The sequence below is a fragment of the Anastrepha obliqua genome, chromosome 1 (assembly GCF_027943255.1).
Source record: "Anastrepha obliqua isolate idAnaObli1 chromosome 1, idAnaObli1_1.0, whole genome shotgun sequence".
Lineage (NCBI taxonomy): Eukaryota > Metazoa > Arthropoda > Insecta > Diptera > Tephritidae > Anastrepha > Anastrepha obliqua.
Window position 1 is genome coordinate 64198677 of NC_072892.1, and position 280031 is coordinate 64478707.

At 37.1% G+C, this 280031-nt stretch overlaps 8 protein-coding genes and 1 long non-coding RNA gene across 15 annotated transcripts; 4 read left to right on the forward strand and 5 right to left on the reverse strand.

Moving 5' to 3' along the window:
- The first annotated feature begins 10126 nt into the window (after window positions 1–10126).
- Window positions 10127–11015, forward strand: LOC129249193 (enhancer of yellow 2 transcription factor). The gene is made up of 2 exons (XM_054888867.1): window positions 10127–10466; window positions 10554–11015. The coding sequence occupies exons 1-2, from the start codon at window positions 10411–10413 to the stop codon at window positions 10777–10779; spliced, it is 282 nt and encodes a 93-aa protein (XP_054744842.1). The 5' UTR covers window positions 10127–10410; the 3' UTR covers window positions 10780–11015.
- Window positions 11016–19326: 8311 nt separating this feature from the next.
- LOC129253379 (uncharacterized) lies at window positions 19327–27132 on the reverse strand. The gene is made up of 4 exons (XM_054891734.1): window positions 27075–27132; window positions 20474–21328; window positions 19649–20388; window positions 19327–19581 (listed from the first exon to the last, which is right to left on the reverse strand). The coding sequence occupies exons 1-4, from the start codon at window positions 27130–27132 to the stop codon at window positions 19327–19329; spliced, it is 1908 nt and encodes a 635-aa protein (XP_054747709.1).
- A 15826-nt stretch (window positions 27133–42958) lies between these two features.
- On the reverse strand, window positions 42959–43637 carry LOC129253005 (uncharacterized). Its single transcript, XR_008583690.1, has 4 exons — window positions 43351–43637; window positions 43202–43290; window positions 43080–43147; window positions 42959–43023 (listed from the first exon to the last, which is right to left on the reverse strand). It is a non-coding gene; the product is annotated as an uncharacterized LOC129253005 (long non-coding RNA).
- A 10511-nt stretch (window positions 43638–54148) lies between these two features.
- On the reverse strand, window positions 54149–55959 carry LOC129247308 (uncharacterized). The gene has a single exon (XM_054886395.1). It carries the CDS (start codon window positions 55500–55502, stop codon window positions 54375–54377), a length of 1128 nt encoding a protein of 375 aa, XP_054742370.1. The 5' UTR covers window positions 55503–55959; the 3' UTR covers window positions 54149–54374.
- LOC129247279 (protein AF-10-like) lies at window positions 55613–181615 on the reverse strand. 6 transcript variants are annotated; one of them, XM_054886373.1, is made up of 13 exons: window positions 181119–181534; window positions 163947–164543; window positions 163669–163865; window positions 162457–163601; window positions 162308–162395; window positions 85403–85967; window positions 84789–85308; window positions 77696–79955; window positions 77423–77636; window positions 72931–73083; window positions 62111–62651; window positions 61130–61830; window positions 55613–55703 (listed from the first exon to the last, which is right to left on the reverse strand). In XM_054886373.1, exons 2-13 carry the CDS (start codon window positions 164299–164301, stop codon window positions 55681–55683), a joined length of 6762 nt encoding a protein of 2253 aa, XP_054742348.1. In that variant the 5' UTR covers window positions 164302–164543; window positions 181119–181534; the 3' UTR covers window positions 55613–55680. The 6 variants fall into 6 exon arrangements, with proteins under 6 accessions (XP_054742348.1, XP_054742340.1, XP_054742317.1 ...); XM_054886365.1 differs by having other exon boundaries at window positions 55619–55703; window positions 60951–61827; window positions 85511–85967; window positions 181119–181615; XM_054886342.1 differs by having other exon boundaries at window positions 55619–55703; window positions 60951–61827.
- Window positions 181616–181623: 8 nt separating this feature from the next.
- Window positions 181624–184407, forward strand: LOC129247318 (secernin-1). Its single transcript, XM_054886406.1, has 4 exons — window positions 181624–182099; window positions 182228–182415; window positions 182515–182794; window positions 182852–184407. Exons 1-4 carry the CDS (start codon window positions 181950–181952, stop codon window positions 183326–183328), a joined length of 1095 nt encoding a protein of 364 aa, XP_054742381.1. The 5' UTR covers window positions 181624–181949; the 3' UTR covers window positions 183329–184407.
- A 2789-nt stretch (window positions 184408–187196) lies between these two features.
- Window positions 187197–188709, reverse strand: LOC129247327 (ELMO domain-containing protein 2). Its single transcript, XM_054886418.1, has 2 exons — window positions 187850–188709; window positions 187197–187772 (listed from the first exon to the last, which is right to left on the reverse strand). Exons 1-2 carry the CDS (start codon window positions 188375–188377, stop codon window positions 187341–187343), a joined length of 960 nt encoding a protein of 319 aa, XP_054742393.1. The 5' UTR covers window positions 188378–188709; the 3' UTR covers window positions 187197–187340.
- Window positions 188710–217984: 29275 nt separating this feature from the next.
- On the forward strand, window positions 217985–232875 carry LOC129247334 (uncharacterized). Its single transcript, XM_054886430.1, has 5 exons — window positions 217985–218060; window positions 222229–222289; window positions 222354–222406; window positions 231962–232150; window positions 232212–232875. Exons 2-5 carry the CDS (start codon window positions 222247–222249, stop codon window positions 232680–232682), a joined length of 756 nt encoding a protein of 251 aa, XP_054742405.1. The 5' UTR covers window positions 217985–218060; window positions 222229–222246; the 3' UTR covers window positions 232683–232875.
- Window positions 232876–248623: 15748 nt separating this feature from the next.
- On the forward strand, window positions 248624–251697 carry LOC129247420 (uncharacterized). Of its 2 annotated transcripts, XM_054886547.1 has the most exons (4): window positions 248624–248906; window positions 248966–249018; window positions 250575–250757; window positions 250829–251697. In XM_054886547.1, the coding sequence occupies exons 1-4, from the start codon at window positions 248873–248875 to the stop codon at window positions 251294–251296; spliced, it is 738 nt and encodes a 245-aa protein (XP_054742522.1). In that variant the 5' UTR covers window positions 248624–248872; the 3' UTR covers window positions 251297–251697. The 2 variants fall into 2 exon arrangements, with proteins under 2 accessions (XP_054742522.1, XP_054742530.1); XM_054886555.1 differs by lacking the exons at window positions 248624–248906; window positions 248966–249018 and adding an exon at window positions 250172–250260.
- Window positions 251698–280031: the final 28334 nt, after the last annotated feature.

Here is a 280031-nt window from a genome sequence, read left to right on the forward strand (position 1 = left end):
AATAGGGTCGTGAAAATCGATAGTTTTGCCGCATTCATTGAAATGTATTATATTAAGTCAGGCTTCAGATGTGGAGTTTTGTAGAAATATATCCAATAAGTATTGTACTGGATATTAATGATTGAATGAATGAATAATAGACTAACATTTGAAATAATCAAAACATAATCTCGATTATTTGGCATTGAAAATATGATGCAAATACAAATGAAAATTATTAATCCATGTTAAAATTAAATATTGCAGCACAAAATAAATAATTAATTATAAAATGAAAAAAAGCAAAAATATATTTGACAAATTATTTGAACAAAATTTAATTATTTTTCCAATTTCACTGCAAATAAACTAATGCATGTACTTTGCGCTCTATTATAACTTTTTACATTGATGTTGCTGCTTTCACCACACACATACATACAATTTAAGTAAAAAACAGTTTTAATAAAGTGGCGATATTTATTTTCGTGTGCTACTTTGTGGGCTTATGCTCTATATATACAAATGCTTATATGTACACGCATATATGTACATACATTCGCACATATAGGGAAATTAAAAAATTGCTATATAGCCTTTCATTCTCCTGATATCTAAAAAAGTGGGCTTGTTTTAAAGCTTTTAACCACCTTATTCGCTTTTCTAGAAATTTTTGAGAGAAAACTTTCATATTAAGGTGGAAATTTCCTCACAAGCGAACATCTGCCATTTCCGTTCATTAACTCCTAATTTTTTGGTTAATTTCTACTACAGCGAGTGCTCCACAAATATGTGGGCTTATGTGCATGTAAATATATATGTATATATATGTGTGTGTATGTTTGTGGTTGGTTGACTTCGAAGCGAATGCTTGCAGCACTCCCGTCATGGCAGAGTCTAGAACACAGCAATAAGATTTCCATCTTTGAAAATAGATTTATGAAAATGGCGACTTCAGCGAAAATAGATCAACATGCATACGGATGTATGTATGTGTATGCTTGATTGTGTGTTGACGCTGAATGTACCTATGCATGTATAGACTGGGGTACGGTTAAAAAGTAAAAAAAGAAGTTTATAAAAAAAACACAAACGAATGAGGCAAAGAAGCAAAACAACCGCAAAAGTAAACCTGCTATGAGTGCCAGAAAATGCCGCTACTATCTACAGTCAAAGCCACACTACCATAACTATGCATATACACACATACATATACATATACTTTGTATGTAGACATATACAGACACGTAAAAATAATGATAAATATGTAGGAATGAATGTGGGTACATATAGTACATGCATATACATATTTTTCATGACTATAGTTAGCTTAAGCCGCTGGATTGGAAACCAGTTTCCGAAAAAGGTTTCCATGTATGGCTATGACGCTGCCAGCTCGAAAGCATGCTGTGTGAGCGGATACATCTACATACATACATACATGCATAATTTTTTTTCAGCCCACATTGGCCCTCTTAGGCGAACGTTACACGGTCAATAAATATCGCGGTATTTAGATTGACGAAAAAAATTCAATATTGATGGATCACGCTCCGCTCGCAATATATGAATGTATATGTAATATATCCTTCGTTTTTTCTATATCTTCTATATATCCTACACGTTCAATATTTACGTGTCAGTATTTTATAGTTTTTGTGCTGTGTGATTCAAAGTTTGAAAAATGGAACAAGACAATTCAAAATGTTGCGAATGTTAGAAATTCAAATAGATTTGATCGTTTGTTATCCTCCGCCCCGACGCCTGAAGAGATTCGCTTTCTGCGTCTGACACGAAGTAAAAACTATGCATACGTACGAAATACGCTCAATATTTATCGTGTGACCCACGGATAGTGATCTCGTTTTAAACATTTCAAATTTTATTTCCTATCCGTATTACGATCCATTAATATTACCTTGCACGGTTAATAAATATCATAAACCAGTGTTGCCATCCAAACAAGGCGATGCTTTTTGAACGTGTAGGGTTCACCGGATTACTCAAGAATGCGCAATTCACACCAAATTAAGCATAACGAAATAAAAACAACGCTTTTTCACTGCGAGGAATTTAAATCTTTCCTCCATTATCTCCATGGAAACCCTCTTTACCACCTGGACAAAGGAGGTCAAACTCCAACTCAAGGTAAAAGTCGAAGACACACCAATACCGACTGATAACAACCCAAAAACCTTGGGAGTTACCTTTGATAGCTTGCTCTCCTTCTCTACTCACACAACCGCAATTGCTACTAAAGTCTAAAACCGCGACAAGGTTCTCAAATCGCCAGCGGGCAGTACTTGGGGCGAAGACATAGAAATGTTGGCGACATTTAAAGCCATTGGTTGGCCGGTTTTAAATTACGCTGCAACTATCTGGTCGCCTGGAACTAGTGACTCGCAGTGGACAAAGTTCCCGACATGACAAAACACTGCTATTAGGATAGCCACGGGATGCCTCCTGAGGTCCTCCCTACATAATGAGCCACAGATGCTACCTGCCAAGGAGCACAAAAAACTGCTCAGCAATCAGTTTCTACTTGAGCGCTACCGTAAGTTTCACCCATGTAGACACCTGTTTGAACCAGAGCTGCCTCCCAGGCATGCCAGGAGGCATCTTTTCGATTACTCCAGGACAAAACTAACCGACAACTACTGGACCGGACTGTGCTTAGACATACGACATTCATCGTGAGACACCACCCTCTTAAACTTCCGAGCCCTGAATGCCGTAATCGGAGTTCAACCACCCCCCCACAGCGGATAAAGAGGTCCAGATACCCCAAGAGACCCGTGGCACAATTACGTTCTGGATTGTAGCAGGCTAAACTCCTACCTATTGACCCCGAAATACTAAACATATGTCCAGAGTGAAAGCACTCCGTACGACATCAGCCACCTTTTCACATGCCCCATCAAACCCACTCATCTAACATCCCTTTCCCTCTGGACCTAATCTGTCGAAATAGCAAGTTTCCTGGGCTTACCGTTAGATGAGCTAGACAAAGACGACCGGCAACTACATTGCACTGGCAGGGTTTAGTAAGCTGCTACAACAACAAGACAGAAAAATATATGTACATATGTATGTACATATGCACGTCCTTGCCTATTGCATGCCCGTTATTTTTCAAAAACATAAAACCGTGCACTTAATTTAATTTTAGTTTTTTTTCTGCCTTTAGTTCCAATGGAAATTCACATAGAAAAATTATTACACTTTATTGAGATAAATAAAATGTAAAGATCTTGCCACGTCGCTACTTTGTTCGCTTGGTGTTTGTTTTTGTCTGTTATTGGTCAAAGACATTGTTGATTGATCAAGTGTGGGTTCACCTTAAGTCAGTGGGTATGCGAGTATGGATGTATTGCACTCACGTATAAGTAATGTTGTTTCATGGATGGATGGATGACGTTATGCTCGCCAACCATCTATGTATGTATATAGGAGCGTGAGTACTGCGAGCAAATTAACAAATTTGGAAGCCATATATGTATGTATGTATGTATGTGTTCATACCTTCTGCATACACCTACAACTTAGGAATTTGACTACTGGAGAGTCTACATAGTTGAGGGAAGTTAATTGTTTGTGTTTGTGCACAGACAGTTCGTCATAATAACTGCTTTTACGAAGGAAAACAAAACAGCTGCGAGATTCTTCCACAGTTTGATACATACATACATACATAGATATGTATCATAAAAATGACTCTTTCGTAAGCGCCTACTATATCGATCAAATGGTGGGCGGCATAGTCTGAGCCATAGTCTGAGCCATAGTCTGGCCAATTGTTTTCACCTCTGTAGACTTAGCAACTATGAGATCATTACTAAATATTTGAACTAAGAAAATTTAAAAATTTTTCTGACGTCAGTTTTTAAGAAATTAAATACGGTTTTTCCAACGACAAAAATCGGCGTCTAAAAATTTTTAAATCTGGGTACAACTCTTTGCAAGAAAACACACGACAGACGCCATGGGTTTTTCAATACCAAAGAAAATACTTCAACATTGATTAGAGTATCTTGTAATTAGACGACTGAAAATTTGCCCCTACTACAGAGATGATAGTGTGCAATTGCTGATTGGTTGTTGTTGTTGTTGTTGTTGTAGCAACATATACGAGTGACATGCTGAAGTGACAGTCCTTGGCCGGATATAAATCCAGGTTGTTGTTGTTGTTGTTGTTAACAGTATAGGTAGCCCTGTCAGTGTAGGCACATCATCGTTCGTCTTCGTCTAGCTCATCTAGGGGTAGGCCCAGGAAACATGCTGTTTCGACAGGTTGGGTCCAGTGGGAGAGGGGGGTTAGATGAGTCGGTTTGAGAGGGCATGTGAAGAGGTGGTTAGTGTCGTGCGGGGTACCTTCACATGCCGGACATGTGTTTGGCATGTCGGGATCGATTCTGGGATAAGTAGGAGTTTAACCTGCTACAGTATCCAGATCGTAGTTGTGCCAGTGTTACACGGGTCTCACGAGGAAGCTGGAGCTCTTCATCTGCAATAGGTGGTGGTTGGACTCCGATTACGGCATTCACAGGACGAGAGTTCATGAAGGTGGTAACGGTCTCCCGGTGAATGTCGTTTATAGTCCGGTCCAGTAGGTTGAGGTCAGTCTTGTCCTGGATTTCGCCAGCGTAGTCAAGTAGGTGTCTCCTGACGTGCCTGGGAGGCGGCTCGGGCTCAAGCAGGTGTCTGCAGGGATGAGACCTACGATAGCATCCGAGCAGGAACTGCTTGCTGAGCAATTTGTTGTGCTCCGCAACTGGGAGCATTTGTGCCTCGTTATGAAGGTGTTGGATGGGTGACATCAGGAGGCACCCGGTCGCTGTCCGAATGGCGGTATTTTGACAGGTCTGTAGCTTTGTCCACTGCGAATCACTAGTTCCAGGCGACCAGACAGGCGCAGCATAGTTAAGAACCGGCCGGCCAATTGCCTTAAATGTCGAAAGCAACAGTTCTCTAAATCCAGGTCGTGCCGGTTGCCTAGAACCGACTGTCGGGGGAACGAATTGCTGATTCAAACATATGAATTTGGTCAGAAGAAGATTTAGCGTCAAAATTAAAGTTTTGATTGAACTTAATGTAAAATAAAGGCTTTTCTAACAGGGACGTATTGATGTTGACAGGCAGAGGCGGACGTATTTTTGTGGCGGCATCTGGCAAATCAATTTGGTATTCAGCCATTGATGCCAAGTCACCATAGCAAGTTACAGGATTGAGTAACTGATAAAACTTATGTATTGAATTGAATTGAAAATTATATTTCCCGAACTTTCCTTGACTATCTACCCCCTTTCCAGAGCTTTAAATACAATGGGCTTTTTAGCCTGAGTGTTTTAGGAGCCACCAAATCTCTTGGTGCTCCTTGGCTCGACCTCTTCTTCTTCAAATTCATATTTCCCGAATCCAGGAAAACTACGCGGACATTTGAACATGTCTTCTGTCATACACAATGACATACATAGGACTTTCGATTAAATAAAAGCACTTTGTTATTACCCTAAATACTTCTTGTATTATATTTCACTTCGACTAGTCGTTATTGAAAAGTGGGAGCGGATTTTCTTACTTCTCTCTCTTGATGGGCGTGATAACCGCTTGAGCGATTTTGGCTGAGTTTAACAAAGCGCGCCAGTCGTTTCTTTCTCATGCTAACCGGCGCCAGTTAGACACACCAAATGAAGCCAAGTCCTTCTCCACTTGACTTCTCCAACACAGAGGAGGCCTTCCTCTTCCTCCACATTGAATACTCTAATAGAGTCGGAGAGTTTGTATCCATTCGGACGATATGACCCAGCCAACGTAGCCGCTGGATCTGTATTCGTTGCCCTATGTCTATGTCGTCGTAAAGCTAATTATTCCATCACCTGCGATATGCCCCGTCACCAACGTGCAAAGGTACAAATGGTCGAACACTTCAAATGACGCCTCATCGGACGTTGTCATCGTCCAAGCTTATTCGTCATATGATGGGACGGGCATGATGAGAGCCTTGTAGAGTGTTAGTTTTGTTCGTCGAGAGAGGACTTTACTACTCAATTGCCTACATAGTCCAAAGTAGCACTTATTGGCAAGAGAGATTCTACGTTGGACTCCAGGTTGACATTGTTATCGGTGTTAATGTTGCGTCCTAAATAAACGAAGTCTCTTACAACCTCGAAATCATAACTGTCAACAGTGACGTTACTGTCGATACACGAGAGCGCCGATTGTTTGTTTGACGACAGGCGGTACTTCGTCTTGTCCTCGTTCACCACTAGACCCATTCGCTGGTGATGTCAATGTCATCGGCATATGCCAACAATTGCACGCCTTATAAAAAATTGTGCCCGAGCAATTAAGTTCTGCGGCTCATACGATCTTTTCCAGCATCAGGTTAAAGATTCCACAGCGAGTTATATTACCCTGTGTGAAACCTGGTTTGGTATCAATCGGCTCGGAGAGGTCCTTCCCAATTCTGATGGCGCTGCTGGTATTGAGCAGCGTCCTTTTACCAAGCCGTATTAGTTTTGCGGGGATACCAAATTCAGACATCGCGGCATACAGGAAACTCCTTTTCATACTGTCGAATGCAGCTTTAAAGTCGACGAAAAGATGGTGTGTGTCGCTTCTCCTTTCATGGGTCTTGACATGGCCTATTGTAAATATCCCGTCGATTGTGGATTTTCCATATCCGAGGCCGCACTGATAAGGTCCGATCAGTTGGTTGATGGTAGGCTTCAGCCTTTCACACAATATGCTCGCTAGAAATTTATAGGCGATATTTAGAAGACTAATCCCGCGATAAGTGGCACAGATTGCAGTATCACCCTTCTTATGGAGTGGAGAGAGCACACTTAAATTTCCACATTTTGCACAGAAGCTGATGCATGCGCCTTACCAGCTCCTCGCCGCCATGTTTATATAGCTCAGGCGGCAGTCCGTTGACCAGCGCGGCTTTGTTGTTTTTTAGCGGCGTTATTGATATTTTCATTTTGGCAGGGTCGGGATCTTCACATTATCTATGACATGAAATTACTTACCGTTATTTAAAAAAATAAGTGAAGAAACTGATTCTATTGTATCAAGGATAGAAAAACTGAAGCCGGCAGACCAAAAACTGAACATTCTATTGAGAATATTGCAGCTGTAGCGCAAATTGTTGTTGAGCAACCTTCAACATCAATATCTCAGTGTTCTCAACAATTAGACATTCATGAATTGACTGTGTAGCGGATTTTACCTGTAGACGTGCGGTACTGAACTTTTAAATGATAAAATTTTTCATATAAGTATAATTGTTAAGAGATTTATATTGAATTAAAATAGGAAATTTTTATGTTTTTTTTTTTAAACTACATCTAGACGCATGTCTTGAAAGACCCTTTATAAATTTATATTGTTAAAACATATCTGCCTTACCGCATTCCTTGCCATCACTGGCTTAACATCAGCTGTCACTCTATAGTTTGACAACTCAGTTTTCATTTTACCGCATCATTTGCATGGGCGAATATAAAAATTATTTTGAAAATAGAATGTAAAGACAGCAAGGTGCCCACATGAAAAAGCGGGCCAAATTCAAAATAGAAATTTGACAGATATTAAGACACACTCAGTAAAAGGTGTAGATATGGAGTTAAAGCCAGGTACGCAGATCTCAAGAAACTCCAAAACCTCACATAAAAGAGCTTAAGAATTGCTCAAGAAAAAGAAGATGCTTGAGGAAAGGGCACAAGGCAGTCCAGGTTTTGAACGGAAATATACAAATGCAGGAGTTCTTCTTTATTTCTCAAAGAAAAATTGACTGCGTTGTTCTCCCCTTCTTTGAGGCTGCCAAATATCAGATGTACAATTTTTTCAATACGAATATTTCACACACATGGAATAATAGCAATTTTTTCTTGAACGTACCCACTATTCTACCAAAATTAATAAATTCGCTGTTACATTTTTGACGTGATAACGTCTTATAATTCGATTTAACAGGCTGCACGCACGAAAAAATGTGTCGTTACCTTGCTCATTAGTGTTACCTTGCTCATTGCCGTTACCCTTCTCATATGTCGTTACCTTGCTCATTGCCGTTACCTTGAATGAACTGCAAGCGAAAGCGCGGAACGAACGACAAAGCAAACGAACGGCAACGTTCGACATCTTGCTCTCTCCTGTTTAAGTGAGCGTATATATGTATGTATATGCGCATATGTACATATATAAATTCACGTATTTGTATTTGCATATGCCTTCTTATTGATTATTATTAATTTGATTCACTTGAAGAATTTAAAATAAAACCAAGTTTGTTAATAATACCTGTTGTTTTAATTTTATTATTATTAATTTTTTTATTATATATGAAGGAAAAAATGTATGGTAATATTTATCATATACCTTATAAGATATGTTGTCTATACTAATATTACAAAGAGGAAAACTTTGTTTGTTTGTAATGAATAGGCTCAAAAACTACTGGACCGATTTTAAAAATTCTTTCACCATTCGAAAGCTACATCATACACGAGTAACATGGATTATATTTTATTTTGGAAAGAGGGCTCGAGATATAGGTCAAAACGTGGACCCGGGTAACCTTCGGATGTGTATGTACAATATGGGTATCAAATGGAAGCTGTTGGTGAATGCTTTAGTCCAGAGTATTTTTCATGCCGCTCCGTGACTAGGGTCTCGAGATAGAGACCAAAACGTGGACCCTAGAATGTGTTTGTACAATATGGATATCAAATTGAAGCTGTTGGTGAATGCTTATGATATGTCTTATAATTCTATGTAGCCGGCTGCACGCACCAAAAAATACGTCGTTATCTTGCTCATGCATCGTTACCTTGCTTGAACAGCATGTTATGTTATGTTATGTTATGATATGTTATTTTATGTTATGATATGTTATTTTATGTTATGTTATGTTATGTTATGTTATGTTATGTTATGTTATGTTATGTTATGTTATGTTATGTTATGTTATGTTATGTTATGTTATGTTATGTTATGTTATGTTATGTTATGTTATGTTATGTTATGTTATGTTATGTTATGTTATGTTATGTTATGTTATGTTATGTTATGTTATGTTATGTTATGTTATGTTATGTTAATGTTAACTCATTCTCTATATCCGTACAAAATACCTATCAAACAAATAAAATTAAAATTTTCTTTTGAAAAATGCAACCATTCAATCAGTATTTTCTTATGACGTTATCACGTTAAACTATCATCAGTAAACCGGCTTTACAGACAACCTCTTTTTTTTTGACGTGTTTATGTTATGTTATGTTATGTTATGTTATGTTATGCTATGTTATGTTATGTTATGTTATGTTATGTTATGTTATGTTATGTTATGTTATGTTATGTTATGTTATGTTATGTTATGTTATGTTATGTTATGTTATGTTATGTTATGTTATGTTATGTTATGTTATGTTATGTTATGTTATGTTATGTTATGTTATGTTATGTTATATTATGTTATGTTATGTTATGTTATGTTATGTTATGTTATGTTATGTTATGTTATGTTATGTTATGTTATGTTATGTTATGTTATGTTATGTTATGTTATGTTATGTTATGTTATGTTATATTATGTTATGTTATGTTATGTTATGTTATGTTATGTTATGTTATGTTATGTTATGTTATGTTATGGTTTGTTATGTTATGTTATGTTATGTTATGTTATGTTATGTTATGTTATGTTATGTTATGTTATGTTATGTTATGTTATGTTATGTTATGTTATGTTATGTTATGCTATGTTATGTTATATTATGTTATGTTAATGTTAACTCATTCTCTATATCCATACAAAATATCTATCAAACAAATAAAATTAAAATTTTCTTTTGAAAAATGCAACCATTCAATTAGTATTTTCTTATGACGTTACCACGTTAAACTATCGTCAGGAAACCGACTTTACAGACAACCTCGTTTTTGATTATGTTTATGTGTTGTGTGTAGAGTTAAAATATAAATCAGCGGAGTTTTCTCTGAATGAATATTTGCAACCGTGTACAACTGCATTATCTACAAAAGTTGCCAATAAATATTGGAGAAAATCTATTTTTCCACAATTTTCTTTATTTTCTTGACAAAATACATATCTTTGTCAACGTTTTATTGAAATGAAATCCTTCAATGCATTTAACTTCAACTTTTGAATAAAAATTAAATTTTTTCATTACCTGTCAGAAATCCACTAAAATTCTCAATTATCTCACCATTACAATTTTCGGGATATTACTTTTGTCGCATTTTCGTTGTCTGGTAAATCAGAGACGTAAACAAAATCGGAGTGGGAACATTAATAGAATAGAGAAGGGTAGACAAATATTCGCAAAATTAAAACAAATAAACTGCTGAACTTTTGTATTATCGAAAGTAGTCTCAAATCACTATAGAATTTTACCTTATAAAATGACTTTAACAAAGACTGTGGATCAGGCAACCATCCTTAGCGGTGATCGTTCCAAGTGAGTACTTCGATTTTGCAAACATAGTCTTGCACCGGCAATTCAATGTAAATGAAACCAACTAAAAATAAATTTTATTTGTATTAGGTTAAAAGATTTACTCTGCAATCGGTTGGCTGAGTGTGGCTGGCGCGATGAGGTGCGTCTTATGTGTCGCAATATAATTAAAGAGAAAGGCAATAACATTAAGGTCGAGCAATTGATTGCAGATGTAACGCCCCGCGCGCGTGCCATTGTTCCTGACGCTGTGAAAAAGGAGCTACTCATGAAGATCAAGGCTATTTTAGCTGCCCAGGAGGGTATCGATTTGTAAATCGAAAACATTGGTGGGGCTGGCATATTAGCCGTAAGCTTAAGTGTGTGAACACCTACTTTTTCTAATGTAAATATAAATGAACTTGCATACAGATGCTGAAAATACTGATAGATCTATACATACCTATTTTATTATTTAACAATTGAAATTTTTCGCAATTCTTCTGATTTTGTGTGCATCTAATTTTTACTTTTATTTAAAATTTTCAATAAAGGAATTTATATGTATTCAAATGCCGAAAATCCGACTTAGACTTTTGCCTAAATTCGACTCGAAAGAGGTATATAAGTACAAAGAAAATTAGTAGGTATATCACTGGAAATATTTAAGTTAGTTAAGTTATTTTAGAAGAAGAGTGAAATGAAAGAGGTTGGAGTTGATTACAGGTATTTGAAGTAGTCAGTCATTGAGTGTTGTTGGGTTGTTGTTGTTGTAGCAGTATACTTAACCCTGTCAGTGTAGTGCAGATTCCGGTCGTCTTCGTCTAGCTCATCTAACGGTAGACCCAAGAAACTTGCTGTTTCGACAAGTCCAAAGGGAGAGGGGTGTTAGATGAGTGGGTTTGATGGGCCATATCAAAATGTGGTTAGTGCCGTGCGGGGCGCCTTCACATGCTGGACATATGTTTAGTATGTCGGGGTCAATTCTGGATAAGTAGAAGTTTAACCTGCTACAGTATCCAGAACAGTATCGAATCCATTGATGTTGGGCGTGTATGGACAACGAAAAAAGAGTTACAGAGTTACATGCATACCCTATGATCAAAAAGTACCGGGAAGGTCATGTTGACTGTTTTTTTCGATTGCCAAGGCGTAGTGCAGCATGAGTACCTTCCATCGGGTCAGACAGTCAATAAAGAATATTATTTATGCGTTTTGAAGCATTTGACAGATGCTGTACGTCACAAATGGCCGGAAATGTGGGCAAACGATTCTTCTGCTGAGAACCGCGCAGTGACGAATACATATATATGTATGTATGTAGTTGAATTGTTAGTATAGTAAATATTCAACATAAAATCTTTCTGATTGAGAATTGTCCTCAGTGAATCATTTTGCTTAAGGATAAGCTGGACTCAGGTTTGGAGTGCGGGCTGAACTTTGCTAGACTGTTTTGCCGACGGATAAGAGAGCTACATACTTATGTTTATATACGAGTTATCTTTCGGTTATTGTCATTGTATCAGTTTTACTTAATCTGCCCTAGATCTTTGAGACAGGAAATTTCTCTCTCAATGTACTCGGACCAAAAGCGGAAGTGAGGTTAAGAGCGTTAGTTTGACGAGACATGTGAAGAGGCGTAAAAGTCACGCAGGTATTCTTCTATACAAGCAAAATATTGATGAGTGACGAAAATATATATGCCGAGATATCCAGGCAGCCCAAGAAATTGCAGTTAATTTTTTTCGGTAGTCCTTGGGCCTAAGTGCTGCTAATCGGACACAACCAGAAAATAAACAGTTAGGGTGGGGTTAGACCCGTTGTTGTTGTTGTACATATATGGGGAATGCTGCTGAAGTGACAGTCCTTGGCCGGATATAAAGATTTATATATAAGGCCAAGTAATGTCACTTCAGCAGCACTACCGTAGTTGAGGAAATGCCTCCTGATGTGCTTGGGAGGTGGCTCAGGCTCGAGCAGGAGCCTGCATTGGTGAGGCGGTAACACCCTAGCAGAAACTGCTTACTGAACAATTTGTTATGCTCCTTAACAGGCAGCATTTGGGCCTGATCATGAAGATGTTGTATAGGTGATATCAGAAGACATCCAGCCACAGTCTTTAATGCAGTGTTTTGGCAGGTCTGAAGCTTTGTCCACTGCGAATCACTGGTTCCAGGCGACCAGATAGGCGGAGCATAGTTTAGAACCGGTCGGCCTATTGCTTTAAAAGTCGACAGCAACATTTCCTTGTCTTTGCCCCAAGTGCTGCCTGCGAGTGACTCGAGAACCTTGTTGCGATTCTGTTGCAATAGCGGTTGTATGCGCTGAGAAGGACAGCAAGCTGTCAAAGGTAACTCCCAATATTTTGGGACCGTTAACCGTCGGAATTTGTGTATCATCGACTTTCAACTTGAGTTGTAGCTTGACCTCCTTTGTTCAGGTGATGAAAAGGGTCGCCGTGGATTTAGTGGGGGAGAGTTGTAAATTCCACGCAGAGTCCCTCCTGGAGAGTCCCTCTGATGGCTGGGGCAGTTTCGAGATATAGAAGTTGAAAAGCAAGGGGGAAAGAACACCACCCTCCGGTACACCTTGCTTTATTTTGCTCTGTTTAGATGTTTGGTCTCGAAATATCACCGACGAAAGACGACCACTCAGGTAGTGCGCGGTCCACCTCTTCAGCCCTGGCGGGAGTGTCGACTGTAAAATGTCATCTAGTGACAGCGTGGCGTTGCTGACTGTATCGAAAGCCTTTTTTAGACCCAACGCTGCTAAGACAGTCCTCTCGCAGGGGCGGTTTTGGTTGAGGCCGCGGTTTACCTGGGTGTTAATGACGGTGAGTGCCGAGGTGGTGCTGTGCACTCTTCGGAAACCATATTGGTGCGAGGCGGGGGTCAGGTGTTTCGTAAAGAGTGGGGGTAGAAGGGCCTCAGGAGTTTTCACTACTGGGGAAAGGAGGGTTATGGGGCGATAAGATTCAACTTGGTTGGCGGGTTTCCCAGGCTTCACTCTGAGAGTGGCCATAGACAAGTTGAAGACCTTGGTGAGATATTCTACTCCCAATGGGCCCAACATCAGCATGTTTAGTCCGTCAGGGTCAATGACTTTGGATGGTTTCATGTGTTTGAACCACATCGCTGGAGAAAGCAAGTGGCGCACTGTTGTATGTCAGTTTGTGCAGCCGTCTGGTGGCACTACGTTTGGATCTTTCGGCCGGAGGATGCAGAATAAATTGCCGGCTAAAATAGCACGCGCATCTCTTCGGGTCCGACTAAGCACGACCGTTGAGGGTGATATCCACCTTGTCATTGTGCTTCGCCGGGTTCGACAGGGACCTTACGGTGGACCAGAGCTTGTTCACACCAGAGGTGAAGTTGCAGGACTTCAAATGCTCTTCCCCTTTGCTCCGCTTGTGTATGGTTACCCGTTGCCGTATCTCGGGATTGAGATCCTTTATCCGAGGACCCCCTGGATCGGCCTGGCGTAGGCGATCCCACTCGTTCGCCAGAATAGCTGCTTCAGCTGGGAAATTGGGACGTATGTCCTGGATCCTTCCAGCGGGTATGAAGCGAGCAGCGGTAGCTGTGATTGCCTTGCGGAATGCGCGTTCGCCTGCGCGCACATCGGTGGGAATGGGGAGAGCGGCGAAGAAGTCTTCAGTAAATTCCGCGAATCTGGTCCAATCAGCTTTGTTGAAGTTGATGTATGACCAGTGATCTGCGGAAACAAAGTCAGCAGGTTTCTCGATCGAGATGATAATGAACAAGTGGTCTGATGCAAACGATAGCATAGGTCGCCAGGTTATGCTATTTATCAGACCTGTGCTAGCAATTATGATATCAGGCGAGCTGCTGCAATTGCCCAATACCCTGGTGGAGGCGTCGTCGTTTACAGTGCTGAATGTCGAGTCGTCTATCTGCTCTGCCAATAGCTGTCCCCTACGATCATTTGGCATGCTTGAATGCCAAAGATCGTGATGCGCATTAAAGTCACCTACTACCAATCGGTTTTCACCCCTGATGAGCGCACCAATACCAGAGTGATATCCTGCCGGGCAGCAGGTGACAGGGAGTATGTAAATATTATATATTTCGAGCTCGGCATAGCCTGACCGGACAGCTATCCCTTGACATTCCAAGGTGTTGTCCCTGCGGCCGATGCCTTCATCGATAAGACGATACTGCACTGTATGGTGGACTATGAACGCTAAACTTCCACCGTGGTCTCGCTCGCAATCCTTTCTATGCACATTGTAGCCGTCCCTGGTGATCAGGGGGGAGCTAGCGTGCAGTTTTGTCTCTTGGACTGCAGCTATCTTGATACCATGTCGGCTCATAAAGTCGACTGCCTCGTCAATCTTATGCGTAAGTCCGTTGCAGTTTAGTTGTAGGAGCTTCCATTTATTTTCTGCATTTAATTTGATGCTAGGTACGTTGGGGTGATACTTGACTCCAAACTTCATTGGAAACTACACATTGAAAATCGGATAAAGAAGGCCAGTCTAGCCTTCTACTCCTGCAAATCTATGTTCGGTAAAAAATGGGGACTCAAGCCACAGGTCGTGCTGTGGATGTACAATGCAGTGGTTTTGCCAATTTTAACGTATGGGTGCCTAGTTGGGTAGGAAGCTCTTCGGAAGGGCTATAATATCACTAAACTGGAGAGGGTGCAAAAGACTGCATGCATTGGCATCACCGGATCATGTAAAATTTACCCCAGTGCTGCCCTGAATGTCGTTTTGTACTTACTTCCCACAGACTTTTACGTTATTTCCATCGCAGTTCAAAGTGCAATCAGGTTAAAGAGGTTGGCCCTTTGGCGGGCAGTTAACACTGTATTTCTCCGAACTTCGAACAGATCTCTCTATCCGCAAACTAGAGTTTGAGGGTCGTGCTAGAGCAATCTTTCCAAATCCAGAATTGGATCGAGGGGAAAATCTGCACCGAAGCTTGCACCTCTGTCTTCATTGATGGTTCCAAGATGAAATCTGGAGTCGGAGCGGGGGTTTTCTATAAATCAGCCAATTTATCTATCTCCTTTAAACTGCCGAATACTGCTAGTGTTTCTCAAGCAGAAGTTTTTGCGATCCTTCTGGCAATCAAAATGCTTAGGGAACGCGGGAGCGAGGGAGATATTAACATTTGCTCCAATATTCAATCCGCGATCAAAGCCCTGACGACGCCATGGTGCAGAACGAAATTAGTAAACTTCTTTAAAGAGGAAACCAAATCTCTTGGGTGTGCAGGTAACATATCTCTAATCTGGACTCCAGGACATAGGAGCATAGAGGGAAATGAAATTGCTGATAAGGTTACCAGGAAGGGGCCGACTGAATTGGCCTCAGAGAGCTTCTACCCAGGCATCGACATCCCTCTGACAGTTGTTAAAGAGGAACTGCACAAATTGTTTCTGAGGAAAGTGCAGAAAAGATGGAGCTCCATTTCTTCATGTGCTATTTAGAAAACTCTTTGGCCCCAGTAAAATGTACGGAGGACTCAGAAAGTCCTTTGAACTCCTCGTCCTTCAATTTTCAAACTCGTAGTTGTGTTTACCGGTCATCGGACGATCGGCACACCCGCAGAAAAGCTAGGGTTACCATTTAACCCCCCTTGCAGAAGCTGTGGGGACCTTTCAGAGGAGGAGATTGTTGAGCATTTTCTCTGTAAATGTCCGGGTTTTGCAGCTAGACGATTAAGATCACTGTGTGCTCCTTTCTTCGACAGTCTGGGGCAGTGCGCCATCCTAAATGCCATCAATCTTCTAAATTATGTCAACAGCTCTGGCTGGCTGTAGATATTTATCTGTTGGAGGTCTCATAATGGTATTAAAACGGCGCTTCAATGCTACTTGAGGAGTGCCAGACTGACACTTCAAACATTTCACCTACCTACCTGGATGTAATAAAAAATGCCATCGATAAAAATTTGCTCGATACAAAATTGTTATTTATTCAACAGTTGTCATCTCCGCCGCACGGCTGCACAGTGGTCCGACCAGAAGGCGTTGGCGGACAAAATTCAAAAACTCATTTAATTAAGCTGAAAATATATATTTAGGGGTTTTAAGGATCAGTGATGACGAATCTGACCTTAGTTTTAGCAAATTTTAAATTCATTGAATACTATAAATACATTTTTACTTCCGTAATTAGCTGGTGAGTTCATTTTTACATTTTTTACGACCCCAGAGAGTACCACGTGGAGGTTTACGGTAAGGTTATTCTCTCCTCATTTTTTGTTTGTTTTTAGATTTTTTTAATTTTTAATTTTTTTTTTATTTTTAAATTTTTTTTTATTTTTAATTTTTAATTTTTTTTTTAAATTTTTTCTGGATATTTAGTTGTTTTTTGTTTTTCATTTTTAATTTTTTTTTTATGATTCAGAATCCTCGGTTTCTGATGAGCTGTAAGGGTAACACCTTTTCTTAGCTTTGAGAATTTTATGGTAAGAAGGATATAGATCAATTCCTCTTTCTATTGCACCAGATCTTATAGAAAGATACTGATGCTTTGTCAGTCTATTAGCCACCAAGAAAGCTAAAGCTTCATCGCTGGTATAAGAGGTAAAAGTTTTAATGGGCTTAGGAATGTCTTCAACCATTTTAGAAGTATGTGCTACATGTCTCACTAAAATTGCACCCTGAACGTTACCTTCTGAACGCAAATTTACTGATGCAGCATACGCCAATTCAAGCCCGCTTGATTTACGTAAATTCTCTACTTTACTTCTCTTGGAACGTTCGCAAACATCATTGAATGTTTTTACGGGGCGGCCAACATTAGTACAGCTACCAGAGCCAGATGAAGAGGATTTAAAGTTGTCGTTTAAGGGAAAATCAATTTTTTCAGCTAACCAAGATGCATTCTCATTTAATACGCGACCCCAATGTCTGTTAGATCGTTCTAATTTTCTATTAATATCTTTACAAAAATTGCTAACAATCTTCAAAACCTGATCTCTCAATTCTTTCACACTATCATCATGGTATTGAAGCTTCTCAAGAACGTAATCTTGTAATTCTAACTTCTTTCAATCGGCTTATGCCCGTTCCTCCAGTGACAGATAAAAATGTTATATTATTATATATAATTTTATTGTATATAGTGTTATATATACATATATCATATTAATCATGATTCAATTATTAAAGGTTTGCTCACTTGTGACATTAGAATTTTGACACTACCTTACAAAAGGTCGCATTTAAGAAGGGCGTAGAAAGTGGAAAAATTAAATACCTTTTTGGTAAAAATGGTAGCAAAAACGTTTTCTTTTTACTTAAATTATAACTGGTACAGACAGAAATTGCCAGGAATGATATTAAAAAAAATGTTATTAAGTTAAGCCCAGATTGATATTTTGTGAATTAATTTTTAAATTGAAAACTGATCACGAAGTTGGGAAGTTTTACCAATATGAAGCTATTATATTACCTAAACAGTATGGCCGTAATGAATTCCTTGCGCCTTGCTTTACTATGCTATGCCCACGTAAGTTTGGAGTTTTGACCCCCAAGTCGCAAGTGTTGTTTGTAATAGCAGAGGCTCCTCGACAGGCAATGGCACACCTCCGAGTGTATTTCTGCCATGAAAAAACTCCTCATAAAAAGCCATCTGCCATCAGGAGGCTATGATTAGTTACATAGTGCTGAATGAGCTCTTGTTGGTAACTTATGTATCTTTAAAGTAACGTAGTAAGTACTTCCCCCACCTGTATTTGAAAGGGATTGGACTCAAATTGTCAAGACGTCCATCTTTCACATTCATTGCCCCAAAAAGATGCTTTGTGATATCCTGATTTAAGCTGTATGTCAGTATGTTTTCCATATCGTCTTGGTTATTCACATACCGAGCAAGTGCTTATACACGCTTTTGAAAACGAAATGTTTTTCCTACAAATTTTACATTTCTTCCACTTTTGCTCAAAATTTCTAGAGTTAACAACCCAGTGTCTTGCTAAGGGAGCCGATTTGTCAAGAGGGAATGAGAAAGCTGCTTACTGAGCAAACCTTTTATTATTGAATCATGCATATTAATATTGTAATAATATTAAAACAAAATTTTGTTTTTTTAATAAATTTTTTTTTTTTTAGTTGACTCTTAATGCTGATGGGGCCTGTGATGTCTTTTTCTGTCTTTTACACAAAATTGCATAAGCCATATGTAACGTTTTGCCTGTGGGTAAATGCACAAAAGCTACATTATTTTTAATTTGCGCAACTTTGCGCAACAGGTTTCAGTTTGAGATCATAGCTGAAATATGTGGCTACATCACTCATGTTGATTTCAAGTGGACCGGTGTGGACCACTCGAAAAAATGATCTTTAAAAAAAAAATTTTCGAAAAATTTTGAAATTTAAAAAAAAAAAAATTGGATTTTGTACCACAACTTAAGAGAATTATTACTGTTTCCGTTAATATATTCAATTATTATTATTTTTTTTTCAATATTTGGTTAACAATCAAATGGTAATATTTATTTGCAGACATGAAAATGAAACTCTTGTATGAAGTACGATTTGCATACAATTTCATGTTTAAAGTCAAAAAACTACAATGAAAAATTTTTTAAATTAAGTAATATTTTCAGGAAATCTGCCTTGAATATTTAAGAAAACATCTGCATTATCAAATTTTTATTTCAAAAATGCTGAAAATTGAATTTTGTCCGGCCGCCGGACCACTGTGGGCTGTAGGGATGCTTAGTTAGTAGTGACTTACCAGTTTTTCAAGTTCCAAAATGCCTAAGCAAAACATATCCACTTGGTTAGAGTTTTACTAACATAGTTTTTTATTAAATTATGAACAAATTATACTCGTGACATAGGCATGCTGATATACCTATAAATACGAGTATACATATAGATGCATATAAAGTCATTGTACAGCTCAAAGCACTGAGTTGCAGAGGCCACAGTTGCTCACGGGACAAGTCTTCATTTCCTTGTGAGCACCTACGCGCAGCACTGCCGCCATGCCAATCTCTGAGTGCGTCGATATGTGACAATGTAGAATCCAATAGCCCGGACTGTCGGTGTAGAAACGTAGAATGGTATAACCGAAGGCAGGCACCTGCACGGTGTCCTTAAGTGGAGCACTACGTTCTCGACGTGGCAATGGCGTGCGACGATCAATTTCCTCGATCTGTAATGGAAACAAAATTGTGCTGTTGATATCGGCAGCCCTTTCAGTTGGTTGCTACTTGACTCACATTTCTGATGCGTTCTGGTCCCAGTACCCCAATGCCCACTACACGAAATGTGTAGCCATGTAAATGGATAGGATGCGCTGATTCGGAGGTGCTGGATATCACGAACTCTACGTCCTTGAATGCTGGCACCTCGATCACATTGGCACATTTACACTGACGACTGCGACAGTTCAAGCCCATCGTTGCTTGCTGCGTCTTGTTGCAAAGAAATTGGCCAATACCCAGATTGCGAGTCTGCAATAGCGAAACACGTGAAGGTATTGCGAAAGTAATATCGTCCATTTGGAATAGGAGCTCATTTTGTACGCGCACAGTCATGCTGGTGTAGTAGGTGCGGTGAGGAATGGTTGCTGAAGCAGTGCGTTTTTCCAAAGCTTTCAAGTCGGCAATTGTAATTAAATTGTTGTCACTGGTTGGCGGTTTATCGACAGTGTTTAGTTCCTTGCCATTAGGCTCATACTCATAGAACACTTGTGCTGTGGGTAGCGCACGGCGACCTGCACCCTGATAGTGCAATATTGCTTCCTGGTGCAATTTATTCAGCTTGCAGAAGTTGTAGCCCTTTATGCGGATCCAATAGTTGTCGACGGCTTGGTTGGCGTGCAAGACAAAGTCGAAACGTTCACCGCCATGCAGAGTGATCTTGCGCACCTTTACAGGCTCAATGTCATTGCCATCGCTGGCGATGACAACAAGTTCGTGATTATCAATGCTCAAGCTAATCGGACAGTTGGCTATACCTGCAAAGGAAATAAGATGAGGTGTGCGAGGGAAAGGCAAATTGTAATGAAAATAGTGGGATTTTACCCTGAATTTACAGCTTACCGTTAAAGATCACACGAAAACGATACCTGCCGCCACGCACAACCGAATAGGTTGAATACAGCGTGGGCGCACTGTGTGTCAACTTGGCACCGTTTGCCGGTGGTACTTTTCGTCCCACACCATCAATCAGTATGCTTTGAGGCGTGGAACCTTCTGGGTCGTACATCCAATCCTGCAACATGATCGTGTGTTCTGAAAGGTCAAAATCATATAAAGCAGAGTGCATATCGTCCGCTTTTGGTTGCCGCACCACCATCGCGCCGGCTATACCGAACCCACGTTGATGCCCCACATGGCTATGCCACCAATGTGTGCCGACATGATCCACCTCGAAGCGATAGCGAAACGCTTGACCCGGCACAATTGGATATTGCGTAATATATGGCACACCATCCATGTGTGGTGTTTGTCGCTGATGCAAACCATGCCAGTGGATGGTTGTGATGTCGTGCATGCTGTTGATAACGTCTGCCACAATCGTGTCACCTTGACACACCTCTATCGCTTGTCCCGGCAATTGCCCGTTAACCACCATCACGTCCGTCTTCACGCCATCTGCGTATTTGCAATCGTCGAATCCTTCATAGTTGTGCACTGTAAAGGGATCGATATATTCGCGTCCACCAACCTTGAAGCGAAAGCGTGAATCGAGATAGCGCTCACAACTCGGATTGAAGGTCTCATCGTAGTGCACAACGAAGTAATAGTAACATGTCATGGGCTGATCTGTCCGACATGTGCGGCGGCAGGGGTGGTCAGCTAAATTTTTATTACTGTTGCTTCGCCAAGTTCTCGATTCTGGGTATGCGGGCTTTGGGAAGAGCTGCAGCATTTGCTCATATTTGCTGATATAAGCTGGAAAAAGAAGAAGTCGTGAAGTGAAATGCTGATTGTATAGCATCGCAAAGGGAATGGACACCAAGTGGAGAGCGGAAATTCACTCATTGACCGCATGGCTCTTATAAAGTGTTTAAAACGAAAATTATAGCTTTACACCTTTTTCATTTTTTCGATCCACTTTGATGCGCACTTTCCCCCGATTCGCGTTTTCTATTACGTGCGCAACTAAGTTCTCGCTGTTTTTTGATGAAAATACAACTTCATTCTGAAATCCTCATTGAGCAATGCCTCCAATTCAGCGTCTTCGAAGGTTTTTGGGCTTCCTTCACGCGGACGGTCGTCAACATTAAAATCACCGTCTTTGAAGCGACGGAACCAATCTCGGCACGCTGTTCCACTTAAAGCAGCATCTCCATAAAGTTTTTGTAGCTCTCAATGCGCTTCAGCCGCCGTTTTTTCGAATGTTTTTATACCGTCCAACAAAAGAAATAAGCCAAACCATGATTCGGTTACTGTGGAGGGATAGTAATTCAATACTCTGACAAGGCTCAGTACCTGGGCATTCCGACCGCCAAAATACTTGATTATGTGCGAGTGCAGAAGACTATTTCGTCGGGTATGGGTCTAAGCTCAAAAGTGATAGAGTAGCTTTACAGAACTACGGATTTTTACCTAAGCTTTCTCTATCCCACGAATTAACTCATTTTCAAATGTTTAATACAAGCAGCAGTAGCCTTGAAAGTATCGCAAATGCGATTATATGGCGAGAGTGCCCTTAATAACAAGTCGCGATGAGTCATTTCGGGGAAGATTCCTGGCGTGAAACAGTGCTTCTTCTGCAGGAAGTTTAATGTCGAGAATTTCAATTGAGGACAAAACAGATTCCCAGATCTTGTTTCCAGATATACACATTGGCACACGGGCGGTTAAAAAATGGCTGAAGGAAAGAGTGTAGGTAAATATTGACCCGGTACGAAACTTTCCATCCCTACGGGCGAGTGCTCCACTGTGATGTCGTCTGAAGTGTAAGAACTCCCTACTTGTGCCCCACTTTACTAAGTAGATCTCAGCTTAGTTCTGGAGAACAGGAGAGGGTCTCAGGTAGATAAAGCTATTTGCTTAGCAGTTGGGGTTTAAGGACACAAAGTCGTTGGATGGGGCTAAGTATAAGATTGCTCGCTGGTTATCTAATCGGTCACAATCGATTGCATTTTTTCGTGCATCGGCTAAGACTGTCTTCTATGGCAGATTACCAGCTTTGCCTTGAGAATAATAAGAATTCCAAGAAAGTTTACGTAAATGAAATCAATGAGCGAAGAGGCATTTCGACATAAAAAAAAAAAATGCAGAATATCTAAGGGATGCACTGGTGGCAAACACTTCAGATGTTTTCTTACACTTGAACTAAAATTCTAAGTAACTTTTTTACTCCTCGTTTGTGTGACCTACTATACATCAAAATTCACTAATCAACCTATGCAGAGCTAGAAAATAAACGCTTTGTTGTATGCACTCTGAGTTCGAAGCGTCTTTTTACAAGAGGAAAGCACGAAAAACACAAATCATGAGGAAAGAATGGACGTGCTCTCTGAGTGGTAACGAATTTCAAAAATTGTTATGCCAAATTGGGCGATTCGTACGCCCGAGAACAAATCTTTTATGTCATCCCTAATAAAATGCATTGCAAAAGTTTAAATTTGCCATTTGAATTTGAATTTAAATTTAAATTAAACCTTAAAAAGCAAAATATCGTCTGAGAATCAGTTGTTTGCGTGCTAATAGTGTTTTGTAAAAAAGTTTTCATTCAAAGGCACTACCACGCAAGCCATGTTTACTGAACCATATATCCAAAAATTTAAAATTTAATTTGTAGTGAAAATCAAAAAACACATTTTAAGGACTTTTCTTAGGGACTTTTCCAGCTTTAATAAAAGTATGTTTTTGTAACTTTTGATAATTCCCATGGGGTAAAAGCAGCAACAACAAAATATTATTTGAAAAAATTTTTTAAAAATTAAGTTTAGTCATTTTTAAAAAAGATGTTGCTAAAACTTAGCTCATTCCCTGCAATTGTTATTAACAAATGTTTTTTTCTAGTACGAGTATCAATAGATTTCGAGATAAAAATTCTTGAAAAAAAATATGACTCAAAAGTTTGATTAGCAATAACATGCATGAAAATTGAAATTTCGCCAAACCCTTTGGCACACTGCAAATACAGTCTAAATACAACAAAAGTGCTAACTACCAACAAAATCTGAAACTCAAAAGTTCACGGACAAATTGAACTGCGCTACTGAAAAATTCGTTATACGCGGAAACATGAAAACACGAACTCGAACTTCATCGCACGTACATTTTTTTTAAATTTATGTTTTAAAATTATTTTTAATTTAATTTATTGAAATATAAATAATTTGATATTTTTGTTAACTCTTTCCCATTTTTCGTAAATTGTTTAGTTTGTTTTGGTTTGAATTTATTTTGTAAATGTAATTTATTGGGTTGGCAACTAAATAATTGCGGATTTTTTCCAGAAAATCAAAGACAATTTTTTCATGGAACTAAATAACCAAGATTCAATAATGAAAGGTTTGCTCAGTAAGCAGCTTTCTCATTCCCTCTTGACAAATCGGCTCCCTTAGCAAGACACTGGGTTGCTAGCTCTAGAAATTTTGACTAAAAGTGGAGGAAAAGTAAAATTTGTAGAAAAAATATTTCATTTTCAAAATGGTCTGCTTACGAGCAACAACTCGCTCAGGAGTTTTCATCGGTATGTTCAGGACTATGGTAGTATGACATGAAATAGATACCGCTTAAGTCAGGACATGATAGAGTATTTGACGCAATCCGAGATCGAGATGGAGAATTTAGAAAGCTTTATTTCTTATGATGTGGTGATTTAAACGGAACTCATGTTTTGCAAAGAGCTAGCGTTTGCTAAAGAGTTACAGCAGGGAGAATTATTGAATAGTCCCGACGCAATCGATTACATTGCAGACCTCATTATAAAAAAGTTGGCAGAACTTGTTTCCAATGAGCCCACCTTCCTATGGATGGATGAAGTGTCCAAAGGAGGCTTAGAAAAGCACAGTACCAGTATCAAAGAGCTTCTCATAAAAAACCATCTACCGGAATCGGCTTAAAACTGTAGGGCCTTCCACTTGTGGAACGCGCGCTACAAATAGGAGAAGGATCTCGGCAAAACACCTAACAGAATTGTGCGTGCCAATTATTTATTTATTTTTAACAAAATAGTTTCATATTGGCGAAACGTTGCGATTGGTTTTAAATTTAAAAATGAATTCACAAAAGAAAATCTTGGATTATGTGAAATAATTTCTTATTTTAATATTAGACTTGGCAATTTCCGCTAATCACTTCTATCTATACCATTATTTACATTTAAATATTAATTAAAATTTATTTTTTAAACCGTTCGCAGTTTGTTTCCATTTAAGTAACAAAATACTATTTTGCTACCATTTTTACCAAAAAGGATTTATTTTTTTCCTTTTTATGCGCCTTCTTAAATACAACCTTTTGTAAGGGAGTGTCAAAATTCGAATGCCACTAGTGAGCAAACCTTTAATAATTGAATCATGCTAAATAACTATATTCTGTAATGGCAGGCAGCTTCATAATCCCACTTTCATAAAACTTTTGGTTTTTGATATTATCGAAAAACTGAATCAGGTGCTAAATCATACATTATTGAGATCATCATCATTATTGAAATTTTTACCATTCAAGGAGTTTTGTAAAGATCGAAACAAAAAGTAATCAGATGGTGCAAAACATCCCAACCAAGCTCCAATAATTTTTGCCGACTGGCCAAAGATGTGTGTGGCCTTGCATTGTCATGGTGGAATGCAATACCTTTTTGATTTGTCAATTCGGGCCGCTTTTCTTCAACTGCATTGTTTAATTTCGTTAGTTGTTCAATGTAGACATCAGAATTGATCGTTCGGTTGGGTGGTAAGAGTTCAAAGTAGACAATTCCTTTGTAACCCACCAAATATTTTGATGAATATCAGATTTTGATGTAGTTTGAGTTGGTTCACCTGGCCTGCTCCACGATCTTTTCCATTTGATATTGTTGTAAACAACCCAATTTCCATTGCCAGTTATCAGTCGCTTTAAAAATGGATCATTTTCATTTTCGTTTCCTTAGCAAATCGCAGCTGTTAAAGCATTGTGTTAAATGCGTTTCGTGAGGAACCCATGAATCGAGTTTTTGAATATAGCCAAGTTGTTTTAAGTGATTTTCAATGTACATGAAGCTTCTCTGCAATCTCACGTGTTGTACTGTAACGATCCGAATCGATTATTTTGATTAGGGCGTCATAAACTTCAGCTGGACGACCAGAGCGTTTTCCATCTTTGAGTGAAAAATCACCACAATGAAATTTGCCAAACCAATTTTGACACTGCCGTTCTTTTAATGCTGCGTCACCATAAACAGCACATTTCATTTTTGACTAAGTTATGGGCATTTAAAAAAAGTTTTTTCTTATATAATTAAAAAAAAATCGATTTTGAGCCGAAAAACAAAACTCCCGATAACTCTTGAAAAAAATTTTTTTCGGGCGAACAAAAAAATACGTGTCTCATTATTTTGACCAGAGAGCAACATATTTGAGTTACATCGAAATCGGAGAACATGACCCGAATAGCCCGGTTGAATTGAAATGGAAAGCATCAGTTGCCAACCCAAGAATTAATAGAAAATAATTTGAGAAATTTATTAATTTTCATCACGTTTTGTAGTTTATTTAGTTAATAAATTAATTTTTGTTTTAATGAATTAATTAACTAATTTTTTTATTAATTTATTATTTAATTTGATAAAAAAATTGAATCAATTAAATTAATGAAAAAATTGAATTTAATTTTTTTCGTGGTTTTTTTAATTTATACATTTATTTAATTAAATGAATTATTTATTTAATTAAATGAAAAAAAGTTCAAAATTGGATTAACTTTTCATTATTTTTCGTGGTTTATTTAATTAATAAATTTATTTTTGTTTCACTTAATTAATTAACTAATTTTTTTATTGATGTATGATTTAATTTGTTAAAGAAAATTGATTTTGTTTTTATTTTTTGTTGTTTTTTTTTAAACTTATAAATTTATTTCAGTTTAATTTAATTAAATGAAAAACAGTTCAGAATTGGATTAATTTTTCATTATTTTTCGTGGTTTATTTAATTAATAAATTTATTTTTGTTTCACTTAATTAATTAACTAATTTTTTTATTGATGTATGATTTAATTTGTTAAAGAAAATTGATTTTGTTTTTATTTTTTGTTGTTGTTTTTTAACTTATACATTTATTTCAGTTTAATTTAATTAAATGAAAAACAGTTCAGAATTGGATTAATGTTTTATTATTTTTCATGGTTTACTTAATTAATAAAATTAGTTGTGTTTCAATTTAATTAATTTATTGGAAAAAAATAAAATAAAATATGTAATTTAAAAATGGTAATTTATTTTTCGTGGTTTATTTAGTTAATACTTTTTTTTGGAAATTTGAAAATTCTAATCACTTCTTATTTCTTAGCACGCGCTGTGGTCAGTGGAAAAATTAAAAAAAGTTTAACTAATTAAATAATATTTGTTTTTTTTTTTAATTTCAAATACATCGCATCGATTTATCGCACAAATTTGCATTAAATTGTTTCATGTTTCATAAAAAAATTAGAAGTTTGCATGTAAGTGTATCCTTGTAGGGTAGGAAGTACCTGGAAGTACCTTCACACAATGCGCCGAATGCGAACAGCGTCCAACAAATCGTTAACGGCAGCTTCATTTAAATTTTTTTTATAGTATTTTATTTTTGAAATAAATAAATTTTCCTTATTTTGTTGTTTGAGCAAACACATCCACCATCACTTCACTTTTCGACACTTCCAAGCTTTTCTTTTGTAGGCAGAAGCCTTCGTCAAATTCGCAATCGTGACTCCAATTCTGTTCGTAAGATTTTTCACAAAATACCGCGTTTCCGTATTTTAAATAACAACTCGTCCCGCCCACATGAGTGGAGCTGCTTTTATAGGCTCGTTATGATATCGAATACGTGCAGATATTACACACATACACACAAATAACTGTGAATTTTCTTCAAAAATAACTTAACTCTTTTGAACAACTTTTCACCTTACGACCCCACTGATATGACATTTACTAAAAATGCAGTACTCGTTTTTTAGTTAGTGAGTTGGATTTTTCAACTTTAGTTTCGAATGATACAAATTTTAATATTTCTTTACGCTTCGGTAATTTATGAATGCATCAGAATGGCATACTGCTAAGTCGTAATAGGTTCTTTTGCTAAAAGTCAGCAAATGTGTTTTCTATATCAGTTGGTCCTAATAAGAGTGTTGAAATATATACTGAAGATATCATCTGTCAGGTGCGTAGACAGCTTTTTGCGATGAGGGGGGCGTCTCTTTAGTGCCATTTAGTTTCATGCATAATTTTTAGCGGCCATAATTTATTCAAAAGCAATGAACTTTTATAAGTATTATAAGTAAGAGAATTTATAGCTATTTATATTACCTCATGGTGACATAATTCATTGATGCACTCTTTGTAATAATCAACTGTAGGCTACCAACCCTGCTCTCTTCGCTTATAAAATAACTACAGGGTGGCTGATGAAAGCCGCTACCAAAAAAAAATTGAATAACTTTTTTTCTTTTTAAGTTATCTGTTCCATTTTTGTTTTAATTTGCAGATTGATCTTTAAAATTTATTAAAATGGATAACTGGGACACGCAAACAAGAATTTGGATAGTCCGCCGCTATCACGCACCGAAGTCCGTAGTTTTGGTACAGAGAGAGTACAGGCGGATGTTTGGCGGCGATCCCCCGAGCAGATGGACCATAATGAGACTGGTGAATAATTTTGCTGAGCAAGAAACAGTCGCAAGAAGGCCTTATCATCGAAACCCACCAGTTCGGACGGAGGAAACGATCGCTGCTGTAGCTGCAGCTATACAAAGCAATCCAAGGGTTTCAACAAGAAGCTTGGTGTCTGCCGACAGTCTTTGCAAACAATAATGCACAAAGATTTAGACTTATTTCCCTACAAAATTCAAATGGTTAACAAACTGAATGCAGCAGACTTGCCGATTCGCTTGGAATTTTGCCAGAAGATCCTGCTAATGGTGGAAGCAGACCAAAACATGTTAAACTGCCTTTTCATGTCTGATGAGGCCCATTTCGATTTAAACGGCAATGTGAACAAACAAAATTGTCGAATATGGAGTACTTCTAACCCACAGATACTCCACGAGACGGAATTGCATCCTCTTCGCGTGACAGTGTGGTGTGCGGTTTCTTCACGCTGTATTGTCGGGTCTTATTTTTTTGAAGAAAATGGTCACACCGTTACGGTTACTGGAGACCGTTATTTGAAAATGCTGAAAGAATTTTTCTATCCAGAACTACGCCGAAAGAGAATTCCTTTCAACTCTGTGTGGTTTCAACAAGATGGGGCAACGTCTCACATAGCCCAGACTGTTATGACGGAGTTGCGACGAAAATTTCCCAATAAACTGATTTCAAGAAACTCCGAATTTCGTTGGCCCCCCAGGTCGCCTGACCTTACTGCACCTGACTTTTTCTTGTGGGGTTTATGTAAACAAGAAGTTTATAAAACAAAGCCAACAAATTTGGATGAACTAAAACAATCCATTCGGGCAACAATTGCGGCTATTCCTGTCGCAACTCTCAAAGCAGCAATGAACAACTTTTTACTAAGATGCCGCACTTGTGTCAACGAGCATTTAAATTCAATTATTTTTAAAACTAGTTAAGCTACATTTAATAAAATTTAATGACCTTCAACTTGAAAAAAAAATAAATGAATTCCATACACTAAAAAAAAAAGTTATTTGAGTTTCTTAATGTAGCAAAATTCATCAGCCACCCTGTATTTCTTAAGTAGGTTCAGTTAGGTTATGGTGGCAGTCGGTCTGTACGACCAACTCACTTAGACCTTACTGATCCGTTGTGATACCACTGTGCTGCACGGGAACCCCATTTACTTTCCTTCGTGGAACCATTTTGCGGCTCTTTTGAAGCGTAGAACTGATCCAATCCCTACGCCAGACAGCTCTGTAAGAGAATTGAAAAAGTATTTACCTAGACAACCAGGTCTGATTTTGGCTATGGCTGGACAATCGCAAATGAAGTGTTCAACTGTTTCTTCCTCTTCCTCATCTCTACAGCTTCTACAATATTCATGGGAGAATAATCCTTGTCTCAAGGAATGCCTTCCAAATAGCCAACGACCGGTTATACAAGCCACGACCTTCGAGATGTCATCTCTTGAGAGGTTAGCAATTCCTTTGTCCTTTTCTATTTTATTTGCGGCCATAGTAGCCGAGCTGTTACACATGTATCTTCATCTCTCCATGACCTATTGGCCCTTGGATAATGTTGTTTTTGATTATTAGTACTTTTGGTACTTTTATCACCCGGGTTCCTTGTGCAATCTTCGGTCTTAGTATAGCCGCTTTCATTCGTTTCATTTCATTTAATGGCCGCCTGGCTATCCTAGAATATACCTTCTCCTCAAATATGAACGAGACGGTATCAATAAAACAGTCCGCGGATGACATATGGCAAAAACAATGTTAATATCGTTCCGCAAGCACCATACTCGCCTGATATGGCTCCATGTGACTTTTTCCTGTTTCCCAAGCTCAAGTTGCCGCTCCGTGGAAAACATTTTGAGACAATTGAAGTCATTAAAGAGAATTCGAAGAACACACTCGAGCTTGACTTGTTTACAGTAGCACAGAAAACAAACTATGAGACATATCACGCTGAAATTTGCCATGTAAGCTTATAACAGTCCTACCAAAAAACAAAAAGTTTATTTTTGCCATATGTCATCCGCGGACCGTTTTATTGATACCGTCTCGTTCATATTTGAGTAGAAGTGATTTATAGTCGTTCTTGTTACGGCATGCGTGTTTAGATATGTAGTCACATCTTTTATGGCTACAATCTCTGCCTCATAGACGCTGCAGTAGCTATGGTAGTCGAACGGATAGTTCTAGTTTTAATTCCCTCGTAGAATACTCCATAGCCAACCTTATCGTCTAGCTTGGAACCATCTGTGTAAAAATTTAATTTCCCCCTTCTCCATGGCCTTGGTCTGTGCCACCCCCTTCTTGACGGTATACTCTTCTTGAAGAGCCTGTCGAAGGTGAGTCTAGGAGTAGAGTAGTCTATTTCTTGTTTGTGACTAGTGAGTGTAAAATAGATGAGTGGCCAAGCCAATGGTCTTTCCATGGCGCCATACCTTTGAGTAGGAGCGCCGAGGCGGCGGCCACTTGTTTCCCTACCAAATTTAGTGCAGGTAAATTGATTAGCACTTCCAGCGCTTTGTTTGGGGTAGTCCTTAAAGCGCCAGAGATGCGTAAAAAAGCTGTTCTTTCGACCTTATTCATGATTTTAGCGTAACTCGCCTTTTGAGCAGATGTCCGCTATACAAGTATTTCATATATTAAGATTGGCCTAACTACAGAAGTAAATAGGCAATGTGTAACACGAGGTATTAGTCCCCATTTAATACCGACCGCTTTTTTGCAGGTATATAATGCAACGTTGGCCTTCTTTATTCTTTCCCCAATACATATTAGGTTTCCACGTGAGTTTGATGTCTAATATGAGTCCTAAGAACTCGACATTCTCTTTCAAAGGAATCTCCACGTCCTTAAAAAATTAGAGGGAAGATTATAGGGAGCCTATGTTTCTTTGTAAAGAGAATTATTTCTTAAGTAAGTTTGAATCAATTTTCTGAAACTTTTTAACTTTAATAATTTTGAATTTCTTGCATTAACTTTAAATAAATATAAACTCTTTTTTCTTATCTAAAAAAATGTAACTCATTACAAATTAAACTTCGTAAAGATGAGATCTTCCAAACCTTCCCTAAATTAATTAAAAACATTCACCTAAATTTTTGGCTATTTTCTTTCTTTGGCTTCATTTCGATCGCTAATCTTTTCCCATTCGTTGTGTAGATCCATTATTTCAGCGTAGAGTGTTTAAGTTTTCTGAGCTAAAACCTCGTACAGCCACAGTTTGGATTCCTCTATTGATTTCAGCTGTATTCCATTACGTAAATTTTACAAAGATCAAAACAAATAACAGTACGAGCGTGAAAGGGCAGACCCGTGAGAAAAAAATTACATTTCTTTTGTTATCCAGGATTTTTTGTTATTACTCGTATAAGCTACATACATCCAAATTTCAAGTGCTCTCAGCCATTTCCTTTTATTGATTTTGGCAGCATCTATTGATAATTCACTTCAAAGTGCACCCATTGTGTATTAGGTAGGTCAGTATTGAAATGGTTGAAGTACCAGACTGGCACTCTCCAAGTAGCACAAAAGCGCTATTTTGATACCATTATGATACCTCCTACGGGCAGATGTCTCCAACCAATCAGAGCTGTTGTAAAGGAGAAGGTTGATGGGATTAAGATTGGAGCACTGCTTCAGGCCTGTCTGAGGGCGCGGCTGGTAGCCCCAGCACTCAGACTCGGCTGCGGTAGGCCAATAACCTGCCCACTTTAAACTCAACAATACTGCAACCTTAACAAATTGAAGCTCTATGTTCCATATAGGAATAAAAGGATAAAATATACTGCCTCAGGCTGCCGAAGAAAGAAGCACTTAGTATATTAAAAAAGCTCAACAGTCTCCTTCTCTGAAAGGTCGCCACAGCTTCTGCAATGGGGGTTAAATGGTAAACGTGGTTTTTCTGCGTGGATGCTGGACGTCCAATAAAATTGAATGGCGTGGAGTCCCCAGCAACATTTGTGTGGGTTTTCGAAATCGCACACCAAGAATTTGAACTCCAACTGATCTGCGCTTTACTGAGAAAGAAAAAAGTTGTGCGATTTACCTTTAACAACAGTCAGGGGAATACCGATGTCTGGGTTGGAGAGCTCTGAGACCAATTTAGTCTTCCCCTTCCAGGCAACCTCATCAGCAATTTCATTTCCCTTTATGTTCTTATGTCCTGGAGGCCAGATCAAAAAAATCGTAGCTGCACACCCAAGAGATTTGATTTCCTGCTCACAGGAGTTGACTAATTTGTATCTACATCATGGCATCATCAGATCTTTGATCGCAGCTTGGCTATCGGAAAAAAGTTATGTTGTATCTCCCTCGTTCCCGCATTCTCTAAGCATTCTTTATGAGTGCAGGATCACAAAGGCTTCTGCCTGAAAAACAATAGCTGTATTTCGCAGTGTTAAGGAAGTCTTACGTGCGGAGGTTTATATTTTCTGGTAAATAACATAAGAGCTCCGCTTTATCAGCGTTGATTCTGAGGCCACAACTGGCAGCCCAGCGATTGAGTATAGCTATTGACCTACATATGTGTTGTGTATTGCTGGAAAAAATATGAAAATGATTAAAATATTAAAATAAATGGTTTTCTGAATTTTCTGTCTTTATTTTTTTTCTGTTTCAAATTTTTATTTTTCTTTAATAATTCATTTCAAAAGTAGCTTCTGAGAAAAAATTGTCAAAAGGTTTGTATAGTATTTACGTGAACGCGTGGAGGGGAGTTGATACCGCGGCACCGCCATCTACGCATATGCGCTACTGCCTTCTGTTTAACACCCAGGTGTACTTATATACATAGGTATTTATGTTTCCATACGCTTGACAGTCATTATTTATCTCAGCAAAATATACACCTCCCCTATGTAGTGCCCAAAAATTTTGATCAAAAATGATTTTTTCGCATGAATTGAAATTTGAATGCTCACTCGTATTAACATTTTCTAATTATAATGAAAAATGTATGCATGTTTATGAATACTTTATGGAAATATGTATGTATGTAATGAAAGGTTCAAGATACGTCTACGGTATACCATATATGTTCGAGTATGCATGTAAGTACCTGTACATAAGTGACACTTTGAGTATTTATATGTATGAGTACATAAGTAGGTCGGCCTCCATCACTAACAGCTGATTGGTAACTATCAGGTTAACGTCTAAAAATGTACTAGTAACCCGCCCCTTGTTTTACATGGGTTTACCATAAAATAAACACTATAAGTAAAATATTAATAAAATTTAATAAAAATATAATAAAAATATAATTGGAAGAATTTTGGAAGAATTTGAAATGAAGGAAAATAATGCACAATTAGAAAATATATAATTGGCGCTTACACCCAACTTTGGCTGAGCTCCTACTCCTATTTGTGGTGTGCGGAAATGGAAAGGACCTATACTCTTAAGGGGCTATACGCAGTTAGAAGGCCGAAAAAAGCGAATGTTTCTGAGAAAACTTTTAAATTTATTCATCTGAAAATTTGTACACACATTATGTTATCTTTTAACTGTATTTTAAAACTTAGTATTAGTAAAAATATTTATTTGGAAAGGAGCTACAGCTGATCTACGGGAGCTCCTCTCAAAACAGACGTTTTGCGGTGACCACTATATCTCTGAACTGGAACCTCTGGAATTAAAAAAAAACCAAACAGATTTCGTTAAAGTAATGTTAAATCTCGTAATTAATCGAAGAAATAAGCAAAATAAAATTTTTTGACAAAATGGCGGTTTCTCAAAAAACAAATTGTTTTTTGACCAAAATTTCGCCCTTAAATTGTTTATAAAAAAAATATTTATCGGTGAGAAAAAATCTTCGATTAATTACTTCTTTTTCTTCTTTATTTGCCAATTCGATTCCGAATGTAGGCGATCATACAATTTATACAATATATAATATATTACAATTAAATAAATATCGAATTACAAAAATATTTTACGTTTAATATAAATTTGTTATAATTTCATGATAAAGGTCTCGATTTTTCGCTGTCTCCAATAAAGTTCCTACATTGCCGATTCCAATCCAATGTCTTATATTTCTCAGCCAGGATAGCTGTTTTCTGCCTATGCCTCGTTGCCTTCTATTTTTCCTTGCAGGATTAGTTGAAGTACATGATATTTGTCGTTTCCCATAATATGACCCAAATACGCCGCTTTTCTTCTTTTTATGGTGGTTGGTAATTGTCGATCATGCTGAATTCTACGCAATACTTCAGCATTTGTTACTCTATCTGTCCAGGGTATTCTTAGAATTCTTCTGTACATCCACATTTCAAATGCTTCTATTTTATTCATTTCAGTGATTTTAATGGTCCATATCTCCATAGCATACAGAAGTACAGACAGCACGTAACATTTAACGAATCGAATTTTTAATTTAATATTGAAGTCATGATTATTAAAAATCTTTTTGTACTTATGGAATGCAGCCCTAGAAATTTCAATTCGAGCTTTTATTTCTTTTGAAGAATTCCAATTTTCGTTAAACCAGCAACCTAAGTTTTGAAATTTTTTACTCTTTCTATGAGCATGTCATTAATTGTTAAGCTTGTGTCAACATAGGTGTTTTTTCTGCTGACAATCATATATTTAGTTTTATTAATATTGATTTTTAAACCGAAGTTTTTACTGCAACGCGTAACAACATTGACTAGCTCCTGTAGTCCACTTAGACTGTCTGATAAGAGAGTTGTGTCGTCAGCGTATCTGATGTTGTTAATGTTTGTCCCATTCACTTTAATGTCAGTTTCTAATCTTTGGAGGGCTTCTTGAAAGATTCTTTCGGAGTAGATGTTAAATAGAGAGAATACATCCTTGTCTAACCCCTCTTAGTATATGTAGGTATAGCGTTTGTAGTTTCGTTGTTTATGTTAACTTCTGCAGTTTGCTGCCAATAAAGATTGCGTATACATTGAATTTCTTTTGTATCGATATTCATGTTTTGTAGAATCTCAATGAGGTTATCGTGCTGAACAGTGTCAAACGCTTAAATATATTTAAGAAGCCCGTGTTAAAATTTGAGACTGATCCGTTTTGCCGTTTTCGAGTAATATTGGCAACCGACTTTGAAAACCCCATTTTGAGAAAAACGCGTTTAAAGTTTGAAACGCCTTTTCAAATTCGCGTGTAACTTCGAAAATATTCTCGAGAACGATATTAAATTTTCTACGTGTATTCTTAAATATACATATGTAAATTAATCGATTTTTTTGAAAATCCTAACTGTACATATATAGTATAACCCCTTAAGCTAACGTCAAATGCCTGATAGTTTCTTTTTTTTATAAGGAGCTTTTTCAAGGGTGAAAAACACTCAGAGCTTTGCCGTTGCCTACCGAGACGCGACCGCTAGTAGAATTATTTTTCTTTTTGATGTTTCATGCCTGCATTCTCGTGGCTTTACGTGTCTGTAGTAGTGCTCAGATGTAAACTTTGTTATACCTACTCTTATTCTGGTTATTATTATAAATTTGATCGAGTCCCTGCTACAAGTGGCATGCTAAAAGCTTGTTAAGTTGCATTGTCAGTTAGTTTTTTGTCTGCTATTCCTTTATGTCCTGGTATCCATACTAATTTAATTTCGTTCTGCCTATTAATGTTTCCTAATGCATATCGGTGCGCTTCACTGTTTCTATCATTAGTGATTTCACCCACTCAAGCTGTCCGAGAAAATGACGACTCGTTTGTTGGTTTTGGCTGCGAGGTGAACTTTTTTCTTGAGTACCTCCCCGAAGGCAATGCAATGTTAGCTGCATAGATGCCAATGAAATCAATTTCCTGTATCTCTTTTAATGTTTTTGGCAATGTGTTCGTGGGGACATATGAGTCATAAATAAAAATCTTCTTTCTCAATGCTTTTGATAAATAAAAATCTGTTTGAGTACAGACTACAAAGAAATGGTTGCATCGGCTTTAACGTTGCAACGGCCAGAAATGGTTGTCTAGCAAAACGTTTGCATCAACCGCTAGGGTGACTCGACATAAAAGGATTTTAGAGTGTAGAGTGAACAACAACTATTTTGTGTAAATGCAAGAAGGTATTATACTTTTATTGCCATAGTTTGACCAACCAGAATTGCATGTAAACAGATATCGCATGCGTTACTTCAGAAGCATTCGTTTGAGGCGTGAAATTTTGTGACGTCGTTGACGCTTGATGACCAATTCATTGTCTTTAATTATTATTATTATTATTATTTATTAATCTTGTTATTTGTAAAAGTGCTGGAGGTGCTAAACTTCGTAGAGCACAGCTCCTAGTGAAAATGTGTAGGCAACAACTACAATTTGTCTTTGTATGTGCGGTGAAATTAACTCCTACGTTCACAGAATCTTTAAATGCCCCATTTTTGCTCACAACAGAGTAAGTTACAACTTTTTTGATTCATATACTCACCTTGTTTCTATATTTAAAAATAATTAAGTATTTTATTTAATTTCACAGTGTTGCCAACTTTTCCTTTTAAATAATATCATTCTGGCAGCTTTGACACACCAGAGCACTTTTAGTGTTTTCATACCGGAAGTAGGTATTTTATAAGACTCAATGTGGTATACTCTGGCGTTTTGTGAATGTAAAATCTCGCCAAACCCTTCATAAATTAAAAAAAAAAACAAGGTTCTGGCAACGCAAAACTTCTTAGAGCACAGTTCCTACTAAAAATGTGCAGGAAACAGCTCCAACTTGTCCAAGAGCCCGTCACCCCTCCATAAGTTTCGGGGCTTGGGTAAAGAAAAATATTTCCCAGTTTGAATGAGGAGGAAAATTTTTTAAAATTGTCCAAAGATTCCGCGCATTGGAAAAAAGAAAAAAAATTCCCAGTTTGAATGAGAAAGAAAATTTTCTAAAATTGCCTATAAGTTTCCGGGCTTTGGTAAAGAAAAAAATTTCCCAGTTTGGATGAGGAGGAAAATTTTCTAATATTGTTCATAAGTTTCCGGGCTTTGGTAAAAAAAATTTCTCAGTTCGAATGAGGAATCAAATTTTAAAAAATTGTCCATAAGTTTCCAGGCTTTGGTAAAAAAAAGAAATTCCTAGTTTGAATGATAAAGAAAATTTCCTAAAATCGTCTATAAGTTTACGGGCTTTGGTAACGAAAAAAAAAACACCCAGTTCGAATAAGGAAGAAAATTTTCTATAATTAGGGTATGAAAATACCTACATTTAAAGAACAATTAATTGCGTCTAAATTGTCAGAGTTTTTATCCAGAATTAGGAAGTTCAGCATTAACACGCCTGCAGTTTTGCGTATTCAACATATTCCCGACACACCATCTCACTAACAGAACTTTCATAAATATTTAAATAGAAATAATATAATACTTCTCTCAATCTACACCCATTTGTTTGAAATAAAAAAAATGAAATGTAAAAATATACTTGTTTTTAAAATGTAGTCTGTGAGACGAATGATTAGTGACAGAGTAACACGGATTTAAGTTCAGTGATCTAGGGTCAAAAGCACAATAGGAGCCATAGCCATATTGCTATTATTGCTCCAACTTCGAATATTGTTGAACGCCCCTTTAAATTATATTTAAATATGTAGCAAGGATTCTACGGCATTAATATCGACATTGGAAGACTTGTTGTCTATGTATGACCAACAAGAGCTTTACATAGTGTGGAGAAAAGCGCTATGCACCGAAATTGAAATTTGAAAAGTCGATCCAAGAAGCACCGAGAGATTTGGTAACTCCTAAAACACAAAAAATTCTAAAAAACATTGTTTTTAAAGCTCTGGAAAGTGAAAGGGTAGATAGTCAAGGAGGAAATGAGAGAAATAACAAAAGGAAAAAGATAGAATAGAATAGAGAAATAGAGGCAGCTAGACCTACTCCAGTTTGAGAGACGGAATTATACGCGTTCTCATGACATCGGAACCCAAAATTCGCAGCATTGCTCTAGCAAGTGCAGGACACTCACAGAGAAAATGCTTAGTACTATCCGCCTACTCTAAGCAAGACAGATAAATCACGTCCTCAATGATTCCAATGGTGGTCATATGTTGACCCCATGTATTGTGTCCTGTAATATCACCGACCATCAACCAAACGTTTTATCTTCAAAGTTTTAGAAAAAAGTTTTATAGTTTTCTGTTTTCTGTCGGGCTTGTCACTAAACACTTTGCAGTTCTGCAGCTTTCTAGACCGGCTCCTTGCTCTTTATGTAAAATGTGTACTTAATCGCTGATCCACTTCATGCGTCTTGGAGAACTGATTCCGATTATTGGCTCTGGTCCCTGTGGGGTAACCGCTGATCCACAGTTGGCCAATTCGTCGGCAATTTCATTCCCTTGAACATCGCAGGGTACTGGAACTCATATAAGCACAAGCCTATTCTGTCTTGCAACAGAATTAAGATTCTTCTTACATTCGTGAACAATCTGGAACAATGAGGTTTGCTTTCAGCCCAATCATAGAATCTGTCGTAGAAACCCGAATACGAATGTCTACCACGAATACGAAAAAATTGTGATCGTGGGTTCCATGCATGAAGCAATAATTAAAGGTGATGTAAGTAGCCTAATTTCACCCTGTGTTAGCCATCTTGAAGCTACTTAATAAATCCGTGTTGTCCTCTTGGAAAAGCTACTTTTTATTTCAGAGCAAATTCTAAAGAAAAAGTACTCAAAAGCGTAGAAATTAAAACTTTTGCTGAAAAAATTAGCAGGCAATACTGTTTTGCTTATTCCATTTTGCTTAGACTTTCGCATCTTTCAATTTCAATTTCAATTTATTTGATTTTTTTTTTCAAACACAAAACGCGCTGCATTATTTAAAGCGATTTGCAATTTTTGCTTCGAATTATTATCAAGCCTGCAATATGCTGATTCAGCGTATGATATATGAGGAACAATGAGTAATCTAACAAGTTTTAATTTAACTTTACGCATCGGAACAAACCAATCAAATAGATAGATGACTAAAGCATTGAAATGTTGCAGTTTTCCATCCACTGTTGTGAATAACCGACACATATTCCAATTAAGCTCGGCAGCCTCCTTATTTAAGAGATCATGCTGAATAAGCTTAAAGCCTCTAAAAAATATCTCCTTTACTTGATTGTGTCTGTTGAACTGGATGTTGTAAGATAAGAATATCAACTCGTGGTCGGAAACTCCAGCCATAGGAAGCTGATCAATATGACTGACGTAATCTCTGTCACTGACGCAAAATACATCCAAAAGACTTGGTTTGCAAATCAAGAGGACACCTCAAACTTCAATTAAGCTGAATGCCCAGTAGCTAAAATGAGTTGTTTTTGAGTAATGAATTTTTGAGTAAAAAACCTGTTTCGCACTTTTTGTTTTTTGCAAAATAAAAATTTTTTAACTACTTCTTTGCAATTGTTTCTACATGAAGTCGCTCGTGTAAGTAATTACGATCATTTTGAACCCAGAATTATTAAAATCGGTTCATTTTTGACTAAGTTATGGGCATTTAAAAAAATGTTTTTCTTATATAATTAAAAAAAATCGAGTTTGAGCCGAAAAACAAAATTGCTGATAACTCTTGAAAAAAATTTTTTTTGGGCGAACAAAAAAATAACATCAGGTTGGGGTCGAGTTCTAACAAACACTTGCCCACGAACAGAGAAAACTGACGTTAGACGATTTTGCTTTTTATACTGCATAGCCAAACGCATTAGTTCGCGATTTTTTCTTGTAAGACATTCGTGGATAAATAGCTTCCCTTCAATACTGACGCCGACATCACTAAGAAAAAGTGCTCGTCTCTTATCTTTGCAGAATTTAGCTACAGCTTTCAGCAGTTGAGAGCGATCTGCAGCAGAGCTCAATTTGATTATAATTGGAGCTACGCTTTTATTGTTTGGGCGTCTACTTGTGTTTCTGCGTATATATAAATTTATCTTTTTTAACACAGATTTTATACTTCTAACTTTGCAGGTAATCTCGTTAAAAAATCAAATGTATGATTAGCGGACCTGACGAAATAAAAGTGGTTTTTCCTTGTTAAGAGTTTCCACTATTTGTTTTATTTATTACTTCAGTGTAGGTTTACAAATGGCACATATAGATTCCAATCCGATGCATGGTCAAAATACATATATATATTATATGACACAAATCCATGGGAATAGTTAAGTTAAAAATATAAATAATTAAGTACCAGTTATAAAATAACATAAAATTATTCTATGGCTTACAACGACATTTTTCAATTTTTTACTACATTTTCAGAAAGGGGATAAACTTATTCCCTTTTTTCCCTTGCTTCCAAATTGCATCAATGGATTAAGTAGCATCCGAAATCAGTTGTCAAACTTTACTTAACCTTGTATAATTGAATCATGGGTTCCATGTGAACACGAAAAAAGTGCTGTCAAACTCAAATGTCAAATTTTGATATTTCGACAACAGCTCTTTAAATCTTTTTTCTTTTTTTTTTGTTTTTTTTTTTTGTATTATGAATAAATTTTATTTGCAATCTATCAGTTGACAATCAGCAAATTTTTTTAAAATATAAGAATTATGACAGGATTGATTGCGCTCCATTGAGACCAATCAATATATTGTAAAACAGTTGTATTCGCTACAAATCAATTATGTTTCCTCAAATCTGTTTGGGAGATCCAATATATGAATTTTTTTAAGGCGTTTGACATACATGCTATTGTGTAGAAGATTTCTTGCTAGTAAGCATGATTCAATTATACAAGGTTAAGTAAAGTTTGACATCTGATTTCGGATGCTACTTAATCCATTGATGCAATTTAGAAGCAAGGGGAAAAAGGGCATAAGTTTATCCCCTTTCTGAAAATGTAGTAAAAAATTGAAAAAGGTCCTTGTAAGCCATAGAATAATTTTATGTTATTTTATAAGTGGTACTTAATTATTTATATTTTTAACTTAACTATTCCCATGGATTTGTGTCATATACCTCTGCAGTAGATTCTGTTTTTATGCGGTAGATACGTTCCGCAAGAAACAGCATAAAAAAAGCTACCAGTTCTATAGTAAAACTATCGATACGTTTCAAAAGTGCTAAGAACCGCATAAATCTGAAATAATGTAATAAAATCGCATAAAAAAGGGCACTAGTCCCATATTATAACTATAGATACGTTCCATAGACCGCATGAATCTGAAATAATTAAATAAAATCGCATAAACAAAATATTGTATTTTTGAAAATTATATCTTTATTTAAGAAACGTCAGAATCAAAAAATAAATTTACGTCAGAAATAGAATCAGACAATACCCGCATGTTGCGCATTCGTTTAGGATTTGGCGTAAAATCACTTCCGTCACTTGAGGAAATGTACACGTCTGATCTAGATGGTTATGCAGGCGGTTCCATACTTGTAGGGTTAGCATTTCTGATGTAATCTGTGATGAGTTTTTGCTTAGCTGGTTTAGAATCTTGTTTATATGTACAATTCCCGATAGGTCGACATGAATTTTTTAATTAAAAAAAAACCGCACTATTTCAAAACCGCATAAAAAAAAAGCCGCATAAAAACAGAACCTACTGTATATGTATTTTTACTTATTATTTCATCCTGCTGGCTCAAGTCCATCCCATAGGGCTTTTTTGCAGCAGCAGTTTGAAAATTCGAAAACTTTGTATTGAAAATATCGAACCAATCATTCACCGTATCAATGAACTCTGCTGTTTCCATGGGCTGATACATATCGAGCCCCAACGCATAACACCTTCGGATTACACGCAGAAATATGTGATGTTACTTATATTTAGTTAGTTATATTTAAGTTAGTTCGCAGTTGTAAAACAAATATTAGTTAGATGGGAAACGAGACAAAAGTAAAAAAATGGAGTCTCTAAAGGAGTATTTTCATTACATTAAAATGGAAATGCAGCTAGTAAACAAAAATATTTTGGAAAATTATTTCACTCTTATGCATATAAAGCCATGTTTAGTAACCTTTGCATTACGACGTGTTGCAAATTTCCTCATTTCAGTACCGTACGAACGTAAATGTACGTTTCATAACTGTTTTTACAAAAATGATGTTTTTTTAAAAATGATATCCCACCGTAAAGCTCCCTGCCGTTGAATTGGTTAAACGCTGATTCCAACATTTTAATTTTATCTAAGAACTCGGTGCTTGGTTTAACTAATCCGCCCTTAGATAAAGTGTCAACCCAAGTAAATGTAGGCTCATTGCATGAACAATCGGTCAACTTTAATTTGCGTATTATGTAACCGGCAATATATTCAAGAGCATCTTCGTGTAAGCTATCAAAGACATTGCGAAAGCAGAAGTTCAGTCGATCATTCCTCCACGTAAGAAAAACATTGGAGTTAGAAGAGTTAAAATTGAAAAAATTATAAATTTATTAGTTTATTGTTTAAAATTTGTCTACCTTAATATTTTATTAGTATAGTTAGGAAAATATATTCATATAGTCTAAAACTAATACATCGAAAAATTTCTATATTGATAACATAATCCACTTTTAGTAATTGCGATGATTCGGGCAGAAATCAAAAACCTGTAAACCAAAAATCTTAAAAATTGTTAATTCATAAATATAGCACTACAACTTACATGTAAATGTAGACGTAAAGCGCGAGGACTTGCTCGTGTAGGTGTTGCGCATGCATTTACGTACAGCATATTGTTCTAGACCGGGTAGCGTGAAGAGCCAGTTCGGAAGCCAAATTGATTTCAGTGGTAGCAGAACTAGGCACATAATGACCGTCACATGTCAAACACTTACTAGGTATTTGCACCATCATACACAGCACGATCAATGTCATCTATCATCGTTTCTAAAAACCAGCTCTTCAACACACATCTTCCGCTGCACTTGCTCGTCTGTGAAGTCCTACAAATAAAAACTTTTAAAATCAATTTATTAGCAAATATTCTAATAGAACTTACTAACTGTAGTTTATGTATTGTATGCAAGGTGGTCACTATTATATTTGCAAAAACTCTGTTCTAAAAACCTATTAATGAAAAAGTTTAATAAGAATTTATACAAATGTCTGATCTGGACTTACGTTTATGAAAATTCACCAACCGGTAGTTTTCGGCAGCAGAAAGGCGACTCCAAATAATCGACTACCACGATATGTAAGACATAATCGACCTAAATAGTGAAAAATGCCATTAATTTACAAAATAATTAGCTTTTATTAAAAAGACTTACCTAAATGTGGCTATATGGTAGCTATTTATCGCAATGAAAAGCACAATTGTAATGTAATTTTCACAGAACTTTCAATAGAATTGAAAGATGCGAAAGTCTAAGCAAAATGGAATAGGCAAAACAGTATTGCCTGCTAACTTTTTCAGCAAAAATTTTAACTTCTACGCTTTTGAGTACTTTTTCTTTAGAATTTGCTCTGAAATAAAAAGTAGCTTTTCCAAGAGGACAACACGGATTTATTAAGTAGCTTCAAGATGGCTAACACAGGGTGAAAATTGGCTACTTACATCACCTTTAATTATTGCTTCATGCTAGTAAGTTTTCATGGTACGACAGTCTGTCTAGGTATCTTCGAGAGGCTTTGGTGATTTCATTTCTAACATAAGGTACATTTAAGTCTTTGTGAATTTCGAAGTTAGTTATATGCCAAGGAGCACCAACAATGCTTCGTAAAGTCATAGCCTGGTATCTTTGCAGAATGTTTGATTTACTCGCTGTTCCCCAAAGCTGTATTGCATATGTCCATACTGGCTTTAAGATAGCTTTGTAGAGCAGTACTTTATTTTCGAGACTAAGTTGTGATCGCGAGCCTAAGAGCCAGTACATTTTTTTCGTTTTAAACTTGAGTTGTTTCTGTTTCTCTTTAATCTGGGTTTTCCAGGTCATTCTTCGGTCCAAATGTACTCCGAGGTATTTGACAGTTTCACTTTCAGGTATGCTAGAGCCATTCAAAAATACGGGAGGACAATTCCCGGTTCTCAAAGTAAACGTTATCTGAACAGACTTCTGAGTGTTAACCTCCATCTTCCAATTCATTTGCCATTTTTCAACCATTTTCAGTTGTTGTTGTAGGTTGTGCGGTTGTGTTATGGAGAAGAAAAGTGAGAGAAGCAAACGGAGTCTCAAAATTGAGCGAAAAATATTGAGAATTGCATGCAACCCTCTCGATATGGACGAACCAATGTAAGTGTTTGTCTTTTTGTTAAAGAAAAAGTTTATTTAAATACGGTTTAAAGCAGGTTTATCAAAAATTACCGGTTAAATAAAGCTGAATTTACATACGTTTTGAGTTTTATGGAAGACAGCGCAAGCTCAGCGAGGTGGTCGTCCATAACTCCAGGTCTCCGACTATCCTCTGTTTTACGATTTCTTGCGAAGGGAGGTTATCAGCACGGAGTTGGCAAAGATTTCGGGGCAGTCGACATTTACCTATGTGCTAAAAGACGTATTGGCGTCACTACAAACACGATTGTGTCCGCTCAACATGAGTGCCAATGAAAAACAGCAAAGCAAAATATAATTCTATCAAAAATATAAATTTCCTGGCATCATTTTGTGAGTGGATGGGACGCACATAAAAATTATCAGTCGATAAACGGTGCTCATTGAGAACAGTCATTGTCGATCGTTAGCGCATTAACAGATTAACTGTTGTTATCTTCTTTCTGTATTCTCGTAATACTTAACCTACACGTGTTTTTCTTTGGTGTAAGATGGCGTCCTCCTCTGGAGGGAACTACTACGAGCTGCTTGATCCAGGAGACAGCGCTCGGAAATCTCCTAATCAGAAACGGAAAAAAAGTGAAGTGAATATCAACAGCACTACTTCTTTCCCACTATTAGGACATAAAACCCCCCAATTTAAAGTGCAGTGCCCAAAATTTGTAATAATTAAAAGTACAGTGCCGGAAAAGCCAATTAACAACTTCAATATATTTCTTGTGTCGAAAGCACTTGAAAATATTTGTGCTGAACCGCCACAACAAATCTCCTTTACTCGTGACGGGAATTTGTTAGTGCTTACAAAAAACGACATGCAAACAAATAAATTCCTTAAAGCAAAAAATTAAGTTAAGGTCTGTCCAATAATATCAGAATTACATCCAACCTTAAACACTGTCAAAGGTGTCATTTTTGCACCTTCACTAAGGCAACTATCCGATAAAGAAATTGTAGAAGGCCTTAGAGATCAAGCAGTAACAGACTGTCAGAAGATTAAGAAATTTGTTGATGGGGAGCTTGTGAACACCTCACTGCACATCATCTCATTCCAGAAATATGAAATTCCTAAGGAAATAAAAATTGGTTTTCTAATCTGCAAGGTCGAACCATATATACAAGCACCTATCCAATGCAAGAACTGCTTCAAATTAGGGCATACCAAAAAATATTGTAGAAGCGATGAAAAATGCGAGGTATGCAGCGCAAATGTTCACGAGCCTACCACGTGCAAAGAGGTTAAATGCATTAACTGCAGTCATGCTCATAGAGCCAACAACAGAAACTGTCCCGTTATACAAGCAAGAGCAGAAACAATTAAAATAAAAACAATAACAAAGTGTACATACAAAACAGCTATAGAAAAATCCCAAGCCAAAGTCTACGACATTCCAACAGAAACACTTGAAAAAGCTATAGAACTGAGAAAAAAACGTCTCTCTTCTCAATCAAAAAATATTCAAAACAACCAATCCAGTAACGCACCTAATTCGAATAATGAGATAATTCACTCTCTTCCCACTCACGGAAATCACACAAAAGAAAACAAAAACTCAACAACAATTTCTACAAAAATATCAACACCAAATGAAATAAACAACAACAATTGTACCACTAATAACAAATTTTATTCTTTCTCAAAGGAATCCGACTCTTCAGTCATACAACAATTCTTCCGACATCATTGCTCTCCAAGAAACACACCTAACTACTCATTCAATTAACTTAAATAATTATGCATATTCTTTATGTAACACGCTAACGCAAGCAAATGCAAAAGGTGGTACTGCCTTATTTGTAAAGAAATCGCTACAACATAGGTTTCTACCATCAAACCCGAATATGTGCGCGGTGACTGCAATAATAAAAGCCGAAATTACAGTTGCAATTTGTTCTATCTATATAACTCCTGGGGAAAATATACCTTTTAGTGATTTACGTGCGTTTTGCGATGATAACCAGTGTGGCACAATGATTTTAGGTGATTTTAACGCACATAGCAAATTGTGGGGATCGCCTCAATCAGATAGAAGAGGAACTGTCATAGAAAACTTTCTATTAAATTCAAATATGTGTACACTAAACGATGGATCCCCCACCCACTTTTCGACTAGGTCAACTTTCACACATATAGATCTGTCTTTGGTTACCACACATCTTCGCCCTTTCTTTACTTGGGAAATTGACTCACACCTCCACGGTAGTGATCACTTCCCAATCTTTATTGAACTTTCTAAGATGGGAGATACATATAACTCAAACAGAGTGATTAACAAACTGACACGTTTTAACACCGACCAAGCAGACTGGGCCAAGTTCCAAACTAAACTCGAGACTCTTCGTGAACAATTTTTAGTATCCTCTAATATAAATAAAACTGCAGCGGTGTTCCACAGGCTTATTACTGTAGCAGCAAATGAATCGATACCACGTGCTACAAAACAGTTTAGCAAACGCACTACATACTGGTGGAGTGAGGATTTATCCAACTTGCGCAACCGAAAAACTTCAGCTTGGAGAGAGTTTAAGAAACAACCAACAGTAGTTAACAGAATAGCATACAAAAAAGCGAATGCAATTTTTAAGAGAGAATGTAAAGCCGCTAAAAGAATTTCCTTCACCAAATTCACTGAATCAATTAACCCACAAACATCTGTTAAGTTTTTATGGGGCAAAGTTAACAAGCTATACGGGAAGGCAACGCCGCTACATGTACGGGTATTGGAGACGGAAGAGGGGGGAACAGTGACAGACCCACACAACATAGCTCAAAGTTTTGCCAGTACATGGTCAGAGCAATCAAAAGACTCTAATTTCGCTAGCTCCTTTATCTCCAACAAATCAAATATAAATCTTTCCAGAAGTTATATAGTGGATACCATTGCCAACCTCTTAGAAGATCCAATAACTCTGATAGAATTTGATTCTGCTCTCAACACTGCCAAAGGTAAGTCCGGTGGCTTTGATAAAATACCTTACTCAATGTTAAAACACCTTCCATATGGCATAAAACAGAGGTACATCCAACTTTATAATGAGATTTTCCAGATAGGACATATCCCACAAGAATGGAAAACAGCGACAGTTCTATCCATTCTAAAGCCAGGCAAACCTAAAACAGAGGTTAATGGATACAGACCGATTTCCCTTCTGTCGTGCCCCGCAAAAATTCTCGAAAAGATTGTAGCTAAAAGACTTACGTGGTTTTTATCTAGGAGAAAGCTGATAAGCCCGCATCAAATGGCATTTAAGTCAGGGAAAGGTACGTTAGATGCACTACTGCATATTGATAACCAGATTGCACAATCCATATCCAGGCGGCACCACATATCCATTTTATCAGTCGATTTTGAAAGGGCATATGACCGTATTGGGAAGCATGCAATCCTCAATCAACTGATGGAATGGAAAGTAGGACCAAAATTACTCAGATATATTCACTCATTCTTATCAAACAGAAAGTTCCGTATTAGAATTAACGGTATATATACAAAAACCTATCCACTTGAAAACGGTATACCTCAAGGGTCACCATTGTCAGTCATACTATTTCAAATTGGCACAGAACATATCAACAAAATAATGCTTGGGTACCCATGCTTCAACTATTGTATTTATGCAGATGACTTTTACCTGCTAGCAAAAATTAAGAGCGAGGAAGAATTCAAGAACAGATTAAGGGCGCTTTTCCAAGAAATCTTGGACTGGTGCCATTACTCTGGTTCGCAGATATCTTTTCCCAAAACAAAATTATTACATGTATGTATGAAGACTAGCTGTAGATTAAGCGATCTCGTTATAGATAATAAGCGTATAGAATATGTTAAGTCACTAAAGATACTAGGATTAGTCTTTAATAATAAGTATACGTGGTCGGCACACATAGAAGCCTTAAGAATATCATTATTTAATCGATTAAATCTCATTAAATGTCTAACATCATACCACAGTAGCGCTCATCCTAATAGCGTCATTAATATTACAAAGGCGTTGGTGCTTTCGAAAGTTGATTATGGACTCGCTATATACGGCAACACTTCGGAAAGACAACTCAATAAACTCAAGGGTGTTTACAATGCAGCAGCAAGACACAGCATAGGAGCTTTTCGCATTACACCTATAAAAAATATATATGCCGAGACTGGCATCCCAGATATCATCAGTAGATACGAAGAGTTCACATCTAAACAAATCCCAAAAGTTAAGCAGTTGGTCACTAATATAAATCAATTGGCCACAAGGAAACGAGACCTACGATTCCCCCCAGCAATATGTGCTATCATTAAAAATGGGTATAAGATTGGCATAAGTATTAGGGCATACAAACTATACTCGCCTCAAAAACCCCCTTGGCATTTCAGTACAAACTCTATAGTCACGGACCTAATGCAGCTACCAAAATCAACAACGAATCCACAAGTCTTTATAACAACGTTTAAGGAAGTGGTTTCCAAATTCAGACTGCAAAACTGGAATCTAATTTATACAGATGGTTCAAAAACGGAGCATGCTACCTCGTTTTCAATTATTAGTAGCGACCTCCGACTTGAAAAACTCTTTCGTCTTGATGAAAACAGCTCTATCTTTACCGCTGAGACTCAAGCATTGCTAGGAGCCGTTAACACGTGTAAAGTAATCCAAGGAAAACATCTGATTTGCTCTGACTCATTATCTGCCATAAAAGCACTGCTTAACATTCAACACAAAAACGAGACTATTCAAAAGATCAGAAATGCATTAATCCAATACCCTACTAAGATAAAAATAATGTGGATTCCAAGTCATGTTGGCATCCGTGGAAACGAACTAGCTGACGAAGCCGCTAAATTTGCTACAACAGCACCTATCATCACTCAAAAAACTGTTAACAAAAATGACATCATAAGGTCAGTAAAATACCACTACTCCCAAATAAATAGAAATAAATGGAGCAGATACATTGACGGATATAAAAGTTTCAACGAAGAAGGATTAGCCATTAAGTATCCGTATAATTTTTCCAGAAATGAACTTATAAAATATACACGCTTAAGGCTCTGCCATACGCGACTAACACACAAACATATTATGGAGAAAATACCACCGCCAACATGTCTACTTTGTCTAACCAGCGCACTAACTTTCGAACATTTAGTTTACAACTGTAGCTATATTAAGAGTATGCAACTACAATTATTCAATGAAATATGTTTTCCCAAATTGTTAAAAAATGTTACCTCAGAAAACATTACCAATACCATATTGCTCTTAAAAAGATGTGGCATTTATTATTCAATTTAAACAACTTTAATAATTATCTGATCAATCTATATTAGGCCGAGGACCACAGTTGTTAGTTGCCTAGTTTTACAGTTTATTTATGTAATTTAATTATGTAAGTAAATTTACTAAATAAATAAATAAATAAAAATTATTTCCCCCCACTAAAGAAAAATTCCTCTACTACAACCGAATGGGCTACTACAGTATCAATGCCATGATTGATTTTTACTTTATTAGCTCCAACAAGGTGGCATACTGCTGCCGTGTTGTTACAACTTTCCACCTGTGGAAGTCATATACAAGTACATATACTTAAAAAACACTATTTTCACTTATAGTTTAGTGCATATAGGACTTACATTTTACAGCTTTTGTATTTACTTCCTTTCAAATCCTCTTTTTATTACTCGTTCTAACTTTTGTGCGCTAGTCTAACGCCATCGTAGAAAAATTGTACGAAACTCTAAGATTTGGCGTTACGAGTGTATTCGGTGAATGCTACTCTATGAATTTCGAATGTACGCTCGGAGCTATTCGAATTGTATGATTACAATTTCTTAGTTTCTACGTAAAACAGTCCACGATGAATTGCATGATAGGGCTGTTTGCGTTTTCCAGAGCCTTTGGTGTAGCTTGACTGTCACTAAAGACTCCAATCTGTTTCCGCTCCATCTCCTCGCTATTATCCATTCTGCCACTTTCAGAATGGCAAAAATTTCCGTTTGAAAAACAGTTCTCATTCTTCCCATAGCTACGCACTGAAGCTTGCAGATTTGTCACAATATTTGCGAAGAGCTTTTTGCTCAAAATCTTGACTAATCAATATTTAGTTATTTTGATGTGAAGGGAAACGAATAGAGGAGTAAGTAAAGGGTGATTTTTTAAGAGCTATAGAAAAGTTTTTCAAAAAAATACACGTAAAATTCAAAAAATTGTATGCAATTTTTATTTAAATCGATAGTACAGTCCATATAATTTAATGTTTGAAGATTATTTCATGCAAATGTTGACCGCGACTGCGCTTCAAATGGTCCATCCGCTTAGTCCAATTATAGCATACTCCTTCCAATGTTTCGCCCTCTCACATGTAAATGCTTTAATGTTGTCTTCCAATGCGTTAATTGAAGCAGGTTTGTCTGAATAGACATGAACTTTAACATAGTACGCAAAAAATATCTAAGGGCGTTATATGGCACGATCTGGGTGGCCAATTGACCGGTCCCGAACGTGAAATAAAATGTTTACCGAACTCGCCGCTCAACAAGTTCATTGTTACGCGTGCTATGTGGCATGTGGCACCGTCTTGCTGAAACCACATGTCATGCAAGTCAAGCTCTTCCATTTTGGGCAAAAAAAAGTTGGATATCATTTCACGGTAGCGCTCACCATTCACAGTTACGTTACGATTCGCAGCATCTTTGAAGAAGTACGGTCCAATGATACCTCCAGCCCATAAAACGCACCAAACTGTGACCTTTTCTGGATACATTGGTAGCTCTTGCAATTCTTCTGGCTGATCTTCACTCCAAAATCGACAATTCTGCTTATTTACGTACCCATTGATCCAAAAATGAACTTCGTCGCTGAACACAATTTTTCGATAAAAACTGGATCTTAAGCTTTATAGACCAAACTGAAGATGTTTGACAGTGAAACAAAACACGAAACGTGCGTCAGCTATTCGAACCAACTGTTTAAAAAGATAATAGCTAAAAAATCACCCTTTATGTTGGGAGGAGTTTCTCCTGATGTTTTAAAATGCGATTTTTCTAACTACCGCGAAATAAATCACAAAAACTCAATTTGAAGTGTTTAGCAGTTGTTTGTTTATTAATTTTTCGTTTTTGTAGCATATTTCATATTTCGTAATTTTATTATATTTCTTCTTGTAATTTCTATATTTATTACTTGTTATGCTATAAACTATATTTACAATGGGTCTATTTATGTAAATCCCTATGATAAGGGTTTATGCGTACAATGCACATATTTATGTACACAAGATTGTGCCTTATTGGGGTATATGTATGTATGTATGCATATGTGTATATATGTATATGTTTTATTACTAATGAGTACTTCTAGGTATACATCACTAAGTAATTCAATTTCTTAAAGTACGATGTTGTCGTTGATCTTTTAAGTAAACTAAGTATATAAAAAATAATAAACTACGCAAAAAAATTGTATTTTCCTTTGCATAATCGTTGAGGTGAAATACTAACTTAGCACTGTTAGCGATATTCTTCGTTGATTATATGATACACTACAATAAACAATTTTGTTGGCTTGCTAAAAATTTAAGTTACATAGATATTTCTTGTTGACTGATCTGCATTTTTGATAAAAAAGTCCTTTTACTAAAATCCTGGTTAGCAAAGCTCACTTGATGACTTATTTTTATTAATTAGATTGCATAGTTGCATACAAAATTTTGTTTTTTGACAATTGGCAACTGTGGAACGCATTTCGAAAAGTTTTTATTTCCGGTTTTTGGCTATAAATTTGAAGGCGTTAACAGGTATTTTAAGCCAATTGGATATTTATTGTTTGCAATCGGTGAACTTGGTGGGTTTTCACATCATTTATAATACTTGAATGCATAATTCATTATAAAACAAAAACAAAAACAAAAAAAGTTTTAATATCCACTTTTATATTATTTTATCATACATGCCTCTGACTCGGCGTTTTGACTAAATAGTCTTCAACATCAATCATCTACTCAGAAATACATTTGCTATTAATTTTTAAAAGAAATTTGTGAGTTTAGACTTAAAAAAAAATTTTATTTATTTTGGAGCACTTTCTATAGTGTGAGAACCCCACAAAATGTTTACTGTGTCACAATTTGTAAAGTCTTAACATCTGAATTGGCTGCATTACTTCAAATTTGTTATCTACTATATATATTTTTTATCCTCGAATGCATAAAAATAAATGTCAGTAAGTAGCGTTTTCTCGGTTTTTGCGGGGAAAAAAGAAAGTCGCGTTTGGCTAAAGTTTGCGCCATTTGCTGGTATAAAATTTGGTTTGATCAACGGTAGCATTTTTCATTTTTTTTAATCAGACTTTTAATATCAAGGCCTGCTACATCAGCAGACGTAGCAAAAAAGTGAGAGCCAAGATGCTTTAATTTTAGTCCCGCAAGAGTAGGACATCTATGAAGAAGGTACTGAGATGATTCCACCTCATCTTTCATATAGCTGACGCAGAAAGGACGCGAAGTAGTTCCAAGTCTCATAGCATGCATACCTCGCGGAAAGTGTGCTGTGAGGACACCCACAAAATTTGAGAGCTGAGATTTTGTCAACCTCAGAAGTTCGCTCGAGCGCCTACGATCCATCCGTGGTCAGAAGAATTTCAGGACTTTATAAGTCGCCCAGCACTCGCTGAGTTGGCACGAAGCTCATCTTTCTAGAAGCAGTCCACTGGTGTACAAAGGGATCCCAATCAGCTCCCTTCGCGGGAAAATCACCTCACACGCCGCTTGTCTGACCAGCTCATTCGTCTCACAGTTTCCTGCAATGTTGCTGTGACCAGGAATCCAGATGAGCCTTATGTCAAAGAATTCGGATGCAATCGAAAGTGAAGCCAGGCATTCCCTGGCCAGTTTCGAATACACCATCATTGACCCGAGGACCCTAATTGCCGCTTGGCTATCGGAATAAATATTTACTTTCTTTACAGTTAGTACGCATGCGAGTAGCCAATCCGTTGCTTCTTTGATTGCGGCTACCTCTGCTTGGAACTAACTGCAGTGGTTCGGTAAGCTGAATTTGAGTCTGATGGGGAGCTTCTCGCAGAATACTCCTTTGCCAACTTTTTCTTCCAACTTCGATCCATTTGTGAACTGGTTCACCAGGCGCTGTCTCCAAGTGTAGACCCCCGTTCACTCCTCCCTTGATGGAATGTGAGTGGAGAATGTTCCGCCTGGACTTAGTGAGGGTGTACACTGATCCATCGACAGGCGGATGCATGGGCAAGCATTTTTGTAACCCATTAAATTTTAGTATAAAAAATGTATGTTTCAAGTGATTACAAAATACCGTTAATTATTAAAATTATTCACTGAGACGACACGCTTTTTCTCCCATACAGAGTACAGGCTCGCATTTACTGCATTAAAATGCAATGGGCTGTACAACCGCAGAAAAATTCTGGTTAGAAAGTTGATAGTCTTGAGGAAATTAAAAAAAATTTTTAACTTTGCATTATTTTGTTGTAGCATTAACTATATATCGCACCCTAAATACAAAAGGGTCACAACTCAAAATGTCCCTTCTGCTCAAATATGAACGAGACGTTATCAATAAAACGGTCCGCGGATGACATATGGCAAAAATAAATTTTTTATTTTTTGGTAGGACTGTTATAAGCTTACATGGCAAATTTCAGCGTAATATGTCACATAGTTTGTTTTCTGTGCTACTGTAAACAAGTCAAGCTCGAGTGTGGAAAATTTTGAGTTGTGACCCTTTTGTATTTAGGGTGCGATATGTAGATATACATATATACTTTTGAATTAACAAAGTGGTTAGGGCCAATAAAGTCAGTAGACAATTTATTTTTATAAAATACAAAATCACATTTTTCGTGTATGAAATAAAATATGCATGAAATATGGTCCTCACCGAAAGCAAAGTGCTGTTTCTATCATTATTAGCATAGTATTATATGTACAAATTTTTATGGCCAAACACCAATACATACATACATAGGGTATTTAGGAAAATACTTCGTTAATTAATTTCGTTTCGTGCTTATCTTTTATTTAAGAGTGAGTTGATGGAGAAATTCGAATTGAATTTCACATTCACATTCACATTCGGTTCATCGACTGGTATTGGTTGACGATGATGTTGTTGCTGTTGTGAAACATGCTCATTTCCTCGTTGCTGTAGCACTTTTTGTCGTTCATGTAATGCTACCATTTCCTCACTATCTATTGTTGTTGCCGCCAATGTCTTACTCATGCCCATAGTCGGTGTTAAGTTGACTGATTTCAGCTTGTGACGCGGCTTGCGTAGAAATTTTGTTGAAATCGTAAATTTACCCGGTTTGCTTGTAGCCTTTGCAGCGATTGCATTTGTTGTTACTGTTGTGGTTGACATTGTTGCAGCAGTGGCGATTGCTACAGCTGCTACTGCTGTTGTGGTTGGAAAGGTAGTTACTGCAACCTGGTCACGTGTCGCCAATTCATTCTTAACACAACTTGAGAAACGACTTAGATTTGTTTCACCTACCGGCAGATGCTTCCCCATGCGCTGCACTTTTTCATCTAGTTGTCGCAACATTTCCTGTTGCCGTTGTTGTGGTTGTGGTTGTGTGGCGCAACATATTGCTGACGACTTTTGTCTGCGCCGCTCTTGTGTATCGAAACAATTGAGAAAATTCTGTACATGCATCAAATTATCATTGCCGCCAGCCAGTTTGCGTTGCAACTCCACACCCTCACACTCATTGGCATCCTCCTCGTCTGCTTCCGCCTCATAATCTAACGAACGATAAGATGAAGAAAGTGTCGAAGACAGACTGCTGCTGCTACCACTGTGGCTGCGACTGCGACTGCGAGCGCAACTGCGATTCCTCTGCTCGTACGCCGCGTTACTGCCGCTGTTGAGCGCGTAAATGTTGCTAGATGCACTGCTTGTTGCAGCTGTTGCTGGTGTTGCAGGTGCAGCAGCTGCAACTGTAGTTTGTTCGTCATCGGAGGACAGTTGAATCGTCTCTTTGTCGGATTCAAGTTTTTGATGTTGTTGCTTTTGCGTTGTTTTGCGTGTGTCATTTTGTTTCTGCTGCAGTTGCGGCGGTCGCTGCATTTGTGTTTTGTGCTGCAATTTTGGTTCTTGGTGTTGTTGTTTTTGCATTGTATGAGCTGCTGTATGCATTGTTGCCGTTTCAGACGCTTTTCGCACTTTTGCTTTTTGCGACTGTTTTACTTTTTTTAACGGTCGTTTTTCTGGTTGTTGTTGCTGGCCCACGGGTTGTTCCTGCTGTGGTTGTGGCTGGCGGCTAGGGCGAAATGCCAATAAAGCTGCTGTCGATTTTCAGCTGGGCTTTACTAGGTTATCGTCGCGTCTTAGCTGCGACTGTCGTTCGCAAATTGACGGTCGATGTGACGATTCGGAAGTGGGACGAAAAGTAAATAAAGTGTTAAAAAATTATGCAACGAACATTTGATTTGAAACATATGCCAACATTGAACAATGATGTGTTTTTATTGATTTTGGTGATTGGTGAATGATGTGGCCTGATGAGAATTTTCAAAATTTTTACAAGCAATCAATAATTATTTCAATTTTTTGCTCTGCACATACACAAATACGAGTATCTTAACAACAATTTTGATTACTTCTAAAAATACTTTTCTGCAAATTTGTTCGAAATAGGGAGTGAATAGAGGTATATATTTATGGGGGGTCAAAATTAGTACATTCAGTTTAACTTTAAATTCCAATTAGTTTTTTTAGATGGTTATGATGATGATCGTGACTGCAATGTGTTTGTTGTTATTGTTTAAAAAAATAGTTTTACTACAATATTATACTTTGTAAACAAGTTAGAAAAAAAATAAAGAACAAATTTTTTAGTGGGCTTTGAATTTAACTCTGCTTATCAATTAAATTAAGCTCAAATGTCCACTTTCGCAGTTTTAAAATTCACGACAGTTAATCACGCACTAAAACCGGGCGCTTAAGGGGTTAGGTAGGTTTCAGAGGTTGAAACAAAGAAGATTTTGACTATTTTTTTTTAGTATATAAAATCATATATTTTATTTAAGCAATTCACTGTATCTAAGATACATATATAAACAGTATTTTGTGAAATTTTTATTTAAAAATTTCGAAAACTCAGCCGTTGGTACCTCATCTTCCTTGGCGTCTCAAAAAAAAAATGCTCTTGCCGTGGACAGCATAGCTCATTATTGGTTCATCTAAAATCAGAAAACCAAACGGATTTCGTTAGTACATGGATAAATCTCGTTGTTGTACGAAGGAAAAAAAAATCAAAATTTGAATTTATGACAGGCTTTGAACCAAAAAACACATTTTTTAGTGAAATTTTCGACATACATTGGCTAAAAGAAAATTGTTGTAATTAACAAAAAAAAAGTCCTTCGTTCAATAACTAGATAATGTTATTTCAAAGATTTGTACAAAATTTGAACTAAATCGCTTCATAACTTTTCGAGATATCGTGTCCACCGACTTAAAAAATTTTTTGAGATAAACACGTATACGAGCGAAGCGCTCAACTGACGTGGCCTAATGGGCGTAACTTCTGAAGGGTCTATCTCTTAGAATTTTACTCGGATTGACTTAAAATTTTAGGAGAGTATTTTAAACATACTGTACTATTTAATGAGACAAAAAAACAAAATTCGATTTTTTGAACTTTTCAAACCCACCTAACCCCTTAATTCCATAAAAAAATTTATGTGAGATGTAGACATTCAGGAAAGATAATTTTCTGCCTGAGCTTATCTTATAATATTTGGGTATATCACTCATTCTATATTAAAAAGCGAAACATAGCCTAAATAAATTGTTCTCCAACCGAAATATATTTTTCAAACAATATTTGATTAAATTTTTATGAAGGAAACAGAAATTTTTGAAAAATCATCAAAATTAATATCACTGCAAAATTTCAACATTCCAACGCATAAAATAATTGACAATTGACAGACTTCCTGTCAAAACTTCCAGCGGGGAAAAGCTGCCACTATCAAAATAACAGACAATTAAAAAATCCTACAAGATCTGGTAAATTGTAACCAGTGTTGCCGTTTTGCTTATTAATTTTTTTTACATATCACAATCATAGTTTGAGGAAAAAGAAATCCATTATTTTTGTGTAACATTTTTGGGCAAATGATTTAAAACTGTTTTATGGTCGATATTCAACCACTGGGCTACGACGTGCTGATCCCACGACTACTAGCATGCCGGCCAACTGCGATTATTTCTGTGATTTTATCGAAGTTTCCGATATTCTTGACATTTTTTTTAATATTAAAAATGCCTAAACGGAATCGACGAAACATAAATTGCACGTAATTAACTGTTATAGCATCGGCACCATAAACACCATTAACAGTTTCAGCGGCGTAGCTTGCATTTTCAAAGAAATACCGAGTTTTCTCTTTGTAGACTTCCACTGTTCATCATCGTTTTGGCGTTACAGTTCGGGGTGGACCCTTGCTTCCTCTACAATACGCCTCCATTCTTCTTGTTGTGAGATTCTCATCTTTCGTATATCGTCTTCTACGTCTTGCAACCATCGTCTCCTTGGCCGGTCTCTCCTTCTTGCTCCTTCAGAGTTTGCTTCAAATACTTTTTTGGTCTATCTTTCGCTGCTCATTGCTGCACACGTGTCCATACCACCGTAATATTTGGAACTTTATAAACCGCGTTACATTTCCTCCCGCGATTAAAACACTGAGCTCGTGGTTATACCGTATACAGAATGTACCGTCTTCTAATCGTACAGTGCCGAATATTCTTCTAAGCATTTTTCTTTCAAATCGCATCACTAAATTCACATCATTAACGTTACGGACCCATGTTTCACAGCCGTAGGTGAGAACCGGTCTTATTATAGTTTTGTACATCTGTAGTTTTTGTTCCTTTGATATCAATGAAGACTTCATAAGTTTGATATGGCCAAAATACGCTCTCTTAGCTGCCTTAATACGGTCTTGTATAGATAAGGACATATCCTTATTTATGCTGAGTACTACGTCTAAGTATATGAACTCTTGCATGAACTCAAAAGCATAACTTCCGATTCTGATGTGACTATCAAGAAAGGATCGTGTCATGTACTTCGACTTTTCTTCATTTATATTGAGGCCCGCTGGTCTTGTAGCTTGTACTAAACGCATGAAAACGTTCTGAATAGCCTCCCTATTTCTCGCAGGAATCACAATGTGGTCAGCGTATACGCATATTTGTGTCGATTTATAAAATATTGTGCCACCTTGAGCTATTTCGCTGATTGCTGAATGCAGTGTTAAATTAAATAAAAGCGTTGATAGTGAGTCACCTAGCCTCACGCCGGATTTCATTTCGAATTCGTCAGATATTTCGAGTGTATAAGAGTCATATTGATCAGAACTTTTAGGTGATGGTCGACATATTTTCTGTTGACTGTCTATAAAGAGCGAGTGTAAATTAATGTTGATCTCATAACATTTTTCGAATATCTGCGACATGATAAAGCATTGATCTGTTGGCGAGCGTCCGATTCTAAAACGGCATTGGCAATCTCCCACAATCTCTTTTGCATACACATTTAGTTTCTCATACAGTATGTTTGATAGAATTTTGTAGCTCACGTTGAGAAGAGCTTTCGCTCTATAATTTACACAATTTAATGTGTCCCCTTTTTTATAAATTGGGTCTATTAGGCTTGTAGACCATTCTTCATATATATTTTCTGTTCTCCAAATTTTAAGTATTATCTCATGTATCTGTCTTATCAACTCCTCTCCGCCATATTTTTGAGCTCTGCATTTATATGGTCTTCACCACCTGACTTGTAGTTTTTCAGCTTCTTCCATTGTTTACAGGGTGTTCACAACTGAATGGAACAAACAAAAAACAGCAATATAATTTTTTTAATGTGAAATGTCACATTGACAACGGGCATAAACATTAAATTGTATGACCGATACTTTACGAGATATCGATGTCTATAGCCATCTACCGAAAAACAATGTATTTCTTTTTCTTCAAACTAATAGTTTAAGTATTTGGTTATCAAAATTAATCACCCATCATCCGAAGTTTTATAATTTTTGCAAATAGCAATCACATTTGACACTTGCGAACTAGACAGTTGCAGTACACACACAGATAAACTTCAAAATAGAAATTTCCATCACTCATAATCATTTTTTTATTTAGCCGAAAAGCTATGCAAAAACAAAATTGGATGATTAATTTTGCGTCACCTTGTATTTCTAAAATGGTTACTTTTTAATGAAACTTCATAAAAATGCATTCTTTAAAGGTCGTGACACTACACCAGCAATACTGTTCTGTACGTTTGATTGTAAAGCAAAGTATTGAGAAACTAGAAAATAAATACTGAATTCGCCTTATTTCATTCTGAGCTGACAGCCACATGAACACGGCGAAAGAAAAAAACAATTCAGCTGATTTACCAACACCACCTTTAATATATTCGCCTTATGCAGAACCAAATTTTTCGGATCGTACGAACATTAAAACTAAACTTTGGAAGAGATAAAGATAAACACTTTTCAATACAAAAAGTTTGAAAGGAACTGTTAAAAAGTAATTTTGTGGGTGAAATATGGACCCCTGGAGAATGCGTTCAATTTTGAATTTTGATCCAGCCAATAATCCATACTAGGTTGTTCAAAAAGTTTTGTGGTTTGATAAGAGAGCGGATGCTGTGAGCCAAATTTTTTTTTAAGTTATACTCTCTTCACACAAGTAAGCTTCGTTTCAATCTGTCAATTCATTCTTTGTTTACAAACCATTTAGCATCGACGTGTCACAGTATTTACTACAATGGAAAAAATAAAGTATCGTGCATTGATGGAATTTCTATTTTTGGAAGCTTTAAAAGCAAAGGAAATTTATGCAGGAATGTTCAAAGTGTATAGAGACTTTTCGACATCAATTAGAGTACAGTAGAAAGATGGGTTGCTGAATTTAAAATTTGAATTCTCGTATGAATGCTTGTAAGCGTGCCCATGGTGCACATTTAAATGGTGTAATTTTTCACACATAAATGCGAAGAGCCAAATTTTGAATGGAAATAGTCAGACCAAAATTTTTCAATGTTTTATTTTAAAACAACATCTAGGCATGTCCTTTGAAATACCCTTTATATGCGAATCTAAATAAAATGTCAAGGTTTGAACGAAAATTTGACTCTTCGATAAGAACATAGGACATTAAAATATTCAAGCATCACAAAAAATAAATTATATCAATAGCACTGAAGGCCCTAGTAGTCAGTGTCCGAATTAAGTTAGGGTTATATTGTATATATCTCCTATAAATAATAATAATAATAAATTATATCAATACTGTGGTAATTAAAGCCTATAAATTATATTTTTTTGGCTCAAATAATCTTTCCCGATTTCGCCGTCTACACTGATTCAATAATTAAAAATTTCAATACAAAAAATAACAACAAACACTTAAATGTTAATGCTAAAGTTAATGAGTTGTTTCGTCTGTTTAAAAACAATTAATATTTGAATGCTGAATAATCGAATAGTATTAATTAGTTTTTGAACGTTTTTAGAACATTTAACATTTATTTAATAAGCCATCACGCCACACCACTACTACCTGATGATGAGTATAGAGCGAGTGAGGAGTATACGCGGAGGAGGACGTGGGGTGGCTGCTATCCGATGTGAGTAATGTGGTATTACCACCACCACCACCACCACCACCATCACCACCACCACCACCACTACCAATACCGATGGCATGGATTGTTGTTGTTGTGGTTGTTGACCCACCTCGTGAAGCGGCGGCGTTGCTGCTGTTATTCGAATTGTTGTTGTTGCTGGCATGAGCGCCAACCATGCCAATGCCGCCATTGCCACAGACACCGACGCCGACACCCCCGCCTATACGTACTGCCGAAAGTGGATGCGGTTCAACACCGATGCCGGCGCTAACGTTAACCGCGGCAGAGGGATGCGTTTGGTGTGCGTGATGAGGATGAGTAGCGTGCGTGTGCACGTGCGGGTGTGTATGCGTGTGTGCCAGATGCAGCGGATGAGCGGCGTGCAAGTGTGTATGAGCGGGCTGTTGTTGTTGTTGTTGCTGTTGCTGCTGATGATGATGCATGGCCGCTACAGCAGCCGCACTTTGTACGATATGTTGATGTTGTTGTTGTTGTTGCGCAACGGCGAGTGACATCTGGTGATGTTGGTGCTGTTGTTGTTGCTGTTGCTGATGCAACGATTGCATGTGCTGCTGATGCTGCTGCTGTTGTTGTTGTTGTTGTGCGAGCCGATTGGCAGTCATTGTGGACATACCAACAGCAGCTGCTGCTGAGGCGCCGGTCGTTGGCGCCGTCGTATGCATGTTGCTGAGTCCATCGAGACTATTCGGATGCATTGTTGCTAACGATGTTGCTGGCAAGTTGCCGGCCATGCTGGTTGCAATCGAAGGCATGGCTGAGGAATTTACATAACTGGTCGTGGAATGCCTGCTAGCGCAACCAACAAATGAAGTGCATATGCACGCATACACAAAATAAAGCACACGGAAAAGGTGCAACGGCACAAACACAGTAGGCGAGCGATATGATGTGAGGTGAGCAACGAACGGGTGACGGAGCAGTGACGAGCGGTAATGAAAAAACAAAAACAATAAATTAAAAATTAACAAAAAAATTTTGTGAAAATTTGTGGAGCATAAGAAAACATCAAAATCTAGCTGCCAGCAGCTGTTAAAATGTTTACTCTTAACCTTAACTAGACACAACTTACCTCAAGCCAATAGATGGCCCGACGCCACTGCCGCTGACGCCGCCTGCGCCAACGAGCGCCCCTGTTGACGCCGCACCAGCGCTTGCCTGCCGAAAATCGATGCCATTCTCCAAAGCAAGTGGTTGTTGTTGTTGTTGCTGAACACCAGCACTACCACTAGTATTTAGCCTCGTGGTCGTTGTACCGCCGCCACAGCCCGTTGCTGCCGTTGTAGTTGTATTGGGCAAACGCGCATTTACTGTCAGCGCTGAGAGCGATGTGGTCACTGCGGTGGCGAGCGAAGCTGCAGCGGCAGTTACCACAGTTGTTAGCGCAGCGCCGGCATTACCTGTGCCACCGACACCGGCGGCACCACCGCCGCCCGCACCCTGATTGTTCCCACCAAGCGCATTCACCGCCGCAGTAGTTGTTGCTATCGCTGCTGCTGCACAAGCAGCTGCTATTGCAGAGTTCGTAGTGGCTGCGCCTGCAGCCGTCGTTGTTGTGGTTGTCGAAAGGGTAGCAACACTGGTGAATACCGCTGTCGATGATACGGCCGTGGCTGTAACATCGTTAGGTGCAGTTCAAACTTTTTTGTATTTTTTTTTTAAGGAAAAGCTATAGATTTTTTATGTGAAGCGAGAAAGAATCTTCTGCGCCCTCAGTGAATTGAAAAGAATGAATGTGCGGATGGATTTGGGGAACAAACTTTCAAAACATAGTAGGGTTTTTTTTTCTTTATGTAAACAATAAGTCGCAAGAGTGAAAGAATAACTGGTTTTACGCTTGAGGAATAATATTTTTTAATAGTTGAAAACAAAACTCACAACCCAACAAAGCACGTTGTTCTTATGAGGTTTCATTGCCTTGGTATGCAAGTCGGACCGGGCCATTTACTAGCTTAGTCACTTTATAATGGGTGTGCCATTAACACCGCGTTTTTTTCTCACTCTCGTTTGACAGATGTCAGGTGTGAATATTGAGGCTTGTGAAAATTCCGGAAACGGTACGAAAAATTTGATTTGGGGCAACAGTGGTGCGAATTAGCTACCAAGATGATTCAATTAGGCGCCGTGGAATTTTTTGTTAAGGTTTTTTTTTTTAACTAAGGGGAATTTGCTAATTTTCTAAGTGCAATTATTACACTGAAAGTCGAAATTCGATGTGTCATTCACGAAATTGGTCCTGTACTATCTATGCCCAAATGTTATCAGAAAACCAAAAGGGCAAACATTTGAGTCGATAATTTATCGATTTATTATTTTTTATGCATATTCTCTACATTTCTACCCTCTTTATTACAAAAAATTCATAAAAATAAAAAATTTAGTTTAAAGTTTAAAAAATTTTATCGCAAAAAACGCTACACTCTTGCTTTTTTTAATGGTCTTAATGCGACACCCTGTGTGAATATATAAAAAACCAGACTGGGTTTTAAGGGAGTCATGATGCTCATGTCAAAATATCAAGTTGGTAAGAAAATAATTTCCATCTCTACAAATCTACCTTTCTTCTGCAGACTGACACTATGACATTGTCGGCAATCGGGAAAATTTTTTTTCAAATCTTAGTGTTCATTAAAAATTTAGCAAAGGATTCGTTTGATTGGGTGTATTCAGTACTGAGACTAATATCTGTTCGAGTGACTTTTCTTAATAAGCAAAATACTGCCCTATTTACGTCGACATTAATTACCTCACCAAAAAGCAACCAAAGCGTTTTGGTAAAACAAACCTCCCTACCATTGAAACGGCATTACCTACAAAGTTACTCTGAACTGTAGCATCAAAATATCTATGGAAGAAGCAAACGAAGAAAGCTGTCAGAAACTGCTTAGTACTCCGCCAAGGTAATAATAACACAAGGACTCATACTTCTTTGGTAACTCCTGAAAATCTATTCGAGCTTGGTTGAGCATCACTCAAACTGGAAAATGTTTGAGGTATTCACAAAGGTACCTTAAGTGTCGTATTGTCTTATAACGTAAACTTTAAACGTTTAAAAAATGTATTTAGGTAGTACGCAAGGTACCGCACAAGTCATATTATGAATTTTCACACAGTTAAAAAATATTTAGTTTCGGTTTCAAGTCCCCTAAATATTTATTTAACCGTTAAAAACTTTAAGACATAAATCATAGTAATAAGTTAGCGTCTAACGTGAAATTGCTGTTAAAATCCATATAAATTGCATTGCCGTGAAGTGTGCGCGAAACTTCGTATGTATCTCACGGCGAAGTAGTACTCAGTTCACGCCGTAAAATCACCGCACAGCATGCCAGCAACATTTTCTCAAACCTAGTTAAAATGCACAAGTAATTTAAAATTGGGCGAAAATTGACAGTTCGTATGCGAGTGAAGTGCCTGAGTTCGAATACTCATAAGGTATGTAATTTTTAAGTGCAATGTCTTTGAAAAGAGTCTAAGTAAATGGTCCTTATATTTTTATGTGCCAATATAAATGGCGGCAGCCGTAGCAGAATGGGTTGGTGCATAAAACAGCAAAATGGTAGAAACATTGTTTTATAATAGCCGTCGCTCTTAGGCAACCAATGGCAAACTTCCGAGCGTATTTCTGCCATGAAAAAGTTCCTCATGAAAAACCATTTGCTGTCCAGAGTCAGCTTAATTATTATTATTTTTAAAAACACTTTTTTTACTAAAATTTGCCAATTGCTTCAGCGGCATCGCTCATAAATTTGACGTTCCTTCTTATTTGACAATCAATGTTGCTAGCAACATTTCACGGCAAGCCAAATGCATGTTGCTAGCAATATTTTGCGGCTGTGAAGTTAGTACTACACCTAAGACAATAGGACACTTTGTGTACCACCTAAGTATTGGGTTGGGGAACAAGTTTATAGCGTTTTTATATTTTCTTTTATTTTACAACGATTCGTTTGCTGTTTGGCAAAGGGTAAGCATTCATTTGATAGAACTATTTCTGCTCTACAAAACTATGTTAATTGTATTTTTGAGTTATTTAATTTTTTATTAGTTTTCAGGCTTAGAAATGGAATATCCAGGAGGTAAAAATCAACATTTTCGGCATCTGTTCTTTTTTGCTTTTCATCGAGGACAAAAAGCTGCCGAAGCAGCCCGAAATATTGGCGAGGTGTATGGAGAAGATGTCATAGGTGAGCACGGAAATGGTTTGCAATGTTCAAAAATGGCTTCTTTGACGTCGGTGACTCGTCCCGCAACGGAAGGGCTGCCTTCTGAATTCGATGAAGAACGTCTCAAATCACTTTTGAAGAAGAACGGTCGCCAAACCATTCGAGAATTGGCGGAAAAAATTAGCTGCAATCATTAAACTATGCACCTTAATTCAATGGGATTTACCGAAAAATTGGGAGTCTGGGTGCCTCTCAGCATCTCGCCCGCCATCGAGCTACACGCCGTCATAAACAGCGCCTTCTGGCTCCAGAAAATACACCAAAGCCGAGAGTCAAGCCGGATCTTCAGAAGATCATAATATGTGTTTGGTGGGACTGGGAGGGTATGGTGCACTGGGAAATGCTCGAAAAGAATTTCACGGTCAACAAGAAACACTACATTGCCCAGCTACACCGCGTGAATGGGGCTATTCGACTGAAAAGACCTGATCGACATGGTCAAACCATACTCCTTCACGACAACGCCAGGCCGCATGTTGCACAAGTCGTCAAAGCCTTCAACATCATCAAGTCCTTCAGCATCCGCCGTATTCCCCGGACCTTGCACCGACCGATTACCCTCTTTTCCGCTCCCTGTGAAACCATATGAAGGGCCTTACCTTCGATGACAAAGAGGTCCTTAAAAACTGGCTCAACAACTTCTTTGATACCAGACCAGACAATTTTTGGCGGAAGAGCATCAACAAATTGGTCGAGAAGTGGGAAGAGGTAGTGAACAGCAACGGCGAATATATAATTGATTAACTTATTGATATAATTTTTTTTTAATAAAAGTCATCGGTAAAAACGCTACAAACTTATTCCCCAACCCAATATATTTTTGAAATCGAAACTAATTTTTTGTTTAAAAACAATTTTTTTTCAACTGAAAATACTTTTTGCCAACTCAACAGTAACAGTACGCCTTCTATGATACTTAGACTCGTAATGTACATCCTTTCGAATTCTTATCATCCAAAAATCTAGCTGGAGCTGAAGTGTATGGAAAAAGGTAAAGAAGTGAACATGAAAGGCCAACCGTTGCCAATAGCTTATTTATGCATATAAAAGTAGTAGAAAAACACCAAATAAAATAAATATGAATTGAATATATGTATAAATACCGAGGAAATGCTGAGAAACAGAATAGGGTTTTAAGTAGAATATTTGGTTTGAAACAATAGAGAGACTAGAAGGAAAATGAAAATATCGGCAGAAAAAAGCATTTGCAATTTAATATTTAAAAATACATTTGTATGTATGTATGAGGAAGCTCAAACCACAATTTTTATATATTATTTTGGATGAGGACAGGGGCAGCAAAATACACCTATGACCTTGCAATGTTTTTGATTGTTTTATTTCTCAATGGAAAAAATAATGCAAAGAAAATAAACACAAACACCATTTTTTAAATTTTAAATTTTTTAAAAGATTTTCATTTTATATTCAGCAAATTTCAAAAATTTTAATTACTAATTTAATTAATATTAATCTATGTAAATGTACGTGAATGGTTGATTGGTGGATTGGTTGATAGGTGAGTAGACGACAGAGTTTTGCGGTAAATAAATATTTTATTTGTTTTTTAAACATATTTAAATTGTAATTAAATGTTTAAAGTTTAAAGTAAAGTAAATATATATATATATGTATAATATTATATAGTAGGTGGTATATATTAAAGTAACTGTTATATACTCTATAGCCTAGCATTTTACACAGAAGCAAACCGTAAATGCGGATGGTTGAGTGATGGATGTTAAATGTGTCTGGATGTGCGCATGAGCGGGTGGTCGTCATACATACGTTTACATGAGTGGGTGCGGTAAGTGGTGAGAAACATGCAAATATGTATGTAGGTAGGTGTGTTCTGATAACGAGATGAGACAACAACGCACCAAATGGTGATGATGGGGAATTTAATTTGATAAAAATTATTCAACGGCTTTGGTAAATATTTTTTTTACTTTTGTTCATATATTTTTTAATGAATGTACACAAAAAACAGCGTCATCTTTCATCGTTCGTGCGACACTACTTATAGACTCAAAATCATAGACGGGATTTAATATTTTTTTGAATTAGCCAATAAGAAAACAAAGAGAGTAAAATGCTCTAATTGCCACAAAATACTTCTGAATATAAATTTTGTAGTAAATTGTAATGATTTTTATTCATGAGCGTTTTCAAAAAAAAAAAAAGTAAAAAAAAAAAAAAGAAAAAGTAAATGAAAATATCCAAAAATTTAAAAAACGTAAAATAAAAATATAAAAAAAAATGTATACATAAAAATAAAAAAAAAGTAAAATGAAAACATAAAACAAATTTTAAAATAAAAAAATAAAATAAAAATATAAAAAAAATTAAAAAAAAAAAAACTAATTAAAAAAAAAAATATAAAAAAGATAATAAAAAAGTAAAATGAATATATAAAACAAAATTTAAAATAAAAAAACAAAATAAAATATAAAAAAATATATATAAAAAAAACTAATAAAAACTAAAAAAATTTAAATAAAAATTAATTATTTAAAAATTTAATAAATAAAAATTAAAAAAAAAAAAAATAAAATAAAAAAGTTAAATAAAAATATAAAAAAAAAAATAAAATTAAAAAGTAAAATAAAAATATAAACAAAATAAAAAAAAATAATAAAAACAGAAAAAAATTTGTGAAAATAAATAAATTAAATGCGGGGTTTTCTATGTTTCTCAAGAATAATCGTAAACTGTACTCGAATTTACAATTTCTTTTTTTTGGGTAAATCTTTTAATATTTGACCTTACTAAAATGGGGTCTACTAAATGCCGTGAGATTTTTTCTCCAGTTTGCGAAACAACGGTATTTGAAAATGGACCTTGGACATCTGAAAGCTCATTTAGAAACAATTTTACATCATATTTTAAAGTGATCCGATGTTGATTCTTTTCAGAAAAAATTTAGCTTATATTAAAAAAAATGTACTGTGCGAAATTTTTACGGAATAGCTTTAAAACTAAGGAACTTATCTACAAAAAAGTGGCAATTTAACAAGTTTGATAATAAAAAAATTATCTAAATAAAAAAAAACATGAATGCATTACAAATATTTTTTATATATATATACATATATATACTCGTATAATGGACACTTACAGCCCTTATTGTGAGTTTGACCGATCATCTTCTCCTATTTGCGGTGTGCGTATATATTTTAAGATTTGAATGGTTTTCGATTCAAAATTTGATGTAAAGTTATTTCTAAATGAGTTCTCAGTGGCCGCAAAAGGAATTTCCAACAACCGTTATCCCGAAAACCCGAGGCAATATGGGAACGGCAATAAATTTAGAAGGAATTAATTACCCATTAAAACTCTTTACCAAATTTTGAAATTGCACAGTGCAATTATTTATTTATAATTATTTATTTCCTCATAAGAAACCGTCTGCTCGGATATACACACTAAAAAAAAAAAACAGAATGTAAGCGCCAATTATATTTATACAGGGTGCACACGGTATTTGAGGACATGCATATATGTGGCTATAAACTTCCCGAAACCATTATTTTCTTTTGCTCTAGGCACAAAGCACTACAACTTAACTCAAGAAATGAAGAGACATGCAATATGTTGCTATATGTGCAAATCACACCGATTTAGAAATCTCGAATTGTCTTAAGTGCGTCCGTTCATGCGGTCATAAGGCTCGCCGTGAACTGGAACCATCAGGCGGCAATGCAGAATCTGTTGCAAAACGCAAAAAACGCGAAGCACGTTCGGACACTGTCCGGTCTGCAGAATTTAATCAGGAAGTGCAAGCGATCATTGACGAGGACACTTAAAAATCAGTGAGGGTCCTGTCGAGGGAGCTTTATGCTTCTTAGAGTTTCATCCGTCGAGTTGTCCATAAAGATCGCCGGTATAAATCCTATGCGCAGAAGACAGTTTATGCCGAAGCAAACACGAGAACAGCGAATTATCCGGTCAAACAAAATCCGCCTTCTAAACAAAATTAAATACCCTGAAGCACCTGAGATGTTATGGTTTTTTTCTGACGAAAAATTTTTGTCGAAGACCAAAAGATTAACCGCAGAAATGACAGATTCAGGCAGATTCAATCCTACCGCCTTAGAGGTTCCTGAAGTTTCAAGCCACTGTTATGGTCGTAGGTGTTGTGAGCAACAAAGCAACAAGGACATGCGTGCCACCACACTTCTTTATTCAAGCATTTCGAGTGAACTCCGCTGCATATATTGACAGCGACAGAAACAGTAGTGAAACCCTAGATTTATGGTGTACGCGGTGACAGTTCATACATCTGTCAGCAGGACTCTGATCCTTGTGTAAAGGAATGATGCGACACAAGATTGGATGGCTGAAAACTTTCTTGACCACTTAACATCGAACTTACGGAGGCCTAACTCCGCAGACCTTAATCCCTTGGATTACTACGAATGGAGCGTAGTGAAAGTGAAACCAATAAGCATCCTCAAAGCACCATTTCTTTTCTGAAGGCTACAATTAATACCGTTATAGTCAATACGAATAAGGAGCATTTGATTCGGGCATGCAATCGTTTCCGGATCCGGATAGAGAAGGTTATAGCAGTTGAGTAAAGAATGCGTGAAATGGTTGAAGTGCCAGTCTGGCACTCCTCAAGTTTCATTGAATTTTGTTCAAAATAAAAGCTAATTAGTTTTACTCTCAAATTGTCCTCAAATACCGTACGCATCCTGTATATATATATGTATATGTATATTATTTACGATTTAATTTGTTTTTAAAAATTTGATTAATTTCTGATTAAGCTTTTTTAGTTCAAGAAGCAAGTTTTTGTGCATTTTTTTTTTGGTTTTGTTTACTCAGGCATAGTAATCAATTGTGGACTCTTTAATTTATCTGCTCATTTGTTCAAGCTGATGCTTATCTTTTTATTTTTTCATTTGCGCAAATGTAATGATATTTTCTAAGTCTATTGGTCGGTCGTTTAGTTATATTACGTTTTCAGTTTCGTATTAGAAAATTAGAGGAAAAAAGTAATATACGCCAAATTACCACGATTTTTGTGTAAAAGAAGGCTAAATATAATATAAAATAAATATAATTGCCATTGAGCAAACTGGTACAAATTTTAAATAAATTAATTTTTCAGAGCAAATTAATATAAATATTTTTATTATTATTATTTTTTATCCGAAAAACAAAAAAATAATACCAATAAGGTCTGATTAATGATTCGACTAAGCCCCCGCACCACGACAAGGTGGTTACACAAAGAAAAAAAAAATAATTCCCGATAATATAATATTTATTCGTGGGCGAAAAAAAATTAAATAATTACTGATTTTGAGTAAATAAAATTAGAAATGCAATTTTGATTCACAAACAGCCTTATTGTGGATTTCATGTGCACAAATAATTGCCATAAACTAACAAAACGAAAAAAAAAAAAAAAAAAAAAAAAATTCATACGGAATTGAATTGGGGGGAAAAAATTGTTTATTGTTTTATAAATATTAGGCATGATACAAGGCGCATTCATTAAGGGGTTAGGAGTAGTAATAATTTGGAAAAAATGGATTTTTTTTGCATTTTCTTAAAGTATAATATTTTAAAAATATTGTGTGAATCCGACAAATACTTTTCGACTTATTCAACAATTAACAAAGGGCGCTCTTTAAATGCGTTTTTCTCGAAACTATGTTTTTTGAACTGGCGATCACTGTAACTTAAGACCGCTTGGTAGATTTCAATAAAATTTATACTGCTTTTGAAAAACATAAAAAACTCGAGCCTGATCGAAGGATTTTTTTTTTAATTTCGATTTTTTTTAAACAATTAATTGCTGTTTTTTTTACGAAAATCTGAAAAATATTTCCGCCATATTGTTAATTTTGAAAAAGTTTCGATCAGGCACAAGATTATCTATTATTAAAACTAATTTCTCTCGTCCGATTGATTTTAGATTAATCTCCAAGGACTTGTGATGATCACCGCAAGGGACCTCTGGAGAAACGGGCTCCACACAAACAGCGATAACTTTTACAATTATTAATTTTTTTTTTAATTTTGCCAAAGTCTAGTCGAAACATGATGCACTGTAGCTATGTTTTGATTTTTGTAAAATAAAGCAATTGACTAGCAAACCAAAATTATTGAAAGCCATCATTTTTCGGGCCTCTGACTAGCCCTAACCCATTCTTAAAGGTGGTGGCACTAGACCAACAACAATATTTTGTACTACGTTTGATTGTCAAATAAAAGTATTGACAAAGTAGAAAACAAAGAATGAATTTGCCTTGTTTCACTCTGGGCTGACAGCCCCTTCTTTTAGCGTTGCTAATTTTCGCACAAATAAAAAAAAAATTTTTTTATTCGTCATCACCACTTTCTCATCACTCTCTTACATACACACCCACACATATGTACATGTTTAGTTTTGTATTAATTGGATTATTCAAATGTTACTTCATTTCCAGCCAATGTAAGAAAAAGGATTTAATATGTTTTTTTTTTTTTACACAAACCAAAAGATGTGAATAGAAAGGAAATATGTTTTTTTAGTTACAAATTATGTATGCATTTGTGTGCGTATTGGTGCATTTGCTAATTTTTGTCTGATTTTGGTTGTTACATTTTAGATTTGTACTTAAGTGGTTACCGCTTTGGCAAACTGTTATTTTATGTGTTGTTGTTTTTCGGTTTCTTTCAAGTATGTAAAACGTGTGCAAATTAAATATAATATTTAAATACAAATACATACAAATATTGTATATTTTTTTTGTCCAACCGTTTATGCGTTCGTACACACATACTAGCAGTTAATGTACAGTTGTAAAGTTCATACATTCATAAATATGTTGTAATATATAAGGAAAACATACACTAAAACAAATCTTAGAATTTTAATAAAATATATTTACAATGGATTCAATTTTGTTTTTTGCTCCGATCTAATGCCATTTTATTTATGTATGAACAAGAAATAATTAATTTATCAGCATGAAAAAAATTTTGAATTTCCAAATATGCATCATTTGTGTTTTTGTTGTAGTATATTATAAATATAAATTTGATTTATCCAAAATAAAAAGGCCGATTCACGTCACACTTAATCAACTAGAAAAGAAGAGTTACCATTAAGAGAAAATAAAAATTATATATGTACGTATATTTATATATAAATATAAATAAATACTGGGCCCCAAAATTAAATTAAAAAATTAATAGAAACAATAGTAACATAGCAAAGCTAGCAAAATATCAAAAAAAAGTACAATTAATTGTAAGCTTAACACCCAAAAACGAAAAAAAAAACAAAAAAACAACGTGACCCGAAATTTGTTTTTAAACAAAGCTTTTGCATTTACATATAATTAATTGTGGTTCGACCAAATTTTTGTATTTCGTGCGCTCTTCCATGAATTTAGTTTGAATTGAGATTTAGAGCCGTAAGTGAAAAGGCAGCCGCGCACAATTTACACATACATAAGTAGGTATGTATGTGGGTATAGCCTGCATACCACCAGTAGTAATGCCTGTGAGAGAATCCTTGTGCTTCCTAACTTTCTAATCCTTCGCGCATCCATCCATGCATACTCGCATATTCTTTCTCTCCCTTCCTTTCTCTCACTCTTCACTCTCTCGTGTACAAGCTTTTGTTTTGTTTCTTTCTTTTTTCGCACTGCGCTCTTTCACTTACCTTGGCTCTGCGTTGTATTCGTTTTTAGTGGCACTGCGAGCCGTGCATTAACAGCCAGCAAATGATCTCGTCGCGCTATTAGGCTGGTTACATGCTCCTCCAGGCGGACATTTTCACGCTGCAGCTGATGTAGGCAGGAGAGTAGTGAAGCGACTGTATAGAGTAGGAAAAGTTATATATTATATTAGTAGTTTTTAAAATTTTTTTATTTTATTTTAAATTCAATATTTGCTGCCTCTACTCGCTAGCTGTTAATCCCTACTAATATTATAAATGTGAATGTAAGTTTGTTTGTTACGCTTTCACGCCAAAACTACTTAACCGATTATTATGAAACTTTGTACACATGTTATTGGAGGTGTTAGAAGTAACATAGGATACTTCTTATTAAAAAAAAGGTCTCGAGATATAGGTCAAAACGTGGACCCGGGTAACCTTCGGATGTGTATGTACAATATGGGTATCAAATGGAAGCTGTTGGTGAATGCTGTAGTTCAGAGTATTTTTCATGCCGCTCCGTGACTAGGGTCTCGAGATAGAGACCAAAACGTGGACCCTAGAATGTGTTTGTACAATATGGATATCAACTGGAAGCTGTTGGTGAATGCTTTAGTACAGAGTATTTTTCATGCCGCTCCGTGACTGGGGCTTCGAGATATAGGTCAAAACGTGGACGCGGGTAACCTTTGGTTGTGTATGTACAATATGGGTATCAAATGGAAGCTGTTGGTGACTGCTGTAGTTCAGAGTATTTTTCATGCCGCTCCGTGACTAGGGTCTCGAGATAGAGACCAAAACGTGGACCCTAGAATGTGTTTGTACAATATGAATATCAAATTGAAGCTGTTGGTGAATGCTTTAGTAAAGAGTATTTTTCATGCCGCTCCGTGACTGGGGTCTCGAGATATAGGTCAAAACGTGGACGCGGGTAACCTTTGGTTGTGTATGTACAATATGGGTATCAAATGGAAGCTGTTGGTGAATGCTCTAGTTCAGAGTATTTTTCATGCCGCTCTGTGACTAAGGTCTCGAGATAGAGACCAAAACGTGGACCCTAGAATGTGTTCGTACAATATGGATATCAAATTGAAGCTGTTGGTGAATGCTTTAGTACAGAGTATTTTTCATGCCGCTCCGTGACTGGGGTCTCGATATATAGGTCAAAACGTGGACACGGGTAACCTTTGGTTGTATATGTACAATATGGGTATCAAATGAAAGCTGTTGATAAGTGCTTTAATACGGGGTAATTTTCATGCCTATTGATGACTAGGGTCTCGAAATATATGCCAAAACGTGGACCCGCCGTGTCTTTGCACTGAATTAAACCAAACTTACACACATTGCTAAGTAGGTATTGAAGATGGTTTCCGTATAGTTTGGATACCTATTGGTAGATAGAGTCTCGAGATATAGGTCAAAACGTGGACCCGGGTAACTTTTGGTTGTGTATGTACAATATGGGTATCAAATGAAAGCTGTTGATAAGTGCTTTAATACGGGGTAATATTCATACCTATTGATGACTAGGGTCTCGAAATATATGCCAAAACGTGGACCCGCCGTGTCTTTGCCCAGCGAAGCGGGCCGGGTTTGCTAGTTTAAATTAAAATAGAATTTCAATTTTCAAGAATTTGAAGTAGGTACCATTTTACGGAACTATACTACGCGTTTCATAACTATAGGAGGGACTTACTGACAAGTTTTCACGATTTATTTGTTTCTTATTTAATTTTAACAATTTTTTATAAAATAATAGTTCATTCTACTACACCAACCATATAAATTAAATTATTGACAATCCTTTTTTTTTGCTGGCGGTTTTGTGGATTTTCTCCACATAATGAAAACTCGACATTGTTTTTGTATATGGAAGAAACACCAAACAACGTCAGCAAAAAAAAAAATGGCAAAACAAAAAACTTAATTTTTGAGCCACTATAACTTTGTACTTTATCATAGCAAAATTCAACTGGCATACAAGAAATTCTTTAAAAAATTTTGATTATGAAGTTTAGGATTTTAATACCAATTTGTTGACTTTTTTTTAATTTGCCAATAAGTCTGCATATATACATATACCACGTCGATCAAAAAGTACGCGGAACAACCGCCAGGTGACGCTCTATGTCAACCGATTTGAGTTATGTTTTTGTTTTGGTAGGTTACCACAGCTGTGATTAACATTCTTACGAAATTTTATAGCCATTACGACACATTTGTAAAAGTTACGCCGTCTTGAGAAAATCTACCTCTGCACGTGTTTTCGATTTTGCGTTAAAAATGGATTCAATAGTGCGAAAACCTTGATAAACTGTTTCGGTTATGATACTCTAAAGAAAACAGCCGTTTACGAGTGGCACGAACATTTCAGAAGAGAGTCCATGGAGGCTAACGAACGTAGTGGCAGTCCGTCGAAATCGAAAATCATCAAGAAAGTGAAATAAAAGTTATTCAAGAACCGCAAATTAACCATCAGAGAACCTGAACATTGCTTATGGATCCGTACAGTCTAATATAGCTAATGATTTGCGTTTGCGCGTGTTGTTACAAAGTTTGTCATTGATCTCAAAGGACCTAAATTTCATGCGAAAACGGGCCCGCGTTGATATCATTAAATATATGATTTTCATGGCTGAAACCAATCCAACATTCATCAGACGCATCATTACTGGAGGCAAGGCGTGTTTTTATGAGTACCACGCGCAATCTAAACATCAGGCTAGTGAGTGAAGACCTCGAGCCAAGCTCAAAGAAAACACGTCGTTTTCAGTCAAAAAAGACAGCGATGCTCAAGGTTTTTATTTATTACAACAGAAATGTACACCTGAAATTTTTGTCAGATGTTCCGAAAGTAAATAAGGACTATTATTTGGGCATTATGAGACGTTTACGTTGAGGAATTCCACAAAAAAGAAACCATTTGTGGCGAAACAAATCGTGGATTTCGCACCATGATAACGCACTGCCGCAAAGTGCCAATCGAGAACTTTTCACCAATAATGAAACGAATACCATCCAAAAGCCAACAAATTCACCTGATATGATATGATTCTCAGCGATTATTTCTGTTTGATCGAGCCAAAAACACTACGGGGAACGCGTTTGCGCAGCCGAAAGGAGTTAATGGAAAAATCGAAGACGGCTCCGACGGCTATACGAGTTCCAGAAATGTTTCGAGAGTTTGATTTGCAATTGATGGTTAGTACTTTGAATAAACTTGTGTTTTGAATATTCTGAATATAGTCCGAAAACTTTTTCATCAAGACGACATATAGTGTATATTAGGCCGGGCCGATTTGTGGGGAGGCAAAAAAAATCGCCCATTGCTCTGTGAAAATCATATTCTAGGGATCAAAATAAGAAACTTTGCCGAAGGAACCATACCTCTAAAACGAATTCTGATGCCCCCCAATTTGGGTCGAACTTTTAGTGTCTTTTGTGGGGAGGCAAAAAAATCGCCCATTGCTCTGTGAAAATCATATTCTAGGGATCAAAATAAGAAACTTTGCCGAAGGAACCATACCTCTAAAACGAATTCTGATGTCCCCCAATTTGGGTCGAACTTTTTAAATAGTTTATTTTCTCATGTAAAGGCCAAAAATGGTGATATTTTGAAATGATTGTACGGGGAACCCCCCAGGGGAGTTCCAAGGGGTGTGCCACTGGCATGGGTGGATCGGCCGTCCAAAGTTAGTGGGGGTCGGTTATACATTTGGACTCGATTGGAGCACTCTAAATGGGTCAAAGTGGGATTTTTCATTCGACCCAAATTGGCGGACATCAGAATTCGTTTTAGAGGTATGGTTCCTTCGGCAAAGTTTCTTATTTTGATCCCTAGAATACGATTTTCACAGAGCAATGAGCGATTTTTAAATCGACCCGCCCTAGTGTATATATGTGCGCATATTCTTTGTTGGGTGTATGACCGAGCTTCTCCTTCAATTTGTGTTATGCGGTTTTTGATGTTATTCTATAAATGGAGGGACCAACAGTTTTAAGCCGCCTCCAAAAGGCAGATGGTCTCTTATGAGAAACTGAAATACAGAAATACACCCGGTCTGAGTTCATCACTTTATTGGAATGAGCTTTTAGTGGCCTATTATCTCAAAGAATCGGTCTGTATTTTGTACTAATTAGCGAGATATGGGTGGTTATGATGGGGAAAGTGGCACAAATGGTAGATTGACCGGATGATCCTCTTAGATACAGTTTTAAAGGCAGCAATATGGCCTATATCACACACAATTTTCAACGAAATTGATAAAATTGCAAAAATGGTGGAATTAATAACAGCAAAAAATCCTATTAAACTAATCGCAATCGATTAAAAAAAATGTATACATTAAGAAATAAAACCGAATTAGATAAATGAATTCAGTTCAAAGCACAAATAATTTTTAACGAATTGAGAATTATTTCACTTGAATTAATAACCAAAAGAAGTGGACAATTTTGTGAATTATTCTATGACCTCATCTAGAATACTTACTGTCAAAGTGCTGGGCCTGCTCCATGAGAAACTGCGAGCCCTGCTCCCATTGGCGTTCGAGCAGCTGCTCCAAACTCTGAGGTATGGCCATATTTCCATTAACGCCACTGCCAAACATCGAAGCTAGTGAAGTACCACCGGCCATTTCAGTTGCGGGCGTTACAGTGACTGCCGTATTGTTATTAGTTACATTCGGCGCCGAAGTAGAATTTCGCTGTAAATAAGTTTTTGGATACAAATTTAACTCGATAAAGGTGAAATCAAAGTACTTACCACCGTAGACTTTCCGGGAAAAGGCACACCCACAAACTGGGGTGTTACCGCATCCGCAGTATAGATGCTGTGATCCTGTATCTCCATGTGTAGCTGATCGGAGAGCTTCTGCGCCACATTGCTGTTCGGATTCAGTTGATTGCCCAGCATATGGGCGGCAGTGTGAATGGCGGCACCACTACTGGGCACACTGGACGGCGAACTACTGGCTGCCGTCGTAATGGCAGCGGTTGTAACCGTGGCACCAATCACATGCCCCCCATTCTGGAACACTTTCACATCAACCTTCGCCTCATTGGTGTGTGAATCCTTCGCTTTGCGCCCACGCTTACGTGGCCCCGTGGCTACAGCACCCATTTCAGAGCCAGGTGAACTGGGTGGCGAATCTTTGATGGCCGTGGTTGAGGTTGTTGTGGTAATGTTGCCTGTCACTGCACTTAGCGATGCTGTCGCGGTGGTCACAGCTGTGAGCAGATGCGCTGCTGTCGAATCGATGATGGGTGGCGTGCCAATGCTGCTGGATTGAGGTTCATAGCTAAATTTGAGGCCTCCGCCGCCGCTGCTACTGCTGCTGCTGGAGGAAGCATTGGAGATGGCGCTGCTGTTCGCAACAAATGATGAGGAGGAGTATATGCCGCTGTCCGGCGTTCTGTGGTGAATACCAGTAGAAGTGGTTGTTGATGTCGTTGTAGCATTTGCAGGGGATTGCAATGTTTTCGGTTGAGATGGATGATGAAGTGCGTGATGTTGGTGATGATGAGTTAGCGTAGAAGTAGAAGAGTTGGATGGGGTTAATTGCACAATTTCAATGATATCATTATTGCTGCCGCCAACAGCAGCAACACTGGGCTGCTGTTGCTGCTGTGACTGAAGCTGTTGTTGTGATTGTTGTTGTTGCTGTTGCTGGTGCTGTTGCGTTTGCAGTTGGCTTGTGTTAGTGGCGCTATTGCTATTGCTATTATTATTACCGTTATTATTGCTACTGTTATTATTATTACTGTTGCTGGTGATTGTGTTAGTAAAAGCGGCAGATGTAGCGGTGCTTCTTGAGGGGGAAGCAGTGGAGGGATTGGAGTTTAGGAGGTTAGAATTCGTTAGGTTAGATAAAGCTTTAGCAGGCGAAGCTCTGGTCGCGTTAGAGGAAGAGGAGGTGGAAGTGGAGGCGGATGGATTGGCAGAGGAAGTGGAAGTGGTGCTAGTGGCTGAGTTAGTATTTCTACCGCCTCCATTTTTCGGGTCAGGCGAACGTTTTTGCTGTTGCTGCTGTTGTTGTTGTTGCTGTGCGGCCAACTGTTGCTGATAGAGCGTTTGCTGGGCGCGCAACAATTTCTTATTCAATGGTTTACCACTCAAATTTGAGGCGACCATGGGCGCTGGCGCATCGCTAGGATTTTTACTGGACGCACCAGCGGTGCTGCCCATATTGGTGCCTTCCGTCATAACGGTTGAAGAGCCTGATGCAACATTACCGCCGCCACGTCTCCCGCTACTTGTACCGCTTTGATTGGCACTAAGATTAACCACTTCACCGTTATTGCTACTAGATTTGGCTGTGGCATCGCCAGCGACACCATCATGGCCGGCGGACGAGGCAGACGCAGACGCTGACATTAAGTTAGTTCCTGCACTAGGCAGTGTTAGATTTTTTGCTGTCATATTGGTAGTGCCACTGGTGGCACCACCACCACCACCACTACCATTATTTCCGCCGGTAGTATTTGTGCCGCCCGCACCGTTGTTTTCATTACCACCATTACCATTGGTGCCACTTTTGGTGTTGGCCCCCCCACCCTTCTGCCTTGTCGGAGACGTTGTGTTGGATGCATTACTACTGCTGCTGCCATGCAACATCACAACCGGCGATGGTGAGGGCGTATGGGTAGGTGTGGGTGTTGGTGTAAGCGTAGGAGTGCTGGGCGGTGGCAGCGAGAGTGGTGAGGGTGCGGTAGGTGGTGGTGTCGGTGTTGTTAGGTCGGTACGAAAATGCTGCTGTATGGGCGACGCCGATGATTTGGACAATTTTTCCACGGGTGAATCGCGATTCTTGCCCCCCACTAAAGCAGCAGCAGCCGCAGCCGCAGCTGCAGCGGCCGCTGCACGTTTCTTGCCTGAACGCGAATTAGATTTTTGTGCTGGTAGCCCCTGTTGTTGTTGCTGCTGCTGTGATTGTGCGCTTTGTTGTTGTTGCTGCTGCTGCTGATGGTGCTGTTGTAGATGTTGAGCTTGCAATGCTTGCATGCCACTCTCGCCAGAACGTGATCTGTTGCACGCGCACGCAGGCGGTGGTAGGTGAAGGAAAAGTTTATTGTTTTTGTTTTGTGTATGGTGAATTTTCATTATATTGGTTGGTTGTGGAAGGTGAGTCAGAGAGTACAGCCATGACAATGCGTGCGTGGTGAATTTTCACAGAATTATTTAATAAGAAATTCAATTTAATTTTTTCAGGACGCGTGAGCGCATTGTTTTTTTTTGTGAAGAGAAAAAGTAGAGAAAGCAAAGAAAAAATATTGACATACTTCATCAGTTTTCACTTTCAAATTTGCTTAATTACATTTTGACTTTGGTGTAGTTATGTGCGTGTGGGTGCGTGTGCTGAGTTTTGTTTTAATAAATTAAAAGTTTACTATTTGATTTGGATTATTTTTGGAGTTAGGCATCAATAGATTTATACTTATACATATATACATGTACATTTGTGTTTGTATGCATGTAAGTGTGAATTGAGTACTTCTATATATGTGTGTAAGTATATACAAATTCATATAAGGTTGTCAAAAAAGTCTTGCGGTATTTCCGCAAGCTTGTCTTTGCAAGCGCGTAGTTCTAGTTGTATTCGTCGCATCGGTTCACACTAGAGCTTTTTGGAAAGCTCTTTTCACGTGCTAACACGTGTTTGATTAATTGTTGTTTGCTTTTAGTCGTTCGTGAGTTATAGCGTCGCAAACATGGAGCAAAATAAAGAGAAAATACGGCATATTTTACAGTACTACTACGATAAAGGCAAAAATGCATCTCATGCTGCCAATAAGATTTGTGCAGTTTATGGACCCGATACAGTTTCCATTTCCACCGCACAACGATGGTTTCAACGTTTTCGTTCTGGTGCAGAGGTGATCGAAGATACGCCACGGTCCGGAAGGCCTGTCGTCAAAAATTGCGATGAAATCGCTGAATTGATCGAAAGAGACCGGCATAGTAGCAGCCGTAGCATCGGCCAAGAGCTGGGCATGAGTCATCAAACCGTTATAAACCATTTGAAGAAGCTTGAATTCAAAAAGAAGCTCGATGTATGGGTGCCACACGACTTGACGCAAAAAAACATTTTTGCCCGTATGGATGCATGCGAATCGCTTCTGAATCGCAACAAAATCGACCCGTTTTTGAAGCGGATGGTGACTGGCGATGAAAAGTGGGTCACTTACGACAACGTGAAGCGCAAACGGTCATGGTCGAAAAGCGGTGAAGCTGCCCAGACGGTGGCCAAGCCTGGATTGACGGTCAGGAAGGTTCTTCTGTGTGTTTGGTGGGATTGGCAGGGAATCATCCACTATGAGCTGCTCCCCTATGGCCAAACGCTCAATTCGGACCTGTACTGCCAACAACTGGACCGCTTGAATGCAGCACTCATGCAGAAGAGGCCATCTTTGATCAACAGAGGCCGAATTGTCTTCCATCAGGACAACGCCAGGCCACACACATCTTTGGTGACGCGCCAGAAGCTCCGGGAGCTCGAATGGGAGGTTCTTTTGCATCCACCGTATAGTCCGGATCTCGCACCAAGTGATTACCACCTATTTCTGTCCATGGCAAACGAGCTTGGTAGTCGGAAGTTGTCCTCAAGAGAGTCCTGTGAAAATTGGCTCTCCGAGTTTTTTGACAATAGGGAAGCGAGCTTCTATAAGAGGGGCATTATGAAGTTGGCATCTCGTTGGGAACTCGTCATCGAACAAAACGGCGCATATTTGACTTAAATCGCATTATTATAACCAATTTTATGAACAATTGAAAATTCAGTAAAAATACCGCAAGACTTTTTTGACAATCTTATATTAAAGCGGCGGTGAATTGTGTCCTATTTGCGACAAAAATAAAAATAATTAATTTTTATTTTTTGATTCATGGATTGCAATGAAGTTATACTCGTATTGTATATGTATGTGTATATATTTTTTGTTGTACTGTCGCACATAAATCTGTGGTATGTTATGTTGAGTATTTGTATGTATGTATGTACAAACTCGTATTAATACTGAGGTGACTCTGACACAAATACATTTTCTTAACTGAGAATTTTTTTGACTGGCTTCGATTTAACTCAAGGAATGTGGTGGATTTATGTATACATTTCTTAAGTGATTTTCGTTCAGCCCTACTTGCAAGCGAAACCAAATTTCAACGTCCAATCTTGCAGTGTTAGATAAGTTTAAAAATTGGCCAAAGTTGAACTTTTGCTGCAAAACTGGTTCTCAGCGCTATGTTATTGCACGTGTGGTGAATTTCTGCCAAAAGCTAGTTAACTGTGCTTTAAAAAGACATGATGCTGCGGTTTTAATCAACAGTTAAAGCGGTTACAAAGCATACATTTTTGACATTGATTTGCTTTTTAGAGCTTTTTCAATAACACATGGGCTGAAAAGTCCCGTTCCTAACACATAGATGGCACTATTTTTATTGCATTAACCGTTTTTTTCAGTTAGTACTAACCTTAAAAAGACGGCTGTTCAAATTTCATGATATTCATGAATTCGTGAATTATTGTGACGCTACTTTTGTTATTTTGAAAACAATTGATCACAAAGAATTTCGTTATTTAATTTCGCGCTGCTTCTTGATGGAGAAAAATACCGTTCAAGCGAAGCAATGGCTTGAAAAGTGCCAGAAACAACAATAAAATGTTGGTTTGCTGACTTGAAACGTGGTCGTAGAGACACCCATGATGCTCAACTCAGTGGACGTCTAAATGAGACGGTAACACCAGAAAACATGAAAAAAAGCCAAAAAATCGTTTTGAATGATCGAAAAGTAAAGTTGCGAGAGTTAGCTGACATCGTAAAGATATCAAAGGAAGGTTGGCATTATATTGCATGAGCATTTGACTATGAGAAAGCTCTGTTCAAAGTGGGTGTCGCGTTTGCTCACTGTTTTGGTTCATCAAGACAACGCACCGTGTCACAAGGAATGATTGCGTTGTGCTTGATGGAAATAAAGCTAATTGTGAAAAAAAAAACAAAAAACTGTTTTCTTTGTTAGGCCGGGACTTTTTAGCTCATGTGTATTTTCTTTTGTTTTTTATTATATATATTTTTATATATATTATATATATATATATTTTTGACATTTGTTTTAGTTAATATACTTTATATTATATATTTCTTCTTTCAAGTATATGTGTTTGTGTGTGGTAAGTATTGGGGGAAAACGAAATTTAACTCAGTTTCGAAAATAAACAAATTTAAAAGGTGTATGAAATTATTTTACAATATTTTACAAGAGCAATGGTTCAGCACGTATAAGTTGGGGGTTTTTGATGTAGAATTAGGAACTGCTATAGTTTTTAAGTTATTCATGCCTTTATATAATTTTGTGGTCATTTTTATGACAAGCCCTTAAATAAACTATTTCTGAGACGCAACAAAAATCTTAGTAGCTGGTGAGGTGCGGTAAACTAGACAGGGCTAGTTTGCTAGGGCGGCAGCCCTTGATCGAGAAAAACCCCGAGTCATTGCGGTAACGTAGAACCGGCTGCCATGGGAATATCTTGGTAGCTGGTCGTGTAGTTCATAGTTTTTGAAAACAGCCTCAGTCTCAGCAATCAGGCGTTTTAAAGTCTGTTAAATTATGCTTACTTTCAAACACTCTTATAGTCATTAAATTCTACGCGCAGATTTTGGCAATCATTGCAAGCTGGAGGTGAACATTTTGCTTTAACTGTAGTTCTCTTATATATTATCAAGTACAGTTTCAGATTCACATACTCGTAGGGCATGAGTTTTTATATCATTTCCATATACATTTAATATAAATACACACATTTTTCGTGCATACATTTCAGATTTCGTGTACATGAAATTGCGAGCTCCTCTAGTTAAGTTCACACTTTTTTTACATATAATTCTGCTAGCAGCCATCCTATGATACGAATTCGCACATTAGATTCTTTCCAGTTTACCTCGGCTCCAGCTTCAACTTCATTCTGAATATCGCTCAAAATTTAGTCAGAGGCATTTCAATAGCTTAACTGGATGCGTTCAACCTTTAGCAACTCCTTCTTCTTGTTTTATTACAAGGTCCATTGGCTTAGATTTGCTTGATTGAAGTTTAATAAAAATAATGTTTGTAATCCATGCATCGAACGGTTAGTAACAGCATAAGAAACTCTCCAAAAGTTTTTGTAGAATGCTTGTAGAGTGGCACGAACGAGTTTCAGCTTATTTCCTCGTGTATCAACGTGGACTGCACGGCCGTGGTCACGTGTTGTTAAATTTCTTCGGCGTGATATATTTTTTAGTTCCATATTTGTAGTTTGGGACGAGCCTTGTAAAAGCCATGTCAAGTCAGAGCTTTCGACATTTTGTTTTCACAATGATTTTTAGTTACATTTGAGTATGAAATTATTGAAAAAAAAAAAAAAAAACGAAAAACGTTTCCGGATTCGATGATGGGCTTGAACAACAACAGCAGCAAAAGCAAAAGAACTTAGGTGTTTGTTTAAAAAGGGAACTAATGGTTAAAAAATACTATAATAAAATTATTAACAAGCTTTTCAATTAAATATTTAATAGAAAAATTAGTAAATTAAATGAAATAAAGTTAAGAAGTTAATTAAAATGTATTTCGCTTGGCTGCATGCAGCGTTATGTGGTGAGTAGAGTGTTTCGGGGTTGCTATTTTTTGTTATTGTTTTTTTCGGTTTATATGTAGGCAAACATGCAACACCGGCGTTTGGGTAGTGGAGTGCTTTTGTTTATGAGCGTTTGGTGTGTGTTTTCAATGCGTCAAAAAAGCGTTTGTATCGAAACGGAAGCACAGCAACAAAACAAAACAGAAAACACGATATTTGTTTCGTCTCTATTTTCGACGACCACACACTCACCTGCTCCTTCGCACCGGTGCTGTTTCCTGCTCCTGCAGTTGACTGACACGCGTTGTTTGCTTCTCATAACTGATTTTCAGGTTGCCGGTCTCCGTTGTGGTGGCCATCAGATTCGGATTGCTGCTCGCACTCAGCATCATGCTGCCCGATGGCGATTTACCGCTCTGATGTATGACGCTGCTGTGCGCAGCTGCTGACATGCCAGCGGCTGCACTGGCAAAATAACTACTGTTACTGTTGCTATGATGTTCGGAAAGCGCTGGCGGTTGATGGTGTATGCGCGGTGATTGCCGTTCTAGCAGCCCACTGCCACCACAACTGCCGCCGCCACCGCCGCCACCGCCGTTGCTACCAGCACCCAGTGGTGTTGACGAGGCAGTCGCATGCGCACCTGATGTGCCGCCACTGCTGCCCATGCCAATCGATGTGGCACCACCACCTTGTTGCTGTTGCTGCTGCTGCTGTTGACTTATAGCTGCGGCTGCGGCACGCGTCGATTGTGAGGGTGGCGCATGATGATCTAAAATTAAAAAGACATACAAGAATGCGTTAAAAATCTATACATTTTTCGCAATACGCGGAGTAATTCAATACAGCTTGGCACGCCAACTCACCTGTCGCACCACCCGCCGCGCTACTTGTTGGTAAATTAATTCCAGGTACATTGGCGGTGGAGAGTGGCACAGAGACGTAAAGGCTAGGCGCATTGGCTGCCGCATTACCTGTATTGACGGCGGCGGTACTTGCTTGCGCTTGTGACGCATAACGGTCATCGCGATGATGCTGCTGCTCCTTAGCGCTGGAGTAGCTGTTGCCGCCACCTATTTGGTTGGCTGTATTGCCACCGTTGTTGCTGCTGTTGTTGTTGGCATTCCCACTGCCGGCGGCCGATTTGTGCGCATTCGGCGCGGACGAGATGGCATTGCTGTTGCTTAAATTGGTTGCGCCACCATTTTTGGCATCCGACGATAGTGTGTATTTGTGCGAGGCGGTGGAGGAGGAGAGTGTTGCTGCTGTCGATGATGTGGCGATTGAGGCGGATATTGAAGCGGATGCTGCACCTGATGAGGTGGAGTTGAAACAGTTGTTGCTAGCGCCGCCACCGCCATTGCCGCCACTTTGCGCGCTATTTGTGTCGTTGTGTGTTTGATGTGCGGGTGGACTCAGCTCAGTTTTTTGCTGCAAATGAAAGAAATGAAAATGAAATTTGGTTAGCTTGTTTCGAAATTTGTGAGGAGTAAGTGGGAAGTGGTCTTATTTAAAATTGGAAATCTGAATTTCTTTAGCTAAATATTATAGAAAATTTTGCATGTTGTCGTTAAACCAGTGATTCCCTAAAACCTATTGGTTAGCTCGACTTTTGTTTTCCACTTTCATTTGTGGGCGTAGCTAGTCTTCTGCATTAACGGGTGTGCTAGTCTAGGCCTTGGAGGATGGTTACATATGTAGAAGTCCACTCAAGTGGGGAAAGTCCCTGATCGCCATTCACTTGGTAGTGGCCAGGAAGATTATTCTGCAAATGGTTCTAACAGCTCACAACTTCCGGGCTTCGTCTAAGTGTCTTCTGGGTAGCTTCCGAACACACGTTCAAGAGCGAGCTAATGTGAGAAGGCGAGGCAACCCAGAAAATCTGGTTGTGCGCTGGGTTTGGGACTCCCAAATGGGCAATTGCATAGACAAAGAAAACTAACACTCTTCAAGGCTCTCAACATGCCCGTCCTAACGTATGTATAGCTCAGTATCCGATAAGACGTCACTTGGAGTGTTTGAGAGAAAGATTCTCCGGAAGATTTTTGGACCTTTGCACGTTGGCAACGGCGAATATAGCAGGTAATGGAACAATGAGCTTTACGATGACATAGACATCGGGCAGCGAGTAAAGATCCAGCGGTTTTGGTCGCTGAGTCATGCCGTTCGAATGGATACAAACGCTTCAACCCTATTAGAGGATTCGTTGCGGTAACAGGTGGTGGTAGCAGAGGAAAAAAAAGAAACGACTGACACGCTTTGTGGAACTCGGCCAAAATCGCGTAAGCGGTTATAGCGCTAATCAAGAAGAAGAATCTGCCCATCTGCAGGACTTCAACTGTGAACTCTTAGACTACCCGCTAACTTCTGAGCGAGATCATGAAAAGAGATCCAAGTGTTTTCGACGTTGTCATAAATTCTTGAGTTTAACAAGAAGTACACTGGAAATTTTTTGAAAATTTCGATATTTTTTTAATGCTGACAGTTTTGATACAGAGTTTTTAAAGTAAAATATTTGCAGCTTCGTTTTACTTTTTTAGGATAAAATATACTTAAAAAAATTTTTGTTTAAATAAATTTTGATACCCTTTAAAGGTTTTTTGGATTTTTTTTTTTAGTTTTTATTTAATTTTTGTTGTTGTAATTTTTCGATTTTTTTAGTTTCGTAGATAAATCTGATAAGTGGAATTTTTCGTTGAAGGATTTTATTAAATGAGTGCCAGACTCGCGCAAGACTATACCCTCTTCAGCAAAAAAGAAAAAATTTAATTTCGTTGTCAACAAATTAAAAATTTGTTTGTTAGCGCTCCTTAAAAACTAGCCCACTTAAGAATTTCAAAAACACAATTCGTGTAAAGTAAACACCAAAGCAATTACAAGAAGGAAATATCCACTTTTTTCAATAAAACGAAATGATATTTGAATAAAAAAATGATAGGGTTAATTTGGAAGAGAAACGCAAATAAACTAACTTTCTGAAAGCAAATTTGTATTTTTCTGTGTTAAAATAAGGTTACTTAAGGGTACATAACTGCGACTGGCCCTCTTTATTAATACACTTTGGTATGGACCATATTTTTACAAAACACAAAAACAAAAAAAAAAATATATAACAATACTCAAAACTTGGCAATCTGTCGCGCTGTTATTAGTTTGACCGCCATTGTATGTATTTGTTGGGTTTTGTTTGCTCTAAAGAAATTAAATCAACTCATTTGGCAAGCTACAGAGAAAGAGAGCAAAACAAAAAAAAAAAAAAAAATAAATGCGTTCAGATTTAGACAGTCTACCGATTGAATTACAGAATACCTGAGAAGTGCAATGTTATTTGAACATTAAATCTATTGATTTTTACATAATAAATTAATGTTACACTTGAAAGTCCCAATAACAAGTCAATAAGTTCACTATTCTTTCTACAGCACGTTAACAGCCCAAAAAGGGCTAATTTCGAAAATAACTAAACCATGTTAGAACGGCCAAAAACAGCTTTAATACATCAACTTCTCTGAATTTCTGATTAGTAACATTAATTTGGCTCAAATTCTTCCACTTACATATGAATACATATGTACATACATATATACTATGACCAAAATCTGTTATTATAGCCATCATTCCTTTCTACAATTACAACTCACAAATGAAAGGAATAATTTTGGCCGTTTCACAACTTATAGACAATGCGCTTATTAAATAAATTTAAAGACAATTTTGAGAAAAATTAATTGGGCATACATATGTATGTACTCTTCATGATGTTTATCAATATTTTGTTGCTACAATCATGTGTCATAAACAAACAATGTTGCTGGCCGCACACACAACAATTACCTCCTATTACTGCTGCCTATAGTTACACGAACTGCTTGCTGAAAGCCTGGTTGCTCACTGCGGTACACACACACATATGTTACACATGTATATGTACTACATATAAAGCAATATATACATCCAAATACATACACTTTTATGTACATATGTGGCAGCTAATACCATAAAATAAAATTATAAAAATTATAGCTGCTGCTGCCGCTGTTAGTGGCTAAGTTGCCTGCTTTGTTGTTGATGCAGCCTGCTATTTTCCATTTCCGCTGCATTTGTAGTCGACAGCAGCACAGCACAGTGCAGCGCAGTGCAGCAAGCAAAACGTTGTAAGAGCAACACATATCATTTAGCGTTTATTTGTTGTCGTAGATGCATTCTCGCTGTATACAATGCAAACATATGTTCCTAAAACTCACCTCTTACTCTACACCTCCTCTCTCATATACCCCATTCAATGCATGCTCTCTCTTCACCGCATTTACAGTAAGCAGACGCATAAATATGCGAATGTGTCTGAAAGTGCTTGGAAATGACAGTAAATGCAACAAAATTCAGATGAACAAATAAGGAAGAGCATAAAAAGTTAATGTGTTATAAAAATAGGAAATGAGTAGACCGCAAATGCGACATGCGGAGTAATGTTAAGAGGTATTCTCAAGAATTGTAAAGAAACCAACTGAGGAGTGGTAATGTAATGTAATACACATTCACACGATAAATTGTCGCTTGTATGTAAGTAGTATCGAGAAGATAGCTATAATGAAGAAGAAGCGTAAAGATAACACCGTATTATGTATGCTTTCATATTAGGGTCGTTCTGATTTTTTAAATAAAAAAATAGAAAAGTACGTTTCATTGTGTTGGGTATGCCACCGTATTATTTGTGCTTGCATATTAGTGTTGTTCTGATTTTTTAAATACAATTTTTTATGAGTTTCTTTTTCTCTGTGCTGGCTATGACACCGTATTACGTATGCTTTCATATTAAGGTGAAAAAGTCTATAACAAAACGCTACACCCCCCAGCCCCCCCAGTGGTATTGCCATGTATTCACATATTTTTGATCGCAGTGGCCTAATAATAATGTATGCTTGCAATTAGGGTTAAATTAACAAAAACATTTTTTTTAGTTTTCTTTTAATATTTTTAAGGATTTTCGCTGGTTTGGGTACATTTTGAACGAAATTTACATATGGTAAACACGCAGTTCATCCTCATTTATAGTAAGTGATATAATAATCACGTCCTGCCATATCGCATTTATTTATTTACAATATTTTATGAACTTAGGTTTTTGCTCAGTTTTAGATTAGATTAGATTTGTGGGGGATTGGACAAGTCCAATCACTCAGTCAGCAGACCATTGTACTACGTCCGGATAGATATCAGTAGAAAGAATAGAGATAGGAAAGATAAAAAATGGATGGTAAAACGGACAAATTAGTTTGAGGCCCCACTTCCACAAATCTCTTGGATTCATTGATGAATTTTAAGAGATTCGGAATATCTTAAGTCTTATTCTGGAATTTGCAAATGATTACACCCACCAGTACTCTCAGGTCCCTTCTGCTGAGTTTGAGGAGAAAGGTCGTTGTTTTCCTGTTTGGTTTTTTCACAAAGCACTTGACTAATATGCACGAGTTCAACTCAGACCAACGACCTCTGTGGGTAGACCTCATGAAGTCGTCAATCCATAGTTGAATCGATGCGGAATTGACACCTAGAAAGGGTTCAGGGCCTAGTGGCATACTTGCAGAGCCTTCATTTGCCAATTTATCAGCTAACTCGTTCCCTGTAATACCACAATGTCCAGGCACTGAAATAAGACTAACTTTGTTGTGTTTGCAACACTGTTCAGTTTTGCTTACATTCACCGACTAACTTCGAAGAGCAGTTTTACAATATTTTTTTTTTTTTTTTAAAGAAGCCTAATAGTAAAAAATAAAATAATAATAATAGAAATAAAAAATATAAAAAAATTACTCCAAATTTTGTAAGTTCGATTTTGTAGACGTTTTATAAAACATTTAATTTTTTGTTCAAAGATCCCTTGCTAGTTAAATTATTTGGAACTTTAGCTGTTCTTCGGTTTATTAATTCTTTTATTTGACATACTCGTAAATAATGTCCATAAATTTTCTATGGGTTTAGGAAATTTAAAAAGAAAACAGATGAGCTTCAAAAATTCCTATGTAAAATCTGCTGTTCATTTTTGACCACCAGAAAAGCTAACGATAGAACGACTCTCGAAAAAACTATTTCAATCTCATAAACGAACATACGAGTAAAGTGTAATAAGAATACATTTTAACAGAATTCGCTTTCTAACTAGCAAAACACGACATAACGGCAAGCATTCACAACATAGGGCAGCCCTAATGTGCATAGGTACACTCTTTCAAGAAATAAAGGTGAAGAAAATGTGTCTCGTATGCTACTAAATTTTATGCTGGCGAGAGAGATGCTGAGCGACACTTCAACCAACATCTGCAGGCGTGAGATTTCCTTTACTCTTTGCTGTATTGGATGTTGCTGCCTGATGCCTGCTCTTCGTCTTCGACTTGCACAATTAATTTTGTATAATTTTCGTCAATTTCTTTTCTTGTATGCTCACTTTCTGAACATTTTCTGCCATTCTGTTGTGTGTTGTGTTTTTTGTTTTTCAGTTTTTGTTCTTGCCCTCATACACACATTTGAATGCGGCATGGACTGGAGGCGACAAAACGTATAAAAGCCTGTAGACCACTTGACTGACGCCCTGACAGACTGACTGATGAACCAGCGTGTAATCCATACAAATATATGGCATTGCATAGGTAGCAGTGTTGCATGTGGTTTATATGAATGAATGGCTGACAAAAAGAATTACCCAAACTGACTGCAAGCCATCAAGTCCTAGCCATATCCATAACTAGCGATCATTTGCTTTCCATCAATCACTCTACTTAGCAGAACTACAAATGTATGATGAAAGAAAAGAATTTATTTAACTAAAAAGAGGAAAACATTGAAGAATAAGAAAACAATTAAAAAAAAAAAAAGAAAATCACAACAATTGCACACAAACAGGAAGTTTACATAGACCATTTGCAAGCCAAATGCAACTCAGACAATTTACGGGCGATAAAGCACACATGCAGTGAAAACGAAAGAAGACGTGTGAAGGCAAACAAACAAACATTAATCGTATTGCGGCTCTAAATGTGGTGAGACAAAAAGCATTTTATGGTATGAGAAAGTTCAATTATGAAGCGGTTTCGTGCTTGACAAGCAATTAAATTCAGTGTAACAGGAAAATCTCAGGCGTTGTAAAACTGTAGGTGGTATCAGAATTGTTTTTACAAGTTCTGGTATCTTTGATCAAATCTCTATCTAGCAGAGTTCTGTAAAGCAGCATGTGAATGATGCTAAGCTTCGAAGAAGAGCCGGATGTCGTAGATCGTGGAGCGCAACATGCGAGAACATTTTCATAGTACAGTTGAGAATTTCAGGAAAAAACAATGCACACGAAAGAAATAGTAAATAATAAACTTATGATGTGCGATGATAGAAAAAAAGAATAGTAATAAAAAAAAGATCATTGATCGAGAATTTCATAGCATTGCTGATCGGAGGTGGTGAGTGGAAACTACTTGCGTTACGACCATATAAATCTGGCCATCCTACAATCTGAAACAGACAAAAACCCTTACAAGTCTTTCGAAACACGAACTAAGGCATACAATATCTCTTATCACCGGCCACTGCCTTTTGGGCACTCACGCACGTCGGCTCGGGGTTCCTCAAAACGACCTGTGCAGATACTGCGACGGCGAAGATGAGGAAGTATCGAGCAGGGATTTGCTGTGCAGTTGTCCCGGCCTAGCCAGAAGCCGACTCGCTCTTCTAGGCTCTCCAACAATTGACAATCTTTCAGTACTCTCGGACCTGAGAATCGAATCTCTCATTAAATTCTCGAAACGAATTAATATCTGGGACCAAAATCTATAATAAAAATCTCGGTTAGGTGGGGAAATCATATAATATAATGAGCTCTAGGGCAACACAATGGACCCAACTGCGGTCTATGTGGCACTCCGATGCGGGGTCACCCTTAAACCAACCAATAAAAAAATAGTAATATTATAAAAAAATAATAATAATAGAAAAATAATTAAAAAATAATAATATTAAAAAAAAATTCAAAAAATATAATGATAAAAAAATAGTTAAAAAAAAAATAATAATAAACTAAAACTAATAAACAAATAATTTAAAAAATAATAATAATAGAAAAATAATTAAAAAATAATATTAATAGAAAAATAATTAAAAAAAAATTATAATAGAAAAATATATAATAATAATAAATAAAAACATATTTTCCTACCAGCTCAAAGCAAATTCAGACAAGAGTGCTGTCCAATGTTGCCAGTTTTACAGTTTTAACTGTAAACTTTAGTTTGTTTAGACAAGCTGACACAGTTGATTTGAATATAAATTACAGTTTAAGATTTCGATGAATAAATTGAAATATCGTTATTTTAAAAAAATTGTGAATTACGATAAAAAGTCCCAAATCTATTTGAATAAATAAAAAAAATTAATAACTTAGAAATTCCGTATTCTCTGGTATTTTAAAAACAAAATATTTCTTTGATTTAAACTTGAGGTATCGGATTGAATAGAGTATACTATATAAACATTAACGAAGCAATTTACAAAACAAAAGTGCAACTGAATTTTATGAAAACAAAATATAATTTAATATTTGATAAATATTCCAGTTTATAGATATAATTTGTATCATATTTAGTTAAGTATAATTAAAACTGTTTATATTATTTTATTTTAAATTGATTGTTTTTTGTTTCAAAAAATTAAAAAATAACTTCATTTTCTAAAATATCTCATTGCTTTGGAGGTTGCAGTTTTTTGGTCGAAAATATAGTTTTTTCTCGGATATTTAGTTTTTGTAAAAAAACAAAAAAAACTGGCAACACTGGTGTGAATTTTGAGAATGTTTCTTACAACTGTCATTCTTGCTCTCAGTTTTCGGGTCCTATTATTACAATGTAATTATTTCTTTTTTCACTGGGAAAAACTTTGAAACGGCTCGATGTTCGCGTTGATTTTTTATTTTTATTTTTTGAGGGTGGTCGTGTGCATTTTCTCAATTAAAAAAAAAAAAAACACTCCAGCATTCCTTTTATGGAAGAAAATGCATAACAGAGTTCGAAGGTTTGTCATAACTTGCCGATAATCGACCGCATTTAGAAAAAAAAACCTTTTCTATCAGCTGGTATTTCATGCCTAGACTCATGCACCAATCACATTCGGCTACGCCGGTCGACACTACATCCCAGAAGAAGCTCTTTTGGTGGAGTATGTAAAAATTCGTTTAATCATTCAATCAGACGACCAATCAATGGAATCGTGAAGGCGGTCCCACATGCCAGCACCATTCATTCATTTCTTAGGAACGAAATATTAAATAGAAAACCGTTTGTGACCATTTGCTTAAGGCTGGTCTTAAATTGAAGCTAAATGTGTGGGTGCCACACAAATGTACCTAAAATAACCGTTGTAACGAGGTCGACCCATTTTTGAAGCGAATGACGACTGGTCATAAAAAATTTATAATCTGAACTTCCGAAAAGGATCGAATCAAATCACGGTGAGCTGGTCTAAAAAATCGCCAAACTCGGATTAATGGCCAAGAATGATTGAAAGAAAATTATCCACTATGAGTAGATCATATCGGGTCAAATACTCAATTAAAACAGGCAATCCACCAGAAGTATTGGAGATTTGGATATCAAACTGCGACAGCCGCTCCAACTCCAGCCGGCATTTTGAATCCGTCTGTATAGAAAGTTTATGCGTGGTGATCGGATTCTACGCCTTTCTGCCAGTCATTCTGTTCTATTACAAAACCAGATCTCTTGACAAAGTTTACTTGTGGAATAACGTGTCTGACTTTTCGTTTATGTCCTGTATGTTACTTTGCCTACAAAGTTTTTGTGGGAATTGTACACTCATCCTCACTCTTAGAGCAGATCTTTTGCCCGAGTTTCTTACTACTAATTTGATTGGATGCCAGTCGGGAAGTCTTTCAATTGCCGCTGCTGGAGTTGCGCTAATAGCGCCGAAGAGATTGTAGAACTATGATAGGCGTGCTGACGGGACAAAGCCGAGTAGAGGCGAATGCTTATAGGATAGGAATCTCGAACAGCGAGGAATGCAGGATATGTAAAGAGCAGGGCTCAAGGCTAGCTGTAGAGCATCTCCTTTGCGGATATTCTGCGTTATTCAAAATACGCTTAAAATATCTGGGGGCATCCCAGTTTGATGGATTCGAAGCCATCTCAGCAGTAAATTGGAAATGTATCCTTAAACTCGCAACAGAAGCAGGCACCATGCGGCTGGACTACTTCAAAACACCAAACACATAACTAATGAACTCCATCTGGTATCGCTATGAACCGAACCGGTCTGTGTGTAACTGCAATTCAACCATTTGAACCTAACCTAATTTCGGTTCTAGCCTCAGGAGTCTTGTGAAAATGAGCTCGTTCACTTTCCTCCCAATAGCGCTGAAAACTTTGCCAATTCCGGTATAATGAAATTGGATAATAAATCGGATAATTCCAACTATGCAAATTTCATTGCCGAAAAAAAGCGAAAAATGCACAGCACATTTACTTGCCCAATAAACACATCCGTGACAGGTGCTTAGCCGTGCTTCTTCTGCAATTTGTGGTGCACATTTTGCCATTTTTCTACAAATAGAGGAATGTACCGTTTTACGCCCCCTTCAAACAGTTTATGAGAAATTTTACTGCGGCAGAAATAGCTCGGAGGTTTGTCACAGCCTGCCGTGGAGCGACCACTACACACAAAAAACCAACTGTTCTTTTTCATGTATCTGCGGTTAACCATCCCACAGACAGCACTCAGGGTGTTGTGCAAATATTTACGAACCACTGTCAACACTTGACTTTCGCTACGACTTTTGTTCTTGCAAACATACATACACACACACATATATACGAGTATATCTTCTTTTAAGCGCATGAATGAAGTCTTTTTACAATACCCAAGGGTTATGAGTGTAAGCTCGATTTCAGAGTAAGAGGGAATATTTTAAAATTGTAAAAAATTACGCCCAATTTAATATTTACGTTTAACCAAACACAGGCGATATAAATGGTGCGCACTCGTACAAATATGTATGTAAGTATGTATTTTGTTCCCAAAGGTAAATGAGCAACAAATGTTGTTAATGTTGCATGATATTGAGAAAGAAGTGAGAAAGAGGCGCAGGGTATAAAATAGTGATGAATGTATGTATGTATGCAACTGCAGCGAAAAGACAGAAACTCGACATTTGCTTAAAGGCAGACTAAATTTTAGTGTCCGACAATTGAAATTTCTACAGGGTGGTTCAATAAGAAGTTAATATTTAAAACGCAGCTTACAGGTTAACAATGACAGTTCCCTTTTGCGCCCAATACTGATGGACACCGTCGTCATAGCGTCATTGCGAACACAGCGCAATGTTGTTGTAGTATACACTTCACTTTAGGAACAAAAGATATCAAAAATTGAACATTTTGCGTTTCACTTCGAGCGGCTATATAAATAATATTATATTCAAAGGTGGCGCAAAATTAATCGCTTTATCGAAAGATTTATTAGTTTTGCAAATGGCGTCGTACGTCAATCATATCGGGAACTTGTGAACTAGACTAGCTGCAGCATACAAACGTACAAGCAATGAAGCGCTTAAAGGTCAAAATCAAGATTTCCACCACTTAAAATCATTTTTTTATTTGGTAAAAATTATTTAAAAACAAAATTGGATGGTAAATTTTGCGGCACCTAGTATCGAAACATGAAAAATATATATATTTAAAAAGATGCAAATATAAGAAATATTAAAAAAAAAAGATTCTATTGACTCAGCAATTAAAGCCAAACGACTATTTGTGTCGTTAACTCTCCTCAGTTCGAGTCTCAGACCTACGCCAATAGAATGCCGACTATTTGCTGACGGTGTGGATTTTCATCTCGGCAGCTATGTTAACAAATGAAATTGCCTTCTGGGGATCAGTTTCTGCCTCGCTGGACGTATTTGAATATAACTCGAAAAGTTATGGGAATTCCATTAACAAATTTTCAGGGATTACTGAGTATAGTCTTAGCTACGAAAAAATAAAAAAAATATGTAAAAATCTAACGGGAGTATTTTTAATAATGAAAAAAAAAAAATTTTTTTTAAAGAAAAAAAATTGTTTAATTAAAATTAAAATTTTTTCTTTAACAAAATTTTTTTCTTTTTAATTTTTAAATTTTCATGGAATTTGTTTTTTTCTCATTATTTTTTTAAACTAAAATGAAAAGCCATTTTAAATAAAGAAAAACATTTGAATAAAAAAACAAACGTATATAAAAACAAAAAAAAAAAAAATAATAAAAAACAATTAAAAAGAAAAAATTATAATAATACAAGACAAGGTAATGAGTGTTTTGATTGGTGTAAGCGTTTTCGATACACGAAACCGTATTGAAAATGATTCACACTCCGGTTGCCCTTTTATAATCTCGGTAATCGAAGCTGGTAATCTGATTCATAGGAAAATTTCGGTTTAATTAATTTCAGTTGAAACAGTACCTTTTTCGATTTTTGCCTACTAAGGCCGGAAAATTATACGAAAAAAATGGCGCAGGAAATATTCTTGCGACAGCTCAGCTTCTTCTTGCTGAACTCCGTGAAAAAAGGAAAAAACAAAAAAAAAAAAAAAATGTGGAAGGACAATCATAAGCCATGTACCAGCTCATTTTGCATTGTCTACAAAAAAGTTTCTAGCTATATTAAATTTAGCATCCCGGTTTTTGACCATCCATCTCATTCGATTGGTCATATGCCGCCCGACTTATATATTATCTAAAATATCTAAAAGAAACAAGATTTCAGCTCATTGAAGCTGGGGAAGCGAAAACGGTATGCATGTAGAAGTTGACAAAAAAGTGCTGCTGTATTGTTTTGAATAATAAAGGGTTTTCCAATAACAGGTGTTATCTATCGCTATCGAGAGATGATTAACGATTTTTTATGGCCGGAATTGGATGGTATTGATCTGGACAACGTTTATTTTCAACAAGACGGCGCTACGTGCCACACAAGCAACGAAACCATTGATCTTTTACGGGAAAAGTTTCCGGACCATGTTATCTCTCGAAGAGGTGATCACAATTGGCCACTGAGATCTTGTGATTTAACATTTTGTGACTTTTTTCTTTGGAGCTACGTGAAAGAGAAGGTCTACGCCAACAGCTATCGAGGGCACAGGATATTGTCTTGTAATCGTAGACGTGGTGGTAATTTGCCTCATGTTATTTTCCACTATTAACGGCATCCTTCCTCTTTATAATGAAATAAACATCCGATCATTTATTTTAAAAAATATCATTTTTCTTTGAATATCAAAATAACACCTCTTATTGGAAAACCCTTTAGAATATGCGCAGGGAACGTAATGCCCATAACGAAGTGGTGCATATTGCAGGTAAAAATAAGTAAAGGTGCAAGAAATCAAAATACAATTTTTAACTTCAACCGTTTCATTATTTAATAGCCTTACCTAATTATGTCCTCTATCCTTTTTTTCTCGCGGGATCCTCTTTTTTTAATTTCCAAAAACCTTTCTGTTGTTTTTCATAGGAGGGGATTTTCACGTGGTGGGTCCCAAACCCAGCGCACAACCAGACAGCCAGCCTTCTCGCATTAGCTCTCACTCGGGAGCTATCCAGAGGATACTTGAGCGAAGCCCGGAAGTTGTGAGCTGTTTGGACCGAATGCAGAAAAATTGTCCCGGCCACTCCACAGTGAATGGTAATCAGGGACTTTCCCCACTGGCGTGGAATTTTACACACGGAACCAGCTCCCTTGAAAATTATATAAATCCTGGCTTCTACTACTTGCCTAACCATTATTAATTCGTACCCTCAGATTTTCTCTCAAAAACAACCTCGTTGCAAAATTATGAACACACCACTATTTTTTTTTTTAAATATAGTTTATACTACAACAATAACTATATAGCGCAAAGTTCCAAACTTTGTACAAAATTTTGTAAAAATTTCCTCAAAACTGTAAACTTTTTAACTAGAATTCTGAAAATCTTTCTGGGTAAGAAATTTTAAATCTCATTGAATTTTAGTATAACAAAATGAAAGTTTTAAGTGAGTACAAAATACTGCTGATTTTCGGCTTTTTTTTTCTTCTTTTTTTGACGGTGTTAGCTTTTTCCATAAAAAAATTCGAGCATTTGCTTTGTATGGAAGAGGAGGCGTGACACCTACGCGAAAAAGATTTGTCAAAAATCAACGATATTTTATAGTCACTTGATACATTGAACATTTTTTATCATACTGAAAAAAAGATTTCACGGTTAGCCATGCTATGTCATGTCAAATCAAAATATGTATTTGCCCCTTCTAAAATACAGGGTGGGCATTTTAGCGTTTGCTTTTTGAACCACCTATTTTTTTGAGAATGGTAAGACAAATGACATGTCAAATGTGTTCATAATTTACTTAAAGGTTTGACATTTACGAAATGGGACGCTATACGCTTGAACAAAGTTCGGAAACATTGAAAGCTTATTTGCAAAGTGGCGAGTCTTCTTCTTCTTTTCTGATTTTCACATCGGTGGCTACGTCAATAAGCAAAATTGTCGGATTTGGGGCTCAGAAAATCAGCACGTTATTTTAGAGAAGCAAATGCATCCACAACGAGTCACTGTTTGGTGCGGTTATTGGTCTGGCGGCATCATCGGGCCATTTTTGTTCGAAAATGAGCGAGGAGCCGCGGTTACAGTAAATGGCTAGCGTTACCGTGACATGCTCAACGAGTTGTTTCCAAAAATTGTCACACTGCCAAAGTTACACTCGAACTTTTGGCTACTGTTTTTGAAAACCGAAAATCAGCCGAAATTCCGATATGAATTGGTCGCCTCGGAGCTGTGATTTGAGCCCGTTGGACTATTTTTTGTGGGGAGCCGTTAAGGACAAATGATATGCGAACCATCCCGAGACGATTGAGCCTTTAAAAAGACGAAATCGAAGTTGCCATTCATGAAATTGGAGCCGAAACAATCGAAAATGTGCTTAAAAATTGGGTTGATTGAATGGCCTACTGTAAAGCTAGTCGTGGCAGTCATTTGAATGATATTATTTTTCATTCATAAATCGTCCCCTTAGTATAACAATAGCCTATGTGCTCATAAGCTATTATTTTTTTATTGAATTTTTGGATTCTCCATCGTCGATTTTATACGTGGTCAAAATTTTGTCAAATTCTAGTTCCACAAAGTGGGTCAAAACGTCAGTCAAAAAATGATAAATATTTACAGACATAACGAGATTTGAGTGAGAGCTACTTTCGACAAAAAGTTTGAAATTCATTTTCTCAAAACATCAAAAAATTTATAGGCTATTTTAATACTAAGGGGACGAAATGACAATGTTCAATCTTCAAAATAAAAAAAAGTTTGAAAAAATATTGATTAGTTTATTTTTATAGCCGATTCAAAAAGCAAATTTTACATGGCCCACCCTATATATACAAGTTTTTTGGTAATCTCATTTTATCTCAAAATAAGCTTCTATAAGGTGGCATAAAATTAATCATCTATTGTTTTTTTTAATCAGTTTTTTACTAAATATAAAAAAAATACTTTGAGTGATGGAAATCTTTGATTTGACCTTTACATGCGCCATTGCTTGTCTCTTTGTATGCTGACGCTTCCTAGTTCACAAGTGTCCGATATGATTGACGTGCGACGCATTTCCAAAAATTACAAATCTTCCGACAGGATGATTATTTTTGCGCCACATTTACCACCGCCACCTTTGTACTTGGGCCACCCTTTACTTTTATTGCTAAACAACCAAGCATAAGCTGGCGAGTAGGGAGCTAGCAACGATTAAAGTAACAATGCAAGCAACGCTGCCAGCAATAAAAGAGGAGTTAGCAACAGACACCAACGCAAGAGCGCCAAGCATGTGCAACAGCCGCAATCGACATACCCGACATGCCACAGACCATAATTGTTTAAAATTAGATGAAACCATCAAAGAAAACACATTTGCAAAGAGTAGCAAAAAAATTTAGCCATTTGCGTCCATATGCGACTTTGTGGCTTTTCAAGAATGTTGCAGTTGAAGAAAATTAAAAAAAGAACGAACGAACAAAAGAATAATCAAATAAGTGCATAAGTGAATTTAAGAAGCAGCAAAAGGTTTAGCAACAGCAGGAAGCGACAGGCATTCTTTTCTACTTTTCGTATTTTTTTTTTTGGTGCTTCTTTGCCATCCGTCGGTGTACATTAAAGGATAATAACCCAGAGCCAAAGGCGAGCGAAAGCCATCAACCAGCAGCAACCCCTTTCGAAATTTACAAATGCCTGGTGGCGAATAATGTGCCGCATATGCATATTCGCAAATTTTGCCGCAGTGGCGCTCAAAGTGCCACACACACACACACACACACACACACACACACACAATATATACCCAAACAACTTAGTTATTATTGTTACTGCCCGCATACAAGCCATATGCCAACCACCAGCCGCCTGCCGCCAGGCAATGACAACAATGCAATGGACAATGGACAATGGCTAGCGCTTGAGTTGGTCAATGGTTGGTCATACAAGTATCTCTATCCGTGAGAAGGAGGAGCGCACGGCATGCGGCGTGCGACAAGGCAAAGCACGTCACTAATAGAAGTGCAGGAAAAAGCAACAGACAAACAAAAAAATTAAAGGAAACTTCAAACATTTGCACATTTCGCTTAGCGGATGAAGTGCAACGTGGTGCGAGCGAACTAGTGCTGGACACGAGCCACCCTTTTTCAAAACCTACTTACCCAAACAGTCTACATACACACACACAAGTACAGACTTGTTATCACATTTGGTATAATAACCAGCTTAAATGTTTGTTGTCGTCAAGTAGTTGGTAGACATTTAAGAGCTTAATTTTGCTCGAATTTCCTTTACAAATCGAAGGGTCATAAGCCTTTAAGTATAATTAATTTTTGAAAAAGCCATGTTAACAACTTCCTGAATTTAATTTTTTCTATCAATCTAATCGCACGCAATGAAAAGGAAACATGCAAGGAAATTTAATTATGGCCACTGTATTTGGCAATAAGTGGTGGGAAGTTTCATGAAGCTTATATTTGGAAATCCTTTGAAATTAGCGGTGCGAAAAATGCGATGAAAGAAGAAGACTGCATTCTGTGGCAGATTTCGCCCATTTAAATAGGGTTGGATGGCTACAGAGGCCGACGTAGCCGAATGGGTTGGTTCGTGACTACCATCCGGGAGTACATAGGTTTTTCACAGGTTTTTCTAATAGCGGTTCGCACCTCGGCAGGCAAAGGCAAATCTTCTACTGTATTTCTGACATAAAAAGGCTTCTCATAAGAAAAAAAAAAACATTTCCGAGAATTGAGTTCCATTATAAAGCCGTTTTAGCAGGTAAAGTCAAAAAACCGATTTTTACAGTGTCAAAACCGCGCCATTTTATCAAATTTTTTTATTCTAGTGCGGGACATAGCTACAGTCAAACAGATTAATAATTTTTTTTGGTTTCTGTGTTTCAGATAAATAAAAGAGCCAAAATGGAGAACTCCGTGCAGGTCCAATTTTTCGGGAGGATCAACTTCAGCGCCATTGTTTAAATTTTTAAAATTAAAATTTTTTTTTTTACTTTTTGTATGGAAAGGAAGCTAAGGGGACAGATACCTGTATAATTTCGAAAAAAAAATTTTGTTTACATAAAATGTTAAAAAAATTTTAGAACGTAAATTTAAGTATTTCTTATATTATAGATCGTCAACTGTGACGACTCTATTCTTTGCGTTCGAGCGCTGGGAGGTGCATAGTTCCGTTGTATTCAAACTTTACACGCGTTTTTATCAAAACCATATTTTTCGAATTGGCGTACACGATAACTCGAAAAGTTATTGACCGATCTCACTGAAATTTTGTACAAATCTTTTTTATGATATTACTTTCTATGTGTTTCAATTTTTCGAAAAAATAATTTGTCTGAAGCAAAAATAGTAGGAAAATTCACGCTAAACTTCATTTTTTTTTTTGAAGCATTTTATTCCGCGATTTTTTTTCATTTGCTTTTAATTCATATAGAAATTATGACATTAATAAACAAAAAAATGTTTGGTTTTTTGTATTCAGGTCACTGACGCCGATGCTACAACGCTCGCCGATTGAGAAGCCCCGCTGCGACCTTCCTGGAAGAATTGAGTGTACATCCCCCCATTTTTATTTTAATGATAAATAAACTGTATGTGAATTTTGAAAAAAATATATTGACTTTTTCATTTTAAATAATTTTAATGAAAATCAGGGGAAATATGGCCGTTTACAGGTATATATCTGTCCCCTTTAATAAAAAGCTTAAAAAACTTAAATATCTTTTTTTTATTGTAAAAAAGTTTTCCTGAATATACCCAAAATGTTCAAGCTCTAAACCACCAGAATCCCTTAAGCGCCTAAATCGATAATTGATTGTTCGCATAACATCGGCACTTCACGGCAGCCCATAAAAAAGTCGAATGGCCTCAAATCCCAGCTCAGAGGAGGCCAATTAACTTCGCCGAGACGGCTGTTAACATCATTAAAGAATTTGCGCCAAAATATCGATTGTGGCATGGGCCGTGTTACATGGCACGCAATTCTGCTGAAAGCAAAGCTTGTTCAAGTCCACGTACTCAATTTCCGTCCATAAAAAAAAAACGCCTGTCATACCTCTGCAAGATTCACCGCTGACCGAAATGACTTTTTCAGCAGCATTTTCAAAGAAAAACGTGCCAATGGGGTCACTGCTCTAAATTGCTCACTAAACTGTGACACTCTGAGAATGCATTAACATAGCGGCCGAGATCCAATAAACGGACATGGTGAAAATAATTGAGAAGGTGAGGCCAATAAGACGTTCCGGCTATCAGCGAATTAGACAAAATTAGAATCAGAATGATCTGAAAAACCTGTACATATTTTACATAAATATTGGGTTTGCGTCAGATTTTAATTTAAAAACTTCTTAGTAGACACTTCAAGTACAAGGAATTCGACTGCAAAGCAAGCTTTATATTCACTGAATAGACTAAAGTTATCTTTGCTGTAGAGGGTGGGGCAAACCTGATTATTAATTTTAAATTAAATTAGATTTTCCTCATAAAACTCATATTTGTACTATTTAGTACTCATCACATGGAATTTCCAATTAAGTCATCTAAAACAAATATATCTTGGAAAAAACTCTGATTAAACCATCGCATTAAATAAACTTACGCGAGGCAATTTACTACGAACGATTTAATTAAGTCGACTAAAACATTTACAGGGAAATACTTAGGTGTGCCATTCAAATGCAAAATAAATCGTAATAAAAGGCAAATAGCAACGCGAGGCGTGGGAATTCACCAGAAAATAGAACGAACAAACCCAGAATATGGGATAAATTCATATGCCGATTTGTTATCAATTATCAAACAAATCCATATACAATTACACATACATACATACATATGTGCATTCATAGGCATGAGTTTCGCGCGCACTTAAAACCTTGCGGTCTGAAAATTTCACACCAACAATCATCTCAATGTGAGTAGGATGTATGTATGTATGGAAGTGTGTATTTGTTTATTGCTGATATGAGAGCAATTTGGTGTGAACTGTTTCATGTTTAAATAGGAAAACATTTTTAATCATTAAATATACAAAACAGCACAAGCACCTAGCAATGGCGCTGCCAGCCGAAAATTATAATTCGCAGCAAGAGGGGAATTTCGTCATAACACCAACAATGTGGGCGTAAATAGCCATCTTGAGCGGTCAGTTAGTGCAAAAAGTTGATTTACCGTAAGAAAGTAGCAACGATTACTCAACAATTTCACAAAAGTGCGGATTCTTTAGTCGCTTGCGGGTGCAGATAAGCGTTCTTTTGTCAATTCTCGAGCAATTCACAGTTACACTGAGAGAGTAATAAATAGCCGCTTAGCTGAAGAAGAAAGCGCGATATTTCATTGAATTGGGATATTTGATTAATTGGAAAAGTCTACTTGAAGTTTATTTATTTCACTGCCAGTTGTGGTTTTGAATAACTTTTATGATTAGACGACATTCTGTTCGGGTATGTGGGTGTGAGGCTCAAACGAAGCAAATACATAGTCGTTTGCCTTTAATTGATGACTCAAAAAAAAAATACTAGGTGGCGCAAATTTTGCGTTTTGCTGGCATTCAAGTTGAATTTTGAGTTTTGTTGTATTAAGAGACTCATAGAAGAGTTTCATGACAAATATTTTTGTGGGACATTTTAATTCGTTATAACATATCACTCTGTTATGGATATTTTTGGCTCTTTCTCGCAAAAGAGAACTTCCCCACCTGTTGAAAAGTTAGAGGCTAAAATGTTTTGCAAAATTTTCCCCACTGTTTTTTAAATAGAACTGTTGAAACACATGATGTTAGGAACAAAAATGTAAGGTAATGAAAATTTTGAACATAAAAAACAATTTTTCATCCTAAGAAATAAAAAAATGAAAAAAATTAAAATATAAAAAATAAATAAAAAAATAAAATAAATAAGTAATAAAAAAATTAAATAAAAGAAAAAAAATTATAAAAATGTTAAAAGAAGATAGATCACTTTAAAAAACTGTATACCAAAATTTCCAATTTTGTATAATTCTCAAAATTATAAAACAAAAATTTTTGAATTTTTCGGTTTAGCCTATTATAAAGGGTGATTTTTTAGCTATTATCTTTTTAAACAGTTGGTTTAAACACGTTTCGTGTTTTGTTTCACTGTCAAACATCTTCAGTTTGGTCTATAATTTAACCATGAATCGTCTTATAAACGAACAACGCTTGCAAATCATTGAATTTTATTATAAAAATGCGTGTTCTATTAAGAAAGTTTAAAGTCGAAAAATTCTGTTCAGCGACGAAGCTCATTTTTGGATCAATGGGTACGTAAATAAGCAGAATTGTCGATTTTGGAGTGAAGATCAGCCAGAAGAATTGCTAGAGCTACCAATGTATCCCGAAAAGGTCACAGTTTGGTGCGTTTTATGGGCTGGAGGTATCATTGGACCGTACTTCTTCAAAGATGCTGCGAATCGTAACGTAACTGTGAATGGTGAGCGCTACCGTGAAATGATATCCAACTTTTTTTTTTGCCCAAAATGCAAGAGCTTGACTTGCAGGACATGTGGTTTCAGCAAGACGGTGACACATGCCACATAGCACGCGTAACAATGGGCTTGTTGAGAGGCGAGTTCGGTGAACATTTTATTTCACGTTCGGGACCTGTCAATTGGTGAGATCGTGCGATATAACGTCTTTAGATTATTTTTTATGGAGCTGTGTTAAAGCTAATGTCTATTCAGACAAGCCCGCTTCAATTAACGCATTGGAAGACAACATTGAAGCATTTATATGTGAGATACCGGCCGAAACATTGGAAAGAGTATGCCAAAATTGGACTAAGCGGATGGACCATTTGAAACGCAGTCGCGGTCAACATTTGCATGAAATAATTTTCAAACATTAAATTTTATAATACATCATCATACTATCGATTTAAATAAAAATTTCATGCATTTTTTTGAATTTTACGTGTATTTTTTTTTTAATTTTCCTATAGCTCTTAAAAAATCACCCTTTATATACTCAAGCCTACAGAAAAAGCAACGACAATGTCCAAAATACTTAACATGGAGTCGCTCTAATACAAATTTTTCAATTTGCATTTAAATACATTAGCATCATTCCTGAAAACGTGTTGCAGATCGGAGTACCGCCTGTAAAATTTGCCTATTACCAAAATCCATAAACACCATAAATCAGCTAAATGAATTAACGAACAGCAGATACGCGTGCCGAAATGTCGATAAGATATAAGTTACACATACACACACATACACAAAAGTGTGCGCTTCAAACACCAACTCTCTTATCTTCCTAATTTCGAATGGATTCTCTTTGAAAACTACGAGAGATTAGTGAGTGAAATAGTTTATCCTAAGCTGAAGTATTTAAAAATTACCAACAACATAAATGGTGACGAATATAGATATGTATGTAGACCATTTTGTATTGATATGCGTGCATGTGAGCATAGAAAATTTTAAGTGAACTTAGAAAATTATAAGTGCTTACGTATGTACTTTATTTAGTCCCAATTACATACAGCCTCGACCAAAATAATAGGACATCCACATTGTGTCAAGTTTATTTTCTTTATTTTAATTTTGTATAAAAATATAAGTTTTACTGCAACTAAAACCATGTAGCTCGTGTGTAACGTCGTACAAAATTTTAAGAAATTCAAAAAAAATTAATTAAAATTTCAAACTTTTTAAAGAAAATTTTCAGAAAAATTCCGAGCAGTGTTATACTGCGTTTAATTCAGTAAAATAGAATGTAAGTTAGAAATCACTAAAAAATTGCACTGACTTTTGAATTATTTTTTTTTAATTTCGAGTATAGAAGCCGTCAACCAGAGAAATTGTTAAAAATAAATGCGAATTTTGAGCTAAAATTTAATGAGCTATACAACTGCATACCCAGTATTTTGCTAAAATTTCTGACTTAAAATATTGTTGTACATTTTTAGATTTTTTTAAATCTTTTACAAAGTGAAAGTTTCTCACCTTTGTTTGTTTTTGTTGTGGGATAACTTATAGTGTAATAATATACCAGCCAGTTTGGACCTTATAAGTGTGACTTTAGACCTGGAAAATCCACAATCGACCAGACATTCACAATACGCCAAGCATTGGAAAAGATCCATGAAAGGAGAATAGACAGAAATCTCCGTATTTCGATTTTAAAGCTGCATTTGACAGCACGACAAGGAGTTGCGATGTCTGAATTTGGTATCCTCGTAAAAGTAATAAAAAATAGTTAAAACTGCGGAATATATCGCGGGGCCATTAATGTGACCACGACTGTATATGACGTAAATAGATTACAAAGCCTATCCACTTCAACTACTAAAGGTCAATTTAAGCTGATATTTTAAGTTGGTTTTCTAATCGTCCATTCCTCGTGGCATTTTGAATCACCCATTATTTATAGAATAAAGCGATGACTCGTATTTTGCTGCGCCTTTAGTGAAAGAAATGAGAAGAAACGTTGCTCGATAATGGAAATTAGATTCCGTTTAGGCTGGTGCTGATTAGAAGGCGTGAGGGTACATCTTGTAGAGATAAATAAAAGAAAATAGACCTTTTCTTCTGTTAGCTATACTTTTACTTCTTAGTGATCTTAGTTATTTAGTGCTAATGAACTACTAATTACTTACTAATTCAAACTCATAGAAAAAAATTAAGGTTTGTACTTCGACCTTAAGTTCGTTTGCGTCCAGTTTGTTCAATAAATCTAGGATGGAGTTGGGTTGGTATATGTGGCTTTCTTATATATTTCAATACCAGCCCGAGATGTTTACTCCTCCATCGCATGCGAGAAGGAAGTGAAGAAACGACATGAGTCGTTAGGTTATCTCGAGCCTGTGCAGATGGCTGTGCGATCTGCAGGGATCAGTGGGAATGCCAGTAAATGATCCCGTCTATTCTTAGGGAGGCTTATGACATGTTTAAGCCCCTTTTAATCATACACTTCTAGTAAGGACTTAGCCTCACAGTTTGGCGCCAGGTTACGCCACATAACCTTAGCTCCTCGCTTCTCAGCTCTTTCTTGATGGGGTCATTCCAGGTCATGGGACCAAGTTCGGCGTTCGATGTTGGCTAGTTTCGATGCCACAGCCTCCTACAGCCAATGCGCGCGCCTAATCCATTTAATGCCTCTGTGCACTCAAGAGAGACATTAAATCCATGAGAACTTGACCTCAAAGGATGGTGACCTGAATGTCACTGCGAACTAGTGCAGAGTACACTCTTGGGGTTTTCTTTCACGAAGAGGTTATCAAGAACCATTGGTTTACGCTTGACCAAAGTTGGGAAGAATTGGGCCTTAGAGTAGCTCAAAATGGGTAACGATTTTACACGATTTCCACTAAAAATCATATTTTATGTTCAAACTTATTCTCATCTCGGCGACTATGTTAACAAGCAAAACTGAAGTATCTGGGGATCTGCAAACGCCGTCATTTCCGTCAATGGTGAGCACTACAGAGGCATGATACACGATTTTTTTTTGCCAGAAACAGAATACATGGATTGGCCGATATTTGGTGTCAGAAGGATGGCGCGCCAAGTGCGGTAATTATATTATAAGCCGTCTCGTTGAAGTCAATTTGTCACCTCGGAACTGCGGCTTGATGCAGTTTGACTTTTTTTGCAGCGTGCCATGAAGGACCGAATTTATGCGAATAATCCATTAACAACGGAGAATCTCTCAAATTCTATTTTGGACTAAGTAGGCAATTGTGTAGTAAAGTCCTGTCTCGACGAACACAACTAACACTCTAGAAGGCTCTCATCATGCCCGTCCTAACGTATGGCGCTGAAGTTTGGACGAAGACAACATCAGATGAAGCGTCACTTGGAGTATTAGAGAGAAAGACTCTGCGGAAGATTTTTGGATCTTTACACGTTGGTGACGGCGAGTATAGTAGGCGATGGAACAACGAGCTGTATGAGCTTTTCGACCACATAGGCATGGCGCAGCGAATAAAGATCCAGTAACTTCGTTGGCCGGGCCATGACGTTCGAATGGATACAAACGCTCGGGCTTTGAAAGTATTCGATGCGGTACCAGCTGGTGGTAGTAGAGGAAGAGGAAGGCCGCCTCTGCGTTTGAAAGATCGGGTGGAGAAGCACTTGGGTTCACTAAGTATGTCCAACTGGTGCCGCCGGTGAGCACAAGAAAGAAAAGACTGGCGCACTTTGTTAAACTTGGTCAAAATCGCGTAAGCGTTTATCGCAGTAATCATTAACGATTTAGGGGCTTAAGCCGAATAGCGAGCAGTCCATTTGTAAGATGTAGGCAGAAACCGTCACCAAGGTCTTGGAAGACAGGATGCACTACTGCGATGCCAGCCGAAGTAACCACATGAACGAAGTCGTTCGAGTTTTTTCATGGCGTAAATACACTCGGAGGTTTCTACGCATTTTCGGATTGTACTCACGCACCAAGCTATTCGATTAGGGTGGAATATTTGCTCTCTCGAATAAACCAATAATATGCTGCACAAAATAATTTAATTTTTTTTTAATTTTAAAAAGAAACCCCTATTCTGGGGATTATTGTAAGCCTTTCGAACCATTCAATCCAATTTCAGTAACGAAAAACGCTCTGTTGCCAGGCAACGCCGATTGGCACAACCGATAAGGTTCTGATACAATAACCCTAAAAGTATACCTTATGCTTTCAGTGACTGCTGTAATGCAGGCGTCGCTTCGAATCGAATACTATGTAAAATTTGTAATGCCGATATCCCCATAAGGTGCACCTTTAATGGCACGTGCTATAAATTTTCAATAAAACGCCATTAAAACGGTATCACTGATAGATCTCCAAAGCAGATAACACCAGCGTTGAGCACAAATTGCAAAAAAAAAAAATATTGTCGGTAATTTTTCATGGCTTCAACTACAAAGTGTGCCAATAATGCAGGAGACCTAAACCAGCTGTTAACAAAATTCTCTTGCAAAAAAGTATAAATATAATACTCGTATAAGAAAAAAAAAATAAAGCCAGCAATCGTTGGAAAAAAGCGCTGCTAACAGAATAACAATTGAAAATTTGGTTTGCAGTCAAGTACAACGGGAAACATCGGGGAATGAATGGACAGCAGCTGATGCCTTTTGGGGCGGTTACATAAAATTAAAGCTTGAAGTATATTCAATTATAAATAGTGTGATAAATTGCTAGTGTACTCGTACATAAGTGGGGGTTGTAGTGAATGCAAAAACGGGGTAGTTTGCGCCGAAGGATATGAAATTTAATAATTTAATGCACTATGAATAAAAATACATACAAATGCCACACTAGCGTTTATCGACAGATAAATGTCTGGAATACGTAATAAATAAGTGACAGTCGCATTAAGCAAAAATCGACAAACAGCAAAAAAATATGCTTTCACGTAAAGGGTGAATAATCACCATGTAAAGGGGTACAACGTACAAACATACACGCGTGGCCACGCAAACCGTACCAGTAAATGTTTTCATGTAAATAATGCATTTCAACTGCCGTTATTGCTAGTCGAAATTACTTAAATTTTTATTTTGGGCGGAGAGTTTTTATTTGAAATTGAAGTGCATTCAAAATATTGACAATGTATTTGAGGAGTTTGTGAGAAATCGTGCATTAAACATAAGAACTAAAAAAAATGTGCGCTAAATAGAAGCAATCAAAACTTGATTGTTTTTACTTTAGAAAAAAGAACGAATGCCTATTCGCGCGATAGCAAGACAAGTTGGAGGTAACCATCAGTAATAAATTTGCTTAAAAAAAAACCGGATGGCCTTTTGGAGCGTCAGATTAGAATTGGAACTAGGAAAAGGACGTCTTCCCGCACAAATGAGGTTAATCGTAGGATTTGTTTAAAGGACCGTCGCTTTAAAAACTCCATACCAATTAGCAAGCATCTGGAGGAACAGCATAATGTAGCCTTAATTCAAGACCTGGCCGCAGGAGTCCCGTCTTAAATACAAGGAAACCCGCGGAAAACCGCTTCTATCTAAAAACAAATTAGACTTGTTTGTTGAAGCAATGGAAAACGATACTTTGGTCGGATGAAAGCAGAATGCAATTTGCACTGCAAGGACCATTTACCGCATTCCGTCGATTTCCAAGGGAACGCTTTAAAGAAAAGCGTATGACGAGAACGGTTAAGCAGACTGAAAGCCAAATGGACTGCGCATACTTTTCTTTCCACATACGGGGCCCCTTTAGTCTTTGTTGATGGAATGCTAAACGCTTAAAAGTATGGCGAAGCTGCATCCAAAGAAAAAGGAATTGCTTAGCCGCTGAAGAGATAATATCTCGTGGCTTGTATAACCGGTCAATGCCTATTTGACAGGCATACCTTGAGACTAGGAGTTTTCTCTCATGAATATTGCAGAAGATATAGAAATGAGTAAGAATAAGAAACAGTTGAACACTTCCTTTGCAATTGTCCAGCCCTAGCTGAAATCAGAGCTGGTTGTCTAGGTAAATAATTTTTCCAATTCTCTTACAGAGCTGTCTGGCGTAGGGATGGGACCAATCCTGCGCTTCATAAGAGCCATAAATGGTTCCAGGAAAGTAAATGAGGTTCCCGTGCAGCGCAATGGTATCACAAACGACCTGTATGGTCATAAGTTAACCTAACCTGTATCCAATTGTATCGTTCCTTTCGGGCATACTTCTGAGGTCATTTTTCGGGATGACTCGCCACCATGTCATCGGGAGGCTAAATCGGTAAGTTTTTATACGATATTTAATCAACGATATATTCCCATTTTTACGGTTAAAAAAAGTGGCATCTGTCGCCATTTTGTTGCTTACAGGCGCAGAAAATGTTTGCAGATTTCAGAATATCGCGTATGGCATGGACAGGAAATTATTCTGACTTGAACATCTATGGCACACGATGAAAAAGAAAGTGGGTTAATACAGACCAGACTCTAAGGCACCACTGAAAAAAAGTATTGAACAAAGTATGGCAACAAGAAATTTCAAACGAATTTCTCGAAAATCTCGTTGATTTATTCCCACCAAGGGCGGTTCAACGGCATATTAGAGCATTTACTAAAATATTTATCAATTTTTTGTATCGAAAATAAACGCAAAAGTTACTCGGGCGTTGAAAACATTTGAAGCATTGCAAAAATTCGCATGCGTGCGTATGACAGAAAAATTGTCATCATAGTTCGAAATCGATCATTTTTGTTTTAAATATTGATAATTCTTTGTTAAAAAAATTGATAATTTTTTGCTCAAAAAATGTTCATTTATGAGGCAATATTTTCTGTTTTGTAGATGTCTTAATTTTGGAAACAAAAAAAAATTTGGTAAATTAAACTGCAGCAATTGAGGAAAGAGTGCGATGAGGTCAGATTTGCGTGGCCACGAGTGTACGTAAAATCGAAAGCGGTGAGCACAAAAAAGCTGCTGATGCCATGCGAGTGTGAGTGGGTATTTGCAAGCAAAACAATAAATTTCATATCGGATTTCCGCGAGCATGCCGCTAAGATATGCTGAAAGGATAAGGAAGGGTGACAATGCATAAAAATGAAAATAAAAAAAGAATAAAATTTAACTGCGCAATATAAGCAGCCATGCACATGCACGGAGCCTATAAAAGATTGTGATACGTAGATATGCAGTAATTTTTCCACATTTTATATTTGATTTACTAAACACTCGAAATGTTGGCTTATCTGACGGCATACACGCGTGCCTACCTGCTTCGGTAGCATAATTAAAATGTTTTACAGATCCAAAAAAGGACTGAAGTACCTTTGAAAAAATGTAAAAAAAATGACAGAACAAGTTGAGAGTAGCATGAAAATTGATCGACAGGACACACCATGGCATACATACACACATAAGTGGGGAAAGATTTTCACGAAAGTATTTGAGCGCTTGACGAAGGTTAATCCCGATGGCAAAGTATGAGATCGAGCCTGCAAGAAGGAAGCAGCTGAAACATAGCGCAAGCAGCTGTCGGAAAACAAAAGAGAAATGTAGCAGTAATAAAAAAAGGAAAAAAGCAGCAATGGGATATAGAAAAGGTAGTAACGTAAAGAAGTGCAAAAGAAAAACCAAATAATCTGAGACGTAAAGCAAAAACAAACTCAAATAAAAAGAAACAAAACCCGATCGAGCGAAGGGCGCAGCAAACAAAAGATTACAACAAGAACAATATGAACGCTAAAAAACCACGTAAGTAAAGCGAAACACGCCAAACTAGGAGCCACACATCATTCAATGCAATGCAACAGCCAAAGAAGTAAGCGAACTAGTGAAAGGGAGCAAGAAATAAAAAATGAATCGGAAGGAAAACATCCTTCGCCGAACAGCTGTCCTGTGCGCGTATTTTGTCCTGCGAGCATCGATCGATGGGCTAAAGACAGCGTGAATGCAAGCAGCTGGTGCTTGCAGACCAGGCCAGGCCAAACCGCACCGAACCTCGAACGGAGCACACCAAGCAACCCCTAAGCGGGAATTTTGTGCGCGCGCTTAAGCCCACATAAACAATTCGCTTAAAGATTATGCTCAAGAAATTGGCGGTAATTGATGGAGGGAAACCTGTGCACCCCTCACCAAAAGAAAATAAAAAAATACAAAAAAATTACATGTGGCAACAATTGCATATGCGGTGGTCGCCGAGTGCAATGCAACTGTCGACGAACAGGGGAATCTCAAAGACATGTGGCGGCGCGTTGTGTAGCAGGTGTTGCGGCGCTGTTTCTAGGATAATATGTGGCGAGAATAATGTATATTAATAAATACTAATGTCCTAGTTTAGTTGTAATACTGCAAAAAAGCAGGAAATTAAATAATAAAAAAAATGAAAATTGCACTCACGTTTAAAAAACGTTTATCAAAAGAAATGTATAAAAAATAAAGATAGAAAATAAACAAAAAGGTAAACGGTCGCTCATAGGAATTAAGGCATTCAAGCGGAAGCGAATCAGCTGGGCTACTCGTACCAGTTCCACACGTATGTAGTATATGCATATATGTATGTGTATGTTGTGTGTATGTGTATACAATAAGACAATAAGTTGTTGGCTTTATTTTGCAATTCCCAGCGGTAGCTGCGCTATAATTCACAAATTTAGTGCAGCAGTGCCTCTGCAAATGTCTGCAGGCGTAAGAAATAATAAAGAAAATAATTCGAAGCCATCCAGCCAGCTGGGCTTACTTGGCACCATAATTCAAGCAGTCTTAAATAGTTTACCCTGCACACAGCTGGTCGATCGGCCAGTTTTCTATGCGGACAGTATGCATGCATGCACGTATGTGTGTATGTGTTTAGCTATTCAATTGCTGGCTGTTTGGTTGGCTTACGAGTATTGCATTCGGAAAATTCCCGTTCATAGTTGGTATTGTTAGCCTATTAGTCATAAGCAATTACTTATAAACTTCATTAAGCCTTCTGATGTCAGTAATTATATGAGTTACGTTAAGAAATCAGTGAAAATACAAAGTAAAAGCCAGAAGTGAGCTTAAGCAAATTTACATAGAAATAAACTGAGACAAGGGGATTTCATCAGGGAACATTACTGTTACGCTTTTTTTCTTCAAAAGAGTCAATAAATAATTTTTTTTTTCTTCAAAAGTCAATTAATAATTTTTTTTTTACCGAGATCTTTTTAGTCGAAAATAGGAGTTAAAATTAGAACTTTTTTCGGTCAATAATAAAAGTTAAAATTAAAATTTGTTTCGTTCAATAATAAAAGTTAAAATTAAACTTTAAGAAACAGAAATTTAAAATTAAATTTTTATTTTTGACTGAAAAAATTAAAGTTAGATAAAGAATAAAAGTTAAAATCTGACTTTTATTTTTTAGATCAAAAATGAAGTTAAAATTTTATTTTATTTTTTCAGTCAAAAATAAAAGTTAAAAACTGCTTTTATTTTTCTGGTCAAAAATGAAAGTTAAAACTGGACTTTTATTTCTTGCGTCAAATATTGAAGTTGAAATTTGACTTTTACTTTTGCGATCAAAAGTTTAAAGTAAACTTTGATTTTTTTTTTTTTTTTTTCAAAATAAAAGTTAAAATTTGACTTCTATTTCTTTCGTCAAATAAAAAAGTTAACAACTGACTTCTAATTTTTGGTCAGAAGTAAAATAAAAGTTAAACTTTGATTTTTATTTTTCAGTCAAAAAAAGTTAAAATCAGCTTTTATTTTTTTTTAAATAAAACTTAAAGCTTGATTTCCATTTCTTTCGGCAAATATTGAAGTTAACATCTGACTTTTACATGATCAATCAAAAATAAAAACAACAACCAAATTTTTCAATTAAAGCAAAATAGGGAGGATAATAAAGATATAAAAAAACTGGTATTTCAAAATACAATATTTTCAATCTTAAACAAGGGAAAAAATCGGTTGAATTATGTTTATACGAGTACTCAAGCCTACAAATAAACTAATTTTTAGACGAATTGCCGACATTGCCAAAATTACTTTCATCACTTGACATGGAGGGACTTTTGCAGGGCTGAAATATACTACTTTCTTTTATTTCTGAGCATTTACTCAGAATAAAATATTTTTTTAATAATTTTTTATTACTCAAAAAACGAAAAAAAATATTGGCTTGTTCATGCGCCCTGAGTCTAGACACCTTATTATAATAAAAATGCCCGATTGTTTTCAAATACATATTGACTTTTTTTCTTCGCTTTGATTTTTTGCAATTATCAAAATTGTTGGTCTTAGACTGCTGGAGACCACTGATCTGCGGTACGTATTTCAATATAACCTCAAAACTTATGGAAATCCCATTATGAAACTTTGAAGAAGTAGCGAGCATAGTTTAAGCTACTAATAAAAGGAAAAAAATACATAGTAATCTGAGAGGACTGTTTTACAAAAATGACACAAAGTTTTTCCAAAAATTAAAAAAACATAAATAGGCTTTCCTGATTTATTTTTTAATTTTTTGATATAAAAAATATACATTTTTTAATATATAAAAAAATAATAATTTGTTTTAAATATAAAAAATATATTATACTTTGTTTTAAATATTAAAAATATACTTTGTTCTAAATATAAAAATTGTACTTCTTTTTAAATGTAAAAACATACTTTTTTTTAAATATAAAATATATACTTTTGTTTTTATTTTGAAAGAATTTAGTTCTTTTAAATATGAAAAAATATACTTTTTTTAAATATGAAAAAATATATATTTTTTAAGTATATTTTTTCATAAAATAATTGAAAAAAAAATGTTCATATGTTAAAGAGAACCGAAAATATTTCACTTAAAAAAACTCTATGTAAAAATTTTCAACAGTGAATAGGTATATGTCACTATTAAATTTTTTTTTAATATAATTTTTTCAGTTTACTTTTTGTTATACTCAAGCTTGCAAATAAAACAATTTTTACCAAATATTTACCCTTATTTTTTCCACCAAAGATTAAAGATCTGGCATGTATTATTTCTCATTTCTTTTATAGGCGATAAGAAGGTGAATAAATATGTAATAAAAACTTGTATTGGGAAATCCAATATTTTAAAACATTTTTTACTTACTTTTCAGTTTACTTCTTGTTATACTGAAGCCTACAAATAAACCAATGTTTATAAGAATTGACGTCAATGTCCAAAATACTTGAATCACTTGACGTGGAATCGCTCTGCTCTAAGGTATTAGTAAAGGGTGCACAGCTGTGCGGCAGAACATAGTTCGTAAAATATTTCCATCGACAACAGCAAATGTATAGTATAGACTATAAATAGTAACATTACAATAAAAAGGCACTAGCGACAAGCGCTATCGGCCTGCTCATATCTACGACCACATTCGATAGCGATAAATTTAATATAATGAATGAAGTACAATCATATAAAACATAAAGGTTTTGAGAGCTTAAAAGTGTACTAAATAAAAACTACGCAAATTAAAAAAAAAAACCACAAAACAACACAAATATTTTCAATTTACCACAATTTTGCTATTCTTTACCAAACATAAAAATCTCTTTTCTTACTTAGTTGTCAAATTGCCGAATGGTCTTGACAAATTAACACCGCCATGCGTGCATTTGACAAAATAACAAAATGCTGATAATTAGTCAAGATTTGTATCAAGCAATAAGCTGTTTGTTATTGCACGTTAATATTGATGAATCTAAAAGCTGTTTAGTGTTAAATAAAGTCTTCTACAACTTAAGTAAATATATCACAACTTCTGCGTTATGTAATTTTAATTAAATGAAAAATTCCATCTACAGGAAATCGAAACACCATTGGCGCGTCAACCGAAAATTTTGAGTTTCTATTTGTATTTGCGTAATTTTCCACTTCGTCTAATAACAACAATAACAGTAAAATCTCTTATTCCATTTTTAAAAAATAGTTAACACAACTTTGCGAAACAATAAATTTTTATTTGTTAAGAACTCATTGAAGCCACTCAAAAAAAGGGACCTGAGTTTTGGTAGCACATGTCGTGGGTTCTCCACCAAATCAATACGGCAGCTCATTGTCTGCCAAGAGGTTACAAGCTAAGCACAATATCCCGGTGCTGGAATCATATGACTTTCGTCGGATCTTGCAAAGAGTGATTTTCATCTGTTTCCTAAGGTGAAATATCCATTAAAAGAAAAAAGGATATGAGTCTATGGAAGCTTTAGCGGAGAAAGTGACACGCGTCTTTCAGGACTGTTTCCTTAAATGGCAAATTCACAGAGAGTGCGAGAGAAATATGCACAGTTCGGCTACGTAGGATGCTATTTTCTGGAGGAATACAGAAGTTTTAATTCTGAGCAGAACTAGCGACCTACCATGTAATAAAATCTATTTAAAATTATGAAATTTTTTAAAAAGTAACAACTTTGTAAATGACTAGCGGGCGCCGTATGGGTTGTGCGTGACTAGGATTCGCTAGTGTCCGGATTCGGGTATGTCCCACTGTGGGCATAAAATACTAAATTATAGAAAAGGTTTTTTCTAATAGCGGTGTCCCTTTGGCGGGCAATGACAAGCCTACAGATGTATTTTTGCCACGAAAAAGATATTAAAAAACAAAAAATCCACTGTCATTCGGAGGTGGCATAAAGCTGTAGGGGAACAAAATCAAAAAACATTTGTCAAATAGAAGGAAAAGCTCGGCCAAACATCTAACACAGGATGAATGTGTCAATTATAAATATTTACCTATATGCAGGAAACTTCCTTTGGGGGCACTCACTGTAAGTCAACTTTTGTCCCCCCAAGAAAGTGTTATTGGTTTCCATATCTAAGGCTTGTTATAGGGAAAAATGTTCGCACTTCGCTATCTTTTTTAAGCACAGTTTCAAGTTTTTTTCTCGGCCAATCCTTCGACCTCAACTAAGTTCTTAAAAGGCCAAGACTTGTTTCATACCGAGTCACGAAAATAAATATGGATTTACATATAAAATAAATATGGATTTACATGTAAAAATAAATATGGATAATAATAATAAAAAATATGTAAATCCATATTTATTTTATTATGATTAATCGCCTCTAATGTCAAGTCCACCTATTGTACGGTTGCGAGACTTGGAGTCTTGCAGCCACAGACTTGCAACGCTTTCAAGTATTTGTGAACCGTTGCCTTCGTACAGCACTTCGCATCTTCTGACCCAACACCATATCCAACCCAAGCTTATGGACTATGCCGAACCAAACTACAATGCGAATAGAAATACTCAAAAGAAAGTGGGGGTGGCTTGGACACATTTTAAGTAGAGATCCGTACGGCATCACCCGTAATGCGATTGATTGGAACCCGCAAGGTAGCCGACCATCACTAACCTGGAGAAAAACATTAGAAACGGAAATAGCAAGGACAAACAAAAGTTGGAACGAATTAAAGTGGCTGGCGTTCGACAGAAGCAATTGGAGGAAGCTTTTTGTGGCCCTTTGTGCCCTCGCGGAATCATAGGAACCATTTGAGCTTAAGGAGCAAATCTCAGTATTTAAGACACTTTTTGCAGATACGTGTTTTTCAAGGAAAAAAATTTAAACTAATAAAGACTAAATTACAGTGATGATGGCCTATAAATCAGGTAAGTCAATTCTTCGTTAGTTATACTTGTATATTTTTTCTTCATGAGAGCAGGGCGCTAATCCATAGAGAAAAGTATTGGGAAGGTGTTGCCAATAACAGACCGTTATCCGGCTTTCAGCGATTTTGACCGAATCAGGCTGACGTAACTGTGGTCACGAAGAGGCTGGTTTACTAAAAAATTTAATGCCACTTCATTGCCATCTGAATAACGACTGATTGGGCGGGCAAATATGGATGAAATGATGGCGCAGAATTCGACTGGGGATACAGCAGTCGAAGTTTCCCTCGCAATTTTATTTTTTACCATAGTTATTGGTCAAACCTCGTAAATCTATCATCCTTGGTGTTAATCCATCCGAAGCAAAAGTGTGAGAGTAGCTTCCGCTACCACCTCACTGGGGACTTGACAGCCAAATTCTGCCCGCTCCTCGTATCACATGTATTCACATACTGAGAGTGGAGACTGTGCGAGATAGAGAGGAGACTGTCTTGATTTTTTCTTAAATTACCAGCGGAAACTCAGTTTTGTCATGACTCCTACTAAGCCAACCAATCAGCTGATTTCTTCGAAATCGCTGAGAGCCGGCTAACGGTCTGATGTTAGCCACACTCTCTAAATTCTTTTCACCATGCATAACTTCACTCCACTGATTTCCACTAACTACCTCAATATTAAAAATGATTTGAGATCTGTTATTGGAATGAATTGTGTCAAAACCTTTTACCTGCCTGGTCAATAAACTGTTTTCTTCGAATTCTATTAAAAATAAAAACAATCTATTTTTAACGTTACTGAATTAATAGATTTCCATACATTTATAAGTCAAGAAAAAAGAACTGATTTCAATCTACTATGCAGTATCAGGTATTCCAGAGGTAGCAATCATAAATTCTTCAAATCGGCTTCTCACAATAAAGCGAAAATAATAGACGTGGGAATATTTCGAGCATCCTTAAGCAGCATACAAACCTACACACTTATGCGAAATACCTCAGGCATCAAATTACAAACCCAAAGAAGGAAATGCATATTTTAAGGCAAGGTTAAGATTTAATTTCATTAAAAGGGAAAAGGCAGCTATAAACGGGAAGCTTCTACAAACAACTAAACGCGAAGGAAATTCAACTTCAGCTCATTTGCATATGGCATTTTAAAAATATTTGCATATCCCGCGAAAAATTTGATTTTCATGTCAACAGATAATCAAACAAAATACGTTAAGCTCTTAAGCAAAGGAAAACAAACTCGAGTGCAAGGAACAAACAGGACATCCTGTCTCGCAGTCGCGTACGCTACATGAAATCTCTTACGGACTACTCCCAAAAAAGAATGCACAAGAGGACATTTTTCGTGAGCCAGTGTGCGTGTGTGTTAGAAAGCGCGCAAAAGCGACAGGATGGAACAGCTGCCGGCGGCTGGCAGTCAACAGCCGGCAGTAGGCAACAAAAACCCCTTTCACAAAATAATTCATATTCAAATTTACATAGTTTTTTAGGCTTTTTCTGATTGCTGACAAAAATCTCAGCAACAAATACATACAAACTATGTAGTTTAGAATTTTTGAAACACGTGGGAAACGAATGCAAATGTAAAATGTGTAATTGAAAAAAAGAAGAATAATTGAAATAAGAAAGAAATAAAAAAAGAACAAATAGAAGGAACTATGACATTGCCAGCGAGTAGTGCTGCCGATAACGCTGGCGTTGATGACGAAGCCAACTAATCGCGCGTTGTTGGTGTTGACGATGACGAGGGACGCTAACGCTGACGTTGCCAATAGAGGCAAAGATAACTACGACGGCGGCGTTCATGGTGATGGCGATGGTGGTGGGTGCATGCGGTATACAAGCAGGCATATAGGCAGACAGGCAATTGCGGTGCCGTTGACCGGCAATAAGCCTACACGACGCCGCCGACAAAGCGGCACAAACAAACAAGCCAACCAACCAACCAACCAACAGAGAGACAAAACGAGTTGTACAAATTTATATGCGGCGTTGTATTTGTTGACAGGCGCACAGCAAATATGACTATCTAGCGGAAGACATGCACATAGTACGTGCGTGTGTGTGTGCAATATGTTTGTTGTGCCTATGCATCTATGTATGTATTTATGTATGTATGTATGTACGCATGGATATTTAGCACTGTAGGCGCCCGTCGCCAAACGTTTGCTGCTAATTCAACAATATAAATAAATACTTGAAAATAACTTTTGGTTCTGCCACATACATACACGCATATGTATGTGCATACGTACAGCTAAGGATAAAGTCACACATATGCTTATTTGTATGTACTATTTATATTTATTATTATTACCCCGGAAAGCAGGAAACGTATTTTCAAATTGTGCGGATATGACGTCGCCGTTGCCGTTGTTGCCGTCACCACATTGGCGCTACTGTTCACCGCCGATACAACACTGCAGCACGGCGATGAGGAGGCTGGCGATACGGCGATGTATTCATTCGATATTGTAGCTGATAAAAATGATGACGCCGATGAGGAGGGTGACGAGGATGCTGAGGTGGAGTGATGATTTAAATGCGTTTGATGGTGATGATGATGATGTGGATGATGATGATTGCTTTCACGATTGTAATTATCACGTTCTGCTGCATCACGTTCACGATGACGTCGATGATGATGCCGTTCACTGCCATCACGTTCGCGTCGATGATGTTTCTCGCTACGTCGCTCTTTATCACGCTTATCGCGCTTCTTCTTCTTACTTTTACGATGTTCCTTATACTCGTGCACTTCAATGTGATTGTTATTGCTCTCCTCCTCTTCGGCTGCATCCATGGCCTCGGTGTGCGCCTCATCTATTTTCACAACTGTAAACGAGGCAGCGATCGCTGGCACATCACCTGCGCGTGGACTATCGAGGGGACCAGCTTGTTCGCCGCTAGTTGTGTCCATCATCATCATTTTGATGAGATGTTAATTTCGTTTACTTCGAATTCAAAGAATTTCTAACATAAACAAAAAAAAAGCAAAAATAAGAAATATTCGGGGGATTTAGAATTTTTCGGCGTTAGCTTTGTGCGTTCGATCAGCGAGGCAGAGAGAGAGAGCGCGTACGCTGAGCTATATTCTGTTTTGTTGTATTAGTAGTGCACACTCTTGGAGCGCTTTTGGCTTTTTGAATCACAGCAGTAAATATGTAGTTTTAAGGTGTTCATGTGCATTCATACGTAAATTTGTATATCCCAGTGTGCGTGTGTGCGAGTGTTTGTGTTGGTGCTTCGAGCCCACTTTAACTCCGTTGTTTCTTTTTTGTTTGCTGCTCTTTGCTGTGGCTTTGCTAGATATTCACAACTTTGTAGCCCCGTTTTGCCCCTTTTTTTGTGCAGTCTTCACTCCGTGTATCGTTTTACAATCAATTTTTCTTTGGATACATAACCTTTTACTGCTGTTGTAGTTGTAGTTGTTATTTTATTTATTTATTTTGTTATTTATACATTTTATTATTGTGTTCACGTCAGTTTTTTTTTCTCTTTTTTGTTAACTCTTTACTTTGACTGCTACTGCTTTGTGTGGTCGTTACCTTCTTGACGCGCTTCTTGAGCCAATTCAGCGATTCTTTTTTTGTAGACCTTTCCAACTTTTCTTCATTCTTCACTGTTTCGAGCCACGCTTGCGGCTAGTCCACTATGTAAGCTACACTTTGGCAACTTCACTTTTGTCTCACACAACTAACTACCACTAACACACTTCACCTGTAGCTTTTGGATTTTACTTCAGAGAATGCGAAATTCTTTTATTACTGGGCTTGCTCATCTCATCGCTTTCATAACTTTTTTGCTGCTTCAACTTAGCTGTAGCTTCTTTGAACTTTTTTTATTTATTTTTTATTACGTTTTCTGCTTTTACGCTTACTGTTGTATTAGTTAAACGTTTGTACACTTGTTGCTTTCGTTGTTTTATTCGGTTTGCACAAAAGACCAGACCGTTGCCGTCTTTCACTTATATTTTTACACTTTTGGCCCGTCTTGACGTAGTAGTGCCTTTTTGCCAAGCATTTTTGCTGCTCTGTTATGGGTATTTTTGTGTACTTATTCAGAAAACATGTTCCCACAAAAAAGACCAATTAGTTCTTGAAAACATTTCCGAACCGCTTCTTGCGGCTTCCAATTTGTTTGTGCGTGCTTCAGTTATTTATGTTGCTGCTACTGGCTTCCTATTGTTGTTGTTGTTGTTAACTTCTGTATTGATACATGTGTAATAATATAATTTTAGTTGTTGTTATTGCTATACTATTATTTATTGTTACTGCTTGTCGTCAAATGTGCGCGCATATTTTTTGGGAATTACTCGACACTTGACGCCTATGACACTTGCGTCATATTTCCGGTATTGCCAAATAACGTCAGCGCAGCAGAACAATAAAAACAAATAGTCAAGTAATTTAAAAAAAAAGTATAAACTATATTTGACAATTACAACAACTATGTGCTCTAACGTCCACGTTTTGTTTCGCTTTTCTTAGTCAAAGATTTTTTCGTCAACATAAAGCCGACAGCGCAATAGCTACCCTAGTAACCAACCGCACAGCTAAAAAATGAATAAAAAATAGTAGGAAACATTTAAGACGCGTTAACTTGTTGCCATATCCTGCAACGCGCAAAACCACAGATTCTTGAGCATTTTTTCCTGGGCATTTAGCAGCCTCGGGATATGCCCGTCCATTCTCTCAGCCAGCAAAACAAAAATGCTAAAGAAAAAACAAAATGGAAATCGAAAAAAATCACAAGTAATTGTTCCATTGTGGTCAAAGCAATTTTGTGCTTATTCGTGTTGTTGTTTTTGTTGGCCACACACTGTAATTGTTGTTCTTATTAGTGCAGCTGCTTGACAGCTAGACAGTTGTATGTATGTGTGTAGATAGTATATATAATTTTTTGTTGCAGCACGAAAATCACGCAGATATCCACAAATTAAATACCAAAAACGCTTCGAAACGCGAATTATGTAAAAAAAAAAAAAAAAAACATCTACGAGTATATAATCACTGCAATGCAGGCCACGGCTCGTACGCGGCGGCGTTGGTTGTCTTGATTTGCTGCCTATTTTGGTTGGTTGCCTGTCTACCAAAGTGAACGTCGCGCCGCGACTATTTGCGGCAAATGCACGGGTGGACGGATGCACGCGCAGTTACCAGAATCCATAGGCAGCCCAGCGCGCCGACGAAAGGCCAAACAAAAGCGAGACGACGAAAACCCGGTCGACGTAGCCAACAAAAAAGAAGCACAAAAAACAAAAAAAAACGATTCAAAAATCCAAAGCTATGAAACACAAAAACACTTTGTAACGATCGAACGTATGAACGTATGAATGCACCGACCCAACGACCGGCTGACACTTTGACTTTAATAGCTGACTAACCAACAAACCGGCTGACGACTGATTGCCTTACTGACTGCTACTCGCTCGCTGCCTCGCATTTGGTTGTTTGCCTGCTGCACGCGAAATCGAAATGCACACAACTCCGAAAATCCACTAGAAACTATAGTGCACACAATGTGCTACACAGCAAATGCGATTGCGATGGCGTTGTTTTTTGGCTTAGTTGTTGTTAGTGTTGAGGCAACAGTGAAAACACAGGCAGTAGCAGCAGCAGCAGCGGCAGTATTGGCGACAGCAATAACATTTAAATATATTTAGTAAGCGTGCATGGAAACGAGTGGCGCGAACGCTAAGACCGAACAGTTTGTACTGACTACACGCTAGCGGTGGGATTTACTCAGAAGGTCTGTCGGTCGGTCTATTGTATGACGCGCGCGTCCGTACACCAACCATACCATATACTACTATATTTGACTTGACTGCATTGAACTGCCTATCAACCAAGCCATCCATTGTACCTTTGCGCTCAGCTACTACACTATGCAACTCCACTCAGAAAACAATCAAACCAGCAAGCAACCAACCAGCCGCCCTTCTTTCTGTGTTCTTTCAAATTCTCTGCTACTGCTGGCTTTGCTCTTTTTTCGCTCTTTGCCCAACACAAACACACACACACTCAGCAGCAAAAACATACACCGGTTATGTTGAGTTACCGATTATCGGCTGATGGACGACCAGTCATCCAGCCAGCCAGCCAGAAAGCCATCCAGTGAGCGAGCGAGCGAGCCTAGCCTGATGTCGTTTGTTGTTCGTGGTGTTTGATGTCGGTCGGCCGTGATATGGCAAAGGTGGCAGCTACTGCCTGCCACACTCCTCATTTTAATTTTACCATTCTACCGTCAAACACCATCCGCTGTACGTGTACAAGTTCATTCGCACTCGCATGGTAAATTTTATACGAGTATGTGAGTTTTAGTTTTGTTGTGTGGTTGACTCTTTTACTTTCTTACTCTCCGCATTGTTTACTTCATACTTTGTTGTTTTTACTAGTGTGCCACTCAGCTGCTATAATATCTGCATATATATTTTAAAAAGCAGAAAACAAATTTATTTCATAAAATTTGTTAGATGCACATACGGACATTCTACTCGTATGTACATATGTATGCATAATCGCTTGACGTTTGGTGACGGCGGCGACGTTGGCGCGCCCGTGTGGGGAAGAGAGTCCTAGATAGTGGTAGGTAGGAAGAGAATGAACGTCGCTCAATACTTGCCTGTAGTATTGCCTGTTATTTACTGTGTTAAGTCATACCAGTAAAGGTAGATGATACAGAGTTAGCATTAGTAAGTGGCTTCTTGGTGAGGTTATTTCTGCTTACTTAGACGCGGTATGTTGTGGTGAGATGTGTTTACCCGCTTACCAGTTATCATGCAATAATTCATGCAAATACAGTCGAGTTTTGAGGACTTGGAATCATTGAGATTTTTGGGCTGGCATGTAATTAGCCTGATTTATCACAATCAATTATGCACCAGTCGAGAAAAAACACATCTTTACATGGAAGAAAATGCACAATACCAGCAATTAAAACAGTTTTTGTTTTAATCAACGCGATTTTTTAAGCGCATCAAACTTTCACTTAATTATATTAGAATTGAATGGGTCATAAAACTGCATACTCAAAAGTTTCTTGCAAATTCTGATTAAAATTTGGAAATTTTGATGTAAGTTGAATGAATTTTTCTGAATTTCTTACAAAGTTCTTAACTTTGATTCATATGTCTTTTGTTCAAGAATGAACTGTATTTTTATTGAAACTGAAAAATAAAATTAAGAAATTTATATTCAAAATGTTTAACTACAAGGGGGCGGGGCACTAGTTTCTTTCGACAGGTTTATATAGTAATATATAACGCTTTTTAAGTGCAATATTGCACGAGGGGTGGTGAAAAAGTTCTCGGAATGGAAGGGCGGGCTAGAAAGGCGAGGCTGGGTGCTTCTACATGACATCACCCATCGATTGGATACAATCATAAATATTGAGTTTCAGCAAAATCGGTTTATTAACTTTTTAGTTATCGCGAGATAAAAAAGCCAATCAAAAAGAATTAAAATAGAAAATAGAGTTTTGTGCCGGGATTGAATTCCACATTAAGTCAGGGATTGCAAAAATAATGCTACGAACTTGTAAGACGAAAACAACCAACTACCGCTCCCTACCGGTCCCAAGGAAGGAATGTAAAATATTGGTTTGAGTACTGGCGGGGCATTCTCTCACTCCATATCACGCAGCTAAAATGGGACTGGTCCAGAACGACACGTGAGAAGGGGCACGTTAAAACATATCCTTGGCCACTGATCCGGTCTAAGCAGAACTCCTTTCTGGTCTAAGCAGAATTTTTGCGAAAATCTCTGAAGGATATTGCTGTCAAAAGTTTAAATTGTTTATTAAAACTCGCCAAGACATGTATCACGAACTATGTTTAACACGAATCCAAAAACACTGGTAACACTACGGACCCTTGTGGTCTATGTGAGATCTATTCAGATCAGCCATAGCTAACCTCACCTAAGTCAGGGAAAGCATCACAAATCATACTGGCAGAATCTCCATTTAGAGTAAAAACGAATAATTTATAAGTGACTAAGTTTCTTTTGGCTCAGTAGATCAATTGAACGCGGCGGCTGACTGAGACAACGTCTGCATGCACTGTTAAAAAGGCCAGAAGCTTGTTCTGAGAAATACACTGGGGGAAAAAGCAAATTAAAAAGAAGTGGCTGAATGACCATCCACAACCTTTTTTGATATCATTTATAGTCACATTCATATTTGTGTTCCTAAGGGCAGCGCAAGATCGGCAACTAGAAAGTGCACTTCACTTCAAAAGCAACATGGCGACGTTGAGCTTTCGAATCTGTGTATTTATCGGGAAAAAAGATGCATTTACGAACAGGATTTTTGTTGGAGATGCAACTGGGGTACATTATTATGAGTCTGAGTTCACTCAGAAGTCTATGCAGTTGCACTAAGCAGGCATCCCAATCCGCTAAAGTTATATTTTGGACGTTCAAAAGTAATCTTATTGGTGGATTATAAAGAAAATAGTATTAATATGCGGAAAAATACTAAGCTATACTTCTACAACAACTAAGAGATGCTATTAGGCGAAAAGTAAGATTACTATTTATTTCAAAAAATTAAAAAAGAGATTCGGTTAAAAAAAAATAAATGCTGGTGATGCGTTGAAGTCGGTCATTTCTGCCTAATATGTACAGACCCAGCCTGAAAATAGCATCTATCAAATAGCAATATACTTTCAAGGCAGCACGAATCGACAACCCCGAGAAAACAACGTTAAAGAGAGGAGTGGGGCACACGCCGTTGAATGTGGGTCGACATCATTAAATAAAAATCGGTGAACTTTTTGTAAACTGAATATGTGACTATATAAACTAACTGGGGACATTTCACTAAAAGGGTGGTCTTCCACTTAAAAGAGAATAAGACCATTTTATATGTATGACGCTTAGGTAAAACATTTTTTTATGTTGGTTTCTAATGCCTCAGTCGAAGCATTTAGACTTTAGATACCCCTACAAATAAAAGTCCCAAAAGTGGTATATCACACGATCTTTCTGGCCAATTCACTGTTCCGAGACGAGAGACAGATTGCTCACCGAAACGACGGAGTAGTAAATCCATTGTATCACTTGCTGTATGGCAAGTTGTTGTCTTGTTGTGGAGATCGCGGACTTAAATTTTCGACATCAAAAACTCGTTTATCATGGCGAGTTAGCGTTCGCCATACACTGTTACATTTCTTCAGCCTCGTCTGTGAAGAAATATTGGCCGATGATTCCTCTAGCCCATAGGCCGCATCAAACGGTTGTTTCCAATGGATATAATGACTTTTCTTGGATGGCTTCGGGTTGCTCTTCACCCCAAATACGGCAATTTTGTTTATTGACGTAGCCATCAACCAAAAACGGGCCTCATAGTTGAACACCATAACTTGAGCTGCTTTAATTCGCCGATTTAGTGAAAACCCTTTTTCCAATTTCACTATTCCATTAACTGTTACAGCGCTGTTAATCACAAATAAGTGAATAAGCAAAAATCAACATGTTGACTACCTCTGGCTTACTGGCTGTCGTCTCACAGCGATTATCGAGATACAACTAGTAGACGACCGGCTGGCTCGTTGTCAGTTGTTTATTACGATTCGCCCGAATGCCCATTCGTCTGCCCGCTCTTACCAGACACAGAAGGTCGTTAGACCGGTGAAAAGAAAATAACCAATAAACCAAAACAACAGACCACAAAAAGAACAACAACGACATATACACAATAGATGAAAGTCTCTTTGAGTACAGTTGCGGTGGCAAGGAATGGCAGTAAAATGAGAAGAGTACAAATATAAGAGAGAAAAGAGCGCATAAAAGAGAGTACCAGCCGAATCGAGTAAAATGCAATGACAAATATTGTGAATTAGAAATATGAAAATAAAGCCAATAAAAAAAACGAATGAAATTGAGAATTGCAGTGGAATTGTTTGTTGGTACATCAGAGGCTTTCCACTTTGGTAGCGATGCACGAAATGATGGTGTAATAATTCAACACCAACAACAACAACAATAGAAATAACAACGAGTGCAGCAGACTTTGCTGCAACGCACATTTTAGTATGTTTATATGTTTGTTGACATAATAATACCAGGAAGACGCGTAGCAGTGTCAGCGGCCTTTTGTTTGCCATCATCACCCCAAAACCTACAGAAGCAGCATTAGCGTATGCTGCTGTTGAAGGCGGCAGCGATGTCGATCACGGCGATGACGGTAAGCATGGCGAGTGAAATGATAATGACGACGCGACACATGAATGTGTTGGTAATTACGAAGATGGTGGCGGTGTTAGTGGTGCTGTTTCCAATGACGATAACAAGCACACTACAGGTACATATACATACATACGTAGATACATGCACACATACAAACAAGTAGTAACAAAATCAGCAACGGCAACTGATACCAAAGCGATAATGACGTTTGGAAGCGAAAATGCCTTATAGAAACAATTTAACTAGGAAAATCAAATATGAGATAGAGAGAATAAAAAATAAATAAATAAATAAATAAATGAAATGAAAAACAAGAAAAGAATAAAATACAATAGACTATGAAGATGACACAAACTTCACTGCCGGGAGCGTACAAATATCAGCAAACGCACCACAAGAAAGGCAACGTAGAGCAGACGCTGCAGCCACTAACGGACCTCAAAATAGATCAGAGATCAAAAACTGTGACTGTGACTATGACTGACTGTGGCAATGACTGGATGCGGATGCATAAATGCATGGAGACACGACGATGGGATGGTATGTGGCGACGATTGAGGAAGTTTCAAACACTGAAAAAGGGCGATGTACAAGTAGAACAAATAGAAAAGGTAAAAAAGAAAAAAAAAAAAATAAATAAATAAAAAAAAAAAAAAAACAAAGAAAAAATTAAAAAAACATACAATATATAGGAGAAAAATGGAATCAATCTAAAGTGGAAATGATTTGGTTGCAGAAAGTGGCAGCAGTGTGAGAAGATTGACATGCATGGACAGCCGCAAGACTACACATTTCTATTTATATTAGCTGCAGCAAATATGTACAATCAGTGTAGACACTATTTAAAGCGCCGTAGGTTAACTGAATCTCCGGAAAAAGCCAAAAAATCCAAATATACATATTTATGTACACTTACGCTCACAATAATGGCAGACCCGACAGTAGAATTCTGTCCGCTTATTTTACACGTCTTCACACACTCGTTCACTCATGCGTTGTTCAGACGGTTACAAGGCAACGGGTTCGGAGACTGTGCTGATTTATTTCGTATATCACCAACACATTCTCAGTTTTTCATAAAAAACCGCTAGCATGACCCCAGATTCGTCAACCAATCAGCAAATTCCTTCAAAATCACTGAGAGCCGATTAACGGTCTGACCTTGGCCACACATCTGAAAATCTTTTCACTATGGCGCGGTATCGCCACTTGGTTCTCCGACGAAACTTTGGCAGAGTCAGTTGCTGAGCTAACAGCTTTGGTTTGTTTAAATAATTCTAATCACAAACAACTATTTTCCTTGCATTCTCTGACTGTATACATTAGCCTAAACTTTATAAAATAACATTTTATAACATTTACAAAATCCACCTTTTTTACCACTTTCTCCTCAGTTCTCCGTCGTAACTCTTGTGAAATGAGGCCCCCGCAAAATCCCTCTCAAAATACCACTTTAATCTCTTAATTTCGTATTTAATCAATCTCGCCTGAATACTGATATCCTAAATGTTGAGAGTTAAATGTAATATTACGGACTAATCAGAAAATATGTCATGCAACAAGTGCTTGTGAATAGAATATTTAACGACCTGACGACTTCCGTTCTATTTGCCGATTTTACTTTTGATCGCAAGTGGTAAATGCTCAGTTTTTACAGCTGGTATTGAGCTCTCGCTTTCCTTGCTTAACAGTGGTGACAGCGACAGATGTATTCTTCGAGTCGTGTTACACATACACACACGAGATAGGCTATCGGTGCTCAAAGTCTATGGCATTCCAACAAATAGAATTTGCTAACAGTGAAACTGATACCAGTACTGATACAGCGATTACTCACTCATTTAATATATTTTGCCGGCACATGAACTGTACTGAGAAGCTGATTAAAGTGATTTGTTTTAGTTTGCGGGCTGATGATTTTGGATTCGAAGATAGAAGTAAAATGGTAGAGTCTATGCACATTCACGTACAAAAAATATTAAAAAACGAAATTAAAAAAAATAATAATAATAATTAAAAAACAAAATAATTAAAAAATTTAAAAAAAAATTTTTTTTTTTTTAATTTAAAACTAATTACAATTTAGTAAGGAAGAACAAGGCTCTGAAATATCACCTCTTGCTCAACTGGAAGGCAAGACAAGAAATGTAAATAAATTAACAACGAAATGAGATATTAAATTAAGTGGCTTTATTTTGAAGCGACTTTTTTGCCACTTATGGCATGCAGTTTTGTTGGAACCACAACTTGAACATAACGATTTTGTCCAGATCTGACCACAGAAAGTCGGTTAAAATCGCTATTTACTATTGGCGGTAATCACGCAAAGTTTTCGAAGGTACGGTCACATTCTACGAATGAGCAACGGTAGAGCTACAAAAATGTTCTCCGAAACAAATCCACAAGGCGACAGAAGAAGAGGCCGGCCGCGAAAACGATGGAGAGATTACTTTGAAGGGGACTTTGGGGCTGCGGGGCAATCGTTCACCCCGAACTGCGATGCCATGATAATGATGATGATTGACGGTAATGATATTTCCTTCCTGATTTCAGACAAACAAGGTCCAAAGATGCCGCCATGTCATACCTTAAACCGCATCAAACAAACAGTCAGTCTTTGTGGATGCATTAATGCTTTGTCGAAATCTTCTGGAATGTGTTCAAATGAGACGAATGAGGTTTGAGGTCTTTGGAACTGATGTGTTAAGAAGGGACCTTCTTTGCTTCTTGGCACCACGAAATCTACTCAGATTTCTTCGAAGGTCGAGTAATTAAAAAAAAATAATAATAATTACAAAGGAAACCCGAGTGCAGTGTAATGAACTTAATGGTGTCTGAGTGCTGTACTCGCTAGTTTGTCCCGAAAAAAGAAAAAAACAAAAAAGCCACGCAGAAACTAAACCACGCGGCCGACAAACTCTAACTCGGAATATTTTTCCTTACATTTCGCTAATAAAATTGTTACTCTAATAAAGTAAAATATATAGCCTGCGCATTTAGGGTAATTACCGTTTCCAGGCAATAGCTCTAAACGCCACTTACTCAACTAGCAAGTTTTTCCGAAGCCAAAAACCCTCAATCAGGTTTGCCAGTGCCTGAAAAATTAAAACATATTTAGTAACCCGAGAAAGCACCACACCCAACCAACCAACCAACAAGTATGGGAAAATTACATTTTTTATTTTACTATTTTTATTATGAAGGGGATGGCATAGCCTTTAAGTCTTCGCTACCACATGAATGGGTTACCAAAGGAGACGAGCCACAAAAAACGTTCATGTATAACAATTAGATTTTTAATGCTCGAAATAAATTGCAACAAAACTCATTTACCGGCAAGCAACTTCAGTCGGAAGCTTTTCGCCTGCTGTCCAAATTATTCACACCCCAACCCAATTACAGAGTGCATTAGACGAAATGGAACAAATGATGGATAACCTTGAGTTCGCTGTAATGCACGTGAGAATATAAAAATACGAGATGAAAACGACAAAAAAAAAGTTGGGAAAACAGAAATGAAAATTGAACGATCCAAAATCTTTTACAACACGATTATGTGAGTATTGGTGTAGGTATGCAATTGCTAAGTAGAAAGGGGGTTGTTTCGCAGACGTCAATGACTTAACTGGCAACTGCATAGTGGGCTACTGAGCGCGTTAGGACAATCACGTAGACACACAGCCAGCCAGCGCAGCCATCCCTGTGTCAAATCAGGAAACAGCAGCCAACAGTTGGCAACAATCAAACCAACCTCAAACCAATTCAACAGAGAATGACATTTGCATTTGGAGTATCCAACAGCTTTTACTACACACACACATACACACACACACGTGCGTGCTCCATGCGGTAAGGGATGAATGAAAGTTTCTCAAACATAGCTAAGGGCAAAGGGCACTAAACAAATCGGGGGAAAAAATGCGAGTAAAAGAGGGCTGTGGGCGAACGAAGCCATGAATGTATACAGGATATATGACGAAAACTGCAGCCGTGAGATGCGAGTAGCAAGCGGCAAGAGCGTTGAGAAGTAGGTAAGGAAACAGAACACAGGAAATAGATTCAAATGGCGTAACGTCGAGAGAGTACAAGGAGAACAATAAGCAAGTGAGCGCACGACGAGCAACTGAAATCCGCACAACGGACTCTCCTGTCTAGCGCACACCAGGCGGCAGCCACACAAATTGAATTGTATGCGAAATGTTGTGGTGGTGAAATAAAATCAGACAGCAATAAGGACCCACCAAGGACTCATTCACTCACCAAGGCTCACTAAGGCTTGCTGTGAACAAATTTGCCTGCTTAAGAGCTGAGAAAAAGGGCTGCAGGGCAAAGATAGGCCGGCCTGCCAGCCCGCAGTAGTATGTAAAATTGGCACTGTGGGATTCGTAAGGCCGAAATGTAAATCAGCTTGACACTAGATTTCCCATTGATTGGATCGGCTGGCGGCAATTGGTTTGGTTTGGTTTGGTCTTGGTTGTGAGTTGACAGCGTAACCTTCGACCGCAGATTGGGCATTTGCGTGCACGTGAAAGGGGGTCGCAAATATTTGTAAATACACTCTTCTCGTCTGTATTATATTTCAAAGCAATTTGATTAGGTGATTGTCATGGTTTTGTTGTTGGTGCTCCGGAAGGAAACTGGATTACGTGTTTTATTTGCGAAACTGTTGCGCAAATGTTTTTACACGCCAAACGCAATGCAAAGACTGGTAGTGGGCATGCATATGTAAATATGTATGCATGTGGTTTTGAGAATGCGTAGAATTGTGACGAATCTTATAGGCCATCAAAGAGACAATAAATTCTCTCTATTGCAATGTCAAAAAGAAAGCAGTACAATTTGCGTAAATCATCAGAAATCACACGGGGAAATACAAGAGGAAAACGGGCGGTGGCAATAATTGAGAAAAATATTACTTGTGATTTGTTTGAGTAATTTGAGTTCTGTTAACAATGGCAAATGGAGTTTCCGCTTATTGAGATCTGGCAATAGGAAAATTCATTATTTAACCTTTGACCGTGGAATGAGCCTCTGACTACTGGCAAAGAATTTCACTTTATTTGAATACATTTTTACTATTAATATTTTTCGACGTGTTTTGTATGCAAAATAATGGCAAACACACCTTTGTGGGTAGGGAAGGACGCCGCGAAAATTTTATTTGGGATGGACGGACAGAAACTCAGTGCTAATATATAAAAAAGTGGGCATGGCTTTATCCGCTCCCCATAATATTTGTGTCGTTTCTACTCCACTGTAAAAAGTTTTTGATGCGTTGGAAAGGGTAAAATGGGCAAAGACTTGGCTTCACTCAGTCTAATTAGCGCGCTTTGTTTAATTTCGTCATATTTAAACGGTTACTGCGCTTATAAAGAAAATGAAAAATCCGGGCTACTGCGCAAAAATAAAGGGTGATCAAATTGGAGGTACGTTTTCCAATAGGGGTTTGTTTGACAGATCACGAGTGACTACTGTCAAACTAAATACATATTATTATTATTATTATTAGAAGGCCATTACGCACTGCGACCAGAGCTGATCTATTGTGAAAGGCCTATTTTTGTAACCCTAGAGTTTTAGGCTTTTTAAAAATTTTAGCACAATTTTGGGTTTGTTGTTCCAAAGATTGCATGGAGATACTACGATACCACCAAGGTGATGAAGTCTCTGTCTGCCCAACGCAGGGCATTCACAAAGCACATGTTCTGAGCTTTCTATGTCCATTTCGCAAAAGCGGCAGACATTGGTCTCAGATAGACCAATATTATTTAGATGATACCTCAGGCTGCAGTGACCTGTAAGATATCCTGTTAAAAGACGGAGATCTACTCTGCTTAGTGAGAGAAGCTTGTCAGATATTCCATTGTTGGGACTTAGGAATAGTTTGGCTTGACGCTGACCGGCACAGTTTAGCCAGTGTGCAGCAAATTTTCTTTCTTTCCATTTCCTAAGGAATTCATTAATGTGGCCGTTTGTGAGTCCACAGAAACGCTCAGGACCAATAAGTTGCATATTTGCTCCTTGTTTTGCAAGGACATCAGCCATTTCATTTCCCTCATGTCCTTCATGTCCCGGAATCCAGCCTAGTGTTACTATGTTGAGGTTTCCTAACGTGTTCAGAAGGTTTAGGCAATCATTTACCAATTTAGAGGTGATAGTTGTTGATAGAAGGGCTTTTAGAGCCGCTTGGCTATCTGAAAGTATGTAGAGGTGAGTACCTCTCATTTTCCTGCTAAAGCATTCTCTCTCACATATTTCAATGGCATGTATTTCTGCCTGGAATATTGTTGGATAGAGTCCCAACGGAATCGATTTTTTGAATTTAGGCCTATTGATTCCTGCCAATCCATTTCATTTTCCAATTTGGACCCATCAGTAAACCATAGCTGAGAGCCAGGTTTGAAAGTGATAGACTTAGTTCTCCAGTCTGTGCGTTCATTAATTATAACTTGGAAGTTCCTGAAGAGTATTGGTTTGGGTGATAGTATATCATCCCTATGAAGAATGGGACTATGTAGGAAGTCTTCTAAGATCATACAATTTTTTTCTTATCCCCACTTTTAAGTTCAGATATACCTTTTAATCTTAAGGCACTCGAGCGAGCTTCCTTTCCATCAAGATTGGAAGCGGTGGTATATTCAGGAGCACATCCAATGCATCCGTGGGACATGTTTTCATAGCCCCTGTAATACCAACACATATCAGGCGATGCAGTTTTATTAATTCGTTTACTGCTTTTCTTTGCTTGACCTTGGGCCACCATGCTAAGGATGCATAAGTGACTATGGGTTTCACAACTGTGGTGAATGTCCAGAAGGTCATTCTAGGGTTTAGTCCCCATGTCTTACCAAAAAGCCTTGTGCAGGCAAAGAGTGCCCTTGTGGCTTTTGAAGTAACTCTCTCAATATGGGAATTCCACGTAAGCGTTTTGTCAAGACTGACGCCAAGTTAGTTCGCTTCTGTCGAGAGTTGCAGTGTTGTTCCCTTAAGGGTCGGACAATTGAGATTCATGTTCCTTCTCTTAGTAAATGGTACAAGTGCTGTTTTGGATGGGTTAATGGAAAGCCGTTTTTCCGTGCACCATTTGTTTATTATTCTAAGGGCTTGCTGCATGCGATCCGAAATGGTTTCCTCGTGCCAGCCTAATACATAAACTACATAGGTCAATACATAACTATTTTTAGTTCCTTCCTTCACATTTCATCATGGAAAGACTTACTTCTCAACGACGTTTACAAATTGTTTTACGAAAATCGACGCTCTGTGAAAAGAGTCCATCGCGCGCTCAGGCGAACTTATGGTTACAGCGGTGAGGCCCATTTTTGCCTTAATGGCTACGTCAATAAGCAAAATTGCCGTACTTGGGCTGAAGCGCAACTCGAAGCCATTCAAGAACAGTCATTACATCCATTCAAAACAACCGGCTGGTGCGGCTTATGGGCTGGAAAAATCATCGGCCCATATAACTTCAAAGACGAGGGTGGCGCCAATGTAACAGTGAATGGCGAACGCTACCGCGCCATGAGAAACGACTTTTTGCCGGTTGCTGGAAATTGAAGCCCGTGAACTCCACAACATTGGTTACTGCGCCGTCGTTTCGATGAACAATTTAGCTCTCGTCTCGGATCAGTGGATTGGCCTCCAAGATTGTGTATATCACACTTTTGGGGTTTTATTTGTGGGTATGCAAAGACTAAATGCTTTGTGGATATACTAGCTTCGGTTGCGGCATTGGAAGCCAACATTACTAAAGATATTCACGACATCCCGACCGAAGTCCTCCATTCAATATTGTCATTCGTTCAAAATTGGTGTATACGGCGCAGTTGTGGCAAACATTTGAAAGGGATTATCTTTATAAATGGTTTTAAACCCTGGGTTTTGTATGAAAATGCTTGGAAAGAAGTGGAGCTCGTTTTAGTATTTCTTACACTTCGTTGTTTTGAGGGCAAACTATTAAGACAAACCAGGTATATCGATACAGTGATGAGCTCGATCTCGGTCTGCGTTGCGAACGGATTACGTCTAAGGGAGGTTTTCAACGTGATCAGCCACATGCAACCGCTACATGTGTTTAGTAAAAGAAGCTGCTCCTCAGAACAATGAGGCTAAGGAGCTAGCCTAACTAATGAACTGGCTGAAGAACTATACCGCTCACGCTGGAATCCCTACAAAAAGGTTCCATAGCGATAAAACGTTAAATTTTGCAGACACCTTTGTCCTGTAATAACCTACCCATCCCAGGTAGGTTATTTTAGCAGCTTACAAAGTGTCGTTATCGGGATCATCGGGAAGTGTGCTGTTTCGAGGCGTGTTTGTCCGCGCTCCTTCTGGAATTCGTGGTGGGCGATCTGATGTTGATCAACAAATTGAGATGTCAGTTTAATGTCACCTCCGAAGGGCAGATGTTTATTTATGGGAAGCTTTTGCATGGAAAAATTAAACTCAGAGATTTTCAATTGCCTGACGAAGAGTGAACGCTTTTGGGAAAAATATTTTCTACCGTTTGATGTTTCATGCCCACAATGGATTTCAAACCCGGACCCTATTAGACGCTAGTCATGCAGCAACATCTTTGGCTACAGCGGCTACCAAGGGAAACTGCTTACAGATCATAAGGTTCATATTATGCTCATTGAGCTTAAAGGCCTCACTGTGGCGGTGATGTTTGATCGACGTTAGAAGGCACTCCAGATCCGTCTTTACTAAAGACTCTCTAGCACAGCATTTATTGCTTTAAATTATGCTTTAACCGAAAGGCGGTGGAATCAATTTACTATTTACAACAAGAAAAGCATGTCGTACAACATCCAGAGCACAAATTGCCTGTTGGACAAGATTTACTACAGCTCTTACAGGTCACCGGAAGGTAGGGGATCATGCAGCCAGACTTAATCTTCCTTTCAATCTCATCTGCAGAAGCTGTAGGGGTGAAAGAAAGTCTGTTCTATTACTTATGCGATTGTCCAGGACTAGGTAGAGCAAGACGTCGCTCTTTCGGTAAGCCTTTCTTACAACAGCAAGTTGATGAAATCTCAGACATAGAGATAAAAAGTTTGCTGCTATACTTAGATCTCAGGAAATGGATCTGATAAAAAAAATATAAAAAAACAAGGGCATCACACGAGAACAGTGGTAGGAATTAGTCGCTAATTAGAAGTATTTAAACAGATACGAGTATACCCAACACCTTCAACAACAACAACAGCATTGGATCAGGTCTGCAATTTTGACCACTGGTTCCTACAAATATCCGACCATCAAATTCGAGCTACATTCAGAGTTGAAGTTAGCTCTGTTAAACGGCTCTCGAATGTTACCGGCTAGCGATTCGAAGTCTTCGACGTTGACGCTTGTGCTTGCGATTGCATTCGTATGTGCACTGTTCAGAAGATTTAAGTCGGTATTGGTGCGTTCTCAACATGTATGCCTAGCGACAGCTTGTCCTTCTTCGTTCATATTGTGAATAGGTTAGCTAATGATTTCGTAGGAGGGTGCGTGAGAGGCATACCTGTGGAGAAGAGGTAAAGTTGAGAGAGGCACTCGTTAACTTTCGAACAGAACTCATCAATGTCATTGGCGAGCGCCATTAGCGAATAATATTGAGCATAAAAGATAAGATTATGAGATCCTGCCTTCGAGAGCGCTCAATCCACTTCTGATAATTTTATGGCATCTGCTTGTTTTATATGTATGTACGAGTAAGATTATTGATACAATTTTTGTTCTTTGGGTATTAAAGGTACAGACAGGTGAGCATTCAAGCGCTTGCACGCATACAACGTACGCATGTGTGTATATGTATACGCATTCGTACTTAATAATAGTAGGCGTTTCACGTGTAATCGTCCCAAATTGCTATACCAACAATGACGTTGATGAGACGCGCTCGGCGCTGATGATGAATAACTTACAATAAACGATGGTATCATACATACATAGGTAAATGTGCATGCCTTCTCAAATGATTATACGCACGAAAATATATGGTACGAATGCCCATATTTACGAACACATGCCAAGCTAACGATTATTATTGTCTGAATATTTGAGTTTGACTACGTGATTGCCGCGAGTACCGTTGCTAGCTAAAATAAATGTATAGAACGGCGTGTTGCACACTAAAGTAAACAAAGGGGAATAAACCAAGAAATACTAATGAAAAAGAAAATTAAATAAGGAAGAGAATATGCATATAAATAAACTAACAACAAGAAACTTGAGGCAAACACACAACTGCACGGTGCACGGAGCACGGCGATGGATATTGACCCACAGAACATTTGTAAGCAAACTGTGCTGCGCTGCCTGTCTTCTCTGGAAAGGGTAGTCAAATAATGTTGCAAAGGTAGGCATAGAGTGGAGAAGGTACTTGAGTATGAAAATATGTAAATAAGGCAAAAATCAGTTAAACAAAACAATGAAATGCAAAAGTAAATAGTAAAATAAAGTCAAATTAGGTAAACAAATGCGCAATTTTTACCGCCGAGTATTAGAATAATTTGGCAGCAATGCAAGAAGTAGAAGTTGTGAAAATTTAGAAAAGTAAATTAGGAAACGAGAGTACAGTACGCAAAGAAGCTATTGCACCTTTATATTAGTTTGGGAAAAAAGAAATTCATTATTTTTGCGTAAAATTTTGCGCAAATGGCCTTAAACTGTTTTATGGTCGATCTTTAGCTCCTGGACTACGACTAGCTGATGCTATGACTACTAACATCCTGGTCAACTTGGTTTATTTCTGTAATTTTATCGACATTTTCGACATTATTGACATTTTTTTTAACATCAAAAATGCCTGAACGGGATCGGCTTGCATTTTCGCCTTTATCAAAGAAAAACTGTTAAATATGTATAACGAATTTTCTCTTTGTTGACTTCCATTGTTAACACCCTGTAACTCACAACTGAATGGCACAAACAAAAAATAAAGTTTTAAATTGTTTTATCGATACTTTACGAGATATCAATCATTACAGCCGAGAAAATAACGGATTTCTTTTTTCTCAACCTAATGTTTTGACAAGTTCTTACCATTTTTTATATATAAAATTATAGGTAATTCTTCTGCAAACGGCAAATTAATCCAAGTTTCAAACTTTGTTCGAGATATATAAAAATTTGCACTTTTTAATCAAAATAAAAAAAATGGGTACGCAGTTTTATTCCCATAAAATTTTAGTACAATAAAGTCGTGCTATTGTTAATGGAAAAAAATTTGGAACACCGTCAAGATAAAAATTATAAATTATTTACATCTTTTAGCAACTTCAAACTTAAACTTTATTGTACTAAAATCTAATAAGTCGCAAAACTGCAAACACAAGTTTTGTCTAAAAGTTCTAATAAAAAATCGTTTGTCGGTTTTTTTCTAAATTTGGTAAAAAGTTTGAAATTTATATCGTTTTTGTAAGATAGAGAGCTTACATAAAAAAATAATTTACATTCCCAAAAAAAAAACAAAAAACAGAAAAAATTGTCAAAACTGGTCAAAATGTTGAGATGCTACACTCCGTAGATATCCAAATGCCATAGAAAATAGTTGCGACTGACTGCGTGTCTAAACATCGTAAAAATGACTTTTAAAGAAAATACTGAGTCTCCAAGGATGATAACTTATCGAATTTCGGCAGCCAAAGCAAAATTGTGAGAGTAACTTCAGGTGCCGAGTCCCCGAACAAAATTTTGCCAGCTCATTTCGCACGTATTCACACACGCGTCCAATCAGCCGTTGTTCAGACGGCAACGAAGTTACATGAGAGGAAACTGTGTTTGGTTTTTTTGTATATCACTAACATAAACTTAGTTGCGTCAGCCAATCAGCAGATTCTGTCAAAATCGCTGAGAACTGGTTAATGGTCTGATCTTGTCTATACCTCGAAACATGTTTCCACCATGAACTCGTTATTAACTAAAAAAAAAAAAAATATTAAAGAAAAAAAAATGAAATAAAAGAAAAAAAATGAAACAAAAACTAAAAAAAATATTAAATAAAAAAAAGTATTGAATAAAAATAAAAAAAATTATTAAATACAGATTATTAAATAAAATAAAAATTGAAATAAAATTAAACAAATTTATATAAAAAAGAAAAATTATAATTAAATAAAATAAATATAAATAAAATTATTAAATAAAAATAGAAAACATTATTAATCAAATCAAACACCTGAATACCCTCACTGAGCTCATGCAACGCTCAATCAATATTCTGTCAAAATGGTGCACCGAATGCGGACTAAATGCGAATCCAGCAAAGACAGATCTTGTTCTCTTCAATAGGAAACAAAAATCTCCTCCACTGCAAACAATAACTTTAAAAGGGGAATCACTGCTCCTATCTGATTCAGCTAAATATCTAGGAGTTATTCTAGATAGGAAGTTGAGTTGGAAATTGAACATCGAAAACAGTAAAAAAGCTTTCATAGCTCTTTATACTTGTAAGAAAGCTATAGGCAAAACCTGGGGTTTTTCACCTCGGATCATTTATTGGATATATACCTCGATCATCAAACCGGTACTCTTCTACGGTGTGGTTGTATGGTGGACAGCACTCGAAAAACGGTGTAGAGTAGCCACAATTGATCGAGTTCAAAGAACAGCCTGCCTCCTGATAACAGGATGCTTAAGTACAACACCTACTAAGGCTCTAAACACGTTGCTTCACTTGTTCCCTATCGATCTGGCTGGCAAAGCGATTGCAGCGAAAGCAGCGACACGCATGAATGCTATATCGAAATGGTATAAGTACCTTGGCCATTCGGCCATACTGAACAGGAACACTGTTATCTCTTCCGACATAGACTATCATGTAAGTCTTCCATCACCACCCTTGCTATTCTCCTGTTCACTCCCAACTAGGGAAGAATGGAAAACAAATCTTAGCGAAATCGATGGCCCTCTGATTATATATACAGATGGTTCAAAAGAAGACGGCGAAGTGGGACTCTTTTCAAATTCCCTTCACATCAATCTATCATTTAGATTACCCGACTACTGTAGCGTATTCCAAGCGGAAGTATTCGCTATCTGGTATGCTGCGAAAACTCTCTTAGAAAATAGAATATCACTAGAGAATATCCGCTTTTTCACCGACAGTCAAGCGGCCGTTCGAGCACTCAGCTCCTCTTATACCCACTCAGATGTGGTTCGATCCTGTCTCTTATCTCTTAACGAGATAAGTGTTCAGAATTCTGTCCAAGTTATCTGGATACCGGGTCACAGTGGATTCGAAGGTAACTGCAAAGCTGATGAGCTCGCAAGAGCTGGAGCTGCGTAATCGAATGTTAGTAACTGTAAATTGCTCATTGATCGAGAATTTCACAGCATTACTGATCGGAGGTGGCGAGTGGAAACTACTTGCGTTACGACCAGACAAATCTGGCCATCCTACAATCTGAAACAGACAAAAACCCTTATAAGTCTTTCGAAACACGAACTAAGGCATATAATATCTCTTATCACCGGCCACTGCCTTTTGGGCACTCACGCACGTCGGCTCGGGGTTCCTTAAAACGACCTGTGCAGATACTGCGAGGACGAAGATGAGGAAGTATCGAGCAGGCATTTGCTGTGCAGTTGTCCCGGTCTAGCCAGAAGTCGACTCGCTCTTCTAGGCTCTCCAACAATTGACAATCTTTCAGTACTCTCGAACCTGAAAATCGAATCTCTCATCAAATTCTCGAAACGAATTAATATCTTTGACCAAAATCTACAATAAAAATCTCGGTTAGGTGGGGAAATCATATAAAATAATGAGCTCTAGGGCAACACAACGGACCCAACTTGCGGTCTATGTGGCACTCCGATGCGGGGTCACCCTTAAACCAACCAACCAATCAAATAATAGCTAAATAAAAAAACTAAAAATTTAAATAAAATAAAGATAAAAATTTGAATAAAATAAAGATAAAATTTAAATAAAAAATTATTAAACCAAACAAAAATTATATAAAATAAACATACAAATTCAAATAAAAAAAGATAAAAATGTAAATAAAACAAAAACTTTTTTACATAAAAATAGAAATTGTTTTAAATACAATAAAAAAAAAATTTTTAAATAAAAGTAAAATGTTTTTTAAATAAAAATAAAAAAAAAATTTAATAAAAAATGTTAAATAATTAAAATAAAAGAAATTTATATAAAAATTCAAAATGTTATAATTAAAAAAATAAAAAACTATTAAATAAAAGTAAAAAAATATTAATAAAAAACAAATTACTTAATAAAAAAGAAAAAATTATTAAATAAAAGATTTAATAAATAAAAATTATTAAATTAAATTCTTCTTTTAATGATAGGCTTAAGGAATTCTGCTTAACTCCTTTACTTGGTTATTTCCATGACTCTAATGAACTCTAACTGTAGCCGATTACGAATGCTATTCACTAGAGCCCTCCATTGTTTAAACAATCGCAGTAGTAAAACACGCTAATGCCAGATTAGTGACCCGATTATCTGAGGAAATAACGATGAGCTGACCATTAAGTGCGCAACTACGCCTTCGGGGGCAGCAGACTTCTGCCTGGAAAACACTAGTAAAATCAGGTATAAATAATGACTTCAAGCAGACAGGTCAAATCTCCTATGCCAGTCTGATTTCGATGCAAGAAGGGCAGCTAAGTGTTGGTGTGCCTTTCCCCACTTATTTTTTTCAAGCAAACCATTCAGCCCTCTTCTTTTATGTTACCACCGAGCAGATTACGTTGATTTGATACAAACTAAGCCATCGCAACGGCTGTATCTTACTTTACTAAAGTTAATTACGCCTTCATGAGGCTCGGTTGAACACACAAATTTAGTATAGTTGATTTGGAAACGAGAACCTTTTCTTAAATAGTTGTTTTCATGCGTCATTCCCTTGACTTCTGACACTCAAAAATCAAAAAGCCAATATTCGAATACATATTCGAATGCCCTCGCCGCTTCTTTCACAGATAGCTGCATATTTAGCTGAGTCACTTAGAAACATTTTGGAAGCGCATTGATACGTTTTAATTAGCTCTGCTTCTAACGGCTATGCTAAATTGGCGATTCGTTACGAGCAAAGTGCTAAAACGACACGACGTATGTTTGGTGGTCGTCACTCCACGGCAACAGCTAATGCGCAACGTCGTCGTGAGCGTCCATGCCATTGTAGAAATCCGTAAAAATTTAACCAAAGACTACCAAGGCAATAAAATACGCATTAGGCATGCGAGAAGTGGCACAAATAGGAGTTGGGAAGAAAGATGCTATTTGGAAGAACACGTGACAACAACCAAGGCAATATGCCTATGCATGTATGTGTGGAGTGTGTGTATGCATGTAGCAGCAGTTGAAAGCGAATGCATGCCAAGAAGTGCTATAAACAAGCAACTGCAACAAATGAGTACAACAAAATTTTTGGTAGCAAAATAATAGCAAATTCCGAGTAGTCAGCGGGTGCTGTCAACAAAATTTTTCGACTCTTTAGCCTATCGCCATATGAACTGTATTTATGTATGTATTTGAACGTCTTAGACGGTCGGTTAACTTCTGACTGCCAGCTACATATATCGGTTACCAGAGACATCCATCCACTTAGTCACCCTAACAAAAGTGACAACAAAACAAACGCAAGTTTTCTAGCGTAACATTCTGCCAGCAGCCACTTGGAAAATTTCTATTTTTGTGCAGCTCATTCAAGGAAAAGCAATTAACACGTGGGGCAAAGTAGCGAACCGATTCACAGTGACCTTCAGCGAAAATTAAGACACCTATGAGCGTAGCAAAATGCCGGTAGACAGAAGCGGCACCAAACATAAAATCAAATTACTTGGTATGTACTGATTTTCTACTATGCCTTCAACAGCATTCACATCAAGGACCAAGTAGCTTACGAGGGTTGCTATTTATATTTCTGGCCTTGAATACTTCTAGCATTGTCGAGAGCCATCTGGCGTTTACACTGAAAAAATTAACATAGGATACGTTAGCCAGGTTGCTTATCTAAGACAAGACACTCGGTGGCCCTAAAGCACATTGTAATACCCGCATTTAATTTCCATGCCCTAACTAAGTTGCTTAAACCATTTGGATTGTTTTAAGAAGGCAACTAGTCGCTCCAGTGAGACATTTTCCAAATCTCCCAGCTCTTCAAAGAAATAATCGCCAAGATATTTGTTACGGCTTCTTTGAAGTGCAGGACATTCACAGAGGAGGTGTGAGACCGACTCAATTTCTTCTTCATCTTCATAACTCCTGCAGAAGTCATTGTAAGGTAAACCTATTCTACTGGCTAGGGTGCCAATAGTGCAGTGACCCGCCATAACACCTGTGAGTTTGGCTGGCAGTTGATCTGTTGAATCCAAGCAAACATTTTGTTCTTTTAAGATTCAGTTTTGGCCAGAGGCCTTTAGAGGCCCTCAAATTTGACGTACTATATTTTAACTTAAACGCAGTCAGAACGTTTTGAAGTGAGAGTCTAGTAGTGCGGTTTACAGTGGTTTTAAAAAATGATCTCGGCAAAAAATGGAATGAAACCGTGAAAATTTTCATGTGACTATTTTTCACAATTTTCGATGTGGATTAACAAGACAAGAATGCATAGGTGAACTAAAATCATTATCTGGCGCGCAAGCACCATCATTTAGTATTGTAAGAAACTGGAACTATGAATTTTCTCGCGGTCGCTGTTTACTCAAGGAAGAATTCCGGAAAAGTCTTTCAAAATCAGTTGTTGTGCCAGAAGATATCCATGGTGTGCGCGAACGGATTGAACAAAATCGTCACTTCACATAAGGTGAGATTGAGGCATCCTTGGGCTTTAGTATGACGAGGATCAATAAGATTTTACATGAAAAGGTGAGTTCGCGTTGGGTCACACACAATTCAAAAAACGCTCTGGAAACGCGACTGGATAAAATGCTTCGAAAAATGGTTCAAACCAATGCAAAAGTAGTTTAATAATCCTGAATAAAATTAAAAAAAAAAAGTAAGCACCAATGTTAATTTTTCCATTGCTAAAATAAATAAATAATTGGCGCGTACACTTCTGTTAGGTGTTTGGTCGAGCTCTTCCTCCTCCAGGGTGGGCCATATAGCGTTTGCTTTTTGAACCACCTATTTTTTTGAGAATGGTAAGACAAATGACATGTCAAATGTGTTTATAATTTACTTAAAGGCTTGACATTCACGAAATGGGACGCTATACGCTTGAACAAAATTGGGAAATATTGAAAACCTATTTCCAAAGTGGTGAGTCTTCTTCTTCTTCCGCGGTTACAGTAAATGGCGAGCGTTACCGTGACATGCTCAATGAGTTTTTGTTTCCAAAAATTGAAGAGGATGACATGGACGAAATTTGGTTTCAACAGGACGGTGCAACTTGTCACACTGCCAAAGTTACACTCGAACTTTTGGCTACCGTTTTTGAAAACCGAATAATCAGCCGGAATTCCGATATCAATTGGCCGCCTCGGAGCTGTGATTTAAGCCCGTTGGACTATTTTTTGTGGGGAGCCGTTAAGGACAAATGCTATGCGAACCATCCAGAGACGATTGATGCTTTAAAACACGAAATCCAAGTTGCCATTCACGAAATTGGAGTCCAAACAATCGAAAATGTGCTTAAAAATTGGGTTGATCGAATGGCCTACTGTAAAGCCAGTCGTGGCAGTCATTTGAACAATATTATTTTTCATTCATAAATGTCAATGTTCAATCTTCAAAATAACAAAAAAAGTTTGAAGTTAGTTTTTTTTTATAGCCGATACAAAGAGCAAATTTTACATGGCCCACCCTATATTTGATGTTGTTCCACAAACGGTGGGACCTACTGTTTTAAGCCGACTCCGAACGGCAAATGGTTTTTTGATGAGGAGTTTTTTTATGACAGAAATGCACTCGATTAGGTCTGAAATATAAATAGCAACAACCCTCGTATAAGTAAATATGCAGAGATGGAGGTACAAAATAAGTATGAAGTCAGCATTATTTTTAGAAGTGCGAAATAGTTATGTGCATAGGCATAATGATAACAAAAAATTTTCTATGAATATTGGCATCTAAAAAAAGGGATGAAAATTCAAGCACGAAAGTACATAGAATCACATTAAATTCACAGCCTGATGGAAATGTGTGCATTTTTAAATTTTATTTTATGAAAATCTGCTATTTTATTTTATGGGAAATCTGCTAAGGGACCTTTTCTCAAGGCCTGATTACTAACATCTAAGAAAATAAAAGACTGAGGTGTAAAAAAATTATTTCTCAATATCTGGTTGGCGAATATTTGTCAGTTAACTTCTGATTCGAATTTATTGGAAACATAAAACCGGCAGCTGAAGCATTTTGCACAAATTCGCCTTTTGTCTGCACTAAGTCAGAGGCCTTTTAATTACATTGCGCAACAAAATAGTAGGAAAAAAAAACAAAAATAATTATGGACGAGAGAAAGCCGCACAGAACTCCAATATTGCCTTCAAGCGTCACTTTTCTTGTACAGTTTATTGAAATTTTCGAAACTCCAAAGTTGGTCTAAATATTGGTGTGCAACTAAGTTCTCGCTGTTTTTTTTTTTGATGAATATACAACTTTATTCTGAAAAAAAATGGTTACAAGTGAATCATTGAAAGTATTGCCCATCGCTGGCTACTACTCTTTCCAATCTTTCTGGTAGATCTCCTATACAGTCGCGGTAAAACTGTTCATCTTTTAAGACTATTCACGGATCAAGCAATTTTTTGAGGTTTTCATATGAATGGAACTGCTGGTCAGCTAGACCATGTGCCATCGCTCGGAACATGTGATAATCGGTCGGCGCAATATCTGGAGAATATGGCATAATAGCATATACATAGCATAACCATGACTTTCTTTTCTATGGATTGCTGTAATGAATCCATTTTTCATCCCCCGTCACGATGCGATGAAGAAAATCCTTCCTCCCTTCCTTTTTTGCCGCTGGAGCAGTTGTTCACCGGCAAAAAAACGACGTTCCACATACCTTGGTTTGAACTCATAAGGAACCCAAGTTCCCTGTTTCTGAATCATTCCCAAAGCATGCAATCGCTTGGAAATGGATTGGCGGGTAACTCCTAATACTGCAGCAAACTCTTCTTGCGTTTGACACGGATCCTCATTGAGCAATGCGTCTTCGAAGGTTTTTGGCCTTCCTTCACGCGGACGGTCGTCAACTTTAAAATCACCATCTTTGAAGCGACGGAACCAATCTCGGCATGTTGTTTCACTTAAAGCAGCACCTCCATAAACTTTTGTAGCTCCCGATGCGCTTCAGCCGCTGCTTTTTTCGAATGAAAGAAAATCAACACTTCCCGGAAATGACGATTATTCGGCACAAAATCAGACTTTTTCACAAAACCAAAAGTATAGTATATGGTACCAAAACAAAATCACTAATGTGTCGAAGCAGTTTGTTTACCATATGTCTAGGCTTTGTTTATGACGTTTAGGTTATGTTGGAATCGACTAGCACACACTGCTGGCGGCATCTATTGACAAACAGCGAGAACTTAGTTATATATATATGTATATAATTGGCGCGTACACCCTTTTTTGGGTGTTTGGTGTGCCCCTTGATGTTGTTACACAAATGGAGAACTTAGCTGCGCACCTAATAATTTAAAAATGAAACTATAAAAACTACATTTACTACTAATATAGTCTTTAAGAGTCTATGATAAAATTTAATCGCGCACATTTTTGATGAATATTTTAAGCCAATATTTCTTACCCGCGTGAGTCTGTTTAACACTTACCTTTAAAAATCTTAAAAATATTATGATTGCTGACTAAATGGAGAGTTAAAATATTATGGAAAAATATTTTTCGGAAAAATTCTGTAGAGGTTTTCTCAGACCAAAGTCGTGTGAGATAACGGACAAAAATAAGTATCGACAAAAAAATATCGACTAGCTTCTTCAATGAAATATGGATGTATGTATGTGACAACCTTGCCGCTATCTTTAACATAAAGAGTCAAAGTCTCTCGCAGTATTTCCAGTACCTACATTGTTTGTATAGAATAAACCTCCGCTAGATCTACCGCTATGGAGTGCCGACATTTAGTTATTGATAGGCCACGAAATGTTACAGCAAACGAATGAGTTTTCTTCTAAGATGACACGAAAAAGGGCTCACACTCGCTCACTATAATAACTATTATTTATTATCGCGCTGCTATTATTGGGCACATAGGCGTAGGTATGTATATAATATAGGTGTGTATGCACATGTATGTATTATAGTAAATCTCCATCTCTTAGATAGCTTGTGAAAGCCTCACCACCACAAGAACTATTCGAACTTTGAACTAAACGAATTACGATTTGAATGCAAGCATTAAGCCGTACTTCTGAGCAAAATGCCTCCTGCCACTTCTTTGGCTCGCTTTATTCAGTGGTCGGTGGTGAGTTGTTATCAAGTGAAAAATCAACATTCGTAACATTCTGGGCGTTGGCTGAACAAATTACGGCTCGATTCGTCAATACGATTAATGGTTATCGGCAGTGTGGACATGTGACAGATTCACTTTGTCTCAATATTTCATACAATGCGAAATTGAATTCGGTCCCCTCAATTGGCTGGTGCAAAAACTTGAAATAATTAGCACAGAAAAGAAACTGAGTTTGTGAAAAATTTGTTGAGAAATATGTTGTGAACTGAATGTGTTTGGGAAGGGCCAAAATATATAAAAAAATGCGTTTAACGCAATTCGAAAAATCTTAATGAATACACTACATTTTAACCAGGTTTTTCACGTTACAACAAATATCGTCTAAGGCAAAGTTTAAAACTTTGTACAAGATTTATAAAAATTAGACGGATTTTTACCAAAATTTCAATGAAAAAAAAAAAAACAAAAAAGTGCGCAAGTAGTCCAAAGTGTAAGTTTGAAGTGGCTCAAAATTCTCATTAATTTTTTCCCCTAACGTTGCGCATTTCTCCATATACTTTACAAATGTACACAACTTTTTTTTGTTTAATTTTACAACTTTGGGTAGTGCTTTAAAAGCTAGTAAAAAGCTATACCTCCTGGTATGCAGTAGCGAAAGTAATTGATGCGCATGAACTGAGAATTAAAAAGAATGGGAAAACAGAGACCGTTAAAAAAATTGATAATTATTTTATTTATTCATATTACTTGTAATTTTAAAATTTTTTTTTTATTTTATTTTATTTTTTTTTTTTAATTTTTTTAATTTTTTTTTAATTTTTTTACTTTTTTAAATTTTATATTTTATTTTATTATTTTATTTTATTTTTTTTCTTTAAATGTTTTTTTGTGTGTTTTGCCAACAATAAACTCACTGCTGGTGCCGGTGTTAAGATAGTCTTTCAAAAGTGACGCCTAGATGTCAGTAGTGAACAATTCCTTGATGGCACATTTTTTTGTAATCTTTAACATTTCTCAAGTAGACAGATGTTCAATTTTATATGATAGAACAACGTTAATATTAATGAAATTTAATACGAAAACGGTAGGTCTTTAAGCCCAACATATCGCAAAATTCGTAATTTTTTGGTGGAAATAATCGACCGAATTAGTCGCTAATTCAAAATCTGGTGAACAAATTTCAAGAAACGGGTACTGTCGAGGATAGAAAAGGACTGACAGACGAAAAACTAGACGTTCTGTTAAGAATATTGCTGTTGTTGCGCCAAGTGTTGCGGAACAAGCTTCAACATCGATATCTCGATGCTCTCCGCAATTAGGCATTCATGAATCGACTGCTTGGCGAATTTTACCTGTAGACTTGCTCATGGTGGACATTTAAATTATGTAATTTTTCATATAAATTGTTAAGAGCCGTATTTTGAATACAAATAGTGAAACCACGAATAATATAAATTTTGTTTTATTAAAAAAAACACACAGAGGTGCGTCTTTTGAAATACCCTTTATTTGGAATACTCGTATTTAAGACGTAGTTTAGTTCATATTTTAAATATATAGGCGCCTTCCATTCGTCACTTCCCTACTTGCTATTTCTGGGCTCTGCTCACTTCACGAAAAATTTGAATGTAAAAGCAACAACAAAATTATCGAGTAAGATTCGCAGAGATACGCAGGTAGCGGGTACGGTTATACCTCATAAAACTGTTATAACTCACTATTTTCAAAAATAAATTAAAGTTTTGTTAATAGATACTAATAATATATAGAAAAAAGCAATAATAAATGTAATTTTTGGCAGCTCTTTTCCAGCAGTTTTTGTAGCAGTTACTTCTTGCTAACGCTTGGCGAGGCGAAGAGACCTTGCCCATATTCGACGGACTCATCTGGCAACCCTGTATCTTTTGACAGATACGTCAGATCGCTTAATGACATACCGCGTTGGAAGCGTCAGTCCAAGCAGATTTTTACCATGAAACAGTACATGCCACGCGAGCGCTCCCAAATTGTTGAAATTTACATTCAACAAAGGAAGTCAATTGTGAAAACTCAGCGTGCGTATAAAAAATTAAATAATGTGAAAAGTGCGCCTTCTAAGAACACCATTAAACGTTTGTACGAAAGGTTTTCGACTGGTGATGCTCTTTCTAATCCAAAGAGGCCAAATCAAAACCGACCAAGGCGATCGGATGAGAATATTGCTCTTGTACGGGCCAGTGTTGAGACATCGCCAAGGACATCCCAAAATCGTCGTTCTCAGCAGTTGGGCATTGCTCGGACCACTTTACAACGAATTATCCGCATTGATTTGCATTTATTACCGTATAAGATTCAATTGACGTAAAGATTGTTGCCTGCTGACAAGCCTCGTCGATTGGAATGGGCCCAAAGAGTCATCGAAATCCGTCGAGTCCGTCGAATATGGGCAACCCAGTAGTTGCTTGAAAGTAAATATTTTCCGAAAATGGATCGCTAAATTTTACTAAAGCCACTTAGGCGTTTTAGACCGAACAAAATCTACTACAAGTACTTATTTTAAGGTTCTGGTGAGGGTTTAAGGTTATGGACGAACATTTTGATATCACTACATAAATTTTCTGCTAATTAGAAATCTTGTGTGAGTATCATAGTAAGAGTATTCAAAGCTTACTTAGCAAATCGCTTTTTACAACTACTCGTAAGGCGCAAAAAGTGATTTTGTGTCCAAACACTTGCATAAAATTGCGAGATGAGATATTATATATCACGCAGTCATATACATAAATTGTATTTATTTTTATTTTTTTAAGTTTTTTTTTTTATTTTTAATTTTTTAATTTCGAGATATTAGGAGACGAAATGTTGTTCTGAGCTACAAAAACGTCATGCTCGATTTGTTTATTAAGAGCTTGCCATAGATATAGAGGTTATAAACTCTGTTATGCTGGCCACATACGGAAAACAAATCGAAATAATCGACTCAAACTCATTTCGCCACTCAGTTTTGGATTTGTTGACGGTTTTAGTTCCACGCTGTTTGCTGCTGAGTGAACATGGACTGCGAAAAAAAAATATTGTCATGTATGGTATTTTTGTGCTTGAAAAGAAAGGGGAAGATTTTTTTACACTTTCTATATTAGCGTTTTTGTCTATTTCATAATATCTTTCTAATAAAATTTGCACGGATTTTAGAGTTACATTTATCTTTATATTCATCGCTCTTATTTTTCCCACAATGCTGACTGCCTTCGAACAAATCTTTGAGTTCCTCAATAAATTATTTATTTATTCATTTACTCGAAATACTATAATTATGAATAAGTATATTACATTACGAAAGGTTCTGTAGATAAGACTATGGGTCTGCCTCAATAAATGTTTTGCTGAATGTTACCAATTGTCCGCTCATGTGCCCACTTCAAAATTTCAAAAGAAATGAGAAAAAACGTCAACTTCGCTACACACATGCAACCGATTGCAAAACCCGAACGGAAAATAGTCAACTTCGCCACATACACGCAACCGATTTCAAGTTGACACATTTTTTTGTCAATTTTCGATCGGGTTGTCAACTGCGCCGCAAGGTTAATCTGTTCAAATTTCAATTGACTGTTTCAATTTGTTTTCCGGTTGTGGCCTGCATTAGCCAAGAGTTTTCATAGAAACTTACAGGTCATTACGATTGCACTAGCGATATTTCCCATCGTCCATGTTTACAATATTTTGGTCTGCTTATTTACTTGTTTTCTTTTTATTTCCACTTTGACTCGTTTCAACGTAGAATATCTCTTGCCAACAAGTGCTACTTTGGACTAAGTAAGCAATTGAGTAGTAAAGTCCTCTCCCGACGAACAAAACTAAGACTCTACAAGACTGTCATCATGCCCGTCCTAACGTATGGCGCAGAAGCTCGGACGATGACAACATCCGATGAAGCGAAGCTTGGAGTGTTTGAGAGAAAGATTCTGCGCAATATTTTTGGATCTTTGCACGTTGGGAACGGCGAATATCGCAGGCGATGGAACGATGAGCTATATGAGCTTTACGACGCTACGTTGGCTGCGTCATGTCGTCCGAATGGATACAAACGCTCCGGCTCTGAAAGTATTCAATGCGGTACCAGCTGGTGTTAGTAAAGGAAGAGGAAGGCCTCCTCTGCGTTAGAAAGATCAGGTGGAGAAGGACTTGGCTTCACTTGGTGTGTCCAATTGGCACCGGTTAACACGAGAAAGAAACGACTGGCAAGTTTTGTAAGACTCGTTTAGATTTGTTTTACATTTGACGAAAAAAAAAATGTTTTTCATGGTATATTTGGAGGATATGATTCGAAATAAGAAAAAAAAAAAAAATGCATGAATGGCAGCATGACACTCTCACGGATCTCATTTTTCGTAAGATGATTATCCTCATTGTTTGGGTAGGCGTAGAGGCTTACATAGTTTATCTGATAGAAGTAGTAGTAGTAATGCAATTTACGATTTGCTATACCTCCGTTGGACCCCTTTTTTAAAACCTTCGGTTGGATACCCGGGTCTGACCCTTTTTCGTCCTGTTCGAGGATCCCTTTTAAAAGGTTATATCAATAAATCGATAGAAAATTAAATGTGAAGAATCTTCCTGGAAAATCAAATCGTTAGCTATAATAGAAATATGTTAAATTCACCGCCAAAGTCGAGAAAACTGGCCAGACCCGGGTCTAAATGTAATTTGAGACAGGTTAGAATTTTTATAGTCTCTAAAATATTTACATAAATTTAATTTTGCATATAATGAGCCGATATTAGGTCCATCCGACTATAGAACACTTACTCCGCAGTTATAAATTTGAATTTAAGTGCATATAAATTTAAATTGAATTTATTTAAAATGTTTAACTAATCTAATAGTCTGTAAGAATCGCTGTAGACGAATAAATAAATAAAACTGAATAAATAAAAATTAGTAAGTAAATAAATATAATAGATAAAAATAAATAAATAAATAAAAATTAATAAATATATAAAAATTAATAAATAACTAAAAATAACTACATAAATCAAAATAAATAAAAATACATAACTTAGGTAATCTACAGGGTGAACGATATGAAGTGTTACCAAATTCGCACTGTTTGTATCTGTAAAACAGCTCATGACATCAACGTCAAAATTGTTCTAATGACAGTTCAATATATTGTTTATAAGCCATCAAAAGCATTTGTGTCTCAGTTATGTTGAATTTTTTTTTTCTGTGATGGAATTCAAACGTAATAGTGTGATTGCGTTATATTTGGCTGGAAAATCACAACCAGTCATTGTTCGTGAGCTCAGTCACCTCAAAGTGAATAAAATGTTTGTGCATCGCACTATAAAACGTTACAATGGTACTGGTAGCATTGCAAAACGCTATGGAGGTGGACCAAAAAAACCGCAACAACGCCAGAAATGGTTCGGAAAGTGAAATCTCGACGTGAACGAAATACACGTCGAAGTGGAAGAAAAATGGCCAAAGAACTGAAAATATCGCAAGACAGCATTCTTGAAAAATGAGCTCAAGGTCAAGGCTTATAAGTTCCAAAAAGCACACGATCTTTCACCCCAGCAAAAAAAGTTCGGTGCGAAAGGGCAAAGGAGTTGTTGCGCTTGCACGAACGTGGCGAATTTCCTAATATTGTGTTTTCTGATGAAAAAAAATTCCCAATTGAGCAGTTCATAAACACTCAAAACGATCGTGTTTACTTGACCGAACGCTCATACGAGAATTTGAGCCTACGTATGGCCACTCGAAGCAATTTTCCATTGCAAGTAATGGATCGTTTTATCGAGCCTGGTGTCAAAGTGAATGCAAGTTATTATCGGGAAAATGTTTTAGAAGTTGCTTTAGAGCCGTGGACACGCAAACATTTCGGTCGTAGACCATGGACGTTCCAACAGGACTCGGCACCGTCCAAGAATGGTTAAAAAATCATGTTCCACACTTCATTTCCTCCACACAATGGCTTTCGAATTCGCCAGACGCAAACCCGATGGACTATTCCATCTGGTCCAAGGTTAGAACTAAAAAATATGCCAGTATGGAGAATGGGCCAAAATACCTCAAGATCACATTCGTGCAGCATGCAACTCATTTTTTGACCGTTTGAAGGCTATAGTCAAGGCAAAAGGTGGTCATATCGAGCTAAAGTGCATATATGTTAAAATTGTAAACATTTTTGAACAATTTTGTCTTTGAACTCAATAAAAACTAATTTCACACAAAAAAGCGATGGTGTTTTGAAAAGGTAACACTTCATATCGTTCATCCTGTAAAACCTAGATTTTGAAAGTTAAGTCGAGTTTAGGTTAACCAGAAATAGGTGATGCTAGTATGGTAGGTTGGCCTAAGTTATGTAAAATAATGCCTAAGCCTTGGCTAATAATGCTCTATATTTTCTTCAAGAAATATTTTTAAAGAAATGCTTGAAGTCTCTCAATGTACTAAATAAATAGCAACGCACCAATCAATCCAACATTTTGGCATACAAAACATGTAGCTACCGACTTTTATCCAAAAATTTGGCCTGCATCAACAATTTATGTTTCACCTCTTAGTAAACTTTTTTTCCGGAAATGCCATTACGCATATTTTACACTAAGCCGCTAATATTTTTATTATTTTTTAAATGATTATAGGCTCAATGTATGCATATTTTACACCCTTTAGGGTAAAGTAAATTCGATACACTGCGATATTTTATTATTCTTGATTTGAATAGAGCGTTACGTTTTCGACACCCTCACCCTCACCCAAAAACAAAAACTCATAAAAGTAATACACTTGAGTGGCACAGCACCACGCCTGTTCGAAAAGAAAAGTAAATTAAAGAACAAAAATTAAATCAAAAAGAAAATGTTCCCTGCTGAAAGTGTACAAGGGCCAAATCCATATAATAACTTTAATGATTTCATTTTTCAATTTACAATTCTACATATATTTTGTTGTAAATATAAACTGGGGTTGTAAATATAAAAAAATATTCTACTGCTCACATATTAAGTCAGCTACTTGAAAAAGAAGAAGACGAAAAATGGCATATGTACAGTACACATGTCGATGTGAAAGTAAACCAATACGCTCGAGTGCACAAAGGCGGTGGGAGTTGAAGCAACCTGCATGCTGCTATTGCTGAGCCGAAAAACAATGAGTATGCATTTGTATGTATATGTGCATGCATGTGGCTTATGTACGTTGTAATTCATACCCGAAGTTCCCCTAATGCTCATTTTCGTTAATATCAACCCGGAAGTCTGTTATTGCAAAAAATAAATTATTGCACATCGTAATGGAAAATCGATAGGTGGCAATTTATTACACAGCCAGAATCACCACCGCCACCACCACCACTACTACCACTATCATTACATTCATAAAACATGCACGGAGAGTAAAAGTTCAACTGTTAATGAAAAGGGGAACAATTTTACAATTGGTGTGTTTCTGACAGTTATGCCTCATTTATTTTATTATAGCAATTCAGTTTCTGGTTTATACATTAAGGCAACTGTTCCTTTAAAATAAAAGATCACGGGATGTAAGAAGTAAATAAAGGATACACAGGAGCTCATAGTGCTATTCATTTAATCACACGCCTGTGGTTTTGTAGAAACAACATTGTTGCGTAGTGTTCACAACCCCTTCGGCATTTAGTACACATACCTAGGCACATACATTAATGATAATATAAAATATTGATTACAGTAATTTGTAGTTTTAAGATAATAATTCATAAATCATGCAAGGTGAGAGTGGGGGAATGCCTTAAGCGTGCATAATGTGAGCAATTTAGCAAAACAGAGCTGACTCATTTGAGATCTATTAGGAAATATAGTACATAACATATTGGCTTGTAAAGGTTTGAGTGCATTTGGAAGAAAAAATTTGAGTACTTAATTTGGCTAAATATGTATTACATAACTGATGGAAAATACAAAAAAAAAAAATAACTCTTTTGTAACGGTATGAGAAAAGAATTTGCGACTTACTGTCCGGACATAAGTATTTAATATGGACACAAGGATGGGTTTGCTGTAAATGACATATAATATTAAACAAAAAAAAAAAACAAAAAAAAAATATCTTGAGAAAAGCGGCTTCAAAGTTTATCTACGTATTTTCATCTACTGAGATACTCTCAACACATATCGCTATGCATTTATTCTACAGTATACAGTCTGGTTCACTTGATTAGGGGTAATAATTTTTATGAAAGCAAATAGTTATGAAAGCAACCGTATTTGATCTAGTAACCCAAGGTTTTTTGATAATTCAAGTGAAGACTGGACTTTACTCGAAAATCATCAAGTTTATTTTCGAGTAAAGTTATTATTCTATTTAACTGTATTTCCCAGCAGTTGTACTATTGTGCTTGATTTATTGATTCACTTGAATAGAGGCACTCAGTTTGCCTTCATTATTTGCGTGTTAAAACTGTGAAAAGGGATTTTTTAAGCATTCACTGTGTTCGGTCGAAAATTTCTTAATTCTAATAAAACGGGAAAGCAAAAAGGTTTAACAGATCGCAAAAAAAGGACAAATCTTGACTTCAGTCAGAGGGGTTTTCAAATCGCCAAATTGAATTTAATCAAGTGAACCGGACTGTAAAAGATCTTTTGGTAATTTCTGCATATTTACCAAAAAACTTTTTAGCAGCATATTTTTTCATATTATTTTCAGACAATTAGCACTACAGGCTTTGGTAAACCTAGTCATGGAGCGATACTCAATTCAATCACGCGTACAAATTATCCAAACGTTTTAGAAAAATGGGCGTACTTAAAGTCCTCATGCCGTTATGGAAAAACTATTCACCGACAACGAGACACTGTTTGGGTGGGCTGGTGGTGTTATCGGACTGTACTGGTTCGAAATTGATGCTGGCAAATAACAACCTTTTTATGGCCGGAATTAGGTTGTACATGGACATGTGCAATATGTGGTTTCAACAGGACGGTGCCACTTGCTGCACAGCGCATGAAAGAATGGCGCTTTAACAAAGGAATCTCTCAAGACGCATTATCTTACGAAACAACGAGGCCAAATGACTGCTTCCGTGATGTTCCCATGGCAGTCGGTTCTAAGTTACCCTGCACATGTAAGAGAAATGTTTAGGCCGTTACAACAACAACCGCTGTGGGCATATACATACAAGTTTACATATTATTTAAGAACCTGATAAAGGCAAGTGACCATTTTTGGAGCGAATAATGGTAAGAACAACAATGCAAAAGAGTAATAAAATACCTGGAAAAAAGTCAGCACAACATTTTTTGAGATATAAGGCATTTTATTTTCGAAAACCTATAAAAGGTCTTATAGAATCAGTAAAATACATAAGTTATATACCATTTCAATAAGAGAAACATGCGGACTACGCCCATATTACTTTTTAATTATTTACATAAAATAATTAAAATTATTTTTTCGAACTTCGAAGGCCTTTATCTCCATTTCGCAAGCCAACTTCGAAAAACGCGAAAATTACATTTTTACTTATGACTAAATCTCATAAAAACATTTTTTTTTGGTCCAATACCTAAAAAAAAAAGTTGATTGTAAAAAATTGCTGTACGATTTTCAGTGGTCCCCACTTCATATAGTTAAATAAAACTAAATTTAGGAGAAAGGTATACGGGAATGCTCTGTGGCCATCTGTTGCACCGGAGCTTTTCCGACTACTTCAGACCCGGCATTAGATGCTCTGATTGGTCTACCACCACTTGATGCTTTCATCCAAGGAGAGGCCTTGAAGGCCATCTGCAGGCTGAAACACAGTGGGAACTGGTACGGCCTCTGTCCGGCATTGGAAAACAGAGAAGGCATGGACTTCGATATAACGATTCTCTCCATGCCATCAAGAGTCGTACTTGTGTTGTGGTCAAACTCTGAAAATGAGCTCGGCAAACACTATTTTCGCATTTTCACGGATGGTTCCAGAACCGAGCACGGCTCTGGCTCTGCGGTCTACGTCAAATCCAGCGGGACAAAACTGCACTTTGCTCTTGGAATGCATGCATCTGTGTTTCAAGCGGAGGTGTATGCTGTTGTGGCAAACAGATGGAAAGGCAGATCTGTATCTATCTGCAGCGACAGCCAAACGGCGCTCATGGCCCTAGATAGCCCACCAACCACATCAGGGGAAGTTGAGTCCTGTAAATCCAGGCTGAACTATGTCGGTAGACATAATATCCTAATGCTAACATGGGTCCCTGGACACGTGGATATCGCGGGTAACGAGACCTCTGACTTTTTAGCAAGGATGGGCTGCGAGGGCAACACTCAGGACTTAGAATATCACAAATTTGGATCAGTTATTTCAAAAGGTCAAGAAAGCATGGGAATCCATTCCTGTTAAACGTTGGAGAGGTTTAATAATGTCAATGCAAAGGCGCTGTGTAGCAGTAATAATGCAAAAATGATTGCCAACAAAATATTAATTGAAACTTTTCCCTTTCGTTTATATTTAATTATGATTTGACTATTTTTTGCTTCGTTCTTAAGTATTTTTTACGAAGGATTTTCGAATGGTATTCACTTTGGTATATGAAGTTAAAAAATAAACTATGTTTTTCTTAGACAAAAAGACCGATATAGATTGAAAATATTTTAAATTTATACCATAAAACCTAATATGCAAAACATTTTAGTGATTTTATTGAAAAAAGTCTCAAATGGAGAGAACTGGGTATCGTTCTTAAGTTTTTTTCAACGGCAATACATACATATGGTAGGTCATGCTTAACAAAAATAGTTACGACTGGTATGTTACCGTATCTTTTGGCAGGTAAACCGGGTACTTTAATTAGGAAGTTTTCCTGTCAGCCTACTAACCTACATCAGATAACCACTGTAATCACTACAGCCGGTTTCACGTTAGCGGAGTGATTCGCTGACGACTAAGAATCGTTACTAAGTGCACAGTCGTGAAATTTCGCCAGCAACTTCAAATTAGGCTTACCGTGAAATGTGGATTGTCAAATGAGAAGAAATTTCAAATTTATGAGCATCGCTACAGAAGCAATTGGCAAATTTTGGTAAGGAAAAAGTTTTTAGACAATTTAACACAAAAAATATAAAGACAATTTATTTACACTCTTTGCGAAGACGTTTCGCTTAAAAATGACATATCTGCGGAGTATTTCAAATCAGGCACTTCACTCGCAAATGAACTGTCAGTTTTCGCTCAATTTTAAATGACATTTTAAATAGGTATGAAACAATTTTGCTCGCATGTTACGGTTCACGGCGTGAACTGAGTACTTTCTGAGCACTCAGCCACTATTAAGCCCATTGTACAGCACTCGTATCCCCTTTTAATCTTTTAAATCTACCCGACCTCCGAAGAAATCTGAGTAGATCTTGTGGTGCCAAGGAGCCAAGGTGGTCGCTTCTTAACACATCAGTGTCAAAGACCTCAAACCTTCGAGCGAGAGCGGGAAGTGGTCCGCCATCTTATCGTCCTCTTCACATGCAGGGCAGAGTGTACTTTCTGAAATGCCTCCCTTTTCCATGTACTTCGCCCACAGAAAGTGGCCTGTCATCAGTTCAACCAGCTGTCTGCAGTCCCTTCTGCTTAATGATAGGAGGATTTGCAACAGTCGGTCGGACGTGAGAGGCCACATCAGTTTAGTCCATCTGCAGCCTCTCTCAGCCTGCCAAGCTCGTTTGTGGGTTGTAGTAACCCATTTGCTAACCGTGGCTTTGATGGCTGCAGAAGGGAGTGGCAGAACGGTTTGCGGGCCAAAGAAGTTGGCCTCAGAGCCTATTCTAGTTAAGGAGTCAGAGGTCTCGTTACCCACGTGTCTCGGGACCTATGTTAGCATCAGGCTATCATATCTACCGACATAGTTCAGCCTTGATTTACAGGAACTGAGTACTACTTTGCCGTGAGATACATACGAAATTTCATGCATATTTCACGGCAATGCAATTTGTAAGGATTTTGACAGCCATTTCACATGAAGCGCTAACTTAGTACTATGCTTTATGAGTGATGTTATTCTAACAACAACAAATTAATTGCAGCACCACCCGCGCTACTCTGGCCTAAACGCGATCCGAATATTACAGAGTGCACTCCAAATTATGCAAAATTGACCCCATCATATTCAACATATCTCCTGCATGTGAAGGAATGCTGCGAGATTCGAGATCTCGTCACATCCATACTTAAACACACACATCTAACATTGCTCTGTCTTATTCAGAATAGTGCCCGGGCAAACACGTTTCGGGATTCACACGAAATACTTTCGCAGTGGAATTATTTGATTCCTGTAATGCACATCCAATTGTTGTGGATACGGAAGCACTGGACTACAACTTCCGTTTTTCTTTGCGCTTTTTCGATGTTCGGATTGTATTCGCCAACCCAGAATTTCTTACGAATATTTTGTTTTAACATTTAAAACAGTTTCACTAACAACGGTTATCTGAAGTTATGCTCCAAAAACAGCAAATTTCACAAATCACCTTTTTCCTTTATGATATATTAATTAGTTTTCCGCTATCGCAATTACTATTATGGAATTACTCAATTTTAATTGATTTTTTGTTTTAAACCACAATATTTTTTGCAATGCATTTAAAATTTAGCAAACTCACTTTTTTCGCACTCTTTTCGATTTCCTTCTCGAAATCCGTTAATGGCGTTAGCGTGACACTGACGTCTTTAATCATATCTCTAAATGGGCTGAAAAAGTAATTTTATTTTAATTACAGAATTTCGTTTCAATTAAGACTCCGCCACATACTTATTTATATCATCTGCAATGCTGGTATTTGATTTGGAATCAGCTTTACGCTTCTTAGCTACTGAGCCGCCTGAGCTTTTGCCACCACCCACACCTGACATGCCGCCACCAACGACGTTCGCAGAGTTTGAGCCCAAACCACCAGTTAAGTTAGTGGAAGTATCCATGTGAGAACCACCAAAACTGCTGCTATCCATAACGCTAGCATGGGAGTCTGCATTGCTAGCACTGCCACCAAATCCGCTGCTGCTTACCGTGCCCGCAGCACTGCCCATCTTAGAGCCCTCTTTGCCGCCGCTGCTGCTGCTATTTGAATTGCCACCACTGCCCATGCTCAAGCCTGCGGATGAAGTCGATAGATTTTGTGCAGAATTTTGAGTTGACATGTTGCCACTATGGCTGTGGTTATCATGCATTGAACTGGTCATATTAAGCGAAGTGGTTGCTAATGTGGCGCTCGAACTGGTAGCAGACGCACCACTCATTGCATTATTGCTGCTGCTATTGGAAAAATCTTTATTCTTGGAGGATTTCGATGACTTGTCACGCGAATCACGTGATGATGACGATGACGATGAACCATCTTTTTCCTTGTCTTTACTTGAACTTGATATCTTATTTAAATTTTTGCTGTGCTTATCCTTTTCCTTATAGCTACTCGAACTATTTGAGGAATTCTTCAGATTCGATGTGGAACTGGTGCCTGCACTGCCACTCATTGAATTGCCACCAAGCAGCGTAGAGTTGCTAGTAGTTAAATTGCTGCTGCTATTGCCGCTAATAGAACCAACACCCCCACCTCCACCACCACTTAAACCCATATTAGCAGACGCAGTGCTGGAGTTTGAGAGATTGCTGCCGTGCAAGCTGCTGGAGAAACCGCTCGACGAAGCGGCTGCCGCAGCCGCATTTGACGACGATGATGATGAGTTCGATTGCTTTGAGGCTGTGGAAGATTTGCGCTGCTTGGTTGTAGGAGCAGCAGTCATGTTGGTGGTGATTTTTATGCTAGTAGCCGAAGTAGACGAAGCGGTCGCATTCATCGCAGCGTCTAGCTCCTTCTCCGGTGACAAACTCGAATCGGATGAAGTGTCGTGTGTAATGGGTTTGTAAGGGGGTATGGTTTTCACATTGCCACCTTTTTTCTATAAAACGAGAGAGAAAAGCCAATATTTAATAAAAAAAAAAAATTTGATTCTGCCACAAGTTTACCAATTTTCCATAGTGGTGTTGGCAGTAGCCACAATATTTGACATTGTCCAAGTAGTTGCCAGCCTCCTCGCACAACAGTCCTAAGCTCTGTGCACACGTCACATGAAATTGCTGTTTGCAATTAGATTTATTGCACTGCATGCAAGCGCCAACAGTGGCACGATTGGGTTTTCCCGCCTCTTGGCAGATATAACAAGCTAAAGGGAAGATTACGAAAAACAAAAAAAGTGCATGCATTAACAATTTAACATCTTTTGATTGTAAATAGACAGACTGACTTTTTGCGTAACGCTCCTGCGGTATCAATTGTAAAATAATCGGCTCCATTGTGGTGACATTGCCGAAACGCACTTCCGGTATATAGAGTGCACACACCACGTGCGCCCATCCCTGATTATCGGTCTTCTTAAGTGCACCATCACGCGATGGACATAATTCACAGCGTACACGCGCCGAACGCTCCTGACTTTCACATTTACGACAATACCAGGGTCCAGTCGGGACAGTTACAATTCCATAACAAGCTTGATGCACGGCCACAGTACAATTCTGACCATCACAATAGACGAGCGGATTTTCGGGCCATCCACGCTCATCCGAACAAACACAACATCCGCCGACCATCTCCTTCATACTGGTTGGTTACGATATTTGTAAGCGCTCACCCGTACTACACCGCAACCAACAATGATCAAATAATCAATGATTGAAGGTTAACGCGTACGTCATAACAGTGAATTTTGTAGATATTTTTTGAAAAATAAATATGGAGTTGGAGATGTTGAAGAGTGATACAAACGCACACTGCTTCTATGAACCAAATCTCCTTACGGTTTTAACAGCGGCGCATTCAGCGTCGATGCATTTCATTTACACTGAAAGAGAAGAAGAAATTTGTTATTGAGTTTTCGAAAATGCAAAGCAAAAATAAACAAGCAGACAAATGATTTTATTAAACAATTTTTTTTTAATCTAATACCAAAGAAAGCTCCGGGAATTACTTCTAAATAGGTTCTAAGATATTTACCAAGGCGAATCTATTAAGGGGGGAGCCTGGTTTATGAGGTCTAAAAATTGCATCTCTGAGCGATTTTTTTTTTAAGGAAAAAATTAATTTAGCACTGCAAACTTTTTTCTATCTTTTAATGAACATTTAAAAAGTATAAAAAATTTTTGTACTGATTAAAATAAGTTGAAAAAAATGTTTAACATAGAAATTAGTAGAGCGCTGCAACGCTGGAGTTTCCAACTGGCATACAAGATACAGCTCGTTATTATTATTTAAAGCAAAAAATTCAAATGGATTTCTAATTATCATGATTTTTTATTCTAGATGAACTAAGAAAACTGAGAGAAATTCCAAAATTTCAACTTTTTGGAGGTTTTAAAGAAAAAAATGACTTTCTATAAAAAAAAAATTCACTTCAACTTGGTATAAAAATCTTGAAAATTTTTTTTTATCTATTTTGTTAGTTCAAATAGAAGAGAATTTAATAAGGGAACAAGCTATGATTCATTTCAAAAGGTTCACTAGTTTTTTTTTCATTCATGTACGCCAATTCAAAGAAATCATAAAAATGAAAAGTCGAGAAAAGAAGATAAAGTTTGTACTACGAGTATAGCTGTCCGGTCACAGCGTAACTACCTAACGCTCGCCTACCTTTGGCTTTGTATCTACGGAAATATTGAGAATTAGGCTCTGTAACTTTGTGTGAATATTCTGAAATATATTAGGAATCGCTTAAAACGAAAAAAAATTGATTTTTTTGATCTTATAATAAAAATAAAATAAATAATTGGTGCGTACACTTCTGTTAGGTGTTTGGCCGAGCTCCACAAATGGAGAGACCTACAGTTTCAAGCCGACTCCGAACGGCAGATATTTTTATGAGGAGCTTTTTCATGGCAGAAATACACTCGGAGGTTTGCCATTGCCTGCCGAGGGGCGACCGCTATTAGAAAAATGTTTTTATTAATTTTGCTTTCACCGAGATTCGAACCAACCACCTCTCTGTGAATTCCAAATGGTAATCACGCACCAACCCATTCGGCTACGGCGGCCGCCCTGATCTTATAAACCAGGTAAATCAGCTGCCTTGTTTTGTTTCTTTCGCTGTGTCCATGTGGCTGTCAGCCCAGAATGAAATAAGGCGGATTCAGTTTTTGTTTTCTACTTTGCCAATACTTTTCTTTGACAATCAAACGTACAATACATTGTTGTTCCTCTAGTGCTACCACCTCTAATGAATGCGCCTTGATATATATAATATAATATTTGCTAGCTGAGGAAGCGGATAAATTTGAACATGTGGATGCCTACCTAGCAGGTTGCTGCACGAGGAAGAAGTCTTTACATGGTAATTTGCCAGTGTATGCTGAACAGAAATAGCAAAAAGCATAAGTTTAATTGAATAGCTGGTTTGACAGACGTACGATCGAAATTTCTACGCCTCTATAAAAACAAAAAAAAAAAAAAACGATTTTAAAAATGACACTCGGGCAGTATTTAAAAGTGTTAATTTCGTATAAATTTGCAATTAAGGTTAACATTAATCATCTAATTTAGTTTTTGAATCACTTTTTACTAAATAAAACAAATTTATTTTGAGTGATGCAAATCTTTGTTTTGACCTTTTCGCTTTCCATTGTTTCTCTCATAGATGACTAGATGCGAAACTCTTTCTCCCGTGAAAAAAAGTATGATTAATTAATAAAAAAAAAATTAAAAATATGCTAAAATATACCTAAATAAAAATAAAAAACGAATACGTAAATAATACATAATGAGTAAAAAACATATTTAATTAATAAAAAATGAATTAGTAATACAAAAAATAACTGATTAATAAACAAAACATAATAAATTTATAAAAAAATTATAATAAACAAATTACTTAAACAATAAAGAATATATAAATAAACAAATAAAAAGGAATAAAATATAAAAAAAAAAAATAAAAAAGGAATAAAATAAAAATAATAATAATAAATCGAATAAATATATAAAAATCGCCCCAAATTATGCATAAATCAAGTTCTCACCACAAGAGATAGCCAATCGGTTCTGAAAGCATTACAACCACCTAATAATAACTCTAGCACTGTATAATAATGTATCGACGTTTCGACAGAATTATCAAAGTCTTTTACAATAAACCTGCTCTGCGTGCCGGGTCACAGCGACATAGCAGGCAACTGCAAAGCAGATGAACTAGCGAGATTTTGTACCACTACCGATTCAACCAGACAAAGCGAACATACCAATACCTTTAGCAACTTGTAAGATGCTAATAGACAAATACACCATCAAAGCTGCCAACGGGCTATGGACTCAGTCCCTGACCTGAGCAATAAGTAGGATGACGTGGTCAGAATGAAACATGGGACGCACAAACCGACTGTTGAAACTGAACAGGAAGGAAATGAGAAATCTTATTGGGGTTCTAACAGGGCACTGTCTAATAGGCAGGCATGCCAGTAGACCGGGGACACCCTATAACGACTATTGCAGAAGCTGTAATGATATTGAAGAAGAAGAGACTATAGAACACTTTCTATGGTTCATGTCTCTGGTGCATGGTTCTAGGTAGAAGAAGGTTCAATATTTTAGGAAAAAGTTCCTTGAATAACTTGGCAGAAGTAGCCACTTTAAAAATAATAAGACTTGTTAGATACATTAAATCCACAGGTTGATTTAATGAGGACGATTTAGAGTTAGGAGAGGGGTCAGCCCTTGTGGTATCACAACGGACCTAGGTGTGCCAATTGACAAATAATAAATTGTACATTTGAAGGCGCTCAAAGATTACTAAAATCGAATGGGCTATAAAACTGCATGCTCAGGAGTTTTCTAAAGATTCTGAATAAAAAGTGGAAAATCTTGCCGTAATTTTTTTAAAGAGGGAAAGTAGAAAAAAGGTATACAGCTAGCTACGTACGAATTTTTCTTTGATGTAAAGATTTTTGCAAAATAGGCTGGCTTAAACTATTCAAAGAAAAAAAAAGTAATTAATGAAAAAAATAAATAAAGAAAAATAAAATAAATAAAAACTTGAATATAGATGAAAGCATCCGTTGCTACCTCTGCGTTTCTTCCCGTTTATTTAACAATTTTATAGCTATTTAAGCGTTTAAAAAATAAAAAAATAAAAAACATTTAAAAAAAAATAAAATAAAAACTCGAATGAAAGAAATAATAAATAAATTTGTAATACAATTATAAAAAACAAATTTAAAAAGATTTATAAAAAATCTGCGCAATTTATGTATAAATAAACTCCAGAATATATTTGAAAATGCAAAAATTGCATTAATTTTTACCATTTTTTTCCATTCGATGTTGAGAATTTGTTTCCATATAAAAAAAAGGCTTCCGAACATGTTATTATTATTATTATTTATTATTATTAAAGGCAAACATACAACCATAGGTTATTTTTACAATGATTGACCTTAAGAATAGTTTACATAAAAGGATTAACACTAAAATCAAAATCAAAATTAAAATTACAGCTAGTGGTAAAGAAGTATAAGTTGGAGAAAGTATTAAAAAAGGAAAGTAAGGTAAAAATAGTAGTAGTAGGAGTAGGGATTAATTGGAAGAGATTTAAATAATGTGAAACCATGAGTACATTCAGCAATTTTCGGCAACGTAACGAAGCAATTTATTTTTGAAACACGAGCTTGCTTTTATACGTTTAATTTTGTAAGGTAAGGTATTCCAAAGACGGACAGAGAACACAAAGTATTGACGTTCAGTCACCAAACAACTATATTTCATCGGGACTAAGTTTAATGAACGGCAGGACTTTGAAAACATAAGTCGATCTTTGAGGTATCTGGGTTCCCGAGTGTTTATGATCTTCTGGAGTAAAACTAAACATTTAAACCTAAGCAAGTAGTAAAAGGATAAGGAAGGAATTTTGTTCGCAAAAACAGAAATATGGTCATAACATTTTTTACAGTAAACGTATCTTGCAATGTTGTTACACAAAACATTTAGCTTAATACGACACACACTATCACAAGGAGTATATAACTCACAACCATACAGTAACGTTGGTAACAAATACATATTAGCTAGTAGCAGTCGAATGTTTACTGGTGTAAAATATTGAGTTGACCATAAATTTTGCCTACGGCAGTAAAGATGTGGCTGCTCCATGTCAAAGTTCTATTAAATGTAACCCCTAAATCTTTAACAATGTCCACATATTTAATCACAGCGTCATTTAGTTTGATTTCTGTATAGCCATCGAGCTTGATATATTTTTTGTATATAACGATACATTGGAACTTATCAGGATTAAGAATTAATCCGTTGTCAGAAGCCCACTTGCTTGTGAGGCTCAAGTCAGAATTCATATTACTTATGCAAATATCAATACAGCTAATGGGACAACTAACATATAATTGAACGTCATCAGCATATACATGGACATCACTATATTTAATCACACTGAACAAATCGTTAATGTACAATACAAATAAAAGAGGGCCAAGGATAGAGCCTTGAGGTACACCTCTGGTTACAGGTAGAGAGTTTGATATGGTATTATAACCACATACTGCTTGTAATCGGTCACTAATATACGTTTCTATAAGAGTCAAAGCCGACGTTGAAAAACTAAATAAGTTTATAAGCTTCAAGATTAAGAGTTTATGGTCTACGGAGTCAAATGTCTAACATCTATTCAGAAACGTGTTTATTTGGCGGTGCATAATACGCTCAAGAACTTTAGATAAGAACGGTAATATTGCAATCGGGCGGTAGTTTCCATTCGCTTTCTTAATTGGTATGATTTTGGCTCTCTTCCAAGAGTTGGGAAAGATTGACGTGGTTAAGATGGTATTCAGAGCATAGGTAAGATATTTTAAGATCTTTGGTAACAGGCATTTTAGAAATTTTGGATGAATTCCATCCAGACCGGCCGCATTAGACTTGACACTAAGTATGGACTGTACTACCTCACAATCATCGACATGTGAGTTATAGTTTACTAAAATCAAATGGGGTTTTCTAATTAAAGTTTTCTGATTAAAAAGTTCAAAACCTTGACGCTAATTATTTGAAATTTTTTTTAAGTACAGTTCAAATGTCAAGCCAATCGGTTCAGATTTAATCGGGTTACGAGTTCAGCCGAGCGCGGAAAAATGTAGTTTGAGAAAAAAGCCCATCGCCTCACCATAATTCAAAATAAAACTATTTAGAATCTATGAACCAAAATACATATAAATATTTCGATAGGCTGGCAAGATCTTTTGGTTCATATTCTCCGGGAACATAATGGCTTTATTCAAGTTTGGCCGAGAATATTTCTGTTTCTATATTCGTAGTAGTTGCCTTTTCAAGAGAAACGCAGTCAAACCTATATGAGCAGCATACAAGGGTCGTGCTGGAAAGTATTTTTGAAGTAATAATTATTCTCATCATCGACATTGAGTCTTCATTGATTATACTACGACGAGGTCTTCCGATTTTTAATTTACTTAAAAACGAAAAAAAAAAAAACAAAATTAAGCAGTTTTCAGTTGCGTAAACAAAAAATATTAGTGGCAGGTATATTCCTAAATTGCAACCTCAGCAGCTCCTCTAAAGATTTCTTTATTTATTTATGGTTTACAATAAGAAAAAAAATAACTTCTTGTTGCATTTCTTCCAAAAGTTTTTAATGAAAGCGTTCTTCTTTTTAAATTAAATTTGAATTTAATTGAATTTTTTAGGTGAACTCAAAGTGAGTGAAAAATGCACATAAAATATTTACACTTCTTATAATTTTTATTCAAATAAATCTCAAATTTCAATTGGCACTGATTTAACAAAAAAAAAAAAAAATAACGAAAAAATAATAGAACTAATACTCAAAATATGAGAAAATTCGCGTGTTATTGCAAAATGCGTGTACGACTCGTTTCGGTATATTTATTTATTTATTTATTTGTGTATTTTCATTCTTCACTCAACTGAAAAGAATAACAAAAGCAAACAAATAAATGACAATTGTGTGAGTAAAGCAACAGCAAATTGGCGGCAGTGGCAGCAGGCGAGGGTAACAGGAAAGAGACGAAGCGGGTGGGTTCGCAATATCAATGTCAAGGTGAATTGGGCCGACAACAGCCGGAGCAGCGCAAAACACAATTTCTATAAGTGATGGATACAGTTGAAAAGAGGTCGTAAAATAAACGAGGGGAGAATATTTCATTTTTCTAATAAACTTTTTAACTATAATCAAGTTTAGTTTAATTCTGCAGGTGTTTTCAATTTAAACAGACGAAGAAAGGTTGTTATTTTAGCAGTAATCATGTTCAAGTTGACGTTAAAAATTTATCGGCAGCCCTAGGAAACATGGTTTTTCAACAGGGACGAGCCAAAAGTGAACGGCTGTTACGTGAGTTTGTTCGAAGGGGATGCAGGTTAGGTTAGGGTTTTGTGACAGACGGTTTAGAATAGCCAACTCACTTAGACCATGTAGGTCAGTTGTGGTACCACTGTGTAACACTCGAATCTCAGTGTTTATTCATCATGGCACCATTTAGACGCTCTTATGAAGAGTAGAATAGGTTTTATCCCAACATCGGATAGTTCCGTAAGAGTAGTAGTTAAAAAGAGTGTTTTCCCAACAACCTTGCTCTACTCCTAGCTAAGGCTGGACAATTATTACAGATAGATAGATTTTTTATAAGGTTTGCACTTCAAACTCATGGTCTTTGTGACTTCTACTCATCACAGTACCTCATCCAGACACAGTTTCTTTATTAAACTCAGGATAGAACTGGGTTGTATTAAGCATAGGTGCCTTTCTTCTGGCTGTAGTTGGTCAAGATGCCTCAACCTTCTCCGCGCTATAGCGCTGCATTCCAGGAGAAAGTGCATTGGAGTCTCCTGGGAGTAGTCGCAGAAACGACAAGAGTCAGTAGACCAATTCCCGATCATGTGCAAATGACTACGCAGTCGGCAGTGACTGGATAATTACAGAGGAAGTGTTCTACTGTTTCTCGTCCTCTTCTTCGTCTCTACAACTTCTGCAGTATTCATGAGAAAATACTAAAAGCCAATGACCGGTAACACAAGCCACGACATTCGAGATGTTCTCTGTTGAGAGATTTAGAAATTCCCCTGATCTACTTTAAGGGGGGGGTAACGTTTTTAAATTTTTTTTTGTGCATTTTTTTTTTATTTGGTTTTTTAAATGAAGAACCTTTCAAGAATATTCTGTGAAAATTTTAGATGAATCGGAGCAAAACTTACAAAGATACAGCCATGTAAGTGTTGCTACCTACCTGGCTCAACCGCGCGCCATTTGTACTTTAAAGCGTTGTTCCCACAACTTACGTTTTCAAAGTCGGTGCCCCTCATAACTTTCAAACTACTGCACCGATCCTTTTGAAATTTTGAACACTTTTTCTGTAGATGTTTTACAAGGTAACGCCGAAGAGTTTTTTTTCGAATTTGTTGATACTTTTGTTTTTACGGTAACTAATTCACCGATTTTTTACGCGAAAATCGTGTTTTTGACTTTAACGTGTTCCCAAAAATCGAAAAATTTTTAATTTCAAAAAACCCTCTCGGCGTTACCCGGAGAAAACGATTATCTAACGAAATAACTTTGGTTTTTTGATTTCAGATGATTTAACACCGAGTTATGAGGGGCACCGCAAAACTACTTTTTTTTGAGATGCGTCCGAATAATTTCTGCCATTGCCGTATTTTTAAATATTTTTGGATGAAAATTTCACAAAATATACTTCAAATGCTATAGTTTTATGCAGTAAAAGATTTGACGAATAAATTTTAACTGTGTCATCAAAAAAAAATCATAAAAATGTGCCTTTTTTTCCATGAATTAACGTTACCCCCCCCTTAACTATTTGCGGCCAAATTAGCCTCGTCATAACACAAGTATTTCCTTTTCTTCGTGATTCATTGGCCTCCAGGAGAGTATTATCTTTTATCCCTAATTTGCAAGTTGCCATGGGGGTTCCAATATTGCCTCTGTTTTCAAGCAGTAGAAGATTAGTACCCTTTCTGGCTAGCTCATTGGTCTGGCAGTTTCCTTCAATATTTCTATGCCTCGGAATCCATATAAGACTGACCTTGAAGATGGTGCTAATATCATTTAGAGCTGCCGGGTATTCCTAAGAACCCTTTGAGATCTTAGCATAACAGCCTGCATTGATTTTATGGCCGCCTTGCTATCCGAGCAGTTATTTATTGTAGTTTTTGTTATGGTGTATGTACAGTTACCTCTTTTATGGGTAAGACTTCTGCTTGGTAGACGCGAGGGAGCATGAAAAGGGGTAGTTAATTTTTGTCGAATTGTTTTAACGTGACTACTTAAACCGCAGCGCCAATGGGGGCCAGCAATTTGTGTAGCCTCCTATTGACACAATATCATTAATCTCACTTCCCTAAAAACCCAGTACACTCTGCTGGATTAAATAGCCTGTATTTGTAAGCCAGTTACTATGCTTAACCCGATGTGATAGAGTTAGTTGTAAGCAGGAGAACTCGAGTAGAGAAATTGAAATTAAAATACTTTCCACAATTCAACCATTATCGGTGAACTTCTTTTATGGGGTAGTATGAATCATGGTTCGGCAGCCGCCGTAAATGAATGGCTTGGTGCAAGACTACCAAAAAATCTGAAATCTCCGTGCATTAATCACGAAAATGAAGAACAGGTTTTTTCTAATAGCGGTCGCCCCTCGGCAGGCAATAGCAAAATTTCGGAGTGTATTTGAAAAAACTTCTCACAAAAAAATATTTTCCGTTCGGGATCAGCTTGAAATTGTAGGCCCCTCCAACATGGAGGAACAATATCAAGACCCATGCCACAAATAGAAGAAGGAGCTCGGCCATCGCCGAAATGGAACGCAAAATGATAGATTCAATACGGTGGCTACTGTAGCCGAGTGAGTTTGTGCGTTGCTACCAATTATACAGTTATTCAGTAGATAGAATAATAATAACAAACATTATCGCATAATTTCATCAATTTTTTATATAAACTTCTATTTTCATAGTTGTTAAACATTTTATGAAAATAGAAAAACACAATCTGTCAAAAGTAACGAGTTCAGTTGCAGTCAATCAAGTAAAAATAAACATTAATGCGCCTATACAGGGTTGGCGCACAGACGCATCGTTTTCTTCAACTCGATAAGAATTTAAGTCTATAAACTTTGGATTAGCAGCCCTTATGTCACGCACAAGCACAGTCAAGTGTTGTCTAATCTATACTAACTACTTCCGCACAAGAGGAAATAGCAAAACCATAAAAAATTTATTACTTTCATATATAGAAGAGTTTAGTTAGTAAAGCCGTCTAACTGACCTTTAGGCTTAGAGATCGGCTACAGCAATATATATGTAAATACTACTATGTACATGATGTTGCGATTGCTTTAACCAGCGTGTGAAGAACCAGCGAGTAACAACAAAAGCATCACATACTCCGAACAATACCAACAACATCGGACGTGTGAAGTAGTGAAAGAATGTAAGTGTAGAAGGAAAGGTGAATGAACTTGTCCTAAAACCATACACGAGAATTTTTTGGAAGTCGAAAATATAAAACAACAACAATAGAATCAGGAATTGTTGACTAACTAGGCACATACAAACAAGTACTCGAATGAATAAATTTCATGAGATTTATTTAAGGCACAAATGCAGAAATATGTAGCAGATAAGTAGTGTGACATGTAAAACTAGACAATGTGTGATAGTAAAAGTGAATTGTTGATCGAAGATATTTAATACGCCCACGTGCTGTAGCTATAAATATTTGTGTGTTTGTGAGAACATCTGGATAACTAGTGTCAAAACAGCGAAAAGTTTATTGTTTGGATCGACAGTACGGGCAGATCTAAACAAACTTTAGCGCATGGCACGGGGGCGATGCGCACCTGTCCAACAGCTTCATGGGAGATGATTCTCGAGCTACGCTTCACATAGTTTTTCAGCAGACAGTCAAGCGTTTCCAATTTAATATGACCAGGGAAGGTTTAGGAAAAGGTAAAGTGATCTCAAAGTCAGTCAGTCAATGTCGACCTCGCTATTAGTAGGCCTAGAGCCATTTATTCCCTTAGCATAACTACCATCAAGAAAGAGCGAAGAGCTAAGTTTAAGAGATATAAGATGACAACAAACAGTGGAGCTACGCCAGACCAAGTCCTTATTGGGAGGATACAAATAGAAGTGATTCATTCATCTCATAAACGTCCCTAAGGAAAAACTGAGAGTGCTCACTGCCATTCTCACAAGCAACTGCAGATTACACAGCCATAGGCTAGAGACGGACTCCTGCCATTTTTGAGAAGAATCCCTAAAACCTCCACCACATGTTCTCGAATCTGCTGCAATAGCGAAAAGAGAGAATAGACATCTAGGCATAGCACGGCCAGAAGAAAGGCGCATACACTCTTGACAACTCAGCTTCATCTTAAGTTTTAAACACACCATACCGCAAGGTGTTGTCTCATTGACGATGGCATTCAAGGGATCCGAAACGGAGCGTTTTACACCCGGCCAACAATCGTCATAATGCTTAATTCTATTACAACAACAGCAACAGTCATATCACGCACTATTTTTCCTTAAATCTCAAGGCCTTAAGTTCCTCTTCATTTCCTCTTTTTTTCTATCACCCCATCTATAAGGCTGCAGTCTTATGGCCAATTCCTACTTATCCACAATCGACCCCAACATTTGAAGGCCCCTCGCATGACATTAATTACTTCTTCAGATGCCTAATTGAACCTACGAACTATTACCCCTCCCCCATTGGTCTCACCTCGTCGACAACCTCTTTTCTGAGCATAGATCGCATTAGCGATGATGACGACCGCTACTTTCACTGATCTAAGCGGTGGGTTCACGCCTAAATATACAGCTAAATCACGATTGTGATGAATAATTGACAAGGACACTCTATATAGACCTCTCCAATTCACTGTTGGGGCGGCGTCCAATATCAGTAAATAAACCCCTGTTATTATGAAATACGATACGATGCCGGACTAATGGAAATTATGATTATTATGGGCTTGCTCAAGCTACTTCTTGATGCCTATTTCCCGATGTAACCAAACCCGTTATATCAACTGGGTGAGTACGACAATTCTATCTCACATCCCTAACTGTTTACTAGAACGTCGGCTGGACTGGACGTTCACTTCTTTCAAAATACAGGGTGGCTGATGAAAGCCGCTACCAAAAAAAATTGAATAACTTTTTTTCTTTTAAAGTTCCATTTTTGTTTTAATTTGCAGATTGATCTTTAAAATTTATTAAAATGGATAACTGGGTCACGCAAACAAGAATTTGGATAGTCCGCCGCTATCACGCACTGGAGTCCGTAGTTTTGGTACAGAGAGAGTACAGGCGGATGTTTGGCGGCGATCCCCCGAGCAGATGGACCATAATGAGACTGTTGAATAATTTTGCTGAGCAAGGAACAGTCGCAAGAAGGCCTTATCATCGAAACCCACCAGTTCGGACGGAGGAAACGATCGCTGCTGTAGCTGCAGCTATATAAAGCAATCCAAGGGTTTCAACAAGAAGCTTATCTGCTCAACTTGGTGTCAGCCGACAGTCTTTGCAAACAATAATGCACAAAGATTTAGACTTATTTCCCTACAAAATTCAAATGGTTAACAAACTGAATGCAGCAGACTTGCCGATTCGCTTGAAATTTTGCCAGAAGATCCTGCAAACAGAGTTGCGACGAAAATTTCCCAATAAACTGATTTCAAGAAACTCCGAATTTCGTTGGCCCCCCAGGTCGCCTGACCTTACTGCACCTGACTTTTTCTTGTGGGGTTTATGTAAACAAGAAGTTTATAAAACAAAGCCAACAAATTTGGATGAACTAAAACAATCCATTCGGGCAACAATTGCGGCTATTCCTGTCGCAACTCTCAAAGCAGCAATGAACAACTTTTTACTAAGATGCCGCACTTGTGTCAACGAGCATGGGGGGCATTTAAATTCAATTATTTTTAAAACTAGTTAAGCTACATTTAATAAAATTTAATGACCTTCAACTTGAAAAAAAAATAAATGAATTCCATACACTAAAAAAAAAGTTATTTGAGTTTCTTAATGTAGCAAAATTCATCAGCCACCCTGTATCACACCTGGGCAACTACTGAAATCTGTTGAATTATCGCTGAGTGGTCCCTATTTATGAGAGCTGAAGAAGTAGGCATAGCTTCCAGGATAGGGAGAGCTGTGAGGGTTGCCTAAAAATGCTTATCATAAAGGCGGATCAGTAAAATTTACTTGCTTTTACTTAATATGTGTATATATTAGTCTCTATTGCAGAAAAAGTCTACAGTAGGAACCTTCCAAGACATCGAGGGTACAATCATTAAATTCCTGGATAAGCCGTATCAGGTTTAACCATCAAATGTTTAGTGGCTGCAAATGTTTATTCGTAGCAGAATATGGGCTTCTCTAACGACAGGTGAGTAATGGCACTAAGCAAAGTAATGAGGCAAAACTGCGGAGAAGGGGAAGTCAAGTGATTACTTTCGCGAGAGAAATGTCCATGTACTCTGTACGTATTGATGAATAACTAAACATGGTTCACAAGTTGGCCACAGACGGCGGCCTATCTTCGAAACAAGGATAACAGGTTACCAGGTTGGCCTTCAGCTATGGTGAAAAAGAAAATTATGATGATAACTTCGGCTGCCACGTCACGAGGTATTCGGCAGCCGAATTCTGTACGATCATTTCACATGTAGATATTCACACACTCATCCAATCAGTCGTTGTTCAGACGACGACGAAGTAAAAATTAACGAATAGTATGTTGATTTTTTTCGTACATAACCAATACAATTTCAAACCGCTGTCATGAGCTCGGTTTCGTCTGCCAATAGCCGATTCTTTCAAATTCGCTCAGAGCCGGTTAACGGCCTTATGGCTCCACTTTCCGAATCATGTCTTTGAAACCTCTATAGACAGAGCCGACTTATTTACAATGTACCAAGGGTTTAACCCACGTCAAGACAGTGTCTCGATGGTGCTCTCTGACAGCGTAAAGTAACTGGGTCTAATCTTCGCTACAAGATAAACGTGGGCGGGGAGGAGAAGATTAATATTTTTAATCATTGGAAAAATAAAACCTGCCGTTTAGGATAATCTGTTGACGATATAATACTATTAAAGGAGTAACCTTGTTATACGTCTCGTCTGGTAGAACTCGTTATAGAATCGGTGGATAGTTAAGCACCTGGGGAGGGTCCCCATTCGAATCTGATGGCAATGCTAAATGGGATTCCCATCGACATCGCAGGCAAAATTGTTAATGCGCGCGTGTCAGACTGGAAACCACCGGCTATAAACTTAACTTAAGCTACGGGCATTCCAGGATTGTTAGAACTTTTGATTTCATTACCATGATGATTGAATGCGCAGCTATGCTGGACCGCTTCATGAACTTCACTATCGACATTCTCTCAAAAGAGGAATGAGCTGGAAATTGTATTTGGAGAAATGCTTCCCCCAACTCAACACGTAGCAGAGGGAGATGCTATCAAAGAAGTAGTTGATTATCCACTCACTCGTGTAACAGCGATGAAGAAAGTAAACATTTGTTCCTACAGTAAAGCGCCTCGGTGATGCTACGCTCGAATGCTTGACTTCCTTTTCGACCGCATTCGGACATCTTGATGTCAAGTTCATACAGCTACATGGCGACCTTACCGATTCGAAGAGGGCTGGACAATTACACAAACTTGGAAGGTCGACAAATCCTTCTTGACCCGAGGGGATCGGATACGCTCGAGGGACTTCCTAAGGCTAACTAAGTCTCAACTAACAAAACTAAGTCCCAACTTTCAATTGTTCTGGGTGTTTTCACTGGACTTTGTTCTTTCGGCATTCATTGGGACTTGTCATTACTTCGAATCCTTTTGCGGCACCTGTCTGAAAGATGAGGTATAATCATTTCAATACCTTCTTCTCAGCTGACCTGCTTTCGCGAATGTAAGACTTAGGCACCTTACCTCTCACTGTCGCGAAAACGGGGAATTGCGATATAACCCGCCTGCTGAATTTCATCAGCAGCACGGACGTTTAGACAACCTGTCATTATCACGATTTTCGGTTCTACGTTACCGGAAGACCCTGTATGACTGTCCCGTCAGCAGCATTCACAGGGCATTTATAGAAAATATTTATGATTTTAAAACAAGAATAATAACACCAAAAACTGCAACTGTAAATAGTCATCAATAAGATATGCGCTCCTTACCTATTCTCTCTTTCTTGTATACCTTTCCTCCTTCAATGATACCAAAATGTAGGATTTTATAATTCTTACACAAGTGATCCCTCATATCTGAGCAACCATCTAAACTAAACTAATCTTCGCAACATAATCGACAAAATAAATACAAGTATGTCCTCAAACATTTATGGGGAAATAAAATGATTTTATATAAAACCTCTAGATATTGGCGCATCGTATTGTAAATCGTAATAATTTAATTTAATAAATAAAGATGAATTAAACAAAATATAAAGAATTTTTATACGGCGATATACTTTTTTCCCCTGTCATGGAAGTTCAAAAAGTTCGCAAAGGTCGAGTTATCAATCTTTTTTTTTTTTGTATATATATTGAAAACCTGTATAGTGTGTTTCATATCAGTCGAAATACCAGGATTGCAGCAATGGAAACAAATTCAGCAGCATCACTGTTTTTAGCAAGGGATGAGGAGGCGACAACAACGGGTATCATGTTGCAATAGTAACACCAAAACACAAATTCATGTACATACAAATTTGTGGGTGGTGAATGGAATGTGGGCGCAGAAATTGAGGAATTTAGGTCATAAATCTGGGCTGCTCGTGGAATCTGACAGGGTGTACGAGCATGCATGCGTAAGGATATGTATGTGCGAAAGTATCTGTAGGTGTGCATGCAGACATTTCAACCCAATATACATAGCAAATGATAAACCTAGTTAAAACTAGCTTATACCACAGGGAAATGGGGCAACGCAACAACGAATTGGACACATTTTGATGTTGCTGTACCATTCAAATGCCCTCATTTCAAATCAGACAAAAAAATCGTGAACTAGTTAGAAAAAAAAGAGCTAACTAAAGTTAAAAAAAAATTAGATGCATGAATTTACGGAGATTTCGGGTATGTAATACAAAATGCGGCTGTGAGAAAAGAGTTTCGTTTCAAGAAAGTCAATTCAGTTTGGTTTAAAACACCCCTTGGACTTGAAAGCAAATATGTAAGCAAGTTCCTTCCACCTTTTTACCACTTGGAGCTTGTTTTGAGGCATTTCACACAACACTACATGCAATATATGTAAATAACCACAATTTTATATGCACAAAGCTTTTGTGTAATATTGGCTATGCTTAAACCGACTGATGGGGGTGGATTTAGGTGTTGAGGCTTGAGGGTGACACGCTTCGGCTGCTGTGCTCCAACTTAAAGAGGACGCAAACACAAAAAATTTAATGACGCGTCGGGGATGGAGACGTCGCATTGCTGTACGCATGGATAGGCTTTCCGTAGTCAGCCGAAATGTAATATACATGCATATCCTTAACGTGCCTGACTGGGTATACAAAATCAGAAGTATGTACATATTTGACTGGAAACGCTTCCTTTTGGAAATTTTTTTAGTTATCGATTTTTCTTAATGTAAAGACAGAAAAAAATTTCAAATTACTTTAAAATTTTACAACCCCATAGGTTTTTGCGCGATTTACACCTGTATTCTGTAGTTTAAATTCTTTGATAGCAAGCGAACACGTTTCTATTTAGGCCAGCCAAGCTATGTACCGGCCACAGCAAATGGTTAACGTGACTAGCGAGCGAACTGTGTCCAGCGGAGCACCAATATGTAAACTCGTTTGCACTCGCGCCCTCTTTTTCACCGCTACTTACTGATTGTGCTGGGCGGACACAAAGAATTCGCGAAATATTTGACAAATTTTTTACTAAATTCACATTATTTCTTTTTATCATCACAACTCAAAGTATATTTATATTATTTTTTACAAAGCTGCGCCCTTTAACTAACGAGAATCAGCAGCAAAATTTTCTATTCCATCTGACGGGTATTATTGATTTTCTTCTGCTCACTGCACTTGGTTAAGTTTCTGTTGTAATTTACTCAGCGTATACATTGAAAAATTATATCAATTTTGTGTGTAATAATCACATCAACTATTGTTAATATGACAACATATTTATTTAGTGTCAAAATTAAACAAATATTTTAACTTTTGCCTTTGCAGCAAATTTTTCATTGAATAAATATACATCAGAAAGAAACTAATTTAATTGCATTACGAACGAGTACCACAAAACGAATGCAAAAAGCAAATCCAACAATAGCAACTAAAAGCGCTTACAAAAACAAAAACTACATTAGCAACACTGTATTTACTCGCACTCAGCACTCACTTTGTTTCCTTCTCTGCATTTATGCTTTCGTCTTTTGGCTTTTTCCACTGCATAAAATCCACCTTGTATATTCTTCCACCCATACAAATTCCGATTACACTAACAGAGCAAGCGGGATGGCAATAATGTTCGATTAGCCACACGGCCTTTCCCACCAAAAATTTTACACGTTCAACACTGAACACACCTCATGAGCAGATATGTCGGATATGTAAAATATTGAAAACGATTTTAAGGTATTAGAAATGCCAAACTTTCCACGAATTTCATATACATTTCGCAGCACAGTACTAAAATTATGCGCGAAAATGTTTTTCATACACTTTAATAGCAGTTTTTGTGCCAAACTTATTGTTTTTCCGCAGTCGCTACATCATAGCACCCACTAACATCAAAGAGAACAAGAAAACTGTTAAGGTGCTGCCACGCTTTTTATCGCCATTTGAGAGAACAGTAGGCTTTCGGGTCTTTTTCTTACGCCTACTTTTCAGGTTGATGGCAACGCGATGATTTTTCGTTTTCACATTCCATCCGTGGCCGGTGTTTGCTCATCATTGAACTAATTTTCATTGACTAATAATTTGTGAAAATTGAATTTTGCGATAAAAGATCATAAAATACAAACGGATTCTAAATCTTTAATACGGCACTTTCAAGTTGGAATAGATTTTCTCCCTTGAAAGGCTATTTAATAGGTGGGAATTGACTCCGTTTCAGAGCTTTCCATCTTCGCCAACAACAGTAATAGCCCCGTCAGCAGGGTTGCGAAAAATCAATTGAAAGTGAAAATCTATTTGCTCATTCCTATTGGAGTTCGGTGAATTTTTAGAGATGTCATCAACTGGTGATTGTTTTGTGGCGCAAGCACCAAATACTGGCGAAAATACAATCATCTTCGGACGCAACTCGATAGACGCGGATGCTGTAACGGAAGCACAAGAGGTTCATTATTTCGATGCCAGCACTGCGCTGGAGGGGAAGGTAAGTAGACATTGTCTTTGAAATTTGATTGTTTGAAGGTAGAGAAGATGAGTAATCTATGGTAAATTTGATCACTGACTTATGACGTGGCATTTTCATTTTTTCTTCACATCCTTGAATTTACTTAGCCCGATGGTGGCGCAGATGTGGTTAAAGCAAATGGAGAAATTTTGCGTGTGATATTGCAAAAAAGTCGTGCTGGTGCTTGGGGCGGTGACGTGGGTGCCAATGACCATAACGTATGTGTGGCCGTGTCTTGGGCTGCGCAGGAGCCAGCTAGTGATAGCGATTCGCTTAGTTCGACTGATATAGTGCGGTGAGTTTTGTTGCAATTAGCTTTCATTAGTTTATAAAATGAAATTCCTGAGATACCTAGTGTACATATGTACTTCTGTTTCTCTTTAACGCTGTGCAGTTTAACTTTGGCTATCGCCAACAGCGCTGTTGACGCCGTGGAACGTATTGGTACTTTGGTATCTAACCATGGCGTCGACGATGCAAAATTTAGTTTTATTGTCTGTGATCCCCGCGAGGTATGGCTGGTTAGCAGCGGCGGTAAGTTGTGGGCTGCGCAACATGTAACCGATGGACTGTTGCGCATAACTAGTAATGGACTCGGAGTAAATACTACAATCGATAAATCAAGTGAAGCGTTAGGAGAAAAGCTCAAGGCGCAGGGACTCTGGGATGGCGAGGTAAAATGTATATGTAACAAGCCGACTGTTTCTAATTTTTCATCGAAAATTTAACAGGGCGATTTAAATTTCGCCAAATGCTTCGATGCGAGCGATGCAACAGTTGCGGAATGGAGCGGTGACACGCCCAACGGTGATGGTAGCTACACTTTGACTAGCATGTTTGATACACTGCGCTCAGCAGCCGATGGCGCAACGGCTCGGTCGGCTACTGTTTCTGTGCTAACAACTGGCATTTCATGCCATTGGTTCACGGCAACACCCAATGCTAGTGAATCAGTCTTTAAACCATTCGTCTTTGCGCCCAACCCGAAAATTTCACCACTCACCAAAGTGCCACCCGATAACACTCTCACCCTTTTGCACAAATTACACGCACAACGTAAACCAGCTGCTGTAGAAGATTTGAAAGCCCTAGAGACTGCTTGTGTTGAAGAGCTAAACAGCTACTTGGCCGAACATCCAACAGCTGATGAAGAATTGGATGAATTGATGAAGGACTGTGTGGAAGCGGAAGTGAAATTCTATCGCTAAAGAGGAGAATATGAGGAGAGAGTAAAGGGAAAAGCAACGATAGTATTTAGGGCACTATTAAAAAAGAAAAGCAAACGAGAGAAAAACGTACGCATAAGTATTAAAAAGCTTTTAGTACCACATTTTTTTTAACGGACTTTTGAAAAATACCGGGTGTTCTAATTTAAAAGCGACCGAATTTTTAGTATATATTTTTTCTGGTGATATTTATTTATTTTTTTATGTGTGATTTCGGTTATTTGCGCATTTAAGCGATTTTCAAATAATTGTCATAGCTAATTTTAAGTCAAAAGGGTCTGATTTTCAATTGAAATATTTTTATATGGACTTCTGTACGTAAGTGCAAATACAAGGATAATGTAAGCCATGTATTAAAATAATTAAATGTATGAAACATTCCTCAATGCTTTGTTAACACTTGAGCCGCGATTTCTTATGTTAATAATTTAATTTTAGTGCGTAAATTAATTTAATTTACATATACAGCACGTGCTATTTAACTGCTTCAGTTATGCTTATTTTGGTGTAATTTTTCCTTGATTTGTGTGATTTTTTTAAAGCCATTCTAAAGTATTCCAGCGCTTGCATGCATTCATTCAATGAATATTATTTACAAACTTATCAATATATATAATATATTTAAGATCGATACCAATGCACATAACAAATAACATTAAATACGATAAGCTTGCAACCTTAAAGTAATTCTTGCGAAATTAAATTTATGAAACAATACGTATTGAAAGTGAATTAAAAATGCAAAAGGAAATTAACGCTATGTATTCTAGAAATTAAGTCCATTCACTTAATCTCGTTGAAACAAATAGAGCGAAAAAAATCTCAATGTACTACGAATAGAACCGCGATTATATAAATTTCATACGCATTTACATATATTTATATGCATACACATAAATACTTGCATAATTACGTTTACGAATACATGATGACATACATAAATCAGTGATACAATTGAGATTATGAAAAATATGTACTCTTATTCAATTCATTCAAAACTGCGCGTGCACCAAAATGATGAATAAAACGATTGCAATTACGATAAAGCTGAAAGCAAATAATTCCAGTGTTTGTAACTTTTTTAGAGTTGGGCAGATTTTTGCTGTAGCAATTAAAAGTTTGGACGGGGGTTTTTTTATTGATAAAAGGAAGAATTAAGTTATGAACAATCAAGGCTTTTTTACTTAGTTGGCAACGCAGTGTGTTAGTGCGGAAACGAATGCATCTACAAGCAAAAAACAAAGATATACGAAAATTGGGCGTAATTAACTTTTAGTACCAGTGTGAAAAGAATAATATAATATAATTTATTATGTACTACATTTATGCTTGATTTTTACTCACTTACAAAAACTTTGTTTTTCAATAGTCTTATATTCTGGCAGGTTGGACAATTGATTTTTTTTGACTAATACACAGCAGAAGTCAAGATATGTACCCATTCCCCCGGCAGTCGGTCCTACGTTACCGGAAAGACCGGGATTTACTATATACATATTTGGCCAAAGACTCACTCCAGCAGCATGCCTGGTACATGTATGGGGAATGTTTTTGCTGCTACAACAACAACATACAAATACTTTTAGAGGCATTACGCGGGCACTATAACATTTTCATCAAAATCTGGCACCCAGATTGAAAATTATTTACATTTCTTTTATTTTTATAAAATAATCAAATAAAAAAAATGAGTTTTGCATTTACAAGCTGGAAAAAAGGAGACACCAGACCAAGGAAAACGGTATACAGTTTTTTTTTTTAATTTCCCACGCTTCTTTGAGGAAAATAAATTTCAAAATTTGCTTATTTCATCTGAAAGAAATTTCTCTTTCGAAATACCATTATTTATTTTTATCTATTAACAAAGTGGCAAAGCTGACAGAAAAATAAACTAATTTTTAAACTTCAAAAATCCCTGTATTCGAATGAATTTATATAATTAAATTCGAGAAAGCTATTAATTAATCGTCCCGATTATGAGATTTTTTGTGGAGCTTTGTTTAAGATAGTGTCTATGTGCACCCAAAATCCGTGACATGATTAACCAAATAGACCCGCCATTTTGTCAAAAAATGATTGAACATTTGAAATTAACTGAAATCTGAGACTGTGGTCAAGGCCATCGGGAGAAATCTGTCCGGTAACAATTGTCATTTATACAGGGTAGGCCATTTAAAGCGGGCCCATCTGGCAACCCTATAACTTTTGACAGGAACGTCAGATCGACTAATGACATAGCGCGTTGGAAGCGTCAGTCCAAGACAATTTTTACCATGGAGCAGTACACTCCAAAAGAACGCGCTGAAATAATTCAGCTTTACATCCAAAATAACTTCTCAATTGTGAAAACTCAACGTGCGTTTAAAAAAAAAATAAAGTTAAAAGTGCGCCATCCAAAAGCACTTTACAGCGTTTATACGCAAAATTTATTAACCACGGTAGTCTCTCTTCGATCAAAAAGTGACTGTGTGGTGCGGTGTTTGTGCGGGAATGGTCATCGGACCGTTCTTTTTCGAAAATGAAAATGGAGCCTCTGTCACCATCAATGGAGAGCGTTATCGTGCCATGATACGCGATTTTGTTATGCCAATCATCGAAGAAAATGACATGGAAGGCTACTGGTTCCAACAGGACGGGGCTACATGCCACACTTCACGCGCTACAATCGATTTTTTGAAGCCATTGTTCCCTGGAAGGTTGATTTCGAAAAATGGTGATTTTCCGTGGCCACCGAGATCACCAGATTTGACGCCACCGGACTTTTATTTGTGGGGTTATCTGAAATCCAAGGTATACATCAACAAGCCAAGGACTCTAACTCAACTTAAAAACAATATCCGACGCGAAATCGCCGCCATACCGGCTGAAAAATTGGCCAAAACGATGGAAAACGCCGAAAAAAGGACACATTTGGCCATCAAGGCCAGAGGCAAACATTTGAAGGATATCATTTTCAAAAACTAGCTGGAACAAATCTCCTTGAATCAAAATAAATGATTTTTCATATCAACACAAAAAAAAATGTTTTTTTCAATGTTTTTTTTTCAGAAACAAATGGGCCCGCTTTAAATGGCCTACCCTGTACTTGCAAACCTTGCCTTTCCAATACAAAAGAAAATCTTAGTCATTTTTGCCTAAACTAGTTTTGAGTTGAGTAAAAACTCAAATTAGATGCAATATAAAAACATATCGCAAAAGGGACTTACATTCGGCCAAGAGTTCTACCTCCAGCAGCATTTCTGCATATATGAAGGAAGTTGTCGGAACAGCATAAAACATTCGCTATATACTTTTGCCGGCCGCCGTAGCCGAATGGATTGGTGCGTGACTGCCATTCGAAATTCACAGAGGAAACGTAGTTTCGGATCTCGGTGCAACTCTAAATTAAGAAACACATTTTTCTAATAGCGGATGCCCCTCGCCAGGCAATGGCAAACCTCCGAGTGTATTTCTGCCATGAAAAAGCTCCTCATAAAAAATATCTGCCGTTCGGAATCGGCTTAAAAATTGTAGGTCCTTCCATTTGTGGAACAACATCAGGACGCACACCACAAATAGGAGGAGGAGCTCGGCCAAACACCCAAAAAGGGTGTACGCGCCAATTATATACAATATATATATATATACTTTTGGGGAATACTGCTAAAGAGGTTGTTCTTGGGCGTGTAGTGCCGGTAGCCATGAACCTACAGTCGGGAAAAATGTGTGGGGAGTGTAAAGCTCTCTAAAAATTCGAATTGCAATAAAAACCTGCATTCTAGGCGAAAGTTATGCGGTCTAAGGATCCTTTGAAATCAATAACATAATTCCAGTGAGCAATCATGTCCCAGTGCGAAACATATTTATTATATTAGTATATATATAATTCAATTATCAATTAATGCTAGCAGGTTTAGTTATTACAACATTTTAAAAGTGTAGCAAATTTTTTAAAGTTACACATAAATTTACATTGAAGAGCCTAAGTACTTAAGTAAAATCCATTTTTGTGCATTTAAACTTCCTCTACAACGAGATTCGTTTTGAATAGTGTTTTGTCATTGTGTAAAGCTTCCATTATTAAAATTTCAAATCGTTGGTAAATATCACGAAAATCCATTATATTCGTAGGTTCCGATTCCATCCAGAAACGATCGAATTCGAAAAGCAAGTAACAATAGAATTTATGGAAATGCGCCAGCGAACAAGCCTGATTAAGAGCTTGCGCTGCATTATAGAAATGCACTTTTGCATCGCCAGACTTAAGTAATCGATAGGCCATTGCGGTGAGATTTATACCTACTATGGCAAAGGTGTAACCATATACGGGATGTTTTGAGTGCAATAGCACGTGGTGGGCAGCGTCACGATATTCGCGCGAAAAGTATAAGAGATTCTCCAAGCCAAGTACGCCCATGCCGCGGAAATCGGTTTTGGGATCGTCACCCTAGAATCGCATACGTATACTTATTTATATTACCCATAAAATTATGTCTGAATAATTCATATTTGAATCTTACACACCTGAAAGCCGATGTCTTGCCATTGTTTGGTGATGCGCCCTTCAAGCGGCTCTTCTGGCATTAATCTATTCCACAGCTCTAGCAACTTCTGTTCGTGATCCAAATTGTCCGCATCATATGGTTCTGCACGTAAGCGCTCCACCTGATGCAGCAGATGGCGATAACTCCAAATTTGCAACACGCAACTACCAAAGAGTGGCGCAAAGTCTGGATGTATTTTCGCTTTTATGTGCTTTGCGTGCTGTACTACGCTAACCGCACGCGCTGGCAAATGGCGTAGTTCCTCTTCACTGCAGCTCTCTACAGCACTGTCCAATTCCCTCAGTAGTTGCTGTATTTCGATATTTTGCGATAGCATTAGTGAACGTTCCACCTGTCGTGTGCGCTTGGCACCCGCCTGTGCGCCATACACAATGCGTTGAAGTTCGGAGAGGCGTGTAAATGTGTGTAAAAACCATTTGATAAACGGCCGCAGATGGAAAAATATCACTGGCAATATCCGTTGCAGCAGCCAGTCGAAAAGAAACATATTCTAAGTGCTAAGTCACACCTGCGTGGGCGTCGTGTATGTACTTGTGAAAAATTCTCCTTTTTTGTTTTGTATTAAAAATTCAGCAATGCTGCTACACTGTTATGGTTACACTGCCATGGAAACTTGTGTATAGTCAATGAGGGCCTTAGTGATATATGGATGTCGACTTTGTCCTTGCACTGATGAAATTAAATTTAAGGCCACGTATGCCAATGCTTTGCCTTCTATGTGGATTTAATACTCATGCTTCTGCTTTCCTGTTGATTTTTATGTGGTGATAGCACTTGATTGTGATTTATTTTTGCATTCGATACGAATGTAAATAAAAGCATTCAGTTTGAACTGTCAAAATCAGCTTGACGATGGTGACCTTGCCACATCCAATTGTTTAGTAAATAAAATGCGGCCATTAAAAAACGCCTAATTGAATGTATTACATAAAAAATAAAATTATATAAAATTTCTTCACGGAATATATGTACTTAAATATGATAGATACATATATATGAAAATATAGGCATGCAAGTTAATAGTTGATACCCAATAAACTACCAACAACATGCCCACGCACCCACAAACAATTTACTCACATTAAAGCCACAACACCACCCGAAAAACTAGAAACTTATAGAAAAAATAGGCTTTGATTTTATAAATATAGAAACTGAAAAAACAGTTTTTGAACATATTATAAAGCTAAGACAGTTTTTCAAATAAATACATAAAAGTAAATTTAGCAAACTTCAGAAAAATAAACGTCATACTTTAACTGAAAAATTCGACTTTTTTGGTTTCAGATGATTCTACGACGAATGCCGATTGACACCGCAGAGCACCTCTCGAAAAACATATCTCCAAAAAAACTCTGTCATGGGCTTATTTGTCAATATTTTATTATTAATATTTTTTAAAAACTTATTGAAAAGATGTACAATAACATGCAACTGATTTTATTAAAGTATCTTAAGCCATATTTCTGTAAAAAATTAAAAATAAAGTGTTTTTTTTTAGCGCTAAACCCTACCACCCCCTTAAGGCCTTTAGTTCCTTTGCACTTTATAATACCTAATACAGATACAATTTTGCTAAGAAACCTAAGATGGCGCTTAGCAATCGGCTGCTCGTGATGAGATACCAGAGGGAAGGAGACGACCAGGAAGACCACCAAAAAGATGGGCAGAAAGTTGGATATCGAATCAACAGAAATTGAGACCCAATATTAATATGAGGATCAAAAAGATTATGTATAAAGTCAACCACACGATGCCCCCAAAGAGGCGTTTTATCACCGCTCCTTTGGCTATTGATCATGGATGAGTATTCCAAACTGATGAAGAGAATGACAAATGTACCGTACCATACTAAACTCCAAAGGGCCGTTTCCAATGCATTTTTAAGTTTGGAACCAGTTCCGTTATGTACTGCACCGTACCGCACCGTACCATACCGTACAGTGCTGCACTGCACAATACTCCAATAAATATTATGTGTTTATAATGACACTTGTTATCATTTTCATGCTTCGATGCCTACATACCAAATTAGTAAAAAAAAAAATAAAATCTTAAAACTCACACAACTCTATTAATTTAAATTCAATTACAGTCAAATATAGCTCATTCGACGCAAAATTAAATTTACTATAACAGTGGTGTACTAAAAAAAATCCTCAATATCGGATAATATCGTAAAAATTATGTCAAAGTTGAAAAAATAGAGAAAAAATAAAAAAAATTCCAAATACTTCCGTCTACAGTCTCGTCAGTTGTCATTTCAGAAAAATTGTCAACACACTGTCAAAAAGGCTTGTTTTTGTTCTTTCGAACTAAAAAAACAAATTCGAAATCGGATGGAAATTGGCGAAGTTAGGAGTGATTCTTCACATCAACCTACTGAAAAACGGTTTTATGGCCATAAAACGAGATTTTGGGGGTGTATTGGAAATTTTTCCTATACCATTTTGTTTAGTTTTTCTATAGCCACAAGTTGTGCTAGGTCTCCATAAAAGTATATTTAATTTTTTTTTTTTTTGTCACACAGTGTAATATGAGTGATGTATGTACATACATTGAAGGACTTACAGCAGCATATGTACATATTTTTTTATTTCTCATAAGGTATATCGCACAATGCTTGAAAAATTGTTGATGTAGTTTTGGTGTTGTTTTGTTAATTTTTTTTTGTTATAAACTAAGTGAAATAATTTAATTTTTGTATCCATAATAACTTAAGTGTATAAGTGAATGATTTTTAAAGAACACGCGATCACAGCGGGCGCCAAAGCCCCTGTTGTAACAAATGCGCTAACACGAGTACTGCCGCAAAGAGGAGAAGTACAAGGAACAAGATGAAGATTTCTCTCCACAGTTACAGACTTAATCTTGTTTATGCCGCACCAATATGGTTCCATGATCGAGATAGCTTGTGCCTATAGGAGAGTACCCAAAGACGCAATCTGTTTTATTGCCGGAAAAATTCCTCTGGAGATATGTACGTGCACACGATTACCCCTTTGACAGACCAGGCACAAGCCGTTCAAGGGAGCAGAAACGAGAGCAACGAAGCTCAACGCTAAAAGAATGACAACGAAAATGAAACTCATTATCCACTGGACTCATCCCGAACGTCAAGATATGGTTACAACTTAGATTTGGAGAGGTTGACTTTTACCTTACACAGTTGCTGACTGGACATGAATGCTTTCAACATTATCTGCACACATTTGGGCTGGCAGCTTCCTCATATTGCACCACCTACCCTGAAAAGCTCGAAGCCGCGAAGCATGTTCTATTCCATTGCCCTCGGGTCGTAAGAACGCGCGAGGAGCTAACGCTGGCGTATGGCATGCAACCGAATATGTCTGGTAGGTAGATAGGTGAAATGGCTGAAGTACCAGTCTGGCACTCCTCAAGTAGCACTGAAGCGCCGTTTTGATACCATTATGAGACCTCCAACAGACAGATATCTACAGCCAGCCAGATCTGTTGATATAATGGAGAAGATTGATGGGATTTATGTTGGCGCACTGCCCCAGGCTGTCGAAGAAAGGAGCACACAGTGATCTTAATCGTCTAGCTGCCAAGCCCGCACATTTACAGAGAAAGTGCTTAACAGTCTCCTTCTCTGAAAGGTCGCCTCAGCTTCTGCAATGGAGGTTAAATGGTAACCCTAGTTTTTCTGCGTGTGTGCCGATCGTCCAGTGACCGGCAAACACAACTATGAGTTTGAAAATTGAATGGCGAAGAGTCTAAAGGACTTTCTGAGTCCTTCGTATATTGTAATGGGGCCAAGTGGTTTTCGAAATAGCACATGAAGAAATGGAGCTCCATCTTTTCTGCGCTTTACTGAGAAATAATTTGTGCAGTTCCCCTTTAACAACTGTCAGGGGGATGCCGATGACCGGGTAAAAGGTCTCTGAGGCCAATTCAGTCCCCTTTCTGGCAAGCTCATCAGCAATGTTCCTATGTCCTGGAACCCAGATAAGAGAAATGCTACCTGCACCGCCAAGAAATTTGACCTCCTCCTTATAGAAGCTTACTAATTTCATTCTGCACCATGGCGCCGTCAGAGCCTTGGTCGCGGCGATCGGAGATAATGTTAATATCTCCCTCGCTTCCGCGTTCCCGCGTATTTTGCTGACGTGCAAGTGTGCTAAGCTGGTGATGCGGTTGATGAGCGAGCTTTCTGAAAAAAGGCGAAGAAGGGAACTGTTTCAACAGCAGCAGCTGGAGGCTGACAGCCATGACGCCTGAGCTTGTATCCATTTAGAAGCATAGTTGTAGTGGAGGTCGAATATGGGCAAACTGACTACACTCACAGACGTCTGAGTTTATTACGCACGACTAAATCATGCAGTGACAAGACGGTATTGGTCATGACATTAGCGCATTTTTGATGTTCCTTTGATCCCATCCACAGTGGAAGCCATTGGAGACTATCTTCCACGTATTACCTCCATATGGCCCAGTCAGAGGGCCTGGATGCAGGTTCCCAGTGTAGTGAATAGACATAATCACGCCTCCACCTTGATGTAATGCAAACATGCCGGGTGGAAGTCAAACGACGAGCTGAGGTTTGTTTTAGTGGGAGCATGCCCCACATTACCATTGGTGCGACGGTACCACTTCAATGTTTCTAATATTTTTATCTTCCCCTCTAAAAAAAAAAAATCTTTAAGTGTATGCACGAGTATGTATTCCAACTTTTGTGTCAAGAAAAACAGGCAAGCCTATAATAAAAGTTAAAAGGGGATAACTATTTTTTTAACGAGCTTCATTTTTAATAACATTAAAGTTAATGCCTCATTCAAAAGCGATGCCTCAATACCGTTAAGCAATAGCTAATAAACAGCTTTAAAAAGGCTTGATTTAAATTTTTTTATTATTTTATTGCGATATTTGTAAATTAAGTTTTATTATAATAATTGTGGGCAAATAATTGCGAAAATCGCTGTAATTTATGAAAATATTTTATAAAACGAACCACATCATAATTAGGGTCATAAGAATCAGCTGAAAGCTTGGATACACCCAGACATTTGTTTACATGCGATGAGTTAATGATAGTATAACAGTAATTCCGTAAATGTTTGCCGCAGTCATGCATTTTTGATTGCTGTAGAGTCAATTTTCAAAATAATGCTATCAAATTTCAGGTTAAATGCTTCGTTTATTAAGAAATGAAACGTATTAATTCACGTTTGCAAAATATTCAAAAATAAAAAAGATATTACAACAATAACAAGAAATTCATTTATTACATAAATCTTAATATTAGTTATTTGACCCCAGACCTTTAGTCTTAAGGGGTTAGGGGTAGTAGAGGCCCGAAAAAATGATGATTTTCAATAATTTTTTTTTTTTTGCTAGGCAGTTGCTTTATTTTACAAAAATAAAAACATAACGTTAATACATCATATTTCGACTTGACTTTAGCAAAATTTTAAAAACAAAAATTAATAATTGTAAAAGTTATCGCTGTTTGTGTGGAGCCCGTTTCTCCAGAAGTCCCTTGCGGTGATCATGACAAGTCCTTGGAGATTCATCTAGAATGAAGTGGACAAGAGAAATTAGTTTTATCTACACTAATATTATAAAGAGGAAAACTTTGTTTGTTTGGTTGTAATGAATAGGCTCAAAAACTACTGGACCGATTTTAAAAATTCTTTCACCATTCGAAAGCTACATCATCCACGAGTAACATGGATTATATTTTATTTTGGAAATAGGGCTTGAGATATAGGTCAAAACGTGGACCCGGGTAACCTTCGGATGTGTATGTACAATATGGGTATCAAATGGAAGCTGTTGGTGAATGCTTTAGTCCAGAGTATTTTTCATGCCGCTCCGTGACTGGGGTCTCGAGATATAGGTCAAAACGTGGACCCGGGTAACCATTGGTTGTGTATGTACAATATAGGTATCAAATGAAAGCTGTTGATAAGTGCTTTAATACGGGGTAATTTTCATACCTATTGATGACTAGGGTCTGGAAATATATGCCAAAACGTGGACCCGCCGTGTCTTTGCACCGAATTAAACCAAATTTACACACATTGTTAAGGAGGTATTGAAGATGGTTTCCGTATAGTTTGGATACCTATTGGTAGATAGGGTCTCGAGATATAGGTCAAAACGTGGTCCCGGGTAACCTTCGGATGTGTATGTACAATATGGGTATCAAATGGAAGCTGTTGGTGAATGCTTTAGTTCAGAGTATTTCCATCCGCTCCGTGACTAGGGTCTCGAGATATAGGTCAAAACGTGGACCCGGGTAACCTTTGGTTGTGTATGTACAATATGGGTATCAAATGAAAGCTGTTGATAAGTGCTTTAATATGGGGTACTTTTCATACTTATTGATGACTAGGGTCTCGAAATATATGCCAAAATGTGGACCCGCCGTGTCTTTGCACCGAATTAAACCAAACTTACGCACATTGTTAAGTAAGTATTGAAAATGGGTTTCGTAAAGTTTGGTTGTAATTCGGAGCAGTGGCAACGGGTACAGCGTTCTTTTGAACCAGCCATAATGTCGCTTACTTTTTTAGCGCTTGGGGCGGAACTGAACTGTCAAATTGACAGTGTGAGTTACAATGTGTCAATATTTCTTTCTGATTTGGATGCCATAAGGAAAAAACGTAAGTGCAACATGTAAAAATTGTTTGTGAATTTTTTTGGAGTGGATTTTGGAACAGTGAATAATTTCTTACGAAATTTGAGAGTTTAATGTGAAATCCGAATGTTCAAATGAAATTATGTGTTCGTGGAAAAAAAATTTTTTTTCGTTTTTTTTTTTTGAAAAATATAAATGGATAGTGGTTAAAAAAGCCCCAATGCTTAATAAAACATATAAATTGAAACGAAAAATTCATGGATGATCAGGAAAAAAGACGATTGCTTATTCATATGCGTTGATTTGAAATTTAAAAACAATCTTCTTTTTTCCTGATTTTCAATTTATATTTTATATTTACTCAAAAACAAATAGAAAAACAATGCCAAAGCGCTTGAATAAAGAATAAAGAAATAAATAATATGAAAATCATATATTTTCTGTTCTAAACCATATCTATTTGCTAGTTTGCTAGTTAATAGATAATCTTTTGCCTGATCGAAGCTCTTTTTTTGTTTTTCAAAATTAACAATATGGCGGCGTCAGAAAATATGTTTCAGATTTTGAGAAAAACACCGACAATTAATTGTTTAAAAAAATCGAAATTTTTGAAAAAAAAAATCATTCGACCAGTCACGAGTTTTTAATGTTTTCAAAAGCGGATACATTTTATTGAAATCTACCAAGCGGTTTTTAAGTTACAGTGATCACCAGTTCAAAAAACATAGTTTTGAGAAAAACGCATTTAAAATTTTGCTATCGATTTGTGTAGAATTATGCGAATTATTTAATTACTTACACTGTGTCATCTATTCCTGGGCCATATAATAGTTCTTCAGCCGTCAGAGCAGCGTTGAAAATATCTATTTGCTGTTGCCTACGTAGTATTCCACCTTCTCGAGTGTTATCGTTTGTGCGCTTATCTGCGACTTTCATACGTGCAGCATCCATTTTTTCAGCCTACCGATGAGAATTAGGCCCACAATTAAGTCTCAGTGTTTTCATTATAACCAATAATGAATTTATACCTTCATTGAATATACAAGTAGCTACGTATGCAGCAATTTGTACGATAGTATTACTGGTATTTACCGTTTTGGACATATTTTCCATACTAGTTGATTAAAGCTTTCATTATTATTTTGATTGAATCCACCTACACATCTTGAAAGTAAATTTTCATTACTGAGATCTTCGTAAGTAGGTTTGATAGCTTTTAAAACATCAGGAGGTAAGGGAGAATAATCGTGAGTATAAGTAGCAAGCATCTCATCTTACCTCTTGCTTCAACGCGCTGGTAAGGGCACCGAGAATCTTCGCCTTTGGACACATATCATGATTCGGCTTTTCATCGCTCGAGCCGTAGTGAAAAAAAGTTGCCATTATAGCAGATTTCATATCTTCAATAGAATAACAATGCCCGCGTGTTGAAAAACCATAGTACACAGTTAATTGTTCCATTACTTTTCCTGTAAGCTAACCTCGACCACCAAGACTTTTTTTTTAGTTTACAGTGCACGTAATCCGTGTCCTGCTTTTATAATTTAAGCAGGATCTGCTTATATTATTTTATAAGTATCTACTTTTATAATTCCTGAATAGGTCTTGGAATCACCATCGCCAATATAGTTTGCATACTTAACTCCATATTTTGTTTCAGAATGCTGAAACATTTCGACCATCGCATCCACCTTCATTTTCCCAGAAGACCCTTTGTGATTAGCAGTACACTCATCTTCATGCGATTTATGCCATTCCTGGAACTCAACTGTATTTGTTTTTTTGAAGTGAAACTACTTAGGCGTCGATGGACGAGCGAGAATGGAGAGTAAAATTTCAAGGCCATGCAGCGTTTTGGGCATTTTCGTTCCGCGAGAGAGAAAAAAGATATAAAGTAGAGGAAAAGGAGAGATTTTTGGTGCCTACTTTTTGGCGTTATATTTCCTTGGTACCTACTGTTTGGGGCGTTTTTGTCCCAATTTGTTTGGGGTTTTTTGGTGCGTACTTTTTGACGCTTATTTCCGTTTCCTAGCTAGTGCTTGTGCGTACTACTAAGTGCTATCCATTCCGGCGTTGGATTTATTGATATTGCCTTAATCGCTCCGTTTGTGCGGGTGATAAACGCTCGGAGTAGTGCGCGTTGTTGCCACGGTTTGTGTCCGGCGTTTACCTACACCGGTCGACCCTTCTCCGTTTTTAACACACTTTTATTAGGTCGGGTTGTATGTATGTATGTATGTATGTATGTATGTAACGGAATCTTTGAGCTTAATTTTCACTGGCTTCTAAACATCTGATCGACTTGAAATTTTGCACACCTATCAAGGACCGATGACAATGCAATAATTTGATAAAAGTTTTCCATTATCCTTATTGGGATTGCCAGGATTAATATTTTCTTTTTTTACCTGTGGGCAAAAAGTAAGGTGAATTTGGTTGTAAAATGAAAAATCGTCATTTGTTATTGTAAATCAATTTCATCCCCTTCAAAATAATGCCCTCTCGATGGAATACACATATGCCAACGAGTTTTCCAATCCCCGAAACATGCCAAATAGTCCATTTCCGGTAGTGGTTTCTTGAGTTTTGGGAATAGCCAGAAGTCACACGGAGCCAAATCAGGCGAATGCAACCACCGTATTTTCTTCACATTCATAACCCTCATTTTTCTTCACTTTCATAACCCTCTGTACATAGGTAGTTGCCAATAGAATGATTGTAATATTTACTATATCAAGCATCCCACGCTTTTAACTCTAATTTGAATTACTCTATTTGTATCTTAATTTTTGTTATAATTCTGTTCTGAGGTAGTTGACTATGACTGATCCTTCGATTTGCTATTACTTCATTATAGGTCCCTTTGTCATTAAAATTTATTTTCTACTTTTTAGTTCGATTAGCAATAAAAGCGTGTTTTTTAGTTTTTTTAAGCTATATTTTTTTGTAAATTTTGTCTATTTGTATTCTATGCAAATGTTGTGAACTTATTTAGATATATATAATATTCTTTCTCTCTCTTTCTCTCATTCTCTCCCTCTTTCTTTGTCTGCCTTGAAAGTTTCACTTCTGTTACTACGCTACACGCACGTTTTTTTCAATACTCACATAGCTTACAATATGCGCTTTTAATGTTTATATCAAGAATCTTCCCAGTAAAATACCCAATTACAGCAGAAACTCCAAATGACGATGTATATCCCCGTTTTTGACAGGTTCCACCTCCCGAGATATAAATGATTTGCGTCCTCATTTTCAGTTGTTGGTATTGCTTGCTTTTCTTCATTCACAGCTTTCGTCATGAAGGCTTCTGCGACGGTTTTACTACAATTTAGAATCTGTTTCAGTAATATTGTATTCATACATTTGTCTAGAAAAGACGTTATGTTCATCAGGCCACACAACTTGTACAATCCTTCGTATTCTCATTACAAAAATGAAACGTCTGTTTATCTCATAAGAATGCCCAATGAAAGAACAGGAAGGAATATATTCATTTCCACAATTATTACATGCAACTACAATCTTGAATCCCAGCCCATTAAAAAAGCAGAAATAGCAGTGAATACCATAATAAAATTTATTATTCAAAATTCAGTACTGTTGCTTCAGGTGTTTTGTTTACATTTTTTAGAAGATGTACTCTGAATACTTTCATTACGTTCCGCTGTTTTCCGATCAAACACATTCTTTCTTTTCACTGAACGCGATTTATTAATATTTCCAGAACTCCGAAGTTGTCTTGAAACCTTTCTAGAATCACGTCCCATGGTAAATTACTTAATGACGCTATCTATACTTCTTGCCATGCTCTCGACCACTTTTTCAATAGTTGAGAGTGGAAGATCACGCCATTCCTTTTGAACTCTCGACGATCGTTCGTCTATGTTATTTGGGACTATTTCGTAAGATGCTAACCGTTTCTTTAGTATAACCCATACACTTTCAATCGGCTTTAAATCAGAACGCAAATTACCAACCATTGTGCTATTTTGCCTTGAAGAGCAACCATTTCCAAATTGTTCGTTAAAATGTTTTATTCCGGGCTCTGTTAGTCGACTGTAACAAAAGAAAATATTAATTTTACGAAATATACTTACCACAAATCCACCATTTTAATAGTGAATTTTAATACAAAAAAAAAATTGTGTAAACAAAATTTTAATAGTGAAAATTTTTTATGGGACTCGTTTCAGTGAGTTGATTATTTTCTACTTAACATCTGGCAAAAGTGATGCCGAAACAAAACTCTGCTAAAAGAGAAACTCAAACTTGAAAGGCCGCTATATATCAGTTGAAGATCATGTGGACCTGGAGTAACCCTTTGAACAGAATTGCAGCGGTTAGTATAGCATGAACTTGCACAGAATTCCGGTGGGCACGGATTTCTCGTCTTCGGATATTTTTACGGTGGGAAATATTTAGATTCATTTCTATTTTTTACGCCGGGTTGAAGATTTAGGGTTAGGTTAGGTTAGATTATGGTGGTAGTCGGTCCGTATGACCAACTCACTTAGACCTCACAGGTCCGTTGTGATACCACTGTGCGACACGGGAACCTTGTTTATTTACTTTCATGAAACCATTTTGAGGCTCTTATGAAGCGCAGGATTGGTCTAATCCACGCGCCAGATAGTTCTGTAAGAGAATTGAAAAAGTGTTTACCTAGACAACTTGCTCTGATTTTAGCTAAAGCTGGACAATTGCAAAGGAAGTGCTCTATTGTTTCTTCCTCCTCCTCATCTCTACAGCTTCCACAAGATTCATGGGAGAATACTCCTAGTCTCAAAGAATGCCTTCCAAATGGCCAGTGGCCGGTGACACAAGCCACGACCTTCGAGATATCTTCTCTTGAGAGGCTAAACAATTCCTTTGTCCTTTTCTTGTTTATTTGCGGCCACAGTAGCCTGGCTGTTACACATGTATCTTCTTCTTCCCATGACCTATTGGCCTCTTGCATAATGTTGTTTTTTATTATTAATTTACTCGTGGCTAAAGGTATTCCAATGGTACTTTTATCACGGAACAGTTGAAGAGCAGTACCTTTTCTGGCTAGCTCATCAGCTCTACAGTTTCCCTCAATATCTCTGTGTCCCGGAACCCAAATAAGGCTGACCTTGAATACGGTTGCTCAGCATTCCTGTGCAACCTTTGATCTTAGTATAGCCGCATTCATTGATTTAATGGCCGCCTGGCTTTCCGAGAATATATTTATAGTCGTTTTTGTTACGGCATGCATATTTAGGTATGTAACCACTTCTTTTATGGCTAGAACCTCTGCCTGATAGACGCTGCAATAGTCTGGTAGTCGAACGGATAGTTTCAGTCCTAATTCCTTCGAAAATACTCCATAGCCAACTTTATCGTCTAGCTTGGAACCATCTGTATAAAAATTTAATTCCCCCCTTTTCCATGACCTTGGTCTGTGCCACTCCCTTCTTTACGGTATACTTGTCTTGAAGAGCTTGTCGAAGGTAAGTCTAGGATTAGAATAGTCTATTTCTTGTTTGTGACTGTTCAGAGTGTGCAAAATACAAGCGTGGCCAAACGCCGTTCTTTCCATAGCGCCATACTTTTGAGTCAAAGCCCCGAGGCGGCAGCCACGTTTTTCGATACGAGATTTAGTGCAGGCAAATTGATTAGCACTTCTAGCGCTTTGTTTGGGGTAGTCCTTAAATGCACCAGAGATGCATAAAAGAGCTGTTCTTTGGACCTTATTCATGATTTTAGCGTAACTCGCCTTAAGAGTAAATGACCACCATACAAGTATTCCATATATTAAGATTGGTCTAACTACCGAAGTATACAACCAATGAGTAACGCGAGGTGTTAACCTCCATTTAATACCGACCGCTTTTTGCAAGTATATAATGCAACGTTGGCCTTTTTTACTCTTTCCTCAATATTAGGTTTCTCCACACCCTTGAAAACTAGCGGGGAGATTATAGGAAGCCTAAGTTTCCTTGTGAAGAGAATTATTTCAGTTTTTGCGGGATTTATAGCGAGTCCTCTACTCTCAGTCCAGCTCCTAAAATTCATTTATCCGATTCGCACAAGAAAACCCGCAAAACATCAATAATTTAGAGTGAAGTTGTTTTTTTTTTTTTGTTTGTAAGAATGAGCTTTAACGAGTGGCTTCATTTGCTATAGCAAGCGAAAAGATTTCACTATAAAATTAATTTTATTGTAACCACAAAATGTCAGCTGAAAGCCGTTCCGACACAATTGTGTTTAACCGACCGAATTTTCCGACAGAAATGGATCAGCTGTTTAAGCTTCCATAAAACTAAATTCCTTTCCTTGTGTAACAATGAATTAAAACTTGAAGCTTGATTCAATACGAGATTTTCGATGAAGTTTGTTGTCAAATCTATATTCATGTGATTAAGGGGACAGATCCCTGTAAAATTTCGCAACAAACATTTTTTTTTATAATATGTTAATATAATCCTTTAAGAATATGTCAAAAAAATTTTAGAAAGTAAATTTAAGTATTTCTTATATTATAGATCGTCAATCGTGACGACTCTATTCTTTGCGTTCGAGCGCTGGGAGAGGTGTAGTTACGTTGTATTCAAACTTTAGACGCATTTTTCTCAAAACTATATTTTTCGAATTGGCGTACACGATAACTCGAAAAGTTATTGACCGATCTCCCTGAAATTTTGCACACACATTTGTGAATTTACAAGTTTTCGAAAATAATAAAAAACAATTATTTTTTCGGAGCAAAGATAGTAGAAAAATTCGCCCCAAAATTATTTTGTTTTTTAAGCATTTTATTAAATTATGACATTAATAAACAAAAAAGTTGTGGTTTTTTGTATTCAGCTCACCGACGCCGATACTGCATACAATGCCCGCCGGTTGAGAAGCCCCGCTGCGACCTTCCTGGAAGAATTGAGTATACATCCGCCATTTAAGTGATTAAAATAAAAAAAAATTTATATTATTTTAAGTATAAATAAACTGTATGCCAATTTTGAAAAAAATATATTGAATTCTTCATTTTAAACAATTTTAAATAGATTCAGGGAAAATATGGCCGTTTACAGGTATCTGCGCCCTTAAATGAAATATTATAAAGGGTGGTTAAGTTTCAAGGGCCAGTGTTGATTTTGAATAAAATACAATTTTTTTAAGAAATTATTATCATTTCTCTTTATTATGATAATATTTATATAGCTCAATTACGCATAAAACAAAATATCGGCCAAATGCCCGCAGCGGCCTCGGCGGCACACCTCCATCTGATGATCCAAATTTTCGATAACGCTGAGGCATAATCATCCTTAAGCTCTTTAATTGTTGCTGGCTTATCGACGAAGGTATACGTTCTTTCAAATAACCCCAAAGAAAGAAGTCCAACGGTGTCACATCACATGATCTTGGCGGGCAATTGTCATCGCCACGACGTGAGATTATTCGGCTATAAAATTTTTCGTTAGCTGTGTGATAAGTGGCACCGTCCTGTTAAAACCACATATCATAAAAAGTTCGTTATCATCTCGCGATAGCGAACACTATTCACAGTAACTGCCTGACCGGCCTCATTTTGGAAAAAATACGGCCCAATGATGCCGCCGGCCCATAAACCGCACCAAACAGTCACTCTTTGTGGGTGCATTGGTTTTTCGGCAATCACTCTTGGATTATCATTCGCCCAAATGCGGCAATTCTGCTTATTAACGAATCCACTGAGGTGAAAATGTGCCTCATCACTGAAGATGATTTTCTTCGAAAATAGGTCATTCACTGTTGCCATTTCCTGTCACCATTCTGACCATTGACGACGCTTGAAATAGTCAAGTGGCTTTAGTTCTTGAGTCAATTGCACCTTGTAAGCGTGTAAATGCAAGTCTTTATGCATAATGTTCATCAACGACGAGCGTGAGAGGTGCAATTGTTGGGCACGACGACGAGTTGAGGTGGACGCCTCTTCAACCACACTATCGCGAACAGCAGCAATATTTTCTGCAGTACGAGCATGCGCTGGTGTTTTCACATCTCCTACAGACCCGGTTTGCTCAAACTTTTGCAAAATTTTTCCGCTTGGACGCACATTTGGACGATTAAATTGACCGAAAAAAACCACGAAGTGCGCGATATGAATTTTGATTTGAACGCCCGTTTTCATAATAAGCCTGAATAACTTTAATGCGTTACTCGATTGTGTATCTTTCCATGGTTTAAATTGAGTTGGTCTGAAATTGAAAAATGTCAAATGAAATGCACAAAAAAACTTGACGTTTAGGTGTGGTTCACATTCTACATCGGCCCTTAAAACTTAACCACCCTTTATATTAAATTATTATTATTAAAAGAAAATTAAATTAAACAATTGTGAAAACTTTAAAAATTAAGCTTTCAAACTAGGTGGTTTTATACAACCTTTTGTTTTTGCATGGGGACCGGCCCGGTTTAATGTATGATACATAAGTAAATACTACACATACAACTACATACATATATGTACGTGCATGCAAACGTCATAGTAATTGTGGCAGACACGTGGACTCCTACCAATTACGAAATTACTGTTATACTATCATTAACTCATCGCATGTAAACAAATACCTGAATATATCTAAATTTTCAGCTGATTCCTATGACCCTAATTATGATGTGGTTCGTTTTATAAAATATTTCCATAAATTGCAGCGATTTTCGCAATTATTTGCCCGCAATTATTATAATAAACCTTAATTTATAAACATTGCAATAAAATAAAAAAAAAACTCGTCACACTCTTTCAAAAGAGACGCCTAGATGTCAGTGGTGCAGTCTGTGTCAGAAAAGAGGAACCGCGATTATTCATGAAGTATAAAAGATTATATTAAAAAAAAAAAAAATCGTGAAAGTATGTACAAATCTTTGAGTCACAATTACTCAATAAGCCGTGTAGTCTCCATCGTTATCGAGTAGAGCCTGGCATCTTCTCGGCATGCTTTGAACCAGCTTTTCTACGTAACTCTTCGACAAAGAGGGCAAGATTTTGCGAACTTGACGCACCAGTTGCTTTAAGGGGGGGGGGGGTAGGGTCACAAAATCGAAATTTTTTTTCTTCACTCATCTTATAGTAAATCATTTAAAGAATGTTGTGTCAAAATTTTAAGTGGATCGAAGCAGAACTCTCAAAGTTATAGCGTTTGTAGTTGTTGCGTTAATTCATGTCAAAGTTGTTGCGTTAATTCATGGAAAAAAAGGCACATTTTTATGATTTTTTTTTTGATGACACAGTTAAAATTTATTCGTCTTCTACTACATAAAACTATAGCATTTGAAGTATATTTTGTGAAATTTTCATCCAAAAATATTTAAAAATACGGCAATGGCAGAAATTATTCGGACGCATCTCAAAAAAAAGTAGTTTTGCGGTGCCCCTCATAACTCGGTGTTAAATCATCAAAAAACCAAAGTTATTTCGTTAGATAATCGTTTTCTCCGAGTAACGCCGAGAGGGTTTTTTGAAATTAAAAATTTTTCGATTTTTGGGAACACGTTAAGGTAGCAACACTTACATGGCTGTATCTTTGTAAGTTTTGCTCCGATTCATCTAAAATTTTCACAGAATATTCTTGAAAGGTTCTTCATTTAAAAAACCAAATAAAAAAAAATGCACAAAAAAAATTTAAAAACGTTACCCCCCCTTAAATCATTGAGTGGCTTTTCGGCAAAATGCGTTTTCATAATTCCACCCACATTTTCAATGGGGATGGCGTCTGGGGACTGGGAAGGCCAGTCGAATACTGTGACGCCATTTTCTTGTTTCCATAAAAATACCGCCTCGAAACGCTTCCCGTACTTCTCACTCATTTTTGTTTGGTTGCGTTTACGGGAAAGTTTCGAACGACACTAACCTGAGTTAGCACGGCGTCGTAGTCCTTGAGTGGGACTATTACGCAGCAAACAGCAGCGAAATATACCTTGAAGTTACAAGAAAAAACCGGTTCACAGACTGTAATTCCTAGACTGTAGCTTTTTTATGTGATCTTTGGAATTTGTCAAGTAAACAGATGTACATTTTTACGTGGGAGAACAACGAATTAAAATTATTAAAACCTATTATGAAAATGTCCGATCTTAGGAGGCACATATCGCACAATTCGTGATTTTTTGTGTGGAAATAATCGTCGGAATGCGTCGAAAATTAAAAGGTCGGCGAAAAAACAATTTCAAGAAAATGGTTCTGTCGAGGATAGAAAAAGGACTGACAGACCAAAATCTAGAAGTTTCTTTAAAAATATTGCTGCTGTAGTGCAAAGTGTTGTGGGACAAGCTTCAACATCGATATCTCGATGCTCTCCGCAATTAGGCATTCATGAATCGTTTATTTGGCGGATTTTACCTGTAGATGTGCGATGGTCATGCTGGACATTTAAGTGATGCCATTTTTCACATCCCGTTTTTAGGAGTCGTATTTTGAATAAAAATAGTGAAACTTGAAAGAATCTAAATTTTTACAGATTTGAAAGATACCATTCGGCGAGTAGGACTAATTATATCATACGGATCATTAGTATGGTGGCCTGCATTAAACAAACAGTACAACGTTGGGCGGCTAACAACCGTACAACAACCAGCCTGCGCAGGAATAATTGGAGCTATGAAATCCGTCCAGCAGAGGCACTTAAGCCTACCTTTTACCAATGGTCTTACAACTACGATTAACAGCAACGAATACCGCCTTCAGAATAAAAGAAAGTGGCTTTTGGAATGCTTGGATGTTTGGTCTTAGTGTTATTTTAGGCAGCCAAAGGCTTACTAGCAACTCATCAGAGTTTACTACCGCTACCCTAGACCTTAGAACACAGTTTAAGGCAAAGTTCTCCACGTAAAAGGAATGGGATTTGAATTCGGTAGACAAAGAGAATACAACTGCTCTTTACACTGGCGGATCCAAGATGGACTGCGGCGGTGTATAGTCGAAGGACCTCGAAACTTCCAAGTCTTTTTGCCTTTCGGGGAATTGGAATAGTATCTTTCAAGCAGAAGCTTGTAGGATACTTAGAAACCATCCACCAACTATCGGAAGTTTGTATCTGAAAAAAAAAAATAATCAAGCAGCTATCTTAGCTTTAAAGTCACCCATAACCCATTCAAAAATCGTCAGACAATGCAAAATAGAACTTAATGCTTTAGCGCGCAGGACAGACATCACTCTCATCTGATTACCAGGCCATAGAGGAAAAATAGAGGGAAATGAGAAAGCTGATGAGCTGGCTAGACATGGGGTAGCCTATAACGAGTCCGAAGTGGTAGAAATAGGCTGTTCCCAAGACGTGTGCAAAAGCGAGATCTTATCGCTATCCCAGAAGCAGACCGTTGACAGATGGATTAACACGGATACCTGCAAAATAACTAAAGAAACTTGGTTCAACTTCAACAAATCCAGAACTGACGAATTGTTAAGAAAGCCAGCAGATGTATTCAGAATTACGTCAACAATAGCTGGCCACTGGCCTTTGGGAGACCATGCCAGGAAGATAAGGTGGCCGTACAACGATTGATGTAGAAGAAGCTGCAATCTAAGCTGTAATCTAAGGAATCTAAGGAAACAGTATTTTATAATACTATCTATTTCCTATCCCAAATTCGGGTGCTCTACGACATAAAATGCTGGGGGCGTTCTCGATGGTTAACTTGAAAAAAATTGCAGACAAGAAAATATACGACACATGCAGATTCATAGTCAAATCAAGATGGTTTGACTAATAAAAAGTAGTGGCTCTGCAAGTGGTGTATCAAAATGGCATCTTTCGTGCTAATTGGGTCTGGGCTGTGTCACTCACACAACACCTGCACCACCACTACCACCATTCGGCGTGAAACTACAGAGATAAAACCAAAGCCTAAATGCCATCAAAAATTTCACCAAAAGTAGCAACATCTGGAAGTGTGCACCTGGAGAACACTTGGAAAATATCATTTATCATTTACAAATCGCAAATCTTCTACTACATAAAGGTTTTGGACTTTTGTAAAATAATAAGATTATCCGCCTCATTAGAACCTTTTACGAGAACTCCGAACTGCCAGTTCCGGCACAACGGCAACATCAGTAACCTATTCACCACGAACCTTAAGCCTGTTAAGGCAAGGTTGTCCCCTGTCACATTTTCTTTTCGCCATCGTCCTAGTCGACGTTATTAGCCAATTGCCATCTCCCTCCTCTCTCCACTAGGCACGCTGGCACGCATTGTCGGAGTCAACATCGCCAAGACAAAGGCTATGAGAGTCAATCACAATAAAGCAAAGCCTATAATGGTTGACGGGTGTCCGGTGGAATTTGTCGAAAGCTTCTGCTACCTTAGCTGCACTATCACGGCAGACGGCGGAGCAGATTAAGGGGGAGGTAGGGTTTAGCGCTAAAAAAAAACACTTTTTTTGTGAATTTTTTACAGAAATATGGCTTAAGATACTTTAATAAAATCAGTTACATGTTATTGTACATCTTTTCAATAAGTTTTTAAAAAATATTAATAATAAAATATTGACAAATAAGCCCATGACAGAGTTTTTTTGGAGATATGTTTTTCGAGAGGTGCTCTGCGGTGTCGTAGAATCATCTGAAACTAAAAAAGTCGAATTTTTCAGTTAAAGTATGACGTAATGCTCCCCCCTACATTAATACAATTTTTTTTTTCATTTTTGTAGTTTTGGTGGCAAAAAAACGTAAAACGAGCATTTTTGGCGAAAAATTTCGCCATATTTGTAAGTGAAAAACAACCTTAAAAAAAAAAATGAAAAAAAACAGTGTAGGGGGGAGGTATTTTTGATTTAGAAAACGTGTGCCAAATTTGAAAAGAATTGGTTGAATAGTTTCGGAGTTGTGATTGGCACCGACTTTTAAGAAGTCGTTTCGGGAAAAACGCGTTTGAAAAAATGACTCTGAGAAATTATCGATGCTCCGCATTCGAGGTAGAGTGCCTACAAAGGCTATAACTTTGAGAGTTCTGCTCCGATCCACTTAAAATTTTGACACAACATTCTTGAAATGATTTACTATAAGATGAGTGAAGAAAAAAATTTCGATTTTGTGACCTTAAGGTGTCAACTGCAGGCTAAACAAAGGCAGGGCGACGTTCGGGCGAATGTATGCAGTATGGGCGAGTTCGCAAATCCCCAGGTGTTCTAAATTGCTAATATTTAGCTCATGTATGAAATCAGTATTGTCATACAGAAGTGAAACATGACTGGTCCTCAACACCATCACACAGACGCACAATCTTTCGTCAACAAATGCCTCCGCGTTAACTGTAGAATATTCTGGCCGACGCGCAGTGCAGATCAACGAATGAAGAGCCCATCCTGTGGCAAATTAAGTACAGAAAGTGGCGATGGACAGGTTACACGCTTAGAAAACCACCAGATAGAATCACGAGAATGGCACTGGACTGGAACCCGCAAGGGAGCAGTGGTCGCGGTCGGTCAAAGATTATTTTGCGAAGGTCGATGTTGCGCGAACTAGCAGATGCCGGCGCACACGGAACGGCGCAAAAATAACAGACCCGAACCCTGTACGATGGAAGAGTCTTGTCGAGGCCCTATGCTTCCGAGCAAAGCTCCCGGAACAAAGAAATAAACTGCAAAATATGATTTTCAACGATATGTCACAATATGAAATTTAGTCTCAGTTATTACAACCTCCGTTAGTCGACCCGGTCTAATGTGCACGTGCACGCAAATTTGCAATTGCATTTGCCATTACATTCAACACCTATTTGTCTGATTAAAGCAAATAAAATACGTTTCATAGCTATAGCAGATGTCATTAATATTATTATTATTTGCTAGAGCTCCGGCCGGGGGTATACCTATAACTGCCTATTGAATATATTGCACCATAAGGAATATTATACATACGATGACAAATAGCTCTGAAAAGTAATCAAATTAGGGGAAAATAAATTACAATCACACTTTTTATACCATATTTGCATGTATTATTTATATTCCTCATTAGCATAACACTTTTGAAAATGAGTTTACTTTGCCATCATGAGACTAATTTTCACTATTATGTTATATGTAAGTAGATCAAGTCATCTTTCCATCTAAGGAAGAATGGAATAAGGTATTCTCTCTAAACAACTTCGACACTACAGTCTATACAGATCGCACCCTAAATACAAAAGGGTCACAACTCAAAATGTACTTCTGCTCAAATATGAACGAGACGTTATCAATAAAACGTTCCGCGGATGACATATGGCAAAAATAAATTTTTTGTTTTTTGGTAGGACTGTTATAAGCTTACATGGCAAATTTCAGCGTGATATGTCACATAGTTTGTTTTCTGTGCTACTGTAAACAAGTCAAGTTCGAGAGTGGAAAATTTTGAGTTGTGACCCTTTTGTATTTTGGGTGCGAGATGTTTCTAAAATGGATTTTGGTGTTGGAGCTGGTATATACTCTCATAGACTTAAAATTGAAAAATCTGTGCGTCTTCCTAACACCAGCAGTATCTTCTAGGCGGAAGTACTGGCAATTGGGGAAGCTTGTAGGCTACTAATCGCAGATTTCTCTTTTAAGGGCAATCGCTATTCTTTCGGATAGCCAACCTGCAATTCAGGCACTGGATTCAGCTACTACAAACTCTATGGTGGTGGAACAAAGTAGGAATAGCCTCACCACCTTGAGTGTAAACAATAAAGTTACGTCAATCTGGGTGCCGGGACATCGGAATATTGAAGGCAACGAAAAAGTAGATGAACTGGCAAGAGGGGGATCTGCCATGAATAGCGCTCTTGCAGAATCGGTATTCACGCCATTAGGTGCAGTCAAGAATGCAATTTCCCTAAAATACCTCCGAATCGCGGATTGTAGATGGAGAGGCCAAACGAAATACAAAATTAGCAGAACGTTATGGCCCACCTACAACCTCAAACAATCGTCAATATTGTTAAACATGAAACGATGGGATGCCTGGAGACTAACGGCAGTCAAAATTGGCTTTTGGTCTGTCGGAGAACAAGCAGCCAAAATGGGCATCCCTGACAATACATACTGTCATAGTTGTAAACAACCGGAGAAAAAGGAAACAATCGAGAGTTCGAGCAACTCTCTGGCTTAGATGTCAACTACCTAATAAGGTTCTTAAACCGCAAAGACTGGATATAGTCATGCCGTAAATAACTGGTAAACAAGTTGGAAACGAGGATGTGGCAACAAAATGGTGCGGAAGCTCTAGTTGGATTCTGGAAGAATCACCACAAAAACCAACCAACCAACCAGATCAAGTCATGATTTTGAGTACAACTGCCTGAACTCCTATTGGGCGGTGCACCATTGATAGCTAATGTTTCAAGCTTGAAAAACTCATTCGACCGCTCCAGTTAGAATAAAGTTGAATCGTACTTTACTACTATTCGCCCAACACTACATTTGACTACCAGTCAAAAAGCAATCCTTATTTGCTACTTTATTGGTCCTTGGATGACCACTTTCTCCCAAATACATTTTTAGCTTTTCGACAAGAAAATATATATCGACCACATGAATGTTGTTGTTTTTGTAGTGCTATAAACATTTCCCATACATATACGGGGAATGCTGCTGAAGTGATAGTCCTTGGCCGGATATAAACACGGGTCGTTCCGGTTACATAGAACCAACTATCGTGGGAACGTCGACCGTACAAATCTAAGAGTTTGATTGCCGTTTGGCTATTAGGGATTCATCTTTAATTTTCATCAGCATAATTAGTCTCCTAAGTCTTCATATGACAGATATCGCTATCTGATGAAAATGCCAGTGGTCTTGAAAATAAATTTGTTTTTCAGCCATACTAATGAGAAAGTTCACTATAAGTTCGTTAACAGCGTACAAAGGTCGAATAAGGTCGAAGTGCAACCCTCATAAAGTATCTATCTATTTTCGTTATCGGAATGATATCGAACGACAGCAGCATTCCACTAACATTAAAGGAAAATACAGCAAGCACAACTAGTACTTTAAACCGCCCGTCTGGGATTGCAGCAACTTTGCCTGCGGGTGGGTGATTCTGCGGCTTTCCTATAGACTTTTATAAGAACGGTTCTACGTTAATGAACTGGCTACTTAACTACTGTGATCCCAACATTGTCATTCGGTTGGATAAATAATGCGTGCTGGTTTCGAGTAATCGCTTGAATCGATTATTGTCATACCGATGGCTTAGACGAAACCCTCGATAGGCGCTGGTACGTTAGCGTAACGACCTGGATTTACCTATCCGACCAATCACTCCAGTAGCATTCCCCGTACATCTATGGTGGAAAAATAAAAAAAAACGATTCTTTTTATTGAATTTAGAAACCAGACACGTTACCAGGTACGTTACGAAACTTACAAACGTACCCTATGATCAGAAGGTATCGGAAATGTTTAAATAAAACAGAACAGAGTTAAATTTCAGGCAAATTTTTTTTATGTTCATCAAAATATGACCCGTATGAAGCAACACACATGTGCCAACGTTTAACCCAGTCCTCCATGCACCCCTTGTAGGCCGACGAAGGGATGGTCTTCAGCTCCTTCGTCGCATTCTCTTTAATCTCCTTTATCGACTGAAATCTCCTTCCACGAAGTGCTAACTTCAACTTGCTTCAAAACGGATAAATAATATTCTTTATTGACTGTTGGCCCGATGGAAGGACTCATGGTGCACTACGCCTTCGGTTCGTTTAAATTAAACATTCCCGGTACTTTCTGATCATAGGGTATCCCGTGCATATCTGTTTTTGTAGATAGAGTAGATCCAAGTACGTCTTACAGACATTCTTATCTTTATACGAATATATAAAATCCCGGTGTGTGCGCGTGCTAGTAATCCTTCTCCTCCTAATTGTCTTGACCCATGAAAATAACCTGGAGCCTGAACTAGCATTTAGAAAACCTGGACTACGACGATTATACATTTATATGCCTGATGGCGCACAAAACTCGTGTATATCTTCATAGTTACATGCGGTCAGCGCTTTTGTAGCTCAAACAGTGCTAAAAATCAATATTGCCAAATAAAATTCACCAATGAAACGCAAGTTGATCAGATCGGCAGTTTTTCCTAAGAAATAGTAAATGGATTATGCCATCTCGACAGCATTATTGCAAATATTCGCAATCGCATATCAAAAGGAGGTTCTGCATTTGGTATGCTGGATGAAGTCTGGAGATCGGCGTACTTATCCAGACGTACGAAGTTGGGAATTTCCTACGCCAACGTTCTCGGTGGTCCTAAACCTTTTTTAATCGTTGCCCACGTAAAATCATGCGGATATTCTGGCCTAAAACCATAACATTGGGCTATGGGCTAGTACTAAACAAATACCCATCCTCCTCGAAGTAAGATGTCGCAAATGGAAGTGTATCGATCATACACTGCGTAAATCGTTGGACGACATCATAGGAGCGCATTGAATTGAAATCCCCAAGAGAGTCGCAGACGTGGGAGACCAGCCAACACCTGGTGGCGAAATGTGGATGAAGAAGCGTAAAGCTTCAAATAAATCAAATTATAATCTATTTCTGTCTATTTCCCAAGTGTTTAATTTGATTGATGTATGACACCATTTGCAAATATAATGTAATAGGGTGACTAATTTTGCTCCACTTTGTACGTCGGCAACACGACAGGGATATTCCATTAATCCAAATCGAACGAGGTTTTAAAATAGAAGCATATTGATTTCCCCGGGCTATGCTGTACGAATACTATCGTCTTTTTCCGAAAATAAGACATCCTCCGAAAATAAGCCCTATCGAGATTTTCGGAACTTTTTGTAAAGCAAGTCATCCCTCGAAATTAATCCCTAGCTAAAATAATGTGACAAATGGAATTCGTTAAAAAATGTTGTTGATTTATTAAGTATAAGGAAAAATATGTTTAGTTTTCCTAATACTCGTATTTCAGAGAAATGATTGAAAAAAAATATTCCGTGAAATTAATTGTTTACCTCTACACTTCCTTTCAAATTAACTCTTCGAATTTATCTTAAAAATACAACTAAGGCAGCCGTCTACATTGGGCGACAGTGCAGGTATACAACGTTTCATTTCAGTCTTGTAAGTCTAATTACACTGTGTGACAAAAAAAAAAAATTAAATATACTTTTATGGAGACCTAGCACAACTTATGGCTATAGAAAAACTAAACAAAATGGTATAGGAGAAATTTCCAATACACCCCCAAAATCTCGTTTTATGGCCATAAAACCGTTTTTCAGTAGGTTGATGTGAAGAATCACTCCTAACTTCGCCAATTTCCATCCGATTTCGAATTTGTTTTTTTAGTTCGAAAGAACAAAAACAAGCCTTTTTGACAGTGTGTTGACAATTTTTCTGAAATGACAACTGACGAGACTGTAGACGGAAGTATTTGGAATTTTTTTATTTTTTCTCTATTTTTTCAACTTTGACATAATTTTTACGATATTATCCGTTATTGAGGATTTTTTATAGTACACTACTGTTATAGTAAATTTAATTTTGCGTCGAATGAGCTATATTTGACTGTAATTGAATTTAAATTAATAGAGTTGTGTGAGTTTTAAGATTTTTTTTTTTTTACTAATTTGGTATGTAGGTATAACTTACGCTAAATGGGAATAAGGACGTGTTTTGATGCGTTATTATAGATCCGTAATATTTATTGGAGTATATATGTATACATAAGAGTACACTGTACTGCATACAACAGAACTGGTTAGAACTTACGAAAATTTCTCCCTCCCCCGAAAATAAGCCCGTATTTAGCGCGTATTTTCGACCAAAAAAGAAATGAAATGAAATGAAATGAAATGAAAGTAAGACAGTGTCTTATTTTCGAAAAATGGGGGTATATCTTAATTTTTGATTTTCAGTGTTATCAGCAGTACAAGTGACCACTATTTTACAACTATTATACTTTGATATAATAGAAAGCGTTAGAATACGCAAAATAGTTTCGATTTAGCAGTAAGGCACGACACGTTTTTGCATGTATTTACATATTTGTGTATGTAAATAACAAAGCCTACTTATAATTATGAAGTGTGCGCTGAAATTACTATCTAAGTGTGTGCACACACTTTCACACATACACATGTGTGTGTAGCTGGGACAACAATCCCGGAATCCCGATGTGTTTCAGGTTTGAAGCATTTGAAATACCGAATGGACAAAGTAGAAATGCTAATAATTTATTCTCAGCGTCCAAGGCTGATAGATTTACCAGGTTTGCTCTGAAAATAAAAGATTGTGAGGGAAACTTCGATTCGAGGTTCAGCCGAATTCTGCACGATCATTTCGCATGTATTCACAGACTTGTTCAATCAGTCGTTGTTCAGAAAGCAAAGAAGCATCATGAGTGAAGGTTGTGTAGATTTTTTTTCGTATATCACTAACACATTTTTATCGCCTCGCATGATTCAATTATTAAAGGTTTGCTCACTTGTGACATTAGAATTTTGACACTCTCTTACAAAAGGTCGCATTTAAGAAGGGCGTAGAAAGTGGAAAAATTAAATACCTTCTTGGTAAAAATGGAAGCAAAAAACGTTTTCTATTTACTTAAATTATAACTGGTACAAACAGAAATTGCCAGGAATGATATTAAAAAAAATGTTATTAAGTTAAACCCAGATTGATATTTAGTGAATTAATTTTTAAATTGAAAACTGATCACGAAGTTGGGAAGTTTTACCAATATGAAGCTATTATATTACCTAAGCAGTATGGCCCTAATGAATTCTTTGCGCCTTGGTTTACTATGCTATGCCCATGTAAGTTTGGAATTTTGACCCCCCAAGTTGCGATTATTCATTCTTAACTTCTTGACAAACTACCACGGGCATGAAACACCAAATGATAGAAAATGTTGTTTGTAATAGCAGAGGCTCCTCGACAGGCAATTGCACACCTCCGAGTGTATTTCTGCCATGAAAAAACGCCTCATAAAAAGCTATCTACCATCAGGAAGCTATGATTAGTTACATATTGCTAAATGAGCTCTTGTTGGTGGCTTATGTATCTTTAAAGTAACGTAGTAAGTACTTCCCCCACCTGTATTTGAAAGGCAATGGACTCAAATTGTCAAAACGTCCATCTTTCACGTTCATTGCCCCAAAAAGATGCTTTGTGATATCCTGATTTAAGCTGTATGCCAGTATGTTTTCCATATCGTCTTGGTTATTCAAATACCGAGCAAGTGCTTATACACGCTTTTGAAAACGAAATGTTTTTCCTACAAATTTTACATTTCTTCCACTTTTGCTAAAAATTTCTAGAGTTAACAACCCAGTGTCTTGCTAAGGGAGCCGATTTGTCAAGAGGAAATGAGAAAGCTGCTTACTGAGCAAACCTTTTATTATTGAATCATGATCGCCTCGCGAAATTTGCGGAATCATTTCATATAGTCGATCAGCTGATTCTGTCAAATTCGCTCACAGCCGAATAACGGTCTGCTAAAGAGCACATCTTTAATAATCTTTTCGCCATGCTCAGCGCGTCGGAAAGTTGAAGTAAATATTTTGTAATGGTGGAGATAGAGGTCATTAACTTCAAATTGTGTATCTTCAATTGCTGTAGCCAGATGTTGTTATCAGCAAGTTTTGTATGAAACCGGTTCATGTCAAGATTAGAATACTCCGCTTGAAATATTTTGCTGCACTTATGCACACGTTTTAAAGTAGAACAAATACTAGGTTTTTCAATAAGTTTTGCGGTTCGATAAGAAAAAACAATTTAATGGTTTGACATACACTTTATTATTCAGTATAGTTTCCCTGAACATCAATACACTGGTTCCAACGAGATTCCAACTTATGAATTCCATCCCTGAAGTGAGAAGCTGCAAAGGCTGCAAAATACGACTCCACAGCTGTTATGACCTCATTATCAGATGAAAAACGCTTTCCCCGTACGAATTTCTGGAATCTGGAAACAGATGGAAGTAGCAGATGGAAGATAATACGGTGGATGCTCCAACAATTCGAAACTTAATTTGTCAAATTGCTCTTGTGACACGGTGCATTGATCTGATAAAAATAATTTTTATCTTTTGCAAACTGGGTATTTTTTCGCAAATTTTTTCCTTCAGCTGGTGTAGAAGGTTTCAATAGTATTCAGATTTTATTTTTTTACCAGTTTGCGAGTAATCCCCAAACAAGATTATTTTGGCATCCCAAAAAACTGATGATAACACCTTCTTAGCCGATTTCTGGGCCACAACTTGTTTCGGACCCGCAGAAGCAGGTTCACACCACTCCTTAGTCCCTTATTTTGATTTAGGATCATGGTGATAGACCCAAGTCTCATCCATAGTGATGAATCGATGCACACAACCAACTTTATCCTTTCGAAAAGGCTCTAAATGTTGCTGAGAAAGTCGCATTCGTATATTTTTTTGTTCCATTGCAATGGAGGGCTCTAGTGAATAGCATTCGTAATCGGCTACTGTCGGAGTTAATTAGAGTTATAGAAATGCACCAAGTAATGGAGTTAAGCAGAATTTTATTATTAAAAAAAGTGTATTTAATAAATGCTACTAGCCTATGAACAGACTTTTAATAGTCTTGTAGGACTTACAGTTTATTGTAAATTAAAATGTATTATTATACTAGTAATAAATAAATTCAAAAACTCAAATTCAAAAATTTTTCCAATAATTTTTAGTTTTTTATTTATTTATTGTTTTATTAATAATGTTTTCTATTTTTTTTTTAATTTTAATTTTTTCATCTTAATTTTTTACTTTTTTTAATTAAAATTTTTAATTTTTTACTTTTTTATTTAATTAAATTTTTAATTTTTATGTAAATTTTTTTTCGATTTTATTTAAATTTTTATCTCTATTTTATTTCAATTTCTATGTTTATTTTATTTAATAAGGCTTTTTTGTTTTTTTGGTTTAATCATTTTTTTATTTTCATTTAATAACACAGGCCGACAAAATTTAACCAACATTCAGACCCAGAAACCAGACTATATATTTCCGAAGGTTTATGATGCCCTGAATCCTGGAGACGGTAGTACGAGATATTAAGAAAAATAAGACTTATTTCAAGAAAAATATGCGACTAAACTCGCTGTTCCCAAGATTAGGTGGGTTAGCCTGCTTGTGGTGTGGTAGGGGTGGTTTCTAGGGGTTAGGGGATACGGGAGTTCATGGGTTAACAGTTAAGTTGGTTAGCCCACTTGTGTTGTGAGATATCTAGATAAATAAGACTTATTTAAAAAAAAATATGCGAGTAAACGCTGTCCCCAGGGTTAAGTGGGTTAGCCTGCTTGCGGTATGATAGGGGTGGTTTCTAGGGGTTAGGGCTGTGTGTGACTCGGTACTAGTGGGTTAGATAGAGTAGGGATGTAGTGAGACAGCATACTTATGGTGTGAGACAAAATTTTAAGAAAAATAAGACTCAATTCAAGAAAATTAGTAATCGACTATATAATGTGTATGTTATCTGAATCGATTTTCAGGTGTAGGAAAATTTAGAAACATGAAAATTTCAAAATGCGATATCTCAGCGAAAAAAAAAACGATATTTGAGCAAACTCAACGCCATTTGAAAAAAGAAGGCTTGTATTTAAAGATGCCATCCTTTAATTTTGGGGAAAGAAAACATCTGCAAGGCTACATAACCTCAAATATGGGCAAAAACGGTGTTTTTTGCACTTTTAGGTTAGGATATCTCGAAAACCAGAGCTGATAGAGCAATTCTGAGGCCAGATTTCGATTCATCGCATCAAAATACTTCGAAAATATATAGTCCGGTTTCTGGGTCTGAGATGCTGTCGGCCTGTGTAATTTTTATTTAATATTTTTTTTATTTTTATTTCATAATGAGTACATGGTGAAAACATGTTTAGATGTGTGGACAAGATCAGACCCTTAACCAATTCTCAGCGATTTTGACGGAATCTGCTGATTGGGTGACGCAACTGAGTTTGCGTTAGTGATATACGAAGAAAAACCAAACACAGTTTCTTCTCATATAACTTCGTTGCCGTCTGAACAACGGCTGACTTTACGCGTGTGTGAGTACGTGAGAAATGAGCGGGCAGAATTCTGCCTGGTGACTCGGCACCAGAAGTTACTCTGAGAATTTTGCTTCGGATGCCGAAAGCTGGTAAGCAGAGTATAGTATCTCAACACGAATGTGGCACCCAGCTTTCTGAAACCCTCTCGTTCAGTCATAATATTGCTTACACTGCTCAATGAGATGCCGAAGGCTTCTACTAAATCTCTTTCAGTCACTCGACGATGTTCCACATCAGTTTACCTCAAATTTTAAATGGCTTTATTTCGTGGTATGTTTTAATGCTTTCACTTACTGAATCTTTACTCATATTAAAGAATGTATGTGCCAAGATAAATCCCGCGATTGCTTTAAAAATATCCCGCAATCTCGGTATCAAAATCCCCGCTACTATTCACATCCCTAGTATTTGTTTATTGTAGTAATTGAACTGCTAGAAGAAGCTTTGAGATTGCGCCGCGTGATAAAAAACGCTATCGCTAACAACTAACTTGGAGAGGTTCTCAACTCAAAGGTTTTAGTCGCACAGTAACTAACAGTTGTAACGGTCGCGAGTATTCACAAAGCAGGTGTGTGAATTGTAGCTTATTAATAGCAAAGAAAAAATATTTAATTTAACAAGTGCTCGAGTGGCTAACGCATATGGAGATTCACTCGATTAGATTATTTACCTATGGCAAATCATTTAGTGTTGTGTGCTTGTAACATACAGTGATGGACAAAAGTCTAGATACACCACCTATTTTCGTTGGCTTGAAAGTGCAAAAAGTTTATTGGAAATTGCGTTGATACAGTTGAGTTTTAAACCTTTTTTAATCACAATCAACTGAAAAATAAAATAAAAATACAAATAAAATAACAAAGTTATGAGGAAAGAACGTAAAAACCGCGTTGAAAAACTCTACAGCTAAATTTAGTGAGAAAAATTTACCTAAACCTAGATATTGTTGTATTTCAGTTTAGCATTTAGTTAAGCCACCGTTAGCATCAATAACCGCCTAAAGTCGACTTGGCATCGAGACATTTACAATAAATTTTTCGGCTCTGCAGATGCTATTTTGTTCCAGATTTGCGCTACTTGAGTATTGAAGTTTTGAAATTTGAATAGGTCGAGCCAAGGAGCACCAAGAGATTCGGTGGCTCCTAAAACACTCAGGCTAAAAAGCCCATTGTGTTTAGAGCTCTGGAAAGAAGGTAGATAGTCAAGGGGGGAAGGAGAAAAGTATCAGAGAAAGATATGGGAAAGAATAGACACAGAGATAAAGGTAGTTAGTCCTGTGAAAATTTTCCAGATTCTTTAACAAATCTGTAAATATCCTCCAGTTTTAGAGAACGAATATTACTCATTCTCGCGATATCGGAACCCAAAACTCTCTAGCCTTGCTCTATCTACTTAAGTATAGTATCGTTAGAATCTGTTTTTTTTTCTAATGTTGCATTCAAAAATTTCCCATAAATGTTCAATAATATTATAAAGGGTGGTCAATTTAGGGGCATCGGATTTTAAATTGAAATAAAACAAAGAAAATTCAAATTGATTAGGCAATCTTTATTAATTTTGAGTAGAACCATTCATGACATTTATTTTTTAAGGATAGTCCCTCTCAAATGTTGGCCGCAACTGCGCCGTTATTTTGCCATACGTAAACACCATTTTTAAATACCTCGCTCGAGGACTTCGGTCGGTATCTCGTGACTAACTTTAATAATGTTGACATCCAATGCCTCCGTCGAAGCTGATTTATTTACAAACCATTTGAACTTAAAATACCACCACCAATAAAACCCCAAAGGTGTGCTATCACACGATCTTGGTGGCCAATCTACTGGTCCGTGACGAGAGATAAATTGCTCAACGAAACGACGTTGCAGTAAATCCATTGTTTCACGGGCGTTGTCTGGCAAGTAGCGCCATCTTGTTGGAACCATATGTTGTGGAGATCGCGGAGTTCAATTTCCGGCATCCGGCATCAACGAGTCGTTTATCATGGCGCGATAGCGCTCGCCATTCACTGTGACATTGGCGTCACCCTCGTTTGTGCCCATATTTGGGCCGATGATTCTTCCAGCCCATAGGACGCACCAAACGCTTATTTTCAATGGATGTAATGAATGGATTGTTTTCAATTCTTGAGTGGCTTCGGGTTGCACTTCAGCTCAAATACTGTAACTTTGCTTATTGACGTAGCCATAAGCCAAAAATGGGCCTCATCGCTGTAATAAGTTCGCCTGACCGCGCGATGAACTCTTTTCGCAGAGCGTCGATTTTCGTAATACGATCGTACAATTTGTAAACCTCGTTGAAAAGTAAGTCTTTCCATGATGAAATGTCAATGAATACTGAAAAATAGTATGTTTTTAGTTTGACAGTGGCCACGCGTGATCTGCCGAAAACATCCTATTGGAAAAAGTACCTCCAATCTGCTCACCCTTTATTATATTGAAATCTGGGCTTTGTGGAGGTGTGCTTAATTATTTTGGTGCATAGCAAGCAGCAAATTCCTAAAAATGTGTGCCGTCGCTCGGATCGTTAACTTTGTGAAAGATCTAACCTGCACGAAGCTCCAAATTATCCACTGAAGGTTTCAAATTATGTGCCAGTAAAGATTTGTATTTGTAACGATCCATTTCACCCTCAAATAATTGTGTTCTTCCAAACCCAGTTACCGGAACAGCTCCACAAACTATTACGTGGCTGGTGGTGGCTTGACAGTTGTTACTAAATTCTTAGGATTAAGAGTAGCAATTTTCTTCTCCAAACTTTTGACTTTCCATAGGTGTTCAATTTATTAGAATTTGATTTATCTGCAAAGAAAACTTTTGCCAAAAAATCCATCAACTTTTTATATGTTTGCGAACTCCAAGCGAAGTTTTTGGTTTTTTGTTTTTCCAAAAAATACAGGCTTTTCGCGTGGTGTTCTACTGTGGAAACATAGCAATTCGAAGAACACTCTGTGGTGTTAAGAGTTCGTCGAATTGCTCTTTTATAGACACACTTTTATGATGTTCTTGCCACTTGTTCGGCTAATTTTGAAGCACTAACTTTTTTATTTTTGTCCATTTCTTTGAGAATCAAACTGATATCTCTGAAAAATAGTTTCCTGCGCGGTTTTTTTTCGGTAGTACCAATATTTTTTACTGTACGGGTTTTTTTACTAAACAGGGCCCTGCACTCAAAATGTAACCAATTAAAAACGCCATAAATTTAGTTTGGAAAATTACTTTTATTCAATTCAAAGTAAAAACTGTGTGAGAATAATAGAAAATTAGGAATCAATTTACATTTGCTCGATGCAACTATCTTTTGCCTTGACTATGACCTTGAGACGGTCCAGAAACGAATCGCAAGCTGCCCGAATGTGAATTGCAGGTATTTTGGCCCGCTCGCGGACAATGGCTTTTTTCAGCGTCTTGAAACTTTTGAATCTTTTAGTCCGGACTTTTCTTTCCAAAATGGCCCAAGGAGAACAAACCATCGGATTCGCGTCTGGTGAATTTGAGAGGCATTGTGTGGACGTTATTAAGTTCGTAACGTTGTTTTTTAGCCATTCTTGGTTCACTCGAGTTTTGTGAGATGGTGCCGAGTCCTGTTGAAACGTCTATGGTCTGCCACCGAAATGTTCGTCTGCACACGGCTCCAAAGCAACCTCCAGAATACTTTCCCTTTAATATTTCGCGTTTACCTTGACGCCAGGCTCGATGAAAACGATTGGAGAGCACCCATCCGTGGTTACCTGTGGCGAGTGCTGCCGCCTGGTGGCAATCGATGACTCAAATTCTCGTATGAACGGGGAAATAAATCGTATCGCTTTGGAAGTTTACGAGTTGCTCAATTTGAAAAATTTTCTCTTCACAAACTGCAATGTTCGGAAATTGACCGCTTTCGCCCAGCGAAACAACTCCTTCGCTCTTTCAAGTCTGAATTTTTGCTGCTTTGGTGTGAGATCATGCGCCTTTTGGACTTGAGATCATTTTTCAGTAAGCGGCGGGTGCTAAGGTCAGATATTTTCAGTTCTTTCGCCATTTGATTGGCACTTCGTCGGGGATTTCGCTCAAGTCACGTGACGTTGCTGTCTATGATGACCTCCTCCATGACGTTTCGCGAAGCTACCAGTATATTTGTAATGAGTAATGATGCGGTAGGCAAAAACTTGTTTTACTTTTAGGTGCTCGAGCTCATGAACAATCGCTGGTGGTGATTTTCCAGCCAAATATAATTCAATTACGTTTGAAATCCATTACTGGTTTTCTTTGTTCGCGTTTACTCTTGGCAAAATGCTTCCGCGCGCTTGTAAACAATACTTGAGACTGTCATTTAGCCAACTAATAGAGAGCTGATGCCCATTCATCAGCTGCGCGAGCGGTCAGAATTTGGTTACACTTCGAGTGCCGGACCCTGTATGTATGTTGGTTGACTCAAGTTTAAAATTTTTGAAATCTCACCATATAGCTTTTTTTCTTTTCTATGATATAGAACCAAATTTCTTACACCATTTGATATATCTATTCGCGGAGCCATTTTTGATACTTAAGAGTCCAAATCACGACCGAATTCAATATTATATTAGTAAAGTAAAAATAAAAGATTTAAAATAAAACTACTATATGTTGATATAAATAAACTTTATGGACTTTTAAATAAACGAAAAAAGGGGGTGTATGTAGACTTTTGTCCATCACTGTATAAGTACACGCGTGCTGCCTGTTAATAAAACGAGTTCTTCTTTGGATTGCTAGGTTTGAAAATCTCCCAATATGAGAGATAACGCTGGTCGCCTTTGGGGCAAATTTGGCAATGGCAAGTATTGACTTTTATCGAGCGGTAGCTTTAATTGAGAACTTGCTAATTCTTTTAATTTTAGGTGAACATGAAGTGAGAAGTTTGACTAGAGCTGATCTTGAGGAAGCTTTGCAAGTAAGTTATAAATAAAGTATTAGATATTTTTAGCTTAAATATTTTTTAATTGGCAAGAAAAAGTTTCTTATTGAACGAAAAATAAAATTACAAAAGTTGTGGTAAAAAAAGTAATGTTTTTTATTTGATATATTTACAGTAAATTACATAGTATTTAGAAACAAATTCATTTCATCATTTTATAAATAAATATAGTAAAGAGCGAAATAGAATACGAGTTTGACTTGGATGTTGTAAGTCGGAAAATTAAATAAAATAAACACAAAACGTTCACATTAAATACATTGAGTAACAAGAAATTCATTAAGAGAATTCATTCAATATTAGCTCTCCGTACTTAAAAGAGCTACTAAAACATTTGCACAGCGCTGGACTCAAAGTCTTTTCGCCAAATGTGATTATGCCCATGTTCTTATACACTGGACAGATGCCAATAATATGATATATATTTTCAGGTTCAGCTAAACTGCAGATTGGGCTTACATTTTTAAAGACTCTTGCATTTAGATTTAAGAGACAACTTCTTGCTTTAATGCTATCTGGGCACTGCCTAATAGGAAGACATCCCATTAGATTGGAGGCACCATACAATGACTATTGCAAAAGCTGTCAGGATATAGAAGAGGAAGAGACAGTCGAAAATCTTTTATGCGGGTGCATGGTGCGGTCTCTCTTTTCTGGGCAATATTGAGGATGCTAGCATAGGTCACACAATGGTTTAAAGAGGACCAAGGATATGATAGAGTAAGGATATGATAGATCCGGTGGCCTAAGTGCATCGAAGGACAGCCACTTCACCTAACCATACTAGAATAAAAACCACACAATGCAAAGTATGAGATTTTGTACAAAATTACTCAAAGTTTCTCTATAGTTTCAACTTTCCAACCAGAATTATTAGCATTTTTCTAGGCATGCAATTTTTTGCTCCCTTCAATGAAAATGATATTAAAAATTCGAGCATGAACTTTGTATGGAAAAAAGAGGTTGTCTGTAAAGTCGGTTTACTGACGATAGTTTAACGTGATAACGTCATAAAAAAACACTGATTGAATGGTTGCATTTTTCAAAAGAAAATTTTAATTTTATTTGCTTGATAGATATTTTGTATGGATATAGAGAATGAGTTAACATTAACATAACATAATATACTTTAACATAACATAACATAACATAACATAACATAACACAACATAACATAACATAACATAACATAACATAACATAACATAACATAACATAACATAACATAACATAACATAACATAACATAACATAACATAACATAACATAACATAACATAACATAACATAACATAACATAACATAACATAACATAACATAACATAACATAACATAACATAACATAACATAACATAACATAACATAACATAACATAACATAACATAACATAACATAACATAACATAACATAACATAACATAACATAACATAACATAACATAACATAACATAACATAACATAACATAACATAACATAACATAACATAACATAACATAACATAACATAACATAACATAACATAACATAACATAACATACCATAACATAACATTACATTACATTACATAACATAACAAATTACCCCGTATTAAAGCACTTATCAACAGCTTTCATTTGATACCCATATTGTACATACACAACCAAAGGTTACCCGGGTCCACGTTTTGACCTATATCTCGAGACCCCAGTCACGGAGCGGCATGAAAAATACTCTGTACTAAAGCATTCACCAACAGCTTCCATTTGATAGCCATATTGTACATACACATCCGAAGGTTACCCGGGTCCACGTTTTGACCTATATCTCGAGCCCTATTTCCAAAATAAAATATAATCCATGTTACTCGTGGATGATGTAGCTTTCGAATGGTGAGAGAATTTTTAAAATCGGTCCAGTAGTTTTTGAGCCTATTCATTACAAACAAACAAAGTTTTCCTCTTTATAATATTAGTATAGACAACATATCTTATAAGGTATATGGTAAATATTACCATACATTTTTCCCTTCATATATAATAAAAAAATTAATAATAATAACATTAAAACAACAGGTATTATTAACAAACTTGGTTTTATTTTAAATTCTTCAAGTGAATCAAATTATTAATAATCAATAAGAAGGCAAATGCAAATACAAATACGTGAATTTATATATGTACATATGCGCATTAGAGGTGCCAAACTATCGATGGCACTATCGTCACCATCGATGGTAGGGCGTTATCGAGCTACTGAACTATCGATGGTTCAAAGTCTCGATAGTGGACGATAGTATCGTCAAAAGAGCGATTTACACATCACCAAGTGAATATTCGCGCTTTTTTTATTTGTGGCGTCGCTTGTGTACAAATATTAAAAAGTGTAAAGTTGTAAAGTGTTTAAAATAACAATTCGTAAAAATATTATATATAAATGGATCGCTTTCTTAAACGAGGTAATACATTTTTCAAATAATTAGTAAGAATGCTTAGAACACTTTTGTCTAATTTTAGGACGCAGTTCTGCTGCAGCAAGTTGCGATTGCAACAGCAGCGACAGCGAAAAAAATTTTGTTTTGGAGAAGCCTGCACAAAAAAGAAAAGTAAAATTTCGGATAGGCGAACACGGCTTAAAGAAGAAAATATGAACGTTTTGTTGTTTTTAAACAAAAATCTTTCGCTATAATAAATAAATCATATTATAGTTTTCAAGTTTTAGCTTTTAAGTCTTTTATAAGGCTTTTGTATTTTTAACTTTTCCTTTAAAATGTAATTTCATAAAATGTAAGCAATGTTCCTTAAACTTATAAGTTCAATATTTTGGCAGAAAATACCCATAGCCTGTACTCTTACTCTTTTTTTCCAAATGTAAATCACTCACACTTGTGAAAATATATAGTTGTTTTAAAGTGTTCTTTATGAATTAAAATAAAATTCAAATTATTTGCTTTTTCTTACAAATTTCAATGATTTTCAATCACTGTTTTTTATTGCGACTATCGAGCACTATCGATGGTACTATCGATGGTTTGAAAATTACTATCGTCCACAATCGATGGCGCCCACCATCGATAGTTTGGCACCTCTAATGCGCATATATATGTATGTATAGACACCATTCATATGTATGTATAGACACCATTTCTCATCTGCCATGACGATTCGGTACAAAAGATGGGTGAGATGCTAAGAAATAATTTGAAGGCGACTTTTTTTGTTTTTTTCGTTGAGCTCGTAAGTCACCTAGGCTCCCACTTTTTCGGTAAATCCCATTTAATGAAGGTGATTGAGAATCTTTTTATGATCGCAGTTCATTTTTTCCGCAAATTCCCGACTGGTTTGGTGACCGTGCTCCTTCAAAAGTGATTTGAGACATTTTTCATCGAATTCAGAAGACAGCCCTTCCGTTCCGGGACGAGTCACCCACGTCAAAGTCGTCATTTTTGAACTTTGCAAACCATTGCCTGTGACATCTTCTCCATTTTTTTTCCTTGTCCACTCGGGAGTATAGGGCCTCAACAAGACTCAGTCTTACGTTGGTTTCGTTAATCTATTTTGCTTTCTGGCAGGGTAGATGATTAGCCTGCCGCTACCAGTACAAAATAGTTGGAATGCCCACCTGTCGTTGCTTAGGAAAAACGCCTTCTAACTGTTTAGAGCGCCATCTGTGTTTAACATTATTCTGCCAGAAGGAGGACTTCGCTAAAATTGGTGTGTCTGCGCTATTACCGCGATTGCCCGCTTCCTCTTGCTAGCGCTACTGATGCAATGTGTAACTGTGTCTTTTTATTTTTGTTTGTTTGCTTGTTTTAGCAGCCCCAATACAAGTAATACGCTGACTTTTGTGCGGGAGTAAGGGGAAGGATACGGATTTTGGGGTTGAGATATGACTTGTTTTTAGTTTTTTTTTTTTAACTAGGAAAGTAGGTAAGTTTGGAACAGTGCGCGGACCGTGCTTTACGTGACATTCGAACCCACATCCTCAGGGATGGCAGGCTAGTGCACTTACGCTAGATTACCGAGGCTTCTCCATACACGTAGCAAATGTCTCGGGCTATGTAAAACTATCTATTATATTAAGTTTTTGTTATTTTACACTGTAAATCTAGTCAGTAAGGTAAGTATATATAATATATATATATCTAATTGGCGCGTGCACCCTTTTTGGGTGTTTGGCCGAGTTCCTCCTCCTATTTGTAGTGTGCGTCTTGATGTTTTTCCACACATGGAGGGACCTACAGTTTCTAGCCGATTCGCAACGGCAGATACTTTTTTTGAGGAGATTTTTCATGGCAGGAACACATTCGTAGTTTTGCCATTGCCTGCCGAGGGGCGACCGCTATTAGAAAAATGTTGTTCTTAACCCATCTTCGGCCGCTACAAGAATTCGACATAATTTTTCCATTTCCTTTTTAGTCAGTGCTTATAGGACCATAATCAAGAAAAATTAATAAAAAAAAAAAATTATGACCATCGGTGTTTTAGATATGAACTGGTCGAAAAATCGACCGCTGGCCAAAAACCGTCAAATATATTAAAAAAATACAACATTTCATTTTATTTCAAATACAAATATTTTGTTGTTGTTTTATTGATAGAAAAGTCAGCTTACAAATTTTCATGATAATCATCAAAACATTTAGAATGTAAATTAATATTGCATTTTTTGCAAGTAAAAATAGTATGTTTCTAGACCGCCGAAATTTGTTTTCAATGCTTCTCATGACGGCGTGTACCCTTTCATCGATCCGAGGAAGGTTCGATGGACCTTCATCTCCATGTTCGTTTTTATACTCGTCCTCGCCCTTGTCGTAATTCAATAATTCTGTTGTGACTTTGGAACGAAAATCAATTTGTGACAGTGGTTTTATCTTTTCAATTTTTGCCATCATACAATGAAGCTTCCATGCATTGACCATTGCGTTACCAAGAGCATTTGTCCATATTGGCCACCACCATTTTTTTCCTCTCATTCATATTCTATAATTTGCCACTGTATTTCTTGGAGATCCACACCACCCATGCCATGATTATACTCTTGAATAACTTTTGGCTGCGGGATAGTGATAGTTTGTTTTTTCTTCCGACAATATATTTTTGTACTAATAATTGGATTGACTGTAAAGTTATTAGTTATAACATTGACTACAGCATTATTATTCCACCTAACAGTCAATATTTCTTGCGATGATCAAGCAGTTGGTCAAATTTTCCTCGTATTTCTTTTTTTAAATTTCTCAAAAGAGAATCGCCCATTCTATTTTCGCGTATAGTACCAGTTGCAAAAAATCGACGTTCGTTCAGAAGGCACATTAGATGGTATGAAGAGAAAAAATTATCAAAGAAAATGATGTGGCACTCAGGGTCAGATACGTTGGCAAGCAAGTCTAAGACTGTTTGTGCGCCTATACCAATAGTTTTATCGTGAGGGGTTGCTGCTCCCCCGTACAATGAACTAGAAAATAAGTACCCACTTTCAGAGCATAAGCACCATGTTTTAAACCCAAACCGGATTGGCTTTCCCTTGATAAACATTTTGCAGGAGTGGCGTCCAAAGTATGGAATCATCTGTTCGTCTATAGAGAGATTATGGCTAAAGACTCCAAACTGCATAAATTTTTTGTTGAGTCAGTAATAGGACGAACCTTCGCAAAACGGTCTGCTGCGTTTAAATTCGTGTTGTCAGCGAGATGGAAAAACTGCTTAATTTTTTTAAACCAATTACGACTCATAGCCTGCTTCACAATTGGAACTCCCATGTCCGGTCGAACAGACCAGTAGTGGTCAATATGTGGCAAAGTATGGTACCCCGATAGGTACAATAGGTATTCCAATAAACCTACGTATTTCGATTGGCGTGATGTTAATTGGAGCATTGTGTTGGTTTGCATACTCCTTTGTGAAAGTGTTAATATTTGTGATAATATTATTGTCAAAAAACAATGTAAAGAGATCATAGGGGGATTTTGAGCCTACAAAATGGTGCAATTATACCTATATACGTATAAAAAAAGGATTGATTGCTTACCAATTTCAGAAAACATTTCTTCTAATTTGATTGCTTCCACATTTATTGAGGTCCTTGTGTATTGAAAATCTCTGGGTTTTCGCCATATGGGACGGGTAAAATCCGATTTACTCAAGCGAAAAGCTCTAGAACTAAAAATCTTAGCGAATTGCCAACATTCCGCCGCTGCATCCCTTTTAGGATAGTTCCGCCCTAGTTCGACATTAGACGAATGAGAACTAGTTTGATTTGTAGGTATTTTCTATAGTCCCGTACCATCCAATATAGGACAGGTTCGATTTTGGAGGTAAGGTACTAGTGCTGAACTAGAATTTTGGTTCACTAGTAGTGATTTTCCCTGCAGGGGTAGTACCTTTCCTATACCACAAAGATACTCACTTCCATCTCTTTCAATAAGAAAAAAATATTGCTAGATTTTGCTCTATCCTACATGACAGTTCCTGGCCAGCGGTCGATTTCTCGACCACTAAAGTTTACGTCCATGAAACAGTAAAAATTATTGCAATATCGATATGTTACTTTTTTGATTCTCTTAATTTCATCTTTTCTCTTCACAATAAATTAGTAACAATTATTTGTTTTTTTTGTTTTTCATTATTTTTTCATCTGCACAAAAAACACGTAAAAATAGTGATGATTTCATTCTTTTACAAAAATCTGCCCTGAACCTTTTTTTCTTAAAAAATTATGCGCTAGAAATTAACTAAATTCCAAATTTAAAACTTGTTAAAACTGATCAATAAATTTACATTTAGTTTCTGAGATATTGGAGTCCGAAGTTGGTGGTCGAAAAATCGACCAGCTGCCGAAAATGGGTTAATTTTGGTGTTTTCACCGAGATTCGAACCGACGTTCTCTCTGTGAATTCCGAATGGTAGTCGTGCACCAACCCATTCGGCTACCGGCGGCCTAAGTCATGTTAGTTACACTAGTTATAACTCGAGAACGGCTGAACCGATTTGGCTGAAAATTAAAGGCGAGGTAGCTTAGAACCAGGAGACGGACATAGGACACTTTTTATCCCATTCGAACGCGTTTCCGTGAAGTCACTATAAAATGTGGCTAAACGTAATTTTGTCTATGGCTAAGTAGAAAATTTGATAATATAAATTTTGTAAGAAATATATAATCACAGTAATTTGTATTCTCTTTGAATCATCATTATCAATGCCGCTACCAAGACGATCGAATCTTTCCCGACAAAGTCGTAATGCAAGAAGGATACGAAACATTGCGGATGTGCGTTCTACTGATGCTCTTGGTCGTATGTATACAGTTCATCCAAAGAATGATGAATGCTTCTATTTGCGGTTGTTGCTGGTGCGTGGGCCAACGTCATTTGAGTCACTACGGACTGTTAATGGTACAATATTCCCAACATATCGTGCTGCATGTGAAGAACTCAATTTACTAGAAAACGATACCCATTGGGATACGACAATCGTTGCAGCCATTATCTATGCATCTCCAAGTCAAATACGCACATTATTTGCTATCATCATTTCGACATGCTTTCCATCGAACCCATCTAACCTATGGCATGAATACAAGGATAATATGTCAGAAGATATTTTACATCAAATTCGTGTCAGTTCCAGAAATCCGGATCTTGAGATGAATGAGGAGATACATAATCGGGCTTTACTCTTGATCGAAGACATGTGTTACCTTATGTGCGGTAGTTTATTAGTCAGGTTAGGAATGCAAGCGCCAAATCGTGAAATGAATGACGCATTTAATCGAGAGTTGGAACGGGAACGTGAATATGATCACCAGGAATTAGATTTAGTAGTTCAAACGAATGTACCACTGTTGAATCGCCAAAAGTTTATGATACATTAATGAAGGCGATTGATGATGGAAATGGTGGTTTATATTATATTTCCTTAATGCCCCTGGTGGAACTGGTAAGACATTCCTCATGTCAGTAATTTTAGCCACTGTTCGTACCAGATCCAACATTGCGCTTGCAGTTGCTTCTTCTGGAATAGCAACCATATTATTAGAAGGATGCCGTATGGCTCATTCAGCATTAAAATTGCCGTTCTTCTTCTTCTTAAAATTGCCGTTAAATCTTCAAAAAATTGAAGAACCAATATGTAATATTTCAAAAAACTCAGCAATGGCCAAAGTTTTATCAGCATCGAAAATCATCATCTGGGACGAATGCACAATGGCGCATAAACGTGCATTAGAAGCACTTAACCGAACATTGAAAGATATACGCAATGACTGTTTTGGAGACGCAATGATTTTACTGTCTGGCGACTTCCGCCAAACACTGCCAATAATTCCAAGATCAACAGCTGCTGGCGAAATAAACGCTTGCCTCAAATCATCGAATCTATGGCGCTATGTGAAGAAACTTCAGCTGACAACAAACATGAGAGTGGCATTACTTAATGATACATTTACTGAAGATTTCGCTGAGCAATTACTGACTATCGGTAATGGTCGAGTACCTGTCGACGAATCGAGCGGATTGATTTCATTTTCTCAGAATTTCTGTAACTTTGTCTCATAGAAAGACGAACATATCAATAAAGTATTCTCAAACATCATTAATAACTACAAAAATAATGAATGCTTGAGTGAGCGAGCAATTTGAGCGGCTAAGAATAAAGATGTAGATGGCCTAAACTACATAATTCAAAATGATATCATTGGAACAATGCATTCATTCAAATCCATTGACGGTGTAACAAATGAAGACGAAGCCACCAACTATCCAATTGAATTTTTAAACTCCTTGGATGTGCCTGGCTTACCACCGCACAATTTACGCCTAAAAGTTGGCTCCGTAGTAATCATGCTTCGAAACATAAGCCCACCAAAACTTTGCAACGGTACGCGTTTGGTGGGAAATAAATTGATGAACAATGTGATTTACGCGACGATACTCAAAGGAGAATTCGAAGGTGAAGAAGGTCTCATTCCGAGGATCCCGATGATCCCAACCGATCTTCCGTTTGAGTTTAACAGACTTCAATTTCCGATCCATCCTGCATTCGCCATGAACATTAACAAATCACAAGGCCAATCCTTGAAAGTTTGTGGTCTGAATCTAGAAAATCAATGTTTCTCACATGGTCAATTATATGTGGCATGTTCACGGGTCGGAAAACCATCTTCGTTGTTCGTTTTTGCACCCGATATCGTGTATCACAAGGTGCTTAACTGAAGAGCGCAATCTATTAAAGCTTCATTGAAATGCTTGATTTATAAAAAAATTAACTTACTAAAATCAAAAATCTGCTTTTTTATTGCCTCTAGGGCGGGACAAAGTTCGCCGGGTCAGCTAGTAAAGAAATAAAAAAGAAAGCATGACTTGTAAAAAAATGTCGAAATTTTCCTAAATATTTTGATGCATATATTATCTTAAGAATTGTCTAATTAGTAAATTGCATTTCCCCCCATTCACTAAACTTCTTACTTTTATGTATTTGTCTATGATGTCAATTTAACTGGGATTTTTTTTGTAAATAATAATAATAATAATAATAATATTTTACACCGATTCATCCTTTCAGGTACTTGATAAATCGTTCTTTTTGTATGAAAACGTTTGCAAAGCCTGCCAAATCGACCTGCCCGAAAATGCGCAAGCACGGAATGAACTTCGCGAATTGTGTCGCATAGCTGCAGAGGATGGGGTCTCTTTGGTGGCAAAAGATGTAAAGAGTGGACAAATAATGGGTGTGTCATTCAACAAAATACAGGTAAATAAACCGTTAAACCATACACACTAAAATTACTAATAACAACCTAACTACATTGCAGTACATCCCACCAAATGGCCAGGATCCCTTCTTTATCGAATTCCGCAATAAGCGTACACATTCTCCGCAAGCTCAATGCCTTATGGATTTTATGATTGAAATTGATTCGGCGACGGACGTCTTTGATTTATACAAAATTGATTCATTAATGGAATTAATGTTCCTAGCCACATTACCGGAATGGCAGCGTCGCGGTGTGGCAACCGAATTAACGCGTTACACCATTCAGTTGACGCGCGAGCTATCCGAGGGCGTTGGCGTGGAAGAAGTGCATCCGCAGTTGCGTGCTATGCGTCCCAAGGCGGTAACCGCAATTTTCACGTCGGTGTACTCGCAGAAAGCAGGCCATTCACAAGGCTTCAAAGTGATCAATAGTGTGCCCTTCACAAATTTCTCGTTCAATGGAAAGACATTTGATCAGCGCATAGATCCCATGCACAAAACTTCAGAGCACGCTGTGTACTTGTTGTAGAGGAAGTAACTTTATTGAAATGTGTGAATTATATCAGTACAAGCGCCACTAAGAGGCTTGTTGCAAACAATTATCAATTAGCGCTTAGTTAACTAAATTTAGAAAAAAACATTTTCCCGGAATCAACTAAAAATTTACTATAAATACTTTGAGAAATAAAGCAAATTAAAATCGGTTCATTATTGCTTATGAATTCGTTGCCAATTTTATTGTAAATTAAAGAAATTGGATGAGTGCCGCATGGTAGGTAGGTAGGGTGGTTGTCGCAAGACACACTTAGACCTTCGGCAGGTCCATTGTGATACCACTGGAGCTTATCCTTACTCTACGTATTCCTTTTCAAACCATCCGGTAGCTTTAATAAACGAGCAGAGCTTCGTTTGTTTTAGATGGGCTATGTCCGCTACATCGGTTGGAAATGCTGTATCAAGAGTGCGCAGCCTTCTCATAGCTAGGCTTTTACACTCACATAAAAGGTGTCTGACTGTTTCATCTTCTTCTGTATTAAGACAGCTTCTACAGAAATCGAAGTACGGGAGTCCTAACCTTCTAGCGTGGCTGCCTATTAAGGGGGAAGTCTACTGTGACAAGGGAAAAAACAGGCTTATTTTCCGGATTTTATTTCTAACAAAATATTGCTCGTACATAAAATCTATTTAAACTCTTATCTTTATTATATATTTAAGTTTTTGAAAAAAAAAATTTTAAGTCAAAATATTCAAAATGGCCGCTGTGGCACTCTTGCAAGCGCAGGTCCGCTTTTCTACACGATATCTCGAGTTCTGATAAATGAATCAGCTTAAAAATTTAATTATATATTCTCTGTAATAGTGTCTCTCGTCTGACATAGGATTTTTTTGATATCGTTATTTGTTAAATTGTTATAAACTATAGTAACATCAATTTTAGGCAAAAAAAAAGAAAAAAATTTCAAGAATTTTTTTTTCAACGCCAAAATTTTTTATCGACATAATCCTACGTCAGACGAGAGTCAATACTATGTATATGATAACAATATTTTGTTTTTTTGTTTTAGATCACCGAAACGTAAGATTTCATGTACACCGTTTAGGCACCTAAGAAAAGCGGACCTGCGCTTGCAGAAGTGCCACAGCGGCCATTTTGAATATTTTGACTTAAAATTTTTTTTTTCAAAAACTTAAATATATAATAAAGATAAGAGTTTAAATAGATTTTATGTACGAGCAATATTTTGTTAGAAATAAAATCCGGAAAATAAGCCTGTTTTTTCCCTTGTCACAGTAGACTTCCCCCTTAAGCAATGACCAGTTAAAACACCTATCATTTTTCTTATAGATTCTCTGTTGAATCGTAGCAAGATCTTCGATCGACCGCTGTTCCAGTTCGGCCATGTCTGTCTGCTTAGTTCGCATGTTGTGAGGTTTTGCCAGATTGTATTTACCTTTTTGATGGTTTCCCTGTCTATAAGTAATTTACAAGTGGCTATGGGCATGGGTATCAGCGCCTTATCCGGTTCGAGACCGAGCGTTGTACCGGTTCTTGCGACCGTTGTTCTTGTTGCGGAACTGTTTGTTCCTGTCGGTCTATTAGAAGGAGGACCGATCTCGTTTTTTTATTTATGTTTTTATGATCTCTCTGCATTTTGGACCCACGAGTGTCGGAGAAAGGATGTCCGCCCGTGCATAGCTCCGAACTACACGGGTAAGGCTAATTATTACGGAGGGCGCCAGTTATCCGTAAGCTCCGTTCGAGACTTGGTTATTTTATAGAAGGGCCCCAAGCCTGACAGATTCTCGGCACGGGTCGCATCACACCTTAATCCAGCCCTTCACCCCCGACCACGTTAAAGGTACTTTGAGTAGTGCTGTACTATTGAGGAGTATCGAACCCTACCCATAGTACCCTTAACTTAGCTAAGTACCTCCTAAAAATAGGAAAACTGTGGTACTTATTTCCAGCTGGCACCCTCGGGGAGGGTTCAGTGGAGGATTTTCGCCAGCCGATGTGCCGCATAGACGCACAAAATATTTTTCTGCATTGTATTTATTTCTGTGTGTTGCAACGTTTCAAATTGAATGTTAATAAAGCAAATAAAAAAGAAAATCCGTTGCATTTAAGAACCCGAATAGAGTATCGAATGCAACAACAACAGACGTAAATCCACCGATTCCGCTCTGGCAATAGGGAAGCCGCGTGCCTGATGCTAATCGTCGAAAATGTTGATAAAATTATGGAAATCGTGGAGTCAGACGGAAATGTCAGCTCTTTTATCATTGCCTAGGAACTGAAGAGTGGCGAAAGGTAGATTAGGTTAGGTTAACCCGGTTGGCAGTAAGCCACGCATAGATCTTTTGGTCCCTAGCGATACCAGATGGAGCCTGACCCTTATTAAGATTTAAAGTATACATTATTCTACGTGAACTCAACGTTTTTAACAAATCTAAGCGCTGGAAGATCCGTTTTTAAGATATCTTCCAGACCCTCAAACTGTGGGGCGCGTTTTTGATAACGCCGGACAAAAACACAGAAAATGTTCTAAAGTTTGCTCTATATCGTCTCTGTACTTCCTGTATTTGTCGTTGCTAGCAATCCATATCTTGTAAGCGAGTGCAGCCAAGAGATTATGACCTGTCAGCACACCTATGATAGTTCTGCAGCCTTTTTGCGAGAGCGTAAGTTCGAATTGAGTCAGTTTTTTGTCGTTAGGTCCACACATGACTTTTGCAGTTTTGCATGTGGTCAGATTAGTCCTCCTAGCAGCCGCTTGTTTTTTCATGCCGTCGTCCATTTCGTTGTCTATACTAATATTATAAAGAGGAAAACTTTGTTTGTTTGTTTGTTTGTAACGAATAGGCTCAAAAACTACTGGACCGATTTTAAAAATTCTTTCACCATTCGAAAACTACATTATCCACAAGTAACATGGATTACATTTTATTTTGGAAAAAAATAGGGTTCCGTAAGATATTTGGATTTTTCGGACAGAAACTGAAAAAAATCTTATATATAAAATAAAGTCAACTTTTTGTGTGTGTTCGCTAACCGGCCGTGTCTGCACCGAATTAAACCAAACTTACACACATTGTTAAGAAGGTATTGGAGATGGTTTCCGTATAGTTTGGATACCTATTGGTGGATAACGTGGACCCGGGAAACCTTCGGATGTGTATGTACAATATGGGTATCAAATGGAAGCTGTTGGTGAATGCTTTAGTTCAGAGTATTTCCATCCGCTCCGTGACTAGGGTCTCGAGATAGAGACCAAAACGTGGACCCTAGAATGTGTTTGTACAATATGGGTATCAAATGAAAGCTGTTGATAAGTGCTTTAATACGGGGTAATTTTCATACCTATTGATGACTAGGGTCTCGAAATATATGCCAAAACGTGGGCCCGCCGTGTCTTTGCACCGAATTAAACCAAACTTATGCACATTGTTAAGTAAGTATTGAAAATGGGTTTCGTAAAGTTTGGTTGTAATTCGGAGCAGTGGCAACGGGTACAGCGTTCTTTTGAGCCAGCCATAATGTCGCTTACTTTTTTAAGACTTGGGGCGGAAATGAACTGTCAAATTGACAGTGTGAGTTACAATGTGTCAATATTTCTTTCTGATTTGGATGCCATAAGGACAAACGTAAGTGCAATATGTAAAAATTGTTTGTGAATTTTTTTGGAGTGGATTTTGGAACAGTGAATAATTTCTTACGAAATTTGAGAATTTAATGTGAAATCCGAATGAAATAATGTGTTCGTGGAAAAAACAATTTTTTTCGTTTTTTTTTTTTTGAAAAATATAAATGGATAATGGTTAAAAAAGCTCCAATGCTTAATAAAACATATAAATTGAAACGAAAAATTCATGGATGATCAGGAAAAAAGACGATTGTTTATTCATATGCGTTGATTTGAAATTTAAAAACAATCTTCTTTTTTCCTGATTTTCAATTTATATTTTATATTTACTCAAAAACAAATAGAAAAAAAATATATTGTTTATGCCAAAGCGCTTGAATAAAGAATAAAGAAATAAATAATATGAAAACCATATATTTTCTGTTCTAAACCATATCTATTCTATTTTAGTGTGCCCAGCGAAGGGGGCCGGGTTTGCTAGTATATTATATTTAGCGGTTTTTGTTTGTTGTTCTCTTGTTCAAGCGGTAGTCTAACAGCACTTTTTGCTATCTCATCAACTATTTCGTTTCCTAAGATGCTTTTGTGACCCGGTACCCAATGCATGTGCACACTACTGTTTGCGGCTAGCCTTTCTATGGCTTTCCTGCTCCATTGATCATTTTTGGACTTAATGCTACAATATGGGGTTATTGATTTTATTGCTGCTTGACTGAGCACGTAAATATCAATTATTAAGTTATTTTCAGTTTTTGTGTAGGCTAATTCCGCGGATTTTCCAATCACAAAAAGTTCCGCTTGGGAAATACGGTTCTGATCCGGCAACTTGATGGGCTGCCTAATCCCTAGATATCCGCTCCTATTTCATTTAGAGTTTTAGAGCGGACAGTGTGCAGGGTCTGGCACTCGAAGTGTAACCATTAAAAAGACCCTAAATTTAGTTTGGAAAATTACTTTTATTCAATTCAAAGAAAAAACTGTGTGAAAATAATACAAAATTAAGAATCAATTTACTCCTACTCGAAATGACCACCGTTTGCATTCTTGACTATGGCCTTGATATGGTCCAGAAACGAATCGCAAGCTGCCCGAATGTGACTTGCAGGTATTTTGAAACATTCGCGGGCAATGGATTTGTGAGACGGTGCCGAGTCCTGTTGAAACGTCCATGGTCTGCCACTGAAATTTTTGTCTGCCCACAGCTTCAAAGCAAGCTCCAGAATACTTTCCAAACCATTACCTTCTGCTGCCTCCTGGTGGACAATCGATTACTCAAATTCTCACACGAACGATCGGTTAAATAAACCCTATCGTTTTGGGAGTTTACGAACTGCTTAATTTGAAAAATTTTCTCGTCAGAAAACACATTGTTCGGAAATTGCCGCATTCGCCCAGCGAAGCAACTCCTTCACTCTCTCAAGTCTGACTTGCTGTTGCTTTGCTATGAGATCATCCGTTTTTTGGATCTTATAAGTCTTGATTTTGAGATCATTTTTTAGTAAGCGGCGAATGCTTAGGTCAGATATTTTCAGTTCTTTCGCTCAAGTCGCTTCTTCACTGAACCATTTTGAACCATTTCACGCGACGTTGCTGTCTATTGATGACTACCTCCATGACGAATCGCGATGCTATCAGTATCATTGTAACGAGTAATGATGCGATAGACAACAACTTTATTTACTTTAAGATACTCGAGCTCACGAACAATCGCTGGTTGTGATTTTCCAGCCAAATACAATATAATAAAATCACACTATTACATTTGAAATCCATTACTGACTTTCTTTTTTCGCGAGCGGGCTAAAGTTGGTTACACTTCGAGTGCCGGACTCTGTAAATTTTAAAAGTGCTACGGCCAAGCTTCATACCTTGGTGCCATCCTTCTTCTTCAATTGTAGTATGAAACCTTCTCTCCCAACTAAATCGCGGAATCATGTAGTCTGTGGAACCTGAACTCCTCTTTCCTATTGAGCTATGTCCGAAGGTTCTGTAAGTAAATACTCCAGCAGCCAGTAATTTTCCCGCGGATTTTCCTGTAAGATTTTCCGCCATAAGGTCAACAGGTGTTGTGCTAAGTATCATATCTAGTGCCGCAGTATAAGTGGTTTTCATTGCTCCTGTTAGGCGCAGATCAGCGAGTCGCTGAGTCCATTCAAATTCGATTTTCTTGTTGCCGTCCACCAGGGCCAAAAGTAAAGTGAATTTGGTTGTAAAATGAAAAATCTTTATTTATTCTTGTAAATGAATTTCATCCCCTTCAAAATAGTCCCCTCTCGATGAAATACACTTATGCCAACGATTTTTCGATTTTCCGGTATAGCCATCAGCACCTTCTTCGATTCAGCTCTTATCTCCTCAATCGACTCGAAACGCGTTTCCCGGAGTGGTCTCTTGAGTTTTGGGAATAGCCAGAAGTCACACGGAGTCATATCAGGCGAATACGGTGGTTGCGAAACGATATGCGTGGAATTTTTTGCGAAATGGTCACGAAGAATGAGTGCAGTGTGAGACGGTGCATTATGGTGATGCAAAAACCAAGAGTTGTTGGCCCATACTTCTGGTCTTTTTAGACGAATTGCTTCACGTAAACTACACATAACGCTCAAATAATATTCCTTATTAACAGTTTGGCCAGGTGGAAGGAATTCATAGTGCACCACACCACGAAAATCGAAAAAAACTGTCATCATGACCTTTATTTTTGAACGACTTTGACGTGCTCTCTTCGGTCTGGCCTCGCCTTTAGCACGATATTCGGTTGATTGGTCGGTTGTTTCAGGGTCGTAAGCATAAATCCAAGTCTCATCTTCCGTAATGATGCATTTGAGCTTGTCCTGATAGTCTGAAAGCATTGTTTCACATACATCATCGCGACGACTTTTTTCCAAGAAATTGAGAGTTTTCGGTACCAAACCAGATTTGACTTTCCGTAGGCCCAAATGGTCTTTCAAAATGGTTTACACAGATCTTTAACAGTCAACCGACGATTTTTGAGCACTAACTCCTTCACTTTATTGACGTCTTGGTCATCTGTTGACGTCGATGGTGGCCGGAGCGCTCCAAGTCATCAACACGTTCTCGACCCCCTTTGAAGTCTTTGTACCACTTATAAACATTTTTCTGCGACATGGTCGAATCCAAATCAAATCCAAATCAAATCCAAATGCCTTCTGCATGCTAAACGTTTCCGCAGCCGAAATTTCATACCGCAAACAAAATTTGATGGCACTTCTCTGCTCAATCAAATCAGACATTGTAAAAATCGAAAAATGCACTCTTGGTCGTTTGGTAAACACAAGCGTAAATATATTACTGATAATGACATTCACATGAAAGTTGGTGCAGATGTTATTAACAGTGCTGCCAACTAATGAAAAAAATAACTAGAGCGAAATTTTAATCCCGCGAAGTTTGACAAATAAATTCACCTTACTTTTTGCCCACAGAGTATCGGTCTGATTGTTGCCGTGTAGCACCAATGCATCAGTGAGGGCGGTAGAGCCCAAGTAACACCCATCATTCTTTTGCATGCCTACAGTGCATTACTGGCCTTTTTCGCCCTTTCTTCAACATTGTGCTTCCACAATCATTTACTGTTCAGTCCAGTATTACTCCAAGGCACTTCGCATGATATTTGAGATGTAGTTCGTTGTTGCCTAGGTTCGGGAGGTTTCACGCCGGGACCTTATACTTCCTAGTAAAAGTGATCTAGTAATAGTCTCAAGACGAGTAAATACAAGATGATAGCATAACGCTAAATTTTCACCCAAATTGTAAATAAAAAAAGCAAAACAACAACAAAAGATTAGTCGACTTTCACATGCGAAGCATCAAGAATCGCAAAAAAAATTACGTTCTGATTTTTACTACTATTATCTTGTATGGATGCAGCTTGGCTGGCCCCAAGAAGAAGCTCGATGTGTGTGTACCACACGAATTGACATTCTTTAAAAGAACCCTTTGGACTGAGTAAATATAGACTATCGGAGTAAATACAGACTTCTCTAATGGTAGTCACATTTTTGTCTAACCAGCAGCTACCTCATTAATGGCTTATTTCAGCCTGAAATAAGCTACCGTGATAAGGAAGACTAGCCGAAACGCTTACTTTTGGCTTCTTGTAGTAAACACCAAAGCCAACTTTATCGTCAAGTTTTAAGCCATCAGTAAACAACCGTAGGCAGTTTTCTCCGGCCAGGTATATTGTCAACCCACTCACATCTAGCTGGAATTCTAGTATTTAATCACCTATGAAAGTATGGTTCATTCAGACAATAGTCAACATGGCCGAGTGTAAAAAAATCTAAGTCGCGCCATTAATTATTTGCGGCAAGTCGAGCAGCAGTGTTACCTGCATTCTCTTTGCCAACTAAACTAACGGAGGTAAGAAGCAAAGAGTATTCAGAGCATCAGAGGGAGGGATTCCAAGAGCTCCGCTGATAAATATAAGCGTAATCGGAGTCTTACAGACAACCGTCCACTAGACTATAATGCCGTAAAGGAGGACAGGTCTGCTAATATCACAGGCCAACAACCAAAAAACTTTTTCGATAATTTTAACTAAGGTTTTAAGGTTTTTTTATGCTGAAAACGAATATGACCTTGAAAATGCTCCAGCACGTCAGGATTTTTGGCAATTTGAGGTTAAAAAGTCAAAAAATTCAGATTTTGGTCATTTTTTTAATTTTTTTTTTGGCAAGGTAAAGTTTTTTTTTAATTTTCCACAACGGCTTCGCAAAGTACTAGTCTTCAGCTTTAAAATCCATTTTTTTAAATATTTTTACGATTAATATAAAAAAAGTTATTCTATTTTGAATTGGAGACTTTTAGATATGCAAATTCAACCTATCTAACTCTCTAACGCCCCTGTAAAGGGCGAATTCAAAATAGTATAACTTTTTTTATATTAATCGCAAAAATATTTTTAAAAATGGATTTTAAAGCTGAAGACTAGTACTTTACGATGCCGTTGTGGAAAATTAAAAAAAAACTTTACCTTGTCTAAAAAAAATTAAAAAAAATGGCCAAAATCTGCATTTTTTGACTTTTTAACCTCAAATTGCCAAAAATCCTGACGTGCTGGAGCATTTTCAAGGTCATATTCGTTGTCAGCATAAAAAAACCCTTAAGAAACACCCATAGCCGTTTTAAAAGCTGTAAAAAAGCGAGATTTTGTTGGCCTGTGTATTTAGTTCTATACAGCCAGAGAGTGTTCTTCCGAGAAAGACCCCAAGTCTGCGTCCTATTGCCTTTTTGCATGAGAATGGAGCTACAGTAGCTTTCCTTAGTGTGCTCTCTACATTCATGCACCAATTTAGTTTCTTGTGGAGATTTCCTATTTCGAGCCTTACACCATTTAATGTTGGCTACAGAAATTGTGGAATTTTGCATTTCCTCGAAAACATCACTAATTGTGCCTTCTAAGGGTTCACACCTCAACCGCAATTTAGAGCCCATCTCGACAGCTTTTTAAGAGCAGTGTGTATTAGATCGCTTAGAGTTGAAAAATATTTGTCACATGAACTGCTCTTATCAGGTCAAACACTCAATGTAGACTTTTGCTAATCATAACTGACCAAATTGAAGCAGGCGATCGACCATATCTGACCGTATTTGGTGAATAGGTAGGGTGTTGTGTTTCATCATAAAGCAGCGCCAGACAGCATACTTCTTTCACGAAGCCTCGAAAGCACCGAGAGCCTACTAGGTGGTAGGTTCTATCATATTCGCCGTATTATTCAGATGTGGTAACAAACGATTCTCTGCTATTCAAGAATTTGTAAAATTTTTTTGATGTTATAAAACTGACCTCAGAAGAGGCTTGCGAAAATGAGCTGGTCAAGTTTTTTAACAATAGAGAGATGAAAATCTTCAAACGCGGAGTTATGAAATTTGCCTTAAATATGGATAAAAATTATTGAATGCAAAATCGGGTAATCCTCACTATTTTACAATAAGTTCACCGTTGATGTATGTATGTGTAGGTTAAGGTGGGCCAATTTTTTTCCAACATTTTCTGGAAGATTCGAATTCTACATAAAATGAAAGAAAAAAGCGTAATAACCAAAAAAAAATATTTTATGGTGTGCAAAAAAATCAAAATGGTATCTACTCACAGTGTCGAATTAGACTAAAATCTGTGTCTATTTTACAGAATGAAGTCCAAAATAAACAAGACTAGCGTCATAAAAATTTGATGGCACCATCTTTTTAATGAGTTAGTGCGTTGGAAGTTACATTCCTAGCTGACTTCCAGTGAAAGCTTGGTAACATTCGGTTTAGTAGAACATTCGGGTAAAATGTCATCGGTACAAAAATTAGTTCGAACAAAGAGCTAATATCAAATTTTGTTCAGGATGCGCATTTACTTAGGTTTAGGTTAGGTTTGGCAGCCGCATCGCACATAGAGACAGCGATGCCATTTAGACCACGAAAGGGGTCCGTTGTGATTTTCTTTACGGCACTTTAAAAAATACAGAAATATGTCTCGAAATAAATTTGTATGCTGAATTTTAATACTCCGAATATTTATTTCAGTCTTCACAGAATTTTGAAAATACAGAAAATTGAGCTGCTTGGAATTCGTTTCTCATTTTTTTTCTGACATTTTTACCCAAAAGAATATTGCGATGCAGAATTTAGGACCGCTCCCGCTGAAAAATCGTACAGATACCGTATAAAATTATTGGATGATCATTGGAATAAAAGCATTGAAGTTGGTGGAGATATATTGAATAAAAAAAAAAAGAGGTTGTCTGTAAAGTCGGTTTACTGACGATAGTTTAACGTGATAACGTCATAAGAAAATACTGATTGAATGGTTGCATTTTTCAAAAGAAAATTTTAATTTTATTTGTTTGATAGATAATTTGTATGGATATAGAGAATGAGTTAACATTAACATAACATAACATAACATAACATAACATAACATAACATAACATAACATAACATAACATAACATAACATAACATAACATAACGTTATCACGTCAAAAAATAATAATAACATTAAAAGAAGAGGTATTATTAACAAACTTGGTTTTATTTTAAATTCTTCAAGTAAATCAAATTAATAATAATCAATAAGAAGGCATATGCAAATACAAATAAGTGAATTTATATATGTACATATGCGCATATACATACACATATACGCTCACTTAAGTAGGAGAGAGCAAGATGTCGAACGTTGCCGTTCGTTTGTTTTGTTTGCTTTGTCGTTCGTTCCGCGCTTTCGCTTGCAGTTCATTCAAGGTAACGGCAATGAGCAAGGTAACACTAATGAGCAAGGTAACGACACATTTTTTCGTGCGTGCAGCCTGTTAAATCGAATTATAAGACGTTATCACGTCAAAAACTTTATTTTCATATAAAATTTTACATGCTTTTATTTGTGCATTTTTACTTTTCAACCAACCTGTACTAATGTACGTGCGTTCATAAACACATAGGCAAGTGTGTACTTACGCCAAACAAAGAGATGTCACGCTCACACTATTGCCAATATTTCATCCAATTTAAACTAAATGCTTCAATTTAATGAAATTACTCGCATATCAGCCGCTGCGAAACATAGAGATGCTCCAACTGTTGGTGAATTTAATATTCGTCTGTATGTATGCATACATACATATGTAGATAGAAATGTGCTCTCCAAATAGTTCTTATGATTATTGTTTGCATGCCCGGGTATTTTTATACTATTTGGGGAGTGGCGCTACACTCGCACTTGAAGGTTCAATTAGTTCAATGAGAAGGACTGACTGTTAACTGTGGTCGGTAGATGGTAGTCGGCTGAAGTTATACTCTCATGAGCCAAGTGAGAGAAAATATTTACATAGTTGAAACAAGTTTACGCACAAAATCATGGCTGAAGTAACTCATCAATGCATAGTAAAAAAGTTAATAGTGAGGGCATAGGGAAAACTGATTTATTTAATTATAATTTTATCAATTATTGCTAATACTAAAGCTTAAATATAATAAATGTTAAACAATACGGGGAGATACATTGGTCACAACTCAAAAAGTGTATCTTCAAATTAAGTTTTGACTTAAAAGTCTCTCATGAGTTAGAGAATATATCTACATTTTTACAAAATTGGTTAAACTGCCTCATGCAACGTGTAAGCGGTTCATTGCGGTTCAAATTGTTTTGTGATAAGGCAAATGGAACATATTGCGGAGTCTAAGGTTAATAGTAGGACAATTAAAAAGTATTAGCCCCAGTAAGAAGTGGCATTTGATATGAGTCGTGGCTATGCCCCTAATAAGCATTATCGATGAAATTTTTCTTCACCATTTCAAAAGTTGGTAATGCTATCAAAATGCATCTACTTTTATATGCAGGCAAACTACAATTCCAACGAAGTAAATGAATGGCAAATCTAGTGAAACGTTTCTGAACCATTTCAATTATTAAAGGTGAACCCATATGGAATGGATCCCAGAAAGTGCTGCAATATTCGAGGTTTGACCTAACAAGAGAAAAATACAACTCCTTTAAATTCCTTTATTACAAAACCGAGCATAGATGTAGACTTGGTAATCATAAAGTCTACCTTTTCATAAATTTTTTTGGGATGGTAGTGCCCAACTTGTAATCGAAATCAATCGTAACTTTGCGTCTACTGAAGGACAAGTACTGATATTTACCAGCATTAAGAGGCAAGGAGTTATCATCACACCAAGCTTCCAATCTTGTTAAGCTCTGTAAATTTTCAGGGCATCTGAATACATCAGCCAACACGATGCCAAAACGTTTGGAAGATTAAGAGTAATATTGGCCCGAGATGGCTGCCTAGAGGTATAATGAGATAACTTTGAAGACATCAGATTTTATATTGTTTATGCGAACGAATTAAGCTCTATCAGTGATAAAGATGCAAAGCACTTATGTAAGTAAATTAGGGTGAAGATTAGGGCGGGCCGATTTAAAAATCACTCATTGCTCTGTGAAAATCGTATTCTAGGGATCAAAATAAGAAACTTTGCCGAAGGAACCATACCTCTAAAACGAATTCTGATGTCCCCCAATTTGGGTCGAACGAAAAATCCCACTTTGACCCATTTAGAGTGCTCCAATCGAGTCTAAATGTAGGACCGACCCCCACTAACTTTGGACGGCCGATCCACCCATGCCAGTGGCACACCCTCTGGAACTCCCCTGGGGGGTTCCCCATACAATCATTTCAAAATATTACCATTTTTGGCCTTTACATGAGAAAAGAAACTAAAAAGTTCGACCCAAATTGGGGGACATCAGAATTCGTTTTAGAGGTATAGTTCCTTCGCCAAAGTTTCTTATTTTGATTGCTAGAATACGATTTTCACAGAGCAATGGGCGATTTTTTTGCCTCCCCACAAAATACACTAAAAGTTCGACCCAAATTGGGGGACATCAGAATTCGTTTTAGAGGTATGGTTCCTTCGGCAAAGTTCCTTATTTTGATCCCTAGAATATGATTTTCACAGAGCAATGGCCAATTTTTTTGCCTCCCCACAAATCGACCCGGCCTAGTGAAGACCAATTGAACACAGCTTTTTAAGTAGGATACTATAGCTGACTCTATCGAAAGGTTTCGAAAAGTCGGTGAATATGAAATCGCATTGCTAATCAGTTTCAAATTGTTTAAGACAAAATTTGCGACTAAATCTAAACACGTAACAGTAGATCTATCCTTTACAAAGCCATGCTTATAAGGCGATATGAGGTCTGAAATTAGGAAGAGAATCAAATAATGAACCAGTTTTTTTAAGAGTTTAGGTATACTAGAGAGTTTGCAGATGGGACGGTGATTTTTGACATCCGATTTGCTTCCAGACTTATGTATCGGTATGATAAAAAATTTTTTCCAATTATGCTAAAATTCACATGAACCTAGTAATTTATTAAAGATAATTATAACACAAGTCACAAGAGAAGTCATCTTCTCCAGGAGTTGGGTCATTTGTCAAAGCCGAAAGGCTCTCGAGTACATCATTTAATGAGAGCTGGAAATCTTTAAATGTTCGTGAGCTGTTAAAAGAAGTATTTTCTATTCCGGTATCAGATTGACAAACATAAACAGAACGAAAAAAATCTGCAAAAAGATAGCTAATTTTTTGTATCTGCCAACGATTACCCCAAATACTGCATTTTATCCGGTATTCCGGTGGTTTTCCTTTTACTGTTAATAGACTGCTAAAAAGATTTACTATTTTCCCTGATACCACATTCTACTTTATAAATGTAGATCTGATATAAAAATTTGTTCAGAACATCGAATTCTTTTTGCAACCCATTTAGACATATCCCATGTTGATAAAGAGTGGAAGAAACTGAACACTTGATAAGGGATCCATTTATAGTTTTGTTCGCTTAGCAGCAAAAGTGGACTGAACACATAAACCTAATAAGTATTAAAATGGTCCTCTATGTATGTTGTAAAGTTGCCCTTAGATATACATTTCGTTTACGCCATTCGTACATTTTTTTCATCATTAGATTGTAGACCATCTCCAAGTCGTGTTCTGCCATTCAATTTATCTGCGAAGATATTTAATACTTACAGTTGTCTCCCCCTGTTCACCCCACCTAAGCGCAAACTATTAATACAGTAGATGCACGGTTATACGAACGCTTGCTCCAATGCACGTTGAAAATGATGAACAAAATTCACACTCAACTTCGACTATGTGAAAAGTTGGGTTTTAAGTGAATTTAAATGGGTCCTGTTATTTTGAAATATTTTTTTCTCACTGCTATTGCATAGTTCTATGTACAAGGTGGTGCAAATTTAATCACCGACGATTGGGTTGGTGCGTAACTACTATTCGGAGTACGTAGGTTCGAATCTCCAAAAAGAAAAAAAGAGAAAGCGTATTTTTGCCATGAAAAAGGTCCTCATAAAAAATATTTGGAGGAGAAGCTCCGCGTCTATTATTTATTTATTTTTAATCGTCTGAATGGGTCGACAATTCAAATTTCAAGAAATTGGTTCTATCAAGGATAGAAAATGGACTGGAAGACCCAAAACTGGACATTCTGTTGTGAATATTGCTGCTGCAGTGCAAAGTGTTGCTGAACAACCTTCAACATTGATATCTCGACGAATTAGGCATTTATGAAGCGACTGTTTGGCGGGTTTTGCCTGTGCTTGGACGTGCTCATGGTGGACATTTGTGATGTAATTTTTCACTTATAATTGTTAGGAGCCACATTTTGGATAAAAATAGTGAAAGCTGAAAGAATCTAAATTTTTACACGATTTATTTTAAAACAACATCTGACCATTTATAAAGAAAGAGTTTAATTTTTATTGTTTTTTAATTAAAAACTATTTTTTTTAATCTATCATTATTCCCAAGTATTTGATTATGGGAATGGTCGATATGTTGAAGTCTCCGATTCTAAAAGAGAATTTTTGTAGCTTTTCTCGGCTAGATATAAGAACTGCTTTTTTTAATTTTTTATGTTTTAATTTTATTTTTTTATTTTTTGTTTTGTTTTAAAAGCTTAAATAGTAATAAAATTGTTAAATAAACAATAAACAAAAACAAAAAAAAAACGCAGCGCGTACATCAGAGGTTTTCAGCTGAGAATAGTTTCAGTAATCGCCTCTTGTTCGAATTAGTTCCCCTAATCGGACGACTATTGTATTCCATTATATTACTTACCACCCCACACCAGATCAACAGACTCTCACTTTTATCACAAGTATGTATGTATGTATGTATTGTAGATATATATGTACATACACGCATATGTACAGACAGCCAGGCGATGTCCGTCAATTGCTTCATTAAGAAAACACTGAGCATTTATACTCGCAAACACACATACATATGTACATACATGCATGGCACAGAGTACTCCCCTACAGGGAAAACCTGATGTCACCTTTACTGAGTAAACAAATTTTATTTTCTGTTTTCACTCAATTATTTATATTTTTCATTGAATTACTGTTGGTTTATTTTAAGTTAATCACTAACTTTAGTAAAGGGAGTAGGGAATTCAAATCTGGCTTAGCAGCATCTATTCTAACAACAGTCTAAATTATGTATTATGATGAGAGACATTCTGGAAAACATAGGAAACCCAAACTGAGGCACTCACTTCAAATTCGCTAGCTGAAAAAAAGAAGTTGTAAATTGCACTAGTAGATTCTCTGCAGGGTCGGAGTAACGTATTGGCAGTTAAAATTTTCGAGCGTTATCGAGAGTGTCTTAATTTGTTTGTTGTTATTTAACATCCTACACCGCATATACTACGAGTATAACATAGACCCGAGTAGAGGATGAGAGGTGTTGATGTTGTTGCTAGTGGTCACGCTTTGTATCAGTTAGCTGCTTTCCGCTCAGTAGCCGTGATTCGGTCGGCACGTTATCAGACCAATTGAATCGATATTCAAAGTTCATGCCATATATTTGTTCAGTTGAATTTCGGCAGCGCTGACGCCTTCATTTCCTAGTTTTTGTACGTGCAAAGCGCATCAATTGTTTACAAAAATTTAGAAATAGACAAAATTATCGTGTACGTTTCTACTGTTTTATTATAATTTTCAAATATACCTCTTTTGAAATATAAAATGAGTGAGCAACTTTCAAACATTATTTGTAATGGCAAGTTTTGTGAACCTGTAATTAAAAGATAACATTTAAGTGAAATTTAATATTTGTAGGGGAATTGGAAATTGTCAAAATCACTGAGAACCTGTACGATGAAGCTGTTAAGGTGAGTGGGCAAAAACATTTATTAATATTCACTAAGCCTTAATTCCATAGCATATTTTGTTTATATATTAAGAGGTTGTTAGGTCACTGTGGCGGGGAAAGAAATTAGTTTATTTTGGGAATTTTTTCAGTAAGACTTATTTCATTGTCATCAAAATTCAGGGAAATGTCCCTTATTGCAGGTACATATGTACATGCTTGCGCTAACTGTATACTTTATTACCATGGCTTTTTTTTATGTTTTTGTCAAAGTAATATAATACAATTTGGCAAATGAGTAAGCTGCTACAACAACAGCAGCAACAACAACATGTGTCAAAAAATGTCAAATGTGTCCACTTAAAAACTTTATAGCTTCGGTTTTGATGAAATGTGGTGAGGATGCTCTAACATACAGTAGCATAAATTATGAAGAAAAAGGTCAACAAATATTGAGCAGAATGAATTTCTTTTCTCTGAAAACATTTTTTCATTGAATTGTAAGGCAAATAATTGTTGGTCCAAGGAAAAACAAAATAATTATTATATTTTCGAAATTTTTTTTTGTATTTTCCGGTAAAAAATAAAAGTATTAATTGGACGTTTTTTTAAACAAGATTTCGAAATTTTAATTTTTTTTTGCCAATATTTTTTTTAATTGCAAGGCAAATAATTATTGGCCTGAGAGTAAAAAAAGTAAATATTTTCGAAATGATTTTTTTCCGTATTTTCCGTTAAAAAATTAAAGAGAAAAGGTAACAATTTTTTTGTGCAGCGGTTCAGAATTAAAATTTTTTTTCGTGAAAATATTTTGTCTTTGAATTGTAATTCAAATAATTGTTGGTCCAAGGGAAAACAAAAGAATTATTTTCTTAATTTTTTTTCGTACTTTCCGGTAAAAAATAATAATTGAGCAATTTTTTTTAAAGAAGATTTCGAAATTTTAACTTGTTTTTGGCCAATATTTGTTTTTTAATTGCAAGTCTGTTGGTCTGAGAGTAAACAAAATAAATATTTTCTAAATGATTTTTTTTTGCACTTTTCGGTAAAAAATTAAAAAGAAAAATTTTACAAATTTTTTGTGCTGGGTTCAGTCGGGTTACGTGGGCCCATCAGCTGATTCTGACAAATTGCTCAGTTATTGAGCATACCTTCTAAATTCGTTTCACCATGGACGACAGCCAACCAGTTTATTCTTACAAATCCGCTGAGAGCCGGTTAACGGTCTGATACTCGCCACACCCTCTGAGTTCTCTTCACAATGGTAAGTGCTTCATTGCCAAAAGAACCAAATCAGTTGATTCCACGTCGTAGTACACAGGAATAGGGTGTATCGCAGTCCATATTGATGTTGGCTATACCCTTGTAAGGTAAAATTAGTTTAAGAACTGAAGCCTGGTGCTCATCTGAAGAGCCGAAGGTACTCTGACTGGGCTTTGCAAAGGTTAAGTTATGCCGCCACTCAGAACCCCTATATACAACCTGAACCTTTGCGTTAGTAAAAGATATTTTCACATTGCGTACATTCAAAGAGAACAAATAATAACATAACTTGAATAAATTCCATTCTCTTCACAGCTATTCACCGAAAATTTCATCCAAAAAGAAAATATTTCTTTAGCTACCAGATTATTGAACTCGCCTCAAGCAGTTAAAGAGTTACAGTCCATGTGCAGAGCGATGCTTCAGGAGAACACTTCGTTCGCTGCGCGCAACATCAGCAACGGAGAGTTAGCGGCCATCGCCGTCACTCACCTAATGGTACATACATACATATGCGGGTTTTAATGGACATTTCATATCAAAATCTATCTTTCTATTATCTCTTACAGTCTTCGCAACCAGAGAACGCAACACTAGGCGATGTAATGAATAGCATGCAATCACCGGAAATGAAATGTATCAGTGAATTTCTGCAAGCCGTCGAAACCAGCGCTGATGTCTATAAAGCGTTTCAAATCGACTGTGTCCTGGAGATTGTCTTCCTCTCAACCAGCGCCAATTACCTAAAACGTGGTCTGGCGAGCACTTTATCTGAGTACTCCATTAATTATGCGCGTCATTTGCTACAGGGAACGGTGCCAGAGGTGGACCTACCAGCGGCGCAAGTGCGCGCACTTAAGCCTCGGGCAGTCTGTTCGGTGTTCACATCACTTTATACGCAACGCATTGGTCGCAAGTTGAACTTTGAGATCTTAAAAAAATTGCCTTACACGGAATTTTCATTTCGAGGGCAGACATTTGCTGAACGCATAGATCCCATACATGAATTTGTAACATTTGAGGCATTGCGGTTATAAGTGAATGAGAAATGTGAAAGTGGGAGTAGAGAGTGGTTGAAAATACATGCATAAGTTGATAAATGTATAGAATTGCTAAAACGTGGTTACAAATAATTTAGTTTCAGGGCTTCCTTGGCTTCGAAAATATTTTGGCCAGGCAAATACGAAATAAACATTTTTTTTGGGCAGTCGAACGTAGGGGTTGCTTTTTCCATTTTTCGTCATAACAGAGAACGTTGGGAGTAATTCAGAGGCATTGAATACACTAAAAAAAATTGTATGTCCTATTTTATTTTGGCCTTGGGCTGCCCCATGGTTTAAAAGTTTTAAAACCCAACAATTATAACCATACGTTTGTGTACATAAGACCCGAATTGATGTTAATTTCATCGAAAAATAAAACGCAAATACAGAATCCATGCGTCGGAAATTTTACTGGGATAATTTTACCTTTCAGTACCGAGCGAGATTTTAGACGTTTCATGCGTTCTATTATCGTGTGACCTCTTCAACGTGCTCATGAAAAGGGGGGCACTGCGGAGAGGAGTTCATCGAAATGCCACTATATTCACCAAAAGTGTCCAGCTCCTTGTATATGTTGACATCCCAAGGCACTACAAGCGAGATGTTACCGCAGAATTTCCGCTATCGAAAGAGAGCCAACTAGAGTGGGTCTGGCGGGTAACGAGGCCAAGATGAAGTATATGCTGTCCCCTAAAAAAGATGCTCCCCGTTTTGGATGCAGCATCAGTGGACAACTATACCTTTGAAATTATCAAGAAATTTATATATCTTGGCACCGCCATTCCAACAACAAACGATGTCACCCTGGAGATAAACCGACGATTCTCGCTTGCTAATAGATGCTACTATGATTTCAGTAAGCAAATGTGTAGCAGAGACCTCTCTCGCCCGACAAAACTAGCAATCTACAAGGCGCTAATCTTACCTATGCTCCTCTATGGCGCTGAAGCATGGGTTGAGTCGCAGACTGACGCAACCGTTCTTGGGGTACTCGAGAGCGAGATACTGCGGTAAATCTTCGGTCCTTTTAGTATTGGGGATAACTACTTCCGCCGAATGAACCTGTGTGAACTCTACGACGACATAATATTTAGCGCTTGCGCTAGCTGAGCCACGTCGAGCGTGTGGATGCAGAAGCTCTAGCAAAGAAGGTGTTCAGATGGCAAGTTAGAGGACAACGACGTAAGGGAAGGACCAAGTTGAAGGAACAAAGGAGAAGGTGTAACAAATTGGAGAAGGCGCGCGCAAAGCAGAAACGCATGGCGAGACTTGTTGTAGGCGGTCTTAATCCGGTAACGGGTTGTGATCCTTGATCAGGCCATATACATAAGTAAGTATGTATGTAATTTTACCTAAATTGTCAAAGAGATTGACAATATCGAGCCCTGGAGCAACAAATGCATTGGGTTGGAGAATATGTTCATAGCGAATTTATATTTTCTTTTATTTTACAACGATTCGTTTGCTGTTTAGCAAAGGATAAGTATTCATTCGATTCGACTTTTTCTGCTCTACAAAACTATGTTAATTTTATTTTTTAGTTATTTAATTATTTTTAGTTTTAAGGCTTAGAAAAGGAATACCCAGGATGCAAAAATCAACATTTTCGACTCCTGCTCTTCTTTGCTTTTCATCGAGGGCAAAAAGCTGCCAAAGCACCCCGGGACATTTGTGACGTGTATGGAGAAGGTGTCACAGGCGAGTCTACAGCACGGAAATGGTTTGTAAAGTTCAAAAATGGCGACTTTGACGTCGACGACACATGCCGCATCGCAAGGTCTTCTGAATTCAATGAAGAACGTCTCAAATCACTTTTGAAGGAGAATGGTCGCCAAACCTACCGTGAATTGGCGGAAAAAATGAACTGCCATCATAAAATGATTCACAATCACCTTCATTTAATGGGATTTACCGAAAAATTGGGAGCCTGTGTGCCCCGCGAGAGGTCGAGAGATGGGAAGAGGTTGTAAACAACAATGGCGAATATATAATTGATTAACTTATTGATATAATTATTTTTTTTGTTTAAATAAATGTTTTCAGTAAAAACGCTACGAACTTATTCCCCAATCTAATACATACCCGATAGGGCGCCAACGCAAACGATATGATTTATGAGGTAAACAAAAACCTAGATAGTCACGTAGGAAAGAGAAGATATTATATAATTTAAATTTGTGCCAATGCCTTTTTGTCCTCACTATACCAGCCGTTTTTGAGAGTAACGATCGTTTTTGCAAAAGTTAAAGCATCGCTTTTAGAAAAATTACTTTTCTTCTTTTTTTCTTCTTTTCAACCGCAATTATCGCTCGTTTCAGCAAATCTGAATATTTCATTTGAAGGCCATCATTTTATTTTTCTAATTCATCTACTCATTTATTCAACTTAACTGCGTTGCGCTGATAATAACGAGCAGACTGAGCAAACTTGCATTCAAGAAAATTTTCTCTCCCTACTAAAATTCCGTAGGCTTACATATACACATAGAAATCATACATTTTTTACAATTATGAGAAATTAAATTGGCAAATAACAAAAAATAAAATAAAAAATAAAATAACATACAATACATTTTTACTTATCACTCTCTCCTTTTCGATTCTCTGCTGCCGACATATTGTTTTCCATCTCTTGCTGTTAAATTGTGATGAACAGTTAACAAAAAAATCTTGAGGCAGATAGGTTATGCTCCGCTCCAAAATGAGGAGCGGGCCCGGTCTAAAGTATAGAAAACAAAATCTTACATATATGCTCTTTAGTGAAAATCTCATTGAAAATATCTATTTATTTTAAACTTTTTTAATTTTTATTTATATTTTAATTTTTTTTAATTTTTTTAAAGCTTAAATAACAATACAATTGTTAAATAAACAAAAAGATAACGCAGCGCTAGCAACGGAAGCTTTCAGGTAGTATTGAAAATATATTCAGGGTAATATAATAACGAGATGATTTAAATTTTATATTTGTAACCCAGGACTGTGCGTGAAAATGTCGTTAACACACCTTATTTTTCGTCTTCTCCACGGAACCTTAGTTCTCTTCTCTAGAAGTATTTTATTTTTTATTTCCACTGTGGATAATGTGCAACTTTTAATCATGGCGTTGCAAACCTTGCTCAGCATTTGCATGGTACATTATAAGGTACATAAAATGGCAAATTTATACTCGTAACATCAAAAAGTGTCTGAAGTGCCTGGTTAGTTGAAGTTTAGGAGACACCACCTACTACTTTTCAATCAAACTTTTCTTACCTGTTGGAAATTATTCTGTTAAAGCTAATAGCACCAACCGAGATGAGAGCACAGTGATCTGTGATGTCCAGAAAATATTTTAACATGCAAAAGTATCACTGAATTTCCATTCATCATTGACATGCCTCTCTCACACGGAGACTACCTGATGCACGGTAAGGCAGAAAATTTGATATAATGTTCAGAGCATAATTTCGCGCCTTTGAAAATCTTAATAAATTATTCTGCCTTGCTGAGTAAATTCATGTTAACCGCATTACTCTATACTACTCCCATAAATCCAGCGGCAGATGTTGAAATTCAGCTCCACTTTTTGCTTAAGGGGTTACATGGGTTTCGTGGGTTCAAAAAATCTATTTGTTTTGGCTTATTAATTTCTACAACATCTAAAGAATATTATCCTAAATTTTTCCAGTCGATCCGAATAATAGTTTCGGAGATACAGTCTTTGGAATGTGTACGCTCCAAGCCACTTTTATTGTTAGTAAAAACTTTAAACGCGTTTTTCTCGGAAACGTGTTTTCAAAGTCGGTTGTCAAATGTTCTCGAAAACTACTCAACCGATCTTGATGAAATTTTACACAGGTGTTCGAGATATAATTTACTCGTGCTTGAACGAAGGATTTTTTTTTCAAATACAACTATTTAAAAAAAAAAAACAAAATGTCAAGCAAATTTAACCGAAATTTTCATTTTTTTGGAAAAATGTCTGCCAAAATTCCAATTTTGATTTTTTTTCTTTCCTTCGTTCAAACACGAGTTTATGGTCTTAACCCAAACACTTATTTTTGTTTTTTTCATTTTTGATGATCCTATCAGTAGTTCTGCTGGACGCACCTTTTTTTCGAGGGGTCACCGGAAATGACGTCACAATGGAGGAGTTTTAATTTTTTTTTTTAAGTTTCAGAAATTCTTCTTTAAATATGTATCTATATGACAGAAAAAAGTTTGAATTAAATAAATAATTTTTAAGATAGAAAATATTGAAAATAGGCCTTTTTTAACTCGACGAAACCCATATAACCCCTTAAGACGCTTTTACAAGTACAGAGCTGTTTTACAAGTATACAGCTGTTGAAATCCTCTCACAATGCTGAGCCTTGCTTCTCTTGCAGTGGAGCTTCTTACACAGAATAACACTCATCTTTGTTGGTATGTAGGTATGCATGCATATGTAAACTAGCTTTCAATAACCATATAAAATCTGTTAATTTCTAATTTTTTTCACGCCCAATTGAAGAACGTCTCCGTTGTATGTTTCATGAAAAAAAAAACTCAAAAGTGGAATTACCTTATATGAATATGTTAAATTTTGAATTATTTGAATTATGAAAAAACTTGTTAACACTTAATCCCTTCTTTTGATTTTGTTTTTGTGTTCGCCGGCGAAATTTCCGCAAATTGCGTTCGGAATGACGAAAACGATTAAACTTTAATCATTAAAGCAATAACATCTCACCACAGTACACTTGCATTAAATACTATTGCGTATGTATGCGTACACAGTCACTCAAGGCACTGATCGAATGTTAGTGATGCGTTGATGCATTCATATAAAATAAAATAATAATACAAACTTTCTAATTTCTGATCATTGTAACAAAACAGCAAAAGGATTTTTTATTGTGAAATTTCACCTTGACAAGATATTGGTGAAAAAACTCGAGCTGTTGGGAAAAGTTAGTGATGTGAAGAATAAAACCAGTGCACGTCGCTCAAGAACAGCCGAAAATATTGTGTTGTAGCCGAAAGAGTTGAAGAAAACCCAGGTTTGTCCATCCTCGTCGTTCTTTGGAATTAGGCATTCCACAAACGTCATTACACCGTATTTTGCATAAAGACTTGGGTCTTAAGGCGCATAAAGTCCAGTTAACATAAAAACTCAAGCTGTCCGATCAACAACAACGTCGTGTCTTTTCTGATTGGGTCATTGAAATGCATTAAAATGATCCGGAATTCCATCGAACAATCATTTTGAGTGATGACGCCTATTTTCCCCTCGGTGGCTTCGTCAACAACCAAATTGTGATATCTGGGACTCAGAAAATCCAAAAGTTATTGTGTAGATGTTTAGCTTCGCCTTCTGTGTAGATGTTTAGCTTCGATTAGTAAACGGTTAACCATCTTGAGTACACTTGAATATAAATGTCTACAGAATTTAGTCAAAAAGAATTTGCGTTAAAATTTTTTTTAAATTCTATTTTAAGTAAATTCTATCGTAGACACTAATTGGATTAACAAAGTGGACCGCGATCTTTGGTATCAAAACGATATTTCGTTGCCACTTCAGAGTTGTTTTTGTCCCAGCCATTAACATTTTACATCAACCTAACTCTATAATTAACTGTGAGACAAAAGCAGAATGTGTCCGATTCTGATCTTTGAAACTTCGTGTTAGCTTTTGGTGTTACAATTGTATATATTTTTATATTCAACTTTTGAAATGCTGGCCTTCGGTTCACTTTTACTAAGTATTTCTTCCAACTTGTTCAAATTTCGTATCCATTGTTGGTGATATTTCAAAACTACGCTTCGCTACCAAGGGTCTCAAGGTGTCAGAAGTGTTCTAAAAGTTGATATATGAAAACTACTGTAACCAATTGAATACTTTTTTCTTCGAACCACTCTTGGGTGGTTGGACTTAAGTGATATGCTTTGGGTATTTTTTCTGTTATTAAAGTAGTTATCTCAATGGAAAGGTCCCAGCTATAGAACTACATACCAAAAACCCTTTCAGAGATTCCAATTTTTTCGTAATCAATTTTTTATTGCGATCTGTTCTAAATTCATTTTTGATAAATAATAATATAGACTATTATCTTTTTTATCATATGAGGTCTGTTGTAGACTTTCTCTTGATTCTGGTGAAGGTTATGGGATTTGCAATTATTTCTGTGACAATAGGGTTTGAGTGCGATTGGAGTCGAGTGTTGTGTGTTGCGGCATATTTTCTTATTTCTTCAATTACGAGTAATTTGGATGCTTTGAGATCCCAAAGAAATTGTATTTGTATTGTAATAAGGGGCATTTGAGATCATTTTGAAGGTTTTCGAATGGAATCTTTGAAGTATTTCGATGGTTGAGTTATTAGCTGCAGTGCCCCAAAGTTCAGTGCCATATGTCCATATTAGTTTCAAGATAGCTGACTAAAGTGATGTAGTAACCAATATAGACTTCTGAGTTTTATTCCTAGAACCTTACGTTTGGTGAATATAATGGTTTTCCGTGTAAGTTTGCTCTCAAAATGCATGCCGAGGTATTTTGTGGCATTAATTTGGGGGATTATATTATTGAGCTTAACGGGCAAGTTTTTCGACTTAGTGTAAAAGTGGCTTGGGAAGATTTTGTCTCGTTTTGGCTTAATGCGCCGGCACTCTTTCAACCAATGAGTTATTTTATCAAGTCCTTTAAAGCCATAGAGATGGGATGACAAATTTGCGGATTTTTTCTAATTTTTTTATACAATTAGAGATTTAGATTTACATTTTTTTTTAGTCAATGTGCTATACTTTTATATAAAAATAATGAAGATTAAAATAAAAAAATTAAAATAGTTAAACCTGGTAAAAAATAATTTGTTTTATTGGTTTGCCGCGTGGTGTACATTTTTTTTGTTCTTTTCCCCCTCAATGGTACTACTAAAGATGAATTCAGAGCTCCAGACTAAGTAAGCCTTATTATTGTTAAAGAATGCAGGAGGTCGCTCTCGCTTATCCAACAACACAGCACCACACTTTCTTGAGTTCCCGGCCACTCTGGAGTGGACGGAAATGAAAGAACGGATGAGTGTGCAGGGAAAGGCTCTGAGCTTGATCTTTAGCGAGTGGTAGAGGACACCCTCTAAACGAGTTATATACTGTGACTGACCTGAGCGTATGTGCGGAAATCAATAGAAAGTGGTCTCTGACTCCTAACTGCCGAACCTCCAAAGCGCTATGGTGAAATCTGAATCATAAAAGGGCAAAATGTCTGCTTGGCACCCTAGCCAGTAGAATGGGTATACCTCACAATGACTGTAGGAGCTGTGAAGATGAAGAAGAAATTGAGTCGGTACAACACCTCTTCTGTGAATGTCCTGCATTTCAAAGAAGCCGTGCTAAATATCTTGGCGATTATTTCTTTGAGGTCCTGGGAAATTTGCAAAATGTCTCACTGGATGGACAAGTTACCTTCTTAAAAAGATCTAAATTGTTTAAGCAACTTAGTTAGGTGAACGAAATCAAATGCAGGGCCACCGGTCGTCTTGCCTTAGACAAACAACTTGACTCACCTAACCTAGCATAGCCTTGCTTCGCCTTGCACATATCTTTCCATCCAAACCTCGCCGTTTTGCGTCGTATTCACTGCTGCCCATAAGAACCTAGTTTGCTTATCTTCATCTCATCCAACCATATAATTGACTTCCAATCCTAAGTAAATTCATTTTAGTCAGTGTTTCTTCAAGAGAAGGTTGCAACTGTGGCTCAACTTCAAACGTGCAAAACTCAACAGTCGCTTGTTGTGCAGTGCAGACAAATTCGATCAATGCTTTGAGCGACTGTGTATACGTATGAATATAAATATGTATGCACATATATCACATATATGCATACACACACGCACACATTACTTGTATACCTTTATTGCTTGTTAAGTACTTCCCTTTGCACTCTTTCAGGCGTGCATTCAAGAGGATTTGCATTTAATACCCTGTGCCAATGGATTGCCAGCTCGAACTCGACTGCTCGAGAGGAGGGAAGATTCGGTGTGTGTGATAAGCGCCAGGATTGTGATTTTTGATCCTTTTTTAATACCTCAATGTGGGCTTAAAAATATGCTCTGTCTCTAGATTTACCTTTTCCAATCAACCGAAAACAAAAAAAAAAGAATTTTTTTTAATTTTTAAATTAACATTGCAATAAACCTACATACACATATATAGTATGTGCACATGTGTGTATTGAGCTATGCATTTTTCTTTAGTTGTTCATGCAGCGTTTGTGAGGGGAGCCCGTGGGTAATGATATCGTTAAAGTGATCCTGTTTAGATAGTTGATCTTAAGTAGGGATATGAATGGCATGCAATTGTTGAATAATAATGGCGAACATGTTGAATAACTATTGCGGTTGAAGTTGACATTAAATACGAGTACATACCTGGTTGTTTTTAATAATATTTTTACTGCAAAGGTAAGTCATATTTCAATATTTCAAATTGCAGCCCGTACGCAGGTGCCAAGCTGTGCAGGAAAAATTGCAAACGCACGTGAAATCAAATCATTCTATATAGTAATGCTTTTTAAAGGGCTTTAAAGATACAAAGGACTAAATTTTTAATAAATATTTCTACGTATTACACTGTGCAACAGCATTTTTGGGCGCGAAATAATTCCAACGCTGGTTGAAAGGATTCCAGGTCAAAATCCCGAAAACACATGCCCGAATGGACATTCACCCGAAACCCAATCACCCGAAAATAATTTACCCGAATAAATTTGCCCGAATACGAATACCCGAATCTTATTAATTTTCCCGAAAAATGCCCGAAAAATGCCCGAAAAAATAAAAATAAATTTTATATAAAAATGTTAGTAAATAATTAAAATTCAAAATTTTGTAAACAAGTTTTAATTATATGGCATGGTGTGAAAGAAATTGAATTGTGTGAATTTAGGATATTTGAATGTTGTATGCTAAATTAGTTAAGTATTCCAAAATTTTGTTTTCTTCTTTATATCTTTGGTATTCTTCCGTTATTGTGCGTAATCGTTTTTGGAGTGATATCCAGGTTTGACGTGGTGTCGCTTCTTTGACAGTCCCAATAGAATTGATTATTTTTCGACGGTTTGGATCTGACATAAATGTATCCTCCGATTATTAATTTTTTTCCGACAAGTTGTCCCACTTCCTCAATTTCTTCCATTTTTATGAATAATTAAGAACGAATGACTGACTGATGAATTTGACACAAGAATTTTGACAACATTTGTTATGAATAAATAAAGGAATAGCACTCTTTTGTTCTTTTCTTGCATGTACTTCAAGTGTATACTAATTCTTAATTATTTTAAATTTTTTTTTCTTTTCGGGTAAAAGGATTCGGGCAAATGGGTTCGGGCGAAGACGTTCGGGCAAAAAAATTCGGGAAACTGTCAATTCGGGGAAATATACATTCGGGCGTGTGGATTCGGGCGGGTGTTTTCGGGCGTTTGGGCGTAAACGGTTGAAAGACCAAGAGCTATATTGTAAAACCTCAAAATCGTTTTGCATTCTTTTTCCAACTTTCTTTGCTATGGGCCATTTGCATTATTTTGCCAAGTATCTGTATAAAAAGATTTTGTCCGAGGATACCCCTAGCGAAATTTTATGGAAAATAATTTTCTAGAATATTTTAACCCTCCAGCGATCCGCAAAATGTCATTTTAATTATTCCTCGTAAAAATTTGCTAAACGCATCTTAACAACGTTATTTTCCCCGATACGTTTTTTAACTTCTTTTCATTTATTCTAAAAACATTTAGGCAAAATATTGCAAATCGGGCGGCCGTCATGGCCGAATGGGTTGGTGCGTGGCTACTATTCGGAACAGCAAAATGAAGGAAACAATTTTTTTTTTAATAGCGTTCGCCCCCCAGCTGGCAATGGCAAATCTCTCAAGATATACGTCGATAAGCCAGCAACAATTCAAGAGGTAAAGGATGAGATAATTCGGCACATTAACGGCATAGAACCTCAATTATGCCTCAGCGTTATCGAAAATTTGGATCATCGGATGGAGGTGTGCCGCCGAGGGCGCGGTGACCATTTGACCAATATTTTATTCTATACGTAATTGAGCCATACCAATATTATCATAATAAAGAGAAATTACAATAATTTTCTAAAAAAATTGTATTTTATTCAAAATCAACACCAGCCCTTGAAACTTACCCACCCTTTATATAGATAGTAACGTCAAAACCGGCGGCCGCCGTAGCCGAATGGGTTGGTGCGTGACTACCATTCGGAATTCACAGAGAGAATATCGGTTCGAATCTCGGTGAAAACACCAAAATTAAGAAAAAGATTTTTCTAATAGCTGTCGTCCCTCGGCAGGCAATGGCAAACCTCCGAGTGTATTTCTACCATGAAAAAACTCCTCAAAAAATACCTCCCTCCATTTTTGGAACAACATCAAGACGCACCAAAAATAGGAGGAGAAATTCGGCCCTAACAGAAGTGTACGCGTCAATCATTTACACTTATTTATTTATATAGTAACATCAAAACCATTTATTTTTTCTTATTATTTCGATTGCTAATTGGACCGCAAATGAGACTCTAACAAATTGGCTTCAAATATTATACTTCTTTAGAAAAAAAATTTTTTCTTACTCCTTAAAAAATCTAAATATTCAGAAGTGTACCTTTTCTAGTTTTTCTAACACGAAATTTTTTTAAACATAGGGAATTTCCTTTATTTCCGCGTGTCGTTTTAACAAAATGCTAAGCGGGTTTTAAACGTAGGCACTTTTGTGAAACATTGCTTGAATTCAGTGAGCATTTCCTACTTTACAATATTTAAACTTAAATAGCTCAAACTTGAATTTAATTATACTGCATATATGTATGTAGGTATGTATGTATGTATGTGGTTACTCAGAGTTAATATATTTATTGCAATATTTTTGTATTGTTCATTTATTAGGCAATAAAAAGAAAAACGTTTCTATGCATAAATAATGGAAAAAATACACATGCACGATTCGCATTAAAATAATACAAGAAATTTTAGATTTTTGCGATTAGAATACCCATAATAGCAGAAAATACTAAATGTTGGTGCAGATGAAATGACTTAAGCCCTTGACACAGGGTCTGTTAAGTTCAAGTTTCTCCTTTTAGCAGCCGTTTTGTTCGATGAACGCTATATGAATCCAACGGAGCCCATAATCGAAAAATGTCCGCGTTTGGACACTGAAGAATCCACAGCAATATTTTGAGAAACTTTTGCATTCGTTACACTTTTCTGAAAATCTCTCCGATTCATGGTACAAATGTATTCGGGGGCGACTGCTACTATTGAAAAATAGGCAGTCGTTCATATATACGTACATACATACAACATTAAGGGGTTAGGGGTAGTGAGAGACAGGAAAAAATGATGATTTTCAATAATTTTTTTTTTGCTAGCTAGTTGCTTTATTTTACGAAACTAAAAACATAGCGTTAATACATCATGTTTCGACTTGACTTTAGCAAAATTTCAAAACAAAAAACTTTCTAATTGTAAAAATTACAAACGGCGATAAGATAGAGCCCGTTTCTCTAGAAGTCCCTTGCGGTGATCATCACAAGTCCTTGGAGATTCATCTAAAATCAATCCGACAAGAGAAACTAGTTTTATTGATAGATAATCTTGTGCCTGATCTAAGCTTTTTTTTCAAAATTAACAATATGGCGGCCTCAGGAAATATTATTCAAACTTTCGAGAAAAAAACCGACAATCAACTGTTTAAAAAAAATCGAAATTTTTGAAAAAAAAAATCCTTCGATCAGGCACAAGTTTTTTATGTTTTTCAAAAGCGGTATAAACTTTATTGATATCTACTAAACAGTTTTTATGTTATAGTGATCTCCAGGTAAAAAAAACATAGTTTTAAGAAAAACGCATTTAAAGTTTTGCTATCGATTTATGTAGAGCCCGAGCGCCCTTTGTTAATTGTTGAATAACTAGAAAAGTATTTGACGGATTCACTTAAAATTTTCACACAAATTTCTAAGGTATTATACTTTAAGAAAATACAAAAAAAAAAAAAATCAAATTTTGACTACCTTTAACCCCTTGAATTACTAACTTGGCATGTTTTTTGCTTACTCAATAACTTACTTATTTTCAAGGGATATAATTTGTCTCCTTCATTTTTAGAATCGATCTTAGATTTTTCACGCCGGATTACACTTATTTTAAAATCGAATATGAAAAAAATTACAGAGAATGTGAAGGTCCTGATAACTCAATCGTTGACGACGGAACTGTCTTTCCGCTACCCGATCATGACGAGGTTAGAATTGCGATAACGCGGCTAAAGAACAACAAAGCCGCGGGCGCCGACGCACAGCACCTATGCAAAATATAACCGGACGAAAGCATGCCTGCCGGTTGGAATTGAAGTGTGCTCTGCCCAATCCACAAGAAGGGTGATACAGCAATCTGTGCCAATTATCGCGGAACTAGTCTTCTAAATATCGCCTATAAGGTTCTAGCGAGCGTATTGTGTGAAAGGCTGAAGCCCACCGTCAACCAACTGATTGGACCTTATCAGTGTGGCTTCAGACCTGAAAAGTCCACTATCGACCAGATATTCACAATAAGCCAAATTTTGGAAAAGACCCACGAAAGGAGAATCGACACACACCATCTTTTCGTCGATTTCAAAGCTGCATTCGACAGTACGAAAAGGAGTTACCCGTATGCTGCGATGTCTGAATTTGGTATCCTCGCAAAACTAATACGGCTATGCAGGATGACGTTGCTCAACACCAGCAGCGCCGTCAAAATTGGGAAGGACCTTTCCGAGCCGTTTGATACCAAACGAGGTTTCAGACAAAATGACTCGCTGTCGTGTGACTTCTTTAACCTGATGTTGGAGAGCATCGTACGAGCCGCAGAACTTAATCGCTCAGGCACAATATTTTATAAGAGCGTACAATTGTTGGCATATGCCGATGATATTGACATCTTCGGCTTTAACGACAGCGCTGTTAGTTCTGCCTTTTCCAAACTGGATAAAGAACTAAAGCGAATGGGTCTGGTGGAGAAAAAGGACAAAATGAAGTATGTATATCTCTTGCCATCAAACAAACAGTCAGGCTACTCGCACTCGTCACTTGTAAAAGACTTCGTTGATTTAGGAACCATCATTAACACCGATAACAATGTCAACCTTGAAATCGAACATCCTCTTTCGACGAAAAAAACTAACATTTTATTAGGCTCTCCTGATGCCCGTTCTAACGTATTGGACGATGGCAATATCGGATGAGGCATCCCTTGGAGTGTTTGAGAGAGAGATTATGCGGAAGATTTTTGTGCCTTTGAATGGCGATGAGCTGTATGGGCTTTGCGACGACATAGATATAGCGCAGCGAATAAAGATCCAGCGGATCCGTTGGTTGGATCATGTCGTCCGAATGGATACAAACGTTCCGGCTCTGAAAGTATTCGATGCGGTACCAGCTGGTGTTAGCAGAGGAAGAAGAAGTCCCACTCTGTTTTGGAAAGATCAGGTGGAGAAGGACTTGGTTTCTCTTGGTGTGTCCAACTGGCGGCGGTTAGCACGAGAAGGAAGCGACTGGCGCACATTGTTAGACTCGGCCTAAATCGCGTAAGCAGTTATCACAGATAAATATTAGCAGATCCTCTCCATGCTCCTTGACTCCATGCCATCAAGAGTCGTACTTGAAAAGAGAAACAGTGTAGTGCTGCCAGGGGCTCAGTTGTGGTCAAACTCTGAAAATGAGCCCGGCAAACACTGTTTTCGCATTTTCACGGATGGCTGCAGGACCGAGCATGGCTCCGGCTCTGGGGTCTACGTGGAATCCAGCAGGACAAAACTGCACTTTGCTCTTGGAATGTATGCATTTGTGTTTCAAAAGGTGGTGTATGCCGTTCAAGAAGCGATGAACTTTGTTGTGGAAAACAGATGGAGAGGCAGATCTATATGTGTCTGCAGCGATAACCAAGCTGCGCTTATGACCTTAGACGGCCCCTCAACCGCATCAGGGGTAGTCGAGTCCTGTAAATCTAGGCTGAACTATGTCGGTAGACATAACAGCCTGATGCTAACAAAGGTCCCGGGTCACGAGGGTACCGTGGGCAACGAGACCTCTGATTCTTTAGCTAAGATGGGCTCTGAGGTCGACTTCTTTGGCCCGAAGCTCGATCTGCCACTTCCTTCTGCAGCCATCAAAGCTACGGTTAGCAAATGGGTTACTACAACCCACAAGCGAGCTTGGTTTGAGGTCTTTGGCAATGATGCGTTAAGAAGCGACCACTTTGGGTCCTTGGCACCGCAAGATCTACTCAGATTTCTTCGGAGATCGGGTAGATTTAAAGAAAATTTAAAGGGAATCCAAGTGTAGTACAATGGACTTAATTAACGTCTGAGCGCGGCACTTGCTAGTTGTCCCAACAAAAAAAAAAAAAGAAGCAGTTATCGCGCGAATCAAGAAGAAGAAGGAGAGACTTCGAAAAGATAGTTTCACGAAAAATTAGTTTTGAGTTTTTTGGTCGGAAACGAGGGTTCCAGAGCCCATCACTAATTCACAAATTATCGAATATCGCGGAAACCATTAATTTAATTGACTTGAAATTTTCATGCAATATTTTCGAAACTAAAACGATAATTATGTTATAGCAGTCTCGGTCTTCTTTAATATGTCGTTAAAGTCCAGGCTGTGCAGATAATTCAGAAACAATCTAGACCCTTAAATGGGAGTATGAGTCGAGTTATTTGTGAGATAGAGCCAGAAATGGTCAGCACGATTTTAGAAAATTGACAAATTAGACAGGATGGGCTACTGCCAGATATGCCGAGGCAGCTATTTGAAGTGAAATTAAACGGTAGGTTTATTCTTTCCACCAAAGCAGAAATTATTGAAAAATATTAAATGCTGCTTTTATAGGATTTTTAAAAATTAACTAGCCGATGACCCACCCTACAGTTGGTTCCTGCTGACAATTTACAGACACTATTCAATACTGCTAACTAATACCTCTCTGTTGGAAAAACATACTTGCATGAGTACACATACATACATACGTAAATATAGCAACACATATTAGCAAATCAATTTATTCTTAGTTTATTAGTTTTGCGCTCCGCACGCACACATTCATACATACATACACACATCTTGACCTAGAAATTTTTAATGCTATTTTAAGGTCTTAATTTTTTTTACCCATTGTGGCCTACCCACAATTGATCATCTTATTACCTCAACGCTTGGAGGGTAGTGCCCGTTATTTGCTTATTCAAAACTGCACTTCCATTGACAAGGGTGTCAAAATATGAAATCCTCATTCAGTTCCTCTTCACATTTAACGAAAAGTTTTGGAAAGCACAAAGTATGACTCTGCATATATGTATGTATGTATGTATGTATGTATGTGTGCATGTATGTAATATACGAAGCGCCAGCACGAACAATTTGTTTGGATGTAAAAATGACCTGGTAGGAAAAATGTAAAGAAGTTTTGTTTAAATGGTGACGATTACTGTTGAAACATACAGAATTTAGTAAACAATCGTAAATCGATTTTGAATACCGGATTTGTTTTTTTGTGGTAATATATATAAGTGCATATATATTAAAAGACGTGCTTTACATGGAAGAATGCTTAATATCTCAGCGAAAAAAATTTTTCGAAAATGAATGAAAATTTTAAGCGCTTTTAATACTTTTTTAAACCAAAATTTAATGGGCTATAAAACTGCGTAACCAGAATTTTTCTTAAGTATCTGAATGAAAAGTGGGACATTTTTATGCATTTTTTGTTATTTGTTAAATTTTGAGAATTTTGCGCACAGTTTGGAGCGTTGAGTTATATGATTTTTGCTATAGAATGCACTATATGTATATATATATATATATTATATATATGGCGCTTACACCCTTTTTGAGTGTTTGGCTGAGCTCCTCCTCCTATTTGTGGCGAGTGTTGTGAGGTTGTTCCACAAATGGGAGAACCTTCATCTCCGAAGGGTATACAAAAAATTTTTTTAGGGGGAGCTTTTCCATGTTAGAAATACACTCGAAGGTTTGCCATTATCTGCCGAAGGTGCGACCGCTATTAGAAAAAGTGTTTTCTTCATTTTGGTGTTTCATGCACGAAGATTGAAATCAACGTACTCTGAACACCGACTAGTAGTCTCGGCTAAACCTTTCGGCAACGGCGGCTGCCTAGAATGCACTATACTTTTATAAAAACAATTGAAAATATTAAATATAAAAAATTGTTAAATTGTGGTATTTCGTCGCGCTCTTATTAATTCGAGCATAAGTGTATGTATATGTATATACTAGAGTGCATCACTCTCCATACACAAAAAAATGGCAAATCGGCGCTGCTATACAATAGTATTTAAAAGCCGCTTGAATATTTAGCAAAAATATTGAAGTTTACATGAGTCAGCCCGATTTCAAAGCATGATGAAAATATGTTTCCAGATGTGGCCAATATCAGGCCGTTATCCGGCTCTCAGCGAACTTGATAGAATCAGCTGATAAGCTGACGAAATATATCCACTATATATTTACAAAAAAAAAAAAATGAATTTGTGTTAGAGATATACCACTTATGTTGCTTCGTTGTCGTCTAAACAACTACTAATGGGACGAGTACATAGTAAAAATAATTGAAAATGTGTGGCCAATAACAGAAAGTTATCCGACAGAATAAACTGAGGGGCTGACGTAACTGGGGTTACGAAAAACACTAAGATTGTGTTACTGATATAGTAAAAAAATCAACGCCACTTCGTTGCCTTCTGAATACTTGTGAAATTATCGTGCAGAATTCGGCTGCCGAATTTCCTGTGACGTGGCAGCCGAAGTTCCTCTCACAATAGTTATTGGCCCAGCCTGGTAAATCTCTCATCCTTGATTTGGAAATACCTTCTAAATAGTCATATTTAAGAAACAGAAAAAAAGCTGTGGGACGCGATGGGGTAAAAAATTAATTTCTAATGATGTCTTAAGAGTCTAAATCGGTCAAGGTTTGGCTGAGCTGTTCAAGTTTTCCTTAAAGCAAACTTAAGAAAAAAGTCAAAATAGCATGAAACATTGCTTTAACTGAGTTTATATTTAGGAAACAATTTTTTTTTAACGAATTTTTGGTATTTATTTCTTTTTTGATTAAAATTTTCTTAAGCGTCCATTATTTTTTGAAACTGCTTCACAGCTGCGGGGTAAATTTTTTATTAACTTTTGGCATCTACCCAAAGGAATTGAGTACCATGCTTCCTGTACTCCTTACCATAGTTGATTGACATTTTAAAATTGTTTTGTCAAATCTTAACCTTAATACCGTTCCATGGATATTCAGTGGGGGTATGGTCGGAGCTTTATGATGGCCATTCTAAAAGTGCAAGTCTTTCTTTGGAATTTCAGTTTTAGATTGGTTTCTTCCAATTTTTCATCACTTTTGCTGTACGCTGGGGGTAGTTTTCAGGCATGGACTTGAAGGAATATTGCATTTTATTTTTGACAATATCAAGATAAGCTTCATCGCATTTTTGAGAATATCAAGATAAGCTTACTTATACATATTGCCATTTCTTCTCACTATTCCAAAAAAATTATCTCCAAATTTTCAAGCTACCACACCGTGCTTTACGGTCTTTGTTGCGTACCAGAGATTAACTTTTTGGTTTTTTCATGATGAAGAAAAGTCTTAATTTCAGTTTCGTCCGTAAAAAGCATTCTTTTCCAGAAATTTACGTCTTTGCGAAAAACAAACGGGGATAGATATTTTTTCGTCAGGGTTCTTTCAGGCTGAACTGGTGGCAATAATGAAAGCCATGACACTGGTACAGTGTGATGCTATACCTGAAGATGATATTTAAATTTTCACTAACAGCCAGGCGGTGATAAAACCCCTAACAGTTGACAACCTCCAAGGTAGCCATGAAATGCCGCGCATTTTTTAACGAGAGGGCTGAGTCATTTCACCTAATGATAATATGGGTTCCTGGCCATTGTGACATTGAGGGGAATTTCAGAGTCGATGAACTAGCGAAAATCAGTACCAAATTAACTGATGAGTGCTTAGAAATGATATAGGTATAACCCTGCAAACATGTAGACTACATTTTCGCGAGGAAATTGTAAGAGCAGCGAATGAAAGATGGCGTAATGATGCCACTTGCAAAATCGCCCGAGAGATGTGGCAGACTCTCAATGCTAAACGCACCGAACTTCTACTAAGAAGAGATAAGCACAGTCTTAACACACTGATTTCAGTTAATGCGAGGCACTGCCCAACCGGTAGGCACGCCCAGAGAATGGCTGTGCAAACACATTACTACTGCAGAAGTTATCTAGACGAGGAGAAGGAAGAGTCGATCCCGCACCTTCTGTGTCACTGACCTGCTCTATCCAGACGTAGACTCGCCATTTTGGGAGGACATTTCTTTATTGAATTAGAAGATCTCGGCTCTGTCGAAATTAAGGATCTGACGAAATTTTTGAAAAGTACACATTGGTTTCAGGAGGGATAAGGGCTAGTTCCCCACGCGGCATCACAATGGGCCAGGAGCCTGAGTGTGCCCTACAGTGAACAACTGCTTCAACCTAACCTAACCTAACCTTGCGTTCTTTCATACCCATGAATTTAAATCAATTTGGCGAATTGGCAGTCTATAGACTTGTAAATAGTTTTGTCATAACGCCTTAAGCAAAACCTTGTTAAACTAGAGAGCAAATTAAATTATGTTCTTCGTAAACTCGAAACCGATTGAGCTCAAGTTCAGTGGATATCTCAGATTATTTTAAAAGTGCCGCTGGAATAGAAACATTTCTAAATATTTGATTTTATTATTTATGGCCCAATTCTGTTAATATTCAAAATCTTTATTTTGACATAAAATTGTTTCGATAGTTGAAATTGGAGTCAAGATATTTGTAAAAAAAAACTTTTACTAACCAATTTGTATCCATCATGACCGTGTAATTGCGAATGAGTTGAAGAGCAACGTGTACTCCTGCTTCGTTCTCTGAAATGTTCTTGCTTTTCAACATTTCTTACAGGGGCTTTTAAGCAATCTTCTCCTCTGCTAATGAAAGTCATCTCCCTGTGCGCCGCTTTTTGAGGGTTAATTTTCGGCATTCATACTCTATAAACATACATACATATACATATGTCTGTATATGAGACATATACATATATCCGAGTTCGCTATCTTTCGGTTTGTTGTTTTCCTATCATAACATTGAAAAAAAAATTTTTTTGATTGTTCTTTTATCATTTCGATCTTTGCTGTTGACGTTGTTGCTTTCATATTGTTATGATTACGGCGTTCCAAGGATACCAATGATAAACAAATTATGTTAATACCGACGAATGAAAATTTGTATGATGAGCAACTATGCAGCTGTATAAACAAATTAGTTAGAAGGCAAACACAAGAACGCCCTACGCGTATAGGGAGAATCTGAAATTGTTACACAAATTTCTATTGAGAATCAGTTAGATGACTTCGACACGGAGACTAAAAAATAACATTAAGAATAAATTTTATAGTTTTTTGCTGACATATTAAAGGATAGCTGGGATGCAAGTCTACGCTGGCAGCCCCAATAGCGGATTCGGATGCGTAGCCTAATCAGCTGCCTTTCTAAAATTTCTCTATTACTGGAACCCCTTAAATGTAGTGGCTCTAGGCTTCTCAATGGAGTGAAAGGAATAAATATACATACTTACATATATTAATATTATTACACCTGTTATTTAATTAATATTATTTCTATTTAATTGATTTAAGTCATAGTTAAAAAAATCTGAAGCTGAGCTGAAATCGCTGCCGAGTGAGCTAAATGGGCTTAAAATGAGGATTTATTGCCTCGTGCTTGTCAGTTATGTATGTAAAATTTTTTTTTTTTGACTTGATTAATCATAAAGAATTAAAAAACTAGTTCAATTAGAGTTTTTTTCATTTTTTTAATATCATAAAAAATAAAAATTTGGTTGCACTGATTTTTAACATTTTTTATTTATGTAAGCTTAAAATTTTATTTAAAAAATCAACAGAAACGCTAGGTCTTATATGGAAAGATTACGCCACCATGTAAATAACGAAGCCTCAGCCCTAATTGATCCAGGTAAATGGGAAGAAAGGCTGAAACGAAAAAATAATACACGCAATCCCACGCAGTAGCCCACTTCTCTGCAAGCTTTCTGCCGAGCTTTATTAAATTTATTTATTTAGTATTACACAAAATTAAATCCAAACTGTTCGTTAGTTTATACGCTGTTTTTTTCAGTTACAATGTAAATAAAATAAAAATAAAATATTGTAAAAAATGTATCATTTTGAAACATTTGTGTTGTTAGTGATGGAGAATTTCATCTACTTTCGTTCGGTGGCAAAAACTTATTGATATCTTGAAATTTTATTGTTAAATTAAGGGGATATATGCAGTTAGAATTAAAAAAAAATCGATTTTTATTTATTTATTTTTTTTAATGTACATATGTATATTTAAGGATACACACAGAAAAGCCGTTTCAGAGTGCTTGAAAGTAGAAGGCAAACTTTAATCAATCGTTTTTCTCAAAATGATATTTTCAAAGTCCGTGACCAACATTACTCGAAACCTACTAAGCCGATTATTCTCAAATTTTAACCCGAGCATCTTAAATATATTTTTCAGTAATAATCGAAGATTTTTTCTCATCGGTAAATATTTTTTTTAAATAATATTTTTGTTTTAAGGCCGAAATTTTGGTCAAAACTCAATTTTTTTTTTATAAACCGTTATTTTGTCAAAAAAAAAACTATTTTGCTTATTCTTCGATTAATTACTATATTCAGCATTACTTTAACGAAATCTGTTTCGTTTTTTAATTTCAGAGGATCCAGTTCAGAGACATTGTGATCACCGCAAAACGTCTTTTTTGAGAGGAGCTCCCGAAGATCAGCTGTAGCTCCTTTCCAAATAAATATTTTTACTAATGCTAAGTCTTAAATTACAGTAAAAAGATAAGATAATATGTGTACACATTTTTAGATCAATAAATTTAAAAGTTTTCTCAGAAAAAATTCTGGAAAAGTCGTTTTTTTTCGGGCTTCTAACTGTAATCTGCAAAATCGACATAAAATACCCCTGGGTGCGATGATTTTATGATGAGCTGAACCTAAAGTAAACTTTTCAAAAATAGACTACAAAGAATACTTTCTTGTCATCTAGTAGCTAGCGATTACGATTATCAGTTACACTATTGCAGGCCAAAAGAAATGCGAGCTACTTAGTCAATGCTTGAGATTACAATAACTAATAGAAGCACAGCGGCTCAGAATCAATGCCTTTTCAGGGCAAACATACATCCGTGTATGTGCTAAATACGTACATATGTATGTATTACTTAATGTTAGTGTTAATTTGTTTTTTTATTATTATTGATTAATATTTGAACTTCACTCTTTGAAATCGATGAAAATTGATGCGAGTATTATAGTGATTTTAGGGGGGAAACCGGTTTAGGAGACTAAAATTTTGATGTTTTTCCAGAATTTTTTGAACAAAGAAAGAATAATCATAAATTGTTTAAGTTTAGAGAATATTTTATTTATATTTTTAGGTACACTGTTAAATTTTTTTGAAGCTATTGCCGCGGGAGATAGTGGTGTTAGAGCGTGCTGTGCATGGACGATCGCCATCTGAGTGTCTTGCTGGTGCGAATTCCTGAAGTTGCAGTTTTTCTCTGAAATCAAAAGCAATTTGTTTTTTTATTAATAACATATTTCCTAAGAATATGAACCTAATTGTGGTAAAACAATATTGGAAATTGCATGCTTTTGAGGCGCTTGAACACAAAGTAGTTTTTATACCATATTTTTTCATCTATTTTGTTTAAAAACCCATATTTTAAATAATAATATAATCCCTGAATTAGGTTCATATAGATTAGATTGAATAAAGAAAAAATCCCGAAATTTTTGTAACGATTTTATAACGATTGGGCGATAACTTTTTAAGCTAGAATGCCCACCAGTTGAAAAAAGTAGTTTCGAGAAAAACGTCGTTCTAACTAACGCGCGCTACGGCACGGAACCGACGGGCAGTCAAGTGCTCATAGAATCGGGAATAATGCGAATTTCGCTTTAAAACCACATATTCTTGAGTAATTATACCAACGATTTATGCAATAAAAAAAATCGATTTTTTGATCGACCGGTTTCCCCCTTTAATAAACTAAATAACTAAATATATAAACTACAACTGTGTATAAAAACAGTTTGAATATTGGCATAGTATATTGGGTTGGCAACTAAGTAATTGCGGATTTCACTCATAGATGGCTTCAGTTGAATTTTTAGGTTTGCAGACGTAGTACAAATGTAAAACACACTTTGTTATTTGATAGTTGGAAATTCAGCTGTCAATCAGTAAAAAAAGTTTTTTGGTCGGTTGTCTAGTTTTCATTTGGCGTTCGTTGAAATATGGAAAATCAAAAGGAACATTTTCGTCATATTTTGCTTTTTTATTTCCGCAAAGGGAAAACCGCATCGCAAGCTCATAGAAAGTTATGTGCTGTTTATGGTGACGCAGCATTAAAAGAATGGCAGTGTCAAAATTGGTTTGCCAAATTTCGTTCTGATGATTTTTCACTCAAAGATGAAAAACGCTCTGGGCGTCCAATTGAAGTTGACGACCCCCTAATCAAAACAATAATCGATTCGGATCGTCACAGTGCAACACGTGAGATTGCCGAGAAGCTTCATGTATCACATATGTATGTACATACATGCATTGAAAATCACTTAAATCAACTTGGCTATGTTCAAAAACTCGACTGAAAAAACGCATTTAACGCCACGTATTAACAGCTGCGATTTGCTAAAGAACGTAATGAAAATGATCCATTTTTAAAGCGACTAATAACTGGCATTGAAAATTGGGTGGTTTACAACAATATCAAATGGAAAAGGTCGTGGAGCAGGCCAGGTGAACCAACTCAAACAACATCAAAAGTTGATATATATTAAAATATTTGGTGGCATTACAAAGGAATTGTCTACTTTGAACTCTTACCACCCAACCGAACGATCAATTCTGATGTCTACATTGAACAACTAACGAAATTAAACAATGCAGTTGAAGAAAAGCGGCCCGAATTGACAAATCAAAAAGGTATTGTATTCCATCATGACAATGCAAGGCCACACACATCTTTGGCCACTCGGCAAAAATGATTGGAGCTTGGTTGGCATGTTTTGCCACATCCACCATATAGTCCTGACCATGCACCATCTGATTACTTTTAGTTTCGGTCTTTATAAAACTCCTTGAATGGCAAAAATTTCAATAATGATGATGATGTCAAATCGTTCCTGATTTGGTTTTTTGCTAATAAAAACCAAAAGTTTTATGAACGTGGGATTTGATGCTGGCTGAAACGCATTTAGAATCATAAAATTTTTGTTTCTCAATAATTTTATTCATACTACTGTGGGCAAAAAGGAAGGTGAATTTGGTTGTAAAATGAAAAATCTTTATTTATTCTTGTAAATCAATTTCACCCCCTTCAAAATAATACCCTCTCGATGAAAACACTTATGCCAACGATTTTTCCAATCCCCGAAACATGCCAAATAGTCCATTTCCTGTATAGCCATCAGCACCTTCTTCGATTCAGCTTTTATCTCCTCAATCGACTCGAAACGCGTTCCCCGGAGTGGTCTTTTGAGTTTTGGGAATACCCAGAAGTCACACGGAGCCAAATCAGGCGAATACGGTGGTTGCGGAACGATATGCGTGGAATTTTTGGCGAAATGGTCACGAAGAACGAGTGCAGTGTGAGACGGTGCATTATCGTGATGCAAAAACCAAGAGTTGTTGGCCCATAATTCTGGTCTTTTTAGACGAATTGCTCCACGTAAACGAAGCATAACGCTCAAATAATATTCCTTATGAACAGTTTGGCCAGGTGGAAGGAATTCATAGTGCACCACACCACGAAAATCGAAAAAAACTGTCATCATGACCTTTATTTTTGAACGACTTCGACGTGCTCTTTTCGGTCTGGCCTCGCCTTTAGCACGATATTCGCTTGATTGGTCGGTTGTTTCAGGGTCGTAAGCATAAATCCAAGTCTCATCTCCCGTAATGATGCATTTGAGCTTGTCCTGATAGTCTGAAAGCATTGTTTCACACACATCAACACGACGACTTTTTTCCAAGAAATTGAGAGTTTTCGGTACCAAACGAGATTTGACTTATCGTAGGCCCAAATGGTCTTTCAAAATGGTTTTCACAGATCCTTCTGATATTCCGATCATATCAGTAAGGTCTTTAACAGTCAACCGACGATTTTTGAGCACTAACTCCTTCACTTTATTGACGTCTTGGTCATCTGTTGACGTCGATGGTCGTCCGGAGCGCTCCAAGTCATCAACACGTTCTCGACCCTCTTTGAAGTCTTTGTACCACTTATAAACATTTTTATGCGACATGGTCGAATCACCAAATGCCTTCTGCAACATGCTCAACGTTTCCGCAGCCGAAATTTCATTCCGCAAACAAAATTTGATGGCACTTCTCTGCTCAATCAAATCAGACATTGTAAAAATCGAAAAAAGCACTTTTGGTCGTTTGGTAAACACAAGCGTAAATAGATTACTGATAATGACATTCACATGAAAGTTGGCCCAGATGTTATTAATAGTGCTGCCAACTCATGAAAAAAATAACTAAAGCGAAGTTTGACAAATAAATTCACCTTACTTTTTGCCCACAGTAGTATGTATATCCAAGTATGTCTTCTGTTCCATAAGAAAATTACCAGCATACCCACTACTATGCTGTTCCGGTGGTGTCAGAACAACGACTGATGCTCGCATAAGTAAGCTTTGCCGGCCTGTGGCCTAAGGTCCCAATTTGATTTCTTAATCGGAGTGATTTTAGGCAACCACCAACAGTGAGGAAAAACAAACGTGGTTAAAATACTGTGTAAAACATAAGTCAAATAAATTGGAGGCATTGCTCAATGAGGATCCGTGTCAAAAGCAAGAGGAGCTTGCTTCAGTATTAGGAGTTACCCGCCAATCCAGTTCCAAGCGATTGCATGCTTTGGAAATGATTCAGAAACTGGGGACTCTGGTTCCTTATGATTTGACCGGCATTCAGCCTATCAAATAAAAATAATTTAACTAGCTCCAACTTATTGGATTACTGATAACTGAAAAGTGTGCATTTGAAGTTTTCCCAATTTCGTCATGGGAGGGGCAACACTGTTGCATCAGTACTTTTGAGTGGTATTACATGTGTACCATCAGTCCTCTATCGATAAGTAGTAAAGCTAAGTATAGAATAAAATTTTTATATCATTTAATGGTGAAAAATTCAAGTTATACCAAAATAGTATTCAGATTCAAACAGATTTTTATTCGAAATAAACGTAAAGTATCTTGGCTTCATAAAAAATGTACGGAATCTATTGATTTTCAGTATGATGAATGGCAAAGCAATTCATGCAAAGTCGTATATTACATTGCTGACAAATTTGTTTTGTTCTGGTTTGCTTTTTTTCTAGCGCACATTTGGAGTAACGTCTGCGAGTTTGAATTGGCACCGGCAAATGCAAAGATACGTTTACCAGCTGTCTCTGACATTTAGATAAACGACCTGATGATTGGGATCTGCTGACGGCTGCAGTTCTCTTACTTTCTGCTATTAATGACTCAGTTAATGTTATTAGAAATTCAATGGAAGGAAGTTTTTTTCTTCTAAGGTCGCAGTAAATTATCCAGAAATTTACTGCAGAAAACATTAGTAGACGGTAGAAAACCTTTTTCCACCATATTGTAGACTTCCTATCGTATTCGTAAATTCCTGCCATTTGATCGGCACGATCTACATACTCTTCCCACTGCTTCTCGGTAAAACTTTATAGATTCCGGGCATGATACTGATATTTTTTTCATCTTTCAACGTTTTATTAACTGTTGTCATTGTTGACGTATGACAGTTGCTTAGCACCATAACTTGCTTTGTATCTTGCCACTTAACGCAAAGAAGGCCAGATGTGCTGACCCTGAATGAAGACTCGCTTCTTTTTAATTTCTCATCTAATACTGGAAGATTTTTTCTTTTTCGCATGCATGTTCCTAAAGCTGGGAACTCTAGAGTCTCAAGTAGATTCACAGAAGTAAAAAATCTATCGACACATACCGTCACATCACGTTCTCCAATTGTACTTACTAAGCTTTTAACAACACGTTCTCCCAAAGTACCATCGCACTTATTTTGTTCCCTTCCATTATAAGTATAAATTAAAATCATATGTATATCCAGTCTCAGAGTCGCATCGCAGCCACATTTTTATACCACGTTTTACTGGCTTGAGTGGCGTATATTGTTTTAAGGACGATCTTCCTTTAAATTTCGTCATTGATTCATTAATACTCTGCCTAGAACTATCCTGTCGGCATTTCTGAAATGTATTTTTCAGACACACTTTATAAACATTTAGTGGTACATATGGTATACCAGGAAGTTCGAAAGGGTTAAATCCAAGGGATGTTGAGCATCGTTTTTTCGCCTGTGAACAACTGCTCCAGAGGCAAAAAAGGAAGGGAAAAAGGATTTTCTTCAACGCATCGTGACGGGTAATGAAAAATGGATTCATTACAGCAATCCAAAGAAAAGAAAGTTATGGGGACTGCCCGGTTATGCTTCTACATCGTCGCCTTGGGCGAATATTTCACGCTGCGAAGGTCATGCTATGTATTTGGTGGGACCAAGCTGGTGTTATTTATTATGAACTGTTAAAACCAAGCGAAACCATCACTGGGGATCGGTCTCGACTTCAATTTATGCGATTGAGCCGAGCACTGCGCGAGAAGCGGCCGCAATACGCGGAGAGGCACGAAAAGGTGACTCTACAGCATGACAACGCTCGGCCTCATGTTGTCGAACCCGTTAAAACCTACCTGGACACAGAAATGGGAAATCCTACCCCACCCCCACCATATTCTCCAGATACTGCGCCGTCCGATTATCACCTGCTCCGATCGATGGCACATGGTCTAGCTGACCAGCAGTTCCATTCATATGAAGACATTGAAAAATGGCTTGATCCGTGGATAGCCTCAAAAGATGAACAGTTTTACCGCGACGGTATACGAGATCTGCCAGAAAGATGGGCAAAATTAGTAGCCAGCGATGGGCAATACTTTCAATGATTCACTTGTAACCATTTTTTTGGAATAAAGTTGTATTTTCATCAAAAAAAAAAAACAGCGAGAACTTAGTTGCGCACCTATTACTTATTCATTAATTCATTTTTAATAAAACATATCTCATTATTCAACTCTTGTGATGCTTGTTTTGTGGTTTTGTCACGTGCGGAACGAGTTTAATGCCATTTTCGGCGAAATTTTCTTTTGTTTGTGATGAGTTGCTTAATTTCTTTGGGGTAGTTGGTTTCCTTTTGAAATTGGGTGTGCTCATCCAGGCGGCTTTCTGAATTTCTTGGACAAACCTTTGAACTTCTTCTTCTAATTGATCTTTGGTGGTTACTAAGAAATCATTTTGTTGAATATTTTGAAGAATTTTTGCAAAGGATTTCCAGTCAGTATTTTTATTATGGAGTATCGGATTACTTTCTTTATCGATTATTGTTTCACTGATAATTAAAAATATTGGTGAATGATCAGAATTGAGATCAGAACCTTCGGCTATTTGAATAAAATTCGTTGACAGTTTTTTTACAATGAAAAAGTCGATCAGGTCTGGAGTTTTATTGACATCTGTTGGCCAATATGTTGGTTTCGCCGTTGAACATAAGTTACAAAGATAAAATTTTAGGCAATAAACAGTTGAAAAATTTGGGATGCATGTCGTCTACATCAATAGCATTAGATTTTACACTGGGGACAGACTCGACAACTATACATATAATCAATCATCAATATTGGATACGGTACAGCCTACGATACCTGTACGATACGATACCATTTATACATTCACATTCATTCGACCGCCATAGCCGAATGGGTTGGTGCGTGACTACCATTCGGAATTTATAGAGAAAACGTAGGTTCGAGTCTCGGTGAAATAACAAAATTAAGAAAAACATTTTTCTAATAGCAGTCGCCCCTCGGCAGGTAATGGCAAACCTACGAATGTATTTCTGCCATGAAAAAGCTTCTCATAAAATTTATCTGCCGTTGGGAATCGGCTTGAAACTGTAGGTCCCTCCATTTGTGGAACAACATCAAGACGCACGCCACAAATAGGTAGTGGAGCTCGGCCAAACACCCAAAAAAAGGGTGCACGCGCCAATTATATGTATATATTTCACGACCATGGAACCAACCTTTATAAGTTAGTCCTGCCTCTACATTGCACCTCGCGTGAATTTTAACACAGCACACGTCACACGTTTGTACTAAGCAACTTTCAAGGACATATGCGCCAGCCTGTCCATACCATTTCGTAGGCATGTATGTATGTACATATGTATGCATATCGTTTCTCACATTAAAGCTTAATACTTGTGTACAAAGACTTTCCATTTGAAAATACTAAAGCAAAACAATTAATTTCTCGTTATCTTGTCATCAAATTGCATTGCAGATAACTTAATTCAATATATAATAATTCAAACAACTTCTGGGCAATTATTTTTTAGTTCAACCTGTCATTTTAATCTTTGACACCTTCATGCATACATAAGCAAAAACCAAAAAAACATTCCTCAAGACTCACCAAGCACACGCTTCGCT

Excerpts from the sequence above, each read along its gene's own strand:
- LOC129247279 (XM_054886342.1), bottom strand. The coding sequence starts at position 164,301 with ATGAAGGAGATGGTCGGCGGATGTTGTGTTTGTTCGGATGAGCGTGGA. Across the intron at positions 73,084-77,422 it reads GCAGGCCCAGCACTTTGACA|TCGCTTCACTACTCTCCTGC; the intron begins GTAAGTATTCTA and ends TACTCTATACAG. Across the intron at positions 62,652-72,930 it reads GAATACAACGCAGAGCCAAG|CCACGGCCGTATCATCGACA; the intron begins GTAAGTGAAAGA and ends ACGATGTTACAG.
- LOC129253379 (XM_054891734.1), bottom strand. The coding sequence starts at position 27,132 with ATGAAGCTGCCGTTAACGATTTGTTGGACGCTGTTCGCATTCGGCGCA. Across the intron at positions 20,389-20,473 it reads TTTTCGTGTGATCTTTAACG|GTATAGCCAACTGTCCGATT; the intron begins GTAAGCTGTAAA and ends TTTCCTTTGCAG. Across the intron at positions 19,582-19,648 it reads GACCAGAACGCATCAGAAAT|ATCGAGGAAATTGATCGTCG; the intron begins GTGAGTCAAGTA and ends TTTCCATTACAG.
- LOC129247420 (XM_054886547.1), top strand. The coding sequence starts at position 248,873 with ATGAGTGAGCAACTTTCAAACATTATTTGTAATG. Across the intron at positions 249,019-250,574 it reads TGTACGATGAAGCTGTTAAG|CTATTCACCGAAAATTTCAT; the intron begins GTGAGTGGGCAA and ends TTCTCTTCACAG. Across the intron at positions 250,758-250,828 it reads TCGCCGTCACTCACCTAATG|TCTTCGCAACCAGAGAACGC; the intron begins GTACATACATAC and ends TATCTCTTACAG.
- LOC129247334 (XM_054886430.1), top strand. The coding sequence starts at position 222,247 with ATGAGAGATAACGCTGGTCGCCTTTGGGGCAAATTTGGCAATG. Across the intron at positions 222,290-222,353 it reads TTGGGGCAAATTTGGCAATG|GTGAACATGAAGTGAGAAGT; the intron begins GCAAGTATTGAC and ends TTTTAATTTTAG. Across the intron at positions 232,151-232,211 it reads TGTCATTCAACAAAATACAG|TACATCCCACCAAATGGCCA; the intron begins GTAAATAAACCG and ends ACTACATTGCAG.
- LOC129247318 (XM_054886406.1), top strand. The coding sequence starts at position 181,950 with ATGTCATCAACTGGTGATTGTTTTGTGGCGCAAGCACCAAATACTGGC. Across the intron at positions 182,416-182,514 it reads AGTTCGACTGATATAGTGCG|TTTAACTTTGGCTATCGCCA; the intron begins GTGAGTTTTGTT and ends AACGCTGTGCAG. Across the intron at positions 182,795-182,851 it reads AGGGACTCTGGGATGGCGAG|GGCGATTTAAATTTCGCCAA; the intron begins GTAAAATGTATA and ends AAAATTTAACAG.
- LOC129247327 (XM_054886418.1), bottom strand. The coding sequence starts at position 188,377 with ATGTTTCTTTTCGACTGGCTGCTGCAACGGATATTGCCAGTGATATTT. Across the intron at positions 187,773-187,849 it reads GGCAAGACATCGGCTTTCAG|GGTGACGATCCCAAAACCGA; the intron begins GTGTGTAAGATT and ends ATGCGATTCTAG.
- LOC129247308 (XM_054886395.1), bottom strand. The coding sequence starts at position 55,502 with ATGCATACAGCAGCTCATACAATGCAAAAACAACAACACCAAGAACCA.
- LOC129249193 (XM_054888867.1), top strand. The coding sequence starts at position 10,411 with ATGACTTTAACAAAGACTGTGGATCAGGCAACCATCCTTAGCGGTGAT. Across the intron at positions 10,467-10,553 it reads CTTAGCGGTGATCGTTCCAA|GTTAAAAGATTTACTCTGCA; the intron begins GTGAGTACTTCG and ends TATTTGTATTAG.